The sequence below is a fragment of the Pseudophryne corroboree genome, chromosome 4 (genome assembly GCF_028390025.1).
Source record: "Pseudophryne corroboree isolate aPseCor3 chromosome 4, aPseCor3.hap2, whole genome shotgun sequence".
Taxonomy (NCBI): Eukaryota; Metazoa; Chordata; class Amphibia; order Anura; family Myobatrachidae; genus Pseudophryne; species Pseudophryne corroboree.
Window position 1 is genome coordinate 515133891 of NC_086447.1, and position 288358 is coordinate 515422248.

A 288358-nucleotide genomic window follows, 5' to 3' on the forward strand; every position below is an offset into this window, starting at 1 on the left:
ATGGGCCCGGTGTTTGTGTCGGCCACTAGGGTTGCTTAGCTTACTCACACAGCTACCTCATTGCGCCTCTTTTTTTCTTCTTTGCGTCATGTGCTGTTTGGGGAGTGTTTTTTGGAAGGGCCATCCTGCGTGACACTGCAGTGCCACTCCTAGATGGGCCAGGTGTTTGTGTCGGCCACTAGGGTAGCTAAGCTTACTCACACAGCTACCTCGGTGCACATTTTAGGACTAAAAATAATATTGTGAGGTGTGAGGTATTCAGAATAGACTGAAAATGAGTGGAAATTATGGTTTTTGAGGTTAATAATACTTTGGGATCAAAATGACCCCCAAATTCTATGATTTAAGCTGTTTTTTAGTGTTTTTTGAAAAAAACACCCGAATCCAAAACACACCCGAATCCGACAAAAAAAATTCGGTGAGGTTTTGCCAAAACGCGGTCGAACCCAAAACACGGCCGCGGAACCGAACCCAAAACCAAAACACAAAACCCGAAAAATTTCAAGTGCACATCTCTAATTATTGGTCCAAATCACTGGAAGAAAATGACAAAATCACTGGAATTATTTGTTCTAATCAATGGTATTATTGGTCCAAATCACTGGAAGAAAATGACAAAATCACTGAAATTATTCGTTCTAATCAATGGTATTATTGGTCCAAATCACTGGAAGAAAATGACAAAATCACTGGAAATATTTGGCAAGATCACTGTAATTAATAATTATAAATCACTGATATTAATTGGTAAAATCTCGCTATCGCCTGCCTAGTGAAGTGGAATCTAGATGGGATTTTGTACCGGGGACACAATAACTTCATCAATTGTCTAAATCCTACTGCACTAATGGCGGAAAACGGGCACATGTCTAACAGCGCACTGATTATACAGAGAACTGATTATACTGATCACTGATGATACTACAGAGAACTGACACTGAGCAGCGAGAACAGCACTGGACTATTGTTACGTAGTATACTTGTCACCACAATGCAGCACTGACACTGAGCACAGATATTAAGCACTGATCAGGATACTAGAAGTGACACAGAGCTGCAAGATACAGCAATGGCCTACTGTACTGTACTACTATATACTGGTGGTCACCACAATGCTGCACACTGAGCACAGATATTACCAGGTGTATCTCACACATTGCTCAGTACAGATTACAAGATGTATAATCAGATGTATCATATTCCACACAGAACAGTATACAGGGTGTATAATCTCCAGGTGTATCTCATACATCGCTCAGTACAGTATATAGGGTGTATAATCATCACCAGGTGTATCACACGCCGCACAGTACAGTATACAGGGTGTATAATTCCCAGGTGTATCTCACACATCGCTCAGTACAGTATATAGGGTGTATAATCATCACCAGGTGTATCACACGCTGCACAGTACAGTATACAGGGTGTATAATCCCCAGGTGTATCTCACACATCGCTCAGTACAGTATATAGGGTGTATAATCATCACCAGGTGTATCACACGCCGCACAGTACAGTATACAGGGTGTATAATCCTCAGGTGTATCTCACACATCGCTCAGTACAGTATATAGGGTGTATAATCATCACCAGGTGTATCACATGCCGCACAGTACAGTATACAGGGTGTATAATCCCCAGGTGTATCTCACACATCGCTCAGTACAGTATATAGGTTGTATAATCATCACCAGGTGTATCACACGCCGCACAGTACAGTATACAGGGTGTATAATCCCCAGGTGTATCTCACACATCGCTCAATACAGTATATAGGGTGTATAATCATCACCAGGTGTATCACACGCTGCACAGTACCGTATACAGTAGGGGTGGGCAAAATACGGCCCGCGGGCCGGATGCGGCCCGCAAACCGATCCTGCCCGGCCCTCTGCCTCCCACCAGCGAACAATGACAAGCGGCCCGACCGGCTGAGCTACTTGTCATTGCTCTGCACTGCAGTACCTCCAAGCTGCCAGCGGCGCCTTTCTCCCCTGCTGCTGCTGCTGCTGCTGCTGCGTTGTAGCAGCCTCCTCCAGAGTCCCTAGTGACAACGGCTATGTTCAGCCGAGAAGGGGCGGGGCTACGTGCCCTCAGGGGGCGGAGCTACACGGGACAAGAGCCAGACTGCTACAGATCCATCCTTCCTGCCACTGCCAGGCAGATCAGTAAGTTAATGGGAAAAGTGAAAGAAAGTGTGTGTGTGTGTGTGTGTGTGTGTGTGTGTGTGTGTGTGTGTGTGTATATTTGTGTGTGCGGGCAGTGGCGTCAGACTGTTTTTAGGTTTGGGGGAGAGATCTTTAGCTCTCGCTGTACCAACCCCTCCCGTGTTCCGTCACCATGTCACCCCCATGTTCTGTCACTATGTCACCCCCCCGTGTTCTGTCACTGTGTCACCCCCCCCGTGTTCCGTCACCATGTCACCCCCATGTTATGTCACTATGTCGCCCCCCCGTGTTCTGTCACTGTGTCACCCCCCCGTGTTCTGTCACTGTCACCCCCACCGTGTTCTGTCAATGTCACCCCCACCATGTTCTGTCACTGTGTCACCTCCCCGTGTCCTGTCACTGTGTCACCTCCCCGTGTTCTGTCACTGTGTCACCTCCCTGTGTTCTGTCACTGTGTCACACCCCCGTGTTCTGTCACTGTGTCACCTCACCGTGTTCTGTCACTGTGTCACACCCCCATGTACTGTCACTATGTCACCCCCCCGTGTTCTGTCACTGTGTCACCCCTCCGTGTTCCGTCACCATGTCACCCCCATGTTCTGTCACTATGTCACCCCCCCGTGTTCTGTCACTGTGTCACCCCCCCGTGTTCTGTCACTGTCACCCCCCCGTATTCTGTCACTGTCACCCCCACCGTGTTCTGTCAATGTCACCCCCACCATGTTCTGTCACTGTGTCACCTCCCCGTGTTCTGTCACTGTGTCACCCCCCCGTGTTCTGTCACTGTGTCACCCCCCGTGTTCCGTCACCATGTCACCCCCATGTTCTGTCACTGTCACCCCCCCGTGTTCTGTCACTGTCACCCCCACCGTGTTCTATCAATGTCACCCCCACCGTGTTCTGTCACTGTGTCACCTCCCCGTGTTCTGTCACTATGTCACCCCCCCGTGTTCTGTCACTGTGTCACCACCCCCCGTGTTCTGTCACTGTCACCCCCCGTGTTCTGTCACTGTCACCCCCCGTGTTCTGTCACTGTCACCCCCACCGTGTTCTGTCAATGTCACCCCCACCATGTTCTGTCACTGTGTCACCTCCCCGTGTTCTGTCACTGTGTCACCTCCCCGTGTTCTGTCACTGTGTCACCTCCCCGTGTTCTGTCACTGTGTCACACCCCCGTGTTCTGTCACTGTGTCACCTCCCCGTGTTCTGTCACTGTGTCACACCCCAATGTTCTGTCACTATGTCACCCCCCCCTGTGTTCTGTCACTGTGTCACCCCCCCGTGTTCCGTCACCATGTCACCCCCATGTTCTGTCACTATGTCACCCCCCGTGTTCTGTCACTGTGTCACCCCCCCGTGTTCTGTCACTGTCACCCCCCCGTGTTCTGTCACTGTCACCCCCCCGTGTTCTGTCACTGTGTCACCCCCACCGTGTTCTGTCAATGTCACCCCCACCATGTTCTGTCACTGTGTCACCTCCCCGTGTTCTGTCACTGTGTCACCTCCCCGTGTTCTGTCACTGTGTCACCTGTGTCACCTCCCCGTGTTCTGTCACTGTGTCACCTCCCCATGTTCTGTCACTGTGTCACACCCCCGTGTTCTGTCACTGTGTCACCTCCCCATGTTCTGTCACTGTGTCACTGTTCTGTCGCTGTCAACCCCACCATGTTCTGTCACCATGTCACCCCCCCATGTTCTGTCAGTGTGTCACACCCCCGTGTTCTGTCACTGTGTCACCTCACCGTGTTCCGTCACCATGTCACCCCCATGTTCTGTCACTATGTCACCCCCCCGTGTTCTGTCACTGTGTCACCCCCCCGTGTTCTGTCACTGTCACCCCCCCGTATTCTGTCACTGTCACCCCCCCGTATTCTGTCACTGTCACCCCCACCGTGTTCTGTCAATGTCACCCCCACCATGTTCTGTCACTGTGTCACCTCCCCGTGTTCTGTCACTGTGTCACCCCCCCGTGTTCTGTCACTGTGTCACCCCCCGTGTTCCGTCACCATGTCACCCCCATGTTCTGTCACTGTCACCCCCCCGTGTTCTGTCACTGTCACCCCCACCGTGTTCTATCAATGTCACCCCCACCGTGTTCTGTCACTGTGTCACCTCCCAGTGTTCTGTCACTATGTCACCCCCCCCGTGTTCTGTCACTGTGTCACCACCCCCCGTGTTCTGTCACTGTCACCCCCCGTGTTCTGTCACTGTCACCCCCCGTGTTCTGTCACTGTCACCCCCACCGTGTTCTGTCAATGTCACCCCCACCATGTTCTGTCACTGTGTCACCTCCCCGTGTTCTGTCACTGTGTCACCTCCCCGTGTTCTGTCACTGTGTCACCTCCCCGTGTTCTGTCACTGTGTCACCTCCCCGTGTTCTGTCACTGTGTCACACCCCAATGTTCTGTCACTATGTCACCCCCCCTGTGTTCTGTCACTGTGTCACCCCCCCGTGTTCCGTCACCATGTCACCCCCATGTTCTGTCACTATGTCACCCCCCGTGTTCTGTCACTGTGTCACCCCCCCGTGTTCTGTCACTGTCACCCCCCCGTGTTCTGTCACTGTCACCCCCCCGTGTTCTGTCACTGTGTCACCCCCACCGTGTTCTGTCAATGTCACCCCCACCATGTTCTGTCACTGTGTCACCTCCCCGTGTTCTGTCACTGTGTCACCTCCCCGTGTTCTGTCACTGTGTCACCTGTGTCACCTCCCCGTGTTCTGTCACTGTGTCACCTCCCCGTGTTCTGTCACTGTGTCACACCCCCGTGTTCTGTCACTGTGTCACCTCCCCATGTTCTGTCACTGTGTCACACCCCCGTGTTCTGTCACTGTGTCACCTCCCCGTGTTCTGTCGCTGTCAACCCCACCATGTTCTGTCACCATGTCACCCCCCCATGTTCTGTCAGTGTCACCCCCACCGTGTTCTGTCACACCCCCCCCCCCGTGTTCTTTCACTGTGTCACACCCCCGTGTTCTGTCACCGTGTCACACATCAGTGTTCTGTCACTGTCACCCCCACCGTGTTCTGTCACTGTGTCACCCCCCCCGTGTTCTGTCACTGTCACCCCCCTCCCCTTGTTCTGTCACCGTGTCACCCCCACCATGTTCTGTCACTGTCACCCCCCCTCCCCGTGTTCTTTCACTGTGTCACCCCCCCGTGTTCTGTCACCGTGTCACACATCCGTGTTCTGTCACTGTCACCCCCCCTCCCCGTGTTCTGTCACTGTGTCACCCCCACCGTTTTCTGTCACTGTGTCACACACCCGTGTTCTGTCACTGTCACCCCCCCCTCCCCATGTTCTGTCACCGTGTCACCCCCACCGTGTTCTGTCACCGTGTCACACACCTGTGTTCTGTCACTGTCACCCCCCCTCCCCGTGTTCTGTCACTGTGTCACCCCCCCGTGTTCTGTCACCGTGTCACACATCCGTGTTCTGTCACTGTCACCCCCCCTCCCAGTGTTCTGTCACTGTGTCACCCCCACCGTTTTCAGTCACTGTGTCACACACCCGTGTTCTGTCACTGTCACCCCCCCCTCCCCATGTTCTGTCACCGTGTCACCCCCACCGTGTTCTGTCACTGTCACCCCCCTCCCCGTGTTCTGTCACCGTGTCACCCCCCCATGTTCTGTCACCGTGTCACCCCCACCGTGTTCTGTCACTGTGTCACACCCCCCGTGTTCTGTCACCCCCACCGTGTTCTGTCACCGTGTCACCCCCACCGTGTTCTGTCACTGTGTCACCCCCACCGTGTTCTATCACCGTGTCACACCTTTCCCCAGGGGCCATAAGACACTGGATAATTTGCTTGCTGCACAATAATTATCCTAAATAAAATGTTAATGTGTAAAAAGGCTCTCTACCTGCCGTAATGTGTGTAAAAGGGGCTGTACCTGGTGTTATGTGTGTAAGTGGCGCTGTGTGGCGCAATTTGAATAATGGAGACTATTGTGCAGCCTAATATGAATCTGTATTATTTTTTGCCCACACCCCTTCCACATGAAGCCACGTCCCTATATTTTTGGCAAGTGGGGCGAGCTGCTATTTTGTATGTTGCCCTCGGATACTGACAGGAAATGTCAAGTGGCCCCTCAGCTGAAATAATGGCCCACCCCTGGTATACAGGGTGTATAATCCCCAGGTGTATCTCACACATCGCTCAGTACAGTATATAGGGTGTATAATCATCACCAGGTGTATCACACGCTGCACAGTACAATGGAGGTCATTCCGAGTCGTTCGCTCGAAAAATTTCTTCGCATCACAGCGTTTTTCCGCTTAGTGCGCATGCGCAATGTCCGCACTGCGACTGCGCCAAGTAAATTTGCTATGAAGTTTGGATTTTTACTCATGGCTTTTTCTTCGCTCAGGCGATCGTAGTGTGATTGACAGGAAATGGGTGTTACTGGGCGGAAACAGGCCGTTTTATGGGCGTGTGGGAAAAACGCTACCGTTTCTGGAAAAACGCGGGAGTGGCTGGAGAAACGGAGGAGTGTCTGGGCGAACGCTGGGTGTGTTTGTGACGTCAAACCAGGAACGATAAGCACTGAACTGATCGCAGATGCCGAGTAAGTCTGAAGCTACTCTGAAACTGCTACGAGATGTGTAATCGCAATATTGCGAATCTTTTGTTCGCAATTTTAAGAAGCTAAGATTCACTCCCAGTAGGCGGCGGCTTAGCGTGTGCAATACTGCTAAAATCGCCTTGCGAGCGAATAACTCGGAATGAGGGCCAATATACAGGGTGTATAATCCCCAGGTGTGTCTCACACATCGCTCAGTACAGTATATAGGGTGTATAATCATCACCAGGTGTATCACATGCTGCTCAGTACAGTATACAGGGTGTTCAATCCCCAGGAGTATCTCACACATCACTCAGTACAGTATATAGGATGTATAATCATCACCAGGTGTATCACACGCTGCACAGTACAGTATATAGGGTGTATAATCCCCAGGTGTATCTCACACATCGCTAAGTACAGTATATATGGTGTATAATCATCACCAGGTGTATCACATGCCACACAGTACAGTATACAGGGTGTATAATCCCCAGATGTATTTCACACGTTGCTCAGTACAGTTTATAGGGTGTATAATCATCACCAGGTGTATCACACGCCGCACAGTACAGTATATAGGGTGTATAATTCCCAGGTGTATCTCACACATCGCTCAGTACAGTATATAGGGTGTATAATCATCACCAGGTGTATCACACGCCGCACAGTACAGTATACAGGGTGTGTAATCCCCAGGTGTATCTCACACATCGCTCAGTACAGTATATAGGGTGTATAATCATCACCAGGTGTATCACACACTGCACAGTACAGTATACAGGGTGTATAATCTAGAGATGAGCGGGTTCGGTTCCTCGGAATCCGAACCCGCCCGAACTTCATGTTTTTTTTCACGGGTCCGAGCGACTCGGATCTTCCCGCCTTGCTCGGTTAACCCGAGCGCGCCCGAACGTCATCATGACGCTGTCGGATTCTCGCGAGACTCGGATTCTATATAAGGAGCCGCGCGTCGCCGCCATTTTCACTCGTGCATTGAGATTGATAGGGAGAGGACGTGTCTGGCGTCCTCTCCATTAGAATAGAGATAGATAGATTAGATAGAGAGAGATTGTGCAGAGTCGCAGACAGAGTTAGTTCACCACAGTCAGTGACCAGTGCAGTTGCTAGTTAACTTTTATTTAATATAATATATCCGTTCACTTCTCTCTGCTATATCCGTTCTCTGCCTGAAAAAAAAAACGATACACAGCACAGTCAGTCACACAGTGTGACTCAGTCTGTGTGCACTCAGCTCAGCCCAGTGTGCTGCACAGTCATCAATGTATAAATTAAAAGCTTATAATTAATTGTGGGGGAGACTGGGGAGCACTGCAGGTTGTTAGCAGGAGCCAGGAGTACAATTATATTTATTAACAGTGCACACTTTTGCTGCAGGAGTGGTGACCAGTGCCTGACCACCAGTATAGTATTGTTGTATACTACTAATATCTCTTTAAATATCAACCAGTCTATATTAGCAGCAGACACAGTACAGTGCGGTAGTTCACGGCTGTGGCTACCTCTGTGTCGGCACACGGCAGGCAGTCCGTCCGACCAGAATTGTATTATTTATTATTATATACCTACCACCTAACCGTGGTTTTTTTTTCATTCTTTATACCATCATAGTGTCATCCTAATTGTTACGAGTATACTACTATCTCTTTATCAACCAGTGTACAGTGCGGTAGTTCACGGCTGTGGCTACCTCTGTGTCGGCACACGGCAGGCAGTCCGTCCGACCAGAATTGTATTATTTATTATTATATACCTACCACCTAACCGTGGTTTTTTTTTCATTCTTTATACCGTCATAGTGTCATCCTAATTGTTACGAGTATACTACTATCTCTTTATCAACCAGTGTACAGTGCGGTAGTTCACGGCTGTGGCTACCTCTGTGTCGGCACACGGCAGGCAGTCCGTCCGACCAGAATTGTATTATTTATTATTATATACCTACCACCTAACCGTGGTTTTTTTTTCATTCTTTATACCGTCATAGTGTCATCCTAATTGTTACGAGTATACTACTATCTCTTTATCAACCAGTGTACAGTGCGGTAGTTCACGGCTGTGGCTACCTCTGTGTCGGCACACGGCAGGCAGTCCGTCCGACCAGAATTGTATTATTTATTATTATATACCTACCACCTAACCGTGGTTTTTTTTTCATTCTTTATACCGTCATAGTGTCATCCTAATTGTTACGAGTATACTACTATCTCTTTATCAACCAGTGTACAGTGCGGTAGTTCACGGCTGTGGCTACCTCTGTGTCGGCACACGGCAGGCAGTCCGTCCGACCAGAATTGTATTATTTATTATTATATACCTACCACCTAACCGTGGTTTTTTTTTCATTCTTTATACCGTCATAGTGTCATCCTAATTGTTACGAGTATACTACTATCTCTTTATCAACCAGTGTACAGTGCGGTAGTTCACGGCTGTGGCTACCTCTGTGTCGGCACACGGCAGGCAGTCCGTCCGACCAGAATTGTATTATTTATTATTATATACCTACCACCTAACCGTGGTTTTTTTTTCATTCTTTATACCGTCATAGTGTCATCCTAATTGTTACGAGTATACTACTATCTCTTTATCAACCAGTGTACAGTGCGGTAGTTCACGGCTGTGGCTACCTCTGTGTCGGCACACGGCAGGCAGTCCGTCCGACCAGAATTGTATTATTTATTATTATATACCTACCACCTAACCGTGGTTTTTTTTTCATTCTTTATACCGTCATAGTGTCATCCTAATTGTTACGAGTATACTACTATCTCTTTATCAACCAGTGTACAGTGCGGTAGTTCACGGCTGTGGCTACCTCTGTGTCGGCACACGGCAGGCAGTCCGTCCGACCAGAATTGTATTATTTATTATTATATACCTACCACCTAACCGTGGTTTTTTTTTCATTCTTTATACCGTCATAGTGTCATCCTAATTGTTACGAGTATACTACTATCTCTTTATCAACCAGTGTACAGTGCGGTAGTTCACGGCTGTGGCTACCTCTGTGTCGGCAGTCGGCAGGCAGTCCGTCCATCCATAATTGTATTATTATTATAATATATACCACCTAACCGTGGTTTTTTTTTCATTCTTTATACCGTCGTCATAGTGTCATACTAGTTGTTACGAGTATACTACTATCTCTTTATCAACCAGTGTACAGTGCGGTAGTTCACGGCTGTGGCTACCTCTGTGTCGGCAGTCGGCAGGCAGTCCGTCCATCCACAATTGTATTATTATTATAATATATACCACCTAACCGTGGTTTTTTTATACCACCTAACCGTGGCAGTCCGTCCATAATTTTATACTAGTATCCAATCCATCCATCTCCATTGTTTACCTGAGGTGCCTTTTAGTTCTGCCTATAAAATATGGAGAACAAAAAAGTTGAGGTTCCAAAATTAGGGAAAGATCAAGATCCACTTCCACCTCGTGCTGAAGCTGCTGCCACTAGTCATGGCCGAGACTATGAAATGCCAGCAACGTCGTCTGCCAAGGCCGATGCCCAATGTCATAGTACAGAGCATGTCAAATCCAAAACACCAAATATCAGAAAAAAAAGGACTCCAAAACCTAAAATAAAATTGTCGGAGGAGAAGCGTAAACTTGCCAATATGCCATTTACCACACGGAGTGGCAAGGAACGGCTGAGGCCCTGGCCTATGTTCATGGCTAGTGGTTCAGCTTCACATGAGGATGGAAGCACTCAGCCTCTCGCTAGAAAACTGAAAAGACTCAAGCTGGCAAAAGCACCGCAAAGAACTGTGCGTTCTTTGAAATCCCAAATCCACAAGGAGAGTCCAATTGTGTCGTTTGCGATGCCTGACCTTCCCAACACTGGACGTGAAGAGCATGCGCCTTCCACTATTTGCATGCCCCCTGCAAGTGCTGGAAGGAGCACCCGCAGTCCAGTTCCTGATAGTCAGATTGAAGATGTCAGTGTTGAAGTACACCAGGATGAGGAGGATATGGGTGTTGCTGGCGCTGGGGAGGAAATTGACCAGGAGGATTCTGATGGTGAGGTGGTTTGTTTAAGTCAGGCACCCGGGGAGACACCTGTTGTCCGTGGGAGGAATATGGCCGTTGACATGCCAGGTGAAAATACCAAAAAAATCAGCTCTTCGGTGTGGAGGTATTTCACCAGAAATGCGGACAACAGGTGTCAAGCCGTGTGTTCCCTTTGTCAAGCTGTAATAAGTAGGGGTAAGGACGTTAACCACCTCGGAACATCCTCCCTTATACGTCACCTGCAGCGCATTCATAATAAGTCAGTGACAAGTTCAAAAACTTTGGGTGACAGCGGAAGCAGTCCACTGACCAGTAAATCCCTTCCTCTTGTAACCAAGCTCACGCAAACCACCCCACCAACTCCCTCAGTGTCAATTTCCTCCTTCCCCAGGAATGCCAATAGTCCTGCAGGCCATGTCACTGGCAAGTCTGACGAGTCCTTTCCTGCCTGGGATTCCTCCGATGCATCCTTGCGTGTAACGCCTACTGCTGCTGGCGCTGCTGTTGTTGCCGCTGGGAGTCGATGGTCATCCCAGAGGGGAAGTCGTAAGCCCACTTGTACTACTTCCAGTAAGCAATTGACTGTTCAACAGTCCTTTGCGAGGAAGATGAAATATCACAGCAGTCATCCTACTGCAAAGCGGATAACTGAGTCCTTGACAACTATGTTGGTGTTAGACGTGCGTCCGGTATCCGCCGTTAGTTCACAGGGAACTAGACAATTTATTGAGGCAGTGTGCCCCCGTTACCAAATACCATCTAGGTTCCACTTCTCTAGGCAGGCGATACCGAGAATGTACACGGACGTCAGAAAAAGACTCACCAGTGTCCTAAAAAATGCAGTTGTACCCAATGTCCACTTAACCACGGACATGTGGACAAGTGGAGCAGGGCAGGGTCAGGACTATATGACTGTGACAGCCCACTGGGTAGATGTATGGACTCCCGCCGCAAGAACAGCAGCGGCGGCACCAGTAGCAGCATCTCGCAAACGCCAACTCTTTCCTAGGCAGGCTACGCTTTGTATCACCGCTTTCCAGAATACGCACACAGCTGAAAACCTCTTACGGCAACTGAGATAGATCATCGCGGAATGGCTTACCCCAATTGGACTCTCCTGTGGATTTGTGGCATCGGACAACGCCAGCAATATTGTGTGTGCATTAAATATGGGCAAATTCCAGCACGTCCCATGTTTTGCACATACCTTGAATTTGGTGGTGCAGAATTTTTTAAAAAACGACAGGGGCGTGCAAGAGATGCTGTCGGTGGCCAGAAAAATTGCGGGACACTTTCGGCGTACAGGCACCACGTACAGAAGACTGGAGCACCACCAAAAACTACTGAACCTGCCCTGCCATCATCTGAAGCAAGAAGTGGTAACGAGGTGGAATTCAACCCTCTATATGCTTCAGAGGTTGGAGGAGCAGCAAAAGGCCATTCAAGCCTATACAATTGAGCACGATATAGGAGATGGAATGCACCTGTCTCAAGTGCAGTGGAGAATGATTTCAACGTTGTGCAAGGTTCTGATGCCCTTTGAACTTGCCACACGTGAAGTCAGTTCAGACACTGCCAGCCTGAGTCAGGTCATTCCCCTCATCAGGCTTTTGCAGAAGAAGCTGGAGGCATTGAAGAAGGAGCTAACACGGAGCGATTCCGCTAGGCATGTGGGACTTGTGGATGCAGCCCTTAATTCGCTTAACAAGGATTCACGGGTGGTCAATCTGTTGAAATCAGAGCACTACATTTTGGCCACCGTGCTCGATCCTAGATTTAAAGCCTACCTTGGATCTCTCTTTCCGGCAGACACAGGTCTGCTGGGGTTGAAAGACCTGCTGGTGACAAAATTGTCAAGTCAAGCGGAACGCGACCTGTCAACATCTCCTCCTTCACATTCTCCCGCAACTGGGGGTGCGAGGAAAAGGCTCAGAATTCCGAGCCCACCCGCTGGCGGTGATGCAGGGCAGTCTGGAGCGACTGCTGATGCTGACATCTGGTCCGGACTGAAGGACCTGACAACGATTACGGACATGTCGTCTACTGTCACTGCATATGATTCTCTCAACATTGATAGAATGGTGGAGGATTATATGAGTGACCGCATCCAAGTAGGCACGTCACACAGTCCGTACTTATACTGGCAGGAAAAAGAGGCAATTTGGAGGCCCTTGCACAAACTGGCTTTATTCTACCTAAGTTGCCCTCCCACAAGTGTGTACTCCGAAAGAGTGTTTAGTGCCGCCGCTCACCTTGTCAGCAATCGGCGTACGAGGTTACATCCAGAAAATGTGGAGAAGATGATGTTCATTAAAATGAATTATAATCAATTCCTCCGCGGAGACATTGACCAGCAGCAATTGCCTCCACAAAGTACACAGGGAGCTGAGATGGTGGATTCCAGTGGGGACGAATTGATAATCTGTGAGGAGGGGGATGTACACGGTGATATATCGGAGGGTGAAGATGAGGTGGACATCTTGCCTCTGTAGAGCCAGTTTGTGCAAGGAGAGATTAATTGCTTCTTTTTTGGGGGGGGTCCAAACCAACCCGTCATATCAGTCACAGTCGTGTGGCAGACCCTGTCACTGAAATGATGGGTTGGTTAAAGTGTGCATGTCCTGTTTTGTTTATACAACATAAGGGTGGGTGGGAGGGCCCAAGGATAATTCCATCTTGCACCTCTTTTTTCTTTTCTTTTTCTTTGCATCATGTGCTGATTGGGGAGGGTTTTTTGGAAGGGACATCCTGCGTGACACTGCAGTGCCACTCCTAGATGGGCCCGGTGTTTGTGTCGGCCACTAGGGTCGCTAATCTTACTCACACAGTCAGCTACCTCATTGCGCCTCTTTTTTTCTTTGCGTCATGTGCTGTTTGGGGAGGGTTTTTTGGAAGGGACATCCTGCGTGACACTGCAGTGCCACTCCTAGATGTACCCGGTGTTTGTGTCGGCCACTAGGGTCGCTAATCTTACTCACACAGTCAGCTACCTCATTGCGCCTCTTTTTTTCTTTGCGTCATGTGCTGTTTGGGGAGGGTTTTTTGGAAGGGCCATCCTGCGTGACACTGCAGTGCCACTCCTAGATGGGCCCGGTGTTTGTGTCGGCCACTAGGGTCGCTTATCTTACTCACACAGCGACCTCGGTGCAAATTTTAGGACTAAAAATAATATTGTGAGGTGTGATGTGTTCAGAATAGGCTGAAAATGAGTGTAAATTATGTTTTTTGAGGTTAATAATACTTTGGGATCAAAATTACCCCCAAATTCTATGATTTAAGCTGTTTTTTAGGGTTTTTTGAAAAAAACACCCGAATCCAAAACACACCCGAATCCGACAAAAAAAATTCGGTGAGGTTTTGCCAAAACGCGGTCAAACCCAAAACACGGCCGCGGAACCGAACCCAAAACCAAAACACAACACCCGAAAAATTTCCGGCGCTCATCTCTAGTATAATCCCCAGGTGTATCTCACACATTGCTCAGTACAGTATATATGGTGTATAATCATCTCCAGGTGTATCACATGCCGCACAGTACAGTATGCAGGGTGTATAATCCCCAGGTGTATTTCACACATCGCTCAGTACAGTATATAGGGTGAATAATCATCACCAGGTGTATCACACGCTGCACAGTACAGTATACAGGGTTTATAATCCCCAGGTGTATCTCACACATCGCTCAGTACAGATTACAGGATATATAAAATCACCAGGTGTATAACACAAGTCGCACATTACAGTATACATACTGGTCACTACAATACAGCAGATATTGAGCACTGGTCAGGATACTAGAAGTGACACAGAGCTGCAAGATACAGCAATGGCCTACTGTACTGTACTATATGTATACTGCTGGTCACCAAAATGCTGCACCGTCCTACTTTATACTGCTCACAATAATGCAGCACAGATATGGATAGTATACTTGACACAGAGCTGCAAGATATAGCAATGGCCTACTGTACTGTACTACTATAATTATATACTGGTGGTCCCCACAATGCAGCACACTGAGCACAGATATTTGCAGCACACTGAGCACAGATATGGAGCGTTTTCAGGCAGAGAACGTATATATTTGCAGCACACTGAGCACAGATATTTGCAGCACACTGAGCACAGATATTTACAGCACACTGAGCACAGATTACGGAGCTTTTCAGGGAGAGAACACAGCCACCTCCTCTCCGTTCAATCTCCAATGCATCAGTGAAAATGGCGGTGACGCATGGCTCTTTATATAGAATACGAATCTCGCGAGAATCCTACAGCGGGATGATGACGTTCGGGCGCGTTCGGGTTAACCGAGCAAGCGGGAAGATCCGAGGCTGCCTCGGAACCGTGTAATATAGGTGAAGTTCGGGGGGGTTTGGATCTCGGAGAACCAAACCCGCTCATCTCTAGAAATAATACTTTGCAAGAGGAAGCAAATAGAACATTTATCATCCAGTTGCACAACAGATCACTGATGCCATGATGGCTATGCTAGTATTAGATCTGCATCCAATATTGACCATTAGTGCAGTGATTTTAGCCAGTTATTTGAGGTCCTGTGTCCCCACTACCAAATTCCACTCTAGTTCAATTTTACCTGAGATACAATTCCTTTCCTGTACCAGGATATTAATAAAAACTAATTATTGGCTGACAAATTGCCATTGTACTCACTCTGCACTTAACCACAGATATGTGGACAATCAGAACTGGGCAAACTAAAGATTACATGGTTGTGATAGCACATTGGGTGGGTGAAAAGCCTTCAGCAGCAGAAACAGCTGCAGCAGCATCTAACAAACAATGGTGTTAATTCCAAGTTGATCGCAGCAGGATTTTTTTTAGCAGTTGGGCAAAACCATGTGCACTGAAGGGGAGGCAGATATAACATGTGCAGAGAGAGTTAGATATGGGTTAATCTGCAATCTAATTTGCAGTGTAAAAATAAAGCAGCCAGTATTTACCCTGCACAGAAATAAAATAACCCACCCAAATCTAACTCTATCTGCACATGTTATATCTGCCTCCCCTGCAGTGCACATGGTTTTGCCCAACTGCAAAAAAAAAATCCTGCTGCGATCAACTTGGAATTACCCCCAATGTCAGCTAATTTAGAGACAGGCTTCTCTTTGTTTCACCAGCTTCACTAAGATGTATACCACGGACAACCTTTTAGAAAAACTAAGGGATGTTATAGAAAAATGGTTAACCCCGCTTGGACTTTCCTCAGAAGTTTTGATTTCTGATAATGTTACAATTATTGTGAGAGCATAACAGCTGGTTAATTTGCAACATGCCCCAATAAACTTTGTGGTACAGAGTTTTTTATTAAATGATAGGGGTGTGCGGGAGATGCTATCAGTGGCCTTAAAAATTTGGGGACATTTTCAGCATTCAGCAGCTTCACGCAGAAGATTGCACCTGCAAAAACAGTTCAATTTGCCCTGCCACCAACTGAAGCAAGAAGGAGTAACAATGTGGAATTCCATCCATTATACTGTATGCCTTAACGAATGGAGGAACAGCAAAAAGACATCCAATTACTTACACAAAAAGCCATGGCATTGGGAGAGTATGAGGAATATACCTTAGTCCAGCATAGTGGAGATTATTTTCCATATTGTGCAAGGTGCTGAAATCATTTTGAAGTAGTCACCTGTGAAGTGAGTTTAGACAATGCCAGCTTGAGTCAGGTGATTCCCCTAAATCAGCAGTAACCATCCATTCCTCAAGAGCTACTGACTTTTTACTTTTTCCAGACCACCTAGCTGGTACACGGGGGTGTACTACGAGTGACCGGCTGTCTGGATCCTGGCACGCCAACATACCGGCACCAGGATCCCGACAGCCGGCCAATGCCGGCAGTGGGACAACTGCAGAAGAGCCCCTTGCGGGCTCATTGCGCTCACCACGCTGTGGGCACGGTGGTGCGCATATTTATTCTCCCTCCAGGGATGTCATGGACACTCCAAGAGGGAGAATAGTTGTCGGTATACCGGCACTGGTTTGCTGAGCGCCGGGATGCTGACAGCTGGTATATTGAGTGCCATCTGGTGCACAGTTGTAGTCATTACTAACAGTCACATTTTCAAACATGTGATGCCTTCATTCCTAACCGAGATTCACAGGTGCCCTGTAAAACTGTTGGTAGCTCACGACGACCAGGGTTGGCTACCCCTGCCCTAAATAGACTTTTGGAAAAGCAGCTTGAGAAATTGACGTAGATGATACAAAGTGATTTTGCTCAGTATGTTGGAGTTGAAGATCAACTCCTTATTTCACTTTGCCAAGTATCCAGGGGTTGTCAATATCTTGAAATTGGATCATCACATTTTGGCAACTGTGCTTGATCCTAGGTTTAGTTTGTACATTGCGTCTTTCTTTCCAACTGACTCAGATATTAAGAGATGCAAAGAGCTTCTGCTGAGCAAGCTGTCAGCTCAAGTGGCTCATGACACAACTTCTCCTTTTTTAGTTTTTCTAGCAACTGATGTCTCCTGGAAAAAATTGAGCTTTCCCAAAATAACCACCTCTCAGGTCTAAAAGAATTGTCGAAAATTAGTAACACCTCTACTGTAACTCCACCTGGTACAGTTACCATCCATAGAATGGTGATGGATTATTTTAATGACAGTATACAAATAGGCATGACAGACAGTCCTTTTGACTACTGGAAGAAAAGTAAGGCAATTTGATGGCCCTTCTACAAATCCGATTTGCATTACTTAAGCTGCCACCCTTCAGTGTGTAGTCAAAATGAGTTATCAGCACAGCAGGGAACCAGGTCAGTGATCGGCATAGCAGGCTTCTTCCTCAAAATATGGAAAAGATGATAGTAAAAAGAAAGAAATCTCTCCTAAGGCACTGCAAAAATAAGAGCAGCAAATAGACAGTACCCAATAGGTCACCAACCTATAAAGACAATGCGTAACAAAAAAAGGTACAATCTCACTTTTTGCACTCCAAATGTCCCTTCACACCGATGATATTGTTACATGAAACAAAATTAAACACAACATATTATAATACTGTATATGAGATGAAAGTTCTTTCCACTGTGTGGAGAAGTTAGGTGATGGAAAACAGTCCCAAAAGAGATCAGACGTCCACCTTCTTATGGGGTCACCCAAAGTGATATGGCGAGGACTTGACAATTAATTATTTATTCTCCTTAGATCATATGGTCTAAGGAGAATAAACAGCATCTCCAGTAAAGAAACCTTTATGGGTGTTCTACTACATTTATACAAGTAAGCATACATTTAAGAATTCGTTGTCAAGTCCTCGCCATATCACTTTGGGTGACTAATTTGCTATAGTCAACTCAACAAATGTCTGGGTTTTTGACTATTTTAAAACCGTCATACATCATCCACTTGATGCACAAAACCAAACATCTGCATACTGGACTTGCAAATTGATTCATGTTGCTTTGAGGGGCTGCGTTGTCTGATTTTGTAATAATTTTTTTTTTTTGGGGGGGGGGGGGGGCACAGTCCACAATCTGTCGATTTACATATGGAAGAAAGAAAAGATGATCGGGCGCAATTATAATTAGGGTAGGTTTCAAGATTTCATGTGACAATATAAGTTCATCAAAATTTTCTGGTAAAATTAGATTTACCACTCCATGTAGAAATACATAAGCAAGTTATCTTATCTTTGACCCCAATTAACTTTGCGGTTTACCGCAGACTGCAAAGTTTCCATTATTGGGTAGAATGGAGCTGTGCAAAGCTCCATTCTAGCCAGTGCGCTCCTCCTGATTGACAGGCCAGGAGCGCACGGCCAATCATGAGCGCGCCATAACATGGCACTCCCTGATTGGCTGGCAGGACCTTCAGTGACAGAAGTCACGGGGGGAGGGAGGGTCCCGGCAATTGGGGAAAGGGGTTCCATGTGTAAACATGGAACCCCTTTAAGTGATTGGATCGGGTTTTCATTTTTTTATTTTATTCAAGTCCCTGGATTACTTCGTGAAAGAAGAGGACAGATCTTCACTGGACTGGTTGTAAGTATAATTTCTTTTTTACAGGTCCCCTGTGGATTCTACATGGACAAGTGGACGTGAATCTCAGCATTGGAGGTAAGTATGTATGTGAGTGTGTAAGTGTGTCTGAATAAAATTTTACTTTCACGGTGTGTGTCTTGATTTTTTAGGTAATTTTTCTGTTGTAGAACTACAGGTACCAGCGGGCCCGTTATTTCCCCACATGCTGGTATTTGGGGTTCTCCAAGTACCAGCTTGCGGGGGAGGCTTGCTGGGACTTGTAGTTCTACCACAAAAACAATATTCTTTTTTTTTACACAAAGGCTATCAGCCCCCCATCCACCGCCCAGGGATGGGGGGGACAGCCTTGGGCTTCACCCCTGGTCCTTGCGTGTCTGGAGGGGGGACCCCTTGATTTAAGGGGTCCCCACTCCTTCAGGAAACCTCGGCCAGAGGTGACTAGTTGGGGGGGTATTGCCATGTCCACAGGGAACTATATAAATGTGCCCCCCAGCTGTGGCATTATCTCTCTGGCTAGTGGAACCCGGTGCTGGTTTTAAAAATACAGGGGACCCCTACATCTTTGTCCCCCATATTTTTTGAACCAGGACTGGATGCAGAGCCCGGTGCTGGTTGTATAAATATGAGGGGACTCTATGCATTTTCCACCCTGTATTTTTACAACCAGGGCTGGCTCAAAGAGCCCGAGGCTGGTCATGCTTAGGAGGGGGGACCAAACGCAATTTTTTTTCTTAGAATTTTAACACTTTCACACCCCTTTCCACAGATAAGCATGCACAGATCTCACTGATCCGTGCATGCCTCTCTGAACACGCCACCAAAAAGCAGTTCTATTTTAAAACTGCTTTTTTTTTTACGAATTCTATGCTTTCCCGGCAGTGTTTGGCTATTGTCGGCAGTTAGTGTGAATACAAATTCTTAGAAAATTACCGAGTTGTATCAAATAAAAGGCATGTTTGACCAATGGTCTATTCATTTGTATTTGTGAACTTAGCCGGGGAAAACAATATGAATGGACCCAACACTGTCAAGATTTGTGTTAAGTAAATTCCCGAGATGACACTTAGAAAAAAAAAAACTTGGTTTAATATCGGAACCTTAGTAAATATACCCTCTAAGTGTAGCAGCAACTTTGTTAGCAGATGGGAAAACCATGGACGTCATTCCGACCTAGTTATTTTTTGCAGCACTGCGATCAGATCAAAACTTAGCAAAACTGCACATGTGTATGCACCGCAATGCGCAGGTGCGATGTATGGGTACAAAGCAGATCGGTACTGGGAGATGGGTTTTACGAAGAATCCATTTGCAGAGCCAATCGCAAAAAGATTAACAGGAAGAAGGCATTTATGGGTGTCAACTGACCGTTTTCAGGGAGTGGTTGGAAAAATGCAGGCGTGTCCAAGTGTTTGCAGGGCGGGTGTCTGACGTCAATTCCGGGACCGGACAGGCTGAAGTGATCCCAGCGGCTGAGTAAGTTCAGACCTACTCAGAAACTGCACAAACTGTTTTTGTACCGCACGGCTGCACAAGCGTTCGCACACTTGCAAAGCGAAAATACACCCCCCACAGGCAGCGACTATCTGATCGCAGCACTGCAAAAAATAGCTAGTGAGAGATCAACTCGGAATGAACTTTCATGTGCATTTCAGGGGGTGGGCAGATATAACATGTGCAGACAGTGTTAGATTTGGGTGGGGTGTATCTAACTCTCTCTGCACATGTTATATCTGCCTCCCCTGCAGTGCACATGGTTTTGCCCAACTGCAAAAAAATTTCCTGCTGCGATCAACTTGGAATTACCCCCATGGTTTTTCCCATCTGCTAGCAAAGTTGCTGCTATGATCAGGTCTGAATTAGGCCCATGGTTTTGCCCATCTGCTAACAAATTTGCTGCTGCGATCAACTCTGAATTACCCCCCTTGTCTGCACATATTTTCTATATGCATATTATATACATGTCTAGTATACATTGATTTATAAATATTACATTTGTATTGACTGATCCAGGCAGTAAGTCAGACACAGCCAGGTGATGATAAACAGCTGTGTTACATTTTTTAAATAAATTATATAGTATAGGGGATTCGGCCAAACTAATGTTATGTTTATAAAATTTTGAAATTATAATGCAGAAGTAATCTATGGTTCTATAAGTGAGAAAAAAAGCAAAAAACTTTATTTTCACAGTGTCTTTCTGGTTCATTAGTTTTGATGGGACTACACTTTTAAGAAATACTCCACAGCTGCATACTGCATGATGAGTTTTGACAGAAAACTATTTAAATTCAAATTCACAGTGTCAGGGCATGTTTATTATGTAACATAATCTTTGTTAAGTCTACCTTTTTACATTTGTTTTGCAGGTACAGTAGTATTTTACCATTCTTGTTTTGTCAGCATTAAAAAAAACTTTTATTGTCTATTATTTAATGACAACATTTTTGTTCATACATAATAACTAACGCATTTATTAACATACTGTATGTTCAGCTTGTAAGGCTCAAACCATATTTGTTGTTAAAATACATTTATTGAACCAGGGCTATATATTTTATAAATGCTAAAGAATACACTACTGTGTGTGCAGCTTTATCCTGAGAACCGAACCACCCTGAACTTCACTACCCGAGCCCGGATCCAAGTCCAGCTTGGCTTTTCCCGTCTGACTCAGAAACCAGAACGAGGCAAAACGTCATCATCCTGCTGTCGGATTATCGCAGAGTTTGGATTCCATATAAGGAGCCGTGCGTCACCGCCATTTTCACTCCAGCATTGGAGAGTGTAGCAAGAGGACGTGTCTCCGTCCTTAGTGTTTATACGGGAGGGAAAGTGGAGTGGTGATTCCAGTGTGGTCTTGTGCTACATCAGTCCAGTCACAGTGGTGGTGTCCTCTGCTGCCATATGTCCAGTGTAGCTGTGTAAGTCCAGTGCAGTGGTGCTGTGTTGTCCTGCATCAGTAAAGTGGTAGCGTCTTGTGCTGCATCAGTCCAGTCACAGTGGTGGTGTCCTCTGCTGCCATATGTCCAGTGCTGCTGTATAAGTCCAGTCCATTGCAGTGCTACTGAGTTGTCCTGCATCAGTCCAGTGGTGGTGTCCCTGTGCTGCTGTATAAGTCCAGTGGTACTGTTGTATATGTCCAGTGATACTACCGTATAAATCCAGTCCAGTGATACTGCCATATACTGTAAGTTCAGTGATACTGCCGTATATGTCCAGTGGTACTGCCGTATAAAACCAGTGGTACTGCCATATAATTCCAGTGATACTGCCGTATATGCCCAGTGATACTGCCATATAAATCCAGTGGTACTGGCGTATAAATCCAGACCATTTATACTGCCGTATATGTCCAGTAATACTGCCGTATATGTCCAGTGGTACTGCCATTTAAATCTAGTCCAGTGATACTGCCATTTAAATCCAGTCCAGTGATACTGCCATATAAGTCCAGTGATACTGCCGTATATGTCCAGTGGTACGGAGGTATAAATCAGTCGGTACTGGCATATAAATCCAGTCCAGTGATACTGCCGTATAAGTCCAGTGTTACTTCCATATATATCCAGTGGTACCACCGTATAAATCCAGTGGTACTGCCGTATAAATCCAGTGGTACTGCCATATAAATCCAGTCCAGTGGTACTTCCGTATATGTCCAGTGATACTGCCATATATGTCCAGTGGTACTACCATATAAATCCAGTGGTACTGGTATATAAATCCAGTCCAGTGATACTGCTGTATAAGTCCAGTGATACTGCCATATAAATCCAGTGAAACTGCCGTATATGTCCAGTGGTATTGCCATATAAGTCCAGTCCAGTGATACTGCCGTATAAGTCCAGTGATACTGCCATATAAGTCCAGTGGTACTGCCATATAAATCCAGTAGTACTGATGTATAAATGTAGTCCAGTGATACTGCCATATAAGTCCAGTGATACTGCCGTATAAGTCCAGTGGTACTGCTGTATAAATCCAGTGGTACTGGCATATAAATACACTCCAGTGATACTGCCATATAAGTCCAGTGATATTGCCATATAAATCCAGTGGTACTGCCGTATATGTCCAGTGGTACTGCTGTATAAATCCAGTGGTACTGCCGTATAAATCCAGTGGTACTGCCGTATAAATCCAGTCCAGTGGTACTGCCGTATAAGTCCAATGATACTGCCATATATGTCGAGTGGTACTGCCATATAAGTCCAGTCCAGTGGTGCTGCCATATAAGTTCAGTGGTGCTGTCCTGTGCTTTATATTATTTACTCCAAATAAAGGGGTTATTAATATTTAATCCAAATAATTTTTACTTGGTTTTCCCTGTGTGGTGTAGAGGTCCGCTCACCTTTGCTGCATGTTGTAATCGAACTCCAGAAAAATAATGGAGAACAAAAATTTGGAGGATACAATAGGGAAATATCAAGAACCACTTTCTCCTAGTGCTGCTGCTTCCACTGCTGTTGTTACTGCTGGGAGTCGATTATCATCCTAGAGGGGAAGTTGGAAGACCATTTGTACTACTTCAGCTAAGAAAATGAGTGTCCAACAGTCCATTGAGAGGAAGATGAAATACGACAGCAGTCATCCTGTTGCAAAGCGGATAACTGAGGCCTTGACAGCTATGTTGGTGGTCCTGTATTCACCATTAGTGCAGTGGGACTGCAGTACCACTCCTAGATGAGCCAGGTGTTTGTGCTGCACACTTGTGTTGCTCAGCTTAGTCATACAGCTACTTTATTGCACCTCTTTTACTTCTTTGCATGATGTGCTATTTGTGGACTATTTTTTTTAAGTGCCATCCTGTCTGCCACTGCAGTGCCATTCCTAGATGGGCCAGGTGTTTGTGCCACACACTTGTGTCGCTTAGCTTAGTCATACAGCTACCTCATTGCACCTCTCTTACGTCTTTGCATGATGTGCTGTTTGGGGACTATTTTTTTGTAAGTGCCATCCTGTCTGCCACTGCAGTGCCACTCCTAGATGGGCCAGGTGTTTGTGCCGCACACGTGTGTCGCTTAGCTTAGTCATAAAGCTACCTTATTGCACCTCTTTTACGTCTTTGCATGATGTGCTGTTTGGGGACTATTTTTTTTGAAGTGCCATCCTGTCTGCCACTGCCGTGACACTCCTAGATGGGCCAGGTGTTTGTGCCGCACACTTGTGTCACTTAGCTTAGTCTTACAGCCACCTTGGTGCAACCTTTTGCCCGAAAAACAATATTGTGAGGTGTGAGGTGTTCAGAATAGACTGGAAATGAGTGGAAATAATGTTATTGAGGTTAATAATACCGTAGGATCAAAATTACCCCCAATTTCTGTGATTTTAGCTGTTTTTATGTTTGTTTGTTTTTAATCATCCAGATCCAAAACCAAAACACGAAAGGGTGGTTTTGGCAAAACCAATCCAGATCCAAAACACGAGCATGGAACCAGAACCAAAACCAAAACACGAAAAGTGCCCGCAGAACATCTCTAGTTATTATAAAATATATCAATATTCTGCAGGCAAAATGCTTATATGGGCATTTAATAATTTTTGTGTATCTCACATAAAAGCCCAGATTTATCAAGCCTTGGAGAGTCATAAATGGCTCGGTGATAAAGTACCAGTCAACCAGCTCCTAACTGTCATTTTTCAAACACAGCCGGTGACGTGGAAGTTAGGAGCTGATTAGTTGGTACTTTATCACTGTGCTATTTATGACTCTCCAAGGCTTGTTAATTGGGGGCCTTAGTGTCTATAATTCGGTAGAGTGTGTGTTCTAAAAAAAGTACTTGAATAAGCCAAGGTGAAAATATTATAAATTATCATCTGTGGTATAACCAGTCTTAATCTAATATATCATATATTTTTAATTCACAGACTGTTTCACAACCTGGGGTGGCTTAAAGGATAGGCTGACAGGGCCAATACCCAGTGCTGTAGCCTGGAAGTGAGCAGCCGCAGTCAGCCCAACTCCTCAGTCTCCATATCTCTCCTTCTCCTCTCTTGATCTGTACACCTATTCAACTGTTGCCTCTATGTCCTCTGCTCCATCTCACCTCATTGTCCATCCCATGGCTCCACGTCCCATCCTGGACTGGTCTATGCAGCATTTGTTGCTTCCAGGTGAGCCCCACTGCCTTAGGGCTGAGTGTGGAGATATGGAGAGGGAAGGCAGGGGTGGAGTGGAGAGAGCTAGAGAGGAGGTAGGCAAAGGGCCATCAGCATCTACAGAAATCAGATGTAGCTACCACTGTGTCAGGGCCAGGGACATCAGTACTTCTACAAGTCACAATGGTACATGCCAAGACACATGGTTCTTGAGGAAGCTGGAAGAAATCATGAACTGCAGTGTGGGGGACTGTAATGGAAGATGGAAATGAGCAGGCAGTGGCAGCAGTGTTAGGGTCTCCTGCCCTGTGCTGCCACGTCGTCATGGCAACCGGGAGACAAGTGCTAGCGGAGTAACCTGAGCGCAGCTGATACTCCGGTTCGGGTCTTTTGCTGTGCAGTGGTTACAGGCTCTGTGCACGGCAGGGGATCCGGTGCTGGTTTTTGTGCTCACAGTCTGTGAGGTCTGAGTGGGGCGTGGACAGCACCTGCTTTATAAGGCCTCTTCTCAGGTTAAGCAGATGCTGCTGAATCTTTGTTGGTTAGTCAGTTCCTGAAAGTTAGCCAGTACTGTGTAGCTTTGTATTTGTTGTTGCTTACTGCAAATAGGCCTGGGGATTTGGTACTACACTCTGCCAATCCAGACCTAGCAGTAAGACTGGAGTCAGTCGTTTAGCTTGCTGGGGTTCTTTTACTACTCTGTGAACTTAGCAAGTTTGCGGCTGTATTCTAAGACTTGCCTGCCTAAATCCTGTCTCACTGTGCAAGGTGTCAGGTGTCAGTTTAGTGGCAGTAAGCTGAACCTGTGCACTGCAAGTGAGAATTAGGATTGTGGAGACTCTCCTTGTGTCTATCATTCCATCTCTGACCAAGGAGTTTACTGCCACACCCGTTGGTAACCCTTTAGGGTTTTGCTGTTGCCCTTAGCAACAGCATTTCGGGTTCTCTACGTATTAAAACACAACATCTTGCTTTTCCCATCTGAGCATTACTAATACTAGGGAGACACCCAGTTCCTTAGCCTCTGGGCTTCTCTGTTCACTTTGTGTGTATTTTGTTACCCTATCACCTTCTGTGTACGTAATGTCATATTCCCCAGTCTGTCTGTGAGTTCATTTGTTTTACATACCTATCCGTTCAGACACCAGTACATTCCTGCAGGCACTGGTGTGCATAACAGTTCAAACACCAGTACATTCCTGCAGGCACTGGAGTGCATAACAGTTCTGACACCAGTACATTCCTGCAGGCACTGGTGTGCATAACATATTCAGCAGCCTAATACTCCTGTTGAAATTTTGTGGGAATATGGAGCATACCCCTCAAAATAAGTTGCAACAGGTGGTCGATCAGGTGCAGGTCCTGACTCGACAATTTAATGATTTGTCCATTAAAATGCACACCTCCCAGGCCGCTGGCGGAGCTACCGCAGCAGCAGCACCTTCAGGGGTTAAGGAGCCGAAAGTAAATCTCCCGGATCGTTTTTCTGGAGATCGCTCGCAGTTCTTTTGTTTCAAGGAGAGCTGCAAGCTATACTTCCGGCTTAGGCCTCAGTCTTCTGGGTCGGAGATTCAGCGGGTGGGCATAGTGATTTCCTTGCTACAAGGAGACCCACAGGTCTGGGCATATGGGTTGCAGCCTGACTGTCCGTCGCTTAAAAGTGTTGATGCTTTTTTTACGGCACTGGGCATGTTGTATGATGACCCTGACAAGACGGCCTCAGCCGAGGCTCAGATTTCGATCCTTAAGCAAGGGCGAAGGCCAGTTGAGGTTTACTGTACGGAGTTTCGGAGGTTGGCCCATGATACCCAGTGGAATGACCCAGCCCTGAGACACCAGTACCGAAGAGGTCTTTCTAACCAGATAAAGGATCAACTGGTACAATATCCCTTGCCTGATAGCTTGGATCAGCTCATGCAGTTATCCATCTGGGTGGATAGACGGCTGAGAGAGCGTAGGCTTGAAAGGGAGACTGAGGTTTCCTTCTTTCCCTCAGACTCTGAGGAATTTTCCGAGGAGCCTATGCAGATTGGGGCTACCCGCCTCTCCTCGCGTGAGAAGACGCGGAGGAGACAGCAGGGGTTGTGTTTGTACTGTGGGAATAAAGGTCATGTGGTAGTATCATGCCCAGAAAAGCCGGAAAACTTCAGGGCCTGAGGGTGATGGGAAATATCCTGTCAGGCCAGAAGTCAGAATTTCCCAAGAAGACTTTTATCATTCCGGTGACCTTGAAGATCCTCGGTCAAACTGTCAAGACTGAGGCCTTTTTGGACAGTGGGGCCGACGGGGTTTTTATGGACCGCCAATTCGCCCTGAAACACTCTGTTCCCTTAGTACCCTTGGCATCGGAAATTGAGATTTGTGGGTTAAACGGGGAACCATTATCCCAAGGTAAAATTACCTCTTGCACTAGCCAGATTTCTTTGTTTATTGGAGCCACACACTCTGAAAAATTGTCCTTTTATGTGACTGTCTGTACTTTTGCCCCATTGGTGTTGGGGTTACCCTGGTTAAGGGCCCACAATCCTCAATTTGACTGGGTCTCTGGGGAGATTCTTAGTTGGGGTACTGATTGTTTCAGGAGTTGCTTGAGCCTTCCAGTCAGGCTCTCGCAGCTAAGTTTGCCAGGATTGCCAGGGTGTTATGCAGATTTTGCGGACGTGTTCTCCAAAAAAGTTGCAGAGGTACTACCTCCCCATCGCCCCTATGACTGTGCCATTGATTTGTTGCCAAATGCTAAGCTTCCCAAGAGCAGGTTGTACTCCCTGTCATGTCCTGAGACTCAGGCTATGGCAGAGTACATTCAGGAGAACTTGGCTAAGGGATTTATCAGACCTTCACAGTCTCCAGTTGGGTCGGGGTTCTTCTTCGTGGGTAAAAAGGACGGTTCGTTGCGACCCTGCATCGACTTCAGGGAATTGAACCGTATCACGATTAAAAACTCATACCCACTGCCTCTCATTTCGGTCTTGTTTGACCAGCTTCGTACTGCCACCATTTTTTCTAAGTTTGACCTACGCGGTGCGTACATTCTAATCCGAATAAGAGAGGGGGATGAATGGAAGACTGCCTTTAATACCCACTCAGGGCATTATGAATATTTGGTGATGCCTTTTGGGCTCTGTAATGCCCCGGCAGTCTTCCAGGATTTCATGAATGATGTGCTCAGGGAATATTTGGATAGATTCTTAGTTGTATACTTAGATGACATCCTAATCTTCTCCCATTCCCTGGAGGAACATCGGAAGCATGTACGCTTAGTCCTCCAGAAACTCAGAGACCACCGGCTTGGGGCGAAGCTGGAGAAGTGCGAATTTGAAGTTCAGCAAATCGCATTTCTAGGATATATTATCTCCCCAGAAGGTTTCCAAATGGAGGGTTCCAAGGTACAGGCAGTCCTGGATTGGGTGCAGCCCACTAGTTTGAAGGCGCTTCAGCGTTTCCTGGGCTTTGCGAATTTTTATAGACGATTTATCGCTGGATTTTCGTCTATAGTGGCGCCCTTGGTGGCACTCACTAAGAAAGGGGCGGATGTTGCTCACTGGTCTTGTGAGGCTAAAGCGGCTTTTGCCCGTCTCAAAAGGGCATTTGTATCGGCCAAGGTGCTGCGACACCCAGATCCAGAGCGTCCTTTTGTGGTGGAGGTGGATGCCTCTGAGATGGGTATTGGGGCAGTGCTTTCTCAGATGGGAGTGTCTGATAATCGCCTTCATCCCTGTGCTTACTTTTCCCGTAAATTTTCGCCTGCCGAGATGAATTATGACGTGGGTAACCGGGAATTGTTGGCTATTAAGGATGCACTCGAGGAGTGGAGACACTGGCTTGAGGGGGCTAAGTTTGTGGTCTCAATTCTCACCGACCATAAGAATCTGGCATATTTAGAGTTAGCGAAGCGTCTCAATGCCAGGCAGGCACGATGGGCTTTGTTTTTTGCTCGCTTTAATTTTTTGATAACATATCGCCCTGGGTCAAAAAACATCAAGGCTGATGCGCTCTCGCTGAGCTTTGCTCCAATCCAGGAGACCACCGAGGAGCCGTTGCCCATTGTGTCCCCATCATGTATTAAAGTGGGCATTACCCAGGACCTCTTATCATTAGTCCTTAGAGCACAGGAGCAGGCTCCTCCAGACCTTCCGGTAGGTCTTTTGTTTGTGCCTCCTAGGTTAAGACAGCGAGTGTTCCTGGAATTCCATGCCAAGAAGTCGGCAGGTCACCCGGGTATTGCCAGAACTCGGGAGTTGCTATCTAGGGCGGTGTGGTGGCCCTCGGTGGCTAAGGATGTGGATCAGTGGGTTCGGGCATGTGACATCTGTGCCCGAAATAAGACTCCTAGAGGGGTTCCTGTTGGCCCATTACATCCACTCTCTATCCCATCTAAGCCATGGACCCACATTTCAATGGATTTTGTGGTGGACTTGCCCAAATCCTCGGGGATGACAGCCATCTGGGTTGTCGTTGACAGGTTTTCGAAGATGGCGCACTTCGTTCCACTGGTTGGGCTGCCATCGGCCAGACGCCTGTCTGAATTATTTATGCTGCATGTTGTGCGTCTCCACGGGTTGCCACTTGATGTGGTCTCTGACCGCGGATCCCAGTTTGTGGCCAAATTCTGGAGGGCATTTTGTTCCGATCTCCAGATTTCTGTCAGCTTGTCGTCAGGCTACCATCCGCAGTCTAATGGGCAGACTGAAAGGGTGAACCAGTCCTTGGAGCAGTTCCTCAGGTGTTATGTCTCCAAGTGTCAGACTGACTGGGTTGCTCATCTGTCCAATGCGGAGTTTGCCTATAACAACGCGGCTCACTCTGCTACAGGGATCTCTCCCTTCCTTTGTGTGTATGGGCATCATCCTAAGGCCAATTCTTTTGACCCCCTGGACTCCACGCCTGGTGGTTCCTCTGTGGTTTCGGTCCTTAGAGGTATTTGGCGGAAAGTGAAGAAAGCCCTTGTGTCTGTGTCATTAGTGACCAAAAGGGTTTTTGATAAGCGGAAAAGACCCTGCAGCTTCAAATTAGGAGACTTCGTCTGGTTGTCTACCAAGAATTTGAAGTTGAGACAGCCATCTCATAAGTTAGGCCCCCGGTTCATCGGCCCTTATAAGATCACCAGGGTTATCAATCCGGTGGCATTTCAGTTAGATCTGCCCCGTTCTTTGGGTATCAATAAAACATTTCATTGTTCCCTTTTAAAACGGGCGATTAGTAATCCTTCTTCCAGTGGAAGACCTTCCCCTCTTCTGATACGTGGCCAGAGGGAGTTTGTTGTTGAAAGGATTCTTGACTCCAAGATGGTTTGGGGTCGGCTGTCATTTTTGGTGCACTGGAAGGGGTATGGCCCGGAGGAGCAGTCGTGGGTGCGCAGTTGTGATCTTCATGCCCCCAGACTGATACGCTCTTTCTTCTCGCAGTTCCCCGATAAACCCGGTGGTAGGGGTTCTTTGACCCCTCGTCAGAGGGGGGGTACTGTTAGGGTCTCCTGCCCTGTGCTGCCACGTCGTCATGGCAACCGGGAGACAAGTGCTAGCGGAGTAACCTGAGCGCAGCTGATACTCCGGTTCGGGTCTTTTGCTGTGCAGTGGTTACAGGCTCTGTGCACGGCAGGGGATCCGGTGCTGGTTTTTGTGCTTACAGTCTGTGAGGTCTGAGTGGGGCGTGGACAGCACTTGCTTTATAAGGCCTCTTCTCAGGTTAAGCAGATGCTGCTGAATCTTTGTTGGTTAGTCAGTTCCTGAAAGTTAGCCAGTACTGTGTAGCTTTGTATTTGTTGTTGCTTACTGCAAATAGGCCTGGGGATTTGGTACTACACTCTGCCAATCCAGACCTAGCAGTAAGACTGGAGTCAGTCGTTTAGCTTGCTGGGGTTCTTTTACTACTCTGTGAACTTAGCAAGTTTGCGGCTGTATTCTAAGACTTGCCTGCCTAAATCCTGTCTCACTGTGCAAGGTGTCAGGTGTCAGTTTAGTGGCAGTAAGCTGAACCTGTGCACTGCAAGTGAGAATTAGGATTGTGGAGACTCTCCTTGTGTCTATCATTCCATCTCTGACCAAGGAGTTTACTGCCACACCCATTGGTAACCCTTTAGGGTTTTGCTGTTGCCCTTAGCAACAGCATTTCGGGTTCTCTACGTATTAAAACACAACATCTTGCTTTTCCCATCTGAGCATTACTAATACTAGGGAGACACCCAGTTCCTTAGCCTCTGGGCTTCTCTGTTCACTTTGTGTGTTTTTTGTTACCCTATCACCTTCTGTGTACGTAATGTCATATTCCCCAGTCTGTCTGTGAGTTCATTTGTTTTACATAACTATCCATTCAGACACCAGTACATTCCTGCAGGCACTGGTGTGCATAACAGTTCAAACACCAGTACATTCCTGCAGGCACTGGAGTGCATAACAGTTCTGACACCAGTACATTCCTGCAAGCACTGGTGTGCATAACAAGCAGCCAGTGAGTAATGGGGTGAGATGGGAGATTTGAGGAGGAGGGAAAGAAGTGGCTTGTGGGAGTAGCTGTGTCTGGTGTCCACACTGTGTACAAACAAATGTTCCATTTGAGGCTGCAGTCATGGAGGTATTAATTCTGGGTAGCTTTATTCTTACACTGCTATTTAGATTTGTGCTAGGACACACCTATATATGTAGGTATAGTCAGTGCTATTTTTCTGGAAAAATATGATCAGGCACCACAGGTCTGGGGGTGGAGATATTAAAAAAAGTTTCTGAGTTCCTGCTGGAAAAAAGGACTGGTATAGCAGGTGTAGGGGGTTTGCTGTTATGAGGCACATTCGAATCCTGAGATTGCTGAGTCCTGTTGCTTCTCTTTTTTGAGAAGTGTGCTAAAAGTCACTGATGGCTCTGCCTCTTCTTCCTCAGTGATGCTGGGAGGAGACATTATTATTATTATTATTATTATTATTATTATTATTACACTTTATTTATAGGGCACCACAAGTATTTCACAGCACCGTACATACAGTACGGCAGACATTAGAACAATACAAAGTACACAAAACTTAACATTATAGTAACAGAAAAACTAAAACAGAGTACAGGTAACAATTAGCAACACAGTTCTCAGTACACATTACAGCCGAGATGAAAGGAAGCAAAGGAGTAGTCATCATTCATAGGTGTGCGCAGAACATTTTATTAGGGTGTGCACTGCCTATTGGGCATGTTGATAACTATTATACATTATTTAACGCTGTCCTCAGATGGCATTAAGTGCTTTATTGCATATGGAGACACTCTCACAGAAGAGGGATCCTATGATTTTGTGTCTGCCACCCAATATACAGTATATGAAATGTATATGACCATCACACAGTGCAAAGAGAATATACTAATTGACACAGAGCATTTTTTGTGACCGTTACACAATATGAAGAGCATTTTGTGCATCACCATATAATTCAGAAATCATTTTTGAGATTGCCATACAATTAAAATGCTATTTTTAAGATTGTCAAACAACAGAGAGTATACTAATTGCCACCAAGCAATGCAGACATCATTTTTGTGACAATATGAAGAGCATTTTAGTGACTACCAGACAATACTGAGACCATTTTAATCACCACCAGACAATATGGAGAGCATTTTAGTCAATAACAGACAATACAGAGAGCATTTTAGTCACCACCAGAGAATACAGAGAGCATTTTAGTCTCTACCAGACAATACAGAGAACATTTTAGTCACCACCCGAGAATACAGAGAGCATTTTAGTCAATACCAGACACTGTGGAGAGCATTTTTATGACTGTCAGACAATACCTAGAGTATTTTAGTGACTATCAGACAATACAGAGAGCATTTTAGTCACAACCAGACAATACAGAGAGCCTTTTAGTCACCACCAAACAATACGGAGAGCATTTCAGTCACCACCAGACAGTATGGAGAGCATTTAAGTGACCACCAGACAATACCTAGAGTATTTTAGTGACTACCATAAAATACTGAGAGCATTTTTGTGAATAAAAATAAATATACAATGTGGCACCTCACTTCTACAACTGAGCCCCTTAATACTCCTCCCCCCCAATATAGACCCCATGCTAGATGTAGTTGATATGAGTGAGGGAGCAATTGCTAGTCTATATAAATATATGCTGAACTGTATGCTGCCAGAGACTCAATGGTGGCAGTGGACACTGAGAGCAGCTCCAGGAGCCAATGAGTGGGTAATGGAACTGTACCCTGCATGACAGCTATACAAAGTCTAGTGGAGAGAGCGGGGAAACATTCGGGACCCTGGAGGAGAGGAGATTAAAGAACAGGGGACCCGCGGACCGTTAGTGCTGAGGCAGCTTTCTGAAGGAACAGAGCTGCGCTGTGTGTACCTGTGACACAGCGGCTCCTGAATCTTGTGAGGCAGCTCAGCGGTGGCTGTGTGGGCTGGGTGCCACAGTGCGGAGGAATGCAGCAGCAGTAAATAGCAGGGAGCCCCTGTCTGACGGACGGAGGAGTCTGGTTTTGCCGCTGAGGAGGCTGCCACGGTGAGCGGAACTGTTTTCCGGCCCTGTAAGTAAAGCTGCTGCCTGCATCTAACAGCAGACAGGAGTGGAGGAATTGAAGGTGGACATAAGTGGGACTGGAGGTGCAGCATTTAAAGTAGGGAGGAGCCGGAGGCCACCCCGGGTATAGCAGCTTAGGGACCAGTCGGAGGCAGACCTTGACAGGAGACTTAACTAACAATTAACAACCACAGCAGTAGTAAAGGAGATTCAACTGCTGGTCTTGCGTGTTGGGGGTGCCCGACATTAGAGGGTGCCTGTGCGCACAAGGCGCCCCCTGTGTGCACGCCTATGGTCATCATACTACTGGGGGCAGGCAGTCATTAGAAGAGATAAACAGTAATGAGTGAGAGGAGATGCGGGTATAGACATTCGCTACGTAGGCTGTAATTGACGTGCGAGAGAAGAGAGTTATGAGAACAGGAGGGAAGAGGGCCCTGCTCCAAGAAGCACACAATCTAGGGGCATGGCATTGTAGCACACTACTAAAAAAGCCCATGGCCCAGGAAGTGAGTGTCTGCCCTGCACTGCAGTTCAGGGGAAGAGGGAGTTGGGTGTGGTGTGGTGCAGTGCGGTGCAGTGTGGGTTGGTAGTTGGCAGTGTGTCCAGTTCCCTGTGATCCATGCACTAAAGTGAAAGGAATTTTAAAAAATAGCCAATGAATGCCATAACTGCAGAAAAATATCGTTGGGCCCCTTTAGGCATTTTGAGTAAATTCACCTACTCCTTTGGCACACATACTGTACAGTATGTTATAGTGCAGTGTGCATGGGATTTAAAATGCACAGGTAGATTTAGAGGTTGGACCCATGTCATGGCTAATCTCTTAATTGAGTATATCTGAAGTTCACTGGTATTTGGGTGTCACATACAAACATCAAGCAGATTTTTTCCTGCATGAGACAAAACTTTGCATTTACACCCCTTGCAGCAAGGTGTGACCAGGTATAAGTTTGATTCCCTTAGCTGGATTTGTTTCTAACTTTAATTGAGGTTTGCCTAAAACATTCAATGAGTGACATAATGTTTCTGATTAAGAGTTTTTTAATGTCCACACAGCACTTCTACATTAGCACTAACAATTGATAAAAAAGCTGCTCCACCATGTTCACCAGAGTAGAGCACATATAAATCTGCCAATGTCAACTGCTTGGCTGTTGGGCATCCTAGTACTTGGGGTGCACTTAGGACAGTGCTCTGACTATGGGCCTAATTCAGATCTGATTGCTCCCCTGCGTTTTTGCAGATGTCTGCAATCATATAGTTGCTTCCCATATAGAGTGAAAACCCGTCCCATGCAAGTGTGCATATGCATGTGTACGCTGTGCAAAAAAATTGCCAGACAGCAGACATCTGCAAATCACAGTGATGTTGATCGCATATGTACTAACATATGCGGTTAATATCGCAATGCGGTGACGGAGGCCCCCTGCGATACCTGTGAGGTGGTCTGCGGGAGGTCTCCGTCATCTCCCTCAGCTCTCCAGACTCCTCCAACACTGGGAAGCAGCAGCAGGCTGCCCCCGGCGCCTCCTCCTCCCCCTGCAGCCGGAAGGACCTCCGGGTCCAGGGCTACCTGGAGGGAGCTATGCCGGGGGGAGGGGGGTCGCCGTCTGCGGTGGGGGGCAGCGGAGGTGGTGGGTTGCGGTGGTCAGTGATAAGAAGCCCATAGGCTTCTATAGGGTATCACCATCCAGAGATAGCGATACCCTGGATGGCGAAAACCCGGCGGTAGGGTCTTAGTACAATTAAAAATGCTGTAAAACCCCCGTTTTTGGGGGTTACACAGCATTTTTCCTTTAGTACATCCCACCCACAGTGTGATGCAGGCTGATTGAGCCGGAGCTGACGTTACACACCCTCCTGGAAAATGCTTGGGCACGCCTGTGCTTTTCCTGACACTTCCAGAAAACGTCCACTTACCACCCCCAAATGCCCGCTTCCTGTCAATCAGCCTGCATTCGCCTAGTGATAAAAAAAAAATGCAGGATTTTTTGCCAGTTTGGCCTCGCGCCTGAGCGTTACGATCTGTACACATGCGCAGTCGATCTATAATCGGCTCCTGTGCAATTTTTCACAACAGCGATCAGGTCTGAATTAGACCCTATATTTTAAGTGAGTAGACACAAAACTGACAAATGAGCGAGGAAGATGTGCCTGCGCTATTCTTTCTCTACACATGGTATTTATATATTATTAATCTATTCAGTATTAGGATTTGATTTATGAGTATGCGTAATAACAAGTTTGTTTCATCCATTGATAAATATGGGCATTTATCTCTGAAGTGTATCATATGACAATTGAAACACAGGCAATTAACTTATTTACTGATATCACAAATTGCTTATGATATCTAATGATTATAAACCAGAGGGTTCAGTAAACACTGTTTGTTATTTTTGACATGCACTTGAAAGTCATCTGTAAAGAAATTCAATTATATAATAATCTTACCATTATAAATAAAAATTGTTGAAACATGTGTGTGTCTTCTTTTATTTGTGTTTTACTTTGCCAAAGTTTTGATAGATTATAGCATTCGATTTTTGAAAAGGGTAAATCCTTAATGCCAAGCCATCTATTCTCATTCATAGCTGTTATTAATGTGGTTATGGGTACATCAATCTTGCTACATTTGAAGTTAAACCTGTTACATATTTTGCAGCATCACAGCAGAGTGAGTCATTTATTATGTTGTATTGGACTAATGTTTCTATTTATGTGGGTAAATATCTCTGTATTTTGCCTTCCTTATATGCTCATTGAGAAAATACCCTTTGACCAGGCTAGGCATGTACTGTATTGCCTTTACAAATGAAGTTTCAATAGTTAATATTTGTTTAATTGATTAATTAGAGTGTAATAGGCCTAAAAGTATCAATTGTACCTTTGGTATGTTTTAAGCTCTTTTCGTGTTTAAAGGAACATTTTAATGCTATCCATTGGTGCAGACTACAAGCAAATTTAGAAATGTGATTGCCAACTTTTGAAAGGGCATTTAAGGGAGCAATACCTACAAGCGAGGAATTAAAATGGACGTGTACTACTACGTCTAAGAGGGGTGTCATAAAAGGGATTTGCATACAAATGAGCCTCAAAGCTGTTACATAATTTGGCACATACTGTATACTGGTAATGACCAACCTTATTTGAAAATGCGTGTAGCCATAGAGATCATTGTGCCTACTAATCAGTGCAGAGAAGTGGCACTGATGGTCCTATCTGGATGTATGTATCGCTGATTTCTTTATTCCCAAGTTTGTAACATCTATATAATGGGGGTAAAGTGCAACTGGGGAAATCTAGACTTCGAGGAGTCTCCCTGACATTCAGGAACAGTTGAAAATGTATTCCCTACAGTATTTCTTAAATGTAACAGTTGATATTAATGCAGCTATATCCCTTAAAGATATAAAACATAATTAGCTACTGAAATAATAACATGACAATATGAGCTGGCTTTAAATTTAGCCAAATTTTATTTGACAATTATTCAAGTTTCTTTCAAATGATTAACGTTAGCATAGCGGTGACAACAGGAATGGACAACATAAAACAAGACAGTTATGCATTCCAAAGCTCAGTCATTGGTGTACAGCTCTTCAAGATTAGACACAACCAGATGTGTGATGTCATATGCTCTGATGGGAGAATTGTCATATATAATTGGCTGAGGAGAGTGCACCCAACTAACAAATAGTAAACAACTCATGTAACAAGAAATAACATTCAAAAAAGAGGAGGACTGGACTGATTCCATCAGGCAATAGAAGGAATGATTGACAGGGGTCACTGATGTGACCCTATAAATCCCCATCCTAACCTGTGATAGATTGCCAGTCTACAACCTCATCACCAAATTAATACAGATGTAGCCAAGCTCCTAGCTGTGCTGAGCTGCGTCTTTTGCAGCCCCATTAAAAGTGAGTGGGGGCGCATGCTCGTTTTAGACATGGACATGGTCGTGGCAAGCAAGGCACATTTGCGACTAGCTATAGCCATGATAGATGAAGCTACATCTGTATATAAATGGGAAATCACTGATATCTTAATGGGGCACTAGATAGCATTATGGCCACAGTGTCACATGCACTCTAATATGCCTATACAGACACTTCTTTTGCGCTGTTTTTTATATTATTAAACATAGACATGTAGCCCATCTTGAGTAATGACAATAACATCAACTGATGTGTTGTTGCAGTCATTAAATATGACCAATATGGTGAATCTGCCCATTTCATAGTTAACTCCATTACTGGCTACATTTTTTACAAAAAAAATGTCCCCACAATTTTAATTTTTTTATTACCAAATTATATAAATATATAAATATTAGCTAATTAAACCTATATATTTGTTACTAAAATGATACTGAGTTAAGTTTTAATAGTAGTTTTTGTTTATACAATGTTACAGAAATTGACTATTATGAGGGCATTTTTGGTAAAAAAGGATTTTATAAAGCTTTTTAAAAAAAAACAAAAAACCTTTACTGTGTGTGTGTGTGTGTGTGTGTGTGTGTGTGTGTGTGTGTGTGTGTGTGTGTGTGTGTGTGTGTGTAATTATCTGATCACCATACAATAACTAATATGTAGCACGTGTTTTGAAAGACAGCATGCCCCCATGTGTGTGTAGGACCGTATGGGGAGATAAGGCACAATTATTGGGGTCCATGTATTAAGACATGGAGAGAGATAAAGTAGATGGAGATAAAGGGGGATATGTATTATACCCGCACAGATCGTATGGCCATATTACTTCCTGCTTCTAATCTTAACCGAAGCAAAGCAGGAAGCACTAGCAATGAAATGTATAAACATCTCATTTGCCGAAGTGGGGGAGTGATCCCTGTTAGACCCCCCACAGTGCATGAGCTTAGTGCTGATGCAGGAATAGTGCTGTCCCTGCTCGGGGGAATGGTCAATGACACCTGCAGTTGTTAAAATCGATAACTGCAGGTGTTAGTATGGTCAGTGCCACTGACAAGTTATACATTGCCCAGCATATTAGTGTGCTTATTTGTAGATAGCACTACAGATAATGACAGGGGCACATAGCGTCCCTGCCATTTGCAAGTAATTACTGCTGTCTTACTGTTTCTCCCCAATTTCGCCTGGTCTTACATTTACCCCAAAGTACCAAACATCCAGCTTCTGTCATTTTCTAAACACAGTCTGTGTCATGGCAGTTAGGAGTTGATTAGCTGGTACTTTATCTCTGTCCACTTTATCTCTCTCCCAGGCTTAATACATAGACCCCAATGTGTTCTTCATCCATCTTTGGTAAACTATTTTTTTTCCCGTAGTGCTGGGTGATATTATCCAGGTGATAATCAGACAGTAGCTGTTAAGGAGGCCACATATTTTGAAAGAGGGAACACCCCTATTACACATGTGAACGCCCCCACATATCCAGGTGTAATTATGGGCGTGACAGTGCATACAGTAGCCTCTGACCCTCCGATCTGGTATTCACCAGATATTGTAATAGCTACAAGCGGACAACATAATTTGAAATTGTGGACTCCCCTCCTTCTAAAATGGATGCCCATACAGCTGCCAGTATTGTTGCCAACTCCCCATATATGGAAAACATAAAAATCTCATACTGCAGTGAAGAGTAACATTGTCCAGTGATCTCCAGACAATAACTAGTAGTGGGCAACATCATTCGAAAGAGGAGACTCCCGGTTTCAAATGTGGGTGCCCCTAAATTTATGTATGCCAAGTGAGGGGGTGTGGGGGGGTGTAATTTCCCCATCCCTTCACTCCATCATTTTACGGTAGTGCAGTGGTTAATGACTGGTGATCACACTGATCACCAAGCACACATTTCCATGGGGGTCACCCCTCTTTCAAACAATGGTGCCCCCATCTTTCTAACTTATACTGTGAGGGTGATAAAGGAACTTTAAAATCCCTGCCCCAATTTTTCCAGTAATGTTATTTTCTATTTATTTTTTTACCAATCAAAGCCATTGGCACACATGTACCTAAATGCATTAAGGAAGTTGGTAAGAAATGAATAACCAATAAAAGGATTACATATTTGTTATTTAACATATAATCATTATTAGTATATAGGAATAAACAGTGTTCTATAATTAAATATGGATAAAGTCACAAACCAGCTTTTACATGTAAATGATGGCTGGAATAAATACAAAGCCAAATGAATGACACAAATCACTGGACAGTAGAGGAAACAGACAGGAAAGCACATTATCTTTATCAGCAAAATATAGTCAAATAATTAACGCTTGTTAGGAGCATGTTCTAGCTGACTCAAGTTGCTTGTAATGGTAGCTCCCATCCATCATCTCTCTGCAGCGAAGTCAAAGGCTCTTGTAGTTTGACAGAGAAATTAAAAGAATGTCCCACACTGTGGATAAAGGGCAGATCCAATAGGAACAATTGTACTAGTTTAGGCATGAGGACTTGGAGAACTTGAATCTGCAAGTTACATGTTTTTTTTTTTTTTAAATTCAATACTTTTTTATTGATTTTCAGTTTTTCCTTTAAACAAAAACACACACAAAAAAAGGAACAACACAACACACATCAGATCCCCACCCAGGGAATACGCAGATTCCCGTGTCCAGTAGGGACCAATTATCACAATTAACATAGTGAAATGGTGCAGGCCCAAATTCCGGAACATAACTTATAAGTTAAAATCAATATCACATGGTAACATGGAACTTATAGAACAATGTATGCTGTACATAGTCATCTATGGCAACGCGTCATAAATATTGAGCTGAACGCAGAGCTAGAACACTGGCACATGAACAGGAGTGGCTGACCGCGGGCGCCAGGGGACAACACAAACAAAAATAGGCAGTTCACCCAAAGCAGATCTAGAGTACACACCCACCCTAACCCCCCGTTGCATGTCTAGACGTTCCAGGTCCTAGAGAGCGGGGACTCAAGCCATCGACCCCACAGGTCCTGATATTTTTTCTCCGCTTTTCTAGCTAAATATACATATTTCTCATGAGAGACCGTATCATTTACGAGTGAGACCCAGGACTGTAGTGTGGGCGCATCCCTGGCTAGCCAAAGCCTAGCGATACACACCTTGGCCAGGCCACATAGATTAATTACATAACGTCTGGCAGGGGGGTCCAGGGCATCCTCCTCCACAGCAGATAACACACATGTCGTCGGGGAGCATATAGACGAGGGAATACCTGTTGACACCAGGGCGTCGGTAACACCCGACCAGAATACGACTACCTTGGGACATAGCCAGATAATGTGCCAAAAGTCCGCATCCAGATTATCACATTTAGGACAGAGTGGGTACCTCCTATATGTCGCAACCGCACTGGTGTCATATATACTCTGTGTATTATAAACAGTTGGATTTGTTGATATCTAGTGGTGGTAGTGGACAATCGTGGAGAACATAAAGCACCCTCCCAGATCGCTTCAGAGATGGCGCCCAAGTCGGATTCCCACCTGCTCCTGAGAAGGGACAACGGGTCAGAATAGTGAGATCGAAGCATGCTTGCGTAAATGTTGGACACCAGATGTCCGCTTCCCAGGGACTGCAGGAGAGACTTGACCGGGGAATCGGCAATCGTTGGAGGAGTTCCAGGAAATTGTGCGTTAAGCGCATGTCTCAACTGCAGGTATCGATAGAAATGTGAAGAGGGTATATTGTAATCCCGCTGAAGCTGCATGAAGGACCTCAGTATACCGTCGCTATATAAGTGTCCCAGGGACGTCACTCCCCACCTCCCCCACACCGCCCCAGCCCGCAGCGAAGCCAATTCTGGGAAGCCGAGGGCACCATCCAGAGGAGTGTCCGGGTCAATACCCCGGCCCAATAGGATTACATGTACCTGTTTCCATATGAGGACGGCCTGTCTTATTATAGGGATCTTGGACAAGTTAGGATTCCCACAAAGAAGCATCTGTAATGGAGAGCCAGCAGGGTAGACCCGGAAAAGCATCTGGGAGTATAGTGAGAGCATCCGAGGCATTCACCCACTCCCATATATGTGCCAACTGCGCGGCATAGTAGTAAAATCGAAAGATAGGGAGAGCTAAGCCTCCCAGCACTTTCGGCCTGGACAGAACATCAAGTCTCAACCGCGCTCTCCTGCTGGCCCATATTAGAGAAGAGAGCAAACTGTCAATCTGTCGAAACGTCTTCAAGTTAATATATATAGGGGACTGCTGGAGAACATAAAGGAGTTTAGGCAAGTATACCATTTTTACCAAATTGACCCTGCCGGTAACAGTCAGGGGCAAAGACCCCCAAACCCTGACCTTCGAGCGTAGATAACCCATCAGCGGCATGATATTAAGGGAAACATAGGTACAAGGGTCATTCGATACCCATATACCCAGGTATTTGAAAGAATCTACCCATTTAAGGGGGGTTTGAATCACTGGGGCTTCCGAGACCGGGCCGCTAAGTGGAGTAATGGTGGATTTATCCCAGTTAATTTTGAGCCCGGAGAAGCGTCCATAGTCAGTTATTAAGTCAAGGAGTTTAGGCAAGGAGGAAACGGAATCGTCCACAAAGAGCAACAGGTCATCAGCGTATAACGCTATCCTGTCCTCTCTTGCACCGACCCTAATGCCCACAATATCCTGAGATGCCCTAATCAAACATGCCAGTGGCTCAATAGCAATGGCAAACAGAGTCGGAGACAGAGGGCAGCCCTGTCTCGTTCCCCTGGATAGGGGGAAGGAGTCCGAAACAAACCCATTCACCGAGACTCTGGCCATGGGCTGAAAGTATAACAATTTAACATATTTGATAAAGTTGGGGCCCACACCAAACCTATTCATAGCCTCCCAGAGGAAGGTCCACTCCACCGAATCAAAGGCCTTTGCGGCATCCAAGGAGGCTATAACGGCAGAGCAGTCCTCCTCCCGAGGAACCTGAAAATGAGTAAACAGGCGCCTCAAATTGACAGCAGTGGACTTGCCAGGCATGAAGCCCGTTTGGTCAGGGTGTATAATTTGGGAGATAACCCGGCCAAGTCTGGAAGCTAAAATCTTGGCCAGGATTTTAATATCCGTGGGCAACAGGGAAATAGGACGGTAGGATTCAACCTTCCTGGGGTCCTTATCTGGCTTGGGAATGACTATAATCAAAGCCTCCAGCATAGACGGGGGAAGTGCATTTTGGGCAAAAATTTCACTGAACAAATCAAGCAACTGAGGGGCAAAGAATTTTGTAAATTTCTTATACAGTTCTGATGGGATGCCATCAAGGCCAGGGGCCTTACCATCGGGGGAGGCAGAGATCGCAGTCTCAATTTCCTCCACCGACAAAGGAGCGTCCAGAAGTGCCCTGGCCTCACTGGAGATGCGGGGCAAGCGGACTCCGTCCAAGTATTCACACAGCTCCAGCGGGGAACAGGTCAACCCAGAACTATATAGTGCCTGATAGTATGAGACAAATTCCGCCACGATCTGGGGGGTGCGGTCCAACACAGATCCAGCTGAATCCAAGATCTCCACCACAGTATGAGAGGAACGATCACCCCTTGCAAGACTGGCTAAATAAGAACCTGGTCTATCCCCAGTAGCATACTGGACATGCGAGGAGAAGAGAAGTCTGTGCTGGGCTTTCCCCCACAGATACTCCTTCCATTCACCCTGCGCATGAAGCCACACCAACCTAGAGGCATCCAAGCCATCCCGCACATACGTCAGCTCTGAAGCAACCACCCGGGCCTCCAATTCAGACTCACGTTTTCTGAAGGAGGATTTAAGACTCCCTACCCGCTTAATCAATGTTCCTCTCAAGAAAGCCTTGAAAGTGTCCCATAGCAGAGACACATCCGAGGTGTCATCATGCATAACAAAAAATTCTAACCAGCTAGCCTCCAAATCGGATCCCTCACCCATATGCGTCAGCCAAAAGGGATTCAATTTCCACACTGCTTGGCCTCGCTGACAGTTTAAGTCAATTTGTAATGATACAGGTGAGTGATCCGAGATACCCCTAGTCTCATATTTAACATTTTGAACTTTGGGCAAAAGCTCCCGGGACAGAAGAGCCAAATCTATCCTAGAGAAAGAAGAGTGAGAGCGTGAAAAACATGAGTATTGCCTCAAATCAGGATTCTTCAATCTCCAGGGGTCGATCAGACCCAGCTCCGACACAGTGTCTGCAAATGGGGAATGCCTGGGCTGTGGGTTGTAGGACGCCCCGGACAACCTATCCAACTTGTGTCACGATCCGGGTATCTGGACGCCATTTCTTACCCATCAGATGCCTCCTAAGGCTGGCTCAGCGCTCCAGGACCGGATCCCATCTGTTATCCTGATGTGTACATTCCTGTATCCTCTCCTGTCACTCTGGGACGCTGTCACAGTAAACGCCATATTACACCTGGCATGGCGTCTCCCGCGGCCTCCGCCGCCGTCCCTGAACTTCTGCATGCAGAGTGTCTGAGTGGCGATTACGTCAGCCGCGGCCTCCGCTGTGTCCGCGTGGTTGGATGTGCATCTGTCAGCCTGGCGCCTCCTGTCTCCGGTGGCCGGCGCCGCCATTACTGTTTTCATTACCACATGGATTACAAACCAAACTTCCCTCCAAGTGTCTGCATGGGCGCAGCCATCTTGGATTCTGTCAGCTGATCATTTCCACCAATCTGTTCTCAGTATTGATAATCTGCATAATTGCCTAGCCAATCCCTTCCTTGCTGCAGGTATAAATACACTGTGCCTGAGCAAGGAAGGCGTCAGTGCTTTGGTTGTCAAACCTAGTTCCTGTTTGTCTCTCTCCTGTGATTGTCTTCCAGGTTCCAGCTCCTGTCTCAAGACTTCCACCATAGAGACCCGCACCAGCATTCCACCTGCGGTGTAGCCTGACTCTCCAATCCATTGTGGATTCATCTGTTTCCAGCTACAACATTACCTGCTTCCAGCTCAGCTTCCAGCAGAGTACAGCTTCCCTTAAAGGGCCGGTGTCCTTTCTACACTTTACCACTCTCCACCGGTATTATTATTTCTCCGCTCTCAAGTTCTACATTTCAGTTCATATTTCATCGCTCCCAAGTTCATTTATTATTTAACTGGTTCCAGCCAGTATCCACTCCGTGCTTACAACAGTCTGGTTCCAGCCAGTATCCACAGCAGCTGTTTTATCTTCAGCAACCCAGCTTTTCCTGGAACACCAGCTGGCACAATCCTGGGTTATCTCCATTGCTACAGTCGGGCCTGGTAAGGACTTTCCATCTAGAAGATCATAAGAACTATCTCACACTACCAGTGCCCTGTGGCTCCTGCCATCCTGTAGTACCCAGGAACTGTATTTATTCTTTGCTGACTTTTACGTTTTCTTTTACTGCTGCTGTGTTGCGGAGTTGTCATAATAAACATCATTGACTTTTATCCAAGTTGTCGTGGTCACGCCTTCGGGCAGTTATTATTCATGTTACTTACATGTCCAGGGGTCTGATACAACCTCCCAGGTTCCGGTACATCTCAGCCCCTACAACTGAGGCTGCCCCCCGTCAGCTCAGGCCCTCAGTTGTGACAGTAAGCACTGACCTAATGAATCCAGCCGGAGACCAGGATCAAGCGGCCAGGCCGATGCAAGAACTGGCAGCCCGACTAGAACATCAGGAGGCTGCACAGGGCCACATCATCCGCTGTCTCCAGGATCTCTCTACTCGGCTGGATGGGATTCAGACAACTCTCCGTGGATCAGGCGCGTCTGGTGCGTCAACCACAGTGACTCCAGCTATAACCCCACCCACCTTACCCATTTCTGCTCCACGTCTTCATCTTCCAACGCCAGCAAAATTTGACGGATCTCCAAGATTCTGCAGGGGATTTCTCAACCAGTGTGAGATTCAGTTTGAGCTTCAACCTGGCAATTTTCCCAGTGACCGTACAAAAATTGCCTACATTATTTCTCTTCTCAGTGGCTCAGCCCTTGATTGGGCATCACCGTTATGGGAGAGGTACGACACCCTGCTATCTTCCTACACTGCCTTCGTGTCAACATTCAGGCGCATCTTCGACGAGCCAGGCCGGGTAACCTCAGCTTCATCCGAGATTCTCCGTTTACGCCAGGGGTCACGTACTGTAGGACAATATCTGATACAGTTCCAGATCCTGGCATCCGAACTGGCATGGAACGACGAGGCCCTGTATGCTGCATTCTGGCATGGCTTATCTGAGCGTATTAAAGATGAGTTAGCTACCAGAGACTTACCTTCTAAGTTAGATGAGCTAATCTCACTCTGCACGAAAGTTGATTTACGTTTCAGAGAGAGAGCAACTGAGCGTGGAAGATCATCTGCTCCAAAATCTTCTGCTCCTCCTCCTCGTCAACTGTCACCATATAAAGATGAGCCCATGCAACTTGGCCGTTCCCGTTTAACTCCTGCTGAGCGCCGAAGACGTCTCTCCGAGTTTCTCTGTCTCTATTGTGCAGCTCCGTCTCACACCATTAATGCCTGTCCCAAACGTCCGGGAAACTCCAAATCCTAGCCCGCCAAGGAGATGGCCGGCTAGGAGTAATGATCTCCTCTCCATCTCCTCAAGATTGTAATCTCCCAGTCTCGCTTCAAGTTGCTCAACGTTATCGGAACGTCATTGCCCTCCTTGATTCCGGAGCAGCTGGGAACTTTATTACCGAAGCCTATGTTAAACGGTGGTCCCTACCCACCGAGAGACTTCCTTCGTCCATTTCTTTAACTGCCGTGGATGGCAGCAAAATTTTTGATGCAGTTATTTCTTTAAGGACTCTACCAGTTCGTCTGAGAGTGGGAGTTCTTCATTCCGAACTTATTTCTTTTTTAGTGATTCCAAGAGCCACACATCCTGTGGTCCTGGGCCTTCCATGGCTCCGTCTTCACAATCCTTCAATTGATTGGACGACTACGCAAATCCTGGCATGGGGTTCCTCCTGTGCTGAGACATGTTTGTTTAAAGTATTGCCTGTCTGTTCTTCCTCCCCCAGGTCGTCTGATGTTCCACCTCCTCCATATCAAGATTTCACGGATGTGTTCAGTAAAGCTTCTGCTGATATCCTTCCTCCTCATAGAGAATGGGACTGTCCGATTGATCTCGTTCCAGGGAAGGTTCCACCTCGAGGCCGAACTTATCCGTTGTCTCTGCCTGAGACGCATTCTATGGAGGAATATATTAAAGAGAACCTAGCAAAGGGGTTCATTCGACCTTCTTCTTCTCCAGCCGGCGCAGGCTTCTTTTTTGTAAAAAAGAAAGATGGTGGTCTGCGGCCGTGCATCGACTACAGAGGTTTGAACGACATTACCATCAAGAACCGTTATCCTTTACCCCTGATTACTGAGCTCTTTGACAGAGTTAGCGGAGCTACCATCTTTACAAAGCTGGACTTGCGAGGTGCATACAATCTCATCCGGATCCGTGAGGGTGACGAGTGGAAGACCGCCTTTAACACCCGTGACGGACATTATGAGTACCTCGTCATGCCCTTCGGATTGAGCAATGCTCCAGCTGTCTTCCAGCATTTTGTCAATGAGATCTTCAGAGACATTCTATACCATCATGTCGTGGTCTATCTAGACGATATCCTCATTTTTGCCAACGATTTAGAGGAACATCGTTTTTGGGTTAAAGAGGTTCTGTCCCGTCTCCGTGTCAATCATCTCTATTGCAAATTAGAAAAATGCGTCTTTGAAGTCAAGTCCATTCCGTTTCTAGGGTACATTGTGTCCGGTTCCGGACTAGAGATGGATCCTGAGAAACTACAAGCAATCCAAAATTGGCCGGTACCCTTAACCCTCAAAGGGGTCCAGAGGTTCTTAGGGTTCGCCAACTATTACCGAAAGTTTATACGAGACTTTTCCACCATTGTGGCGCCTATTATTGCTTTCACTAAGAAGGGCACTAACCCGTCCAAGTGGTCTGAAGAAGCCATACAAGCATTTCATCTTTTAAAACAAAGGTTCATCTCTGCGCCTGTTCTGAAACAGCCTGACATCGACTCTCCTTTCATCTTACAGGTGGATGCCTCCTCCGTTGGAGTAGGAGCGGTGTTATCTCAGAGGGCTAAAGATGGCCATTTACACCCTTGCAGTTTCTTCTCCCGGAAGTTCTCCCCAGCTGAGCGCAACTATGCCATTGGCGACCAGGAGTTGCTAGCCATCAAGCTCGCTCTAGAAGAGTGGAGGTATCTGTTGGAGGGAGCTTCTCATTCAATCACCATACTTACAGACCACAAGAACCTTTTATACCTGAAGGGCGCACAATGTCTCAACCCTCGTCAGGCCAGATGGGCACTTTTCTTTTCCAGGTTCGACTTTAAACTCCAGTTCTGTCCGGGCTCTCAGAATCGCAAGGCCGATGCCCTTTCCCGCTCATGGGATCAAGAAAATGAGTCAGAGTCTTCAGACAAGCATCCTATTATAAATCCGTTGGCATTCTCCACGGTAGGGATGGACTCTACGCCCCCATCAGGGAAAAGTTTTGTGAAGCCGATGCTAAGGAAGAAGCTCATGCATTGGGCCCATGCTTCCCGTTTTGCCGGACATACAGGTATCCAAAAAACCCTGGAGTTTATCTCTAGGTCCTATTGGTGGCCAACTCTGAAAAAGGACGTCTTGGAGTTTATTGCATCTTGCCCAAAGTGTGCCCAACATAAAGTATCCCGCCAGTCGTCTGTGGGGCAACTGGTTCCACTATCCGTTCCCCGTCGACCATGGACCCACTTGTCGATGGATTTCATTACAGACTTACCCATGTGCAACAAGTTCAATACCATCTGGGTGGTAGTTGACCGGTTCACCAAGATGGCACACTTCATTCCTCTCACCGGTCTTCCGTCAGCTTCCAAGTTGGCTCAAGTATTCATACAAGAGATCTTTCGACTCCACGGTCTTCCTGAAGAAATTATCTCAGATCGAGGAGTTCAATTCACAGCCAAATTCTGGCGAAGTTTATGTCAAGTCCTCCAAGTCAAGCTAAAGTTTTCCACGGCTTACCATCCTCAGACCAATGGTCAAACCGAGAGGGTGAATCAGGACTTGGGGGCCTTCCTCCGCATCTATGTGTCCTCCTCTCGAGATGACTGGGTTCAATTACTTCCCTGGGCCGAGTTCTGTCATAACAACCAGTATCATTCTTCATCTGCTTCAACACCATTCTTCACTAACTTTGGATTTCACCCTAAAGTCCCTGAGTTCCAACCGCTTCCAGCAACTTCTGTCCCCGCAGTGGATATCACCTTGCATCAGTTTGCCAATATCTGGAAGAGCGTACGATCAGCTCTGCTCAAGGCATCGTTCAGGTACAAGAAGTTTGCGGATAAGAAGCGTCGAGCAGTTCCTGCTCTCAAGGTGGGTGATCGGGTATGGTTATCCACGAAGAATTTGAGGTTAAGAGTTCCCAGTATGAAGTTTGCACCTCGCTATATCGGTCCTTTCAAGATTGAACAAGTCATCAATCCTGTTGCTTACAGACTTCAGTTGCCTCCCTTCTTAAAAATACCCAGGACATTCCATGTTTCCCTGTTGAAACCGCTGATCTTGAATCGGTTTCATTCCTCACTTCCTCCAACTCCGAAAGTCCAAACTCAACGAGGCGTTGAGTATGAAGTGGCCAAGATCCTGGACTCACGTCACCGTTACGGTCAACTACAATATCTTATTGACTGGAAGGGTTATGGTCCTGAGGAACGTTCATGGACCAATGCTTCTGATGTCCATGCTCCTGCCTTGGTCCGGAGATTCCATTCCAAGTTTCCTCAAAAGCCAAAGAAGTGTCCTGGGGCCACTCCTAAAGGGGGGGGTGCTGTCACGATCCGGGTATCTGGACGCCATTTCTTACCCATCAGATGCCTCCTAAGGCTGGCTCAGCGCTCCAGGACCGGATCCCATCTGTTATCCTGATTAGAGATGAGCGCCTGAAATTTTTCGGGTTTTGTGTTTTGGTTTTGGGTTCGGTTCCGCGGCCGTGTTTTGGGTTCGAACGCGTTTTGGCAAAACCTCACCGAATTATTTTTGTCGGATTCGGGTGTGTTTTGGATTCGGGTGTTTTTTTCCAAAAACACTAAAAATCAGCTTAAATCATAGAATTTGGGGGTCATTTTGATCCCAAAGTATTATTAACCTCAAAAACCATAATTTACACTCATTTTCAGTCTATTCTGAATACCTCACACCTCACAATATTATTTTTAGTCCTAAAATTTGCACCGAGGTCGCTGTGTGAGTAAGATAAGCGACCCTAGTGGCCGACACAAACACCGGGCCCATCTAGGAGTGTCACTGCAGTGTCACGCAGGATGTCCCTTCCAAAAAACCCTCCCCAAACAGCACATGACGCAAAGAAAAAAAGAGGCGCAATGAGGTAGCTGTGTGAGTAAGATTAGCGACCCTAGTGGCCGACACAAACACCGGGCCCATCTAGGAGTGGCACTGCAGTGTCACGCAGGATGGCCCTTCCAAAAAACCCTCCCCAAACAGCACATGACGCAAAGAAAAAAAGAGGCGCAATGAGGTAGCTGTGTGAGTAAGATTAGCGACCCTAGTGGCCGACACAAACACCGGGCCCATCTAGGAGTGGCACTGCAGTGTCACGCAGGATGGCCCTTCCAAAAAACCCTCCCCAAACAGCACATGACGCAAAGAAAAAAGAGGCGCAATGAGGTAGCTGACTGTGTGAGTAAGATTAGCGACCCTAGTGGCCGACACAAACACCGGGCCCATCTAGGAGTGGCACTGCAGTGTCACGCAGGATGTCCCTTCCAAAAAACCCTCCCCAAACAGCACATGACGCAAAGAAAAAAAGAGGCGCAATGAGGTAGCTGTGTGAGTAAGATTAGCGACCCTAGTGGCCGACACAAACACCGGGCCCATCTAGGAGTGGCACTGCAGTGTCCCGCAGGATGGCCCTTCCAAAAAACCCTCCCCAAACAGCACATGACGCAAAGAAAAAAAGAGGCGCAATGAGGTAGCTGTGTGAGTAAGATTAGCGACCCTAGTGGCCGACACAAACACCGGGCCCATCTAGGAGTGGCACTGCAGTGTCACGCAGGATGGCCCTTCCAAAAAACCCTCCCCAAACAGCACATGACGCAAAGAAAAAAAGAGGCGCAATGAGGTAGCTGACTGTGTGAGTAAGATTAGCGACCCTAGTGGCCGACACAAACACCGGGCCCATCTAGGAGTGGCACTGCAGTGTCACGCAGGATGTCCCTTCCAAAAAACCCTCCCCAAACAGCACATGACGCAAAGAAAAAAAGAGGCGCAATGAGGTAGCTGTGTGAGTAAGATTAGCGACCCTAGTGGCCGACACAAACACCGGGCCCATCTAGGAGTGGCACTGCAGTGTCCCGCAGGATGGCCCTTCCAAAAAACCCTCCCCAAACAGCACATGACGCAAAGAAAAAAAGAGGCGCAATGAGGTAGCTGTGTGAGTAAGATTAGCGACCCTAGTGGCCGACACAAACACCGGGCCCATCTAGGAGTGGCACTGCAGTGTCACGCAGGATGGCCCTTCCAAAAAACCCTCCCCAAACAGCACATGACGCAAAGAAAAAAAGAGGCGCAATGAGGTAGCTGACTGTGTGAGTAAGATTAGCGACCCTAGTGGCCGACACAAACACCGGGCCCATCTAGGAGTGGCACTGCAGTGTCACGCAGGATGTCCCTTCCAAAAAACCCTCCCCAAACAGCACATGACGCAAAGAAAAAAAGAGGTGCAATGAGGTAGCTGTGTGAGTAAGATTAGCGACCCTAGTGGCCGACACAAACACCGGGCACATCTAGGAGTGGCACTGCAGTGTCACGCAGGATGTCCCTTCCAAAAAACCCTCCCCAAACAGCACATGACGCAAAGAAAAAAAGAGGCGCAATGAGGTAGCTGTGTGAGTAAGATTAGCGACCCTAGTGGCCGACACAAACACCGGGCCCATCTAGGAGTGGCACTGCAGTGTCACGCAGGATGTCCCTTCCAAAAAACCCTCCCCAATCAGCACATGATGCAAAGAAAAAGAAAAGAAAAAAGAGGTGCAAGATGGAATTATCCTTGGGCCCTCCCACCCACCCTTATGTTGTATAAACAAAACAGGACATGCACACTTTAACCAACCCATCATTTCAGTGACAGGGTCTGCCACACGACTGTGACTGATATGACGGGTTGGTTTGGACCCCCCCCAAAAAAGAAGCAATTAATCTCTCCTTGCACAAACTGGCTCTACAGAGGCAAGATGTCCACCTCATCTTCACCCTCCGATATATCACCGTGTACATCCCCCTCCTCACAGATTATCAATTCGTCCCCACTGGAATCCACCATCTCAGCTCCCTGTGTACTTTGTGGAGGCAATTGCTGCTGGTCAATGTCTCCGCGGAGGAATTGATTATAATTCATTTTAATGAACATCATCTTCTCCACATTTTCAGGATGTAACCTCGTACGCCGATTGCTGACAAGGTGAGCGGCGGCACTAAACACTCTTTCGGAGTACACACTTGTGGGAGGGCAACTTAGGTAGAATAAAGCCAGTTTGTGCAAGGGCCTCCAAATTGCCTCTTTTTCCTGCCAGTATAAGTACGGACTGTGTGACGTGCCTACTTGGATGCGGTCACTCATATAATCCTCCACCATTCTATCAATGTTGAGAGAATCATATGCAGTGACAGTAGACGACATGTCCGTAATCGTTGTCAGGTCCTTCAGTCCGGACCAGATGTCAGCATCAGCAGTCGCTCCAGACTGCCCTGCATCACCGCCAGCGGGTGGGCTCGGAATTCTGAGCCTTTTCCTCGCACCCCCAGTTGCGGGAGAATGTGAAGGAGGAGATGTTGACAGGTCGCGTTCCGCTTGACTTGACAATTTTGTCACCAGCAGGTCTTTCAACCCCAGCAGACCTGTGTCTGCCGGAAAGAGAGATCCAAGGTAGGCTTTAAATCTAGGATCGAGCACGGTGGCCAAAATGTAGTGCTCTGATTTCAACAGATTGACCACCCGTGAATCCTTGTTAAGCGAATTAAGGGCTGCATCCACAAGTCCCACATGCCTAGCGGAATCGCTCCGTGTTAGCTCCTCCTTCAATGCCTCCAGCTTCTTCTGCAAAAGCCTGATGAGGGGAATGACCTGACTCAGGCTGGCAGTGTCTGAACTGACTTCACGTGTGGCAAGTTCAAAGGGCATCAGAACCTTGCACAACGTTGAAATCATTCTCCACTGCACTTGAGACAGGTGCATTCCACCTACTATATCGTGCTCAATTGTATAGGCTTGAATGGCCTTTTGCTGCTCCTCCAACCTCTGAAGCATATAGAGGGTTGAATTCCACCTCGTTACCACTTCTTGCTTCAGATGATGGCAGGGCAGGTTCAGTAGTTTTTGGTGGTGCTCCAGTCTTCTGTACGTGGTGCCTGTACGCCGAAAGTGTCCCGCAATTTTTCTGGCCACCGACAGCATCTCTTGCACGCCCCTGTCGTTTTTTAAAAAATTCTGCACCACCAAATTCAAGGTATGTGCAAAACATGGGACGTGCTGGAATTTGCCCATATTTAATGCACACACAATATTGCTGGCGTTGTCCGATGCCACAAATCCACAGGAGAGTCCAATTGGGGTAAGCCATTCCGCGATGATCTTCCTCAGTTGCCGTAAGAGGTTTTCAGCTGTGTGCGTATTCTGGAAAGCGGTGATACAAAGCGTAGCCTGCCTAGGAAAGAGTTGGCGTTTGCGAGATGCTGCTACTGGTGCCGCCACTGCTGTTCTTGCGGCGGGAGTCCATACATCTACCCAGTGGGCTGTCACAGTCATATAGTCCTGACCCTGCCCTGCTCCACTTGTCCACATGTCCGTGGTTAAGTGGACATTGGGTACAACTGCATTTTTTAGGACACTGGTGAGTCTTTTTCTGACGTCCGTGTACATTCTCGGTATCGCCTGCCTAGAGAAGTGGAACCTAGATGGTATTTGGTAACGGGGGCACACTGCCTCAATAAATTGTCTAGTTCCCTGTGAACTAACGGCGGATACCGGACGCACGTCTAACACCAACATAGTTGTCAAGGACTCAGTTATCCGCTTTGCAGTAGGATGACTGCTGTGATATTTCATCTTCCTCGCAAAGGACTGTTGAACAGTCAATTGCTTCCTGGAAGTAGTACAAGTGGGCTTACGACTTCCCCTCTGGGATGACCATCGACTCCCAGCGGCAACAACAGCAGCGCCAGCAGCAGTAGGCGTTACACGCAAGGATGCATCGGAGGAATCCCAGGCAGGAGAGGACTCGTCAGAATTGCCAGTGACATGGCCTGCAGGACTATTGGCATTCCTGGGGAAGGAGGAAATTGACACTGAGGGAGTTGGTGGGGTGATTTGCGTGAGCTTGGTTACAAGAGGAAGGGATTTACTGGTCAGTGGACTGCTTCCGCTGTCACCCAAAGTTTTTGAACTTGTCACTGACTTATTATGAATGCGCTGCAGGTGACGTATAAGGGAGGATGTTCCGAGGTGGTTAACGTCCTTACCCCTACTTATTACAGCTTGACAAAGGGAACACACGGCTTGACACCTGTTGTCCGCATTTCTGGTGAAATACCTCCACACCGAAGAGCTGATTTTTTTGGTATTTTCACCTGGCATGTCAACGGCCATATTCCTCCCACGGACAACAGGTGTCTTCCCGGGTGCCTGACTTAAACAAACCACCTCACCATCAGAATCCTCCTGGTCAATTTCCTCCCCAGCGCCAGCAACACCCATATCCTCCTCATCCTGGTGTACTTCAACACTGACATCTTCAATCTGACTATCAGGAACTGGACTGCGGGTGCTCCTTCCAGCACTTGCAGGGGGCTTGCAAATGGTGGAAGGCGCATGCTCTTCACGTCCAGTGTTGTGAAGGTCAGGCATCGCAACCGACACAATTGGACTCTCCTTGTGGATTTGGGATTTCAAAGAACGCACAGTTCTTTGCGGTGCTTTTGCCAGCTTGAGTCTTTTCAGTTTTCTAGCGAGAGGCTGAGTGCTTCCATCCTCATGTGAAGCTGAACCACTAGCCATGAACATAGGCCAGGGCCTCAGCCGTTCCTTGCCACTCCGTGTGGTTAATGGCATATTGGCAAGTTTACGCTTCTCCTCCGACAATTTTATTTTAGGTTTTGGAGTCCTTTTTTTACTGATATTTGGTGTTTTGGTTTTGACATGCTCTGTACTATGCCATTGGGCATCGGCCTTGGCAGACGACGTTGCTGGCATTTCATCGTCTCGGCCATGACTAGTGGCAGCAGCTTCAGCACGAGGTGGAAGTGGATCTTGATCTTTCCCTAATTTTGGAACCTCAACATTTTTGTTCTCCATATTTTAATAGGCACAACTAAAAGGCACCTCAGGTAAACAATGGAGATGGATGGATTGGATACTAGTATACAATTATGGACGGGCTGCCGAGTGCCGACACAGAGGTAGCCACAGCCGTGAACTACCGCACTGTACTGTGTCTGCTGCTAATATATAGACTGGTTGATAAAGAGATAGTATACTCGTAACTAGTATGTATGTATAAAGAAAGAAAAAAAAACCACGGTTAGGTCACTGGTATATACAATTATGGACGGGCTGCGGAGTGCCGACACAGAGGTAGCCACAGCCGTGAACTACCGCACTGTACTGTGTCTGCTGCTAATATATAGACTGGTTGATAAAGAGATAGTATACCCGTAACTAGTATGTATGTATAAAGAAAGAAAAAAAAACCACGGTTAGGTGGTATATACAATTATGGACGGGCTGCCGAGTGCCGACACAGAGGTAGCCACAGCCGTGAACTACCGCACTGTACTGTGTCTGCTGCTAATATATAGACTGGTTGATAAAGAGATAGTATACTCGTAACTAGTATGTATGTATAAAGAAAGAAAAAAAAACCACGGTTAGGTGGTATATACAATTATGGACGGGCTGCCGAGTGCCGACACAGAGGTAGCCACAGCCGTGAACTACCGCACTGTACTGTGTCTGCTGCTAATATATAGACTGGTTGATAAAGAGATAGTATACTCGTAACTAGTATGTATGTATAAAGAAAGAAAAAAAAACCACGGTTAGGTGGTATATACAATTATGGACGGGCTGCCGAGTGCCGAAACAGAGGTAGCCACAGCCGTGAACTACCGCACTGTACTGTGTCTGCTGCTAATATATAGACTGGTTGATAAAGAGATAGTATACTCGTAACTAGTATGTATGTATAAAGAAAGAAAAAAAAACCACGGTTAGGTCACTGGTATATACAATTATGGACGGGCTGCGGAGTGCCGACACAGAGGTAGCCACAGCCGTGAACTACCGCACTGTACTGTGTCTGCTGCTAATATATAGACTGGTTGATAAAGAGATAGTATACTACTAATATTATATACTGGTGGTCAGGTCACTGGTCACTAGTCACACTGGCAGTGGCACTCCTGCAGCAAAAGTGTGCACTGTTTAATTTTAATATAATATTATGTACTCCTGGCTCCTGCTATAACCTATAACTGGCACTGCAGTTGTGCTCCCCAGTCTCCCCCACAATTATAAGCTGTGTGAGCTGAGCAGTCAGACAGATATATAATATATACTATATAGATGATGCAGCACACTGGCCTGAGCCTGAGCAGTGCACACAGATATGGTATGTATGTGACTGAGTCACTGTGTGCTGTGTATCGCTTTTTTCAGGCAGAGAACGGATTATAAATAAAAGTGGTGGTCACTGGTCACTATCAGCAAAACTCTGCACTGTACACTACTGAGTACTCCTAATGCTCCCCAAAATTAGTAAATCAAGTGTCTAAACGGAGAGGACGCCAGCCACGTCCTCTCCCTATCAATCTCAATGCACGTGTGAAAATGGCGGCGACGCGCGGCTCCTTATATAGAATCCGAGTCTCGCGATAGAATCCGAGCCTCGCGAGAATCCGACAGCGTCATGATGACGTTCGGGCGCGCTCGGGTTAACCGAGCAAGGCGGGAAGATCCGAGTCGCTCGGACCCGTGAAAAAAAACATGAAGTTCTGGCGGGTTCGGATTCAGAGAAACCGAACCCGCTCATCTCTAATCCTGATGTGTACATTCCTGTATCCTCTCCTGTCACTCTGGGACGCTGTCACAGTAAACGCCATATTACACCTGGCATGGCGTCTCCCGCGGCCTCCGCCGCCGTCCCTGAACTTCTGCATGCAGAGTGTCTGAGTGGCGATTACGTCAGCCGCGGCCTCCGCTGTGTCCGCGTGGTTGGATGTGCATCTGTCAGCCTGGCGCCTCCTGTCTCCGGTGGCCGGCGCCGCCATTACTGTTTTCATTACCACATGGATTACAAACCAAACTTCCCTCCAAGTGTCTGCATGGGCGCAGCCATCTTGGATTCTGTCAGCTGATCATTTCCACCAATCTGTTCTCAGTATTGATAATCTGCATAATTGCCTAGCCAATCCCTTCCTTGCTGCAGGTATAAATACACTGTGCCTGAGCAAGGAAGGCGTCAGTGCTTTGGTTGTCAAACCTAGTTCCTGTTTGTCTCTCTCCTGTGATTGTCTTCCAGGTTCCAGCTCCTGTCTCAAGACTTCCACCATAGAGACCCGCACCAGCATTCCACCTGCGGTGTAGCCTGACTCTCCAATCCATTGTGGATTCATCTGTTTCCAGCTACAACATTACCTGCTTCCAGCTCAGCTTCCAGCAGAGTACAGCTTCCCTTAAAGGGCCGGTGTCCTTTCTACACTTTACCACTCTCCACCGGTATTATTATTTCTCCGCTCTCAAGTTCTACATTTCAGTTCATATTTCATCGCTCCCAAGTTCATTTATTATTTAACTGGTTCCAGCCAGTATCCACTCCGTGCTTACAACAGTCTGGTTCCAGCCAGTATCCACAGCAGCTGTTTTATCTTCAGCAACCCAGCTTTTCCTGGAACACCAGCTGGCACAATCCTGGGTTATCTCCATTGCTACAGTCGGGCCTGGTAAGGACTTTCCATCTAGAAGATCATAAGAACTATCTCACACTACCAGTGCCCTGTGGCTCCTGCCATCCTGTAGTACCCAGGAACTGTATTTATTCTTTGCTGACTTTTACGTTTTCTTTTACTGCTGCTGTGTTGCGGAGTTGTCATAATAAACATCATTGACTTTTATCCAAGTTGTCGTGGTCACGCCTTCGGGCAGTTATTATTCATGTTACTTACATGTCCAGGGGTCTGATACAACCTCCCAGGTTCCGGTACATCTCAGCCCCTACAACTGAGGCTGCCTCCCGTCAGCTCAGGCCCTCAGTTGTGACAGTAAACACTGACCTAATGAATCCAGCCGGAGACCAGGATCAAGCGGCCAGGCCGATGCAAGAACTGGCAGCCCGACTAGAACATCAGGAGGCTGCACAGGGCCACATCATCCGCTGTCTCCAGGATCTCTCTACTCGGCTGGATGGGATTCAGACAACTCTCCGTGGATCAGGCGCGTCTGGTGCGTCAACCACAGTGACTCCAGCTATAACCCCACCCACCTTACCCATTTCTGCTCCACGTCTTCATCTTCCAACGCCAGCAAAATTTGACGGATCTCCAAGATTCTGCAGGGGATTTCTCAACCAGTGTGAGATTCAGTTTGAGCTACAACCTGGCAATTTTCCCAGTGACCGTACAAAAATTGCCTACATTATTTCTCTTCTCAGTGGCTCAGCCCTTGATTGGGCATCACCGTTATGGGAGAGGTCCGACACCCTGCTATCTTCCTACACTGCCTTCGTGTCAACATTCAGGCGCATCTTCGACGAGCCAGGCCGGGTAACCTCAGCTTCATCCGAGATTCTCCGTTTACGCCAGGGGTCACGTACTGTAGGACAATATCTGATACAGTTCCAGATCCTGGCATCCGAACTGGCATGGAACGACGAGGCCCTGTATGCTGCATTCTGGCATGGCTTATCTGAGCGTATTAAAGATGAGTTAGCTACCAGAGACTTACCTTCTAAGTTAGATGAGCTAATCTCACTCTGCACGAAAGTTGATTTACGTTTCAGAGAGAGAGCAACTGAGCGTGGAAGATCATCTGCTCCAAAATCTTCTGCTCCTCCTCCTCCTCGTCAACTGTCACCATATAAAGATGAGCCCATGCAACTTGGCCGTTCCCGTTTAACTCCTGCTGAGCGCCGAAGACGTCTCTCCGAGTTTCTCTGTCTCTATTGTGCAGCTCCGTCTCACACCATTAATGCCTGTCCCAAACGTCCGGGAAACTCCAAATCCTAGCCCGCCAAGGAGAGGGCCGGCTAGGAGTAATGATCTCCTCTCCATCTCCTCAAGATTGTAATCTCCCAGTCTCGCTTCAAGTTGCTCAACGTTATCGGAACGTCATTGCCCTCCTTGATTCCGGAGCAGCTGGGAACTTTATTACCGAAGCCTATGTTAAACGGTGGTCCCTACCCACCGAGAGACTTCCTTCGTCCATTTCTTTAACTGCCGTGGATGGCAGCAAAATTTTTGATGCAGTTATTTCTTTAAGGACTCTACCAGTTCGTCTGAGAGTGGGAGTTCTTCATTCCGAACTTATTTCTTTTTTAGTGATTCCAAGAGCCACACATCCTGTGGTCCTGGGCCTTCCATGGCTCCGTCTTCACAATCCTTCAATTGATTGGACGACTACGCAAATCCTGGCATGGGGTTCCTCCTGTGCTGAGACATGTTTGTTTAAAGTATTGCCTGTCTGTTCTTCCTCCCCCAGGTCGTCTGATGTTCCACCTCCTCCATATCAAGATTTCACGGATGTGTTCAGTAAAGCTTCTGCTGATATCCTTCCTCCTCATAGAGAATGGGACTGTCCGATTGATCTCGTTCCAGGGAAGGTTCCACCTCGAGGCCGAACTTATCCGTTGTCTCTGCCTGAGACGCATTCTATGGAGGAATATATTAAAGAGAACCTAGCAAAGGGGTTCATTCGACCTTCTTCTTCTCCAGCCGGCGCAGGCTTCTTTTTTGTAAAAAAGAAAGATGGTGGTCTGCGGCCGTGCATCGACTACAGAGGTTTGAACGACATTACCATCAAGAACCGTTATCCTTTACCCCTGATTACTGAGCTCTTTGACAGAGTTAGCGGAGCTACCATCTTTACAAAGCTGGACTTGCGAGGTGCATACAATCTCATCCGGATCCGTGAGGGTGACGAGTGGAAGACCGCCTTTAACACCCGTGACGGAAATTATGAGTACCTCGTCATGCCCTTCGGATTGAGCAATGCTCCAGCTGTCTTCCAGCATTTTGTCAATGAGATCTTCAGAGACATTCTATACCGTCATGTCGTGGTCTATCTAGACGATATCCTCATTTTTGCCAACGATTTAGAGGAACATCGTTTTTGGGTTAAAGAGGTTCTGTCCCGTCTCTGTGTCAATCATATCTATTGCAAATTAGAAAAATGCGTCTTTGAAGTCAAGTCCATTCCGTTTCTAGGGTACATTGTGTCCGGTTCCGGACTAGAGATGGATCCTGAGAAACTACAAGCAATCCAAAATTGGCCGGTACCCTTAACCCTCAAAGGGGTCCAGAGGTTCTTAGGGTTCGCCAACTATTACCGAAAGTTTATACGAGACTTTTCCACCATTGTGGCGCCTATTACTGCTTTCACTAAGAAGGGTGCTAACCCGTCCAAGTGGTCTGAAGAAGCCATGCAAGCATTTCATCTTTTAAAACAAAGGTTCATCTCTGCGCCTGTTCTGAAACAGCCTGACATCGACTCTCCTTTCATCTTAGAGGTGGATGCCTCCTCCGTTGGAGTAGGAGCGGTGTTATCTCAGAGGGCTAAAGATGGCCATTTACACCCTTGCAGTTTCTTCTCCCGGAAGTTCTCCCCAGCTGAGCGCAACTATGCCATTGGCGACCAGGAGTTGCTAGCCATCAAGCTCGCTCTAGAAGAGTGGAGGTATCTGTTGGAGGGAGCTTCTCATTCAATCACCATACTTACAGACCACAAGAACCTTTTATACCTGAAGGGCGCACAATGTCTCAACCCTCGTCAGGCCAGATGGGCACTTTTCTTTTCCAGGTTCGACTTTAAACTCCAGTTCTGTCCGGGCTCTCAGAATCGCAAGGCCGATGCCCTTTCCCGCTCATGGGAGCAAGAAAATGAGTCAGAGTCTTCAGACAAGCATCCTATTATAAATCCGTTGGCATTCTCCACGGTAGGGATGGACTCTACGCCCCCATCAGGGAAAAGTTTTGTGAAGCCGATGCTAAGGAAGAAGCTCATGCATTGGGCCCATGCTTCCCGTTTTGCCGGACATACAGGTATCCAAAAAACCCTGGAGTTTATCTCTAGGTCCTATTGGTGGCCAACTCTGAAAAAGGACGTCTTGGAGTTTATTGCATCTTGCCCAAAGTGTGCCCAACATAAAGTATCCCGCCAGTCGCCTGCGGGGCAACTGGTTCCACTATCCGTTCCCCGTCGACCATGGACCCACTTGTCGATGGATTTCATTACAGACTTACCCATGTGCAACAAGTTCAATACCATCTGGGTGGTAGTTGACCGGTTCACCAAGATGGCACACTTCATTCCTCTCACCGGTCTTCCGTCAGCTTCCAAGTTGGCTCAAGTATTCATACAAGAGATCTTTCGACTCCACGGTCTTCCTGAAGAAATTATCTCAGATCGAAAAGTTCAATTCACAGCCAAATTCTGGCAAAGTTTATGTCAAGTCCTCCAAGTCAAGCTAAAGTTTTCCACGGCTTACCATCCTCAGACCAATGGTCAAACCGAGAGGGTGAATCAGGACTTGGAGGCCTTCCTCCGCATCTATGTGTCCTCCTCTCAAGATGACTGGGTTCAATTACTTCCCTGGGCCGAGTTCTGTCATAACAACCAGTATCATTCTTCATCTGCTTCAACACCATTCTTCACTAACTTTGGATTCCACCCTAAAGTCCCTGAGTTCCAACCGCTTCCAGCAACTTCTGTCCCCGCAGTGGATATCACCTTGCATCAGTTTGCCAATATCTGGAAGAGCGTACGATCAGCTCTGCTCAAGGCATCGTTCAGGTACAAGAAGTTTGCGGATAAGAAGCGTCGAGCAGTTCCTGCTCTCAAGGTGGGTGATCGGGTATGGTTATCCACGAAGAATTTGAGGTTAAGAGTTCCCAGTATGAAGTTTGCACCTCGCTATATCGGTCCTTTCAAGATTGAACAAGTCATCAATCCTGTTGCTTACAGACTTCAGTTGCCTCCCTTCTTAAAAATACCCAGGACATTCCATGTTTCCCTGTTGAAACCGCTGATCTTGAATCGGTTTCATTCCTCACTTCCTCCAACTCCGAAAGTCCAAACTCAACGAGGCGTTGAGTATGAAGTGGCCAAGATCCTGGACTCACGTCACCGTTACGGTCAACTACAATATCTTATTGACTGGAAGGGTTATGGTCCTGAGGAACGTTCATGGACCAATGCTTCTGATGTCCATGCTCCTGCCTTGGTCCGGAGATTCCATTCCAAGTTTCCTCAAAAGCCAAAGAAGTGTCCTGGGGCCACTCCTAAAGGGGGGGGTGCTGTCACGATCCGGGTATCTGGACGCCATTTCTTACCCATCAGATGCCTCCTAAGGCTGGCTCAGCGCTCCAGGACCGGATCCCATCTGTTATCCTGATGTGTACATTCCTGTATCCTCTCCTGTCACTCTGGGACGCTGTCACAGTAAACGCCATATTACACCTGGCATGGCGTCTCCCGCGGCCTCCGCCGCCGTCCCTGAACTTCTGCATGCAGAGTGTCTGAGTGGCGATTACGTCAGCCGCGGCCTCCGCTGTGTCCGCGTGGTTGGATGTGCATCTGTCAGCCTGGCGCCTCCTGTCTCCGGTGGCCGGCGCCGCCATTACTGTTTTCATTACCACATGGATTACAAACCAAACTTCCCTCCAAGTGTCTGCATGGGCGCAGCCATCTTGGATTCTGTCAGCTGATCATTTCCACCAATCTGTTCTCAGTATTGATAATCTGCATAATTGCCTAGCCAATCCCTTCCTTGCTGCAGGTATAAATACACTGTGCCTGAGCAAGGAAGGCGTCAGTGCTTTGGTTGTCAAACCTAGTTCCTGTTTGTCTCTCTCCTGTGATTGTCTTCCAGGTTCCAGCTCCTGTCTCAAGACTTCCACCATAGAGACCCGCACCAGCATTCCACCTGCGGTGTAGCCTGACTCTCCAATCCATTGTGGATTCATCTGTTTCCAGCTACAACATTACCTGCTTCCAGCTCAGCTTCCAGCAGAGTACAGCTTCCCTTAAAGGGCCGGTGTCCTTTCTACACTTTACCACTCTCCACCGGTATTATTATTTCTCCGCTCTCAAGTTCTACATTTCAGTTCATATTTCATCGCTCCCAAGTTCATTTATTATTTAACTGGTTCCAGCCAGTATCCACTCCGTGCTTACAACAGTCTGGTTCCAGCCAGTATCCACAGCAGCTGTTTTATCTTCAGCAACCCAGCTTTTCCTGGAACACCAGCTGGCACAATCCTGGGTTATCTCCATTGCTACAGTCGGGCCTGGTAAGGACTTTCCATCTAGAAGATCATAAGAACTATCTCACACTACCAGTGCCCTGTGGCTCCTGCCATCCTGTAGTACCCAGGAACTGTATTTATTCTTTGCTGACTTTTACGTTTTCTTTTACTGCTGCTGTGTTGCGGAGTTGTCATAATAAACATCATTGACTTTTATCCAAGTTGTCGTGGTCACGCCTTCGGGCAGTTATTATTCATGTTACTTACATGTCCAGGGGTCTGATACAACCTCCCAGGTTCCGGTACATCTCAGCCCCTACAACTGAGGCTGCCTCCCGTCAGCTCAGGCCCTCAGTTGTGACAACTTGTGATTTAAAACGTTATTGAAGTCCCCCATACAGATAACAGCTATGTCAGGGGAGGCAGCCATAAAGGCAGAAGCCTTTTTAAAGACGTCATGCGAGTATGGAGGGGGTACATACACAGCCAGCAATAACAGGGGGATGGAGTTAATTCTGCACCTGAGAAATACATATCTACCCCATTGATCCGTTTGCACGGAATCAAGTGCAAAGGGAACAGACTTCTTAATTAGGATTGACACTCCCCGGGACGCTGCAGTATGCATGGAATGGAAAGCCCAGCCCACCCATGGTTTTTTAAGGGACATAATCTTAGTACCCAGTAAATGGGTTTCCATCAGGCAAATTATATCCGAAGCGTATAGCTTAATCTGTCGAAGGATCAAGGAGCGTTTAATCTTGTCATTGATGCCCCGCACGTTCCAAGACAGAAACTTAACCAACGCCATAGCAGGGCATCATTGTAATAGTGCAGAGTGCCCGCGGCCAGCCACCGTCAGTGAACATCATAGAAAATAAGCCTGCAGTTAGTTGCAACATAGACATAGCGGAAATGAGCACATTACACAGCAAAAAATGAAAACTTATCAATACTAACAGTCTAAAGTAACCCCCACCCCGTATACCACCTAAAACTAGCAGCATACCTGGTTCCCTAACGACAAAACTCCCTAACAACTAACAATCCCAACTAAGGCAGAGAGCACTGTAGCATACTCCACCAATACCAACTGGGGTTAAATTCCTATATCCACTAAGGGGGCCAAGAATATAATGACCTTGAGACAGGAGAATCCCCCAGCTAAACTTAAAACAAAACCGGTCCCCCCCCAGACCAGCACCCCCACCCCAACAAACTAACCGCTTACCCCTTAAACTGTATAGCAGAGAGAACACCGAGAGCATAAGGCCCAAGAGCAACATAGAGGCAACATCTAACAACGCCCATCTCCACAGAGCCACCCATTCCCAGTGAAGGCCCACCATGGCCCCAGAAGGCCCCCACGTGAACAACATAGCAGCACATCACAAACAGTAGTACATTGACTAGTTGAGAAATCACTTATATAAGTGCAATCAGCGGCTACCGCTCCCCAAGTCGGAAAACGTCTATCCAGCCAAAATAACAACTCGCAGGGAGTCGTAAAGAAAAAAAAAAAAAAACATAACCACTAACAATTATACATCTCTCCCATGACAATATAACAATAACATAGCAGGCATAAAAGAAGCAGTATACTTGCAAGTAGAGAAATCAAATGTATAAGTTCAATCAGCGGCTAACGCCCGCCGTGCAGGAAAGCGTCCGTCCAGCCACACTGATGCTTCACGAGGGGTCATGAAGAATTTTGTTTCTCCATCCGAGACCACCCGGAGTTTAGACGGAAAGAGCATGGCATAGGGGATATTCAGTGCCCGCAGCCTGCGTTTCACAGTGACAAACTGAGCTCTGTCCTTCTGGACGTCGACTGCAAAATCCGGAAAAACTGAAACTGGGGAACCGTTCCACTTAAGGGGACCCTTGGTGCGGGCCAGTCTCAGAATCACATCTCTATCCCGATAATGGAGGATTTTGGCGATAAATGTACGGGGAGGTGCCCCTGGAGGTAATGGGCGCATCGGGACCCTATGGGCGCGTTCCACCGCGAAGTGTGAGGTGAACTCCTCCGCTCCAAACGTATCCAACAGCCAACGTTCAAGAAATTTTTCAGGGGAGGCACCTTCCTCCTTCTCTGGGAGTCCGACGAAACGGACATTATTTCGCCGCAGTCTCCCCTCCATATCCGTCATCTTTTTATGTACCTCCGTCATCTGAGACTCCAATGCAGAAGTGCGTCTACCGAGGGGCGTAACAGTGTCTTCCAGCGTGGAGGTGCGCGTCTCAACTTCACCGACCCTCTCTTGCACCCGCTGAAGGTCTTGGTGTATAATGGATAAGTCCGCCTGGACCTGACCGATCCTGTCGGCCAAGCGGGCTTCACTGGCCGTGACTGCGTCCAGCACCTTTTGCAAAGCAGCATCGGTGGCCTCCACAGATGAGGAGCTAGCCGACGGAGAAGGTGGTTCCGAGGTCGACCGCACCTCCCCCCCCGGTTGGGACCGTGTCGGCGGATTTCTGGCAAACTTCTCTAGCTTCGCCACAGCGGCGGCAGACTGATGCGGTTTCACCATTATAGCCGAGCGGACGGCAGGGAGCAGGAAGTATATTAAATAGTATATCACGAACTGTCCAGGGACGGCCAATGAGTAACTCGATGTAGTATATCAGAATTGTCTAGTCGCTGCCTGCGGGTAAGTATAGTATATCAAAACTGTCCAGTGATCGTGTATGATATTGAAAGAATCAGCCTGTTAGCACAAAATGAATGAATGCAACAGGATGTAGACGTATTTCCCCCCCCCTCCCTCAGTATATGGGGCACATGCAGCATAGAGCTGGATTCAATCAGATGAATTAAGTGTGTGCCATCATCATCAAAGCCCTCCAAGGGTTAACAGCACACTGCTCCCTGTCCCAGTGTGGAGCAGAGCTCAGCAGGGCAGCAGCAGTATGGGGAGAGCACATGCACACATAAACCCAACCTTGCCAGACACTACCTCCTCAGCAGCAGGACACAGGGCGATCGTGCAGGAGCTGGGGCCGCCGGAGCGAGCAAGGAGAGCGGTAGCGGGTCACGTGACGGAGCCGCGGCCGGAGATCCCCCGCAGGCGCTTCTGAACAGAGACGGGAGCGAGGCAGGAGAGGCGCCCGCCACAGCGTCCTCAGCGACAGCAGAGGGGGGAGCCGCGGACTTGACATGAGCAGCGCTCAAGACGGGAGTCGGGTGGAGGTCCCAGCGCAGGCAGCAGGATGGCGGCGTCCCACGTGGTCCAGCAGGCCCGGGGGCCCCGCTCACCAGAAGCGTTGTGTTGCTGCTGATATCACTGCTGACGGGTCCGAGAACAGCACAGGGGCACCCCCACACAGTACTACAGGTATAGGGGCGGATTGCAGGCCCAGGGGGGGACACAGGATGGTATAACAGGATAATATAGCTGGAGAGACACACAGCCTGTGTGCTACTCCATGTCCGCCGAAGCCACGCCCCCTGCAAGTTACATGTTTGCTTCTAAAGCAGGGTCTCTAATACAAAAATGTTCATTATATTTACAATAACTGTCTGCTACAGTTATTCTTATTTAAACTAAAATACTTCCCTCTCCTTTTAGTATTTTCTACAGGTGTAAAACATGCAGTAGCTAAATTGAAGAAATGAACATGCTTGAAATTATGTACACCTTTTATCAGAATGCACTGAACCAATTATAGGCTAAAACTCAGAGGGTTATAGAAAAACATAATTGACCTGTTGAGTTTAATCTCTCAGCAAAGTTCTAAGAACTTCTTTTATCCTGGGGGCACTTCCATACCAGCAGAAATACCTTGCAGTGTTTTTTTCCAAGCTAAAAAAATAAGGTTAACTAGAACACGCAAAAATAAAAGGCAAAAGTTCATGTTTTCTGCAGATACTGGTCTAAAAATAAATCCATAGAATGTCTGCAAATATTCTTTGAGCTTCTCACAATGCTGAATAATAATCTAAGAATACAGCAGCAAACGTCTAACAGCTTTGCGCCCTAGCTATGCCTTTGGATATTCATTTAATTGCCTCAATGTTAGCTACTCCGGCTATAAATCTGTCTTTAAGTACTTGGAAATACATGGACTATTAAGCAAATCCCAATAAATGCATTTTGTTCTTGGCTGGCAGTATTAAATTCAACCATGCAGATTGAATGTTTGACAACTTGCTACATGTTGTAGACGCTGTTTTGTTTTATTTTTTGCTTTTTTTTGGAAAAAAGCAATTAGTTCCGTATTAGTAACTTGGATGTCCTCCAGGGACCGCTCCCTAATCAGCTTTGTCACTGCTAAGTTATCGCTTAGAGCTACTACATCACTTTGCTCTTGATGCTGCTCTACACACTCACAAGTATGGTAATTTTCAATTAGTTGATGAATATGTGAGGAGGATAGCACTTAAGTGTTTTCATTATGAGAGAGAAAGAAAAAAATCCTTAACCCTGTAAATAGTTATTTTGCTCTTGATAGTTTTGTGTACAGTATGTGGACAATTTACTGGTTTAAAATAAAATCAGTGAATTCTGTGACATTATAAAATGGGTAGTTTACAAACTAATCTAGGGCATCATTTTAAACTCAGGAAACTTTTGTTTAAATAAGGGATGCTATACAACAGACCTGTAATATAATTCAAATAGAGAAGCATTAAAGCGATTAAATGCAGTTTAATTATTTTTTTATGCAAATTTCATAGAGAATCCTGGGAACTATCTTATCCATGCTGGAATCTACTATGCAAAGTGTCTTACAAAACTATTTAGATGGTATCATACTGTGTGTGGTAAATTTACTAAGATGGGAGTTCTATTTAAGATGTGATGTTGCCCATATCAACCAATCAGATTACAGGTATTATCTTCTAGAAGGTGCTAGATAAATGAGAAGTAGAATCTGATTGGTTGCTATGGGCAACATCCCATCTTAAATAGATCATGTTAGTAAATTTACCCCTAGGTTTCTGGATTACAAATTATACTTATTTTTTTTTCCAAATCCTTAGTTTCTTATTACAAACTCAGTGAGAAAATGGCAAAAACAAATGAATTCCTGTATTCTCTAGTTATTGCAAAGAAAGCCACAAATGTAATTATGATACTTGCATAAGTAGTTGACCATGCTCAAAGCATAAGGTCAAGTGGTCTTTTCCATACACTAATTTTCTGACAAGGTACAGTAGCAACACTTTAAAGAAATGCTCTGTCAATACAACATTAGAGGGAATGGGGTAACACATTCCCTCTAATGTTGTATTCTGCCACACTACAGCAATTCAGCCTTCAAAGCATCACATATAGCATTTTGACAATGTAATTAATTCAGCATGAGAGGTGAACAGCTTTTCCATGTATTTTAATAGTATGCTTCTTTCTTTACAATCTCCTGGTTAGAAAATAGTTGAATTGTGATATATCCATATTATCTTGCCATTAGTTTACACATATGGAACATTTGCTGTAACAAGATGACAATTTCCTTAAGTCAGACTCTGTCTGAAGTCACTAGCAAATTTGCTAGACAGAACACCATTTTTTAGGGATTGTTGTTTAGGCAATGTACACTAGTTGAATTAATTCTGGACACTTTCAATAAAAAAATGTTTAATTTGATATTTATGCAGAAAATTCATATTCTGCTATACCAAATCAATACTTTAATGCTTTTATTTTAATCTATGATGTTTCTACTTAATACTTTAACATAATTTGTCATGTTAATGCTTTTAATTTTTTTATAAAAAAATATATAAACTGTTATTAGTTACACCATGCAATTTTTGTGTTGAAATTTTCGTATACTAGCAACACATAGCGTCGCATGATTTAAATCAACCAATTATGGGGTGCATGGGGAGCGATCGTTACGTTACAGTTTGACTGATTTTTATGATTTTAACTACTGTCAATGTGTGAATAACGACTAAAATGGCTCCGAATACATCAAAACTTGTTGATTGGTCACCTGGGAAAAGATGCAAAGCCATGTTGCTTCATGAGGAAGGGTATACCTATGAAGAAATTGCGAAGATGTTGGGCGGTGTGGCAACGAAGTAAGGTGCAAGGAAACTGTGCATAAAGGTTGCGAGCAGTGGATTGACGAAATCAGCTGCAAGAACTGGGAGAAAGCGCACACTTACAATACAAGATGAGTGCAGAATCTGTTGTCTGGCCCTGCAGGCCCATCGAAGGTCTGCAAAAAACATCAACAACATAATGAAAACATCTGGTGTCCAAGTTTCTGACCGAACCATATGAAAAAAACATTGTGACAATTGTTTGCGAGCTAGGACACCAAGAAAGAAGCCGTATTTAAACCAGAAACAGAGACAGAAACATATAGATTGGGCTCTGGCACACAAGGAGTGGAAAGAAGAAGACTGGGACTAGATTATTTGGAGCGATGAAACCAAAATAATTATTTTCGGGAGTGATGGATTGAAATTTGTTCAGCGTCAGCCTAGGGAAGATCTTTAGCCCGAGTGCACCACGGCAACTATGAAGCACCCAGTGAGTGTGATGGTGTGGGGCAGCATGGCCAGCCATAATGTGGTACATTTGGCTGTCGTTGATGGTGATATCAATGCCAAAAAGTATAAAGAAGCAATGCTGTAGGTGAAACTGTTGCTCACAATTGAGGATTTGTTCGAAGGTGACCCACGGAAGTATATTTTTCAGCAGGATGGAGCACCATACCACACCGCCAAGAGTTCCATGAAGTGGTTCGGTGATCACCAAATCACTGTACTGCCTTGGCCAGGAAATAGTCTTGATTTTAATCTGATAGAAAATCTTTGGTCAAGGTTTAAAGTGATGGTATCACAAAAAATCCAAATAACAAGAGAGAGCTGATCAAAGCCATAATCCAGGCCTGGTACCATGTGTTTTCACCTGAAGATCTGGGACATCTGGTTCACTCGATTTCTCAATGAATCGAGCTGTTCTTAAAATCAAAGGATATCTAACGAAATACTAATTTTGTGTATTGCTGAGATTGCATTTTTTTTCCATAATAAAAGCATAGCTGTAAAACTGAGGTTTTACTGAATTTTTTACTGGAAATTTGACAAATGACAACTTGAAAATAAATAGTAATGATTATACTCACATATACTTCGATTGGAGTATAAATTATAAGTGATTATAATGTAAAAATAATGAATAAATGCAACATTTTCAAAATTTCCTTAATTAATTCCACTAGATAAAAACTATGAAAGAAAGTTTAAAGGTAAATGCTCATTCTTAAAGGTGTTTCCCATGCCATGTTACAGACTGTTGGGAAGACTGTGTAGGCCCCAAGATTCTTGGACCTGCATGTCTTCCTACTCAATATACAAAATACAGCAGTGTATATATTTGGTCATAAAACTATATAAAACATTTGCACAGTCAGTATTACCAATTAGTTGTTTCTTCACATTGCAAATACACTTCTCACATTCCCACTTTGGTGGCTCAAAATTCCTAATGACCCCCTTCTCTGTTTTTAAATTACTCTCTGTAACCACCTCATGTGGATTATCACAAATCACTGCCACCTGTATACACCACACTTGATTTACCCTCAATGTAATTTTTTTTTAATACTTAGGAGCATAATTGACCTCTCTTACTTACCTCACTCTGCAGCTATAGCTTACATACCTATGTACATTAGCTGCTTTCTCACCACCTTCTACTAAACACCTGCATAGAAATTCTCTCTGTCTCTTTTGACTCCTATCTTAATCTGTAGCCACTTTTTCCATGTCCAAATGGTGTCTTTGGGATGGGATTTTGGAAAGGATTCCTAGAAAATGATTACTGATGATTTCTTTTACATATGTTCTTGATGTTATCAACTATCCTTGTTTTGAGATTTCTTACTGTGTCACCTTTATTGGAGCTTGCACGGGCATTGGAGAAAATAGATGACTCCTTTCTCATATATGATTCTGTATTTTCTGATCTTAGTGTTTAAGGTGAATTCTGGGACTGGATTTTTGCATCTAAGTTTGTAGGTCCTACATTCTATATACCTTTTATAATAAGTTAAGGGCCTTTTTTTGTTGTAGAGGAGTGTGCTCCTGTGCGGTCTTCTTTCTCCTGATAGTGACCCGGCTGGAAACCTTTACAAAGATGTACTAGTGTGCATGTGTCAGCCTGTGCAACCCACAGGGGGTGATGTACTAAGCCTTGAAAAGTGATAAATTTAACAGTGATAAAGTACTAGCAAATCAATTCCTAACTGGCATGTTACAGGCTGGGTTTGAAAATGACAGTTAGGTGCTGATTGGCTTCTACTTTATCACTGTGCAATTTATACTTTTCAAGTCTTAGTACATAGTGTTGCTTACCTCCTCAGAGGTAAGATTACCTAGTGATGATGTACCACTAAATATACCACTACTATCACCACTGTTGTATTCTTCTTCTTCTTCTTCTTCTTCTTCTTCTTATTATTATTATTATTATTATTACCAGTTATCTATATAGCGCACATATGTACCGTAGCACTTATCAGAGAATATTTTACCATTCACACCAGTCCCTTCCTCAGTGGAGCTTACAATCTACAGTATGTAGCAGGCCTAATTTTTTGTTAGGAGCCAATTAACCTATCAGTATATTTTTAGAGTGTGGGAGGAAACCAGAGTACCCGCAGGAAAACCACACAAGCATGGGTAAAGTGTACAAACTCCAAACAGTTAGGGATATGGTGCAAATCAAACCCAAGACCTCAGTGCTGTGAGACAGTAATGCTAACCATTACACCATCCATCCATGCTGCTTGCCTATTTACTACTTTTACCACTGTTCAATAATAAACCTGGAAGCCTATTTAAGGATCACTGAGTGGCCTAAACTCCATTTCACTTTCTCCATGTACTATTGCAAACCACCAGGTTCTACACCAACAGGACATATAAACAGTTTTCTTTTCACCCTTCCATGTACCTTAAGGGGTCTGATCTTTTTGGGTCTTTTTAATGTTTTTCATAGGATGGTTCGTAAGTTTTGTATTTTTATATACTATATGTCACTTTAGGTCTCCCTTATAGAGATTTCCTCAGTATTCATCAGGGTGTAAGAGTGCTTTTTCATGACTCTAACGGGTTTATTTACAAAGCATCAGGTTGTAAAACCCAGCGCTTCGGATCATGTTTATACACAATATTTAAAAGGGCAATGATTTTGCAAGCTGTGTTTGTTAGTAAAGCATTTCCTTTTTAAATATCTGACCTAAAAACAATCAGAAGTGCTGGGTTTTAGAACTCACATTTCATAAATAAACTCTTAATTGTGTACATTTGTTGCTGCATTATGTATAATGAGAGAAAACATTGGTGCCCACATCCACATCTCCTGGCCTGACACCAAAAAATCTTTCAATCTGATGTGATGCATCACAAAAGCTCAGATCCTACTTGCAGGCTCGCAGAGGTAACGTTATTTAGATGCAGTTTTTCACATTTGGGCCATTCTCCAAACTTTGCCCTTTAATTCAAGCAATATAAAGGGCAAAGGTAGCCCAACAAAGTACTAACTCGGTGGCCACTTGATAGACAGAGATAGATAGAGAATAGATAGATAGATGGATAAAGATAGATAGACAGACAGACAGACAGACAGACAGACAGACAGACAGACAGACAGATAGATAGATAGATAGATAGATAGATAGATAGATAGATAGATAGATAGATAGATAGATAGATAGAATTGCTTTCTTTAGAAGAAACTTTTGAGAAAGATTGTTCTGGCAGCTATCTGAATTTTATAAGTGATGTAACTGATTATATATTACACCTTTGACAATTTCAAATATACTAATATACTATATACTTCTAATATAACATGATTAACTAGTTACATATAGTAGTTAGTGCGGTTGAGAAAAGCCTACACAATTAATTCTGAATTAAATTCCAGGGAAGGCAAAACAAACCTTTCATTGAGACAGCTGCCAATTCAATGAGTTAAAAGGAGTCATTTCTGATTATGTAAATGGTATGTGATTAATTCTCTGGATCAATCATCCCATTTAAGTAAATTACCAGTACTAACGACAAATAAAATTTCTTAAAATAAACGCATTCTATCCATTCTCAAACATTTGATGAGTCTGCCATTATGAGATTCCACATGATGGTGTCCACTTTACTAAATTACTTACATTAAATAACAAACTCTTCAACTACTGTAAATTGCCAAATTCTGAATTGTGAGTTCTAATATTTGCGATTCTTCATGCTTTAATTATGTCTTTCAAAAACGCTTTACTAAAGTGATTACAGTATACTGTTTTGTTGTCTTGTAAAATATATCTGCATAAGCATTTCAAGAAATACAAAATGTCCTATGGTGGTTTCCAATGGATCCATCTGTTCTGTGCTGTGTTCTTACAGCAAGAGCCTTGCAGATGATTTGTGAAATACACACTCTGTAGTGATGGGTTATAAATTACACCCTGCTAGAGCAAGTTATTGTATTAAATCACTTCCAACTGCAATAAAACACAATAGTATACATATTAATTCTTACTGCAAATTATGTTTGTATGACTAATAAAAATGAAATATAACACAATATAACATTGAGCACTAAATAAAATTAGTTTTTAACTGACAATCAATTACTATAATGCACATTTTTAACTCTGACCTGGCTTTGCACAAGATAATGCAGCCATAGCAATAATATGTCACTGTTTAAGTGTAAATAATATCTATGCTAATACAGTGTTTCATAGAAGTCATATTTTTTTTCATAATCACTGATTTGTTTATCTGATACTAATGGTCCCATTTGGCAAGACGTAACTCCGCTAGCATTCACTAAAGGGTTTATTTCTTCCTTTTAGTATTTAACAAGCAGCAGTAAGCCTAGCTTGCCGCAATTTGTCACTGTACCTCTACCCCACAGGTTCTCAAACTCGGTCCTCAGGACCCCACACAGTGCATGTTTTGCAGGTCACCCAGCAGGTGCACAGGTGTATTAATTACTCACTGACACATTGTAAAAGGTCCACAGGTGGAGCTAATTATTTCACTTGTGATCCTGAGAGGAGACCTACAAAACATGCACTGTGTGGGGTCTTGAGGACCGAGTTTGAGAACCTATGCTCTACCCCATCTATAGATATGGAGATATAAACTTAGCTTGCCTCTGTTTGTCACGGAAGGCATTCGATATTCCGGCTCTTGGGATCCCAGTGTCAGCGTCCGGGGTCTTACCGGAACGCTGGGGCCGCGGGGCGGGCTTCACGGGCGGCCGGGCAGCGGCGGTGGAGGGCTATGGCACTGGGTTCAAGGGTACAGGCAGCGGTAATGGCGTTGATGGGGTCAGCTCGTGGCGGCGGGATGCCGCTGCAGCAGCTCGCTCTCGCTAAACCGTTGCCTAGGAGACCTGGGGCAGTGAGCAGCATGTTGTCAGAAAAGGTCTGCATTACTGGGCGCCGCCATGTTGGAGACCAAGTTTCTGACATAATTCCTGTTCCTAGTTTTCCAGCCAATCCAGGGAGACTTCTTCCTATAAAAGGGGGCTGGTTTAGGACAGGGATGCCAGTGCTTCAAGTTACAACCCTGTTATAGGTGCTTTAGCCTGTGCTCCCAGGATTCCTACTGTATTCTGGTACTTCTAACCCTGCTTTGCCAGTTCTCAGTTGCTGCTGCAGTTTTCCCGTTCCTAGCCTGCTGCTGCCCGTGGAGACGCTCTTGGAAAACTCGGTTCAGTAAGACCCTTTGGGCACGGACGACCCCGGGTCTCTTGCCTCGTCCTCCAAGCCACAGTCCGCAGATTCTTGCTTCCAGCCAAGTCCTCGAATCACCATTCACAGTCCTCAGCTCGTTATCTCCAGCTTCATCTTTCAAGCCACAGTCTACAGTTCTCAGTCTCCAGTCAAACTACCGTCCACAGTTCTCAGCTCCTCTACCGCAGTTTCATCTCATAAGTCGCAGTCCACGGTTCTTGTCTTCAGCCTCGTTTTACTCTCACCCACAGTTCCACAGTTCTTTGTCTACAACCACGTTCTCAAGTCACCGTTCATCAACCTCAGTTTTCTACCTCTGCTCTGTACATAATAGATACTTTCCATTGACTCTCAAACTCCACCTACATCCTTCATTGCTCCGTATCCCATGCAAAGGAACTATATCCAACCCCCTCATTTTGTTCTTCCCCAGCCTGCTACCTCCTTGGGCAAGTCTCAACTGCCGGATCCCCAAACTTTGCTAGACGTGACAGTAAGCACTGGCCCAATGGATTCGACGGGTGATCAGGCCTCAGGAGGAGATTCAACCGCAGATATCTGGTCTCGCTTAAGTAAGCAGGAGGCCACACAATCTCAAATTGTGCAGTTCATGCAGAGTATGTCCGAACGTCTCGATTCTCTCTGTGTTGCCATGACGGCTCCTCAAGTTCCTACAGCTGCTCCCACATTAGCATCTCCGGTTCCGCTTCCTCCTGTGCCAGGCCCACTTCCACGGTTGCATTTGCCATCTCCCAGTAAATTCGATGGGAATCCAAAGCAATGCCATGGGTTTCTTAACCAGTGTGAAATCCAGTTCGAACTACAGTCGGCCAGTTTCCCATCAGCACGAACCAAGGTAGCCTATATCATTTCTTTACTTACTGGGCAAGCGTTGGAATGGGCATCACCATTGTGGGAGAGGTCGGATCCAATCCTGTCTAACTACTCGGAGTTTGTAGCTGCCTTTCGAAGAATCTTCGACGAACCGGGCAGGACTTCTGCTGCCTCATTGGAGATCCTGCGCCTGCGTCAGGGCACGCGTACGGTCAGTCAGTACGTGATCCAGTTTCGTACTCTCTCCTCTGAACTGAACTGGAATGAGGAGGCTCTCATCGCAGCTTTCTGGAGCGGTCTCTCTGAGAAGATCAAACATGACCTCGCGACTCAGGACGTACCTGATAAGTTGGATAAGTTAATTTCCATATGCAATAAATTAGACTTAAGATACAGAGAACGCTGTATGGAGAAATCACGGTCAGATCATCCCAGGCCTCGAGTCGTTCCTCCACCAACACCATCAACTCCAACTACTGAGGAACCCATGCAGATCAATCATTCCCGTCCTTCCAACGAGGAACGCCAGAGATGGCGACAAGGGAACTTATGCCTGTACTGTGGTGCATCTGATCATTTTGTTAAATCTTGTAGCCAACGTCCGGGAAACGCCCGCTCCTAGCTTGTGCCGGAGAGGTCAAGCTAGGAGAATTCTCAGAATTACTTGCCAAGAAAGAGTCAGTCTTGTTAACCCACCTGGAGCTTCCTTCTTCCTCTCTTCTCATCCCTGCACTACCCGACTCCGGAGCCGCTGAAAGTTTTATTACATCAGCTCTGGTCAAACGATCTGGGATACAAACGGTCCGTTTGGATCGTACCATCTCAATTACTGCTGTGGATGGAAGTAATATTCCTTAGGGAATTATCACTCTTCGTACAATTCCTCTTAAGATGAAGGTTGGAGCGCTTCATTCGGAAAACATCTCTTTCCTAGTAATTCCTAAAGCCTTTCACGCACTGATCCTAGGATTTCCATGGTTAATTAGACACAATCCCCACATAGATTGGCAAACCATGGATGTTCTTTCCTGTGGACGAAACTGCTTCCAGAACTGTTTGCCCTTGTAAGACCTCTCTGCTCTTCTAGTCCTTCCAGCCTCTCTGCAGAATACCAGGCCTTCCAAGATGTTTTTAGTAAGCATGGGGCGGACACCTTGCCTCCGCATCGCACTTGGGATTGTCCCATTGATCTGGTACCCGGCAAGACTCCTCCCCGAGGTCGAATCTACCCGCTCTCACTCCCTGAGACTCAGGCCATGTCGGAGTATATCCGGGAGAACTTGGAAAAAAGGTTCATTAGGTCATCCACCTCTCCGGCTGGGGCGGGGTTTTTCTTTGTCAAAAAGAAGGATGGGGGTCTGCAGCCCTGTATTGACTATAGAGGTCTCAATGACATTACAATTAACAACAGCTATCCATTACCTCTAATTCCAGAACTGTTCGACCGTGTTAGAGGAGCTACTGTATTCACTAAGCTGGACTTACGGGGAGCCTACAACCTTATACGTATTCGCCCAGGTGACGAATGGAAGACGGCTTTTAATACCCGCGACGGCCACTACGAATATCTGGTAATGCCTTTCGGCCTATGTAACGCCCCAGCCGTCTTTCAAGAATTCGTTAATGAAATCTTCAGAGATCTCCTCTATGACTGCTTGGTGGTTTACTTGGATGACATCCATATTTTTCTAGGGATCTGAAGACCCATCGAGAACAAGTCAAAGAAGTTCTAACTCGTTTACCAGGAATCAACTATTTTGTAAGCTCGAGAAGTGCACCTTCGAAGTACCCACGATTCCATTCCTCGGTTACATCCTTTCAGGGCAGAAATTGCAGATGGATCCCGCTAAAATCCAAGCGATTCAGGATTGGTCGCTTCCAGCTTCCCTTAAGGGAGTTCAACGTTTCCTGGGGTTCGCTAACTTCTACCGAAGTTTCATTCAGAATTATTCCTCTGTCATAGCCCCCATAACAGCATTTACCAGGAAAGGAGCCGATCCAGCCAAATGGTCTCCAGAGGCTTTAGAAGCCTTTTCATCGTGAAAGAAGGCCTTCATGACCGCTCATGTTCTTCAACAACCTGATCTCAGTCGTCCGTTCCTGGTGGAAGTCGATGCCTCCACGGTAGGAGTGGGAGCAGTTTTATCTCAGCTCTTCGAGGACAAGAAAGTCCATCCTTGTGCGTTCTTCTCACGAAGATTCTCCCCCGCTGAGCAGAATTATGCTATTGGGGAACAAGAATTACTAGCAATTAAGTTAGCCTTTGAGGAGTGGAGGTATTTGTTGGAGGGAGCTCAGCATCCAATCTCGGTAACCACGGATCATAAGAACCTCCTGTATCTACAGTCAGCCCGATGTCTGAATCCACGTCAAGCAAGATGGGCACTCTTCTTTACCCGTTTCAACTTTAAACTTAGTTACCGCACAGGGTCCCTCAACAAAAAGGCAGATGCATTATCTCGTTCCTTGAGTTCTGAAGAACCCTCTGACCGTTCAAAAGAACAATACATCTTAGACTCCACCTCTTTTTCAGCAACCAATACCTCTCCACTTCCTCCTCCAGGAAAGATCTTCGTTGCTCCAAATCTTCGCAAGAGACTCCTTACATGGGCTCACTCCTCCTCCTTCTTGGGCCATGCAGGTGGTCATAAAATGCTCAAATTCATTCAGCGCTCCTACTGGTGGCCTCATCTCAGGACTGATGTACAGGAATTCGTGGCTGCCTGTCCAAAGTGTGCTCAGCATAAAAGTCCTAAAGGTCCTCCAGCCAAGTTACTTCATCCGCTACCTGTGCCGCAAAGACCATGGACACATTTTTCTATGGACTTTACTACTGATTTGCCTGTGTCTGGCGGACGGAACACCGTATGGGTCATAGTTGATCGATTTTCTAAAATGGCACACTTTGTTCCCCTGGCCAGTCTTCCATCAGCATCCCAGCTGGCAAAATTATTCATAGCAGATATTTTTCGTCTCCATGGATTACCGCAGGAAATCGTATCTGATAGAGGTCCCCAGTTTGTGGCCAAGTTTTGGAGATCCCTATGCTCTGCTCTTGGCGTGACATTGAATTTCTCCTCAGGATATCATCCTCAAACGGATGGTCAAACAGAAAGAGTGAACCAGGACCTGGAGACATTTCTGCGTTTATTCATGTCCTCCTCTCAGGACGACTGGCTGGACTTCCTCCCATTTGCAGAATTTGCCCATAACAATCTTTATCACTCTGCCACAAAATCTTCTCCATTTTTCATTAATTATGGTTATCATCCGAAAGTTCCTGACTTCCAACTTCTGCCTACACTCGAGGTTCCTGCTGCAGAGTCAACACTTAGACAATTTACTGAAACCTGGAAACAAATTCACAAGGCCTTGCTCAAGACATCCAAGAAGTATAAGACCTACGCAGATCTAAAGCGAAAAGCGGTACCAAGTCTTAAAGTGGGAGATCGGGTTTGGGTTTCCACACGTAACCTAAGATTGAAGGTTCCTATTAAGAAGTTTGCTCCCAGGTTTATTGGGCCCTACCCAATCGAAAGAGTTTTGAATCCTGTGGCTTACAAGGTGAAGTTACCTCCACATTTAGGAATCCCTAACGCTTTTCATATTTCTCTCTTAAAACCGTTGGTACTCAATCGATTCAGAGCTGCTCTACCTAAAATACCCAAGATCCAGTCAACACAAGGAGACGAATTTGAGATTCATAAGATCCTCGACTCCCGCAAACGATATGGTCGCCTCCAGTACCTAGTTGATTGGAAGGGATATGGACCTGAGGAAAGGTCCTGGGTAGAGGCAGAGGACGTCCATGCCCCAAGACTTCTTTGGACATTTCATGCCAAATTTCCAGCTAAACCTTATAGGTGTCCGGAGTCCATATGCAAAGGGGGGGTACTGTCAGCGTCCGGGGTCTTACCGGAATGCTGGGGCTGCGGGGCGGGCTTCACGGGCGGCTGGGCAGCGGCGGTGGAGGACTGCGGCGCTGGGTTCAAGGGTACAGGCAGCGGTAATGGCATTGAGGGGGTCCACTCGTAGCGGCGGGACGCCGCTGCAGCAGCTCGCTCTCACTAAACCGTTGCCTAGGAGACCAGAGGCAGTGAGCAGCATGTTGTCAGAAAAGGTCTGCATTACTGGGCGCCGCCATGTTGGAGACCAAGTTTCTGACATAATTCCTGTTCCTAGTTTTCCAGCCAATCCAGGGAGACTTCTTCCTATAAAAGGGGGCTGGTTTAGGACAGGGATGCCAGTGCTTCAAGATACAACCCTGTTGTAGGTGCTTTAACCTGTGCTCCCAGGATTCCTGCTGTATTCTGGTACTTCTAACCCTGCTTTGCCAGTTTTCAGTTGCTGCTGCAGTTTTCCCATTCCTAGCCTGCTGCTGCCCATGGAGACGCTCTTGGAAAACCCGGTTCAGTAAGACCCTTTCGGCACGGACGACCCCGGGTCTCTTGCCTCGTCCTCCAAGCCACAGTCCGCAGATTCTTGCTTCCAGCCAAGTCCTCGAACCACCATTCACAGTCCTCAGCTCGTTATCTCCAGCTTCATCTTTCAAGCCACAGTCTACAGTTCTCAGTCTCAAGTCATGACCCAAACTACCGTCCACAGTTCTCAGCTCCTCTATTACAGTTTCATCTCATAAGTCGCAGTCCACGGTTCTTGTCTTCAGCCTCGTTTTACTCTCACCCACAGTTCCACAGTTCTTTGTCTACGACCACGTTCTCAAGTCACCGTTCATCAACCTCAATTTTCTACCTCTGCTCTGTACATAATAAATACTTTCCATTGACTCTCAAACTCCGCCTACATCCTTCATTGCTCCGTATCCCATGCAAAGGAACTATATCCAACCCCCTCATTTTGTTCTTCCCCAGCCTGCTACCTCCTTGGGCAAGTCTCAACTGCCGGATCCCCAAACTTTGCTAGACGTGACACCCAGCGCTCAGCATACCAATGCCAGGATCCCGAGAGCCGGCATACCGACAGCTACTCTCCCTCTTGGGGTGTCTATGACTCCCCTGGAAGGAGAAAAAATAGCAAGGCATGCATAGCGCACCACCGTGCCCACAGCGCGGCGAGCACAGCGAGCCTGCAATGGGCTTTTTTGCGCTCACCCCACTGAAGGTATGCTGGCGGTCAGGATCCCAGCGCCGGTATGCTTGGCGCCGGGATCCCAAGTATTGGTAGAACGTAGTAGACCCATTTGTCACTGCACCACTTACGCCTTCTATAAATATGGATATACCATCCCCATTGACAGCATTGGGGCACAGCAACAGCCTTTCCAGCTTCAGCTAAACATTCCAGAAATTGCAGACTGGTAGTCACGCATGTACGTGATACAATATCCCACCACTACCAGCTATAGGCTGCCAGAAACAGGCTGCCATGAACAGTGGGAAGGATACCGCCAAGCACAGGCTCACAATGTCAGCATAATCTATCCCAACCTTGATATTTAACCTCACCAATAATGTCTGCAATATATATCATACCATGCCGTCCATGCTCTGCCTTTCTATCTTTCCATGCTCCACCTGTATTTCCATTTTCTTTTGCTCTCTGTTTTACCCTCTACTACATGTAACCCATTATTAGTCACTGGGGTAATTGGCATACCAACTAACAAAGGTGCCTTCACCAAAGTTTCTATGTGTATCATCACACAATCAACTTACTTGGGAAACAGTAAACCAGACTATAAGTTTGCTTTACCTTTAGGTATCAGGATCTGGTCAGTTGAAATACCTTCACTGGAATAGGCTGCAGGAAGGGAGGGTTAGGGGGGGCACTGGGGAAAGTTAAATCTACTCACCTAGCCCCTTTTGGGCTTCTCATTATTGGGATGCCACGGTTTGTCTTTATAGAGGTGGCATCCTGAATGCCAGCATATCATACCGAGCCCTATGTACCATGTAGTGTGGTTGACAGGCTTCTGCAGTCCACACAATCACTCCAATCCTGGATATCATTCGTCAAAGGGTTTTACTGTTTTCACATAAGTATCGTCACCACAGTGCAATTTATTGTCCTATATGAATTAATTCCCCACATTTTAGGCAAAATCTCAGTGTGTAACAATAACAAACATTCAAATACAGTAGTTGTAGTCTGGGAATGCTGAGGCTGCGGAATGCAGTAAAACAACTGAACACTAAATAGAAAAATTCCCTTATTTGCTTTTTAAGCCAGCACACTGGAATCACACACATCCAACTCAGGATAAATCTTGTCCTTCAGTATCACCACTGGAAGGCTGATGTACAGTTAAATTGTTATTCAACAATATTATCCAAATAATAATGTAACCCCCTAGTGACCACCCCAGGTAGTTAGTATTAGTATAAAGTATTAGCATTAGTATAAAGTTAGTATTAATATAAAGGCTCACTTGGGTAATCCCTTATAGGTTGCTATCTTCAGTCAATCAATGTGTCGTTATATATTTTGGTAGTATAGGATTAGGATGACCTCAATCTTTTACACTAGTTACTTAGGCCTACCTGTTGTTTGTTTCCCTTCAGGGTCCAGACAGATCACTACAGTTGGACCAGGATCAGCAGGTAAGTATATAGGTTTAATGGTTTCAAAACACATGGATTGATTCCACACTTGTATTCTAAAATTTTTATGTATACATTAAATACCGCAATGACAAAGTATACCCTGAATGTTTATGTATTACCTAAACATTTAACTGTATGCATTACAAAAAAAGAACTGGTTGAATAAGAAACATAGCAATCACTGGTGTTCTTTGTATTACCCCATGTAATATATGTCAAAAATATAATTAGTTAGCTCAATATATTAACCTCTGTTGGTGCACAGTTGGGGCTCTTGAAGTGATTCAGCCAAGTAGATTGGTCTTGTTGACTTGAATAAAGTTAAATACCTTAAAGCTGCTTAAAGGGAGTGAATCCAATGATGTCCATAGTCATATCCTTTACTCCTAGTTACAGTTCAGGCATAACTGGTGCCGCAATCCGGGTTGTGGGTGTCCTCTTTTTGGTCACTGCAGTTTATGAACAATGGGACACTAGGACACTAGGACTTGGGAGGAACCCTATTTTCCACCTGACTGGAGCAGCAGTGAGGGACAGGCCCACTGTTCGTGGTGGAAGAATACCTCTGTATCAATGAACTCAGATGTTTGATATATCCAGTTTCTGCCAATATAGACTAACAGTATTCTGGTCACTTCGGGCTAATCATCTACTAATGGCTACCTTTATTACACCTCACTATGATGAGTATGTTAACTCACATCCCTGAAGTTTAGGGAAATGATTTCTCAAGCTTATAGCTGTAATCTCTCTCTGATACAAAGAATGGGTTAATATCTCTGCACTCAGACATCTGTGCTAACCCGTATATCCAGTGCTGCTATGAAGACTGAGCTATACGCCAAAAATACCTCTTGTCATTTTTCTGCAAGAAAACGGTATATAGTAATGGAGGGGTTGTTTTCTCTACTGGCGCACACCGGGGATAAACAATTTGTCTTACAAGTTCTTATTATATTCTAATAATGTATTTATGTTCTCAATAAAAAGCAATTCATAGAATCATAATAGAAGGGGTGTTTTTTCTTCTGTCGCAAACTGGTGATATACAAATTATCTTACACATTTTTTATTATATTCTAATAATGTATTTATTTTCTCAATAAAATGCAATTCATAAAATCATAAACAACTCTTATTTAAAATATACAATATTTGTTTTATATGATGGTATTAATATATTCCAATTCTCGTAATACCGGTATACAAACAATTGCACAACACAAACACAAATAGAATTGAAAGAAATTGAAATAGAATGTAAAATATAACTAATAAAAGGTTTTTAGATGTCCGTGATTGCAGTGTAAGTTACCATATGGGTCCAAATATGCTCAAGTAGTGTTTTACTCGTTTCCCCTTCCTTTGATATAGGTGCTTAGTTTATTTTTGGTTAGTTGGTCTGTACTCAACCTTTATGTGTGTGTGGGGGGGGGGGGGGGGGGAGAGCAGATGTGTCTTACCTACTCTTGAAGCAAAAGTCTTAAATCTCCTGTAGTCATTTTTATGGGTATTAGTCACAATCAGAAAATCCACCAGGAAGACCAATAGTGGCTGGAATTGGATCTATTACAGCTAAACTATTGGGATATGTGGACACTTTCCTTCAGCCACAGGTGATAAAACAAAAAGGACATCTAAAAGGACACAACGCAAGTTTTTAACATCCTAGAAGAAATTAAATGGCAAGAAACCTATTAGCCACGTGTGATATTAAATCATTCTACACGTGTACTGACCACGAAATAGGATATAGAAATGTGAAAAAGATCCTGGAAGACGATTCCGAACTTAATACAATACAAGTGGATTTTATTGTAGAAAGCATGATGTTCATTTTAGGACATAATTACTTTTGGTAAGGGGACAGCTTTTATTTACAAATGAAAGGCACAGCAATGGGAACAAAATTTGCGCAGTCTTACACAAATGTATTCCTGTCACAATGGGAGAAATAAAATATATGGACCAATAACCCATGTGTGGGGTTTCTAGAAGCTCCCAATATGTTCCTTATCTCCTTTCCTGCACCTGTACATAAACACCCCTTACTAACATCACAAAAGTGGCACCTTATACATTGTTTAACTTTATAAATTTCAATATTCATACATATTATGCAGTACGGATGGTGTAATGGTTAGCATTACTGCCTTAAAGCACTAAGGTCATGGGTTCGATTCCCACCATGGCAGAGTGTGGAGTTTGTATATTCTCCCTGTACTTGTGTGGGTATCCTCTAGGTACTCCTATTTCCTCCCACAATCCAAAATATACTGGTAGGTTAATTGGCTTCTGACAAAATTAACCCTAGTATAAATGTGTGTGCATATAAATCTGTTAGAGAACATAGATTGTAAGCTCCACTGGGGCAGGGACTGATGTGAATGGCCAAATATTCTCTGTGAATGGTCACAATCCAAAAATATACTGGTAGGTTAATTGGCTTCTGACAAAATTAACCCTAGTATGAATGTGTATGCATATAAAGTGTTAGGGAATATAGATTGTAAGCTCCACTGGGGCAGGTACTGATGTGAATGGCCAAATATTCTCTGTAAAGCGCTGCAGAATATGTGTGTGCTATATAAATAACTGGTAATAAATAATAATAAATATTTCAGGAACATTGTGTTGGTTATAATGCTTGACAAAGGCTATTAAAGCCGAAACGTCACTGATGCAAGCTTTGTTGTGAGCTGTATTTATTTCCTGAAAGAGACCACAGAGTGCCATATCTGGAATGGACTATTTGTATGCGTAATGGGCACAGCGGCAGCTGATTGAGGAAGTGAGAGTGCCGGTTAACAGTTCGTATATATATATATATATATCTCCTGATGAAGTCATGGGACACAACATGTCAGGTGCAACATACTGATTTGGATAAAATAATGTCATCCGCTTTTGAGCTGGTGCAAGTCTCATGGGCAATCAAAGACGGAGCTGAGAGGCCGGTCTGTTCATGTATTGAATCAATCCTTTGTAACACACTTGCTGTTTTAAACTGAGATGTATGTGAGCTTATATTTTTAGTAAAGGTTGTTTTATACTATACTCAAGTGTGCATTCTCCATTACTATCACAATCTCTTAGAAATTGACACCATGGCCTGGAGTATGGAAATGCAGACCTGATCTCATTTGGGAAAGAGCTCAAGCAAATAGAGTTCTAAAGTGCAGGACTGATATCATGGACTTATATATATATATATATATATATATATATAAAAAAACATTTGTGTACATATACCTTATATCGTGCAATTCACATGCGTATATATATTCCACTGGGCTTTTAACCATGTGGATATCTCTGGTGTTACACTCTCCCCCTGGTGATTCCAAGTTACAGAAATATTGGGATCACTATGCAACCAATTACATTAACAGAGGTATGTGTCTATGTCCTGACCTGATCTTTCAACACTTTTTGGTAAGGCTAAGACATCAGCACACTGGGGTGTACTGCCAGTGGGATTTCAGCAGGAGTGCCCAACTGATCAAAAGTAATCATTTTAGGGGGTTTCTGTGCTCTTTATGGCCTAGGTTATGGAGATATTTCCATTGGTTTTATACTTGACTCTTTTAATACACCCATTCTCTGGATCGGGATAATTATCTCTTTTCCAACCTCCTCCTGCAACTCTATTAAGACTTTCCATCCCCCAATAGTTAGGGCTTGTAGGTATTTCAGCATTTATGGGGTTTACATTTTTTGCACCCATGTATCACGAATAATCATTATCGCTATAGTAGCACGCATGGCCGTAATTTCATCTACTTCTTCCTTATGATTGGTGCTTATAGTCGCTATTGTTTTTGAATTTGAATTACAACTATTTCTAGTGGTTTTAGTGTCCTGTTCTTCCCACTGTATTTTCTAGGCTATAGGTAAAAGGTGTTGTCTATGACACATAAACACTGGTCCCTGCTCATCCTCAGCAATGAGTTAATAGACATGAATGTTTGAGAGCTGTTTTAATATAATATAGGGTTTGGATCTCCATTGATTTATTAAGCATTTGCTTCTTGGGCAATCCTGAAAGTATGATCAATACTTGGTCTCCATGAAGTAAACAATGTTCTTTCACATGATGATCATATTGCAATTTATTCCTTTCTTCTATCTTTCTTGCAGCAGTTTGAGCAAGTTGGTACACCTCCTTTAATCGCTGTCTAAGTTGTTTTACATACTGAGTTTGAGATGATGCAGCTGGTGTACTGAGCTGTGTCCCTAGACACACATCAATAGGCCTCATGGCCAAACATAAGCAAATAAGGTGTATATCCAGTGGCTTTATTTCTAGTACAATTATTTACATGTACTAATGGCGATATATGTTGTCTCCATTGATGTTTTCGTTTGGCGCTCAATGTCCCCAACATATTTAATAGGGTCCTATTAAAACATTCCAGTTGGGGGTCTCCTTGAGTGTGGTAAGGCGTTGTCCAAAAAATTCTTAGAGCTTCTAGGGACCCTTATATCACAGTGCATATAATCATTACCAACTACAATGATGCCTAGAACGTATGGAATTTATGTGTGTGTGTGTATATATATATATATATATATATATATATATATAGTCAAAGTTGAAAAATATTGCAGTACACACATCACGTACAAACTACACACAGATGGCCTCCGTGCGCGTACTTGTTCTACCGTGCGTGCACATATTTGCAATTTGCGTATGGTCGCTCCCGCGGTCCTGCGCATTAGCGCGTGGTATGAGTATTTACGGTAGAGTTTGTGAACGCATGGAAAAGCCATCAAAACACATTACATATTTAATCCAAGTAGTGCACATTTTACACAGTCTCCCTGCACCACACCAGCAAGTTACAACAGTTTAAGAACAAAGTATCAGAACAAAGGGATTCACTTTCACAGGTTAGGATGGGACAGAACAAGGTTATAAGGTGGTATTTGGTGTCCAGCTGTAGGGTATTTTAAGGGCAATATTCCGGTGTTGGTTTGCAGAAGATCGCACGTTCCAGCGAATAGTTATGCGCAGGAGCAGAATATAGATATAAACTGTATTTACTGTACATTTGGTATGCGGCGGGAATCCAGAGGAGACCACCCACGAGTGCATCTGGAACAGACATCGCCCACCTATTCAAACCAACCTATGACCTCTCCTGTACTGTAAATGACCATCCCTGTGTCCAATGGACAAAGAGATTACAGTATCCATTGTGTTAAGTTTTGGAAGATTGTATAAATGAGCCAGCTGCATGCCTGGTCACACACAGACTCAAAAGGTCATCTATCCAGATGACTGAGGACCAGACTGGGAAGCGCGGCGAAAACCAAACACGTATGTACCATTGACTGTAGCCATTATTCTATTGTATTGCTTTGTTATTGTAACCCCCTTTCAGTAATAATATGTTGTGGTGTCGGAACCTGGCATTTAAATACAAACTGGTGTTGTGTTTTCCTTTCCCTGCTAAGGTTATAAGTGTATTACTATCACATGTATAGCTGTTAAGGGTTCACGGTGTATCTTTAGGTGTGTACGCACTGAGTGTACTTTGTACAGCCAGCGTGGCATTTGTACGCAAAGTACGTACACGGTACGGGGCTCTGTACACTAATGGTGTAATAAGTACGTAGGTTGAGGATTAAGTATAGTGGCTTCAGCAGCTCCATTTAAAGTGTATGAAATGTCTTTTTAAAGTGTTGCTTTTAGTCCTGTATGTAAATCAGCATTTACAATATATACACATATATATATAAAAATATATATAAATAATCTGATTTATCTTAAATTGCATGGCAGCTAACAGTAGATAAAAGATCAGCACATCCACTTAGTAGAAGAGATGAGATATTTAGTCCATAACGTGCATTATAGGAGAATGTTACAGCATAGCAGTATACATTATATACAACTGGTTAACACACGACAAAGAATGGGAAAAATTCCTCCATCACAGCCCTTATATATACAGTATATATTATTCTCTATATCACTGAAACACTACATTCTCACCCAAAAGGTTGCTTGCGAAATAGAATACCCTAATGTTCTTACAAGGTGTGTGATGACCCCCATGTTTACTTTTGTCTTTACCTAAACCGCCCTGACGTGTGTTTGCTTTGGATCTGTATTTTGTTAAAAAAATTTGATCAAATGTAGCTAAAAATTACATAATTTGGGCCTTTTTGCTACTACAGTATTATAACATTAATGTCCAGTCATTTCCACTCAAATGTAACACCTCACAGCTCATAACATTGTTTTTACCAATATTGGCCTACAGCAAGCTGGCTGATAATTAAGCAATAGAGCCGCAGCACAAACACACAGCAGTTTATAGCACATCTATGAAACATTGACTCACAGCAATGGCAGAAAAGACAAGTGGTGCAAGATGGACTTTTACTTGATCCACCTCACCCACTCTTATGTTGGATATTAAAAAGGACATGCTTACCAAACCAAGCACTTCAGTGACAGGAACCACCACTTTTGTGGCTAAAGTGCTTGGTTTGTTTGGGCCCTCACAAAACAAGCTACCAATAGGCTTAAAGTAGCTAAGCTAACAGTGTTGTCAATGATCTCTACAGTGGCAAAGATGTCATTGTCATTATCATCCATATCCTCACCCTCATCAGTGTGTACATCATCCTCACACAACATTAATTCATCCACGCTGTAATCCACCATTACAGAAGTACCTGTACTTTGATGTAATTTCCAGTAAAGGTCTTCCTTTTGGAATTTCCAGTTCTTTTTGATGAACATCATCTTTCCACGTTTTGAGGAAGTAGCCTCCTATGCCAATCACTGGTGAGGGTTCCCGGCTGTGCTGAAAACTCTTCTGCATACACACTGGAGGGTGGTCAGCTCAAGTTATGCGGAGCCATTTTGTACAAGGGCCACAAAATTGGCTTTTTTCCCTTCCAGTAGTCAAAGAGACTCTGTGGCATGCCTATTTGAACAATGCAATTTAAATAATCCTCCATCATTCTTTGGATCTTGATCAGATCAGATGGAGTTATGGTAGAGGTGTCAATAGTTTTGGCCAATTCTTTTAGACCTGACCAAATGTCAAAATATTGTGCTGACTCCTCTACATCCCCACCGGGTCTCTTGGGAATGCTCAGTTGTTTTTTTTAGCAGCAGTTGGCAAAGAAAATGGAGGAGAATTTGTCATGTCATGTACCACTTGAGCTGCCAACTTGCTCACCAGGACCTCTTTGCATCTCTTAAGATCTGGGTAAATTGGAAACAAAGACACAAAGTATGACTTAAACCCCAGATTAAGCACAGTTGCCAAAATATACAGTAGTTATCCAATTTCAAGATATTGACAACTTTTGGATCCCGGCAAAGTGAATAAAGGACTTGACTCAAACTGGCAGTGTCTTGACTCACTGCACATGTACAAACAATAGAACTATATATATATATATATATGTATATATATATATATATATATGGGTGGTCTTCAGTTTACCTGTCGGGATCCCGGCACACAGAATACCAGCACCGGAATCCCGACACCCAGCAGCATACCAACACGTTTTCTCCCTCCAGGGGGATCGTGGTCCCCCCTGGAGGGAGAATAGATAGTGTGGCGTGCATAGCGCGCTACAGTGCCCGCAGCACGGCGAGCACAGTGAGCCCACAAGGGGCTCATTTGCACTCGCCTTGCTGTCGGTATGCTGGAAGTTGGGATCCCTGCGCCGGTATGCTGGGTGCCGGGAGCCTGGCCGCCGGCATACCCTACTACACCCATATATATATATATATATATATATTTCCTCTTTTTTTATTCATAGCTCAGCTCAAACTATGCTCACTGAGGAGTCAGCACTTTTATATGTATGTGAACAAACACACTGGGGTACAGCACACAGACATAGGGCCTGATTAAGCATGGATTGCAAAAGCAAAATCATTCTCTAATAGGCAAAACCATGTGCACTGCAGGGGGGGGGGCACTATAACATGTGCAGAAAGAGTTAGATTTGGGTGGGTTATTTTGTTTCTGTGCAGGTTAAATACTGGCTGCTTTATTTTTACACTGCAATTTAGATGTTAGTTTGAACACAGCCCACCCAAATCTAACTCTCTCTGCACATGTTATATCTCTCCCCCCTGCAGTGCACATGGTTTTGCCCATTAGAGAAAGATTTTGCTTTTGAGATCCATACTGAATCAGGCCCATAGTACAAACACTAAAAACAATATATATATATATATATATATATTACTTTTTCTAAATCACAGCTCAGCTCACACTGCATGGATTGACAGCACATTTAAATGTACATGAACAAATGCACGGGGGGACAGCACACACAGGTTGTACAAAAAAACAAAAAACAAATGATTAACTTTATTTTTTAACTTTTATTTTTAGGTTTTTTTAACAAATGACAACTAACATTGCGAGTCACACTGCTTATAGCTATGTGAACGCAGTAGGGTATGGCCTACAGAGTCACATAGCAGCACTACAGTGTGACAGACTAATTAGACTAGTAATAATTCCTGTACTAGTAAAAAATAATAAACAATGATTTATTAACTACCACATGTTCCTTAAATCTATCTTGGCCAATATTTACACTATGGGGACTGTAGTGAACAGATAGTCAGGTCAGCTCAGCTCAGCCACCTGGACTAGATGGACACAGCTGAGAAAGACAGCATTATGCTAGAATAGTTTTCAGCCATTTTGTATAACAGTGGCCATATGTTTGAATATAAAGAAATGCTTTTGCTTTAAGGTTATAAGTAATGCTGACATTTTATTAGTTATAAAGAAGTTCTTCTGAGAACCAAGGTTAAGCTAATTGCTTATCTCCTGGTACATGTTTTTGAGAACTGTGATGTTTTGGGAACAGTGTCTACAGAATGACTTTCAAGGATTGTAATGTCTCATAATTTCTATGTGTGAGAAATGACACTTATGCTTATGTTTTGTGACGTGTAACAAATTCCTGTATATGACTATAAGAACCCCTAGACAATAAACCAAAGTGGGCTCATTCTTATCAACATAACCAAGCGTGATGTCATCTGATTGAGTCTCCCAGTCGATTGGTTAGAGGTATTTAAACAGACAACCAAAGGAACTTGATATGGGAGAAGGTTTTTATCTTTACCAGTACTTGGGGGCTATTGTCCGCGATCACTGACAGCTGCCGCTGGTGGATGACAACGCGACTGATGGCCGTATGCAGACACTGACAAAATCCCTGGGGTGAGTAATCTAAAAGCTTGATCTTCATCTTGATTACTCTATCAGTCTGTGTATACTGCCCGTCAGCCTGTTCATCCATAGGCAGGTAAGCTATACGTGATGATTTTTTGAACCTGTTTTGTCTGTTTAAAAGTTGCTAATTTTTTGTTATGTTTCTGTTCTGTGATTTCTCTGATAACGTACGTGCATAAGTTTCAGTTTCACTTTTGCAAGGAAAAATTTGGTTTTATTTTTAAATGACATGTCAGAATTGCAAATGCTCAATATTGTTGTGGTATAATCCTGCTATTGAGTCTGAATATTGTGAATTTTAAAGGTCTATTGCAGAAAAGTGATTTCAGGTTTGTAGGGAACCTTAATACCCCTTTCACATCGCACAAATAACCCGGTACCGACACGGCATATTGCCGTGTCGAACCGGGTCAGTGTGCGATGTGAAAGCACACTGGCCGATTTAGCGGGTCGCCTGACCCGGTAAATCAACCCGGTAAAAAAGAAGGGTTTTACCCGGGTTGATTACCGGGTCAGGTGCGGTGTGAATGGGAGCCGTGTCGATGCGACACGGTTCCCATTCACAAGATAGGGAGAGGCGGCGCTGGAGATGAGCTCATCTCCCGACGCCGCCTCCACCCCCGCCCCTGCTGCTGCTGCGCGCTCCGTTGTTATGGCAACCGACCCGGTATATTGCCGGGTCGGAAAGCCAGCAGCGGAGTGCAAATGCCGGATCCCACCCGGTAAGTACACGTTTGTCTTACCGGGTAGGATCCGGCATTTGCAGTCTGAATGCAGCATAAGACAGGTTTTGCAACAGTTGTGGGGTGTCATGTTGATCTTGATAAATTACCTGTTAATTATATAACAGGATCCTATCAAGTGGTTTGTATTAAGTCTTTGTCATCCTTACCCCTTGGGCCCAGAGTTATAGTTAGTGAAGGAAATTCTACTGATTATAAACAACGTTTAACCAGATGGCATAGAATTAGGTTAAGACATTGAACACTCACATACTCAGCTTTTTTTAATCCAGTATATTTTGTAGACAAATAAGGTAACCTTCTGAGGTCAAATTAAGAGTTTCAGGATATAAAGGTAATATGGACTCAATGGAAAGGGAGTTTGGGTATCTTTGCCTTAAGTGCAAGTCAGAGTTAATAGAAAGAAGGCTCAGATATGACTGTCCAGGGTGTACAGGACACATACAGCCAGGGACTGTGTGTCTCTTTTAATATAAGGAAACTGCAGTTGAGATTTAACATACAAGGTTTGGTAATAGCGGTATCAGTTTTTCATTGAAAAGTATACTACATCTTTTTGTAACTTAAAATTTATTCCTGGCTGATTCAAAGAAATTAACATTGTTAGAAGACATTAAAGCTATTATTGACAAAGGTAATATGATTCATATATGATAAATGTATGACTCAGTGGTTAAAGAGGTCTTTGTGGACTAGGTAGAGTCAAGTCAGTAATAACAAAGTTTTGATTTGTTGTGTCAGAGATTAAGATCCAGAGTGTTTGCTTAATTTGACCCTTTGATTGTTGGTATAGGATATCCCTATAAATAAACACTTAAGAGTAATGTTTTAAAGAGCAGGTCTTTTAAACTGAGAACTGAGACTTTTGGTTTTCGATACTGCACAGTACAAGTAAAGGTGCAGCCCAGAAGGATTTCTAAAAGAGGAACTGATCAATCACGTGAAGGGACCACATAACAGTGATCCCCTAAATATCAGTGCTAGGGAGAAACAGGCACCTCATGGTATTGGTGCATTTTTTTTAAGGGGCAAACTTCCCATAGGAAGGGAAGTGCTGACCAATGAAGGAAATTTGAAGCAAACAACAAACACTGGATTAATAAAGCAAGGTGTTTTTTTTTACACTGTAAACATTTGGCCAAAGAACAATATTTAATCCTTTGTTATAATTTTTATATAACATGCACATCACTGTATATGTACAGGGAAGCAGCAATATGTACATGTAATGAGAACTGCAGTTTCACAACTATAAGCTAAAAAATTAATTTAGTGTGGCTCAGAAAGGATAAAAGGAACAGTATGTATAGATAAAGCTTCTACGTGGAAGAGCATACTGTAATAGGTACATACATACGGATGTAAAATGTTTTTGACTGCAAAATATGGATAATATGATAGTAAGTAAAAGTTGCATTAGGAAAATAACTCACTTTATTCCTGAGTACCTTATAAGGTTTTAAAGATAATTAAAAAGCAGTAAGTTTAGCTGCATAGAACATGCTACTGCAAATTATATTAATGGGTGATCATGCATACTTATGTAAATTTATATATTTCCATAAAGTCATTTTACATATATGCAATGTGTATTTTAGTTTTGGTTTAGAAAATAATTATCAGCTGTTAGGTAGCTGGAGACAGCATAGTACTCATTTCCTTTGCTATTATTTGAAATACTAAAAGTTATGTAATGCAGTTTTGATGCAGGGGAAAATGAATCAGACATTTCAACCCCAGACATTGGTTTTAAACTTTTATGGCCTTTATTTTATGATCCTGTAGTTACCCAAGGGTTATTTGCCCATATAACAAACAATTTTTGTTTTGTGACAAGGTTATCACAAAGGGAAAAGAGTAGAATATATTTGTTATAGGCAAAGATATCGTTACTATCAATAGCTGCATAGCGCATATTCCAGTGCATTTTGTTTTATTTATTTATTTTTAAAAGATATGCAAGTGAAGAAAGGAAAAGTATGTAGGGCAAGTGAAGAAAGGAAAAAGTATGTAGGATAATAGATGGATTATAAAGAGAGGTGATTGGAAAAAGAAAAGTTGAGAAGCAATATGAAGGTCGCATGAAAGGTTGAAGACTAAAAGAAAGTCTGTTTTAAGAAAGTCAAAGAAAGACATCTGACAGTGGTCAGTATTACATGGCAAGATTACAGAGATGATGCCATGATCGAAAGATTTGGAGCACCAGCAGCTCCAAAATGAACGCAAGAAACTAAGGAAAAAGACAGAAGAAGTACCAGAAGGCAAATTAATGATGCTTCTTCTGCCAACATGAAGTACAGGCTTCTTCAGGTACCTCCCAGTGAACTTAATGTCTCCAGAAAAAACAACAGAAGGTATGGTCCAGTCACCTTGCCCACTAGAGAAGAATGTTTGTGTCTAATAAATATTGGAGCCAGCAGAAACAGAAGACAGCACAGGGAGGTAACATAGTAACATAGTATCTGAGATTGAAAAAAGACAATTGTCCATCAAGTTCAACCTATTTGTGGTCTCCTATGCATGATGATTTAACTAAAATTTCTGACTGATGCTGCTGTCAGCCGTTGCATTTTATCCCTATTTATAGTAACTATAATGCATGACTATGCACCATACCCCTGGATATCCTTATCCATTAGGAATTTATCTAACCCATTCTTAAAGGTGTTGACAGATTCCGCCATTACAACTCCCTCGGGCAGGGAATTCCAAACACGTATTGTCCTTACCGTGAAAAAGCCTTTACGACGTATTGTGCGGAATCTCCTCTCCTCTAACCTGAGCGAGTGTCCACGAGTCCTCTGTGTTGATCTAACCAAAAACAGGTCCCGCGCAAGCTCTGTGTATTGTCCCCTTATATATTTGTAGATGTTGATCATATCCCCTCTTAGTCTCCGCTTTTCCAATGTAAACATGCCTAGTCTTTCAAGCCTTTCCTTGTATTCCATCGTCTCCATGCCCTTAATTAGTTTGGTCGCCCTCCTCTGTACCTTTTCTAGCTCCAGGATATCCTTTTTGTAGTACGGTGCCCAGAATTGTACACAGTATTCAAGGTGTGGCCTCACTAGTGATTTATATAACTGGAGTATAATACTCTCGTCCCTAGCATCAATACCCCATTTTATGCATGCTAATATCTTATTAGCCTTCTTTGCTGCAGTCCTACTTTGGGTACTACTGCTTAGCTTGCTATCTATGAGGACACCTAAGTCCTTTTCCAGTACAGAATCCCCTTATTTTACCCCATTTAGTAGGTAGGTGTAATTTTTGTTCTTGTTACCACAGTGCATTACCTTACACTTGTCTGTGTTGAAGCGCATTCTCCATTTGGCTGCCCATGCTTCTAATTTAACTAAGTCGTTCTGAAGAAACTCGGCATCCTCCTCTGTATTTATAGCCTTACACAATTTGGTATCATCTGCAAAAATTGACACCATGCTCTCTAGACCTTCTGTTAGGTCATTAATGAAAATATTGAACAATAGCGGTCCTAATACTGAGCCTTGCGGCACACCACTTAGCACTTCAGTCCAAGTTGAAAAAGAGCCATTAACCACAACGCGCTGCTCCCTATTATCTAACCAGTTTTTGACCCAAGTGCATATTGTGCTTCCTAGCCCTGATTCTTCTAGCTTGTAGATAAGTCTCATGTGTGGTACAGTATCGAACGCTTTGGCAAAGTCTAAAAATATTACATCCACGTCTTTACCCTGATCTAGGTTTGCGCTTACTGTTTCATAAAAGCCAAGTAAGTTGGTTTGACAGGATCTGTCCTTCATAAACCCATGTTGATTCCTTTTAATGACCTTATTGACTTCAAGGAACTTCTGAATACTATCTCTTAGAATACCTTCCAATACTTTCCCCACTATAGATGTAAGACTAACTGGTCTATAATTACCTGGTTCAGCTTTACTTCCCTTTTTGAATATAGGCACTACTTCCGCTATACGCCAGTCTTTGGGAACCATACCTGATATAACTGAATCCTTAAAGATCAAAGATAGCCGTTTTGCCAGTTCAGAGTGAAGCTCCATTAGAACCCTTGGGTGAATACCATCAGGCCCTGGTGATTTATTAATCTTTAAATGTTTTAATCGGTCACAGACTACTTCCTCGCTTAAATAAGTACCTATCAGTGGGATATTCTCATTATTGAGATTGTGTGTCAGTCCCTGAATTGGGTCCTCTCTAGTGAATACTGTTGAAAAAAACTCATTTAGTGTGTCCGCTATGTCATTATCATTTTTGCTTAAGACTCCCAACTTGTCTTTTAAAGGGCCTATACTCTCCTTCTTTAATCTCTTGCTATTAATGTATTTAAAGAATTTTTGGGGATTCGCTTTGCTTTCCTCTGCTACTAGTTTTTCAGTTTCTACTTTAGCCACTCTTATTTCCTTTTTGCAAATTTTGTTACATTCCTTATAGTGCTGAAATGACTCTGCTTCCCCGTCAGATTTGTATTTTTTAAATGCTCGCCTTTTCTTGCCCATAAGTTCCTTAATCTTTTTGTTAAGCCACATTGGTTTATGATTTTTATTCCTTTTTTTGCTGCTCATAGGAATACATTTGAGTGTATTTTTAGCTAGCAGGAATTTTAGTACCTCCCATTTCTCCGTAGTATTTTTTCCTAAAAACAAACCTTCCCATTCAATATCCCTGAAAAATACCCTCATCTTTTCAAAATTTGCTTTGCTAAAGTTTAGAGTCCTAGTTGAGCCAGTATAGGGCTGTTTATGGAAACTGATATTGAATGTGACCATATTGTGGTCGCTGTTTCCTATGGGTTCCCCTACTATAATACCTGATACCAAATCCCCATTGTTTGTTAATACCAGGTCTAAGATTGCATTGTACCTAGTTGGTTCCTTAATTAGTTGGACTAAGTAGTTATCATTAAGTGTGTTTAAAAACATATTGCCCATAGCAGTATCACATGAATCGTTTTTCCAGTTTATCTCTGGATAGTTAAAATCTCCCATCACTACTATGCCTCCTACTCCTGCTGCTCTTTCAATTTGCTTTAGTACCACAGGAACTGATGATATCAGAAACACTTGAAGGGACAGGACATGCAAGAACTACAGTCACCAATACCAGTCCAGTTCTTGACCTCAAGTACATGTCCAGTGACTTTGCTGGGACACAATGTACTGAAGCTTATCCAAGCGAGAATACAGTACACCCCAGCAGAAGTTGAGTTTTCCAGCAACTTATCAAAGGAGGTACAGAGCAATTTAGAAGCAAGTTGGAACAGAATTTCAGTATTGTCTCATTCCCGCAGTACCAGTTGTAGAAGAAAGTAAGCAATACTGCTAGGCCAGATTACCCAAGGGAGGGGCTACATCACCAAGTGATTAACCAGAAGACACACAGCTAATACAATTCAGTAGGTTTTAAGGATAGATCTTAGTGCGCATGTGGTGAGCTGCTGGACACACCCCCTTCAAAGAAGGTTCCCAATCCCTTCACCAAAAGTGCAAAAGAAATAGTAAACAAAGGGGACTTATCCTGCGCTCCACAGTAAAATTGCAGTTCAATCGATTCTGGAGTTATATGCAAACTCGCATGGATGCCATAAAAGAAGAAGATAGTGTATATAGTGAAATACAGTTTTAATAGGCATAAAGAATAACGATTCTGTTTAAAATACTACTGATCACATGGGTAGCAGCATGCAAATTAGCCACATGAATGAAGCAGCATATTAAAGACAATGAATCCCGTTGTTCACATAGGAGACAATGAGCACATGAGCAGCATAAATTTGAGCAGCACAATTTGTGGACTGAAAAAATAGAGGAGCAATGGGGAATTACCAGAAATTTGGAACTGTTGTTACAGTTCAAAGCCAGCTTGCGGGTTTTTTTGGTACAGGGAAACCCGGGAATCCCCTGTGCCATGCTGTACTGGAGTGGTCAGTCCGCCGTTGCTCCTCTGCTCTCAGCCCCTACATCCACCAACGCGTTTCTACCTCCTGCCGAGGTCTTTGTCAAGGTGCAAAGTGATAGTGTGTGCTGTTGGTGTTGTTCCATTTAAACCAGTTACAGCCAATTCATGAGCAGTGGCAAAGCTGGACCCTATACAATTAATTCCTAACAAAGTCCCATGGTCCTTTGCCAGCCACTGCTCTTTCCTGTTACTTTGTGTCGTCATGGCAACCGACATATACTTCCGCTTACGTGTAAGTCTGATGTTCCAAAATAAAGTTGGTATTCCTTACATTACCATGTCCTTGCTGTGTAAACCGAAGGTGCAGGTCTGCCCAGTGTTTGGGATAGTATCCCTGAGTCCCACTTGTTTACATACACTGGATCACTGTTCTCGCCGCCAGACGCCATTATGTCACTTCCGGTCAGCGGTTGTTGTGTGGAACCAGTTCTCGTCCTCTGGATGGCCTAACGTCACTTCCGTTGATGATAACAGATAGCAACAGCATATTCTGCACATAGCATGTCATATAAAATCGAAATAAGATAGAAAGAGACAATAAATAAAATGTGGATAAGTTTCAACCAATTATTTAGTCAATAAAGTGAAATTAAAAATAATAAGAAGCGATCTCAGAAATATGTGGTGCCGACACATAATGGCACAATAAAAACAATCGCATTTTTTTTAATAAAAAACACTCTGAAATGTATAGTGATGAGAGATGGATAATATTAAGGCAGAAAAGAGGGGAATCAGGAACAAATTTACTAAAAGATGTCTATAAGAACCACTTGATTTCAAAATCGCTGTTCAAACCTTCTGGTTTCAGCGTCCCTAACTCATAGATCATCTTCATTTCTGCTTTAGCCAACTGGGTTGCCACATCTTTACGCCTCCAATCCCCTTTGATGTGTCTTAGCCCACAAAACTGTTTAATGGAGCTACACTTACTTTGATGTAACACGCGAAAGTGTTCAGATAGGGCGTGTGTGGTGAGGGAATTCCTAATATTTCTAAGGTGTTCCCCCAGTCTTGTTTTCAGGGGTCGGGAGGTTCTCCCTATATACCAAAAACCACAATCGCATTCGATTGCATAGACCACGTTACTGGTATTACAGGTGATGAAGTCTGGTATCTTGAGTTTAATTTTGTTGATGGTCACCTCTGTGACCTTACTGCCAGACCCTTTAATACCTCTGCATCTCAGACAGCTACCACATCGGAAAAAACCTTTGGACTTGATGGTATTCATCCTTTTGGCACCTGGCTGTGTACTTTTTACCAAACTCGTCTTGATGTCCGGCGCCCTTTTAAAGATGCATTTGGGCCTTGCTGGTAGGAGACTACCTATTATCGGGTCTTTTTTTTTAGGATTTTCCAATGTCTATGAAGAGAACTCTCCAGAGTCTTATACTGACTACTGAATGAAGTTATGAAAGACCAATCATAATTTTTGGAGTCGGTCTTTCTCTCCTTGATGGCTAGTAGATCTTTTCTGTCTGTATCTGATGCCCTTGTCAGTGAGCTGTTAACCTTTTCAATGTTGTACTCCGATATTCTGAATTTATTCTGTAGCTCCTTTGCTTGTTCTACAAATACTTCATGTTTATTGCAATTGCGTCTTAAGCGCTTAAATTGGCCTCCTGGAATCGAGTTCAGCCAATCCGGATGGTGACAGCTTGTCGCATTTATGTACATTCCCGAGTCCGTCGGTTTAGTAAAATTCAGAGTGTTCAAGCCACTCTCATCCACTAACATTGTGATGTCAAGAAAGTTTATGGATTGGCTGCTACTCTCAAAAGAAAATTGGATGTTTTTAGTATTCGTGTTCAGGTATCTGAAGAAGTCGTTTAGGTCTTCCTCACCTCCCTTCCAAATAAAGAAAACATCGTCGATGTACCTCTTCCAGGTCACCAGGTTCGCCCCAAAGGGACAGTGGTTCCATATTGTTTCCTCCTCCCACTGTCCCATGAAGATATTAGCATAACTTGGGGCGAACCTGGTGCCCATTGCTGTTCCGACATTTTGCAAGTAAAATGTGTTATTAAAAGAAAAATAATTATTTTCTAAAATGAATCTGACCCCATCTTCTATGAGATTTTTAAGGTCTGTCGTCATGGTACTCTTCTCCAGCGCTTGATTCAAAGCAACTAGGCTGTCTTCATGATTAATGATGGTGTACAGCGATCTTACATCTGCTGCCACCATTACATAGCCCTCTTTCCATTCCAAACTCTCTATTATTCGTAAAAAGTCGGTGGTGTCTTTCATGTGGGATGGATATTTTGATACAAGCGGTTGGAGATGGAAATCTAGATACTCCGACAGGTTTGATGTAACCGAATCAATGCCGGATACGATTGGTCGACCGGGTGGCTTGACCGGATCTTTGTGTATCTTTGGCAACACATAAAGTACCGGGATGACCGGATCTTTATTATATATAAATTGGATCTCCTTCTCTGTCAGAGTGCCCAGATCCCCATATTTGGTCAGGAGGGTGTCTAATTTGGAAAGTATATCCATCGTGGGGTCTACACTTAACTTCCCATATGTTTGTCCGTCTCCCAGTTGTCTCAGTACTTCTTGATTGTAGTCCTCCTTTGACATGATTACTACCCCTCCCCCTTTGTCCATCGGTTTTATTACTAGCTCTTCATTTTCTCTCAATCTTATAAGAGCTTGACGCTCTTTCACTGTTAGATTATGTCTATGCAATTTGGGCTTCATTCCTTTTATGTCGTCAGATACTAACTTCAGGAATGTTTCAATAAAATTACCCCTCATATGGGAGGGATTGAAGATCGATTTAGGTTTAAAGGGGTGGTTGAAGTGTTGATTGGTTCCATGACAGGATTACTAATGAAATTTTTTTTTAAACTTAACTTACGGACAAACTTGTTGAGGTCCACGTAAGTGTTGAATTTGTTGAGGGGTAGTGAAGGCGCAGACTTCAGACCTTTTTCAAGGACAGAAATCTCCTCCTTCGCCAAAATTTGGCGAAGGAGGAGATTTTTGTCCTTGAAAAAGGTCTGAAGTTTGCGCCTTCACTACCCCTCAACAAATTCAACACTTACGTGGACCTCAACAAGTTTGTCCGTAAGTTAAGTTTAAATTTTTTTTTCATTAGTAATCCTGTCACGGAACCAATCAACACTTCAACCACCCCCTTTAAACCTAAATCGATCTTCAATCCCTCCCATATGAGGGGTAATTTTATTGAAACATTCCTGAAGTTAGTATCTGACGACATAAAAGCAATGAAGCCCAAATTGCATTGACATAATCTAACAGTGAAAGAGCGTCAAGCTCTTATAAGATTGAAAGAAAATGAAGAGCCAGTAATAAAACCGACGGACAAAGGGGGAGGGGTAGTCATCATGTCAAAGGAGGACTACAATCAAGAAGTACTGAGACAACTGGGAGACAGACAAACATATGGGAAGTTAAGAGTAGACCCCACGATGAATATACTTTCCAAATTAGACACCCTTCTGACCAAATATGGGGATCTGGGCACTCTGACAGAGAAGGAGATCCAATTTATATATAATAAAGATCCGGTCATCCCGGTACTTTATGTGTTGCCAAAGATACACAAAGATCCGGTCAAGCCACCCGGTCGACCAATCGTATCCGGCATTGATTCGGTTACATCAAACCTGTCGGAGTATCTAGATTTCCATCTCCAACCGCTTGTATCAAAATATTCATCCCACTTGAAAGACACCACCGACTTTTTACGAATAATAAAGAGTTTGGAATGGAAAGAGGGCTATGTAATGGTGGCAGCGGATGTAAGATCGCTGTACACCATCATTAATCATGAAGACGGCCTAGTTGCTTTGAATCAAGCGCTGGAGAAGAGTACCATGACGACAGACCTTAAAAATCTCATAGAAGATGGGGTCAGATTCATTTTAGAAAATAATTATTTTTCTTTTAATAACACATTTTACTTGCAAAAAGTCGGAACAGCAATGGGCACCAGGTTCGCCCCAAGTTATGCTAATATCTTCATGGGACAGTGGGAGGAGGAAACAATATGGAACCACTGTCCCTTTGGGGCGAACCTGGTGACCTGGAAGAGGTACATCGACAATGTTTTCTTTATTTGGAAGGGAGGTGAGGAAGACCTAAACGACTTCTTCAGATACCTGAACATGAATACTAAAAACATCCAATTTTCTTTTGAGAGTAGCAGCCAATCCATAAACTTTCTCGACATCACAATGTTAGTGGATGAGAGTGGCTTGAACACTCTGAATTTTACTAAACCGACGGACTCGGGAATGTACATAAATGCGACAAGCTGTCACCATCCGGATTGGCTGAACTCGATTCCAGGAGGCCAATTTAAGCGCTTAAGACGCAATTGCAATAAACATGAAGTATTTGTAGAACAAGCAAAGGAGCTACAGAATAAATTCAGAATATCGGGGTACAACATTGAAAAGGTTAACAGCTCACTGACAAGGGCATCAGATACAGACAGAAAAGATCTACTAGCCATCAAGGAGAGAAAGACCGACACCAGAAATTATGATTGGTCTTTCATAACTTCATTCAGTAGTCAGTATAAGACTCTGGAGAGTTCTCTTCATAGACATTGGAAAATCCTAAAAAAAGACCCGATAATAGGTAGTCTCCTACCAGCAAGGCCCAAATGCATCTTTAAAAGGGCGCCGGACATCAAGACGAGTTTGGTAAAAAGTACACAGCCAGGTGCCAAAAGGATGAATACCATCAAGTCCAAAGGTTTTTTCCGATGTGGTAGCTGTCTGGGATGCAGAGGTATTAAAGGGTCTGGCAGTAAGGTCACAGAGGTGACCATCAACAAAATTAAACTCAAGATACCAGACTTCATCACCTGCAATACCAGTAACGTGGTCTATGCAATCGAATGCGATTGTGGTTTTTGGTATATAGGGAGAACCTCCCGACCACTGAAAACAAGACTGGGGGAACACCTTAGAAATATTAGGAATTCCCTCACTACACACGCCCTATCTGAACACTTTCGCGTGTTACATCAAAGTAAGTGTAGCTCAATTAAACAGTTTTGTGGGCTAAGACACATCAAAGGGGATTGGATGCGTAAAGATGTGGCAACCCAGTTGGCTAAAGCAGAAATGAAGATGATCTATGAGTTAGGGACGCTGAAACCAGAAGGTTTGAACAGCGATTTTGAAATCAAGTGGTTCTTATAGACATCTTTTTAGTAAATTTGTTCCTGATTCCCCTCTTTTCTGCCTTAATATTATCCATCTCTCATCACTATACATTTCAGAGTGTTTTTTATTAAAAAAATGCGATTGTTTTTATTGTACCATTTTGTGTAGGCACCACATATTTCTGAGATCGCTTCTTATTATTTTTAATTTCACTTTATTGACTAAATAATTGGTTGAAACTTATCCACATTTTATTTATTGTCTCTTTCTATCTTATTTCGATTTTATATGACATGCTATGTGCAGAATATGCTGTTGCTATCTGTTATCATCACCGGAAGTGACGTTACGCCATCCAGAGGACGAGAACTGGTTCCACACAACAACCGCTGACCGGAAGTGATGTAACGGCGTCTGGCGGCGAGAACAGTGATCCAGTGTATGTATACAAGTGGGACTCAGGGATACTATCCCAAACACTGGGCGGACCTGCACCTTCGGTTTACACAGCAAGGACATGGTAATGTAAGGAATACCAACTTTATTTTGGAACATCAGACTTACACGTAAGCGGAAGTATATGTCGGTTGCCATGACGACACAAAGTAACAGGAAAGAGCAGTGGCTGGCAAAGGACCATGGGACTTTGTTAGGAATTAATTGTATAGGGTCCAGCTGTGGCCACTGCTCATGGATTGGCTGTAACTGGTTTAAATGGAACAACACCAACAGCACACACTATCACTTTGCACCTTGACAAAGACCTCGGCAGGAGGTAGAAATGCGTTGGTGGACGTAGGGGCTGAGAGCAGTGGAGCAACGGCGGACTGACCACTCCGGTACAGCGTGGCACAGGGGATTCCCGGGTTTCCCTGTACCAAAAAAACCCACAAGCTGGCTTTGAACTGTAACAACAGTTCCAAATTTCTGGTAATTCCCCATTGCTCCTCTATTTTTTCAGTCCACAAATTGTGCTGCTCAAATTTATGCTGCTCATGTGTTCATTGTCTCCTATGTGAACAACGGGATTCATTGTCTTTAATATGCTGCTTCATTCATGTGGCTAATTTGCATGCTGCTACCCATGTGATCAGTAGTATTTTAAACAGAATCGTTATTCTTTATGCCTATTAAAACTGTATTTCACTATATACACTATCTTCTTCTTTTATGGCATCCATGCGAGTTTGCATATAACTCCAGAATCGATTGAACTGCAATTTTACTGTGGAGCGCAGGATAAGTCCCCTTTGTTTACTATTTCTTTTACACAGCTAATACAGTATGTGAATGACCTGCTGATTGCCACCACCAATGAAAAAAGATGCCAGGAAGAGACAGTGTCCTTATTGAAGTTTCTGGAAGAACAAGACTGCAGAGCCTCGAAAGGAGAAATTGCAGCCTGCAAAGCAAAAGGTAATCTTCCTAGGACACTCAAGGTATCGACATCTAATGGGAGAGAGAACAAAATTCGTAATGCAAGCCAAGATGACAACTAGTGTCAAGCAAGTCAGATGATCATTTCTGGGCCTAGTAGGATACTGCAAAGAATGGATACCTCTAGCATCAGTCTAAGAAGGAGGAGGCCATGCATGGGAGACCTCATGCAAAAATATGGACTAAGGCAAAGACCAGTGGCCTACCACTCAAGCAAGCTTGGCAACATTGCTCAAGGAGCACCTACCGGCATCAGAGAAGTGGCAGCAGCAACAGTCCTAGAAGAGGACAAGAGCACAGGCATAGTGCTGAATCATGAGCTTATCATCCAGGTGGGGGGCCACATGCAGGTACAGAGAAGCCTTCAACAAGCAAGAACCAAATACCTGTCAGCAGCACAGCTTACCAAGTATAAAGTAGCACTGCTCAGTGCAACAACATAACCATCAGAAGATGTACTACCCTCAACCCAGCAACCCATTTTCCAGCATTCATAAATAAATATTCAAATATTCAAAAGGAGGGAGAAAGCAAGAAGATGATGATGATGAGGAGGACCAGGAAGGTGGTCCCGAAGAGGAGGATACAGACAGATCTTCATGGACACAGGACCAGAGGGATGGTCCAGAGCAAGATGATAGTTCTAATCAAAATTTTTCTCTTTCCCATGTTGTGTGGCTTTACTGGAACAAGAACTACCTTATGCTCAGCATGAGCTATATGTGGATGGATCAAGGTACTATGAGGATGGCATTCCTTATAGAGGATATGCAGTGACCACTGAAAAGGAAGTTGTGGATTCAGGAACCTTACCATCTTAGTACAGGATTGTGGGGCAGATATGGAAAAGCAGAGGCTTCAAGACAGCAAGTGGCAAAGACGTACAACATGCTTCACTGATCAAACACCAGTTCAGAGCTCTGCAAGGGCCACAAAAAAAGTTGCAGCGATAAAGATCCAGGCACACGCAAGAAACGACACTCCTGAAACAAGAGGCAACAATCTGGCAGATGCTGAAGCCAAGAGGGCAGCAAAATGCCCCCAGCAGAAAAGGCAAGCCTATACAGTAACCATTCCAGTGCCAGACAAAATGCATGATTATGTTACACTGATTGAACTTCAGAACCAGGCAGGAGAGAATGAGAAAGTAGCCTGTGAAAAAAATAAAGCAACCAAACAACCAGGGAAGGTAGCAATCTACACTACACAGACAGAAGAAACAGAAGAAGTAAAGCCTCAAATCCCTGATCTACAGGATTTGAAGAAATTTCAGGAACAAGCAGGTCCTGAAGAAAAAGCAGCATGGCAGAGAAGAAGAGCCAAACAAGAAGAAGAAACTGGCTTATGGAAATCAGAAGAGAAGTTATGCTTACCCAGAAGCTTATATCCACTTATGTGTTAAGTCAGCCATAGACTCACACACCTGGGAAAGGATCAAATGGGAAATTCAGTTAATGAAAGAAGGATAGCTCCAGAATTTTATCCAGATGCAATCAAGTTTGTACAATCCTACTGGATATGTGGAAATGTCCAATCCAGGATAGAAGGTCAAGACAACCCTTGGAGCAATCCCCAAAAGTTATTTTTCATTTCAAAGACTGCAAATTGACTATAGTTAGCTGCCAAAGATGTATTGGTAGTCACAGACATTTTCAGTTATTGACCAATGGCAAAAGCCACAGCAAAATCAATAGCTAGAAAATTAGTTTCAGAAGTTATTTGCAGATATGGAGTGCCAGAAGTTATAGTAGCAGATAGCGGTAATTATTTCATTGAAGAAACAATGTAGTACAGAATGTATGTTTTGGGAATACAACAGGCATTCCATGTGTTCTATTACCCACAGGTTAGTGGGTGTGTCACAGAAACCAGAAAGGGATGCTAAAATGTTTATTTTTAGTACTGTTAAATAGTAGAACCATATTCAGTAAAACCACAGGTTATTCACTTTATGAATTATTGTTTGACAGCATACCTAAAATAGGATGTTATTATCGACTAGAGTTACAGCATAAATATGGTCATTTGACTGCATATGTTGAAAAAGTCTTACTGAAGAAACTGACACCTCTGTATTCTCTAGTTTTTCCCTCTCTCCCAGATTCAGGAGCAGATCTGAATCCCTGCAAGCTTTAACAAGGAGATAGGGTGTATCTGGAAAGAGACGTGAAACAGTCACTTGAGCCGAGATTTGTGAGCACATATCAAGTGTTGCTGACCACACCGACTTCTGTGAAAATGAAATGAGAGAGACTTGGGTCCCACTGCAAACTTGCCCAAGTTAAGTTTGAACAATGAAATACACAAACATGCAGAGGCTAATTGGGTCTAAACTAGACAGGCCACAATGGGTCATTAAATTCGGAACTTCAATATTCATTATAGTCATAATATACTCTATATCCCTCATAGGAGAGGGCAGGGACTGGCATGTCCGCCAATACAAAGTTACATACCAGTGTTTAGTATATAAGAAGTGTGGTATCAAAGCCACTGGATATTGTGTTAAGCAAATTAAAGTAAATATCATGAAATCTCCAGGATTTTAAAGATACCAGTTAGTTAAGAGATGCTGGGCTCACATGGGCCCACATCTGGAAAAGGAGGAAATTGGACATTTGTCCCCATTAGATATGGGCATATGGGTTTCATAGATTTCATTGGAGCAAATACATACTACTGAGTAGAGTATGATACTTTTAAATATTTATGAAAATAACTTCAAGAATGTGTTGTACATTTATCACTAATGAAACAGATAATGCGCAAGAAGTGGTTCAGAGATATGTCCAAGAAATAGAAAATGAAAAACAAGCATATGCCAACAATCCTAATACCCATGACACTCTAGAGGGTGACTGGGGATGGTTATCATAGCTAAATCCTACTAACTGGTTTAGTGAAATCAAATTATGGATTGTTGGAAATGTTGATGTTTTTATTAAAAATTGTTGGTCTAGCAATATGAATATATCTGTGTTTTAAGACCATATTTTGTTTCCTTTCAGCTTAAAAAGTTTATAAACTCAAGATTTGTAACCTCCAAGTTTAAGAAGTTACAGAAGAGCTTGGCAAGAAAGAGCCATGAGCAGTCTACCTTGAAGGATATGAGTGAATGGCCATCAACCTGTTGGATAAAGTGAAAAGTACCATCTCTCGGGGATATAGCCATTAACACCATCATAACTAGACTGTTTGCCTAGACTCGTTAGGTAGAGATTTTGTGATGCCTTGTAGCTCAACTGTAATGTCAGATTATTATAAATAGGAGGGACTGAGAAAGACAGCATTATGCTAGAATAGTTTTCAGCCATTTTGTATAACAGTGGCCATATGTTTGAATATAAAGAAATGCTTTTGCTTTAAGGTTATAAGTAATGCTGACATTTTATTAGTTAGAAAGAAGTTCCTCTGAGAACCAAGGTTAAGCTAATCGCTTATCTCCTGGTACATGTTTTTGAGAACTGTGATGTTTTGGGAACAGTGTCTACAGAATGACTCTCAAGGATTGTAATGTCTCATAATTTCTATGTGTGAGAAATGATGCTTATGTTTTGTGACGTGTAACAAATTCCTGTTTATGCCTATAAGAACCCCTAGACAAAAAAACAAAGTGGGCTCATTGTTATCAACATAACCAAGTGTGATGTCATCTGATTGAGTCTCCAAATCGATTGGTTACAGGTATTTAAACAGACAACCGAAGGAACTTGATATGGGAGAAGGTTTTTATCTCCAACACATCATAGCAGCAGCCACTGGAGAGGATGGACACAACAGCCCATTGAATGGATGGACACAACACAGCAGCAAATGGAAACAGCACAGCCACTTGAGTGGACGGATAAAGCATAGTAGCCATTGGACACAGCCCAGCCACTGGAGTGGATGAACAGCTGAATCTAAAACATGCTCTAGTGTATGTAGAAGGGAATAAACAAAATATTTACTGGAGCTTACTGCTTGGCCTGCAAATCAGATAGGCCCAAGTCACAGCAGTCATTGCCGGCAATTCAGAAGCTGAGAAATGAAGCTGCTTGTGAAGTGCTTCATGTTTAAAACACGTTGCCTGTGGTTTAACTTTGGCCCATTACAGCATGTTTGCAGCATGTTAATACAAAATAATAATACAAATAAAAATGTTTCTCCCACAAGAATATAATCCTTTTACAGTAAAAAGTATTAAAAAGTCCAGGGATAGATGATAATCTCTCCCATGCTGGCATTAATAAACTCATGGATGCATCAATTAAAAGAAGGAAGTCCAAACTTTAAAATGCTGTGGCCCCTCACAAGTGATCACCAGAAAATGTTTTCTACACTAAGGAATCCTAGTATATAATACTGTATTTTGTTTTGTTTCACCCACCCTGGCTCTAAATACCCTCTTTCACGCAATGTGCCCCTTTAGCAGATATTTTCTGGTGTCACTAAGCAGTAGCCTCCTATTCTACAAAACACTAAGAAGTCCAGAGATGGAGGGGTTCTATTGCTAAAATCCCCCACATCCTGGTAATGATGATAATAATAATAATGTTATTTATATAGCCAATTCTTCCAATGGGACTCACAGTGCATTACATTTTCCTTTACAACACAAAATACAAAATAAGCTTAACAAGGGACATTAGTGAAATGCTGAAGTTAATAGGTAAGTCTAGAATGTTTTTGAAGAATTCTAGAGCGATGACCTCTCAAACCGTGCTGGGAATTCAGTTCCATAGAGTAGTAGCTGCAAAACTTAAAGCTTGACACCCAGATGAACTCAGGGAGATTCTAGGTACTGCTAATAGCTCTTCATGTACAGATCGCAGTAATCAAGCAGTGTGGTATGGAATCAGAAGCTGCTTCAAGTACCTAGAGCTACTATGTAGGGTGAGATTTTTCTAGTTTTCAAAATGGTATACCTTAATGTGGCTATATTATCATTCCAATTATTTTAATAAAAAATAAAGTTTTCAAGTGCAGATTTTATTATGGAAACATGAGTGTAAAATCTTGTTTTGAAAAAGTGTGTTAATATCTGATCATTAACCACATAATACGTCTTGTTGTTTGATAGACTTTAGACTAGGAATGTCAAATAATTATTTTTTCACTTTCTTAATATTTTAATAAAAATATCTATTTACTTTCCCTTTAAAAAATCATTTATGATTTTTTTTTCTACTGTAGACTGAATGTAAATAGATCATACCATCCACACTAATAATATACATGGTATCAATAAGAGGAATAAAGATGCACTCATCCAATCAGAAGTGTTGGCTGATTGTGATAATTAACAGTGCATATTTTCAACCAGGGCTCAAGCTCCTGCATATACAGTATGTCTCCTGACAGGTGCATTAGCATAAACATGCCCTTACTGTACTCAAACTACGCTTACAAGCAGTGACGCCGAGGAGAGGGTACAAATTACCTGGGTCTTATAGAGGGGCCCAGGGGGGGCCCAGGTCCATGCCTCCATTGATTAGGCCATGCCCCCTGAAAAGTACCTGGGCAAGCAGCCCTCCCTTTCTTGTTACACCAGCAAGTGTAAGGAGTCATAAGCACAAGATGCAACAGCATCTGCATAAAATTGGAAGTGAAAGATTTTTTTTGTGTGTGTTCATGTGTAGTGCTTGGAAAAAAGATTCTTACATCCAACTCTTTATCATCCCGGCAATATTGAGGTTTGACATGCTGTACTTAGAAAAAAGCATCTATAGTACAAATTGCTGCTTAACAGCAATGACTATGTTCTGTGTGGCAGGTATTTGTCAGATACTATTGATTTCAACAGAGTTATATTTTCTGGGAGTATTTTAACTATTGGGCTAAATCACTGTCAGCAGCAATAGGTAGTGAATCATTAAATGAAAATCGCTGAGAGTAACATTAAAGGACTGTTTCTAAGAACATGTAAGCAGTGATTTTCAACTGTTATTTTTTATGGCATGGTTATTGTGGAAAAATCACCAGTGTGACATTACCCTATTAAAGCTCACAGTGAAAATTAGTTATTGATCCAAGTCCCTGAAATAGATTCAGCATTGACATTAAAAGAAGTATAACAGCATTCATTGAGCATCTTCTTGATTTTCACGATACAGTAGTAGGTATTTGGTAAGAAAAAAAGGACATATTTTTTGAAAACTTAAGGCAGCTGCCCAGGGAGCTGGGATCTAGGTGGCGCCACTTAGTTACAGTTCTACATGATGCAGGTGGCGACTGTGGATCTTATAAGACTCTGACTACCTGAGTAGTTGGGATGTGGGTATTGGTGGTGGAGAGCAGTAGGCTGGCATTTTAACTATGGTGCTAAGAAACCTGGCACTAGCCTTGTCTGTCTGTCTGTCTGTCTGTCTGTCTATCTATCTTTATATATCATCTATCCATATGCACTATATATGAATATGAAACAACATTACCTTCGCATTGAACAGCATATAATAAAGTCCAGTGAACCCTAATATATAATACTGCAGACAAGCAACTATGGAAAAGGGGTCCTTCCCGGGTGGGACCCAGCATTGGATCCTACACACCGCCATCCCAACCCAGCAATATGCTGGGTCGGGTTACCATCTGGGGGCACAGATGGAGCCAGCATCGGGGCGGGGGCATCTCCTATCCCTATGCAGTGAATAGGTTCCAGGTCACATCGACCTGGCAACCCATTCACACTGCACCTGACCCGGGATTTAACCCGGGAATAACCCTTCTTTATTCCTGGGTTAGAGTGTTTGAAGAAAAGAGAGAAGGAATTCTGTATTGTCGACGCACTGGAAGAAACTAATTCTAAAATATAACCTTTATTAGATATGTGTTAAAATATGATTATAATTGAATCATTTTCCCAAACTACAGTGAAACATAGAATTAAAATCACAGACAAACAGGTAAGTGAATCTAAACAAAAAATTGGAAATTTGTGAATAAAGATTTAAAAAGCGTGTCCACGTGTATTTATAAGTGTATCCTTATACTCGGGGTTACTATATTGGTATAAATACCATCAGCATTCCTACATCCATCCAATATTATACGACTACTATCAGTATCTATAGTGTCGATACATACATATAATGTCGACCACTATCAGTATCTATAGTGTCGGTATCCACTACTTTGAGTTCAGGGACTTGGGGATCATATATAATATATGAAATTTTCAAATAAAGGTTACTCTGTTTAATTAACAGTTGGGATGACTATGGGTCATCTATAAATACATTCCCAGGTCTAATTCCCCCTGAAGTTAAATCTCCATGTATTAAGAGCCTCTCACACCGGCTATCAATATTATTAGAGTATCTATTTATGCATGGGGACACGTTGCTTTAAGGGGTATAGCAATCCCTCCTTGCATCGAAAGCAACTGCCATATACAGTAATGTTATTCAATTATGTGATATCCAACTCTGTTGCACAAATTTCGGAGATACTGCTTATGTTAGGGGTGTAGCAACCCCAGTTATATTCCAAAGCAGGCGGTTTATAATACGGTTTATTTCTTATGCATCAATTGTTATGCATACCCTCAATTGCCATAGTTTGTCTCCTGTCTATAGTGCCAGAGTGAGTTCGCCTAATCACTGTTATGCCTGTTAAAGGAAAATTCCTAATTTAATTGGCCAACAGTGCAAGTCTAATACTGTTGATACTGTATAGCGGTCTCAATTTTTAAATAAAAATGATCCGCATGCATAATTCTGTCGAGTAACAATAAGGAATGATTCCTATTTACCAGTGTGAATCAAATAAAAAGTTGCAGAGTAACCCATATACATAGTTAATGGACCCCAATTTTATTGGACTCAGAATAATATTATATTATATATTATTCTGAGTAAAATATATATTATTCTGAGTCCAATAAAATTGGGGTCCATTAAATATGTATATGGGTTACTCTGCAACTTTTTATTTGATTCACACTGGTAAATAGGAATCATTCCTTATTGTTACTCGAGAGTATTATGCATGCGGATCACTTTTATTTAAAAATTGAGACCGCTATACAGTATCAACAGTATTAGACTTTCACTGTTGGCCAATTAAATTAGGAATTTTCCTTTAACAGGCATAACAGTGATTAGGCAAACTCACTCTGGCACTATAGACAGGAGACAAACTATGGCAATTGAGGGTATGCATAACAATTGATGCATAAGAAATAAACCGTATTATAAACCGCCTGCTTTGGAATATAACTGGGGTTGCTACACCCCTAACATAAGCAGTATCTCCGAAATTTGTGCAACAGAGTTGGATATCACATAATTGAATAACATTACTGTATATGGCAGTTGCTTTCGATGCAAGGAGGGATTGCTATACCCCTTAAAGCAACGTGTCCCCATGCATAAATAGATACTCTAATAATATTGATAGCCGGTGTGAGAGGCTCTTAATACATGGAGATTTAACTTCAGGGGGAATTAGACCTGGGAATGTATTTATAGATGACCCATGGTCACCCCAACTGTTAATTAAACAGAGTAACCTTTATTTGAAAATTTCATATATTATATATGATCCCCAAGTCCCTGAACTCAAAGTAGTGGATACCGACACTATAGATACTGATAGTGGTCGACATTATATGTATGTATCGACACTATAGATACTGATAGTAGTCGTATAATATTGGATGGATGTAGGAATGCTGATGGTATTTATACCAATATAGTAACCCCGAGTATAAGGATACACTTATAAATACACGTGGACACGCTTTTTAAATCTTTATTCACAAATTTCCAATTTTTTGTTTAGATTCACTTACCTGTTTGTAAGTGATTTTAATTCTATGTTTCACTGTAGTTTGGGAAAATGATTCAATCATAATCATATTTTAACATATATCTAATAAAGGTTATATTTTAGAATTAGTTTCTTCCAGTGCGTCAACAATACAGAATTCCTTCTCTCTTTTCTTCAAACACTCTAGTTCTGACATACTGTAGTTGACTGCACCCCCTAATTAAATCAACATGTGTTTAATACTAAATAGGGGTTTCTTATGAGTGAATGTATGGTGATGAATCACATACATTCACCCAGATTATTATAATATTGATTTCTGAGTGTGTAGATATCCAGCTTTTTGTGTTTATTCCTGGGTTGAATTACCGAGTCAGGTGTACCGGGAATTCATCCATGGCCCCTTTCACACTGCACAGTGACCTGTGTCAACCCGGCAATATACCGGGTCGATACCGGCTTATTTTTGTGGTGTGAAAGAGGTATAAATGTTGCGTACTGCGCTACTATACTGCACTACCAATGGTCAATAAACATTTTGCAACACTGCCTAAATACAGGAACTGAACTGCCGGAGACAATGGAGACTTTTGCCGCCGGGCTCCAGCCCTGAAGGGAGCACTTTCGACATTGTCCCCCAGCTGTTCCGTGACCTTCCCACTATAATATACAGAGGAGCCCAGTGTATACAACCCAGGGCCCTACTTATGGCAGCGCGGCCCACGCCGCACTATTACCCAACCCTTAAGTGACCCAGCCTGACAGCCCCGGCCCGCTGCCACCACCACTAACTGCAACACTACCAGCGGTGGGGTTCATCGGGCATCTCGCTCCACCACAGACAGCCGAGAAGCACTGCAGATGCCGGCCTGCATGCTCCGCCCCCTCCTGACTCCTGGCTTCCGCTGCTGCTGCCTCCCAGTCCACAAGTGAAGTGATCTAGGAGCCAGCTGCTGGAAGTGCCTTGTGGGAAACAAGGAGTATGTGGCGGAGGAAAGCGATTATGACTGTGACAGGAAAGTAGAGAGGCAGAGGTATGGGACGGGAGAACGATGCGGGTACAGGGCTGGGAAGTGGCTGAGCATTTGGCCTGTTGTTAGTTACTGTACCTGAGTGTCAGGTAACTGCCCACAATGCCCGCTGCTGTCATGGCTCACAGGGTCCATTTACCAAGCATGGCCCTGTCTTTCATCTCTCCTGTCCCTGTCACCTCTGTGCTGGCCCTGTCATCTCTCTCTACTGACCCTTATGTTCTGTCCCTGTCACCTCTGTCCAGTCCCTTTCATCTCAGTACTGGCCCTGTCACCTTTGTCCTGGCACTGTCCCTCTTAGTCCTGTCAACTTTGTCCTATTCACAAATTATATATCATTTTCCCTTTTTTTCGAGGGGTGGGGGCACCAAACTCTAACTTGCCTCCGGGCGTTGGGGATGAACTTACTGCCTAACTAAGTACTTCACAGTGTGAATATTTTGTGTGTCCCAGTACAGAAAACAGTGTCCAAAACCAGTAGACAGTATGCATAAGTACCTGTAGACAGTAAGCACAAGCACCAGTAGATAGTATGCATAAGTACCTGTAGACAGTAAACACAAGTACCAGTAGACAGTATGCACAAGTACCAGGAGATAGTATGCACAAATATACCTGAGTGCCAGTACATAATGTAGCCCAGGCACCCACTCTCTAGCTACTCAAAACAATTAGCTGCCTCAAACTTATAATTGAACATTATTTTTGCTAAACAAGAGCAGCTTCTGTTCTGTTTTTGTTTTAGGTATATATTTCAATAAGTGCCAAAATTTTAAGCAGAGTTATGAAGGTCAAGTAATACATATAGTCCCAAAATGAGAGCCCTTCTCTGAAAAAATTACTACGTAATCAAAATGTATGTCCTACGGCAGGTATTTTTCATCTGCAGAGGAGTTAGAATAATACCAGCCTGCTGAAGCACTGCCCAATGTGCATCCCCACACTTTGGAACAGCTACCCAGTTTGGATAACCAAAAAAGTGCCAGACATATCCACTATTACCATAAGAGCCAAAAGTGGTTTCAGTATGCAACAGAAACAGTAACACACTGTATTCTGCAGAGTACAATCTTTTTTCTCAGAGCCTGAGACCAAAAAAGTCTACAGATAGCAGGAGAAGCATGTATTGCAGAATCTAGTGACTCTATGAGAAGAGAAAAAAGCATAGGGACAAAGGACTACCCTGGCGAGTACCACATGCCAAGACAGAAGTATATGTATCAAACCCATTGATATGAGCTCTAGCACAGGACAGGAATATAAAAATTGTAGCCACCCGAGAAATTCAGTGCCCACCACAAATTTAGAAAGCACATACCAAATAAATGACCACTAACAAATTAAATGCCTTGGCAGCATATAAGGACACTACCAAAGTATCCTCATTGTTCAAATGACATAACTGATGATGTCAATAAAGATGTCTAATATTCATCACAGCTAATTTCTCAGTCATAAAGCCAGTTTGATCAAGATGAACAATCTCGACAAGACCATCTTATTCATCCATATGGCCAATATCTTGGCAATTATTTTGACATCTGTAGGCTGATATGAAAAAGCCAGATCCTTACCAGCTTTGGGGAGGATGACTGTCAATGCTTATGACTTAGAGGAAGGAAAGGAGCCAAACTCAAAAACTGCATTTAGCATCTCCAAGAGTTTGGGTAAAAGTAGCTCAAATGTGTTTTGAATTTTGGAGTCATTCCAGTTAGTCCAACCTCCACCTATTCCTCTGGAGGTAGTTGTTCCTAACGTCAGGGGTAAGGCTGTACTACAACCTGTAGCGTAAGAGCTGAGCGCATCCAAGTACCGGTAAGCTTGTCTAGCTTTATTGGAAAGGCAGCTGTCATAGTGCAAGAAGACCTACTTGTCAGTTCTACAGTTTTTATCCTTAGGTGTTTAGGGGCAACTCCAAGAAGATCTTCAAGCAGACATCAAAAAGGCAAACAATGGTAAGACAAAGAAAACTGTCTTTGTTTGGGCACTCTTTATTATATTAAATAAACTTAACCTTTAATTCAAATAGAGACTCACAGGACAAACAAAAAGTAATTGGTCCTGTTTGTTGCAGACTCTATAACAAACAGCATAACATTGGATCTATCTATGCACAATCAAATAGGTGCTTATCGTTATTTAACAACATTTTATTTGAAAAGGTTAGTAAAAACATTTTAAACCAGAATGACCTAGGTACCTTTCAATATTTCCTTTGTAACAGATTCCAACCTGCTAGTAACTATCAGTGCCTATTCCCATGACAGAAAAAAAACATGTGTTTATGGATTACTGATTGATTGATTGATTGATTGATTGATTGATTGTTCAAAAGGTGTGTGTAGTAATTCACAATTGGAGAAATAAAATAACAGAGAAGAAGGAAATGATACATACAGTATGCTGAGTATAAGGCTTCTACTATTAGCTGAGGTGGGTTAAAGAGGAAGTCGTAGACAAACCAGGAAAGCAAGAGTAGCCTGCCCACACTTCACCACTATAAGCAGAATGGAGGCTTCATAGTCCAATGCACAGTAGAGCTAATACTCCAGAGGAAGCAGATCCACACTGGAGTCAGGAGGTTGCTGGACCCACCTCTCAAGATACACTGCAGTGGTGGGCATGGTGAGGACAGTGCAGACTTCAGCAGACCGGGTAAAATTTCAACAGGCAGGGACCTGTATGACTAGAGACTGAAGGTGGCCATAAGATATCATTCAGGATATAGAGGCTGGAGAGTGCAATAACATGAATACTACTCCAATGACATTAAATGAAACAATTTCGATCTGTCCATAATAAAAAGTACGACTAGCATATGTAAAATTCAAATTAAAAGTAAATATAATACAAAGTCACCATACAATAACAGAATCAGAACAGTCTTAAGGCAGCAGCCATACACTGCCCTGTAAGCAACAAATCTACTTATCTAAAGCAGATTAGATCATACACTTATGTGCGAGATGGGTGTGGTATATGATGTAAATATATATATACAATGTAAATGTGAATATTCAGAATGTCAAGAACATCATTTTGACATGATTTGAATGTCAACATTCTGAATTTTGTTATGTTCAGAATGTCAATATTTAACATATCAGCATTAACAATGTTGACACTGATATACTGTAATGTCAACACTTACAGAATTTTGACATTTAGGGGTGGGATGTACTAAGAGGAATATGGTAAAAACCCTGTTTTCATATGTATAAAGCCTGCTTACCAATACAGAGGATATCGCCTGCTTTTTCTGGTGTTACCCTTTATAAGCCTATTTTTTCCGCATCCTGCCACCAAGCCACCCAACACCACTCAATCCGTGCCCCCTCACCTGTGTGGTGCCAGCATCACGACGTGCTCCTGGATTCTCAAACTCCCCCCCACCCCAAACAGTTGTCCTTCCGACAGCAGGGAGGAGGAGAAAAAGACCAGAACTTCCTGCAGACATCAGCTCCTGGGGCTAGGGGGTGGAGGAGACCTGCACATACCCTCTCACCCGTCATCACAAGCTTTGCAGCTCTTATCGCTTTGTGATACTAATAGCATATGTTAGTACATATGCAATTAGTATCAAAGCAAATTGTAGTGAAATGTATTCACCTTCTTTGTTTCATCCTGCCCTTAAAATGTTGACAATGGGATTTTAAGTGTAGATCTAATCCTAAACCTAAATTCATGTTTTGGCATTATGGCTGTGGACATTCACAATGTCAAAATTATGATCAGTTTAACATTATTTGTTAATGTTGACACATTGACTGTTACCATTCTAACCATGTCAACATTAAGGTGTTGATATTCTGAATGTTGGCATAGAGTCTCCCTTGTAAATTTTATTAAGATACTGTATGGCCACTGTGGCTGCAGTGCTGTGAAATAAATGCCCATGACAGTTCAATAACTAGAGATGAGTGATCACTGTTCTCAGAGAATTGAGCCCAGCTGAACTTCCAGAATCTAAGGGGATCTCAGGCAAAATTTGGATCACCTGACCAGCCATGGATCCCAAAATTAGACAAAAACATCATCTTCCCTCTGTCGAATCTTATGGGTTTTAGATTCACATGCCAAATTTCAAAGTCTCATTGCTGACTGGCTGTTATGATTCTGTTGGTGCATGTATTCCCTCTGTTCTGAATGCACCTGGGCCAGTATTTACTAAAAATCCGAGTTTGGCCGATTTGTGTTTTTTTTTCTAAGTCCCAAACCGGGAATTCACTAAGCACCAATCTCGGCAGTGTCTGGTCTATTCGTAATGGTTTGAATGACAATGTTCCGAAATACGAATGAATAGACCATCGGTCAAACGCGGCTGTTATTTCATAGAATACGGGAATTCACTATTCATTCGTATTTGGGTGTTAGTCTCTGAGTGCTCAAATGCGGTCATATTTTTTTGCGATTCGTTAAAAAAAGGGGCAAAAAAATAGACCTGCTTTTTTCAGTCGTGTTTACATGTGTTGCAAATAAAAAATCACTCACACCTGAATTAGGATGCCTATAAAAGGATGTTAGGCCCATTTCAATACACCTACACTCAGAAATGGCAGCAGGACTGTGGGCCAGGGATCTTTTGTGTGCTGTGGGATTCCTCAGACTCAAACATCAGCCTGTAAGTACCAAGGGCCAAGAAACTGAACATGGTCAGCAGGTTGTACGGGTTCCGCGGAGGCTGCGCAGGCCTCGTTTTTTTATGGGGCATTTAAACTTGAACACATTGTCCGATGATAAGGTCATACAGATGTTCCGTCTAAATCATAACAACATTTTCCGTCTGTATGACCTTGTCAAACTGGGCCTAGACCCTGAGACAGCACGCTCGCGCCCTGTCTCAGGCCTGCACAAACTCCAGGCTGTGTTGCACTTTGTGGCTACTGGCAGCTTTCAGGCTGTGTCTGGGGATGTCATAGGAATCTCACAGCCCTCATTTTCCAGAATCTTAACACAGGTGATGTATACCTAACGACCTTTTCTGTTTTGTGTTTGTTTTAATTTCTCGGTGGCCAGTTCTGTCCTAAAATCTCATGTTTATTGTTCTTTAAAATGTACACACAGGTGTTGGCTGTTTTGCAGCCCCACATCGAGGCCTCAATCTGCTTCCCTACCCAGGAGTCTCAGTGGCATGCCATCAGGGTAGATTTCTATGAGCTGGCTGGCATGCCCAATGTGCTTGGAGCCATAGATTGCACACACATTCAGCTGAGACCACCTAGGGGCAGGCAGCACATATATACAAACTGCCATTTTGAACACTCCACAAATGTGCAGGTGGTTTGTGATGCAAATCTCAAAATAATGAGTGTTGTTGCTGGTTACCCTGGGGTCTGCCATGACTCCTTCATCCTCAGTCAGTCATCCCTCTTTGATAAGTTTGAGGATGGACAAATGCCAGATGGAGACCTGCTGGGTATGTAATTTGATATGTGTAGGCCTGCATATACTTTGTCCAAATACAGGTGCAGATGTATTAACCTGTAGAAGGCATAAGGAAGTGTGAAACCAGTGATCTGTGCAAGGAGATAAAGGCACCAGCCAATCAGCTCTAATATGTAAATTAACATTTAGGAACAGATTGTCTGCTGCCTTTATTACCTTGCACATATCACTGGTTTTTCACTTCCTTATGCCTTCTACAGGTTAATACATCTGCCCCACAGTGTGTTACTTATGTGTTGCTGTATCTTAACATGAATCACGTTACTATATCTGTCTTTTAGGTGATGGAGGATATGGCTGTTTCTCTCGGCTTCTAACTCCATTGTCCCGACCTGATACCACTGCTGAACACAATTACAATCATACACATAAATCCATGCGGAATGTGATAGAAAGATGTTCTGATGTGCTGAAATCTAGGTTTCGGTGTCTGGATAAGTCTGGTGGCCTTTTGTTGTATAGTCCCTCCAAGGTGACTCAAATTGTGTTCTGCTGCTGCTTTCTTCATAATATGTGTTTGCAACAACATCTGCCACATGTTGAGGAGGAGGAGGAGGAGGAGGAAGAAAGCAGCCAGCAAGCAGAGGAATTAGAGACATCTGGTGATACTTGGAGTACTGATGTAGTGAGGCAGGTTAGGCAACAGATCATCAATCGCTATTTCTAAGGTAAGCTTGGTTTGCTTATTTCATTTGTTGTGTAATCATAAATAGATGTTTTGCCTTTTTAACAAAAACCATTACTCAGAATGTGTCTGTCTCCTTGACACATACAAACATACCCTCGCTATATGAAAAACAAATGTCGCATGTGTATTGTGTGTATTTTTAATCTCAAAATAACAGATTATGAGTGGCATGCATTAAGTCTGGATAAGTGATCGTAAACTTGCAGTGCTAATTTATTACAAGCCCACATCATCCATTTAGTATTTCACTTTATCATTGTGTGTAACGTCCTAATGCACAGGTTTACAAACTCGGCCCTCAGGACCACACACAATGCATGTTTTTCACGTAACCCAGTAGAAGCACAGGTGTAGGAATTACTCGCAGACATATGTTAAAAGGTTCACAGGTGGAGCTAATTATGTCACTTGTGATTCTGTGAGGAGACCTGCAAAACATGCACTGTGTGGGTTCCTGAGGGCCGAGTTTGAGAACCTGTGTTCCCAAAAAACACTCCTCAATATATAATATGTTAGCCTTGAGGAATACATGTGTCCCTATGTGTGATGCACCATCATATTTAAGACTCACAAACTTACTGTAATCAGGAATAATTTATTTCCTAATGTTTGATGCTGTAAACTTGATGATGTGTAAGTAAATACACAGTTTGCCACACATATACATTATTATACACAGTTTGTGTTTTTTGTTGTAAAATTACATATTTGTTTGTTTTAGCATCACGTGTAAAAACATTCTTAATAATTTTTAACGGACACAAACATGTCCCAACAATACGGACATTCATTTGGACAATGTTTTTCAAACAAAACAAAGGCAACATATTACAAGCTTTTTACGCAACTCAATTGTGTTCTTCTTGTAATGTTGTATAGATAAGATAGCTAAGATATATATCACTAACATTGTCATTTGGATTGTCTGCAGGCAAAGAGAATGATTGGAATCTAGAAAGAGTAATGATTAGAAAAAAATCAAGTGGTCAGTTTACTTCCTGCTAACATGTATGTGTGGCTCCATCAACATTTCCCTCCTCCAATACCAAAAAAAATGGTAATGAATAAATGTGCGTACTAAATTTATGGGTTTTTTTGCCCACTTATAATTAATGATGTTGAAAAAAGGGTCAAGGAGCTAAGCTTTATATTATTTTAGCAACAAAAACACTTGCTAACTATTTTGAGTTACTTATCACAAATGTCTAACTTGTTTTTTTTCACGTTTTTTTTGGGTGGCTGCTTGTCCTGCCCTTTGCCTTTAGCACTGTCATGTTGTCGTGCTCTGGTGGACCGTCTTGGTGGTGATGAGACTGGCGTGATATTTGGAGTAGTCGTACCAGAACTGCTGCTTGTTTTCTGTTGGTGCATGCATCTGAGTGTTTCATTCAGGTTAGTGAGGGTGGCATTGAGTTCACGTGTAGCAGCATTTTGATTGTCTACTATTTGGAATAAACTTTCATTAATCTTTTTATTGTTTTGAAAAATGCTCATATAACTTTGCTGTTGTCTGTGCTATTCTTCCATTATGCGCTGTAAGTTGCCCATAACCTGTGTAATGTCTGTACGCATGAGTTCCATGGTATTGACTATTCTGGTTGTTTGTTCATTTTGTCTACTCAGATTTCTTGATATTCTTCTGAGGTGAGATGGTAGGCTTGCAAACATTTGTGTCTGCTTACGCAGGCAATCTTCATTAGTGGCCTGCTGTCTAGCCCAAATAGTCCAAAACACCTGATCAGGGCCTTGTGTTCCTGGTGTTGTTGGGCTGTGTTGTGGTGGTGGTGGTGTCCTTTGCTGTGGTGGTGTACTCACAGGTGCTGGGGGACTCATTCCTTGCATTAATGGCTGCATTTCTAAGATGTTTGTCTCCTCCATGTCACTGTGTTGGTGTTGTTGCGGAGGGATGCTGTTCCCAGGACTCGAAGCTGAAATGTTAAACAAATCTCCATTAGCTATCCATATGTTTGTGAAATGTTTAAAAAACACTACACATGGAACACATGTCATTCACTGTTGCTTTCAACTATTCTGGCTAGCAACATCATCACTCATAGCTTAAATACATACATATGCCTGTTTGAGGCAAATGTGTCTGGTTACTTAATTGGGAAAGCAAACACTTTATTTTTATTGTAGCTCACACATACTCCACCATAAAAACACATTGGCATACATAATGTGTTACCTTATAGCTTTGTACAAACAAACATAGTAATGTTTTTATATGTATTTTGCAATGTTACCTCAAGCACACATGTGAAATATGGAAAAACAACCTTACTTTTTGCAAACAAACCAACATGCTTTTTTGTTGCAGCATTTTACACCCAATGTCATACTGTATGGCTCAAGTGGACATACATATCTTTACTGGATGTGGACAAGGCCATTTAGCTTGGATTCCATTTCAGCTTTTACTTACTGCGGTAAGTATTTTAGTTTTTGATGTGTTTTGACTTAATGCGGTTATGACTGATTTTGATTATGTTCTGACATTTAACACATTTTTTTCAGTTTGATACTCACAATCAAGATGAGGGGAGTGTGGATGACGTCTTTGAGGTGTGTCCAAAATTTGGAGTGGGGGTACAGAACATACGGACGATAATCTTCGTGGCGGGGTAGCCTGCTGTGTTTGTGCCGGGACATACGACCTTGCTTTCTTTTCGGCCACAGGTTTTTTGTGGTGATGTCTTACAGAAGTGCCACTTCTGCTGCTCCATACTTCTTTTGATGGACCTTTTAATGAAAGTGCAATTTTGTTATGCCCATTCCTTTACAAGCATACCCTATACTACAATGGACACTTTACCTGCTTCCGCAGCGTCATCATCATCAGATGTGATAGGAGTTATTGGCCGACGAGTAGTACTGCTTTTTTCAGACACTGTGTAAAAAATAAAAAATAAATCATGCTATTGTGTATACATCCACCCATTATGCTTATAAACATTTATTCTTTTAGAAATGCTTGGTTTTTATTTAAAACAAACATAAGGACCAGAAATTTAAAAAAAAATGACCAAAACACATATGCACTATGGCAACATCAACACAGGAAAACATGTACAGGACACTGACATAGGCCAGAAGTTCAAGAAAAGATTAAAAAAAAAACACACACAACTTCATTTTGTATTGGTTTGAAAAATATTACAGATGCAATATATAATTTGCTCTGTGATGTGGCACTCCAAAGACACATTACCACTATATGAGCAAAAACAAAATGCAGCAATTTATATAAAAATTACACTGCAGTGTGGTGTCATGGTACAAATACAAGCAAAAAATAAATAAAAAATAAATTGTTTTTAACATTAAATAATTAACATTATCTAAAGATGACATTACACATGTAAGTGGTTTCCAAACCACTTTCCAGTACTCCAGCCTCTAACATGACAACCACTGTTTTTAAAAAATTGCACATGGATCACTTAAATATAAAACAAAGTCACAATTTTTAAAAATAAAACGCCCAAAAGGAAAACATTATTGCAGGACAATTCAGAGACACACCAAGTCTAAACTACACATGCAAAATATCTGTCTGAAAAACACATGACATACAATAAAGTAAGATGTTACATTGGCTTTTGTATAAAACATTAACCAAAACAATGTATTGGCTGACACACACTTGAAGATGGGAGTAATATGCAACGTCACATGACACACATTTTAAAAAATAAATTAAAAAAAGCATAGACTGTAAATGCAAATACACATGCTCACCATTCTTCCTGGGCCTATCTGAATCCCGGACATAAGTTGCAGAGACAACTTCTGGAGGGATTACACTCCGCATGGGCTCCTCATACTCCAGATAACTTGCAATATAGGGCTGCCCACCACCGGTTTTCCGAGCCGACTTGGCCACCTTGGCCATTTTGGACTTGACACGTCGCTTTATGTCATAGTACCGTTTGCGGCACGTGTCCTCCGTCCGCTTGACCACCCCCTCACTATTGACAGCAGCAACAACTTTCGCCCACAACACCGTCTTCCTCTGTGTTGGCACCTTGGCGGACTCAGGGCCAAATAGCTGCCTCTGATACTTCATCAGCTCACGCACCAATGCCACATTTTCAGCAAAACTAAACTTTACATTCCGCCCAGTCTTAGTAGTGGTGCGTGGCTGTGGAGCACTCTGACTGTCACTATCACTTGAGGCTGCTGCAGCAACCTCACCCACCTCCTCCACCTCACTAACCTCACTAACACTCACCTCCTCCACCTGACCAACCTCCTCCCCCTCACTCACACCCTCCACCTCTGAGTCACACATAATTGTGTGTCTAAACAGTTAACACAGAAAAAAAAAGACAAACAACACACTCCTCCACTACCACTACACAACTCACACACACACACACACACACACACACACACACACACACACACACACTGACAAGGGACTATAAAGAAAAATAACTTGGACTAAAAATTAGACAAAACCACAAAATACAAGACAACAAGAATGACAAGACGACTTTCAAACACAATACCACACTCAGAAATCGCTACAAACACTCCTCACCAAACCACAAATTCACCTACCTCCACAGCACAACCTTCCTCCTCCTCACCACTAACTAAACCCACGAGGTGCAGACGGCTTGGGGCGTATTTATATGGTTGCGCACAGACACTCCTACCATCTGAAACATCACGAACGGGGATGAAAATCGAAACTGAAAGTGAAAATGCGGCCGTGGGGAAAAAAAACCCGGGCGCGTTTAACTTAGGAAAAAAAACAGCAAATACAACAAAAACACGTAAGCAAACGACAATGACGGCCGTAAATGTGCCAAAAAAAAATGACTGGCATCAACTTCGGAAAACACGAAAACCATAAAATCGACTGCTTCGTAACTTTGCGTATATGGGCCCTCATTCCGAGTTGATCGGTCGCAAGGCGAATTTAGCAGAGTTACACACGCTAAGCCGCCGCCTACTGGGAGTGAATCTTAGCTTCTTAAAATTGCGACCGATGTATTCGCAATATTGCGATTACTAACTACTTAGCAGTTTCTGAGTAGCTCCAGACTTACTCTGCCTGTGCGATCAGTTCAGTGCTTGTCGTTCCTGGTTGACGTCACAAACACACCCAGCGTTCGCCCAGGCACTCCCACCGTTTCCCCGGCCACTCCTGCGTTTTTTCCGGAAACGGTAGCGTTTTCAGCCACACGCCCCTGAAACGCCGTGTTTCCGCCCAGTAACACCCATTTCCTGTCAATCACATTACGATCGCCGGAGCGAAGAAAAAGCCGTGAGTAAAAATACTTTCTTCATAGTAAAGTTACTTGGCGCAGTCGCAGTGCGAACTTTGCGCATGCGTACTAAGCGGATTTTCACTGCGATGCGATGAAAAAGAACGAGCGAACAACTCGGAATGAGGGCCATGGATTCAAAAAGTTGCATGAAAATGCACCCGATACAAAACGAGTTTAAACACTACACAAACTGACTCAAACACGAATATTAGTAAATATTGGCCCTGGTGTCAGCTGACATTAACAATCCATCAGTGTATTTTCTGTTCCTTAGGCTCTGTGTACATGCAGCTCTGCAGGTGCACAGAGTTTGTAATTAGAGTTATCACCCCCAGCCTGGCCTTGTTCATTGGTTAGTGTGGCTGTTATAAACTAGCTAGCTGAGTTCTCCGACGCTGGTGATATTATACTATTTTCCTGCCTGAACTATCTGCATTGTCTGATGTCTTATTCGTAGCTCCTGTTCATGCCGAGAAACCTGGTCTGCCAGTTCATGTTATCCAGCAACTTCTTTTCTTGCCAGTTTGTGTTCCAGGACTACCTTAGCTAAGTATTATGGACTTTCACTGTGCCTTGTGGATTCTCTAAGCATTCATTACTTGTGTTTACTTATTACTGTGGACTTCCTCTATGCTGCATGCATTTTTTGATTTATTGTGCAAATCCTCCAATCTGAGTTCTGTGGATTATATTACTCTGGATTCTTTTTCAACTATTTCATTACTCTGCTGCAAGTCTCATTCTGGATAACCATTTACTCTCTGCTCATATTGTACCTTGGATTGTTACTGTGATTCCTTTGCCATACATTATTATATCACTGCTACAATAAAGTACCTAGTATTTTCCTCACATCTGTGGACATTCATTACATGCAACAGTGATTGTGATACATTCTGGTCCTGTATTCAAGCCCTGGCTCATAGCTGTGTAACTACTGCATCTGCCTGCATCTCCAGTGGTTAACCTCTTCTTGTTCCCAGCTCACTAACCCCATTCCAAAGCCCTGTGTCCCCTCACTAATCCACTCTTACCCCAGGGAGACACTCACCTGCACTGCAATCCCCAGTATCCAGACCCTCAAACTGCACAGCAGGTACCATAAGGCACCCCATCAGAAGAGGCCGATGCAGGGCACAGGAATCCTGGCCAGCAGAGCTGCTACCATGTCCTGCAACTGCCTGCAACAGAGCTGGACCCGGAAGAGTGGGCGCATACTCAGCACAGTCATTTACTAAGGTCCTGATTTAATTTGAGATTGTATTTTTCTTCTAAGTGTGATCACGGGAATTTACTAAACACAAATCTCGGCAGCAATAAGGGCATTCGTATTGTTTTTCCCGATGGAGGTCACAAATACTAATGCATAGACCATCGGTCAAACACGGCTGTTATTTGATACAACTCTGTAATTTACTAAGAATTCGTATTCTCGATCACTGCCGACAATAGCCAAACATGGCCGGGAAAGCGTAGAATTTGTAAAAAAAAAAGGTCCCCCCTCCTAAGCATAACCAGCCTCGGGCTCTTTGAGCCGGCCCTATATCTTTAAATACCGGGGGGAAATTGACTGGAGTCCCCCATACGTATTGTTTTTATTTGGGTATTTCTTTAGTTGTAGAACTACAGGTACCAGTGGGACTGTTATTTCCCCACATGCTGGTACTTGTGGTTCTCCAAGTACCAGCAAGTAGGGGAGGCTTGCTGGGACTTGTAGTTCTACAACAAAAGACAATATCCTTTTTTTACACACAAAAAGCCTATCAGCCCCCCATCCACCGCCCAGGGATGGGGGGACAGCCTCGGGCTTCAACCCTGGCCCTTTGGTGTCTGGAGGGGGGAGACCCCTTGATTTAAGGGGTCCCCACTGCCCCAGGGTACCCCGGCCAGGGATGACTAATTGGGTGGGTAATGCCATGGCTACAGGGACCAGTATAAAAGTGTCCCCCGGCTGTGGCATTATCTTCTCGGCTAGTGGAGCCCGGTGCTGGTTTTAAAAATACGGGGGACCCCTACGTCTTTTGTCTCCCAATTTTTTTGGTACCAGCGCTGGCCCAAGAACCCGGTGCAGGTTGACTAGATACGGGGGACCCCAGTCAATTTTTTCCTGGTATTTAAACAACCAGGACCAGCTCAAAGAGCCCGAGGCTGGTTAAGATTAGGAGGGGACCCCACGCAATCTCACTAATCCTGCCGGGCTTCATTGTGTTATGTCCGGCAGTGTTTTACTCATCACTCCTGTAAAACACTGCCCGACAATACAAATAACATTGACATCGGAAAATATGAAAAAGCAAAACTCGGCAGCTTAGTTAATTCCCGAAAATTATTTCAAAAAGTTGCAGAAAAGTACGAACGATAAAATTTGAGTTCAAACTCCCACCAATTCGGCAGAAACACGAATCTTAGTACAGTATATATACCCAAATGAGTGTGAGTATTGTATTTAACCTGCACTGCATCTGTATTCAACCCACACTGTATCCAACCTGCACTTTATCTGATTTGTACTTTATCCAACCTGCACTCTAACCCACACTGTATATGACCCACTCTCTATCCGACTCACACTGTATCCAACCTAAACTGTATCTGTATCCAACCCTCACTGTATCTGACTCACACTGTATTCAACCTGCTCTGTATCCAACCCACACTGTATCCAATTGGCAATGTAAACAGCACTGTGCTCCCTGAACTGGTGGGGCTGGGCTGTTTTGGGGTAGCACTATGAAATATTTAATTTGTTTGTAACACCTTCAATTAGTTTTCTACTAATACTGCTCTTTTAAGATTTTTAATTACACTTTTCAGTTGTTTATCACCTTTTGTATATAGCTTTAGTATCTTTCTTTTAACATTCACTGACACTTTAGCTTCTCACTGGTGTGCTGCCCTGGGCTGGCTGAGCCTCTCTGGTTTGTAGGGTACCGCAACCCAGACTTAGTATTAGGGACCCCCAGTACTGAGAGAAGCCTTGAAGTTGCCCTGGGGGCTTAACAATTGGGATCTCTGAAATATCTATCACCATGTAGGTTTCAAATCGTATTGTTGATGTCATCCCTGGTGCTGGGGGGATACTTTTTTTTTGTTCCTTTATCCAACCCACACTGTAATCCATACTGTATCTGACTTGTACTGTATCCATCCCGCATTGTGTGCCCTGCACTGTATCCCACTCAAAATTTAACTGTGTGTCCCAAAGTATTCCGCACTGTACCCTGCACTGTATCTCACAGGTGTGGAATGCTGTTTTTATGATTGTGGAAATTTTGTGGAGCTGCTAAACAAAAAGGCTGATAGTTCAGGGCTTGACGTGGGCACAGAATGACAGTCATCTATTGCCCAGGAGGGATTGGGCACTGGGAATAGGCATGTGCTTGGGGCATGTACACTTGTGTAGGGGGCATGCATGTCTGTTGTTGCTGATATACATTGGGGGATATAATAGGGTGTGAGAATCAGGAAGTAAGATTTTGTGAGAGTTCTCCTATTTTTTTAAAAGTGGCAATCCTTTGCATTGCAAAATCAACCTGGTATTGCCATGCATCTCTTAAAAAAAATCTCTTACTTTCCAATTCTCACACCCTATTACATACCCACAGGGTTTAGTTTAGTTTTTTTCTTTGCTGTTTGTTAACTACTAGTACTTTTGAGCAATGATATTCTATATATGATTTTTAGTACATTTCTGTGTTGGATTGTTTTCTTTTGAAATTACATGTGAGTTTGTTCGATGATTGCTAATACAGTACTTTGCAAAACATTTTTAAACAAAAATAACTACAGTGCTTCCAGTGGGCAGACCTAGCTGCTGGACACTCTTTTAATGAGCTCACCGCTCCCACCTATTATAGGCACTGTAAACTCATGATCAGTGCCAGGAGCTGTGCCCTATATACACCTGAGCATTTGTAGGCGATAGTGGTGGGCAAGGGGACACTGGTCCCAGCTCCCCACCACATTTTTAAACCCTGCAATTGAGGCATTTGTAAAACGCTGCCATCTTGGACCTTCCCAGCCCCAGTGAGAACACACGCCGTACAGGCTCAACAGTCCCCATGCACTTCTTTCAACATGGTGGGTGGCGTTCACATCATCGGCAGGGCTCCCTGTCCATGGACTCGGCATCCTGCACCAGTGGCCCCCGGCCTCCTGCTTCCACCTGCACCCAGCCGGGGAGTAGTGGTAACGTAGCTGGCGGAGCGCCCGGCTCTCCTGCACTGACGTCACGACATGGCTCCTGAAAGAATTAGATTGCTTACTGCTGTCGGGTTCAATGTTGGTGGAACGTGCTCATCGTATAGGTCCAGATCATCAGTCAGACCACTGCAGGTCTCACCTGGTTATCTTTAAATTACTCAACTACACTGACAAAGTGCGCATACTGGATGCCTATAGGAAGTCACAAGGTCTACACTATCTGGGGGAAACACTACTCTTCCAAGATTTTTCCTATCAAGTGGTGAGGAGACGAAGAGAGTTCTCTCCTGTATGTAAATCACTATTTGAGGCTGGAATATGTTTTGCACTTTTTTACCCCGCTAAATTGACAGTACAACACAATGGCAAGCAGTATTTCTTCAGTTCAGTTTCACCTGCAAGTCATTTGTTACCTCTCTTTTGGATATGCCCTCCACCTCACCTGATGATGCTGACTGACTTTGAAGTTACTTTGCAAGTATTATGCTCATATTGTGTTGTGATGTTTCTGTTACTAATAATATTGCAGATTCCTTTTTTAGGGTCGGATATGCACACTCTCACTACTGTTTGTTGTTCCCTGGGCCTAATACTGCTTGCTTGTTATCACTTGTTTTCATTTCTCCCATTTCTACTCTCTGCTGACCGAGTTTTGCTACTTTGTTTGTTTCCCTCCTCCCCTATCTAATTAATAAAGGTTTCTACTGTTCATGTTTGGCCAATCTGGCCTTTTGTTTGGGTTCACAAAAATAGAAACCAGGTAGAAATGCCTTCTGTAACTATTAGTCCAAAAATGTTGTTAATGTTTCAAATACTGTTCAGAGAATACTTCCCAGTATTTCCCAATGGTACCCCAGCTGGCTGGGACAAGGAGGCCCATTATTTATGTGTCTCACTCGATTTGTGTGTTTCTGAGGCTCAGTGTTGGTTGACATGGCCCACTTTCAAACCTCATCCTCCTCATCCTCCTCATCACGGGAACACGTCAAATTCTTAACTTGGAATGTCGAGGAGCTTAATACCGCACTGAAATGTAGGAAAGTGCTACAGCATTTAAAGAGATTTAAACCTGGCATACTGTAGCTGTTTTGCAGGAAACACATTGGAGGAAGGGGGATCCTAACACCTTGAGAGATAACTGGTTCACTGATTATGTTCCCACATCATATCATGCTAAACAAAGGGGTGTGCTTTTGCTCATTTACAAATCTCTCCACTACTCGGTTATTGATATGTTACGTGACCCTAAAGGTAGATTTTTGTTTATAAAGCTGCACTTGGAAGGGGAAACGTACACGATTGCCACTATATATGCCTCCACGGGCCCTAACAATGAATTCTTTACTGATCTCTATGTTAACTTGCAGGATTGGGCTGTTGGGCACATTATTCTGGGAGGAGATGTCAATACTACCCTCAACCCATTATTAGATACATCAGGACCGACCACTCGCACCACCCCACTACTTGCTCTGTCCCTATTATTATTGTCATTGGGTCTATCTGACCTGGAAGTTTCAACATTCAGTGGATAGGTATTACACTTTCTATTCCCACCCCCATAACACATCCACTAGGATTGACTATTGGCTCATCCCTACCCATCTTCTTTCTAGAGTGCACAGGTCTAAGATTGAAAATATTGCTATATCGGACAACACTCCAACTTGGTTCATGCTGTCACTTTCCTCCCCTAGATCATTCTCCTTTAATTGGAGTTTCCCGTCTTACCTCATGGATTCTTCACCTGATTTTAAATTATTCTCAGAAAAAATTTTTTTGAACTATGTAGACGATAACTTACAACATATCGACAATATAAATTTATTCTGGTCATTTTCGAAGCCTGTGCTTCGAGGTTATGTTATTGCATATGTCACTGCCAAATGCAAACAGCTGAATGATTATATGATCTTAGTCTAGCGGTTGCCGATTCTTACTCTATTATGCTTAACAACTCCACCCCAGACACCTGTAAAACTTAAAATGACACTAAAGCCATGTACGACACGGTCTGCACCGAAGAAGCTCAACACTCACTATATTACCAAAAGAATATGTATTTTAGGTGGGTCAATAGAGCTGGTAAATTATTAGCCTCTGTGGTTCATAGTCACTGTCCCCCGGTGACTATTAGCAAGTTCATCTCTGATACTGGCCAACTGACAACTGCCCCTGACATTGCTGTGTCCTTTCTAGAATAGTATATGAGTTTATACACTGTCTCTCATGATGACCTGTTATTAGGTATGAATTTCATTAGACAGGCAGATGCAGCCCCGGTTGACTGATGATGAAAAGGAGACCCTGGTAGACCCTGTCACTGAACGAGAATTGCGCTCTGTCATAGAATGACTTGCTAGAGGCAATGCCCCAGGTCCTGATGGACTGGGAACAGAATACTGTAAAATATAATCCCCACATTTGATGCCACACCTTTTGTCCTTGTTTAACTCAATACTATCCGACGATAACCCTCCACCAGACTTTAACCAGGCCAGGATCATTACACTGCCAAAACCAGGCAAGGATCCTACTTTGGTCCAATCATATAGACCAATATCCCTATTGAATCAGGATCTTAAAATACTGACAACTATTATTAACTAACATTTACAAGTTCTCTTACCGAAGTTATTACACCCATCCCAAACTGGCTTTGTGAAAGGTAAATTGTCTGTGCACAATATTCGACAGATTGTGGCTGCTCTGACCCCAGTCCTTGTCTAACCCATTGGGCAAATCTGTTTTAGTTAGCTGTGACGCCGACAAGGCATTTGATAGGGTGTCTTGGGCACACTTGCTTCAGGTATTTCACATGCACAATTTTGGTATGGGATTCATTACCCTGTTTCGTAGATTATACAACTTCCCCAAGGCGTTCCTTACTGTCAATGGATTAAACATGGCTAATTTCACTCTATATCGTGGGACTAGGCAAGGTTGCCCTTTATCTCCTTTACTTTTTAAGTTAGCCCTGAACCCTGTGATCAGAAATTTCTATTTGAACACCCTGTGGTAGGGCAAAATTGTGGGCAATATTTCCTTAATGGTCTCCGCATATGCAGATGACTTAATACTATATTTTACCAAACCCCAAGAGACATCTCCAGGCTACCTACACCTACTGCATGATTTTGAGATGGTTTCGGGGTTCCTAATAAATAAAACAAAGACTAAAGCAATGGCTTTACATGCGGGTGCTACACTGAACTGGTCTGACAGTTTCCCTTTTGTTTTGGTGGACTCCTCATTTCAATATCTAGGCCTGAATATTCCATCAAACCCTAATGATTTATATAGAGTTAATTTTCCTGGGGTAATATAACTCGTACTTTTTCAGACTTACTATCTTGGCATCATTTGCCACTGTCTTACATTGGTAGGTGCCACCTCATTAAGATGATTTAATTCCTGCGTTTGTTATATGTCATTCAAATGTTCCCATTATTATTGAGAGAATCAGACTTGAAGGTGCTAAAGCCTTGGTTATCTATGTTTAAATTGTGTCAACCCCCTGCCTCTTGTGGTATTAATCTACCCTGTATCAGGAGTTACTCTTTGGCAGCAAACTACAGATATGCGGTGGACTGGATCAATGCCACAAACAATTATGCACTCACTGAGTTTAAACAGGCCTTTTGTCCTGATGTGGCCTTGACTAGTTTAATACATATGAAACCCTTTGACTTCCCCCCAATTACTTCCGATAATTTATTAATAACTACTACCTGCACAGCCTGGTGGCTCTCTCGCTCACAATTAGGTATCTCCACACATAAATCAGTGTTTCTCCCACTTCATCACCTTGCTCGCACTCATATTTATGTCTCAGAGCTTCTCCAACCATGCCGCGTGATATACAGGTGGTCCTAGGTTGCTCTCTCATACTCTTACTGAGGATTGTTTGAAATGTTGTCTTTTACCCAGTTGCAAGAAAGATACCCTGAACTACCCATCCTGTTATTTGCATATTTCCAATTATGGAATTATGTTTCCAGGGTACTCTCTCATTTATATAATGCCAATGTTCCCAAAGAACTTGACCCCTTTATAAGAACTTTGGGTAATAGGATATGCTCTACTTCTTTGTTGTATTACCAAATTAGGAAACAAATTAATTTCCAAACGGGACTGGCGAAGTGGACCATAGATTTGCCTACCATTCCACTCATTTTGCTCCTAACTGCATTTACCCATCTCAACAAGGCACTTGTGTCTGCCTCCTATGTAGAGATGAAATATAAACAGCTGCATTGAGCATATTACACCCCAAAATTATGGATGTTGATGTGCACATCATCAGATTCACAGTGCTTCAAGTGTACATCCCTGCACGCAAATTTATACCACTGTATGTGGATCTGCCCTGAGGTCCATAGGTTTTAGATAACTTTATATCTGTACTTAAAAGACACTTATCATATCACTGTTACTTCTACTCCGGAGTGGGCCCTTTGGGAGTTGGGACATATATCTGACCCCAGTACAGGCAGGGCTGGTGCTAAAGTGTTTGGCGCCCCCCTGCAAATAATGAATTTGTGCCCTCCCATCCATAAAAAAGGGACAGCGCTCACAGCAAAGAGGGGTTTGGTCACACAAGGAAGGGGCGTGACCACAATGGTACCCACAATTCAAATGACACCACACAGTATTACAATCTTATGCATATTAACCAAAATGTAGTGCCCCTGATTCATATTACGCCACATAATAGTGCCCCTTATTCACATTTAAAATCAATGACAGGGCCAGTTCTAGATCTTTAAGAGCTCATGGCAACAGTTTCCTTTGGTGCCTGCCATGCTCCAATGAGGGACAGTGCTCACCGAAGGTGCGCACCAAAAATATAGGGCTACAGAATAGTACCAATTAACATTACCGCACACAATAGTGTACATTAGTCACATTACACAGTACAGCAGTTTCCGTCAATCACATTACACTGCACAGCAGTGTCCGTTAGTCACATAACACTGCACAGGAGTGTCCGTTAGTCAAATTACACAGCACAGCAGTGTCCGCTAGTCACATTATACCACACAGCAGTGTCCGTTAGTCACATTACACCACACAGCAGTGTCCACTAGTCACATTACACTGCACAGCAGTGTCCATTAGTCACCTTACACCACACAGTAGTACCCATTATACACACTAGGCCACACAGGAGAGCCGCTTGTACACGTTTCACCATAGTAGAGCACTTTATACAGGTAGATCCCATTATACACATTATGCCAGGTACAGCCTATAATACACATTATGAAGGTCATTGGGACCCTGCCGCAATAGCGGCCCTCAGCGTAGTTTGCTGGTGGCAGCAAACTGAGCATGTGCAGTGGGCATGAGGCCACACACATTGCGGTTGCTTCCCTGATGGATGCAACCACAATTTGATTGACAGGCGATGGCATACCAGGGTTAAGTCATTGCGGGGGTGGTGCCGGAAAAACGGGGGCGGGCAGAGACTTCACACACAGCCACCCTGAAAAAAAATGGCTGCTGACCAGGCTGCACTGCCAGGGGTCAACTTTAGATCAGATGCATCCTCAATAAATTGTGGATGCATCAGGAGGCGGTGCTACACATGCTGGGCGGCCTTGCCTTGTACTGGGCAGCCCTCAGCATGTGCAGAGATGAACGCAGATCTGACTACATATGTGTTTTTGTACGCAGTAGATCTAAGAAGATATGCAAATGTCACAACCACTGGTATTTCTTTGAGACACCCACCCTGGCGTCTCAGATCCAGCACTTGCATACAAAGACTCCCCCTATGGTTACTCAGATTGTCCATCGCAATTAAGATGTCGTAGCCAAAACTGCTACCCCCAAAATGGTTACAATACACCTTCATTTTAGTAGCCTGCCCCTGTTACCTCCTACAAATTGTTACTGCCTGTCAATCACTCTGGGGTCTATTCATGAAGCACTGAAAAGAGTGGAGAAATGAGCCTGTGGAGAAGTTGCCCATGGCAACCAATCAGTTGCTCCATACAATTGTATAGTATGTGAATTATAAATGTTACTTCAATGCTGTTTGGTTACCATGGGCAACTTCTCCACTGGCTTACTTCTCCACACTTTTTACTGCTTCATAAATAGACCCCTCTGTGCCCTAATCCAAACGACAATCATCTTCACAAGACCATCATGGCACATACGCAGTACAGTAGAAAAGTATCAGCCATCAACATCAGCTACTAATCACCACTTACCCAGCTATCAATCAGTCCTCCACCAATTACCAATTAGTGTAGCTCCGGATACTAATCACCCATTTTCGAGGCTAGCACTCACCGTTCCCCCTGTTACAAATCAGCACTTTAGACACAATAATGCCATCCCTGGTTGGGGTTAGGTATCTTTTTTGGGATGCTGAAACAAAGAAAAACTGGGAAGAGGCATTTTCTCCCTAATTTCTCACACATTCCAGCACTCTAACAGCTACCAATCCTAAATTACCCGGCTACCAATCAGCACTCCACAAGTTACCAAGCAGCACACTCCCCGGCACTTTAATCACCAAACATCTGCTTTAAAGCACCAATTCCCCAGCTACCAATCACCACTTCCCTGGTTAATAATCAACCCTCCCCTAGTTACCAATCAGCTCTTCCCGGGTCTCTCCAATGACCACTCCCTTGGTTACACATCAGCACTCCCCTGTCTCATGGATCACCGCTTCCTCAGCTCTTCAATAACCACTCCCCTGGTTATCAATTGACAGTCACCTGGTTACTAATCAGTGCACCCTGGGCTGCCCAATTAGATCTCCCCTGGTTCTCCAAGCAGAGCTCCCACAGCTTCCCAGGTAGTACTCACCGACTCTCCAAACAGTGATCCCTGGCTTTCTAAACTGCATATCAGTCCCTAAACTGATGCATGTGCATTAAGATGTCTTTTGTGTTTGCTGGAAACTGTAAGTAAACAAAATTATCATTGGGAGCTTGCTTTTATATAAATAAGAGAAAGAGTAGTTATTCACCTCCTTACAGATTCCTTTATCATTCTTACCAAGATTACAATAATGTAAGGATATTAGACCGCAACAGGAAAGCAAATAAAATAGTGAGATTGCTAACCTAGAGCAAAGAATCAATCATCAATGGTGCCAATTCTCATCAAGGATTTCCCACATCAAGCTGACAGTCTCTTAAACTCTTGACACTACCATTGCAGTTCATAATAAATTTACATTGTACGCTACAGTATGAAGTTCATATTATACAGTAAACTCAAACTATTAGAACAGACATAAATACAACTAGACAACAAACAATAGGCATACTAAAACCAGATACCCCTATATCACACAAATAAAAATAGACAATCTAACAAAATATTTGATTATTTAACATGAACTACTGTAAACATTCTTTGAAAGATGGACTATTTACTGTACTAAAACTAGACATCTGAAATACAAAAGAACATTAGGCAAACAATGAACACATAACATTAGATATATGATAATATATACAACAACTTCTTGTAGAATTCACAAACAAGAATACTGTATATACATACTGCAAGGTTACAAGTTGTTTAACCTAACCTGCATGTATGCTGAATTATAATATGTTTACTTAATTAGTAGTGCATAGTATTACCAAGGAGCTTGGGTTTCAACTCAATGGATATAACTGTAAAAAACATAAAGAATCCCCCAAACATTCCCTAATTTACAACTGAGTCCGGTGTAGCTCCACCCCCTGCTGAGTCCCCTGTAAACCCTGCTGCCTGCCAGAGCAAGGCTGTGCCATTGCTGCTCACAGCCAGCAGCTCCTGAAAGCATAGCTGCCGGCCAGCTGGAAGTGTAAGTCATTCCCCTCAACGGGACCCAGTGACTTCCTTTCCCACTGTCCTGGTGTGCAAATTCGCCTCTAATCACATCCCGGTTGTGTGCTTAGTCTGTTTCTAACCTCTACATGTTGATTCTGACTACACTTTGGATTGGTGATTACTGGGGGAGTGGTACCTGAGCTCATCTCCTACTGTTAGTAAGGAAATATGTGAAAGATAAGTGTTGTGTATGTCTATGCCTTTTATTGAGACACAATTAGTGATCTATGTGCTAACAATCACTGTTATTGTGTCATTTGCTATTTGAATGCATTATACCCTTTATGCCTGAGCACTGTGTCTCAATAAAAGGAATAGATATACACAACGCCTATCTATCACATATTTCCTTACTAACACTAGTAGGTGAGTGCAGGCACCACTTCCCCAGTAATCACCACTTACCAGACGAGTTTGGACAACTCATTAGTACCAGCTTCCCCGAAACAGGAGACAGGACATGTTGTGTGCTGATAATCCTACTCCCCAACATATTACACTCTGGATTGCTTCCTGCCCTAACCACTGCATTAGACTGTGCTATTCTCTGAACCAGCTGCCTACTGTGATGACTGATTTGTACTGTAACTTTTCTCTTAACTGCTACCTGTCTGCATACACAAGTGACTACTCCATCTTTTCTGTACGATGTAAGTACCTTTGTTTCTTCTTCTCTTTCCAATATCTCCATTGTTGTTTCCAGTATTTTGTGTCTCTGATTTTAAAAGTAGCATCTTATATAGCATGCTTAAGACTTTGTTCAACCACTTACAGGTGAGTGCCTTTATCTCCAAGGGAAAAGGGGCAGCTATAGGTAAAGACCATAGCTAACGTGGTTGAACCAGTTCATTCTAGGAACCGTATCTGGTGTAATAATAAGATAATAAAATTATCATTCATTTATTAACAAATTGAATTTTGCTCTTCACTTTATTGTAATTTTAAGACTTTGAAAATTTATTTTACTGATTAAGGTTCATTTTGCAAGACTAATTAATACAAATGTAATATTAAATTACAGTACTTGATATTCAAATTTTATTGTAAAGGTTGTTAGTGACTGTGACTTTGGAGTCTTCATGATAACCACTTGTAATTTTTAGTGTAGCTAATTAACAATGATTTTCAGCATCCTCCAGATGTAAGGTCAACACCCATAAACTCTCAAGTGCCTAAGACTTTATTTAACCACACTGTATTATTTAAACAAATGGAAAGAAAATAAAGCCTGTCTTTAATGCTCTAGTTTTTCATACAATACAATGCATGTAATGGAATGCCTAGAGTAGTGTTTCTCAAACTGTCTCCTCTTGGAGCCCCAGTGGGTGTTTTCAAGATATCCTCAGGCATAATTACTACCACCTGTAGATCTATTGTGCTTATCAATTATAACACCTAGATCCAGCTAGATGAACTAGAGAACATGCACTGCCATGCTGGGCACAAACCATCCAATTATTGGGCCGATCATCCAATATATTTTGTCTGCTCTGCCTGATAAATGGATAGTGTGTATGTTGGAGCACTTGAGTGTTTAAAGTTGATAAATACTCAAAATGCTCATTCCCTATCCCATTCAAGATTTAAAAGGATAGTACACACTTAGCAAGAAATTGATCAGTGTGCATGGGTGCGCACCAATCCGATAATTGCTCCGTCTGATGAGAACATTTATTGGATCAGTAGCATCCATCATGTAGTGTGTACCTGTCTTTAGGATTTCATGAGAACTGTGTATGAGAAACACTGGTCTAGAGTTTACCTTGAGTTCTTTTTAAAGGTTGGTAAAATGGCTAGATTGGGCAAAATTTACGAAACAGCTGGCAATAAATTCCAGTGATTTTATGGTGGTTTAGATATCTGCAGATTTACTATGGACAAATCTGCCACAAAACTGCTGGAGAAAGCACACTTAGAGTATAAAATCAAAGCACCATACTTGTTTTAGACCATAGAAACAAAATACTAGAAACCCTACATTTATCAAGTAGGGATTTTGGAAACTGCCTCAAAACCGCCATCAAACAATAAACCTGCCTATAATCTGTGCAGGCTTCATTCTATTTAATACTGTAGAAAATGTTAAAAACTAAGAAAAAAAGGGAGAATAAAGCTATAGCAGGGAGGCACACAGCGTGGGGTCCCCTTGTCATAACCAGCCCAAACTGGTCAGCCCAGGGCTGGAATCCCTCATAGAGAATTAGGTCCGTCAAAAAATGAAACTATGTAGCACTATCAATATAATCAGTACTTGTCTGTTGTTCATCTTCTATTTACAGTGGTGTCAATAGAATCTGCTCTGGAACAGAACACCCCATAGTAAGCTGTTATTGAAAAACCATGGGAGTTAACAGGGGGTTCAACTTAGACATTAAAAACATCCTTTAGTACTGTATGTATTGTAAATTTCACATTGAAACAGCCATCAATTGCCTAGGGTTTTCATCAGTTTCTAAATTACACCAAAGCCAGCACTTTCACACTACAACTGGTTTAAGAACAATTATATACAATAAAAAATACATGCCAATGTACATTTTTATGAAAAAAGAAATCAATCAATGTGAACTAAACAGCTGAATACAATTTGCTTGTTTTGGTTCTCACAGTGAAAGTAAACTTTTTACTAAGAGGCAAAGACCATTTGAAAACCTAGAAATAGTTGGGTGGAGGTTAATTATAAAGTGTACCAGCCCTGGAAAAGAAAGCCAAAAAATTTCTTCCAAGCAAATCTTATAAAACTTTTGAAGGATAGAAACCCCAGACCCTCTAGTAAACCAAGTTTCTTTGGTTCCCAAAGTAACAATAGCTAAAACCCTCTCAACTGTTTAACAGCAGGAGGCTAAGGGCCTAATTCAGACCTGATCGCTAGCAAGTGATTTTTGCACTGCTGCGATCAGACAGTAGCTGCCTACAGGGGCAGGGTATTTAGCTGTGCAAGTGTGCGAACGCATGTGTAGTAGAGCTGTACAAACAGATTTTGTGCAGTCTCTGCGCAGCCCAGGACTTACTCAGCCACTGCGATCACATCAACATTATTGAGAACATTCCATATATTTCTTTTTATGTGTATATACGTATATATATCTATATTTAGCGAGGGGGGGCACCAATATTTATCTTGCCTCCGAGCATCTGGGATGAACTTACGCCACTGGCCTGATCGCCACAAAATTATTTCTTGTAAAAAACAGAATTTTGTTTTCAGAAATACCAGGTAAAACAGCAGTCATTAAACATGACATAATAACTGACCATGGGGTTAAGGTTAACCTAAAGCCCTATAGAATACCAGAAGTTCAACAGGAATCAGTGTCTAAAGAAATGTAAAAAATGTTGGTGTTGGATGTCATTGAAGAGTTACATAGCGAGTGATTGCGTCCTATTGTGCTAATTCTAAAACCGAATGGGAGTTGTGCTTCTGCAATGATTTCCCCAAGTTAAATGCAGTGTCAAAGTTCGATGTCTTCTCAATGCCTACGGTGGATGAAAGTCTAGAAAGATTAGGAACAGCAAGTTACTGTACTTAACCACTCTAGACTTATCCAAAGGGTATTAGCAAATGCCATTAACCGAGAATGCTAAAGAAACAACAGATTATTCTGTTCTGGAAGGGTTGTTCCAATACAAGATGTTGCCATTTGGGTTATATAAGGGACTTACCACCTTTCAAAGGATGATGGATAGAATTCTAAGGCCCCATAGACAGTATGGTGCTGCTTATTTAGATTACATATTCAGCTATAGTCCTGATCAGTAGTCTCAATTGCACAGAAAGCATGTGACCATCTACAATACAGGATTGACAGCTAACCCCCAAAAAATTGTTTAGTGATTTAAGTAGTAAAGTATCTTTGAGGTTTTATAAAGTCCCAACTTAATAAAATTGAGGCAATACTAAATTTTCCATGACCCCTTAATAAGAAGAAGACGAACGCTTTCCTAGAAATCACAGGATATTGTAAATGGCTTATACCCAATTTTGCCACTATTACTGTCCAACTGACTTGTATGTTTTCAGGAGAATTTTTTTTTGGGGGGGCAACCAAATTGGATAGCCCCCCTCCACAATAAAAATCAGAGAAACATCAGGAAAAATTGCAAAACATCCATATTTTGCTCCTGATGTTTTTCCACACCTAATTGAATATTTCCCCCTTTGCCTTCTGTGGATGTAGGTTTGCTCAGATGCTTCTGTCTCTTTATGTAATCCCACAAAGATTTGTTGAGGTTAGGCAATATGGATGGTGTAATGGTTAGCATTACTGCCTTACAGCACTGAGGTCATGGGTTCGATTCCCACCATGGCCCTAACTGTGTGGTGTTTGTATATTCTTCTATATTTTCTGGTTTCTTCCAGGTGCTCCAGTTTTCTCCCACAATCCAAAAATTATACTGGTAGGTTAATTAGCTCCCAGCAAAAAATAAACCCTAGTGTTTAAGTGTGTGCACAGACATGTGATAGGGAATAGAGATTGTAAACTCCACAGGGCATGGACTGATGTGAATGGCCAAACATTCTCTGTAAAGCACTTCAGAATATATGTGCGCTGTATAAATAACCATTAATAAATAAAATAAATAATGGTGTTGAGATCAGGACTCTGTGGGGCCATATCATCACTTCTAGGGATCCTTGTTCTTCTTTACACTGCAGATAGTTCTTTATGACATTGGCTGTATGTTTGGGGTCATTGTCCTGCTGCAAAATAAATTTAGAGCTAATCAGATGCCTTCCTGATGGTATTACATGATGGATAAGTACCTGCCTGAATTTCTCAGCAACGAAGCACAAATAAACCGGCAACACAGTGGTCAGACAAGCTTAGAAAATCACGCCATTGGTGTCTCTATCATGGGTGCAATGTGTGCGGTGCCCCTTGGCAATACTTACATTTACAGAGTTCCGTGATTGGCACTGCAGCCATGCGAGTGCCATGTTTCTGGAGACCTGTGCATGTGCAGTAGACTCCTGCCAGAGCCTACTGTACTGTGGAGAGGAGGAGATCCACCCGGAGTCAGGACATGGGTCTCCTGCTCTCTTAAAACACCACTGAATCATGCTTACTTCCATTCAAAATCGTAAGATGTCCAGCAGTGCCATCAGCTTAGAAATGGCAAAAACCAGTGGAACCCAGGTACACCCATCTACTGTTTAGAGAAATCTGGCCAAAAGCGGTCTTCATGGGAGAATTGTGGATATTTGGCTGCAACAGATGGCAGTTTGTTTGCTGAAGGGCTGGAGAGTTGTACAATAATGAGTGTCCGCAGGCAACAGTGAAGCATGGTGGAGGTTCTTTGCAAGTTTGGGGCTGCATTTCAGCAAGTTAATTTGGGGATTTGGTCAGTATTAATGGTGTTCTCAATGCTGAGAAATACAGGCAGGTACTTATCTATCAATAATAACAATAACATCAGAGAAGTGTGTGATGGCTCCAAATTTATTCTGCAGAAGGACAACGACCCAAAACATACAAACAATGTCTTAAGAACAATCTTCAGCATAAAGAGTAACAAGGAGTCTTGGAATTAATGATATAGCCCCCAGAGAGCTCTGATCTGACTTATCATCATCAAGTCTGTCTGGGATTACATGAATAGACAGAAGGAAATACAGAAGATCTATGGTTAGTTCTCCAAGATGTTTGGAACAACCCTCCTGCCTGATTTCCTTCAAAGACTGTGTGCAAGTGAACTAGAAAAACTGATGCTGCTTTGAAGGCAATGGGCCTAATTCAGACCTGATCGCATCAGCAAATTTTCTCTCTAATGGGCAAAACCATGTGCAGCGCAGGTGGGACAGATATAACGTGCAGAGAGACAAATAACAAATTCAGAGGGTGCTAAATATGATTAGATGTTCATGTAATGAATCCAATACATTGATACAGTCCAATGTCATTTGCTATATATAAGACTCATGTTTCCTCCTGGATTCCCACGATAATTGAATGAGTATGAGAATGAGATACACTACCTTAAAATTTATCATTGTTTTTAGCAGGTTTTCCAGATGACATAAAAATGAATTAATTTATTTTTTGTCTAGGACTGAGTATATTTGTTTTCAGTTAAATTTGTCCGTCATTTCAAAATAATCTTGTGTTTGGATCTTTTCAAGTTTGTAATATCCATCTCTAATGTGAATATACATTTGTCTATTGCTAAAATATTTAACCCCTTAAGAAATTCTTTGGACAAAATGCGTAAGACATTTGGTACAGTGCCCACACAGCCAGTGGGAGGATATCTGCTTACTGAGCTCATATCCATGAGGGTATGGGCAGGATTTCCCACCTTCTTCTCTGTCAGCTGTGGAATATCATGTTACCTATTCATATTGTAAGAATTTTTTTTTAGTAGTATGTATTGGTTTTTTATGGAGAATTAAAACATTGGTTTTTTTGTAACAACATTCCTCAAGTGCTGCCAAAATGGTATCACTGGACCACAGTACTTTACCCCATGATGGATGGGTGAATATGCTCTAGCTTAGATTGCTGATTGAACTGTATTAATTACATGCCATTGTGTTTGTGATTTCTCCACTAATTTTGATGATGCCTGAATGGATAAAAATTAACCTCTTTGACTTTCTGGAGTACTGGTTATCCATGCATGCTGAGCCCCTGGTGGACTTTCTATCTATATTTCATGAATCGGCACTCTGCTATTGTTAAGTGAATGTGTGCGGATCCTACAAGTTTATGTGTATACACCTGCCTGCATATAGATACTCCCTACCACTGATACCGAGGGGGGGAAGTGGGTACTAATTACCCAGGCCCAGGCTTGCTGAGGGGACCAGCAGGCAGGGACCTAGTTCAACTGCCTCCCCAGAGATTACTTACCTTCATCTTGGAAGTGGATCTCTCCACCATGGCTTACACCAGTGACTCTGGAGAGTTTTTGCTCTCTAGTGTACATGTGCAATCTTCCCAAATATCACTGGGAAGATGGTGCTGTCCAAGGAGGGGGGACCTGCTTCATGGAGCAAGCAAAGTATGAAGCAGTTGCCCTCCCCTGTGCTCCCCGGACTTGAATGGCACCCCTGTTTAGCATGTGTGGCTGTGAAGGAAGTTTGGATATGCCCCCTTTCTACAGCTCTGGGGCTGCTTTGATGAGCTTTCAGCAGACAGCAAAAGGGAGCTTAGGGCAATTTCCTCTCCAGCAGCCACGACCTCTGGCCTGCCTCCAGCTATACCCTGTTTGAGTAAGCCACACCTCTCAGACCTGCCTCCACTGTCAGCAGATCCTTGTCAAATGGGTGCTTGCCTTTGTTACCAGCTACACCACCAGTTCCACCTCCAGCTCTGCCTCACTGCAGTGACTCAGAAAGCTCTGCCACTGTCAGTCCTGGACTCCAGACATGTTGTCTGCAGCTCTATCTCAGCGCAGTGCCTGCCATCTCACAGATCACCTCACTCCCCCCCCCCCCCGATGGTCAGTGGCCCAAATGTATTAAGCCTTACCAAGAAATAAAGTGGAGACCGATAAAGAGAAATAGATGACTAGCCAATCAGCTTCCTAACTGCCATGCCACAGGCTGTGTTTGAAAAATGACAGTTAGGAACTGGTTGGCTGGTCATTTATCACTCCTTATGCGTCTGAACTTTATCTCTTGTTAAGGCTTAATAAATTTTTCCCAAAGTCCACTGCTTTTTAAAACCTTGGTCTGAGGTCCCAGATTCCTCCGGCTCTTAACATGCAGGGACCAAAGCTGTTCTCCACTGGGTCTTAACAACTCCTTCAACTGTGCTACACATAGAGAAAGATACCCCCATAAAGCTGGGTACACACTGGAGAAATGTGTACCAGAATGATATGGTGGCCGACGGGTACGATGTAATGATAGATGGAATGATTCCACATTCCAACCTTCATTACACTGCACAACACCACATGCAATATTGGGGGTCATTCCGAGTTGATCGCTAGCAGCATTCATTCGCTGTGCAGCGATGAGGCAAAAAAACTGCACTTCTGCACATGCATATGCGGCGCAATGTGCACGTGCGACGTACTATTACGAACGATGTAGTTACATACAAGAAAGAAAAATTGTATAGTTTGCTGCGCTGTGGAAGCTGCTCAGGTTATTATAGGGTACAATATTGAAAATGATCTTGGACCGAGCGCTATGCGTACTAGTGAGTAGTGTTCTGTACAGAAAATGTAAGAAAAAAATTATAAAAAATAAATAGTAAAAAAAAATATATATTAAAAATATAAAAATAAGTAATAATAATGAGGAGAGTGGGGAAAGAAAAAAAAAGGGGGGGGGTGGGGGAATAAATGCAATGTTTACAGCTCCTCTGTTGATATTTTGTTGGAGCTTTAAGACACTTGTTCAGCAGGGAAGAAAGTGCAGTCTCTTAAAGTGAAACTATCCCTATCTTACCCTGTTTCTTCTTTGCTGATGCGGCCGTGACCAGGAGTGACTTCTGGTGATTCCGATATTGTTGGTGGTGGTGGTGGTAGTGGTGTTGATGGGTGAGCTAGCCTCTCCTATGTGCTAGGCTGTGGCTGCTCCCCGGGTCTTTTACCCACTTGCCGTACTGTGGCCGCTGTTCAGCCCGATCCGCCGTGACCGGAAGTTCGGATCTTCACTTCCGGTTGTTCGAGTGCTGGCGGCGGCTGTTCTAGCGTCCTTTGTGTCTGCTCCTTCTTGTTCAAACGCGTTTCGAATCCAATTCAGATTCTTTCTCAAGGAAGTATTAAAGTTTTTGTAATTGTGTTTCTTTTTTTATATGATAACTTTATTAAAAAACAGGAAGTGACCGGAACCGGAAGTACGGTTACCGGTGGCATCCTCGTGGTAAAAAAGAAGGGAATATATATTTATTTTTATATTTATTTTAATTTTAATTTTATTTTTATTATTTTTTTCTCTATTTTTATTTTACTCTTTTTTTCATCCCCTTTTCCTTTTTCATAAATGCAATTGTTCGACATTTTAAACCTTGGGAATACCTTGGTATATATTCCCTTCTTTTTTACCACGAGGATGTACTTCCTCCGTACTTCCGGTCCCGTTCACTTCCTGTTTTTTAATAAAGTTATCATATAAAAAAAGAAACACAATTACAAAAACTTTAACACTTCCTTGAGAAAGAATCCGAATTGGATTCGAAACGCGTTGGGACAAGAAGGAGCAGACACAGAGGACGCTAGAACCGCCGCCTCCAGCACTCGAACAACCGGAAGTGAAGATCCGAACTTCCGGTCACGGCGGATCGGGCAGAACAGCGGCCACAGTACGGCAAGTGGGGAAAAGACCCGGGGAGCAGCCACAGCCTAGCACATAGGAGAGGCTAGCTCACCTGTCAACACCACCACCACCACCAACAATATCGGAATCACCGGAAGTCACTCCTGGTCACGGCCGCATCAGAGAAGAAGAAACAGGGTAAGATAGGGATAGTTTCACTTTAAGAGACTGCACTTTCTTCCCTGCTGAACAAGTGTCTTAAAGCTCCAACAAAATATCAACAGAGGAGCTGTAAACATTGCATTTATTCCCCCCCTTTTTTTCCTTTCCCCACTCTCCTCATTATTATTACTTATTTTTATATTTTTAATATATATATTTTTGAATTTTTTCTTTTTTTACTATTTATTTTTTATAATTTTTTTCTTACATTTTCTGTACAGAACACTATTCACTAGCTCGCATAGCGCTCGGTCCAAGATAATTTTCAATAGTTTCATACAAGGTCTAGCGATGCTTTTCAGTCGCACTGCTGACCACAGAGTGATTGACAGGAAGTGGGAGTTTTTGGGTGTCAACTGACCGTTTTCAGGGAGTGTTCAGAAAAACGCAGGCGTGCCAAGAAAAACGCAGGCGTGGCTGGGCGAATGCAGGGTGTGTTTGTGATGTCAAAACAGGAACTGAACAATCTGAAGTGATCGCAAGCGCTGAGTAGGTTTAGAGCTACTCAGAAACTGCACAAAAAAAATTGTAGCCACTCTGCGATCCTTCGTTCGCACTTCTGCTAAGCTAAAATATACTACCAGTGGGAGGCGGCATAGTGTTTGCACGGCTGCTAAAAACTGCTAGCGAGCGATCAACTCGGAATGACCACCATTGTCCAGTTGGCAGTGCAGCAAGGTCATCAGGAAAATATCACTAATGACTGCATGCTAGAATCGTGTGGTGCATTAAGAGGGGCTGTTGGTGCAATTGCAGCAATGATTAGTGAGGACACATCTGTATATTGGCCCTCATTCCGAGTTGTTCGCTCGGTATTTTTCATCGCATCGCAGTGAAAATCCGCTTAGTGCGCATGCGCAATGTTCGCACTGCGACTGCGCCAAGTAACTTTACTATGAAGAAAGTATTTTTACTCACGGCTTTTTCTTCGCTCCGGCGATCGTAATGTGATTGACAGGAAATGGGTGTTACTGGGCGGAAACACGGCGTTTCAGGGGCGTGTGGCTGAAAACGCTACCGTTTCCGGAAAAAACGCAGGAGTGGCCGGAGAAACGGTGGGAGTGCCTGGGCGAACGCTGGGTGTGTTTGTGACGTCAACCAGGAACGACAAGCACTGAACTGATCGCACAGGCAGAGTAAGTCTGGAGCTACTCTGAAACTGCTAAGTAGTTAGTAATCGCAATATTGCGAATACATCGGTCGCAATTTTAAGAAGCTAAGATTCACTCCCAGTAGGCGGCGGCTTAGCGTGTGTAACTCTGCTAAATTCGCCTTGCGACCGATCAACTCGGAATGAGGGCCATTGTCACATGTTTACATTACATTGGTCTTATGTGGTCTTAAAATGTTCTACTAACATCTCATTTAAATGCAATTATACAATTTTTTTTACCATGGTTATTAAATTATACAGGGCAGCTGAAAAAGAAAAAACACTTATAACTGAGAGTGCTGCTCATTATCTTTGTTAATTATGTTTTAATTACCTTGCTGTCCCAGGGCCCTGTGACTTTGCCATCATTTCTCTGTGAATAGTCACAGATTGGATGTTTTTTTTTTCACTGATATGTTAGTTTGGCTGCTAAGGCTGAAGAGAATGACAGAGTCTATGACAGTCACTCTCTAGAGTCCTAACGGTGCATGATTCCCTTAATTTGTTTGGTTAATTATCCTTTACTAGCAAAAAAACTAATTAGTATAGATTTTATATTGCTTAGTTAATACAGTTGTGGAATGCATGATATGCCTCTTAGCATGTTAATTTGTAGGTAAACTTTTTATGCAGTTAATTTTAATAGGTCATTTTCAGCATACAGTAATAATTAGGTATTTTAAAAGTACATTTTATGAATTTTATAATTATGTATTTTTCTAGTGATTAACAAACACATTTATTGTAGGAATTGACATATAATATTTGAAATTCAAAACTAATTCTAAATAAAATGTTAATATTGTCATTTGAATGTAATTGTACTTGACGTTTTATAATAATAATTAATACATGACTTTTGATTACATGAGTCGTTATGCCCTGATGTCTTTCAGAAGTGTGCACATTTTAAGAAATTAGCAGGTACATTGCTATTCATTTTTAACATTTCTTTTTTAATGCATATTATAAAAGAGCACCTGAAAAAAATCAAACACCTTAATGGATATTCACTCATTGTGAAACATTTCTTCAAACCTTTACTGTACTTTTAAGAGTTTCTAACATTATAACAACATTAACAACAGCAGACACTAAGGGTTGGCATGATTTTTTTTATTTTTATTGACAGAAACAAATTACTGTATTATGGCAAGTCAAAGGACGGCTCTGTAAAACATTAAACATACATTTCATGAGCAAACAGTTTACAACTGTCCTTCAATTATTTAAAAGGTTGACACATCCAGTTGGGGGTACCACCAATCCCTAGGGTGGTTTCAGACCAAAATTAACTACCACATCCAATCTGCATATAAACCAAACAGACAATCCACAAATAAACTTAGTGATCAGGAACAAAAAGGATTAAATTAAGGTAAGACTGCCTTACATCAACTTCTAAAACTCATCACTAAACATACCTCACCCCAGCAACCATTGGAGCCATTATGAATGCCAACACCAAGGCCTTAACTAAATACTATTCCTGCAAAAACACCAACACGTAATGGCCACAAACTCATGATTTAACCACCATCAGGCTTAAATTCAGCTTTCTGTTATCCTTCATGTCAAAAATGTCTTCTATTTAGATTTGAAAAAAAAAACATTCAGTATTGCTAACTACTACAATTTTGTGAGGGGACGCAGTTAATTTCCCGGATGGCGCAATCCCGGCGGTCAAAATATTGACACCAGAATCCCAACAGCAGAGAAAATGCTGGCAGTCGAAATCTCAACCGCCGCCTTGTATTCCCACTCGGGTGGTGGTAAACGCCACCAACCGAGGTGGAATATAATAGAGTGGCAAGCTAAGCTTGCCACCGAGCCCAAAGTATGGCGAGTACAGTGAGCCTGTGAGGGGACACACTGCGCTCAAGGTCGAGATCCCGGCATCTGTACTTCGACTGCCAGGATCCCGACAGTTGGGATTTCATACTGAATCTATGAGGCCCTATGGCTGCAAACTAGTTAATTTTGCAGAAAATGATTGCAAAAATTTTGCAATTTTCTTCCTTCGCCTATTGTCCACCATTCCATGTCCCTTATGTGTTTCAGTTGAGATAGTTAAAAGTTCAAAAACAGATTTCAGAGTTATTGCATTATTTCGCAAATAAAACAATCACATAAAATGTGAATTTTAACAACAGTGGAATTTTAGCACCGTATATGCCCTAGCAATAGTTGCTGCAGTCAGGTAACTCATCAGTATGGAAAGATTAATTGAAATAAAGTGTTTGTGTAATGAATCTGGATATGGGAGAGATTTCCCCTAAAGCTTTGAGCATGGTCACTCACGCAGGACTATCTGGCCAAATATATTGGTGAACTCACACAGCAATTATTTGGATGTAATATTAATTCTCCATTTCAGCACTGGTTTCTGCCTCCGGTGAAATATGACTGCTTACATTAAATGTAATAGTCTTCTAATTAATCCGTTCAATTGAGCATATATTTATCAGTATTCCAGATGGTAGATCTTCTTTGACACTTTATAGCATGCTTCATATGATCTCTTTCATCATTCAGCTGTTGTATTTTAACTGTGTATTTTTAGCTAACACAATATTTTTTTAATAATTCTGTCATTAATAATAAGATCACAGGGTCACTTTCAGTGTTGTGTTGTTTTCTTTTCCTTTTACTGTGCTTACTTTGTTTATCCAAAGGTCATACTGATACTTTGAAAACAGCATCTCTATATAATAAAATATATATTTATTTTTGGTCTAAGACAACCATAAGGAGCCTATTGTAGACCAACGCTCTACAAATAAACTTAAACTCCATTCTTTGTAGAATAATGTAAAAATGAACATACAAGTAGACCTGTATAGTGCAAACTGTAGATTTTCTTAAGATGTGAAATAAATATCAAACTCCTATTGGTACCAACGATAAAAGCACCTTGTGCTGTATTAGATTCTGGTAGACATTTATGGTGAAATTTACTAATTTACAGTTTTTGGAAACTGCTGGCATGCCGGTGAATTTATTCTAAAACCTTTATATTTATTTAAACCAAAACACTAAAATACCGATGTTTTTCAAATCTCCACATTAAACACAAATTTCCTCGAGCATGCTGTAAATGCAGGCCCATCTAGGAAAAAATATCCTGATGCAGAAATTACTAAAATAAATGTTGTAAACCTTCTAGATGGCATATACAGATATAGCCATGCTCATCTTTGCTGCCATGCTTTCTGCATGGCATGCCAGCCCGCGACTATTTGCAGGGAGCGTTTGCTAGATTAATTCCTAAAAGAATTAAGGAAGCAATCACCACTGCGAATAGTCGCAGCCTGGCATGCCATACAGTATGCCGTGATGAAATATGCGGCATCCCAGTAAGATGAACATGGCTTTATTCTGATGCACAATACTTACTTTTACTTACTTTTTTTGCCTCTGACCAAGCTAAATAGCGAAATGCCGCATTAGGTTGTTTTTGCATATGTGAAAATGATGTACTCCATGCTATGATAATGTCCGATATTCTATTATGGATCGTGTATAAATACGTCTATACCCACAGTTGTTGATCTATTAGGTGCTTGTCAGCCTTGCAGTGGCAGAAATAGAGAGTATTGGTGACACAGGAATTATATATGCATTTCCCATAATCCCTAGCATTAATTCAATTTGGGTATAAGGGAATCGTAAATGCAATTACAATCTCTGGCTTTTTAATTTAGCCCGAAGACAGAGGAGATGCACTATACATTTCTTTGAAAAAATCATTAGTTAGTGATTTAAAAGAAGTATATTCATACTCATATCTATCCCAGCACTACTCTCCCTCAGTGTAATGATACAACTTGAGCTTTGGGTGTCATTCATGATCCCTTATCTCAATTGTATAAAAATAGATATAATACCTATAGGGGAGTATCTGCTGTCTATGCCATGCAACTCACAAAAGAGGAGGGAATTTAAGCCCTTAATGTGGAGCAGATCATAACTATGTTCAAGTAATTATTTGAATGTATACACAGATATATCCACATGTAATTATTTGAATGTATACACAGATATATCCACATGTGGTTGAGCAATGGACTTTAACACCTTTTAATGTATTATACATAGGAATTGGCACTCTTGGCTGATTTTTTGCAACTGTGTGGTTAGAGACTATGGTGTATGACACTTTTATCGGGACATTATGAATTCTTCCCACTAGGGCATATTATAAAGTATATACTTACATGTAAAAGATGAGCCCATAAAGTCACCTGGATCCAACAGCTATTTATTTTTTTTGGGAGAGGATATTGTGTTTGAAATTAAATATCATATTACAATACATAAATATATCAAATATAGATCCCTCTCCACTTATTGAATTAATTATAGAAGAATTCCATGGAGCCTTTTCACATACAGATATGTCCTGATATATCGTTGCTGCGTACCGCATAGTGGGCGCCATGCAACTCGCGCCAGCTCCTTGCGCTATAACTCCCGTTATAAGTTGCGTTGTAAATGTGACGTCACGTTATAATTGTAACATGCATTCTACTTTGTCCACCAGATGTCGTTTTTCTTAAACTCTATGGCGAATGCCTCAAATAGCCAACGGACTCTTCGTAGCGCTACCTGCTGATTGGCTGACGGGTTTGAATCCTAGCGGGACCAGAATTATTTTTTTGTGGATTCTTAATGTCATTTTTAATGGAATGGGAAAAGTCAGAAAAAAAAATGCGTGGGGTCCCCCCTCCTAAGCATAACCAGCCTCGGGCTCTTCGAGCCGGTCCTGGTTCTAAAAATCCAGGGGAAAAACGGACAGGGGATCCCCCGTATTTTTAAAACCAGCACCGGGCTCTGCGCCTGGTGCTGGTGCAAAAAATACGAGGGACAAAAAGAGTAGGGGTCCCCCATATTTTTTACACCAGCATCGGGCTCCACTAGCTGGACAGATAATGCCACAGCCGGGGGTCACTTTTATACAGTGCCCTGCGGCCGTGGCATTAAATATCCAACTAGTCACCCCTGGCCGGGGAGGCCCCCCCCCCAGCCACCCAAGGGCCAGGGGTGAAGCCCGAGGCTGTCCCCCCTATCCAAGGGCTGCGGATGGGGGGCTGATAGCCTTTGGAAAAATGAAAGAATATTGTTTTTTCCAGTAGTACTACAAGTCCCAGCAAGCCTCCCCCTAATGCTGGTACTTGGAGAACCACAAGTACCAGCATGCGGGAGAAAAACGGGCCCGCTGGTACCTGTAGTTCTACTGGAAAAAAATACCCAAATAAAAACGGGAGACACACACCGTGATAGTAAAAGTTTATTTCACACATGTCGACACACACATACTTACCTATGTTGACACGCATTATATTCAATGGTGGGAACTTTGCGTCAGCTACCCGCAAAGTTCCCACCATTGAAACTAATGGAGGGAGCTGTGCGATGCGCTGTCTGACAGCAGACTCGCATACAGCCAATCAGGTGAGTGCCATGAAGTAGCGCTACCTGATTGGCTGAAGGGACCTTCTGTGACAGCAGTCACGTGGGGTCCCGGCATTCGGGGAAAGGGGTCCCATGTGTAAACATGGGACCCCTTTCAGTCCGCTGGTTCGGGTGTTCGTTTTATTTTTTTGCCAAGTACGTGGATTATAACCTGGACACTGGATTGAGGTGAGTATAATTTTATTCACAGGTACCCCGGATTCTACTTGGACAAGTGGACCGAATGTCGTGTCAACATAGGTAAGTATGTGTGTGTTGACATGTGTGTAATAAAGTTTTACTATCACGGTGTGTGTGTCCTGTTTTTATTTGGGTATTTTTTTTTCAGTAGAACTACAGGTACCAGCGGGCCCATTTTTCTCCCGCATGCTGGTACTTGTGGTGAGGCTTGCTGGGACTTGTAGTACTACTGGAAAAAACAATATTCTTTCATTTTTCCAAAGGCTATCAGCCCCCCATCCGCAGCCCTTGGATGGGGGGGACAGCCTCGGGCTTCACCCCTGGCCCTTGGGTGGCTGGGGGGGGACCCCTTGATTGAAGGGGTCCCCACTCCTCCAGGGTACCCCCGCCAGGGGTGACTAGTTGGATATTTAATGCCATGGCCGCAGGGCACTGTATAAAAGTGACCCCCGGCTGTGGCATTATCTGTCCAGCTAGTGGAGCCCGATGCTGGTGTAAAAAATACGGGGGACCCCTACTCTTTTTGTCCCCCGTATTTTTTGCACCAGCACCAGGCGCAGAGCCCGGTGCTGGTTTTAAAAATACGGGGGATCCCCTGTCCATTTCCCCCCCCCCCCCCCCGATTTTTAGAACCAGGACCGGCTCGAAGAGCCCGAGGCTGGTTATGCTTAGGAGGGGGGACCCCACGCATTTTTTTTTCTGACTTTTCCCATTCCATTAAAAAAAAAAAAATAATAAAAAAAATAATACTTTTAAAAATATATAAATAATACTTGTGCCTCCTAAATAGGCAAACCAAGTACCTAATGCCTTCTAATATAAATACAGTAGATATGCTATTACCAAATAAAAAAAACACACAAAAAAAACATGTTTTAAAATTATTTTATTAGATTCCGCCAGCAAAGTGTGGCGGATTGAAAATGACAAATTTACTGTCTAAAAGCACTGTTGTCGAATTTACAAACTTCAATTGAATATACTTTTGTCGAATTGCCGCATTTGTACCATTGCAGAAATGTCGAATTTAACAAAAGAATTTGGAAAGTCCGTTTTTTTTTGGCAAAAAGTACTGAATTGCATTGACTAATTTTTTTTTGGGGGCGAAAAAGTACAGTTTTTCGACTTTTTCGCCAATTCGACCGCAATTGCATATGGCCCTATGTCATTAATGTGACATCTTGGAAGGCTCCATTATGGTTTGTACACAGACACCGGACAAAATCCGTTAATAGTACAACACATCAAAACACATCATATATTTACCTGGAGTATCAACTCATAATATGGTCAGCACTGGCATAATGGTTATAGTGTCCGCTTGCAATGCGTGCATCCCGTGTTCGAATCCTGTTGAAACAAGAATTATTATTTTTTCTGGTGAATTTATTTTTATATATTTTTTTTTAAAGAAATACACTTGTTTGGTCTGTTTTTTCTTTCCCGCTGGGCTCCATTATGTTTTGTACACAGACACCGGATAAAATCCTTTATGGGTATACCACATTGCAGGCGGTGGGGAAGCAAATTCAGTTTGCACGCATTGTGGGCTACAGATTCAATCCACGGTTTGTGGACTGCATCCAGCGTCTTACTGTACATCAGGCAAAAATGGCAGGGAGACGCTACGTTAGAGGGGAGCTTCTGATCCTGCTTAGGTGGCGGGACCGGCCATTTACTACGAACTCGGAGAAGCGGCGGGCTTACAATAAAGCCCGCCTTGAGAGCCGAGCAAAATATGGCTAGTCCTGCAGCCCCAGGTCCCTCCAGAGGAAGTGGAGTGATCTGGTCACCAGGGAGCCCAGGAAACTGGAATTATTGCGGCTGTCCCTGAGGAGTAAGTACGGTCCAGTACTGCACATTATTACTACTGTATTTAAGTAATGTACATTTCTCTAATGTCCTAGAGGATGCTGGGGTCCATTTAGTACCATGGGGTATAGACAGGTCTGTAGGAGCCATCGGCACCAAATGACTTTAAATGAGTGGGCTGGCCTCTCCCTCTATGCCCCTCCTCCAGACGTCAGTTTAGAAATTGTGCCCGGAGGAATCCGTTTGGATGGGCGACCATGTTAAGGTCGACAGTCAATAGGTCATTAGGTCGACCACTATTGGTCGACAGTGACATGGTCGACATGGACTCATGGTTGACACATGAAAATGGTCTACATGACAGGTCAGCATATGAAAGGTCTCCAGTGATAATTACTCACCACTCTTCTGACTTCTGGCTCTGTTAGGGGGTGGCGGCAGTGCTGCGGGAGTGAGCACTGGCCAGGCTTGGGCTATGTTCAGTACCCTCAGGAGCTAATGGTGTCCTGTCAGCGGAAGCAGAGCCATGGAACTTAATGAGAAGTTGGTTCCTACTTCATACCTCCCAACTTTCTTATGTTCTAAGGAGGGACACATGTGTGGCGAAGCCGCGTGCTCCCGAAAAGGGGATAGGGCCTATGAAAAGGGGCGTGGCTTCGCGGATGCCCCGCAATTGCTAGCCACGCTAAGCAGGGCAGCGAGATCTAGCATGCAGGCCAATCTAGCACCAGCGATAGCGATGCGCAGAGCTGCGTATCGCTATCGCAGTGGGAGGTGCACACGGAGTGATCATGCGTAAAATCTAAGCAATCTAGTCAAATCTAAGTGATCGCTCCGTGAGTACCCCCCTTAAGTCCCAAAAAGCAGGGAGACTTGCCAGCAGCATCCTCTAGGATGTTAGAGAAATACAGGCATTCCGAAACATACAGTATCTGAGTGAGCCTAATAATGAGTATACTGTGAGATACTGTATGACATACTGTACAGTATGCTGTATCCGAAGTGGTGCATTCATGAACAAACTCCATATGCAGTAACCTTTTTGGTTACTTTAAGAAATTTCCTTTACAATATGGCTATCCCTGCCCCCCAGTCAAAACCTGTTTCTGCAGACACTACTGTTCAATTAGCAGCAGTTGAATGTGTATTCAGAGTAAAGTGGATTAACTCTTCGCTATTGTTTAGAAATGTAGTGTCTGCAGAAATGGTGTTTGACTGGGGGGAGGGACAGCCATACAATACTGTATGTTATAAATTACATGCCATTTTTGCCTCGCCGGGAGGGTGGGGGGCAAGCAACGCGGGACCCCGTTGAATACGGGAAAGCAACTTCTCCTATAAAACGTGTGAAAAGTCCCATTTTCAGAACCTTCTGGCCCCCTTGTCCGGCATTGAATACCCCCCTTAGTGTACTAAGGTGGAAACTAACACAAATTATAATAACACAAAATAACTGTAAATTATATAAAAACTTTAATAAAAAAACTGGAAGGAAAAAAACAAAAAATATTATTTTTTTATAAGCAACGTAAATTATAAACAAACATTTGTTGGACTACCGCCCTCAGTATAAGGACCAATCGCCGGAGTTGGTCTGTGAAAATAAAAAACAATGTACAGTATTAGAACAGTAAGACAGGTTGAGTACTGTACAGTATACTGTACAGCACTTTATCAAAGTTTATGAACAGTATGCATGTAAAATAACATTATTATGACTGTACCCCTAGTCAGGTTGTCCGGGCCATAGCGCCCTGGTCATAAATCAAGGTGCATGGCCCAATATATATAGTATACCCAATTAAAATTATGATGCACAGTAGCACAATCTTATTCACATTCCACCACATACTGTACTGTAGGGGTGTCCCTTATTCATGTTATGACACACATTAGTGCCCCTCATACACAAAGCCCACAGCAGTAGCACCCCTAATACATATAATGCCCACAGCAGTACCGCCCCTAATACAATGCCCATAGTAGTATTGCCCCTTATGCTATGGCCACTGTACTGTTAGTGCCCCTTATGTACAGTAGAGCCCATAAAAGAAATGCCCCCAGTAGTAGTGCCCTTTATGTCCCGCTTATAAAGTGACTCCTATGCAATGCCCGTAAATCTCAAAAATAAAAATAGACGCTTGCAGGGGTGATCAAGACTCCTATGCAATGCCCGTAAATCTCAAAAATAAAAATAGACGCTTGCAGGGGTGATCAAATATTTATTGTCACTGTAATAGGCACTGGAACTTGGCCGGTACCTGTTTTATGGGAAAAAATATAAATGACTGTAAATACTGTACTGTACCAGGCCCCCAAGGAACCCTATAAAGCACAGTTTACGTGACATCATGATGTTCCACAGCAGAGACATGGGGAGGCTCAGCCACAGGAGCAGGGAAAGGCTAAAAGACAAGGGGAAGCTGAGGCACAGTGGGAGGTGTAGGATAAGAGGCACAGGGTGGGGAATAAGGTTTAGAAACAGTGGTGAAATGAGCCTTAACTTAACAAAAATGTCTTACCAGGACGAGGCGGATCCGCAAATGCCGGCGGCGGAGGAATTGGTCCAGGGGTGCCTGTATTAAACAGCCACAGCATTACCAGGGTCCAGGGGTGCCTGTATTAAACAGCCACAGCATTACCATTGTCCCCAGCAGTAATCAAACAAAAGCATTCATACCCTCATGGTTTACTGTACATTTCACAAGGTGCAAATCGCACCTGGGGCCTAATTCAGATCAGATCGTAGATGTGCTAAATTTAGCACATCTATGATCAGTTTCACAGACACTGGTAAATCTCAAAAATAAAAATAGACGCTTGCAGGGGTGATCAAGAACCAATTCAAATATTTATTGTCACTGTAATAGGCAAAATCAGTGCAGGGGTCTTCCAATCATAAATTACAGTACAGTATTTGGGCAATCAGAAGTGAATCCTGTCCCTCACCACATACAGTAATTGAACCTAAGGATGACATACAGTACTGTACAAGCACATTTTACTTTTGTTTATTTATTTGTTTCTAAATTTCTCAATAAGAAACTTTTGGCCTAGGGGTGCCGTGACTCAAAAACGTTTGGGAACCACTGGTATAAAGAGTACCCAATAAAGAGAGTACAAGACTTACTGCTTGTGGCGCTGGTCCCCGGTATGGCAGTGAAAGAGTGGTGCCGGGCCCTTCGCCACCTTATCTGCTGCTGGGCCCTTCGCCATCTTATCCGCTGCTGACGCCCTGGGCACAAAAAGGAATGTACAGTGCCCTTAGATACAGTACATTACTGCACATACTGAATGCTGTAACAGTAAATAATGGCTGAGGAGGTGCTTAGGTACACGGGGTAACGGTCATTGGGTGCACCACACTAAGGTTGACAGTCATTATGTCGACCACTATTGGTCGACAGTGTTGATAGGTGGGCATGGTCTATAAGTGGACATGTGCTAGGTCGTCATGAAAATAGGTCGACATGGTACTATTGATCGTTTTTTTCACAGAGTGACCGGGAACCCCAATTAGTGGTCAACCTAATGAATGTTGACCTAATGATGGTTGACCATATAATCGGATACCGGTCACTATTCCCATTTGTAACCCATGTGGATCGTAAAATATGAAAAAGTTCAAAAAATTAAAACATTTTAGAAAAATGCATGTCAACCTTTTGTCATGTCGATATAGTACATGTCTACCAAGAGGCCCTGATGACCTAGACACCCTGTTGACCTACTTACTATCGACCAATTGTGGTCAACCTAGACACTGTCGACCTAAGTATTGTCGACCCCAAGACCGGATCCCCTGTACAAGTAAACCCCTGGCAACGAGCAGGTACAGTAATGTAAAAGTAATTAGAAGCCTTACTGTAGGACTTAATGTGTAATGGGCATTGTGGTGTGTGGCATAATGTATCACGGACATTGCGGTGTGTCATAATGTGTCACAGGCACTGGTGTTTCTATAATGGGTGCAATGTGTCCAGAGGGGGCCCCCACCACACACAGTGCACCCATTTGGGTAATACTCACCTCTCCGGAGTCCCGCGCCGACGTCACAGGTGCTGTTAAAACTCATTTTAACAGAGTTCTGCGCATGCGCAGTAGAGAAATCTCTGGGAAAATGGCCGCCGCGCCATTTTCCCGGAGATCTGTGCATGCGCAGTAGAGTCTGAGCACTCTACTGCGAGGGGACACGGTGCACTAATTGTGGTTCCCCATCACTTTACGAACAAAACAACACCAAAAACAAAAAACAAAACTCATGTCGACCTTCCAACCCTGTCGACCTAGGTACTGTCGACCAATAGTGGTTGACCTGAACATTGTTGACCTAGTTACTGTCGATTCTATGATCCACACCTAAATCATGGGCATTGTGGTATGTGGTATAATGTTTCAGGAGATTGCAGTGTGTGGCATAATGTATAAGGGGCATTGCGGTGTGTGGCATAGGGTATAACGAGCATTGCGGTATGGTGTGTGGCGTCCGGTCTGAGCTACGATCTGATCTAAATTAGGCCCCAGGTGCGATTTGCACCTTGTGAAATGTACAGTAAACCATGAGGGTATGAATGCTTTTGTTTGATTACTGCTGGGGACAATGGTAATGCTGTGGCCAATGTGTTTAATACAGGCACCCCTGGACCAATTCCTCCGCCGCCGGCATTTGCGGATCCGCCTCGTCCTGGTAAGACATTTTTGTTAAGTTAAGGCTCATTTCACCACTGTTTCTAAACCTTATTCCCCGCCATGTGCCTCTTATCCTACACCTCCCACTGTGCCTCAGCTTCCCCTTGTCTTTTAGCCTTTCCCTGCTCCTGTGGCTGAGCCTCCCCATGTCTCTGCTGTGGAACATCATGATGTCACGTAAACTGTGCTTTATAGGGTTCCTTGGGGGCCTGGTACAGTACAGTATTTACAGTCATTTATATTTTTTCCCATAAAACAGGTACCGGCCAAGTTCCAGTGCCTATTACAGTGACAATAAATATTTGATCACCCCTGCAAGCGTCTATTTTTATTTTTGAGATTTACGGGCATTGCATAGGAGTCTTGATCACACCTGCAAGCGTCTATTTTTATTTTTGAGATTTACGGGCATTGCATAGGAGTCACTTTATAAGCGGGACATAAAGGGCACTACTACTGGGGGCATTTCTTTTATGGGCTCTACTGTACATAAGGGGCACTAACAGTACAGTGGCCATAGCATAAGGGGCAATACTACTATGGGCATTGTATTAGGGGCGGTACTGCTGTGGGCATTATATGTATTAGGGGTGCTACTGCTGTGGGCTTTGTGTATGAGGGGCACTAATGTGTGTCATAACATGAATAAGGGACACCCCTACAGTACAGTATGTGGTGGAATGTGAATAAGATTGTGCTACTGTGCATCATAATTTTAATTGGGTATACTATATATATTGGGCCATGCACCTTGATTTTTGACCAGGGCGCTATGGCCCGGACAACCTGACTAGGGGTACAGTCATAATAATGTTATTTTACATGCATACTGTTCATAAACTTTGATAAAGTGCTGTACAGTATACTGTACAGTACTCAACCTGTCTTACTGTTCTAATACTGTACATTGTTTTTTATTTTCACAGACCAATTCCGGCGATTGGTCCTTATACTGAGGGCGGTAGTCCAACAAATGTTTGTTTATATTTTACGTTGCTTATAAAAAAATAATATTTTTGTTTTTTTCCTTCCAGTTTTTTTATTAAAGTTTTTATATAATTTACAGTTATTTTGTGTTATTATAATTTGTGTTAGTTTCCACCTTAGTACACTAAGGGGGGTATTCAATGCCGGACAAGGGGGCCAGAAGGTTCTGAAAATGGGACTTTTCACACGTTTTATTGGAGAAGTTGCTTTCTCGTATTCAACGGGGTCCCGCGTTGCTTGCCCCCCACCCTCCCGGCGAGGCAAAAATGGCATGTCATTTATAACATACAGTATTGTATGGCTGTCCCTCCCCCCAGTCAAACACCATTTCTGCAGACACTACATTTCTAAACAATATCGAAGAGTTAATCCACTTTACTCTGAATACACATTCAACTGCTGCTAATTGAACAGTAGTGTCTGCAGAAACAGGTTTTGACTGGGGGGCAGGGATAGCCATATTGTAAAGGAAATTTCTTAAAGTAACCAAAAAGGTTACTGCATATGGAGTTTGTTCATGAATGCACCACTTCGGATACAGCATACTGTACAGTATGTCATACAGTATCTCACAGTATACTCATTATTAGGCTCACTCAGATACTGTATGTTTCGGAATGCCTGTATTTCTCTAACATCCTAGAGGATGCTGCTGGCAAGTCTCCCTGCTTTTTGGGACTTAAGGGGGGTACTCACGGAGCGATCACTTAGATTTGACTAGATTGCTTAGATTTTATGCATGATCACTCCGTGTGCACCTCCCACTGCGATAGCGATACGCAGCTCTGCGCATCGCTATCGCTGGTGCTAGATTGGCCTGCATGCTAGATCTCGCTGCCCTGCTTAGCGTGGCTAGCAATTGCGGGGCATCCGCGAAGCCACGCCCCTTTTCATAGGCCCTATCCCCTTTTCAGGAGCACGCGGCTTCGCCACACATGTGTCCCTCCTTAGAACATAAGAAAGTTGGGAGGTATGAAGTAGGAACCAACTTCTCATTAAGTTCCATGGCTCTGCTTCCGCTGACAGGACACCATTAGCTCCTGAGGGTACTGAACATAGCCCAAGCCTGGCCAGTGCTCACTCCCGCAGCACTGCCGCCACCCCCTAACAGAGCCAGAAGTCAGAAGAGTGGTGAGTATTCATCACTGGAGACCTTTCATATGCTGACCTGTCATGTAGACCATTTTCATGTGTCAACCATGAGTCCATGTCGACCATGTCACTGTCGACCAATAGTGGTCGACCTAATGACCTATTGACTGTCGACCATAACATGGTCGCCCATCCAAACGGATTCCTCCGGGCACAATTTCTAAACTGACGTCTGGAGGAGGGGCATAGAGGGAGGGGCCAGCCCACTCGTTTAAAGTCATTTGGTGCCGATGGCTCCTACAGACCTGTCTATACCCCATGGTACTAAATGGACCCCAGCATCCTCTAGGACATTAGAGAAATGTACATTACTTAAATACAGTAGTAATAATGTGCAGTACTGGACCGTACTTACTCCTCAGGGACAGCCGCAATAATTCCAGTTTCCTGGGCTCCCTGGTGACCAGATCACTCCACTTCCTCTGGAGGGACCTGGGGCTGCAGGACTAGCCATATTTTGCTCGGCTCTCAAGGCGGGCTTTATTGTAAGCCCGCCGCTTCTCCGAGTTCGTAGTAAATGGCCGGTCCCGCCACCTAAGCAGGATCAGAAGCTCCCCTCTAACGTAGCGTCTCCCTGCCATTTTTGCCTGATGTACAGTAAGACGCTGGATGCAGTCCACAAACCGTGGATTGAATCTGTAGCCCACAATGCGTGCAAACTGAATTTGCTTCCCCACCGCCTGCAATGTGGTATACCCATAAAGGATTTTATGCGGTGTCTGTGTACAAAACATAATGCAGCCCAGCGGGAGAGAAAAAACAGACCAAACAAGTGTATTTCTTTAAAAAAAAAATATATAAAAATAAATTCACCAGAAAAAAAAAAAAAATCTGGTCTCAACAGGATTCGAACACGGGATGCACGCATTGCAAGCGGACACTGTAACCATTATGAAAGTGCTGACCATGTTATGAGTTGGTACTCCAGGTAAATATATGATGTGTTTTGATGTGTTGTACTATTAACGGATTTTGTACGGTGTCTGTGTACAAACCATAATGGAGCCTTCCAAGATGTCACATTAATGACATAGGGTCATATGCAATTGCGGTCGAATTGGCGAAAAAGTCGAAAAACGGTACTTTTTTGCCCAAAAAAAAAATTTGTCAATGCAATTCAGTACTTTTCGCCAAAAAAATGGACTTTCCAAATTCGACTTCTTCAAATTCGACTTTTGTCAAATTTGACATTTCTGCAATGGTACAAATGCGGCAATTCGACAAAAGTATATTCAATTGAAGTTTGTAAATTCGACAACAGTGCTTTTAGACAGTAAGTTCGTCATTTTCAATCCGCCACACTTTGCTGGCGGAATCTAATAAAATAATTTTAAAACATGTTTTTTTGTGTGTTTTTTTTATTTGGTAATAGCATATCTACTGTATTTATATTAGAAGGCATAAGGTACTTGGTTTGCCTATTTAGGAGGCACAAGTATTATTTATATATTTTTAAAAGTATTATGTTTCCTTTTTTTTTTTTTTTTTTAATGGAATGGGAAAAGTCAGAAAAAAAATGCGTGGGGTCCCCTGTCCTAAGCATAACCAGCCTCGGGCTCTTTGAGCCGGTCCTGGTTCTAAAAATCGGGGGGGGGGGGGGGGAGAAACGGACAGGGGATCCAGGGCCGGCGCCACCATTAGGCAGCTTTAGGCAGCTGCCTATGGGCGGCATCACTTGAAAGGCGGCGCTGGGTGCAGCAAAAAAACAAAAACAAATTGGGATGTCAGGCAACCGCTACCCACTGACTCAGTGTCAGGTAAGCTATCCCTCTCCCTCTTGCGCCGGATACAACAAAGCTGCTCGAGCGGAGCGGAGCGGGGCAGGGGGGGGGGGGTTTCGGCGGTACCTTCACCCGACGTGGAGCGGGCTTCGGCCTTCCCCACCTCCGCCTGTCCTCACCTCGAGTCGCAACTCATCCTCAATCATGCTGCCGAGAAGTGAGTAGCAGTGCAGGGCGGGGCGGCCAATCGCTTCCTGGCAGCGTCCAGTGTCTGCTCTCCCTGGCCTGCACCTGTGTCCTCCGTGCAGCCGGGATTGAGCCATACCCTATTAAACCGTGACCGCCGTGTGGGACGTATAGTTTAGGTTAGGTGTAGGCTGTGGGGGGAGGGTTAGGCACACCTGGGGAGGTTTAGGCTGCAGGAAGGGGGTGGTTAGGGTTAGGAGTAAGCTGGGGGGGGGGAGGGGGGACAATTAGGGTCAGGCTGCTGGAAAGGTGTATTAGGGTTTGGGGGTGGGGGGGGGGTAGGTAAGGGATCAGGGTTAGTTTACTTAATTAGTAAGTGTCAGGATTTTAATCTCTGGGATGCCGCTGACGGTATTTTGGCATCCTAAGTGCCAATATATATGTATTCCATATTTTTTATATATATATATATATATATATATATATATATATATATATTATATATTTTACAATCAGCCCAGCACTCCGTTTTAGATGTTGATTGGCCCCGGTGCCCTCAGTGAGGAAGATAGTATATTGAATTGATACTGCGGCACTCGGAGTCGTTTAAAACGAGCAAAGTGTAGTCAAAAAAATGTACATAACATAGTCCAACATTTCGGGGTGCCTAACCCCTTTGTCAAGGTGTGAAAAAGGGGTTAGACACCCCAAAACGTTGGACTATGTGATGTACATTTTTTTTTACTACACTTTGCTCTTTTTAAACGACTCCGACTGCCGCAGTATCAATTCTGTTCTATCTATCTATCTATCTATCTATCTATCTATCTATCTATCTATCTATCTATCTATCTATCTATATTACAGTGCCTGAAGTGGGCCGGTATACTATGGTTTGGTATACCGGTACTTCTTCGAACACTGTCCCCCGCCGCAGCAAGCTGACCGCGGCGCTACTATTTCAAATCTGCCGCAGACCGGCAGCCAATCAGTAGCATCAGCTCCTGATTGGCTGCCGGTCCGCGGCAGATTTGAAATAGTACAGTGCCCGGCACCCGTCCCTGAGCCCTGACAAGTGCGGCTGCAAGGTTCGGCTGCCGCATGCAGCAGGATTACGCCAAGGCTCCGGCTCCTGCCCCCCTGACAGCTCCGCTGCCCGGCTTTCTCTTTCTTTGACAACAACTCCGGTGGCCGGCTCCCGCTCCACAGCACAGCTGCCTGGCTTCCGTATGCTGAATGCTGATACCCCCGGCTACCCGGCAACTGGTGAGCAGAGGGTAACTGATGGAGGAGAGTGTCAGGGTAGGGACAGTGTATGTGTGTAAATGTGGCTGTGTGTGTAAATATATTATATATGCGTGTGTGTATACTGTATGTGGCTGTGAGTATGTAGATATGTGTGTGGCATAATGTGAATTTCGTCTCATTCCATGTGGCATAATGTGAATTTCGGCTCATACTGTGTGTTCTAATGTGAATTTCGGCTCATACCGTGTGCTCTAATGTGATTTTCGGCTCATACCGTGTGCTCTAATGTGAATTTTGGCTCATACCGTGTGTTCTAATGTGAATTTCGGCTCATACCATGTGCTATAATGTGATTTTCAGCTCATGCTGTGTGTTATAATGTGAATTTTGGCTCATACTATGCGCTATAGTGTGAATATCGGCTCATTCTATGTGCTATAATGTGAATTTCGCCTCATACCGTGTGCTATAATGTGATTTTCGGCTCATACCGTGTGCTATAATGTGATTTTTGGCTCATACCGTGTGCTATAATGTGATTTTCGGCTCATACCGTGTGCTATAATGTGATTTTCGGCTCATACCGTGTGCTATAATGTGATTTTCAGCTCATACCGTGTGCTATAATGTGATTTTCGACTCATACCCTGTGCTATATTGTGATTTTCGACTCATACCGTGTGCTATAATGTGATTTTCGGCTCATACCGTGTGCTATAATGTGATTTTCGGCTCATACCGTGTGCTACAATGTGATTTTCGGCTCATACCGTGTGCTATAATGTGATTTTCGGCTCATACCGTCTGCTATAATGTGATTTTCGGTTCATACCGTGTGCTATAATGTGATTTTCGGCTCATACCATGTGCTATAATGTGATTTTCGGCTCATGCCGTGTGGTATAATGTGATTTTCGGCTCATGCCGTGTGGTATAATGTGATTTTCGGCTCATACTGTGTGGTATAATGTGATTTTTGGCTCAAAGTGTGTGGTATAATGTGAAAGGGGCACCAGTACTAGACAGTATAAGGGGTCCCACTATTGTGGTGCAAAATGTGTATTAGGGGTAGTAAACTACACTGAAGGCCTGCACACACACACACACACACACACACACACACACACACACACACACACGTTTTAAATGTATCCATGCTTGGCCACAGGTGACTTGATTAGCACCTTAGTCAATTTGATTTAACCATCTGTGCTGTGCCATGGATATACCTAAAACCTGGACTGTTGGGGTGCCTTGAGTACCACGTTTGGGATCCTCTGCCTTAACACAAACTGCTAAAACAACCCTAGTATCCTATCCCTAAATTTTACCTGAGGGCTCTGTATTTTGGCAGGGGGTGTGTGTGGGGGGGGGGGGGGTGCTGACTATTTGCCTAGGGTGCTTAGAAACCTTGCACCGGCCCTGAGGGGATCCCCCGCATTTTTAAAACCAGCACCGGGCTCTGCGCCTGGTGCTGGTGCAAAAAATACGGGGGACAAAAAGAGTAGGGGTCCCCCGTATTTTTTACACCAGCATCGGGCTCCACTAGCTGGACAGATAATGCCATAGCCGGGGGTCACTTTTATACAGTGCCCTGCGGCTGTGGCATTAAAAATCCAACTAGTCACCCCTGGCCGGGGTACCCTGGAGGAGTAGGGACCCCTTCAATCAAGGGGTCCCCCCCCAGCCACCCAAGGGCCAGGGGTGAAGCCCGAGGCTGTCCCCCCCATCCAAGGGCTGCGGATGGGGGGCTGATAGCCTTTGGAAAAATGAAAGAATATTGTTTTTTCCAGTAGTACTACAAGTCCCAGCAAGCCTCCCCCGCAAGCTGGAACTTGGAGAACCAGAAGTACCAGCATGCGGGAGAAAAACGGGCCCGCTGGTACCTGTAGTTCTACTGGAAAAAAAATACCCAAATAAAAACAGGACACGCACACCGTGATAGTAAAACTTTATTACACACATGTCAACACACACATACTTACCTATGTTGACACGACGTTCGGTCCACTTGTCCAAGTAGAATCCGGGGTACCTGTGAATAAAATTATACTCACCTCAATCCAGTGTCCAGGTTATAATCCACGTACTTGGCAAAAAAATAAAACGAACACCCGAACCAGCGGACTGAAAGGGGTCCCATGTTTACACATGGGACCCCTTTCCCCGAATGCCGGGACCCCACGTGACTGCTGTCACAGAAGGTCCCTTCAGCCAATCATGTAGCGCTACTTCGTGGCACTCACCTGATTGGCTGTATGCGAGTCTGCTGTCAGACAGCGCATCGCACAGCTCCCTCCATTAGTTTCAATGGTGGGAACTTTGCGGGTAGCGGTGGGGTTACCCGCGGTCAGCCGCTTACCGCGGGTGACCTCACCGCTGACGCAAAGTTCCCACCATTGAATATAATGGAGAGGCTTTGCGATGCGCTGTCTGACAGCAGACTCGCATACAGCCAATCAGGTGAGTGCCACGAAGTAGCGCTACCTGATTGGCTGAAGGGACCTTCTGTGACAGCAGTCACGTGGGGTCCCGGCATTCGGGGAAAGGGGTCCCATGTGTAAACATGGGACCCCTTTCAGTCCGCTGGTCCGGGTGTTCGTTTTATTTTTTTGCCAAGTACGTGGATTATCTCCCGGACACTGGATTGAGGTGAGTATAATTTTTTTCACAGGTACCCCGGATCATCGAAGACGAGACGTGCCAGTCGGCGTGTCAACATAGGTAAGTATGTGTGTGTCGACATGTGTGAAATAAACTTTTACTGTCACGGTGTGTGTCTCCTGTTTTTATTTGGGTATTTTTTTCCAGTAGAACTACAGGTACCAGCGGGCCCATTTTTCTCACGCATGCTGGTACTTGTGGTTCTCCAAGTACAGGCTTGCGGGGACTTGTGGTACTACTGGAAAAAACAATATTCTTTCATTTTTCCAAAGGCTATCAGCCCCCCATCCACAGCCCTTGGATGGGGGGGACAGCCTCGGGCTTCACCCCTGGCCCTTTGGTGGCTGGGGGGGGACCCCTTGATTGAAGGGGTCCCCACTCCCTCAGGGTACCCCGGCCAGGGGTGACTAGTTGGATATTTAATGCCACGGCCGCAGGGCACTGTATAAAAGTGACCCCCGGCTGTGGCATTATCTGTCCAGCTTGTGGAGCCCGATGCTGGTGTAAAAAATTTGGGGGACCCCCTACTCTTTTTGTCCCCCGTATTTTTTGCACCAGCACCAGGAGCAGAGCCCGGTGCTGGTTTTAAAAATACGGGGGATCCCCTGTCCGTTTTCCCCCCGGATTTTTAGAACCAGGACCGGCTCGAATTGCCCGAGGCTGGTTATGCTTAGGAGGGGGGACCCCACGCATTTTTTTTTCTGACTTTTCCCATTCCATTAAAAGACCAAACAAGTGTATTTCTTTAAAAAAAAAATATAAAAATAAATTCACCAAAAAAAAAAAAATTCTTGTGTCGACAGGATTCGAACACGGGATGCACACATTGCAGGCGGACACTGTAACCATTATACCACTGCTGACCACAATATGAGTAGGCACTCCAGGTAAATATATGATGTGTTATGATGTGTTCTACTCTTAGTGAATGCGCGGCACCGTGCTTAACATGGAGCATTCACCACCTAGCGGTAAAAATGTGTATTACATGGCGTGGGACACTACGCACGCCATAACGTTATTACAACTAGCGATTCAGGACCCTAAATAGCGCGCTATGAGCAACGGTGTATGAGGATACATCTGTATAGCATATTTTGAACACACTTTTTTTCATTTCTTTTGACACTCTCTTACTTTTTAAACCAATAGATTTTTTGCTTTTTATGAATACCCTTTTTTATTCAGAATACTAATAAAGGTTATATTTTAGCTATTGTGTGACTTTTTGTGCACCACAGATTGGACATTTTCTCTCTTCCTTTGAATCATGTGATTGCACAATACTTATCCACAGTAAGAAAAAAAAGCAAGGAGATGTACAGTAGATGTGGTGAATTAAAACATGTTTATTAAACTATTTTATTGTAGCTAAATTTGACACATCAACTTGTACATTAAAACTAAATAACTGGTGGCAGGCTAAAGAATGACCAAATAGGTGAAGGCCCACAGTGTAATTCAGATAAGTAACATCAGCAAATAAGGGGGTTATACCACTCACCTCCCACTTAGTATTAACTTTATCAAAATAGGATTTCCAAGAGAACCATGATCTCCATGTGAGTGAGATCGCCAAAATGTTTTCCCACTGCACTCAAACAAATATGCTCCTCATAGGTTATGGTTTTATGTGTTTTACTGCCACTGCTAGGTTCTCTCCCAGAACCACAGACACCCATCAGAAAAACCAAAGACCAACTCAACCTTAAACAGAAAAGCTACAGTACCTCTAAAATACCTCTTAATGACTGTTACATATAAAGAAAAGGGGGAGTGGTCCTGCACAAATCTATCAGGGTGATTGGCTCTGAATAAATCGAATACACACAAAATATTCAGTATTTTGCCTCTCCGCTAGGACACTTTGATAAAGGACCTCCTGGAGCTGAAATGCATTGGTAGTGAGGACGCAGATCAGTCTACAAGAATCAGGACTCTGTTGGTGGATTTCTATTTCCCGGATGTACCTACATAAAGTTCCTTGAATATGCTTGACTTGGTCTGCATTATACATATGCATTCATGGTACGCTGCTATAAACTGTGTCTGTTTTTTAATTCCATTTAAATAAATTGTTAATACACTATTACCCTTTTCCTGTCTTCATATATACAACCATTTGATTGGTCGAGGCATGGTGGAGTCCATGATTTCTGGGACTGAAATAAGAATGTGACAACTGTTATTAATAATGGAGTGAAGAATAATGGGCTGACCTGAAGGCTCTGCAGAGGACATTTGTTTATTCCTTGAACATTTGGATATAGTCTTTGTCAAAGTCGAAAATATTATAGGCACACTCATCACGTACAAACACCACACAGATGGCCTCCGTGTGGGTGCTTGTTCTGCCGTGCATACACATACTCACAAGCTATGTATAATCGCTCACGCGGTCTTGCGTATTAGCACAGAAAATCCACAAAAGCCATATTTAATATTTGACCCATATAGTGCATAACTCACACACTGTCTGTACATCCTTCAAATAGCAAGTTACTGTTCACACATAAATTAATCAAACCTCTCATACACATAGAAAGGCGATTCTCCTAGAAACTCAAGCACAAATAGTGCCTTGAATGTTTCAGACTGACTTGTTTATGCAAAGCTTTGTAATCCTATGAAGAAGGCAAACACCTTTGGTTACCCCCATTGTTCTAGAGTTGTCCAGTATCTGTCGAAGACAGCAGTTACTGGACTGTCATTGTTTTACTAGAAGCCAGGACAAACAAGAAGACAATAAGATATACAAAACACAAACCTTGCTTGTACAAATCACTATCGGCTGACAAACTACATACCAGACATTTAGATATCTGAGGTATAACATTTATAGTCTAAACTCTTGAATATATATATATATATATATATATATATATATTTATATTTCCTAACAAATTGTAATAGCAGGAATGTATGTATGTATGTATGTATGTATGTATGTATGTGTGTATATATATGTATATCTTGAGGATGGAAATGGATAATCATAACATGTGTGGGATCATATTGTTTAGGGTCAAATAAGCAGTAATCCAGTGGGTATGAGAATATTGTCACATTTTGCAACAATAAGTTATTAGTAATACCAGATTTATGTATGATTAATGTGGTGGGTTTAACTGGTCTTGGGGCGGGAACTCAGATGCAAACAACAGAAATCACATCTCAAGACTTAGCCATCGCCCATCACTTGTGCTGACCAATGATCCTCAGTGCACAGGATATGTCCCATCCCCAAACCAATGGATGAAGAGCATACAGTGTCTATTGTATCATGAATTGGACAAATGTATAAAAAGCCAAGCTGCCTGGCCGGTCATACATTCTCTGAAAGTCATCAATCTTGATTGACAGAGGACCGGGACTGGGTGGTGCTGGCGAAACAAACGTATGTGTCATTGATTGTAGCCTCTTTCTCTTATTGTATTTGTATTATTGTTGTAACCCCTTTTAGTAAATAACTGTTGGTGGGTCAGATCCCAACATTTTTAAATACAATTGGTGTCATGTTCCTTTCCTGCTAGGGGTTATAAAGTGTATTGCACCTCACATGTAGCTACTCCGTGCTTACAGCATGACAGCATGACGGCATGCTTATGCAACGTGTACGCATCTGTTAGGGATTACACACACACGCTTAGCGGTCGCAGCGGCCTGCACAAATATAAATTAAAGGTATTGCTTTTTCTGTTCTATAAGTTTATCAGCTTTATCAATTGGGGTCTCAGTCCAGTTTTTCACACACTAATAGATTTGCAGACCATAGCAGACTTTGATCTATCAACAAAGGGTGGAGACGCATCTTTAAGTAAAACTTTTTCATGGTTGCTTGAGTGTTTTAAAACCCTCTTTTGTGCTGTTAGATCATGTCCGCTCTGTCTAGTCTACAGAGGTGCTGATGGAACCCAGAGGAAACAGGAAAAAAGCTATTTAAAATCTGTGTGTAAAATTTTTGACGCAAAAAGCATACACAAAGCGTACCGATACTTTGCATACTCTCTCACATACTGCTGCTATAGGTCCATAGGTTATTACAGTCATTATAGATCTGTGTGAAATCGGATACATTTGTTTGCTATATAAATATTTGAAATAGTGTATTAAGGGTGTAATCGTAAAAACACAAAATTCAGTTCCCGCCTGGTCACTTAGGTTTATATGGAAAAAATTGTGTGTTGTGTTTGTGAGCAATAGTAGCTTTTATTGCTCACATTTATAGAGACTGTGTGGTTTGATGAGTTTCGGACGCATGTTTGTACACGTGGTGCAAAGTACAAATCACACGATAGTTGTTCAAGTAAAGGCGGTGTAGTAGACATTTAATACAAATAGCACATAACTGTCCGATTTCAAAAGCAGATTACAGCGATATTTTGTTTAAACTGTATTACCTCTGGGGTAAAGTAGCCGGTCAAAGGGAAGTGATATTTTCTGTACAGAAAAGAAAAAAACTGTATTTGAGTGAGTGAAAGCAGGAGTGGATGTATTGAACATCGAGCAGAAATCGGGATCCTGTGGAAACACTGGGTTAGTAGAGGCTTAGTGGCGTAGGGTTCGGATCCCTACGTATTGTCTAGGTGGTCTAGGTGAACTAGGTGGTCTAGGTGGTCTAGGTGAACTAGGTGGTCTAGGTGTTTCAGGTGACAGCGATCGTAGGGCGGATAGATAACAAGTATCTATATGCTGTGTGATGAACCGCACGTCCGTGTGTTCTACACAGCACAACGTGATATTATTGTGTCTTATGCGCTGTGGGGAGCACACATAAATGTGATTGTGTAAACAAGGGTTTTTTCGCTTTACGGGAAATATCCCTGGTGGGCTTCCACTGTAAAGGGTGAGCAATAGTTATTGAAGTTTTCTATTTTTCACCCTACAAAAAGTCCAGTGGAAAGATACCGAAAAGGAATTTTTCGCTGTCTTTCTCATGAAAATATTCAAACAGAGCCTCCACCGAAAAGAAATTGCAGTGCTGTAAGGTCTTATAGGAGCCCTAGGTTGGGTACATTGCATTCCACTATCAACAGTGTATTGTAGTACTGGCCAACGTTGGCGAGAGCGGGTGAAGAGCGCTCGGAGAACTTTCACCGTCTGCTTGCATTGGGTATTTTGGCTATGGGAGCCAGTTGCTCAAGTGAGAGACGTTCAGTAGCCAGGGTTCAGGCAGAAAAGGTGCGGCCCAGGGGGTCAGCAAGGTTTATAATGTGTGGGAAATATGGTCCACACACGGAGGCTTATTGCAATGAATGGGTACATATACTGCTGATGATAGGGCTTCATTCCCTGGGATGGGTAGCTTTGAACCAGAGGTATTGCAGAACATAAGGATTAGAATATGTCTGATCAAATCTAGAAAACAAAGAATCCAACATACAGACTGTTTAAACCTGTGGCAGCAAGAGGGGGAGGTGCAAAGGGAACTGGCTGGCACAGCAGGTTACAAACCTAGCGGGAAAGCGATTGTGAGCGCACCACCACCACCATATGTCGATGGGGAGAAATTGGCTACAAACAATGGTGCATTGGTAAAGGGTAAGAAAGTGATTAATCAACGTGTTAACCCTAACCCTTGCCAGTTGTATCCCATTCTAAATTTTCTCCAGGATTGTGAGGAGGAAGATGAGCCCAGCACGATATCGGCACTCTCTCTAGCAGCCACCATACAGAATACCCAGGTGGGCACGGCCCAACCACCAAGAGTAGTAGCGATACCCCCCAGTGGAGGGGAGAGTGAGGTTGTGTCCACCGGTAAGTACGGTACCATACATTATGCAGAGACAATAGCTCCCCGTATTATAGAATCAAACCAAACTTATATAGTTGAATTAAATCCTGTCAGGGTGATTGCATTTCCCAATGGGAGTTCCTGATGGGAGTAACTCCCATCAGGAACATTGCCATGAACTGTCCTTGGTCCCGAGCAGAGTTAAGGTCAATTATGTCAGAATTCCCCGATCCCAGGAAAGATCTAGTCGGATGCCAGAAATTCATTATAGAATTAGGTAACGCCCATGAGCCCACAAACAAGGATTGGCGGACATTGCTCAGAGCGAGTCTACCCTCAAATATTGACATCCCAAAATTCATTACGGATTATAAATTAAATGTAGAAGTGCATCTCACTGATGTGTACAACCAGGAGAATGTAAGGCAAATCAACATACAATTAGGATTGTATTTCCCTACTGTTGTTAGATGGAATAAAATTTTCTCCATAAGACAAAAGGAAGGTGAAATGGCATCCAAGTATTTCCATAGAACACTTCAGGAAATAGCTAGATACACTAGGATCGAGGATATTAAGGAGCATGCCAACCACAGGGAGGTAGCTGTCTCTGTGTTAATGGACAGATTAAAGGAGAAACTGAGGACAAGAGTGCAAACCTCTCTACCTAACTGGAGAGGTATCTCGTGGCTGCATTGAGAGAGTCCGCTATTGAGCATGATCGTAACATCAGTAAACACAGGGAGTCGCAAGGGGATAAGCTGATGACGGTAAGTATACAGGCTCTTACAAGAAAGCCCCATCAGTCTAAACCCCAGACCCTTGGTGGTACATTACGACAAAGACTATGTTACATTTGTAGAAAGGAAGGACAGTTTGCTCAGGATTGTAGGAGTAGTAGGACACATAGTAAATATAGACCCCCTAGACAAAGAACACAAGCCACAGGGTTAAACACATAGATGGGACCAAGGGACATATAGTAAGGTTCCAAAATCCATATAGAAAACACAGATTCGGCTAATGGGAAGAACAAAATAAATGCAACATTACCCTTTGACAAAACTTGCTGAGGTTAAGATGGGGCCTCTATGATTCTAAACTTTTCCCTATCAGAAATGGCCCCTGACTAACGTAACAGAAACTTTGTTAAATATGATATACATATAATGTGCTCCTGCTCAGGAAGTACAAAGTATGTTAGACACCCACGAAGACTAATGCTGCATTTCACTGTTCTAGATTCATGTCCATCACAGGTAGATGAAATTGTCTCGCAAAAATACCGGGTTCCCTATGAATTTAGGATGGACAAGACACTGGATTGATGGCTGGGATAGTCCCAAGAGCAATACAACAAACACAGATTTTTTTTTAAAGGGAGTAAACCAAGTAGAGAGTCATTCCCCGTAGTGCCCAATCCAGTTGTCAAATTTTATCAAATCTTCTTTACCTCTACAAACTTATCTGTTACCAACCTCTATGTCATTGTTCTTCACAGTTTCCTCCCCATCTTCTACATTCACCTACAGGAGGGTGCAATACATGGACCTGATTACAGTTCAAACACCACATGCCTAATTGGTCCTTCAGAGTTCGGCCCAAACCCAGTATATCTCACCAGCACAATGACACCAGTATTACTGCAGTGTGCCTGGTCATGCACAAAGGGTGGAGAATGAGAATACTGGTGAATGGAAACTGTGTACAGACACTGATATGCATGATGGTGTGACAGCCTGATGGTGAACGCAAACCTGATACAAACCTGCCATTTTCTTTTTTATTCCCCTCTTTTCTCTTTTCTACAGATGGTTTTACTCCACACAACAAATACACAACATTCCAAAAATTCTAAATTTGTGTTCCCTACAGGAAAAGGCAGTCTGGAAGGTGAAGGGATATGGTCAGTAGAGATGAGCGCCGGAAATTTTTCGGGTTTTGTGTTTTGGTTTTGGGTTCGGTTCCGCGGCCGTGTTTTGGGTTCGACCGCGTTTTGGCAAAACCTCACCGAATTTTTTTTGTCGGATTCGGGTGTGTTTTGGATTCGGGTGTTTTTTTCAAAAAACCCTAAAAAACAGCTTAAATCATAGAATTTGGGGGTAATTTTGATCCCAAAGTATTATTAACCTCAAAAAACATAATTTACACTCATTTTCAGCCTATTCTGAACACATCACACCTCACAATATTATTTTTAGTCCTAAAATTTGCACCGAGGTCGCTGTGTGAGTAAGATAAGCGACCCTAGTGGCCGACACAAACACCAGGCCCATCTAGGAGTGGCACTGCAGTGTCACGCAGGATGGCCCTTCCAAAAAACCCTCCCCAAACAGCACATGACGCAAAGAAAAAAAGAGGCGCAATGAGGTAGCTGACTGTGTGAGTAAGATTAGCGACCCTAGTGGCCGACACAAACACCGGGCACATCTAGGAGTGGCACTGCAGTGTCACGCAGGATGTCCCTTCCAAAAAACCCTCCCCAAACAGCACATGACGCAAAGAAAAAAAGAGGCGCAATGAGGTAGCTGACTGTGTGAGTAAGATTAGCGACCCTAGTGGCCGACACAAACACCGGGCCCATCTAGGAGTGGCACTGCAGTGTCACGCAGGATGTCCCTTCCAAAAAACCCTCCCCAATCAGCACATGATGCAAAGAAAAAGAAAAGAAAAAAGAGGTGCAAGATGGAATTATCCTTGGGCCCTCCCACCCACCCTTATGTTGTATAAACAAAACAGGACATGCACACTTTAACCAACCCATCATTTCAGTGACAGGGTCTGCCACACGACTGTGACTGATATGACGGGTTGGTTTGGACCCCCCCCAAAAAAGAAGCAATTAATCTCTCCTTGCACAAACTGGCTCTACAGAGGCAAGATGTCCACCTCATCTTCACCCTCCGATATATCACCGTGTACATCCCCCTCCTCACAGATTATCAATTCGTCCCCACTGGAATCCACCATCTCAGCTCCCTGTGTACTTTGTGGAGGCAATTGCTGCTGGTCAATGTCTCCGCGGAGGAATTGATTATAATTCATTTTAATGAACATCATCTTCTCCACATTTTCTGGATGTAACCTCGTACGCCGATTGCTGACAAGGTGAGCGGCGGCACTAAACACTCTTTCGGAGTACACACTTGTGGGAGGGCAACTTAGGTAGAATAAAGCCAGTTTGTGCAATGGCCTCCAAATTGCCTCTTTTTCCTGCCAGTATAAGTACGGACTGTGTGACGTGCCTACTTGGATGCGGTCACTCATATAATCCTCCACCATTCTATCAATGTTGAGAGAATCATATGCAGTGACAGTAGACGACATGTCCGTAATCGTTGTCAGGTCCTTCAGTCCGGACCAGATGTCAGCATCAGCAGTCGCTCCAGACTGCCCTGCATCACCGCCAGCGGGTGGGCTCGGAATTCTGAGCCTTTTCCTCGCACCCCCAGTTGCGGGAGAATGTGAAGGAGGAGATGTTGACAGGTCGCGTTCCGCTTGACTTGACAATTTTGTCACCAGCAGGTCTTTCAACCCCAGCAGACCTGTGTATGCCGGAAAGAGAGATCCAAGGTAGGCTTTAAATCTAGGATCGAGCACGGTGGCCAAAATGTAGTGCTCTGATTTCAACAGATTGACCACCCGTGAATCCTTGTTAAGCGAATTAAGGGCTGCATCCACAAGTCCCACATGCCTAGCGGAATCGCTCCGTGTTAGCTCCTTCTTCAATGCCTCCAGCTTCTTCTGCAAAAGCCTGATGAGGGGAATGACCTGACTCAGGCTGGCAGTGTCTGAACTGACTTCACGTGTGGCAAGTTCAAAGGGCATCAGAACCTTGCACAACGTTGAAATCATTCTCCACTGCACTTGAGACAGGTGCATTCCATCTCCTATATCGTGCTCAATTGTATAGGCTTGAATGGCCTTTTGCTGCTCCTCCAACCTCTGAAGCATATAGAGGGTTGAATTCCACCTCGTTACCACTTCTTGCTTCAGATGATGGCAGGGCAGGTTCAGTAGTTTTTGGTGGTGCTCCAGTCTTCTGTACGTGGTGCCTGTACGCCGAAAGTGTCCCGCAATTTTTCTGGCCACCGACAGCATCTCTTGCACGCCCCTGTCGTTTTTTAAAAAATTCTGCACCACCAAATTCAAGGTATGTGCAAAACATGGGACGTGCTGGAATTTGCCCATATTTAATGCACACACAATATTGCTGGCGTTGTCCGATGCCACAAATCCACAGGAGAGTCCAATTGGGGTAAGCCATTCCGCGATGATCTTCCTCAGTTGCCGTAAGAGGTTTTCAGCTGTGTGCGTATTCTGGAAAGCGGTGATACAAAGCGTAGCCTGCCTAGGAAAGAGTTGGCGTTTGCGAGATGCTGCTACTGGTGCCGCCGCTGCTGTTCTTGCGGCGGGAGTCCATACATCTACCCAGTGGGCTGTCACAGTCATATAGTCCTGACCCTGCCCTGCTCCACTTGTCCACATGTCCGTGGTTAAGTGGACATTGGGTACAACTGCATTTTTTAGGACACTGGTGAGTCTTTTTCTGACGTCCGTGTACATTCTCGGTATCGCCTGCCTAGAGAAGTGGAACCTAGATGGTATTTGGTAACGGGGGCACACTGCCTCAATAAATTGTCTAGTTCCCTGTGAACTAACGGCGGATACCGGACGCACGTCTAACACCAACATAGTTGTCAAGGACTCAGTTATCCGCTTTGCAGTAGGATGACTGCTGTGATATTTCATCTTCCTCGCAAAGGACTGTTGAACAGTCAATTGCTTACTGGAAGTAGTACAAGTGGGCTTACGACTTCCCCTCTGGGATGACCATCGACTCCCAGCGGCAACAACAGCAGCGCCAGCAGCAGTAGGCGTTACACGCAAGGATGCATCGGAGGAATCCCAGGCAGGAAAGGACTCGTCAGACTTGCCAGTGACATGGCCTGCAGGACTATTGGCATTCCTGGGGAAGGAGGAAATTGACACTGAGGGAGTTGGTGGGGTGGTTTGCGTGAGCTTGGTTACAAGAGGAAGGGATTTACTGGTCAGTGGACTGCTTCCGCTGTCACCCAAAGTTTTTGAACTTGTCACTGACTTATTATGAATGCGCTGCAGGTGACGTATAAGGGAGGATGTTCCGAGGTGGTTAACGTCCTTACCCCTACTTATTACAGCTTGACAAAGGGAACACACGGCTTGACACCTGTTGTCCGCATTTCTGGTGAAATACCTCCACACCGAAGAGCTGATTTTTTTGGTATTTTCACCTGGCATGTCAACGGCCATATTCCTCCCACGGACAACAGGTGTCTCCCCGGGTGCCTGACTTAAACAAACCACCTCACCATCAGAATCCTCCTGGTCAATTTCCTCCCCAGCGCCAGCAACACCCATATCCTCCTCATCCTGGTGTACTTCAACACTGACATCTTCAATCTGACTATCAGGAACTGGACTGCGGGTGCTCCTTCCAGCACTTGCAGGGGGCATGCAAATAGTGGAAGGCGCATGCTCTTCACGTCCAGTGTTGGGAAGGTCAGGCATCGCAAACGACACAATTGGACTCTCCTTGTGGATTTGGGATTTCAAAGAACGCACAGTTCTTTGCGGTGCTTTTGCCAGCTTGAGTCTTTTCAGTTTTCTAGCGAGAGGCTGAGTGCTTCCATCCTCATGTGAAGCTGAACCACTAGCCATGAACATAGGCCAGGGCCTCAGCCGTTCCTTGCCACTCCGTGTGGTAAATGGCATATTGGCAAGTTTACGCTTCTCCTCCGACAATTTTATTTTAGGTTTTGGAGTCCTTTTTTTTCTGATATTTGGTGTTTTGGATTTGACATGCTCTGTACTATGACATTGGGCATCGGCCTTGGCAGACGACATTGCTGGCATTTCATCGTCTCGGCCATGACTAGTGGCAGCAGCTTCAGCACGAGGTGGAAGTGGATCTTGATCTTTCCCTAATTTTGGAACCTCAACTTTTTTGTTCTCCATATTTTATAGGCAGAACTAAAAGGCACCTCAGGTAAACAATGGAGATGGATGGATTGGATACTAGTATACAATTATGGACGGACTGCCACGGTTAGGTGGTATAAAAAAACCACGGTTAGGTGGTATATATTATAATAATAATACAATTATGGATGGATGGACTGCCTGCCGACTGCCGACACAGAGGTAGCCACAGCCGTGAACTACCGCACTGTACACTGGTTGATAAAGAGATAGTAGTATACTCGTAACAACTAGTATGACACTATGACGACGGTATAAAGAATGAAAAAAAAACCACGGTTAGGTGGTATATATTATAATAATAATACAATTATGGATGGACGGACTGCCTGCCGACTGCCGACACAGAGGTAGCCACAGCCGTGAACTACCGCACTGTACACTGGTTGATAAAGAGATAGTAGTATACTCGTAACAATTAGGATGACACTATGACGGTATAAAGAATGAAAAAAAAACCACGGTTAGGTGGTAGGTATATAATAATAAATAATACAATTCTGGTCGGACGGACTGCCTGCCGTGTGCCGACACAGAGGTAGCCACAGCCGTGAACTACCGCACTGTACACTGGTTGATAAAGAGATAGTAGTATACTCGTAACAATTAGGATGACACTATGACGGTATAAAGAATGAAAAAAAAACCACGGTTAGGTGGTAGGTATATAATAATAAATAATACAATTCTGGTCGGACGGACTGCCTGCCGTGTGCCGACACAGAGGTAGCCACAGCCGTGAACTACCGCACTGTACACTGGTTGATAAAGAGATAGTAGTATACTCGTAACAATTAGGATGACACTATGACGGTATAAAGAATGAAAAAAAAACCACGGTTAGGTGGTAGGTATATAATAATAAATAATACAATTCTGGTCGGACGGACTGCCTGCCGTGTGCCGACACAGAGGTAGCCACAGCCGTGAACTACCGCACTGTACACTGGTTGATAAAGAGATAGTAGTATACTCGTAACAATTAGGATGACACTATGACGGTATAAAGAATGAAAAAAAAAACACGGTTAGGTGGTAGGTATATAATAATAAATAATACAATTCTGGTCGGACGGACTGCCTGCCGTGTGCCGACACAGAGGTAGCCACAGCCGTGAACTACCGCACTGTACACTGGTTGATAAAGAGATAGTAGTATACTCGTAACAATTAGGATGACACTATGACGGTATAAAGAATGAAAAAAAAACCACGGTTAGGTGGTAGGTATATAATAATAAATAATACAATTCTGGTCGGACGGACTGCCTGCCGTGTGCCGACACAGAGGTAGCCACAGCCGTGAACTACCGCACTGTACACTGGTTGATAAAGAGATAGTAGTATACTCGTAACAATTAGGATGACACTATGACGGTATAAAGAATGAAAAAAAAACCACGGTTAGGTGGTAGGTATATAATAATAAATAATACAATTCTGGTCGGACGGACTGCCTGCCGTGTGCCGACACAGAGGTAGCCACAGCCGTGAACTACCGCACTGTACACTGGTTGATAAAGAGATAGTAGTATACTCGTAACAATTAGGATGACACTATGACGGTATAAAGAATGAAAAAAAAACCACGGTTAGGTGGTAGGTATATAATAATAAATAATACAATTCTGGTCGGACGGACTGCCTGCCGTGTGCCGACACAGAGGTAGCCACAGCCGTGAACTACCGCACTGTACTGTGTCTGCTGCTAATATAGACTGGTTGATATTTAAAGAGATATTAGTAGTATACAACAATACTATACTGGTGGTCAGGCACTGGTCACCACTCCTGCAGCAAAAGTGTGCACTGTTAATTAATATAATTGTACTCCTGGCTCCTGCTAACAACCTGCAGTGCTCCCCAGTCTCCCCCACAATTAATTATAAGCTTTTAATTTATACATTGATGACTGTGCAGCACACTGGGCTGAGCTGAGTGCACACAGACTGAGTCACACTGTGTGACTGACTGTGCTGTGTATCGTTTTTTTTTTCAGGCAGAGAACGGATATAGCAGAGAGAAGTGAACGGATATATTATATTAAATAAAAGTTAACTAGCAACTGCACTGGTCACTGACTGTGGTAAACTAACTCTGTCTGCGACTCTGCACAATCTCTCTCTATCTAATCTATCTATCTCTATTCTAATGGAAAGGACGCCAGACACGTCCTCTCCCTATCAATCTCAATGCACGAGTGAAAATGGCGGCGACGCGCGGCTCCTTATATAGAATCCGAGTCTCGCGAGAATCCGACAGCGTCATGATGACGTTCGGGCGCGCTCGGGTTAACCGAGCAAGGCGGGAAGATCCGAGTCGCTCGGACCCGTGAAAAAAAACATGAAGTTCGGGCGGGTTCGGATTCCGAGGAACCGAACCCGCTCATCTCTAATGGTCAGGAGTCCACAGGACTTTGGACTCCACAGGACTTTGGACAGATGGACACGGTAAGCCAGTGGTTCCCAGAGCATATCTCCCAAGCCTAGCTGAGGCGGCACATGGTCTGACTCATCTGGGCAAGGAAGGTATGTGCAAGCTGGTAAGAGCCTACTGGAGTACACCAGGGTTCTCTTCTCATGCAGGTAAGAAAGCAATGACATGTCTTACTTGCTTGAGGAAGAATATTGGTAAGGCAATACCAACAGAGCCATCCCATATCCCTCCTACAGACGGACCTTTTCAGATAATACAAATCGAGTTCATACAGTTACCACCCTGTAGGAATTTAAATAATGTATTAGAATGTACTTATGTGTTTTCAAACTGGGAAGAAGCATTCCCCGCTGCCACAAATACTGCTGTGTTCACTGCAAAGAAAATCGTGCAGGAATTTGTGTGCAGATATGGTATCCGTAGAATGATTGAAAGTGATTGGGGTACCCATTTTACAGGTGAAGTCTTTCAGGTCATGTGCAAACTGATGGGTATTAATAGCAAGCTGCATACTCCGTACCGGCCACAGGCGAGTGCTAAGGTGGAGAGAATGAACAGCACTATTAAGAATAAAATGAGCAAAGTGATGGCTGAACTGGATTGTTGTGGCCAGAAGCCTTACCATTATGTTGTACAGCATCAGAATCACTCCCAGGTCACTGCTTAACTTATCACCCTTCGAAGTTCTTTTTGGTCGACAACCCCATGTAATGATAGACCCCCAGGATGATTTGAAGTGCAATAACGAAATAACTGTGCAATACTTGGTTAGGATGAGCCAGCAGCTGAGAAGTCTACAAAGGAATCTAAAGCTGGTGATTCCAGACCTACCGAACAGTAATTGTCATGACATTGAGCCTGGAGATTATGTGATGATTTGAAATTTTTTACGCTCAGGTTGCCTCATAGACAGTCCACTCGTCCCACTGCAAGAAGGTCGCTGACCCGGAGAAGACTCGTGACAAAGAGCAAGGTGAAGAGAACCTCGTATCACTAGAGAATTTGTTAGTTGAAAGCTGAGAGGCAGGACTGTTGAGATGGCACCTGAGCACAGAGAACAACAAAATCAAAGACGGTTGTCATACCATTTTTCTTTTTTCACCTCACCCCCACTGCATTTTTTCTTTTATTTTGTTCCCTTCTTATTTTTCTTTTTGCTCCTCAACTAAATGGATCTACCTCAAGAGACTGCGTTTCAGGTTTTTCTGGTAACTCTGTTTTTGATCAGGACAATATGTTTTTGTTTGTGAGGGTCCCAGAGACGTCGAGCAAGGATCTGGAATGGGTTCTGATGGCGAGTACGGATTTGTAGGATCTCAGGAGCAGCACATCGCTCTAGTAAAGGCTGGTATCAGTAAGCGATCTGGTAGTCACGGGGCTCTGAGGCAATGTGAAGGGTTATTGTCTGATGAATATTGTATATATAAGCATTGCGAGAACATACTGTAGTCGAAGATGGGTGTATCCAGAGATGTCAGCAAACAGTAATATCGATATTGACCGACATCCGTTGAGTGATTACCACTCATTAGTGGGTAAGGTCTTAAACCAAACAGAATGTTGGGTGTGCTGACAGGTACCTCAAGGACAGAGTAAGTCGGGATTAGTGCCATACCCTTTAATGATAGATGAGGTACTCAAATTACAGGGTGGGAGACCGGTGGACAAGAAATTCAATATATCTAGGCCCCCTAGCTTGAAGCTCCACCAGTACCACGTAGATAGATCACTATTATGTTTTAATGTTTCCAATTTCCGAAAACCAGGAAATTGGGAAGTGACTTGGAATAACCAGACAATGACCTTATCACACAGAGCTGATAGGATACCTATTGACTCTGAACTTGTATGCAAGATAGCCACTAATGGGAAGTATTTTCGGTATAGGTATACACGTGGGATCAAAACCATGTGGGTTGGATAAGTGTCGCAGGGGTATGTTGCCCACATCATCCAGCCCGATACTTGTACTGAACAAATGAGAGAACTAGGGATTGGTTTCTTTATCAGGAAGATTTGTGATATGGTGTTGTTACATTTTGTTGCTTATGATTTCCCAGATGATGCATATTTCATATATGGGAGGAAAGCGTACAAGTGGCTTACTCCGAGCTCTGAGGGGTTGTGTTATATTGGGAGAGTACTACCAGAGGTCATGACCATAGCACACGACAAAATGAAAGACATTCACCGCAACGCTCAGACTCCTTATACTCATACCCATTATGAACACAGCATCAAGAGATACCTCATAGATAGGGCAGAGCACGCAGCCTCTGATTTGATCCATGAATCCACCGGGATTCAGTTCCTTCTCGCATTAGATATCACCCGTACTGCCAGAGGAACTATAAATTATAGGTACATCCATGCGCTAGTGAACTTGATAGATAACACCAAGATGTATGATGACAGCTTCAGGTATATGGGAAGGGAGTTACAAGCCTACAAGAAGGAGCTGATCCAGCAGAGGATGGTCCTTAATATCTTTACGGCTGTGACAGGTGGGTACTGTGTTACTCTGGCAACTCAATATGGTGTGAAGTGCTGTACGTATATTACGAATAGCACTGACGACCCCATGGAGATCATCGATCAAAAGATGGACGAGATCTTGCAGTTGAAGTGGGAGTTCAGGAGGAAACACAACCTTACCTTGACGGCTGTGGGTAATGAACTGACCGGCTGGGTCTCATGGTTGAACCCACTCAAATGGCTCTCAGGGTTAGGAGAGTGGGCACAGAATGTTTTTGTGAATGTGGGAAAGTTTCTCCTTTGTATCTTGGGTGTCATCATAATTATTGGCCTGATATTCAGGTGTGTTCAAATTTTGATGCGGCGCAAGCACAACACAAATTTAATGAGTCTAAGTAGTGAGGGCATTGTTACAGCAGCAGACTTGATTTATGACCCATCTGTTGAAACAGTGTTATGATAAGGATTGCAAATGAATTTCATGGCCTGTTTCTTTCACCATTTCTCTCTGTTTCCCCCTTTACCCAGAAATATCCACCCAGAAAAAAATGTCAACCATACCCAATTTATGTGAATGTAATTTTTTTTATGTGTGACTTACCCTCATCTCTGCAACCCTCAGTTAATGGGATAAGAAGTATTTAATGTATACTTCGCAATACCTCAAAGCTTACTTAGAACATATACGGCATGATGATACATGCCCCTCAGACATTGATTCATACAAACATGCTTTTTCCTATCCCACTAGGTTACACGTTTCCTACCTACAACTCTCTCCCGGTCATCCAAACTTTGTATATAATGTATAGATAATATTTTCAGTTTATTAGTTATGTGTGGCAGTTATTATTGACTGCCAAAGGGTGGACTGTCAAAGTTGAAAATATTATAGGCACACTTATCACGTACAGACACCACACAGATGGCCTCAGTGCGGGTGCTTGTTCTGCCGTGCGTACACATACTCGCAAGCTATGTATAATCACTCATGTGAGTAGATAAAGACAACCTTTCTGTCAAACTTGACAGGTGGTAACACCCCTTTCTCCTAGGCTCCACTCCCTTTAATATTAAATGATAGTGTTTTATATCGCTTTAATATAAAATTTTATATTAAATTTTATATAAATTTATAGTGTTCGATATTAAACCGTATTAAAAATTGTCGCGTTACACCAGTCACAGAGTGTCACGCAACACCAGTCGCAGAATGTCACGCAACGCAGCGCGTCAAATCAGGCGGATGAAAGATGCATATTACACAGTGTTAAAACCAGGTAGTTTTAGCGGCATTGATAAATATTATGGGTCGGTTAAAAATAAATTTAAAAGATCCGACATAAGAAAGTGGTTACAAGAACAAAACGCATACACGCTGCACAAGCCAGCAAGAAAAAACTATAAAAGGAACATGATTTGTGTATCGGGTATAAACCAACAGTGGCAATGCGATTTGGTCTCGCTGACAGATTTGTCAAAATACAACGATGGCGTTAAATACATATTAACAATCATCGATATATTCAGTAAGAGGGTGTGGGGTGAAAGTCTGACCGCTAAGAATGCAGCAACGGTCGCTAATGCTTTTGAAAAAATATTCCAGCGCGGTGATGTGCCGATGAAGCTACAAACCGATAATGGTAAAGAGTTTCTAAACAGAAACCTAAAAAAGGTGTTAGAAAAATACGGTATAAATCATTTCACGACCAATAACGATGTGAAAGCGGCTGTTATAGAGCGCTTCAATAGGACTTTAAAAACACACATGTGGCGCTATTTCACGGCAAAGAATACCTACAGATATATAGACGTTTTACAAGACTTCATACGCAGCTATAATAACACATACCATAGAACGATTAAGTGCGCTCCAAACGATGTGAATGACTCTAATGCATTGAGTGTCTTCAAAACGACCTACGGTGATTACTTTAGAAGTAAGAAAGCCCCAGTTTGTTTAGGAATCGGTGACCACGTCCGTATTCTAAATATAAGGACATATTTCAGAAAGGTTACAAACAGAGCTTTTCTGAGGAGATTTTTGTTGTACATAGTGTGAACACTAAAGGGATTAAACCGCTTTATAAGTTGGCAGATCTGTATGGTGAAGTTATAACAGGTAGTTTTTACCCCGAAGAGCTTCAAAGCATACCAAAAAACTATAACAGAGTTTACAAAGTGGAAAAGATTTTAAAAAATAAGACGGTCAGAGGCCGTAAATACGCGTTAGTCAAGTGGCGCGGGTACCCCGCAAAATTTAACAGTTGGGTCGCAGCATCGGTGATAAAAGACATATAAAGATCATCAGTATCTAAACAAGACGTGCGATGGATGACAAGTCGTTCTACATAACCTTACCCAGCAACGCATCGGCTGTTACCTTCCTGCAAAATAAGATTTCTAACTATACGACAAAGTTGGCTAAACCGATAGACTTAAATGGCAAATGGGAAGTGGCGCTTACTGAGATACAATACCCGCATACGTGGAATACATTGGATTTACAAGATTGTAGACTGCAATTATCATGGGATGGAACGGTGTACCAGCCGGTGGCGAGAGTCGCGAGTTTGTGCATTAAACCCGGTTTTTATGAAACAATCGAGGCGTTACTGAACGTAATCAACGCTGAAATTGTACAACTGAAACTGGACGTTGGATTAAGTCTAACGTATGATCCATTTGCACGCGTTGTAACATGTGACAGTAAACTGTTGTATCAAATCCACGCCGGTTCTAAGCTGACATGGATACTGGGTTTACAGCCTAAAACTAATATTTCTAAACCATGCGCCGACATCAAAGGTGGCCAATATACGATGTACGTGTACACAGACATTATCGAACACCAACGGGTCGGGGATAGTTATGTACCGCTACTTCGCACTGTTGAAATGAAGGGTTATAACAATGAGGTTGTCACAATATGATACGAGAAACCCGATTACGTACCATTGTGCAAAATACATTTTGACACGATAGCCATAGAGATAAAGAACGACCAAAACGAGAACATGGCATTTAAGTTTGGGAAAGAGATCGTGAAGCTACACTTCAGACGCCGCAAAACTGAATTTTATTAACTAAGCAGAATGGTCGCTGTTAAAAATTATGGCGATCCGGGCCTCTATGCGCAATATTATAAATCTCAAGCCGGTAATGGATTACCAGGTTTTCACGGCAGCGCATACATGTACGGCTGCGGTTTAGGCGGTATTTTTCGAAGTCTTTTCAGAAAAGCTGTTCCTCTTTTCCGGAGAGGTTTAGAGTTGGCTAAACCGCATATGAAGACAGCGGTTCGTAATATAGCGAAAGATGTTATCGGGCAAGCCACAACTGCCGTTGTGAATAAGATACACGAGGCGAACCAAGCAAAGCAAGACGGTTCAGGACTAATATATACAAGAAAAGGCGTGTCTAAAAGAAAACGATAGCGTATGATAACGCTTCCGCCTTGGGACATACCCTTTTTAAATAAAAAACAGAGACGACGCAACTCAAAGAAGAAGAGAAAGCCGAAGAGTGCCGTTGGTCATATTTTTTAAACATGTCTTTCATACACCACGAATCCGTTGAATGTGCAAAAACAGAGCTGGATCTTTTTGACGTGCCCCCGACACAAACTAGCATAGAGAAAAGTCTATACGTCGAAGTTCAACCTTTAGCGGCGTTATCCGACACAGCTCCGCTTGAATTTTATATAGCAGCCAGCGGTGAACACTACTACGATCTGAACAACACGCTGTTGTACGTGACATGCAAGATCGTACGAACCGATAACACGCCGATACCGCAAGGTGCGCGGGTCGCACTTATTAATTACCCAATAGCGACTTTATTCAACCAAGTGGATGTAACTTTGGGCGACAGGCTCATATCACAATCCAACAATCTTTACGCATACCGCGCGTACATTGAGACTATATTGAATTACAGCTCGGATGCATTGTCAACAAAACACACAACAGGATTATTTTACAAAGATGCGGATGGTGAATTTAACAACACGGCGCTGGACGGGCTGAATACGGGTTTCAAAAAACGAGCAGGCGCAACAGCGCAGAGTCGCACTGTTGAACTGCTAGGCCCGCTTCACTGCGACCTTTTCCATCAACATAAACTAATTTTAAACGCCGTTGATCTGAAGATTAAACTAACCAGAAACAAAGACGCATTCTGCTTAATGTCGTCTGAGGCGGATGCCTTTAAAATACAGATCACAGCTGCATCCCTGTTCGTGAAAAGAGTTCAGGTCTCACCGGCCATGCGGATTGGGCACGCGCAGGCTCTGTTAAACGGTAACGCGAAATACGCGATTGACCGCGTTGGGATGAAAATCTACAGCGTACCAACAGGCAGTAGAGTATTTAATCTAGAAATTTATTTTTAGGACAAGTGCAAAAAACAGTTATAGCCGGTTTCGTGGATAACGAATCATTTTCAGGAATCCATAACCGGAACCCCCTGTGCTTTGAACATAAAAATGTAAGTTTTGCGTCCCTTTATCTGGATGGAACGCCGCACCCCGCCAAGCCATTTCAACCCGACTTTGAAAGCGGTAATGCTGTAAGAGAGTATATGTCACTCATACAGATCACAAATAAGCAGAAATCTGACAATGGTATACTGATTGACCGCGAAGAGTACCTCAGGGGCTACACGCTATTTGCTTTTGACCTTTCACCAGAACAGGAGTGTGGAGAACACCTTTCCCTGATAAGAACAGGCAATCTACGTGCCGAATTCCGCTTTGCAGAAGCGTTGGACCGGACAGTCAATGTGATAATATACGCTCTATTTGATAACATCATCAAGATTAATCAAAGGCGCGATGTGCTGTACGATTATCTATAAATGAAATAAACTAACACTACGCTGCTGAAAAAATGAACACATTACAGATAAACTGTATTCTGTACGCCGTGCAAAGCACAAGGCATATTTTTAAAGGAACGTATCCGTGCGATATGTTACCGGTCAGTAAACTGTCGCAATATCCCTGCGCGTTTGTAATCAATACGCATAGCAGCGGGCAGCCGGGTGAGCACTGGTTGGCCGCTTATTTTAACGAACAGCGTGAATGTTACTTTTTTGATTCTTACGGGAAAGCCCCTGACAGCCCCCTATTCCCAAAAGCAATAATACATTTTTTAAACTTGAATTCAAAAAGTGTTTATCACCAAAATAAGCAGTTGCAAAATTTTAACAGTACCGTTTGCGGTCAATATTGCATATACTTTATATTTTACATGTGTAAAAAATACAAATATGTGGATGTACTGGCCCGTTTTAGTGATGACACAAAACGTAATGATTGTTTTGTTTCAAATTTTGTAAGACGACTCCCAAGAAGCCATTGTCTGAGTCATTATGCATATAGATATATACAGAATTGTGTAACTTGTAACCAACGCTGTGCGTGAAGCGTTTTATGTACAACGTGTCATAACTATGGCACGTTGTACATAAAACGTTTCACGCACAACGCTGTGTGTGAAGCGTGTTACGCACAACGTTGTATTGTTTGTGTAACTTGTAATCAACATTCTGTTTGATACGTTTTATGTACAACGCATCATATCTATGATGTTTTTCTAATAAACAACGTTGTTTATTAAACTTTATATCGCGTGCTTGAAATTTCTTCCGTTTACAGCAATAGAAACAAAGAACAAAACGTTGTTTTATAAAGCATAAGCATATTTCATTGATATATGTATATATATATATATATATATATATATAACACGGTAAAGAAGCATTTAAAACATTACATAAAATATTATTGACATAAGTTAAACATTGTGGCGCAAAATACCAAAACAAAATACAGTGTATAAAAATATTATAAATTAGTTATATGTTATAGTTTCAGCCACTGTGAATCCTGAAATAGATTTACGGATCTTTTCCTAGGCAGTAAGTAACCGTGCGGTGTTGTTAAGCCTGGGGGACTTAAAACATTTATTCGACCTTTGTTAAGGGTTTGTAACGACATGGGCGATGTCACAGCGCCATCAGAGTCATCCTGCTTCTCAGCTTTTAATCGTTCTAAACACATTCTATTTGCCGCATTGGCTATGACGGTTGAGGGAATATTCAATTCAGACATTGCCCGCATAAATTCAGGCCACCCATTCGATATATTACGGATCGACACACCGTTACTTTGCGTGATGCTTCTTATTAAATCTAACATGTTGGAACCAGGCACAGTGACGCCTTTGTACAGAAACTCCCCTTTACTGTTCCAGTCTGTGATGTGTTTAGAGCGTGTCATTTTACTCAATAGTATTTCACAGTTTTTCTTATACCGGTCATTAACACCGCTCAAAATCTCATGATAAACAGCATCGGGTGCAATAGGCTGTGTCGTATTATTTGATTCATCGACAGATTTTGCAACGGGTGATAAAAGAGCTAAAGTTGACATTTCACTATCAGCCTGTTTACTCAACACCAGGTATCTCTGCAACAACATTGTATATCGCTTTGCTTTTTCATATTCTGATAAATCATTATTCTGTAGTATTTTCACGATCTCTACATCTAGACCATGCGTTGCTGTTTTACGTATGTCGTCGCTGTTCGGTTTATTATGTAAACGGTCTATCTGATTCTGAGGTACCAGATACATTTTCTCAGCGTACTCCATCAGCGATTAGACAATAGTAATGTAATTAGTGGTATAGCAAAACCAAGCAGCGAACCGATAAAACCACCCGACTGTTTAACCAACCTCTTCTTTTTTCCAATGGCACATTTCTTATTACAAAGTGATTTTATAAGCGCTCGCTTCTTTTTAAGGTAGTTCAACTGTCGTTGAGACAGCGGTATTTTACCTATAAGCGTGTTGAGCGCTATCTCACAAATAGCCGTGACTAAATCGTTTGAAGCGTTGGATAAAATAGCATTTCTTTGGAATGGTGTTGCTTTAATTAACGTTTTTAAAAGCACCCAATTACGTCTTATCCGCCCCGACATGTTCACCGTTGTTAGAATGACAACATATGACTAAAGGTTGTACGGTTATAGCTTTATAGAACCACGCTTCTTAATGACAAAAGCAACAGGCGTGTCTGGTGGGAATAAGCCGCTTCGTAAACGATAATCGTCAAGAGCGTTGTTTCTTAAATCAACCAGTAAATAACCATAAGGGGCAGCCGTCGCGGATTCATAGGCTTCGAGAAAAAAACTATGTTTCGATGGGTTCATTTGTCTAGCCAGAATGCCCACCTGCATTTTATCCCTGGGGTTTTTGAACAGGACCATATATTTTGTGTTTAAATGTATAGTTCTGCTCTTTTTACCTTGACAAAATATGTTTTGGACAAGGTACAGGATACTGAGATTACGATGGTGTACATACTTTGTGAAAGCTTTCTCAACCTCAGAATTATTACTTGCCGCGTCCATCAAATCATCAATCACTGTTAAATTAATCTTATCAGGGGGAAAAAGTTGATCATCGCTAAAAGACTCTAGTAAGCCCTCTATAAAATGCGTACCGGGGTAATCACACAGAAGTTGGTCGTATATAGGCTGCCAACAGGTGTAAAACCAAACAACATTATCAGGTACATGAGTCATATGTGTTGCAGTGTGTTGCAACAGCGTTTTCACAAAATAACTTTTACCCGAATTGGACGGACCCGCTAAAATACATGAGAAAGGGTGCTGAAATCTGGTGTCCATCTTAATAGCCGAACGGCAGTGTTGTGAAGTTGTCCGCAAGAGACCGTTTAGTATAAACACACCTTTGCGTCTTCTGCAAAGTACGCGTCTCTATCTGCCAGCACTTTTTCACACGTACTATACCGGGTTGACGGATCACAACCTTTTTCTGGTCATCGCCTTCGGGGTTTAAAGGATAATCTAAGACCAGTTCTTTCAGGCTGTCAAAGTTAACGTGCTGCGCATTATCAACATTGAGCGTTACACCATTAACTTTTAAACAGGTCTTTCCGTTGTTTAGTCAATAGCCGTATGACTTGGGACCGGCTGAGACAAATTCTGTTATATGGGTGCCTGTGGGTAGTTCGCTGGTCAACTCGCCTAAATAATCACCCAATGGCGGACACCAGTCACCGGGTCTACTGACAAAAATTACAGAATCTGTGTCGTGATAAAGACATCTATCTTGTAATCTATACAGTAGTTTGTACAGTTCAACACGTGCATAAGCCGTTGTAAAGATGGCTATAGTTACATTTGAAATTGCGCCCCTGGTGTAATGATCTTTGGCATACTTCCAATTTACCATAACTGTATCATCGTCAACAAAGTCCAAAGCGGACACGTCATAGTACGGTAAGAACGCGTATTCAAAAAGTTTGTCGGGATCGGTCACTAGACACGTATTGGACATGTTGCTACGTTGACCAAATTTACCCCATAAGGAATTTAAAAACAATTTTGAAATTTGTCTTTTAGCGGGATTGATTTCTATGTGATCGGGTCGTAAAGACACGCCTTCATTTTTTTGATAGGCGTCTATATACTCTTGGCGTTTCTCGGCGTCTGTACACCATTCGGGATAACCAGAGGCCTCTTGTTTATCCCTGAGGTGCATTTTAATGTAACCTGAAAACAATTTGTCAGAGCTCTCATCAAAATGCCACACCTCATTGATTTTATACAGCATTTACCCCATTTCTACAGCCAAGTTTAGTTCCACGGTACACCATGTACCGATGAGTGCACGTTTTTCTGAATCATGAACGCACGGCTCAGTCTGTCCAGACTCAGCGCATGTGCGACATAATGGAAATATTAACTTGCCACCCATTTTAACCGGCAGAACCGGAAAAAATAGGCCACGAGGCGGGTAAAATTTAACCCTGGCAAAACCAAAATATTTTGTGACATCACCAAAGTCCTTATAAATAATGCGTGGGTGCTGTATAGGATACGTTTTGGTTTTGTTAACATATGGGTACAAACTGGTGAAATCAAAATAGTGAATTTTTTCATCACAGCCTGTTTTGTGATACAGCTTTATGGCGTTTGTGCACCCGCCATAAAGAGCATCACGCGGCTCCAAGGGTTCGGGTAATTCTTTGCCCTTCAGAAAAGCCTGTAGATCCGCATCAGAATCTAGCATAGACTTCCATTCACAACCCCAGATTTCACGTATCTGAAATCCACAACGTTTAAGGTAGTGCAACTTTACCTGCGTCTTGTGGTGTAATTGACCGTAGGTCGTTTTAGTCAGTTTGTTTTTATCATCGGCGTTGTAACAAGCACCACAGCCGTGATAAAAACAACCTTGGAATTCAAATGCAGTGGGTGTTCCGTTAATCACGGCGTAACCATCCAGGCTGTATTTACCAACTTTCTTCTCGCCCCCTTGTAAAGCGTGTCTTATACTCACACCTTCTTTGTGTTCTATGTACATTAACCACTGTATGGCTGGCGTTGAGTAACGCTTCTGAGTCTTGTGATAGTTATCACCCGGTACAAGGGCCAGTGTCTTTTCCTGTAAAAATTTACAACGGTACATGGCCATGCATACGGAAGCCAACGTGACTAATTAAAAAGCTTCGATGTGACGTTTAACCACAACCTTTTTTTTTTTCTTTGTTATTAGAAATTCCTGTTCTGTCATGGCTATAACAGCCGATCTGAAAGCATCACAAGCTTTTTGTAATATTTTCACATCTTCTTTACAATATCGTACAAGCTCTTTTTGAAAGTTAAACGGTTTGTGTACATGCTGTTTATACCAGGCTGTAAACTCAGATAATTCATCAGGCATCATGTATTGTGGACCAAAATACTCTATTGATGGCATAGCGCCTATGTAATTTTGGTTATCAGCTGTGTTAAAAAAATGTGGGAAATAACCTTTGGTACCGTCAAACCCCATCGCCTTTGGTAACTTGCTAAGCCGCATGGGTAAAAAATTTAAAGAGTCGATAAATCTTATCTTCAAATCTTTTACCGTGATGCACATTATGTTGCCGCCTCTAGATAATAATTCCATCTTTAATTTCTCCTTAATCAGCTGGCGCAGCACAAAATACGCATCATAGCCACCTGCATTATGGGCTATGAATGTGTAATGCTCAAATTTTGGTTTCATGAACGTCTTTACAAAGTCTTCGATACACGCAACACCCTTAAACTCCCAGTCTTTCTCCCCCGTTAATGTTAAAGCGTAACAGTAGTTTGGTATGTGCACACCTGTCTCCTGCATACACTCAAAATCATAAAAGATGTATTTCTTTGTGGGCTCTTCCGGCTTGATGGTTTGTATATAGCACAAATGGTTCGAAAACCCATCAACGAACACCTTACAAATGGGGCACTTTAGGCCTCGGCAGTTATGATCTGTTCGCCTGTAGAGACAACACTTGTCACAATATACATGTTCAAGACAGGATATTTTGTGATCAAGAGCTAAAGCTTTGTGTAGCTCTAAACACTCGTTTGATCCACAAAATACCCTACACACCGAACACCTTAAAGCCGTCACACCATCGTCAATACAATCCGGCCTGTGACAAGCCTTACAAAAGAAAAGACAATCGTGATTATTTCTATGATGGTAAGCGCTATGACAACGGATGCAATAATATCGGGCTCCAAGAAACGCTTTGATATCGAGTATCCCATAAAAGTGACAATCGTGATATAGCACAAACAGCGTGTCTTTGTAACGACTGTCCGTACTGTAGTATTTCCAATCCCCTTGACTGTAATAGAGGAGGTTGATCGAAACATTTAAATAATTTTCAAAAATTGCAACGTCGCTAAAGCTGACCGCTTTATCAAGCGGCAGATTCAAAGCTTTATGTAGTTGGATCGCTCTCTCCTGTATTACATGATCATTGGCATTGTTACCTTTATCCAGAAGTTTACAGACGCTAGCGGCCAAACACAGGTTATTACCTATGCGTCTGAAGTCATAGAGATATCTCTTTCTTTTATTTATTATTAAACTTTGGGGCAGGCGTTGTAAACTCCTACCAGTCAAACCAGATTCTGCCTGTTTCTAAAAATACTGATCACAAATCTTAAGCCTGTGGATAATAAGAATTCAGCGTTACTTTGAAGCGTGTTTGTAATCTGATTCAAAAAACTGGCAGCGACTAATGTTTCTTGCGGCTTACGATGCGAATAGATGGCGTTGTGTAACCCACCCCCCTCCAATCTAAGCTGAACGCGGTCGGCAGGATCCACGCCCGCAAGTACACCATCGAGCATGGCCTGTATAGCCGTATGAATGGCTCGAACCCCCTCTACAAATGATGTAACCCTGTCCAAATTAACAAACCGATAGTGATTGTGGTACTCAACGGCTCTGAAATACGGTCGTTGTCGTTCATAACAGTTAATCGCCTCCAAGTATACATGTTGCCGACCTTCGTCATTACCGGGTGACTCAACACTGCCTGCATCATCATATATGGGGCTTGCAATGCGCTCAATATTGTCAGTCTGTGATTCATCATTCGGTAATGCTTGGGGTGGCGATTGATCTAAATCTACATACATCGCACTCTGCTTCCCGCCTACCACATGTTCCCTGTGCCGCTTGCGCTTTCTCAATCTGGTTAATGTTGTTACAGCCTGTTTCACCTTTGCACGTCGGAATAACTGTGAGATCTTGTATGTTAAACAAGGTTTAATTCGTGTTTTTTTTTTACAGGCATTTAAATTTAAAACACGTTTCAAACCATTGCCTAGCATGCCTAGTCACGGCTCAGTTTCATTTATTTCTGCAAAATTATGTATGTTGGCTTTAATAAATTCAGTTGTCTTAACCGACCGATCTATGTATTTTGACATGACATTCATATACGTCTCAACAACTTCTTTAACAATGTCTTGTTTACATTTACAACCGTGGCTCACACCTTTAATGTGTTTTAACAAATATCCGGCTTTTACACCCATGTTCTTAACATCTTCCCGTATCTTACCCAACAACGCGTAAAATTGTATTTCAGCGTCTTGGCCTAATTGTTCTGAATTTTGACATTCATCAACTATGTCGGGCTCTATCCCTCGCGCCGGTGCACAAGCATCAGCCGATGCGTGTACCATGGCTGTCGTTGTAAAAATATTGGGCATTGATGTTACACAATCAACCGTTGTAGTATTACCAGGTATTCCTGCAACGGCTGATAATACTTCATCAGAACTATTCTGCGGTTCTTGTGTCGTTGACTCTACACAGTTTGTAATAAGCTCTTGCCCATTTATGTCATCAATATCTGATATCACAGGATTACCAGCTACGTGTCTTGTTTCAGAGCAATCTTGTGTATCGGGAATAGTGATGACATCGGATTGTGACAACTGCTTAACATTACTTCTTGAGTTAATATTTGATAACAAACCAATGCCTGCTATGTGCCTTGTTTCTGTTTCAGAACAAACCTGTGTATCTGGAATTGTGATTACCGCTGATTGCTGCAATTGCTTAACATTACTTCTTGAGAGACGCGATGCCCTCTTAACCTTTACAGTCTTTGTATTACCAGCGACATCCCGGTCTGCAGTGTTAAACGCTGTGTGTTTTGATGTTACAGCAACATCATTACTTACGCATGATACAGTTTGTAACGCGATCTTTCTCCGTTGCGGCTTATCATTTTCGGAATATGACAATTTTCTTTTCAGATCTGTAAATGCTGAATTATGACTTCTCTCATTCGTTCTTGGTCGAGCCGGCCTTCGTTTGTTCGGGTTGATACAACCGTTATGCTCCACCATAACCGATGACCTGGCAACGTCCTTTAGGCTGTTATGTACAATTGACGGCGTTACGAATTGATGGTTCTCCGTTTCAGCGGCTGCTGTGCGTTTTGATGTTTTCCCGCTTGTACTAGGCCTGTGTATTTGCGCGCCGGTATCACGGCCTGTTGGTATCGTAGGATCATATCGCCTTGCTACAGCATCATCTGTAATACATATATTATAAAATAAATATAAACGCCGATGCACGTAAATCAGCATTTAAATCACAGCATAACAATATACCATATAACTGTGTTTGATTACACACCTGCTGTTGCGAAATGATGGTTCTCCGTTTCAGCTGCGGCTGTGCGTTTTGATGTTTTCCCGCTTGTACTGGGCCTGTGTATTTGCGCGCCGGTATCACGGCCTGTTGGTATCGTAGGATCATATCGCCTTGCTACAGCATCATCTGTAATACATATATTATAAACTAAATATAAACGCCGATGCACGTAAATCAGCATTTAAATCACAGCATAACAATATACCATATAACAGTGTTTGATTACACACCTGCTTTATATTCAAATGTTTTAGCCCGACCCCCTGTCGCGTGGGGGGAAAACGGTCGCTCATCAACAACATTGCTGGTCTGTATAGCGGCGTTGTGACAATATTCAGGTTTGTTCAATATGTCCCGTAGAATACCGTCAGCCGTCGCATCATCCATTTTTGTGGAATCTTTAGCCGGTGAAAAATGAAAAAATAAATATTACATACGGTATAAAATTAGAATAACATGAAAAAGAGATGCATTATTGAGAATATAAAGTGTGTACAGTTGACAACAAATCAGCACAACTGTACAAGGTTTATTTTTAATTCTTTAGCCTTGGAAAAATAAATAAATAAATAAATAAAACTAATAATAAAAAATAAATAAATAAAAAATAAATAAAAATATCATGTTACTCACAGGCTGGAGCCAATTCCAAAATATTAGTAAAATCGGGTATAATGCTGAAATCTAAACCAAATGGGCTATCTTCAACCGAATCGAAATTCTCTGTATTTGTGATTACTGTCAAATCGGGGGAAATAAAAATGAGAAAATAATAATTATTTAATAATTACTATTTAATAATTACTTATCAATGTATCCAGACTGTTGTACGTTCATACTATTTAAACTTTTAAAAATAAGTAAAAATGAACAAATTGTAGCCCTTGACTATAATTTCATACTATTTAAACTTTAAATATAAATAAAAACGTGTCAATGGCATTTATAGGCATAGCTTACCATGGGTCGTTTGATAACTTGGCAAATCATCATCATCATCATCATCATCAGAACCGGATCTACACATGAAAGCATCTTTGCTGTTGATGTTCTGCATTGTCTGTCTCTGAACAAATAATGAAAATGAGATACGATTAATATCTGTCAAACGATTTAGATGAAATACTGTGTCGGTGCATTCCCAAAATTAACCACTAGATGGCGCTATTACCACATATTTAAATAACCTTCAGGCAGTCACATTAATTAAAAGCCAAAAGAAATGCCTGGTGCTCGACACATATTTAAACAACATTCAGGCAATCATATTAATTAAAAACCAAAATAAATGACTGTTGTTCGTGTGATCAACTAGCCTGCGCGTTTTATCATACACAATATTCATTAATTTAATCAATACTAAACGGCTCCCAATGGTACTTACTAACAATACTAAGCGGCTCCCAATGGTACTTACTAAATACCAATTGTAGATTAAAGTGCAGAAATGATATATGAAATGTTAGGAAGCGCTTCCTAACATTTCATATATCATTTCTGCACTTTACACACATTGATTCACAGCTATATTTGTAAAATAAAAAGTAAAAAATGTCGGTGCATTCCTAAAATGAACCACTAGATGTCGCTATTACCACATATTTAAACAACCTTCAGTGGGTGACAATTATACTTATTTCACAGCCATATTTGTAAAATAAAAAAAAATAAAAAAAATATAACATGCTAGATCCATAATGATAATAATAATAATAATAAATAATAATAATAATAATAATAATAATAATAACACTTACCATAATGTCTTCACGTGTGTATAGCGATGCAAGTTCGTTTGAAATTTCTTCTCAGTGCTCTGTCCCAATTCAGTGCTGTATCCTATTCTTATAGCCATGGCTGTGAGCCATATGGCCCCCACCAACCTGTGGTATGCCGTCCCACATTTCCAAGATGCTGGGGCGGGGTTTTTAAACATATAATCTTTGGTTTATACATTAGTAAATTTAATCATGCTTTTCAGTTACAATAAAGATATAATCTGTTAGCGGTACCTTACATGCCATACTCAGCACTTCAAGCACATACCAAATACTTATATATGCATATATATAAGTATTTGGTATGTGTTTGAAGTGCTTGTATAGATTGAATGGCTGTCCTCCCAATTTAGAATAAAATTATTTAATAACAAAAATAATTCATAAAAAGCATTATACAGAAGTACTTATGAACTAATGTACATGAATACAAATTATTTTATGATTCCATAAATATCCATGTGTGTATAATGTGTACATGTAACATAAATGCATTCTGTGCTTAGATTTAGGACTCATCACCATGATATCTCATTATGATATCTAATTAATCCAAAATACGGATAATGGGTTTTTAAACATATAATCTTTGGTTTATGCATTAGTAAATGTAATCATGCTTTTCAGTTACAATAAAGATATAATCTGTTAGCGGTACCGTACATGCCATACTCAGCTCTTCAAGCACATACCAAATACTTATATATGCATATATATAAATATTTGGTATGTGTTTGAAGTGCTTGTATAGATTGAATGGCTGTCCTTCCAAATTTAGAATAAAATTATTTAATAACAAAAATAATTCATAAAAAGCATTATACAGAAGTACTTATGAACTAATGTACATGAATACAAATTATTTTATGATTCCATAAATATCCATGTGTGTATAATGTGTACATGTGACATAAATGCATTCTGTGCTTAGATTTAGGACTCATTACCATGATATCTCATTATGATATCTAATTAATCCAAAATACGGAAAAATCCGATTTGAGTCAACACATAAACCTGTAGGTGGCGCTAATGTTCTTCTACAGAGATAACAAACTGCTTTTTTTTTTTTTTTAATGTGCTGTCATCATTTATCACTCATGGCCATTAAAAGCAATATGTTTTTAAATTAGTGCCATGTGTGATGCTTCCGTACATCTAAGAAAATGGACATGGTCAGATCATCATTCATCACTCATGGCCATTAAAAGATGTCAGATCATCATTCATCACTCATGGCCATTAAAAGCAATATGTTTTTAAATTAGTGCCATGTGTGATGCTTCCGTACATCTAAGAAAATGGACATGGTCATTAGTCATTATGACTTTTAAAACTGCGCCATGTGTACCAAGCGTGATGTTTAAATTGTTGGAATGTGTGAACTATAACAAAGTGTACAGACTAGTCAAAATAGTGAATTTTTTCATCACAAACTGGCTTGTGATCTTTATTGCGCATTCTGCGCCTGGTGTTGCGTGACACTCTGCGACTGGTGTTGCGTGACACTCTGTGACTGGTGTTACGTGACAATTTTTAATACGGTTTAATATCGAACACTATAAATTTATATAAAATTTTATATAAAATTTTATATTAAAGCGATATAAAACACTATAATTTAATATTAAAGGGGGTGGAGCCTAGGAGAAAGGGGTGTTACCACCTGTCAAGTTTGACAGAAAGGTTGTCTTTATCTACTCATGTGGTCTTGCATGTTAGCACGTGGTATGAGTAAATACGGTAACATACGCATTCACACAGAAATGCCACAAAAGCCATATTCAATATTTTACCCATATAGTGCATAACTCACACACTGTCTGTACATTCTTCAAATAGCAAGTTACTGTTCACACATAAATTAATCAAACCTCTCATACGCATAGAAAGGTGATTCTCCTAGAAACTCAAGCACAAATAGTGCTTTGAATGTTTCAGACTGACTTGTTTATGCAAAGCTTTGTAATCCTATGAAGAAGGCAAATACCTTTGGTTACCCCCATTGTTCTAGAGTTGTACAGTATCTATCGAAGACATTAGATACTGGACTGTCATTGTTTTACTAGAAGCCAGAACAATCTAGAAGACAATAAGATATACAAAACACAAGCCTTGCTTGTACAAATCACTAACAGCTAACAAACTACATACCAGACATTTAGATATCTGAGGTATAACATTTATAGTCTAAACTCTTGGAAATAATAGGATTTTAATACCTACCTGTAATTCCTTTTCTCCTAGTCCATAGAGGATGCTGGGGACTCCAAAAGGACCATGGGGTATAGACGGGATCCGCAGGAGACATGGGCACACTAAAAAGACTTTGAGTGTGAACTGGCTCCTGCCTCTATGCCCCTCCTCCAAACCTCATTTATAGGAACTGTGCCAAGGGGAGATGGACATTTCGAGGAAAAAGGATTTTTGTTAAACTAAGGACGAGAGACATACCAGCTCACACCACAAACATACCGTACAACTGGATCAGCAGGAAACCAGATAACAGTATGTACTAACAACAGCAACAAGCTGAATATAACTGATACACAAACCTTGTGTAACCGAAAATAACCAGTATCAATACAACTGCAAGTAACAGTCCGCACTGGGATGGGCGCCCAGCATCCTCTACGGACTAGGAGAAAAGGATTTACCGGTAGGTATTAAAATCCTATTTTCTCTTATGTCCTAGAGGATGCTGGGGACTCCAAAAGGACCATGGGTTCTATATAAAAGCTCCAGACTGGGCGGGAGAGTGCGGACGGCTCTGCAGCACCGATTGAGCATACATGAGGTCCTCCTCAGCCAGGGTATCAAACTTATAGAACCTAGCAAAAGTGTTTGACCCCAACCACGTAGCTGCTCTGCAAAGTTGAAGTGCCGAGACCCCTCGGGCAGCCGCCCAAGAAGAGCCCACCTTCCTGGTAGAATGGGCCTTTACTGACTTCGGCCACGGCAGCCCAGCCGAAGAATAAGCGTGCTGAATCGTATTACAAATCCAGCGTGCAACAGTCTGCTTGGAAGCAGGATTTCCAATCTTTTTGGAAGCATACAGGACAAACAGAGCCTCTGTTTTCCTAATAAGGCCATTCTGGCGACATAAATTTTCAAAGCTCTTACGACATCAAGAGATTTTGGTACTGCCACAGCATCCGTAGCCACAGGTACCACAATAGGTTGATTTATGTGAAACGAAGAGACCACCTTCGGCAGAAATAGTTGACGAGTCCTCAATTCCGCTCTATCCACATGAAAAATCAAATATGGGCTCTTGTGAGACAAAGCCGCCAATTCGGACACTCGTCTGGCAGACGCCAAAGCCAAAAGCATGACCACTTTTTAAGTGAGAAACTTTAACTCAACCTTATACAAAGGTTCAAACCAGTGAGACATAAGAAACTGCAACACCACTTCAAGATCCCACGGTGCCACGGGCGGCACAAATGGAGGATGGATATGCAGCACTCCCTTCACGAAAGTCTGAACCTCAGGAAGGACGGCCAATTCTTTTTGAAAGAAAATAGATAAAGCCAAAATCTGCACTTTGATGGAACCCACTTCCAGGCCTGCATCCACGCCTGCCTGCAAAAAGTGGAGGAAACGACCCAAGTGAAACTCCTCCGCAGGAACTGCTTTGGTTTCACACCACGACACATACCTTCTACAAATACGGTGATAATGTTTTGCTGTGACCTCCTTCCTAGCCTTAAGGAGAGTGGGGATGACCTCCCCGGGAATACCTTTCTTAGCTAGGATTTGGTGTTCAACTTCCAAGCCATCAAATGCAGCCGCGGCAAGTCCAGAAACATGCAGGGCCCCTGCAGTAACAGGTCCTCTCTTAGAGGAAGCGGACAAGGATCTTCTACTAGTAATTCCTGAAGATCCGGACACCAGGCCCTCCGTGGCCAATCTGGAACAACGAGTATTGCCTGAACCCTTGTTCGTCTTATGATCCTCAACACCTTTGGATTGAGAGGAAGCGGAGGGAACACATACACCGACTGAAACACCCACGGAGTTACCAGGGTGTCCACTGCACAGGCTTGGGGGTCCCTCGATTTGGAACAATACATCGGAAGCTTCTTGTTGAGGCGAGACGCCATCATGTCTATCTGAGGAATTCCCCAATGACTTGTCACTTCTGCAAATACCTCTTGATGAAGAGCCCACTCTCTTGGATGGAGATCGTGTCTGCTGAGGAAATCTGCTTCCCAGTTGTCCACGCCCTGGAGGAAGACTGCTGACAGAGCGCTCACGTGCTGTTCCGCCCAGCGGAGAATTCTTGTGGCCTCCACCATTGCCGCCCTGCTCCTTGTTTCGCCTTGGCGGTTTACATTCACCACTGCTGTTATGTTGTCTGACTGGATCAGGACAGGGCGACCCTGAAGAAGGTTCTTCGCTTGCAGGAGTCCGTTGTAAATGGCTCTTAACTCGAGAACATTTATGTGGAGACAAGATTCCTGGCTTGACCATTTTCCCTGGAAACTTCTTCCTTGCGTGACTGCGCCCCAGCCTCGGAGACTTGCATCTATGGTCAGCAGGACCCAGTCCTGGATTCCAAATCGGCGTCCCTCTAGAAGGTGAGAACCTTGCAGCCACCACAGGAGAGAAATCCTGGCCCCGGAAGATAGACTTATTTTCAAGTGCATGTGCAGGTGAGACCCGGGCCATTTGTTCAGCAGATCCCACTTTAACACCCGGGCATGAAACCTGCCAAACGGAATGGCTTCGAAAGCCGCAACCATCTTCCCTAGCACTCGAATGCATTGATGAATCGACACTCTTGTCGGCCCCAGAAGCTCCTTGACCATGGTTTGTATTTACAGAGCTTTGTCCGCCGGAAGAAACACTCTCTGAAGCTCCATGTCTAGGGTCATGCCCAGGAAGGGCAGCCGAGTTGTCGGGATCAACTGAGACTTTGGCAAATTTAGAATCCAACCGTGATGTCGCAGAACCGACAGGGAGAGTTCCACATTTCTTAACAACTGTTCCTTTGATCTCGCCTTTATCAGGAGATCGTCCAAGTACGGAATAATTGTGACCCCTCACTTGCGAAGGAGTACCATCATTTCCGCCATTACCTTGGTGAATACCCTCAGGGCCGTGGAAAGCCCAAACGGCAACGTCTGAAATCGGTAATGACAATCCTGCACCGCAAATATCAGGAAGGCCTGATGAGGAGGATATATCGGGACGTGTAAGTAGGCATCCTTTATGTCGACTGATGCCATAAAATCCCCCCCTTCTAGGCTGGAGATCACAGCTCGAAGAGATTCCATCTTGAACTTGAAAGTTTTCAAGTATGGATTGAGGGATTTCAGGTTCAGAATCGGTCTGACCGAGCCGGCCGGCTTCGACAAGACAAAGAGTCTCAAATAGAACCCTTCCCCCCGTTGGAACGGGGGAACCAGCACAATGACCCTCTGTTGACACAGCTTTTATATCGCAGCATTTACTGCTACTCTTTCTGGAAGAGAAACTGGTAGGGCCAACTTTAAAAAGCGGCAGGGGGGGTGACTCCTGAAACTCCAGTTTGTACCCTTGGGACACTATGTCTAAGACCCAAAAATCCAGGGCCAATTGATCCCAGACCTGACTGAAGAATCGGAGACGGACCCCCACTGGCACGGACTCCCGCAGGGTAGCCCCAGCATCATGCGGTGGACTTGGTAGAGGTGGGGTAGGACTTTTGGTCCTGGGTGCCTGACACGGCAGGCGACCTCTTTTCCCTTCCTCTACCCTTTGAAGCGAGGAAGGACGAGCCCTTTCCTTTTTTGTATCTATTAGGCCGAAAGGACTGCATCTGATGATGGGGCACCTTTTTCTGTTGTGTAGGAACATAAAGAAGAAAAGATGACTTACCCGCTGTAGCGGTAGACACCAGGTCAGCAAGGCCGTCACCAAACAAGACACTACCTTTAAAAGGGAGAGCTTCCATATTTTTCTTGGAGTCGGCATCAGCATTCCATTGATGAATCCACAGCGCCCTCCTGGCCGAGACTGCCATGGCATTGGCTCTCGATCCCAAGAGGCCAACATCCCTCGCCGCATCCTTTAGGTAATCTGCAGCGTCCTTGATATAACGAAGAGTCAAAAGAATGTAATCCTTATCAAGGGTATCCATATCAAAAGCCAAATTATCAGCCCACTTAGCAATAGCACTACTCACCCATACCGACGCCACAGCAGGTCTGAGCAATGCACCAGTGTTAACGAAAATGGCATTCAATGTCATCTCCAGCTTGCGATCTGCCGGATCCTTGAGAGCAGCCGTGTCAGGAGACGGAAGCGCCACCTTCTTGGACAATCGGGATAGAGCCTTGTCCACATTGGGAGACGACTCCCATCAGAGGGAAAAGGATATGCCATAAAAATTCTCTTGGGAATCTGCCACCTTTTTTATCAGGTGACTCCCAAGCCTTTTCACAAAGAGCATTCAGTTCATGAGAGGGGGGAAACTTCACCTCAGGCTTTTTCCCTTTAAATAAGCAAACCCTTGTGTCTGGAACAGCAGGTTCGTCAGAGATATGTAAAACATCTTTAATAGCCACAATCATGTACTGAATACTCCTAACTACCCTTGGATGTAAAGTAGCCTCATTGAATCGACATCGGAATCAGAGTCTGTGTCAGTATCTGTATCTGTATCTGCCATCTGGGTAAATGAACGTTTTTGCAAACCTGAGGGGGTCTGTACCTGAGACAAAGCGTCCTCCATGGATTTCCTCCATGTTTGTGTCTGAGAATCAGATTTATCCAGCCTCTTAGACAATAAAGTCACATTTGCATTCAGTGTACTCAACATATTCACCCAATCAGCAGTCGGCTGTGCCGACAGAGTCATTCCCAAATCCTTTTCTGCACCCCCAGTAACTTCCTCCGGGGAGGAACACTCAGCCTCAGACATGTCGACAAGTAGTACCGACACACCCCCACTCACACCAGCCAAATCAAGTGGACAGACCCCACAGGGAAGCCTGTAGAGAGAAACACAGAGGGAGTATGCCAGCTCACACCCCAGCGCCCATATACTACAAACAATATATGTGGTTTGTGTTGTTACATAGATATAAAAAGCACCAAATTGCATGTGCCCCCACCCCGTTTTGCTCCCTTGTTACTTGTAAGGAGCTTGGAGGTCCGGGCCCGCATCTCTGCAGTGGCTGTGGAGAGAGAAAATGGCGCTGGTGAGCTGTGCGGCTAAGCCCCGCCACTTTCAGGCACACTGTAGTCCCGCGGAGGTAATGTATACGGTGCCCGGGCACTGAATCTGCCTTTGCCAGTGCACACAAAGCCTACAGTAACTGCTGCCCAGGGTGCTCCCCCCAGCGCCCTGCACCCTGTATCATTGGTATGTGTGTGGGAGCATGGAGTGCAGTGCTACCGCTGCGCTGTACCTCCATCACTGAAGTCTTCTGCCGTCTGAAGCCTTCTGTTCTTCTAATACTCACCCGGCTTCTTTCTTCTGGCTTCTGTGAGGGGGGGTGACGGTGCGGCTCCGGGAACAAGCAGCTAGGCATACCAAGTGATCAAACCCTCTGGAGCTAATGGTGTCCAGTAGCCTAAGAAGCAGAGCCTTTGAACTAAGAAGAAGTAGGTCTGACTTCTCTCCCCTCAGTCCCATGATGCAGGGAGCCTGTAGCCAGCAGGTCTCCCTGAAAATAAAAAACCTAACAAAAGTCTTTCCAGAGAAACTCTGTAGAGCTACCCTAGTGTGTGTCCAGTCACTCCTGGGCACAGAATCTAACTGAGGTCTGGAGGAGGGGCATAGAGGGAGGAACCAGTTCACACCCAGTCAAAGTCTTTTTAGTGTGCCCATGTCTCCTGCGGATCCCGTCTATACCCCATGGTCCTTTAGGAAACCCCAGCATCCTCTAGGACGTAAGAGAAATATATATATATATATATATATATATACACAGCATATATATATATATATATATATATATATATATATAATTTTATTTATATAGCGCTCTTTCTCCAATAGGACTTAAGGCGTTTAACAGATACATAGCATAAGATAGTACAGAAAATAATGAAGTACATTTTCATAAAATACAGAAGCCTGAAGATACTAAAAGGGACATTATGGAAATGCTTGAGTAAACAGAAAAGTCTTGAGTCTACTTTTGAAGCATTCTATAGTTGGGGCCTCTCGCACTGTGCGGGGAAGTGAGTTCCATAGAGTCGGAGCCGTATGACTAAAAGCTCGACCCCCAGATGAATTACGGTAGATTCTAGGTACTGCTAAAAGTCCTTCATCTACAGATTGCAGTAATCGAGTGGGGCAGTATGGGGTCAGAAGCTGTTTCAGGTACCTTGGGCCTTGGTCATGTAATGCTTTGAAACTCAGTAAGCCAATCTTGAATATGATTCGCCATCATACAGGCAGCCAGTGAAGGGAGTAGAGGATGGGTGTTATGTGGCTAGAACGGGGCTGGTTGGTTAATAGCCTGGCAGCTGTGTTTTGCACCAGCTGTAAGCGCTGCAATTCTTTTGCTGGTAGACCAAGGTAGAGGGCATTACAATAGTCTAAACGAGATGATACAAATGCATGTATGACTTTTGGCATATCATCTGAGGGAATTAAGTGTTTGATTCTGGCTATGTTCCTCAGGTGAAAGAATGAGGATTTGATTGTGGCTGATATCTGATGTTTAAGTGTCAAGCCACCATCCAGGACAATGCCAAGATTCCGCTCACGATCACTGGTCTGTAATTCTGAATCCCCGAGTGTAAGTCCAGTTGGTTGGCTATGCTGCAGTCTTGTCCTTTGATGTTGCGGTCGTATCATAAGGACCTCTGTTTTATCCGGGTTCAGTCACAGCCAACTGGCGCTCATCCACTCCTGTAGTTCAGCTAGACAGCCATTTAGTGTTGCTATTGGGTTATCAGTGCCCGGAGCAAAGGACAAGTACAGTTGTGTATCATCTGCATAGCAGTGGTAGACCAGGCCATGGTGCCTGATTATTTCGCCCAATGGGAGCATGTATATTGCAAAAAGCATGGGGGATAGTATAGACCCTTGTGGGACACCACATGGCAATGGCACTGGTGGTGATGAGTATAATCCAGATGATACTCTCTGTGACCTGCCTGTGAGAAATTATTTGAACCAGCTTAGGACTGTGCCATCTAGACCACAGAAATGTATCAGTCGCTCAATCAGAAGCCCATATATATATATATATATATATATATAAATATATTTCCTAACAAATTGTAATAGCAGGAATGTATGTGTGTACTGTATGTGTATGTATGTATGTATGTATGTATATATATGTACGTATATATATCTTGAGGATGGAAATGGATAATCATAACATGTGTGGGATCATATTGTTCAGGGTCACATATGCAGTAATCCAGTGGGTATGAGAATATTGTCACATATTGCAACAATAAGTTATTAGTAATGCCAGATTTATGTATGATTAATGTGGTGGGTTTAACTGGTCTTGGGGCGGGAACTCAGATGCAAACAACAGAAATCACATCTCAAGACTTAGCCATCGCCCACCGCTTGAGCTGACCAATGATCGCCAGTGCACAGGATATGTCCCACCCCTGAACCAATGGAAGTAGAGCATACAGTGTCTTTTGTATCATAAACTGGACAAATGTATAAAAAGTCAAGCTGCCTGGCCAGTCACACATTCTCTGAAAGTCATCTATCTTGATTGACCGATGACCAGGACTGGGTGTCACTGGCGAAACAAACGTATGTATCATTGATTGTAGCCTCTTTCTCTTATTGTATTTGTATTATTGTTGTAACCCACTTTTAGTAAATAACTGTTGGTGGGTCGGATCCCAACATTTTTAAATACAATTGGTGTCGTGTTCCTTTCCTGCTAGGGGTTATAAAGTGTATTCTGCCTCACATGTAGCTACTCCGTGCTTACAGTGTGACGGCGTGCTTACGCAACGTGTACGCATCTGTTATGGGTTACAAAATCACGCTTAGCGGTCGCAGCGGCCTGCACAAATATAAATTAAAGGTATTGCTTTTTCTGTCCTGTAAGTTAATCTGCTTATCACCTTCCTAGTGGATAGGCAAAAGACTGAGTATTTTGTGTCTGTTTTATTTATTCAGAGCCAATCACCCTGATAGATTTGTGTGGGTCAACTCCCCTTTATTTTTAATTCCTTGTAGAAGTGCATATCAGTTTGGCACTCTGTCCCAGCTGCATATCATTTGGAGCGCAAAATGTACAGATGGGTCCTCCGTTATCTTGACTGTATCTGCACCTAGATGGAGGTTTAGTCATGCTTAGGCGATAGCTTAGGTTGCTGAGTTTAATCACGGACAGGCGTGTTGAGGCATGAGCATGCAACACACATCTCCACCACTGGGTGGCTAATGCTCCACTTTTCCAGTACTTTAGTTTGAAAAGCGGTGGATTGATCTACAGTACAAGCTCTGGCAAATGGTCAGTGATGACTGTAATGTTAATATACAGTCCTGTACTGCATAGTGTACACACAGATGGTAACATAGTAACATAGTATTTGAGGTTGAATAGAGGCAAATTGCCCATCGTGTTCAACCTGTTTTAAGTTGTGATGATTCTACATACTTGCTAAATAATGTTTTATGACTAGTTAGCTACTATAACTCATGTTACCCCTGGATTAACCACATTGATATTTTAAGTATTATAACCTTGGATAGCTTTTTCATTCAGAAATGTATCCATTCCTTTTTTAAATCCAATTACAGAGTCCGCCATTACCACCTTCCCTGGCAGGGAATTCCACATCCTGATTGCCCTAACAGTGAAGAACCCTTTCCTCCGTTGAGTTCCGAACTTTCTCTTCTCCAGTCACAGCGAGTGCCCACGTGTCCTAAACTGTGTTCTTTTAATAAATAATTCCTCTGATAACTCTCTGTGATGTCCCTTTACATATTTGAAGATATTAATAATATCTCCTCTTAGGCGCCTCTTTTCTAGTGTATACATATTCAGCCTAGTAAGTCTTTCCTTATAGTCCAGTCCTTCTAGGCCTTTAATCAATTTATTAGCTCGCCTTTGAACACTTTCAAGTTCACTGATGTCTTTTGTATACAATGGTGCCCAAAAATGAACACAATATTCCAGGTGCAGATGTACCAATGCCTTATACAACGCCATGATTACATCCGAGTCCCTTGTCTCAATTCCCCTTTTTATGCACGCTAGCACCTTACTTTCCTTCTTTACTGCGTTTTGACATTGTGTACGGTTATTAAGCCTATTATCAATGAATACCCCCAAATCTTTTGTCAACTCTGTTTCCCCTAGGCATTCCCCATTTAATATGTAGGATGCAAGTTTGTTTTTAGTCCCAAGATGCATAACCTTGAATTTGTCTGTATTGAACCTCACTTTCCATTTAGATGCCCAGAGTTCAAGTTTAGATAGATCATTCTGCAAGGACTCCACATCCAATTCTGAATTAATTACCTTACACAGTTTAGTATCATCTGCAAAGATTGACACTGTGCTTTCCAGGCCTATTTCTAGGTCATTGATAAATATGTTGAAAAGTAGTGGTCCGAGTACGGACCCTTGTGGTATTCCGCTGACTACTTGGGACCAGGTTGAGGACTTCCCGTTGACCACTACTCGCTGTACCCTGCTATCCAACTATCTGCTTATCCATGTGCAAATAGTTTTTCCTAGGCCAATCTCCTTTAATTTGATCATCAGTCTACTGTGAGGAACTGTATCGAAGGCTTTTTCAAAATCTAGGAAGACCACATTCACTGCTTTTCCTTTATCAAGATTATTGCTCACTTTCTCGTAGAAGCTAATTAAGTTAGTCTGACATGACCTGTCCCTCACAAACCCATGCTGGTTCTTGCTAATAATCCTAGCGGACTTTAGATACTCCTGTATGATGTCCCTTAGAATTCCTTCCAATATTTTCCCCACTATAGATGTTAAACTAACTGGTCTGTAGTTTCCCGGAAGATTTTTGGATCCCTTTTTAAATAATGGCACTACCTCAGCTATACGCCAATCCTTCGGTACCATGCCTGATCTAATTGAACTATTGAAAATCAAGTATAGGGTTCGTGCTAGTTGTGAACTAAGCTCCATAAGAACCCTTAGGTGAAGTCCATCAGGACCAGGTGATTTAATCATCTTAATTTTGCTTAGTTTCTCCCGGACTACTTCTTTGCTTAAACAAGTATCTAACCATAAATCATTACTGTCACAATTGTTATGCTCCACTCCCACCATCAGTTTTTCACTGGTGAATACTGATGAAAAGAATTTGTTCAGTATTTCCGCTTTTATTTCGTCATCATTTATCAATTCTCCTAATTCATCTTTTAAGGGACCTATATTCTCCTTTTTTAACCTTTTACCATTTATGTATTTAAAAAACCTTTTAGGATTGGTTTTACTCTCTATAGCGATTTGCTTTTCATTTTCCATTTTAGCTGCTCTTATTGCTTTTTTGCAATTCTTATTACACTCCTTGTAAAACTTGAAAGACTCCTCCTTTCCATTAGATTTAAATGCTTTGAAAGCACGATTTTTTTATCCATTTCTGCCTTAACCTTCTTGTTAAGCCACATCGGTTTGAGTTTAATACTCCTGCGTTTACTGCCCATGGGAATAAAGTTATGAATATTGCTATCCAGCAACCCTTTTAAAACATCCCACATTTCCGAAGTGTTCTTGTTATTAAACAGAACCTCCCACTCTGTCGTTAAGTGCACATCTAAGCATATTGAAATTAGCCTTCCTAAAGTTAAAAGTCTTGGTGGAACCCCTGTAGCTAAGTTTTCTGAAACTGATGTCGAATGTGATCATATAGTGATCACTGTTACCCAAAGTCTCCCCAACTTTAGTGTTTGATATAATGTCCACATTATTAGTAATTACTAGATCCAGGGTTATTTTACCCCTAGTTGGGTCCTCGACTAATTGAGACAAGTAGTGATCCCTAAACATATTTAAGAACCTGCAGCCCTTCGCTTTAGCACATATATGGTTACTCCAGTTTATATCCGGGTAATTAAAATCCCCAATGACAAGGATGTCCCCCAAACCCGCAGCCATTTTGATTTTCTGCAAAAGATGTTCTTCCTCATGTATGCTAATATCCGGCTGTTTGTAGCACGTGCCTATGACTCGTTTTTTTGTATCAATTCCCCCAATTGAGATTTCTACCCATAGTGACTCCACATTATTGCCAGTCTCCTCATAGATAACCTCCTTTAGGTATGGTTTAAGTGATGGTTTAACATAAAGACATGGTGACCAATGGTCAGACAAAGAGTAAAAAAAATAAAAATAAAAATAGATTATTCAGTTGAAAACAAGTGTGTTAAAACACTTGTGTATACAGACGCAAATTAAAGTGTTAAAATACTTGTGTATGCAGACGCAACTAATGTGTGAAAGGAATAATGTAGCTCATTGACTTTAGAGAATGTACAGTGCACTAAATGAGCGTCCGAGTCCCCTCATGGCATAAACGAACACCAATGTGAAGGAATTGCTGTTTGCATTACTTTTACACATGAACTTGTGTATCTTCCATGCAGCGAGGTGGACTAGCGGTGAAGGCTTCCGCCTCCCATGCTGAGGGTCCTGGGTTCGATTCCCAAAGTGCCAATCTATATTTTTTTCCCCTGACATTCACTTTATTTAATTTTTAAAAGCTTCTCCATAAGTTCCTGGATGCCAAATCCCCGTCCTTAGTATCTCTGTACACTATGTTCTATTAGGGTACTAATTAGCATGAACAGCATGTAACATACAAGTGCAATCTTTCTATGTAAAATGGAGAGAGATAAAAGCTCCTCCCTAAGTTCCTGGATGCCAAATCACCGTCCTTAGTATCTCTGTACAGTATGTTCTATTAGGGTACTAATTAGCACAAACAGCATTCCTGGATGCCAAATCACTGTCCTTAGTATCTCTGTACAGTATGTTCTATTATGGTACTAATTAGCATGAACAGCTTGTAACGTACAGTGGCAAGTGTAATATTTCTATGTATAATGGAGAGAGAACCCTAATTAACCCTAACCCTTTGCAAGCTACCGGCATGAAAACTGTGTCTGGTGCGGACATTGGTACTTTGTCGCCTGCGGGCAATTTCAGGGAAGGATCCATTTGGCCTGCACCTGCATCCCTGTGTGAATGTTCCTCCACATTCACTTTTACACCTCATGTTTGCTGCCTGTGGGCAAATCAGGGAAGCATCCATTGTGCCTGAACAGGCATCCCTGTGTGAATGTTTCTCCACATTCACTATAGCACCTCATGTTTTTCCACCTGCGGGCAACTTCAGGGACAAATAACCGTGTAAATGATAAATAATCACATTATTGCAAGACAACAGAGGACAGCTGTAGGAATTCTGTCAGAGAGACAGACCTAGCTTCATCCCATGGGGTAATGTTACACAGATGGGAGTTCTATTTAAGATGGGATGTTGCCCATAGCAACCAATTAGATTCTACTTCTCATTTATCTAGCACCTTCTAGAAGATAATACCTGAAATCTGATTGGTTGCTATGGGAAACATCCCATCTTAAATAGAACTCCCAATTTAGTAAATTTACACCCATGTTTGCGCTGTAGAATAATCTACCTGAGAGTCGGTCCAAGCGGTCACATGACCTTTTGCTCAGAGAGTAGATGCTTGGCCACGCCCTACTCTGTAGAATTAAGCTAAGTAATTTTTTAGTTTTAACTTTATCTTGTTCCAGCGATATTCGGGAGGCTTGCTCACCTACCCACCAGCTGTTGCTAGGTGGCAAGCCTCCCGACGAACAAAGCAGCATGCAGCACAGGAAAAATATAAATGCATTTCCTTTCCTTGCATTGCAAAATGGTTTGTTCCAAACACAAATTTACGTGCTTTTTCTGCCTTGCAATCTGAATCAGGCACCATATGCCTCTCTCTGTTGATCCCTCTCCTGCAGCCTCCATCTTCCCCCTGAAACTGACACTATGCACATGTACAGCATCAGATTACCAGGAGGAGTCTTTTGCAAATCGTATATCGCTACCGTTGTCCCTGCAAGTTAACTTTAGTACATAGGGAGTAACATACCTCCCAACATTACCCTTTCCAGGAGGGACAGAATGCTCTGCTTCTGGACTTTTTTCATAATTTATGATTGTCTGCACCTGTCTTGAACAGGTTAATGGATAAGATAGGTGTTTCAGCACCGGTGATGACAATCATAAATTAAGAGGGAAGTCCAGGAGCAGAGCAGTCTGTCCCTCCTGGAGAGGGTCATTTTGGGAGGTATGGAGTTATTCAGGTTTGTTAGCAAACCCAAAAAAAAGTACACTAATGGGCAAAACCATGTTGCACAGTAGGTAGAGCAGATACAACATGTGCAGAAAGATTTAAGAGCCCTACACATTTAAAGATCCGCCGCTGAGCTGCCCGATGGCGGATACGGCCGATGGGCGACCTGGCGGCAGTGACGGGAAGAGTGAAGTTACTTCACTCCCCCCATCACACAGCTCTATAGAACTATAGGCAAATATGGACGAGATCATCAATATTGGCATGCATGCACAGCCGACCGGGCACCAGCGATAAACGAGCGCAGGGCCACGCTGTTACGTTCTTGGTGCTCAGAACGAAAGAGGTGTTGAGTAGTAAGGCCAGAGTACAAGAACGTGACGCTGAAATAATGGCAAGGTGTAATAATAACCCCGATCAACCTACCTCCGTTGTTTCACCCGCGTGGTCAGTCTACGCCTGTGAGACTATGTGTTCTTGGGCCTACGGCAGCCACGTCTGAAGGGCGGATTAGGTCTGCCCAACTCCGATGCCCCCAGGTCTTGATATGAGACAAGGCATAAACCGAGACGGGATGATAACAAGGGGACCTCTAACTAAACCAAACTCAGAGCTAGGGGCTACTAAAAAACCTAAAACTAAACGTAAGTGCAGCACGCCGCCAAAGGAAAATGACAACAAAGGTACTACTGTCCACACCCTACACGGCACCATCATGTACCGGGGAGAACAGTTAGGGCGGAAACCTCTGCAAAAACACCTGTAACTAGTTTTACCAAAGAATACAGCGGCCTCACAACACCGGGAGAACCCAATGAACGAGAACCCCGAGATGACAGGCACTGGTAACAATGGACTGGAGGACTGGAAAAGACTCCCACGACTGGCTTCCGAATACCAGGACTCAGGACCACAGGGAACAGAATCGACCAGATAACAGTACGCTTGACAAGGAATACTGCAGGGCAGAAACAGCATACAGGAAGCTATCACCGGCATCTGTGTAATGCACTGAGACAGCATATAAAAGGGAGCCCTCCAATGACTACGGAGAACCTAACTAGCAATGTTGTGCAGCTGCCCTGCTGCACGACCAGAGTAAGGCAGGTGTAATTAATCCTAACATGGCAACGGGAAATGCGGTTCGCCTGTGGCGTCCCTGTTGCCATGGACCCGGCGGCTCTGAGCGCACGGCGTCCTAGCGTTGCCAGGGTCCCGGCGGCTACAGTGCGCACGGTGTCCTGTGGTTCGAAGGCGCCGTGCGGGGGAATAGGGAGGCGCGGCGGCCGTGATTGTTGCTCAGCAATGGTCGGGGCGACGGCAAGAGCCGCTGCACCTAACAGTACCCCCCCTTGAGGAGGGGTTGAATAACCCCTAGATCCAGGTTTCTGAGGATATTCCTGAAAGAATAATTTCTTAAGTTTAGGGGCATGTAAATCCTTGTCCAGGACCCAAGACCGTTCCTCTGGGCCATACCCTTTCCAATGAACCAAAAAATAGAGCCGACCACGGGAAAACTTAGAATCTAAAACCTTCTACACCAGGAACTCTTGTTGACCCTGAACATCCACCGGAGGTCTGCCCTGGGAAGTCTTCCGAGGGAATCTCCTGGAAAAAATATATTGCTTCAAAAGAGAACAGTGGAAAGTGTTGCCAATTTTAAGTGATTTAGCAACCGTAGCCGAAAAGCCACTGGATTGACTTTCTTGACAATAAGAAATGGTCCAATAAATCTGGGTCCTAATCTAGCCGAGGGTTGTCGGAGCTTAATGTTGCGTGTTGTCAACCACACCTTATCCCCCACCTTAAATGTGCATGGGCGTCGGAACCTATCAGAAATTTTTTTATCTCGGAAAGCAGCCTTCTTAAGGGCAAGGTGTACTTTTCTCCAAATAACTCTGAGACAGGAAGTTAAGGTCAACGAAGAGGCTGGACAATGAGGATAAAAGGAATTGGCTCTAGGTTGAAAGCCCAGGACCTAAAGAACGGAGACTCCTTGGTGGAAGAATGGCAAGAGTTATTATGGGCAAACTCGGCCAGAGGAAGAAAATCTGACCAATCATTCTGAAGTTTGGCAGAATAAAGCCATAAATATTGTTTTAGTGACTGATTAACACGTTCAGTCTGTCTGTTAGACTGTGGATGGTATCCAGATGTTAAAGAGAGTTTCATGTTTAATGAGGCACAAAAACGTTTCCAGAAACGGGCAATGAATTGTGGTCCCCGGTCAGAGACAATATCCATGGGTAAACCATGAAGTCTGAAGACATGGTGGAGAAACAGAACTGCCAAAACTTGAGCGGAGGGTAATTGGGGAAGAGCAATGAAGTGGGCCATTTTACTAAAACGGTCTTCCACCACCCAAATGACCCGGAATCCGGATGAAAGAGGAAGATCCACCACGAAATCCATGGAAATGTGTGACCACGGCCTGAGAGGAATAGCAAGAGGCATGAGTTGCCCGACCGGCAACGATCGGGATATCTTGTGCTGAGCACAAACCTGACAGGAAAGGACAAATTCCCTTACGTCCTTGGAAAGATTAGGCCACCACACTGAGCGAGAGATTAACTCCAAGGTTTTAGCAATACCCGTATGACCAGAAACCTTACTATCATGAAACTCAGCAAGGACAGAGCCTCTCAAGAACTCAGGGACGAAGAGACGATCTGCAGGAGTAACATTGAGAGACTGCTGCTGAAGCTGGACTAGCTGCTTGAATAAATCCTGCGTGAGGCCAGCCCGGATAACGGACGATGAGACAATGGGGGTTGTGGCTGGGTGGTTATTGTGGGCAGGAAGAAAACAACGTGACAGGGCATCGGCCTTGGTATTCTTAGAACCAGGCCTGAAGGTGATGATGAAAAGGGCCGGCTCTACCATTAGGCAGCTTTAGGCGGCTGCCTAGGGGCGCCAGCCACTGGAGGGCACTACTGAATTAATCTAGCAAAGAACTGAAGGATGCGGGCTAGTAATGAACTTACAGATGGGTGGATGGAACACAATAAGGAGCATACAAATATGTCTGTGCATATATATGTATGTATACACATGCAATTAAAGGGATGTAGTTGGCATCCCGGTGGATGGGATGTTGGCATTCAGAATACCAGTGCCGGAATCCCGACACCTGTCAGAATGCCCACACCTGAATCCTGAATGTTAGTATGCCGTGTAGGGTTAGGGGTAGGCTGGGGGAGGGAAGGTAAGGAGTAAGGTTAATTAATTTCATTCAAAATGCCGGTATTATGGTGGTTGGGACGCCGCTGTTGGTATTCTGACCGGCAGCATCCCATACCCAACCCCAATAAAATATCCCCACCAGACCATATACAGTATATAAAGAATAGATGGCACTCAAGGACTTTTAAAGTGAAAGTATATTGGGGGTAATTCCAAGTTGATCGCAGCAGGAAATTTTTTAGCAGTTGGGCAAAACCATGTGCACTGCAGGGGGGACAGATATAACATTTGCAGAGAGAGTTAGATTGGGTGTGGTGAGTTCAATCTGCAATCTAAATTGCAGTGTAAAAATAAAGCAGCCAGTATTTACCCTGCACAGAAACAAAATAACCCACCCAAATCTAACTCTCTCTGCAAATGTTATATCTGCCCCCCCTGCAGTGCACATGGTTTTGCCCAACTGCTAAAAAATTTCCTGCTGCGATCAACTTGGAATTACCCCCATTGTGAACAAACTTGTTAAAGTTTTGTACTTGTTTACCATATACTTTTTCACTTAAAAATTCCTTGTGTTGTCCCTTTTCTCTGTATATGTACAATGAAACAATTCACCCCAGCTCACCTAGTGGCCACCTGCCTCTCCCCTCCGGGAGGTGGTGGTGGTGGTGGTGGGGGGGGAGGGGGGTTTGAAGCTTAGGGGGTGCCATGCTGAAGCTTTGCCTAGGGTGCAGGGAGACCTTGCACCGGCCCTGATGATGAACTTGAATCGAGTAAAAAACAGTGCCCAACGTGCCTGCCGAGCATTTAGCCGCTTTGCTGATTCAATATACTGCAGATTCTTGTGGTCAGTGAACACAGTAATGGTATGCCTCGCTCCTTCAAGCCAGTGCCTCCACTCCTCAAAAGCCCATTTAACTGCCAGCAACTCTCGATTTACCAACATCATAGTTGGATTCTGCGGAGGAGAATTTCCTGGACATGAAGGCACACGGGTGTAATTCCAGAGACTCCGGGTCTTCCTGAGAAAGGATGGCTCCCACTCCAACCTCTGAGGCATCCACCTCGACAATAAAGGGAAGATCTGGGTTAGGGTGTCTGAGTACTGGAGCTGAGACAAAGGCCTGTTTTAGGGCCAGAAAAGCAGACTTGGCTTGAGACGACCAATTGGAAGGATCCACTCCTTTCTTAGTCAATGCCACAATAGGAGCAACTAAATCTGAAAAGGCATGAATGAAACACCTATACTAATTAGCAAACCCTAAGAATTGCTGGATTGCCTTTAAGTTAATGGGTTGTGTCCAATTTAGGATTGCCTGGAGTTTCTTTGGTTCCATGTAAAACCCCTTTGGAGAAATAATATACCCCAAAAAGGACACCTCCATGATGTGGAAATCACATTTCTCCAATTTGGCGTACAAATGATTCTCCCGTAATCTCTGAAGTACTAGTCGCACATGGACCACATGTTGTTCTGAGGATTCAGAATAAATCAAAATGTCATCTAAATAAACAACTACAAACTTTCCTAGAAAGTCGCAGAGGACATCGTTAATAAGAGCCTGAAACACAGGAGGAGCATTAGACAGACCAAATGGCATTACAAGATATTCGTAATGTCCTGACTGTGTACTGAAAGCCGTCTTCCACTCATCCCCAGATATTATTCGGATGAGGTTGTAAGCCCCTCTGAGATCGATTTTGGAGAAAATAACGGCAGTACGGAGCTGATCAAACGTCACCGAAATCAGTGGCAAGGGGTAGGTGTTTTTAACAGAAATCTTATTCAAAGCCAGATAATCAATACACGGTCTAAGTGATCCGTCTTTTTTTCTCAACAAAAAAGAACCCTGCACTCAATGGATATTTCGAGGGCCTAATAAACCCCTTCTTCAGGCTCTCCTGTACATAATCATTCATAGCCTTAGTTTCTGGGCCAGATAATGCATATAGTCTCCCTTTAGGCAGAGTGGCACCAGGGACTAAGTCAATGGCGCAGTCATATGACCGATGAGGAGGAAGAATATCCGCATTACCTTTGGAGAAAACGTCAGCAAAATCCTGATATTCCGAAGGTATAAGTTCCGGAGTGACAGCCGCGACCCAGACTGGACGGGAAATACATTCTCTAACACAAAAGGAACCCCACTGGGAAATTTCCCCAGACCGCCAATCTATGGTGGGATTATGAAAGGCGAGCCAGGGGTGACCTAAAACAACAGGCACAGCCGGACAATGGGTAAGATAAAACTCAATTTTCTCAGAATGTAAGGCCCCCACTGTCAGTTGTACTGGAGGGGTGCGATGAGTAATTACCCCATTAGAGAGTGGACCACTGTCCAACCCGTGCATGGTGATAAGTCTATCTAAAGGTAACTGCGGAATTCCCAAAGCCTGAGCCCAGGCAAGATCCATAAAATTTCCAGCAGCTCCGCTGTCAATGAAGGCTGACACAAATGAACTGAGACTTCCAGAGGAAATTTTTACAGGAATCATTTGAGGAGATTAACTGCAGACCCAAGTGAACCCCCTCACAATTCACTTGGTCAGAGCGTTTCCCTGCTTATTTGGGCAGTTACGCGCAATATGTCCCTTGCCACTACAATATAAGCAGAGCCCCGAATTTAGCCTTCTGGCTCTTTCTTCTGGAGACAGCCGGGAGAGACCCACTTGCATGGGCTCCTTGACGTCCTCAGGGAAAGCATACACACATGGACTAAACCTGAAATTAGCCCCTCTTTCGGCCCTCCGTTCTCGGAGACGATGATCAATTTTAATAGCAAGCTCCATGAGTTTATCTAAAGTCTCCGGAGCTGGGTACTGAAGGAGACTATCTTTGATTACTTCAGATAGACCGAGGCCAAACTGACTGCGCAGGGCAGGATCATTCCAGCCACAGTTGTTTGACCAACGGTGAAATTCAGTACAGTATGCCTCAGCTGGATTTTTACCCTGTTTATGTGCACGCAGGTGGCTCTCAGCCGACGCTTCCCTATCTGGGTCATCATACAAAAGGCCTAAAGGCTTAAAGAAGGCATCTACAGTAAGCAAGGCTGCATTGTCGGATTTTAACCCAAAAGCCCAGGTTTGTGGATCGCCTTGAAGCAAAGACATCACAATGCCCACCCGCTGAGAATCAGTACCTGAGGACCAGGGCCTTACATGAAAATAAAGTTTACAAGCTTCCTTGAAATTAAAGAAATCCTTTCGGTTACCTGAAAAGCGGTCAGGAAGATGCATCTTTGGTTCAGGAATCATACCCAGGGAGGCTCGTAAAAGATCTTCCTGCGATCTCACCCAAAGGGTAAGATCCTGAACCATCTGAGTGAGTTCCTGAATCTGATTGGCCAAAAGCTGACTGGGATTCGGTCCTAGTACTGCCGGATTCATGAGGACCGAATTTCAAGGCCACCCAGGTTTTAAATAAACTCTTTATTTCTGGCCGGTGATAATGTTACGTTCTTGGTGCTCAGAACGAAAGAGGTATTGAGTAGTAAGGCCAGAGCACAAGAACGTGATGCTGGAATAATGGCAAGGTGTAATAATAACCCCTAGCAACCTACCTCCGTAGTTTCACCCACGTGGTCAGTCTACGCCTGCAAGACTATGTGTTCTTGGGCCTACGGCAGCCGCGTTTGAAGGGCGGATTAGGTCTGCCCAACTCCGATGCCCCAAGGTCTTGATATGAGACAAGGCGTAAACCGAGATGGGATGATAACAAGGGGACCTCTAACTAAACCAAACTCAGAGCTCGGGGCTACTAAAAAACCTAAAACTAAACGTAAGTGCGGCACGCCGCCAAAGGAAAAGGACAACAAAGGTACTACTGTCCACACCCTACACGGCACCATCGTGTACCGGGGAGGACAGTTAGGGCGGAAACCTCCGCAAAAACACCTGTAACTAGTTTTACCAAAGAATACATCAGCCTAGGCCGCAAAACGCTGCAAAAGCCGCTACTCACAATACCGGGAGAGTAACCCAATGAACGAGAACCCCGAGATGACAGGCACTGGTAACAATGGACTGGAGGACTGGAAAAGACTCCCACGACCGGCTTCCGAATACCAGGACTCAGGACCACAGGGAACAGAATCGACCAGATAATAGCATGCTTGACAAGGAATACTGCAGGGCAGGAACAGCATACAGGAAGCTATAACCGGCGTCTGTGTAATGCACTGAGAGAGCATATAAAAGGGAGCCCTCCAATTACTATGGAGAACCTACCGTAATTAGCAATGTCGTGCAGCTGCCCTGCTGCACAACCAGAGTAAGGCAGGTGTAATTAATCCTAACATGGCAACGGGGAACGCGGTCCGCCTGTGGCGTCCCCGTTGCCATGACCCAGCGGCTACAGTGCGCACGGTGTCCTGGCGTTGCTAGGCGCCGTGCAGGGGAACAGGGAGGCGCGGTGGCCGTGATCATTGCTTGGCAACGGTCGGGGCGCCGGCAAGAGCCACCGCGCCTAACACACGCATCATTCATCGCTGGTGACTCCACACTGCATGATATGAACGTTCTCTCCTTCATTAATGAACGAGATCGTTCATATCTTGCAGTCAAATCGCCTAGTGTGTAGGGCCTATTAGATTTGGGTGGGTTATATTGTTCTGTGCAGGGTAAATACTGGCTGCTTTATTTTTACACTGCAAGTTATATTTCAGTTTGAACACACCCCACCCAAATCTAACTCTCTCTGCACGTGTTACATCTGCCCCACCTGCACTGCAGCATGGTTTTGCCCATTAGTGTGCTTTTTTCGTTTGTTAAGAAACCTGAATAAGGCCCATAGTGGCACTCTCCAGGAGGGACAGAATGCTCTGTTTCTTGATTTTTTCTCAATATATGATTATCTGCACCTGTGTTGAACAGGTCAATGGTAGTGATGTGCAACAGACATTTTTCGGGTTTTGTGTGTTGGTTTTGGATTCGGACGCGTTTTGGCAAAACCTCCCTGAAAATTTTTGTCGGATTCGGGTGTGTTTTGGATTCGGGTGTTTTTTTTACAAAAAACCCTCAAAAACAGCTTAAATCATAGAATTTGGAGGTCATTTTGATCCCATAGTATTATTATCCTCAATAACCATAATTTCCACTCATTTCCAGTCTATTCTGAACACCTCACAATATTATTTTTAGTCCTAAAATTTGCACTGAGGTCGCTGGATGACTAAGCTAAGCGACCCAAGTGGCCGGCACAAACACCTGGCCCATCTAGGAGTGGCACTGCAGTGTCAGACAGGAAGGCACTTAAAAAAATAGTCCCCAAACAGCACATGATGCAAAGAAAAAAAGAGGTGCACCAAGGTCGCTGTGTGACTAAGCTAAGCGACCCAAGTGGCCGACACAAACACCTGGCTCATATAGGAGTGGCACTGCAGTGTCAGACAGGATGGCAGATTTAAAAAATAGTCCCCAAACAGCACATGATGCAAAGAATAAAAGAGGTGCACCAAGGTCGCTGGATGGCTAAGCTAAGCGACCCAAGTGGCCGACACAAACACCTGGCCCATCTAGGAGTGGCACTGTAGTGTCAGACAGGATGGCACTTCAAAAAATAGTCCCCAAACAGCACACAATGCAAAGAAAAAAAGAGGTGCAATGAGGTAGCTGTGTGACTAAGCTAAGCGACCCAAGTGACCGACACAAACACCTGGCCCATCTAGGAGTGGCACTGCAGTGTCAAACAGGATGGCAGATTTAAAAAATAGTCCCCAAACAGCACATGATGCAAAGAAAAAAAAGAGGCGCACCAAGGTCGCTGGATGGCTAAGCTAAGTGACTCAAGTGGCCGAGACAAACACCTGGCCCATCTAGGAGTGGCAATGCAGTGTCAGACAGGATCTCAGATTTATAAAATAGTCCCCAAACAGCACATGATGCAAAGAAAAAAAGAGGTGCAATGAGGTAGCTGTGTGACTAAGCTAAGCGACCCAAGTGGCCGACACAGACACCTGGCCCATCTAGGAGTGGCACTGCAGTTTTCTAGCGAGAGGATGAGTGCTTCTATCCTCATGTGAATCTGAACCACTAGCCATGAACATAGGCCAGGGCCTCAGCCGTTCCTTGCCACTCCGTGTCGTAAATGGCATATTGGCAAGTTTACGTTTCTCCTCAGACGCTTCTAATTTTGATTTTTGGGTCATTTTACTGAACTTTTGTAGTATACTTGACGATACAGAGGTAGAGCAGTGGACTACTGTACCGTACTGCTATATATTATATACTGGTGGTCAGCAAAATTATGCGCTATCCTCCTACTACTGCGCACAGCAACTAAAATGCACCACAGGTTTGGATGGATAGTATACTTGACGACACAGAGGTAGGTAGAGCAGTGGCCTACTGTACCATACTGCTATATATTATATACTGGTGGTCAGCAAAATTATGCACTGTCCTCCTACTACTTCGCACAATAACTAAAATGCACCACAGGTATGGATGGATAGTATACTTGATGACACAGGGGTAGGTAGAGCAGTGGCCTACTGTACCGTACTGCTATATATTATATACTGGTGGTCAGCAAAATTATGCACTGTCCTCCTACTATATATATTGCGCAAAACTTAAATGCACCACAGGTATGGATGGATAGTATACTTGACGACACAGAGGTAGGTATAGCAGTGGACTACTGTACCGTACTGATATAATACTGGTGGTCACTGGTCAGCAAAATTCTGCACTGTCCTCCTACTATATACTACAATGCAGCACAGATATGGAGCATTTTTCAGGCAGAGAACGTATAATACTGGTGGTCACTGGTCAGCAAAACTCTGCACTGTCCTCCTACTATATACTACTGGTGGTCCCCAGTCCCCACAATAAAGCACATTGAGCACAGATATTTGCAGCACACTGAGCACAGATATGGAGCGTTTTTCAGGCAGAGAACATAGATATTTTCAGCACACTGAGCACAGATATTTGCAAGCACACTGAGTACAGATATTTGCAGCTCACTGAGCACAGATATTTGCAGCACACTGAACACAACTGAGAGAACACTACACACGTCCTCTCCCTATCATCTCCAATGCACGAGGGAAAATGGCGGCGACGCACCGCTCCTTATATAGAATACGAATCTCGCGAGAATCCGACAGCGGGATGATGACGTTCGGGCGCGATCGGGTTAACCGAGCAAGGCGGGAAGATTCGAGTCCGCCTCGGAACCGTGTAAAATGGGTGAAGTTTGGGGGTGTTCGGATTTCGAGGAACCGAACCTGCTCATCACTAGTTAATGGATAAGAAAGGTGTTTCAGCACAGGTGACGGCAATCATAAATTAAGAGAAAAGTCCAGGAGCAGTTTATTCTGTCCCTTCTGGAAAGGGTCATGTTGGGAGGTACAGTATGTAGTGGGGATATTTTCATTTAAAATTAAGATATCTGCTGTGATACTATAAATAATTGCGGCAGCACAGTGATTATTAATAACTGTCCCACACTGTAAGTGTCCATTAGGCTGCTTCATACTACATTGACCTTGGTTTAGTTCAATATGTACAGGTAGAACACAAGCAATTTGATCCTAATTAACATCATATTCATCTTCACCTTCATTGTATTTTACAGCTTAATTGTATTTGTTAGTGAACATACTATTTTCTTTTACTTTCTGAGGAAAATTGTAAGAAGACAGTGAACTACTATGAAGAAAACTTACAGGTAAATGAGTTCATTTGAACAGCAACATATTAGAATGGATTCACTGAGTTGGAACAAAGAACAGGTGCACACAAATTGAGCACCTGTGAATCCTTTGCCATCAGGTCTTAAAACTGTTAATATATAATTGTAACCACTAATGATCCTTTGTGTGTCTGCTGAAAAGCTTGCTGTCATAGAAGAGTTATTGTCATGAGGTATAATTAGTAGGCAAAGAGTTAATGAAAATATTCTACAGCAGGAAAGTCACTGATGGAAATCTAAATGCACCAGTGAAGTCTGAGGAAAATAAAACAAATGGAAATGATTATCTGTGTGCCTGTGGGATTAAGAACATTAGGAGCAGAACACTGAATGCATGAGTGGAGAATGTAAATTAAAGTGACATGTCAGGTACATACACAAAGCTAATGTATCACAAAACATAATGAAGGCAACATACTGAAGTAATGATAAATATGGGGACTTTAGAGTTAGGGAGAATAAATCATCATGAAGAAATATTGTGAAATATTGTATATAACAAACAGGTAGACAGTCTTAAAAATAATATTTGATATGCATAATCTAGACCTCCCGGACAGAGAGAGACAAATGAGTGAAATACATGATGAGATAAGAAAGACGTGAATGAATAACAAGATTATGGTTCCAGGCAATTTCAGCATCCTTTCAATAATTATTATTATTCCCTGTGACCTTCAAGGCTGGAAGGTCACAGGAGAGGGAAATGATAGATTTCTGAAGTGACAGTTTCTTGAATCATTATATTGCAGGAGTTTGCCAGATTGGGTTCATGACCAGATCTTTCCTCAGCTAACTACCAGAATGTTTTCACCTAATGAAAAAATAAGTGATTTGATGGAATATCATCTGGAACATATAATCGTGCATCAGGCCAAAATGTGCTTCAAATGAAATTTCAAAATTGGATAACAATGTAAAATATTTTTTGTCCTGAAACTGTGTTTTATTACCATTTAGCTCTCAATCCAAAGGAAAGTGAAATTAGCCATTATATTTTAATTGTACGGAATTTGTACAGATATAGCGTTTTTTATTTTTATTATGCTCTAAGAGTTGTCAGAGTGCCAGTATTACAGATATCATTTACATAACTTTAGATACATAAAATGGGAAATTACAGTATTATTGAGAAACACAATATAATTCCCAGTTCATGACTTAGTGGGAACTACATGAAACTGTATTAACTTAGAAATAAAAATTGGAGATGAGCCGTTGTGACATTTTCTGAAAATAGAACTTTGCTTCATAACAGTCCAGCACAAAGTTCCGGTGACAAAATGTTTGGCTCCCGTTGTGATTCTCCTTTCCACAGAATGACCATTATATTATATTTATAACTGTGCATAACTGAAGGCCTGATTCTGATTTGTAAGTAAAGCAAAGTAATTGTGCACCTGGGAAAAACTGTGTTTTACTGTAGGTGGTGCAGATGTAACATGTGCAGAGTGATTTAGATTTGGGTGGGGTGTGTCCAAACTGAAATTGCAGTGTAAAAGTAAAGCCAGGTACACACTAGTTGATGTGTGTACCCAGCGATATTGGCTTTGGCAGGGCCCGGCGGGGTGCTGGCACCGGCAAGTGCATACACTTGCAACAGCATGGGGGGTGATGTGGGGGAGCGGGGGCCATGCTGCAGCTGCAGCATGGCCCTTGGTAACGAGGTACTACCTTGGCTGGACTGTTCAAATGAGGGTGGGGGTTGTTAACGGGAGCACGCATCATTAACGATGTTGAGTGTACACACTAGACGAGATAGTAAAAGATATCACTGAGAATGGCCCTTCTGAGGGAAATCTTTTACTTTCTTTTTTTACTGTCTAGTGTGTATGGGGATTAAAGCTAACATGTGTGGACTACATGCAGAAACAGCTAACACAAAAAAAACAATCTAAATGTAATTGCTCTTCTTGCACTGCAACGTGTTTTATTCCAAATTAGGAATGAGTGGGTTCCGATCTCATAAATTTCAAAAAAAACCCGGACTTCAGGATCCAAGTCCAGATCCGAGTCTGACTCGGGACTTCCCGCCAGACTCGGATACCAGATCGAGGAAAAATGTCATTATCCCACTGTCGGATCTCGCGGGTTTTGGATTCTACATAAGAGCCACGTGTCACCACCATTTTCATTCCGGACTTGGAGAGTGAGGGAGACAGACCTCTGTCTGACTGTGGGTGGTGGTGTACAGTGGTGCTGCTGTCCTGTGCTCTTCTGGGGTGGTGTCCTGTGCTGGTGTACTGTGCTGATAGGAGTGCTGCTGTCCTGTGCTGTTCTAGGGTGGTGTACTGTGCTGGTGAACTGTGCAGTTAGGGGTGCTGCTGTCCTGTGCTGTTCTGGGGTGGTGTCCTGTGCTGTTAGGGTTGCTGCTCTCCTGTGCTGTTCTGGGGTGGTGTCCTGTGCTGGTGTACTCTGCTGTTAGGGGTGCTGCTGTCCTGTGCTGTACAGGGTTGGTGTTCTGGTGTGTCCTGTGATGTTTGTGGTGCTGTACAGGGGTGCTGCAGTCCTGTGATGTACAGGGGCACTGTTCTGTGTGCTGTAAAAATATAGAAGCAATGTGGCCCTGTCGGGTGCTGTAAAAATACAGGGGTATTGTGGCCCTGTCCTGTATTCTGTAAAAATGCAGGGATGCTGTAAAAATACAGGGGTGCTGTAGCCCTGTCCTGTATGCTGTAAAAATACAGGGGTGCTGTAAAAATACAGTGGTGTTACGGGCCTTTCCTGTATGCTGTAAAAATACAGGGGTGTTGTAAAAATACAAAGATGCTGTAAAAATAAAGGAACACTTTGACCATGTCCTGTGTGCTGTAAAAATGCAGGGTTGCTGTAAAAATAAAGGAATGCTGTGGTACTGTCCTGTATGCTGTAAAAATACAGGGGTGCTGTAAAAATAATGGAACACTGTGGCCTTGTCCTCTATGCTGTAAAAATACAGGAGTGCTGTAAAAATAAAGGAATGCTGTGGCCCTGTTGGGTGCTTTAAAAATACAGTGGTGCTGTGGCCCTGTCCTGTTTGCTATAAAAATACAGGGGTGCTGTAAAAATAAAGGAATGCTGTCATGCTGTCGGGTGCTTTAAAAATAAAGGAGTGGTGCAGCCCTGTCCTGTATGCTGTAAAATTACAGGGGTGCTGTAAATATAAAGGGGCACTGTTCTGTTTGCTGTAAAAATAAAGGGTCACTGTTCTGTAAGCTGTAATAATAAAGGGGCACTGTCCTGTTAACTAAAGAACAAAAATTTGAAGGAATAAATTGTGAAAGATTAGGAACCACTTCCAGCTCCTAGTACTAGTGCTGAAGTTACTGCTGACACCAGTCATGACATGGACGATGCAATTCCATCAACATCATCAGCTAAGGCCAATGACCAATGTCATAGAGGGCATGTAAAATCCAAGAAGCAAAATTGAAGAACAAAAAAAAAGAAATTATCTGATGAGAAATGTAAAATTGGCAATATGCCATTCACGACGCAAAGCGGCAAGGATAGGCTAAGGCCTTGGATTATGTTCATGACTGGTGGTTCACCTTCTCATGAAGATGGAAGTTCTCCTCCATCTAGAAAAATTTGTAAAAAAAAGTTTGTTAAAGCACAGAAAAAAACCCTGTGCATTCAGAGATACTGTATCACAAATCCCCAAGGAGAATCCTAGTGTGACTGCAGTTGCAATGTCTAGGCTTAACCTTCACAACACTGTATGGGAAGAGAAGGATCTTACCACCATTTGTATGCCCCATGAAAGTGCTGGGAGGAGCACCACCAGTTGATGATGAGGATTCTGATGGTGATGTGGTTTGTTTGAATAAGGTACCAGTGGAGACAATTGTTGGCCATGGGATGAATAAGCCCATTGTCATGCCTGGGCAAAATACAAAAAAATCAACCTCTTCGGTGTGGAATTATTTCTCTGAGAGGGTATGGATGTAAACACTGAAGGGGTGAGGAATCTGAGGATGAGGATGAAATCTTGCCTCTGTGGAGCCAGTTTGTGCAAGGAGAGATTAATTGCTTCTTTTTTTGTGAGGGACCAAAAAAAACCAAAAATTTCAGCCACAGTCATGTGGCAGTTCCTATCACTGAAATGATTGGTTTGTTAAAGTGTGCATATAACATTAGGGTGGGTGGGAAGGCCCAAGGACAATTCCATCTTGCATGTCTTTTCTTTGTCTGCCACATCATTCCAGAGGTGCTGTCAGAGGCAGAACTCTGGGAGGCAACAGAGTCAGCTGCCGCGGGGCTCCTGCTTTGAAGGGGGCACCTCTCCTCCTGTTCCATGTGTTCAGCGACATTAATCAATTAAGTTAATTGACAGCAGCCGGTATCTCTTCCGTAGCCGACTTCCCCACTAGTCACTACAATTTTCAAATCACACCCTCTTTATTATAGATACACTGGAAGCAGACAACTTACTGATGAAGCTATTTGCTCCTATAAAGGAAGCATGAGAATTCTAACTATATGACTTATTTCTCTGACAATTACAAGTAACTTCATATAGTTAGAATTCTCATACTTCCTATGCAAGAGCAGATATCTCCATCAGTAAGGTGCATGCTTCCAGTGTAATAGGTTGTGGGTTCTAATCCTGGATATGACACTTGCAAAGTAATTGTCAGAGAAATAATCAGCATTGTGAGTGACTGAGCAGATCTATGTAGTGTGTGGCTGCGCACTACATAGATCTTACCTAGTTGCAATGGTTTTGTAGTAGCTTCATATACTTAGAACCTGCGGTCTTGCTATGCAGGAGCAAATGTATGTGTGTATATATATATATATATATATATATATATATATATAGATAGATAGAAGCAAAAGAATCAGCGGCACTCAGCAGACTTGATATAAAGTAAAAAAGTCTTTAATCCGGTCCTACGCCGTTTCGGGGACTGCGCCCCGTCTTCAGGGACAAATCATACACAAATAGGCTAAGGCCTTGGCTTATGTTCATGATTAGCTTACTGAGTTTCAAAGCATTACATGACCAAGGCCCAAGGTACCTGAAACAGCTTCTGACCCCATACTGCCCCACTCGATTACTGCGATCTGTAGATGAAGGACTTTTAGCAGTACCTAGAATCTACCGTAATTCATCTGGGGGTCGAGCTTTTAGTCATGCAGCTCCGACTCTATGGAACTCACTTCCCCGCACAGTGCGAGAGGCCACAACTATAGAATCCTTCAAAAGTAGACTCAAGACTTTTCTGTTTACTCAAGCATTTCCATAATGTCCCTTTTAGTATCTTCATGCTTCTGTATTTTATAAAAATGTACTTCATTATTTTCTGTACTATATTACGCTATGTATCTGTTAAGCGCCTTGGGTCCTATTAGAGAAAAAGCGCTATATAAATAAAATTATTATTATTATTATTATTATTATTAAATACAAAGCACAATGTATACACTTATATACCCTCCCAAACAGGTTCTCAGTGCCAGGATTAGAGTCACCTGTCCAGTGCCGCCGCCAACGTCCCATCCGTCAGTGCAGCTGCACGAGTCCCGGAGCAATGACGTCAGGGAACAGCGCCGGGTAGGGAGCCAATCCAAAAGCATGAGGTCTGCGTTGCTAGGTAACTTCTGTAACCAAACCAACCCGGAAGTTGGTCTTGCGTGCTGTCAAAATAAAACATAACAAGACAAAACATTTAACACAGACATCACATAACTAAACAATAAACAAATCGATCAATTAAAAACACGGGAGACCAGCGAATCAAAAGCAACACCCGCCAACACTACAACTACCTCGGTCTGAGCATAAATAACATAATAAACAGTAATTATTTTATAACTCAATGCATATCACTAACCTCTTATATTTTTTAAGTAATCTAAGGTTATGCTTAACGCTAAGTGTATAAACCAATCGGATAAAGCACTGTGCTGTACTTGCTGCTTATAAAAAACATTGTAGACCTAGTGTCTCATTCAGTCCCCTCGGTGACAGGGTATCAAGAACATAAATCCACCTACTTTCCCGTTGCATAAGGACCTTGTTCCGATCCCCGCCCGATGGGAAAGGGGAACGTGATCAATAATGATAGCTCGCATGCTGTCTACCGTGTGCCTCGCCTGCATGCTATGTCAGGCTATCGGCTGTTCACTCGCACCCTTTTCTATCGCTTGCTTGATGGAACTGCGATGCAGTGCCATCCTCTCTCGAAATTGCCTCTGTGTCTTGCCGACATAGGCAAGCCCACAGGGACATTTTAACATATAAATTACATGTGTAGTGGTACAAGTGACACGGTAACGGATCTTAAATTGTTTCCCCGTTATGGGGTGACTGAAAGAGGAACCTGTCATGAGTGTATTACACGTAGAGCAACCAAGGCAGCGGAAACAACCTACTTTAGGGCGCAAAAAGTGAGATTGTATTTGTTTGGTCAATGGAAAGGGATGCTGACAAAGGTGGAGCTGTCGTCATTCAGGACTTGACTGACTATTTGACAGAGAGCAATCGACAACTTACTGATGTAGCTACTTATAAATGATTGACCTTTGACCCTACATCACAATACAAGAGGGAACTAGATGCATTTCTGACGCAGGCAGTGCTTACTGGTTCATTGAGCACAGAGCAAGTACAAGCTATGAAAGTTGATTACCCGACAGTGCCTTTATTTTACACTGTGCCTAAAGTGCACAAGTCTTTGACCAATCCCCCTGGCCGACCTATTGTGTCGGCCAGAAATTCTTTGTATTACCCAGTGGCGATCTTTTTAGATGCATATTTAATCCCTTGTATTGAAGCGGTACCTTCGTATTTGAAAGATACGACTACCCTGTTGATACATCTACAACATATGGCGTTACCTACTGACCAATTGACGTTATGTAGTGCGGATGTCACCAGCCTCTACACCTGCATCCACCATGATGCGGGTGTGGAGGCTGTACGGGATCTCATTACTGACAATCCGCTATATTCGGGTCCAGCAATAGAAGTTTTTTTACAACTGCTAACATTAGTGTTGACCCGTAATTATTTTACATTCAATGGGCGCATATACTTACAACTTGCAGGTTGTGCGATGGGGTCCCCAGTGGCCCCATCGTACGCTAATGCTTATATGTATTCAATAGAAACCACTCTGTTTGGCTCCCTCGATCAGTCGTCTCTGTACTTCTATAAGAGGTACATAGACGACTTATTGATTTTTTGGAGGGGTAGTGCAGAGTCTTTATCGGCATTACTAGATGAGCATAATTCATTAGATGGGACAGTCAAATTTACTTACAAGATGTCTGAGCATGAGATTCACTTTTTAGACATAGCCATTACGGTAACATTGGGAGAGATACATACCAATTTATATGTTAAATCAACTGACAGGAATTCGGTATTACATCATGCCAGCTTTCATCCGCACTCCACACGTAAGGGTTTACCATATTCCCAAATGCTGAGGGCTAGGCGAATAATCTCTGACCCACAGCAATCAATTGAGACACTCGACCAGATGGTGGATAAATTTCAGGCAAGAGGATACCCACGAGAGGAATTGTTAGCCAGTAAGACCAAAGTTATGAGACATACTAGGGAGTCCTTACTGAATTCCGCAGTAACCCCACCGACAGTTTTGACACGAGGCCCCTAGGATCCCGTGGGTTAATAGGTATACTACAGCAACCACCTCTATAGTCAGTCAGGCTAGGAAATGGAGGCCATTGGTCAATTCAGACCACATATTACCAACCCTACAAGGCACTAGGCTACTTCCTAGTTACACCAAAGGGCAAAGTATCACCGATAAAGTGGTTAAATTGGATGTCTTTCCATTGACCAAACAAATACAATATCACTTTTTGCGCCCTAAAGTAGGTTATTTTCGCTGCCTTGGTTGCTCTACGTGTAATACACTCATGACAGGTTCCTCTTTCAGTCACCCCATAACGGGGAAACAATTTAAGATCCGTTACCGTGTCACTTGTACCACTACACATGTAATTTATATGTTAAAATGTCCCTGTGGGCTTGCCTATGTCGGCAAGACACAGAGGCAATTTCGAGAGAGGATGGCACTGCATCGCAGTGCCATCAAGCGAGTGAACAGCCGATAGCCCGACATTGCATGCAGGCGAGGCACATGGTAGCCAGCATGCAAGCTATCATTATTGATCACGTTCCCCTTTCCCATCGGGTGGGGATCGGAACAAGGTCCTTATGCAACGGGAAAGCAGGTAGATTTATGTTCTTGATACCCTGTCACCGAGGGTACTGAATGAGACACTAGGTCTACAATGTTTTTTATAAGCAGCAAGTACAGCACAGTGCTTTATCCGATTGGTTTATACACTTAGCGTTAAGCATAACCTTAGATTACTTAAAAAATGTAAGAGGTTAGTGATATGCATTGAGTTATAAAATAATTACTGTTTATTATGTTATTTATGCTCAGACCGAGGTAGTTGTAGTGTTGGCGGGTGTTGCTTTTGATTCGCTGGTCTCCCGTGTTTTTAATTGATCGATTTGTTTATTGTTTAATTATGTGATGTCTGTGTTAAATGTTTTGTCTTGTTATGTTTTATTTTGACAGCACGCAAGACCAACTTCCGGGTTGGTTTGGTTACAGAAGTTACCTAGCAACGCAGACCTCATGCTTTTGGATTGGCTCCCTGCCCGGCGCTGATCCCTGACGTCATTGCTCCGGGACTCGTGCAGCTGCACTGACGGATGGGACGTTGGCGGCGGCGCTGGACAGGTGAGTCTAATCCTGGCACTGAGAACCTGTTTGGGAGGGTATATAAGTGTATACATTGTGCTTTGTATTTGTGTATGATTTGTCCCTGAAGACGGAGCGCAGTCCCCGAAATGGCGTAGGACTGGATTAAAGACTTTTTTACTTTATATCAAGTCTGCTGAGTGCCGCTGATTCTTTTGCTTCTATATTGGATCTTGCCTTGGATCCTTGGAGGGCACCGCAGCAAGTAAACTGGTATCCCTATTTCTGAGTGCCGAACCGCAGCCGCTACCTACATATATAGATAGATAGCTAGATAGATAGATAGATAGATATAGGGGGCACCAATATTTTCCTTGCCTCCGGGCAACTGGGACAAACTTACGCCACTGGGTGCTGTTCCACCACCGTTTAAGTCCAGTGGTGCTGCTGCCTGTCTGCTGTGCTGTGTAATTCTCCAGGGGTGCTGCCTATATGCTGTATAAGTCCAGAGATGCTGCAGTATAATTCCAGGGGTGCTGCTGTACTTGAGCCTAGGTTTAAAGTTTAAACTAAAGCCTGGAGCAGAATATGAAACAAGTTTCAACGTCACAAGCAGATTTGTGAAAACATATAGCCGCAAAGGTCGAAATGGAAATTCCAAGTTTGACAAAGTATTTTCCAATAAAGTAGGGAGAGATACATTTGTGGCCAAAGACAGTCAGACTCAGAAGAGACAGAATCATAATCCAGCAGAACGTGACATGGCAGCATCTCCTAATTCATTTCCTCTGGCAACTGCCGGAGTAAATCACATTTTCCAAACACATATGTCTATATGTGTGCCATATGATTTCAGGGGTGCCTTGTCTGAACCCGCTCATTTCTAGTAGATATATCTTCTTAGTCTGCACTGTGTACCCAGCAATAAAGAGAGGTTCTTCTCAATTATTTCATGTTAGGGACTCATATGAATGGCTCCAATTAGTCAATATTAATTTTGATTTATTAATGTACCAGATTTTAGGATTATTTGCAAGATGCACATTTGTTGAGCAGGGTTCTTTTTCCTTTATTTTGTAAATGGTTTCGCCTTAATAATTGTGCAATGTAAGGGCTGTGTAGGGTTATCGCAAGACCTTGCGGTGTTAGAAGAACATAGTTTCAGTGATCTTGCATTGCATCAGCTTTCCATTGTACTGTAGCACTAGATGGGCCATAAGCTCCTGTAAGGCACAAACAGTTACTGAATAAGGGCCCAGTATGGAGTGTCATGGTGGCTTACAGACAGGAAGATGTCTGGCTTGCCAGGCTGAGGCATGCTATTGCACAGAGGTTAGCAATGCTTCCTCCAACAGTCCTACTTGTAATATGAAATGAGTTTGGACTAGAGTGGTAAACTCCACTAGGGCAGGGACTCAATAACAAAAACTTCACTGCACAGTCCTGCTTAGGACTGTACCGAACCCACCCAAACTCAATTTATCAAATCCAGGGCTGCTGTGGGGGCTCAGAAAGGCTTCTAAAACATCTAAGGGTCTGCTTTATTTAAAAATAAAATATGAGTAAAATAAACAAGACACACAGGTATGCTAACATGCGTGTAACTGGGACACACAAGTATGCTCACATGTGTGTAACTGGGAGCTGTGAAATACTAAAATAAGGCATCTGCCACAAAATATGTAAATAAAAATGCAATTAAAAATTGCTAAAAAAGAAACCCATGAGGTTTTTACAAAATAAGTCTCCAGACTCAGTGGAGTGGAAAATATCCAATTTTGATCCTGTGGTATATACAAGTTTATTTGCATCCCAGCATTAAATCCGAGATTATCTTAATCCCTGAAAATGGAGAAGAGGGTACAAATTCCGAGGCCTTGGTACCTAGCTTTTCAGTTTGTCCAGTAATGTGGTAATTATATATTTGATTGCTTAAAGTCCTTTCTGTTCCACACCAAGATAGGAGTGGAGGTGAAAGCCTGTGTGTTGTTCTTGAATGCGTGTGCCTCTCTTAATTTTAATCACCTTATTGACACTGTCCTCTTCCTCTTGCCTCTTCTCATAATGTGAAAAGTCATCAAATATGGAGGTAGCTATGATTCGGAGAACTTGTCAAGCTTTTTCCAGGGGGACAACCTGTCGCTGAAATGATGGGTTTATTAAACTGTGCATGTCCTGTTTAAACAACATAAGGGTTGGTGTGAGGGCTCAAGGACAATTCCCTCTTGCGCCTCTTTTTTTTCTTTGCATTATGTTGTCTTTGGGGCATAGTTTTTAAAACTGCCATCCTGTCTACCACTGCAGTGCCACTCCTAGATGGGCTAGGTGTTTGTGCCGCACACTTGTGTCACTTAGTTTAGTCATACAGCTACCTCGGTGCAACCTTTTGGCCTAAAAACAATATTGTGAGGTGATCGGTGTTCAGATTAGACTGGAAATTAGTGGAAATGAATGTTAATGAGGTTAATAGTAGTGTAGGAACAAAATAAAAACACATTCTGTGATTTTAGCTGTTTTTATGTTGTTTTTTCCCAAAAAAATCCAGAACCAAAACCCAAAATGGTGTTTTTGGTAAAACCAATCCAGATCAAAAACACGAATGGAGATCCAGATCCAAAACCAAAGCACAAAACCCGAAAAGTGTCCGGTGTACATATCTATTCCAAATACAAACTGTAGTTATAGTATGGGCTTCTTTGTTGCTTTACTTACAATACAATTCAGATTCAGGCCCCCGAGTCTACAATTCATTGTACTCTAGCGCACAGAATTTACTGCTGCCTATTATGACAGCATCGGTACAGTATCAGCACATCTGCACATTAATTTTAAAGTAGAAATATTTTGGTTGGCTTTGCCTTTTTAAATTACTACTGCTTTAAAAAAAATGTACAGACTACAAAATTACAACAATGCCTTCATCTTGCAGGCTATTGCTTTCCCCTATGTGCACACTGCACAGCATGCTACTATTTAGTACTGTCCGTTCAGGATATGTTCCAGAAATGTATTTTTACTAAAATGATGTATTTATTTATTTATGTTTACCCACTGACTAATGGCCATCACACACTTGGGGTGCAATTTAATAGCCTGCGAGTTGCTGGCTGTGTGGGACTTTGTGGGAGTCTGCTCGTATTTTTAAAGTGGCCATCATTTACACAGCAAAACCAGGTTGGTATTGTTGTATAAATGATTGCTTCTTTAACTGCATGAATTACTGTATGAATTGCTCTGTCCTGTTGCCTATCCTCAACCCATATAAGCCAGTTTCATTGCTTTTACCCAAGTTAGCTTGAAGGTTAGCTCTCATCTTGTAAATGTGTGGAAGCAGAATCTTTATTTGGAGAATAGGACAAAATAATCCACATACTATACCTGATTCACCCTGTGCCTATGCCACATTCTTATTTACCATGATGTCTCATCCATTTCCTGACTGGTTGCACATACCCCTTGTGATGAATAAAGCTCTAGGGCCTAATTCAGATCTGATTGCGGCAGCAAATTTGTTAGCTAATGGGCAAAACCATGTGCACTGTAGGGGGGGGGGCAGATATATCATTAGAGAGAGTTAGATTTGGGTGGGGGGGTGTTAAGACCAAAACCCAATTTGCAGTGTAAAAATGAAAGCAGCCAGTATTTATCCTGCACAGAAACAATATAACCTACCCAAATCTAACTCTCTCTGCAAATGTTATATCTGCCCCACCTGCAGTGCACATGGTTTTGCCCATTAGCTAACAAATTTGCTGCTGCAAACAGGTCTGAATTACCCCCCTAGACTGTCCCTGAAACCTTTGGCAGGTATGATACAGAATTCAACTTTGTGATTTGTAACAGAAAAAGTAGGAATCAATTCAACTCTTTATAAATTTGCCCAAATTAATTTGTGAATTGGTCCGTATCTATCAAAAAATCACCACTGGAGAATCAGGCCAATCATATGTCTCTAGGCTATTAAAAACTAACTTACAGCCTTTTTGGCAATCAGTTTTTTTGTAATGTTCTAAGCTAGCATTTGTCAAATCCAGTTCTCAGGGAATCCTGACAATAGTGTCATTACTAGGGCGATGTGACTAGTGCAGCTATTCAGAGCGCTGGATGCCCTGGGAATAAAACTGTCAGCCTCCACATTCTTTAATTGCGATGGTGTTATTATTGTTGCACCCGGCTCCTTCTCTGTCACTCTGGAGCTCATTCTGAAGCTCCAACTCCCGCACTGTCTGTAGGTAGAGATGTTATGATATCTCTCCCACAGTGCCGAACAAGGAACAATTAGGTGGGCGGCACAGCAGGGCAGCTTCATACTGTCAGTGAGCTCTTAGATTGGAGGCTGGGTGAGTGCTGTGAGAGTCATTCAGACGCGCCAACTGTGCATTGCACCTGTATGAAACTATGAAGGATGTGTTGTTTCATGTCCTGGATGTCTATCAGATCTCAAATTATCCTCCAAATATATCCTCAAAACAGGGGAAGGAATAGAAGTCCCAGCATGTTCTAAGTGTCTGGCATGGGACCTTCAGACAGTCAGGGCATGCTGGGACTTCTTATACTAACCCCTATTTGGAGCATAACTTGAGATCTTATCCTGGACATGGATGGGCAGTACTTAGATGGAACATCAGGTCCCGGCACTGGGGCTTCCGGATTTCCTGGGAGGTGGAATCCAATAAAAAAAGCTTAAACAGGCTGCTATCTCCCCCAGTTAAAGATTCTCAAGGAAGCCACAGGAAGCCCTGAGGTCAAAGAGGTTACCACCCAGGTGAAGAGTCACAGAAGCTCTGAGGTTCATAACCCTCAGCTAAAGCATGTGGAGTCCCAGAGGCAGGATGGTCCACAGGCTGAAATAGGCTTGATTCAAATGAAGAATCAGGATCAGGTATGACCCCAGTGGGGCTCTGTTATTTGGTTGCATTGTATTTCTATTGACAGGCAGTAGGCCCACTTAGTAAGTGGGTACCAGGCGCTGCCACTGTAGGGTTGGGGGCAACAGTAGGTTGGCAATAGGATTGAGAAGCAGCGGACATTAGACACTACATAGTCCCACCTTGTTAGGCAGGCAATAAGCCCAAGATGCTAAGGGAATTATTCCCTAATTAGTTTTAGTGCATTAAGATGTAGGGCTGAGGATCCATTACTAAGCACAAAAAGGATATGCAGACTCATGGGTTTGCATAAGGGGTTGGGGTCATTAGATTATAGTCTGCATTAGGGGAAGGGGGTCATTAGACAAAGGTCAACATAAAAAGAGGGGGCGGGTCATTAGGCAATGGTCTGCCTCAGGGGTTGAGGGTTATTAGACAAGTAGGGTGGAGTCCTTAAACATACAACAGACTCTCAAAATTTACTATTTTGGCCAGTACAGTATCATTTGTTAATGGTCTGTACCACCGGTGCAAGCAATGCTAGGCTGCACCCAGGTTCTCCTGAGCATCTACACAGTGCCGGGGAAAGCCTGGGGGTTGTCCATTATTTCCAGGAGTGCTGGGAAAATCCCCAGAGTGTGGCACATCCACTGAAGATTACAGGACATGCCTTCATATATAATGTACATGGCTGAGCTAGACTGTGAGGGGTTAACTTCCCTTCTCACTCCCCGCATGTATTGCAGCTCTAGGACTATGGGATCCAAGAGACCTGACAGTGTATGTTTCATGAGGCTGAAAGTGAAACTAAGAGGGGCTTGGAGGAAGCAGGAGTCTAGAAGGTGTCAGGAGGAGTTACAGTTAAAATGCTGGCTGTTGGGATCCTTGCAATCAGGTTACCGGCGCCAAAATCCTGAAAGCCACAATACCGACAGCCGGAATCCTGGTGCACCAGGGCTATTCCCACTAGTGGGTGTCCACGACACCCATAGCGTAGGAATAGATCCACCGAGCACTCACCATGGGGAGCGCAGCAAGCGCACAAGGGGACTATTAGCGCTTGCTCCACTGCCAGCATTCTGGCGGATGAGATGATATTCACAACTAACTAGCTTATTCTAAAGAGTGACTGTAACTTGTTTGTCTCTTAAGCAGATATTGTGCTTGTGAGTCTGGATCATCATTCATTTACTTGTACACATTGGTAATACACAAACTACCTACTAGAACTTAGAAGCAGACATATCTACAATACGCTCATGTCTTCAGGGGGATTGCCCACTCAAGCAGTGCTAGGAAAAGTTGTTAAGTCTAATACTGAAAGTCCTATCACAGTGACAAACCATACTCAGGACAGGCTAATTACAGACTGAGACAGACAATAAACCTTGGCAAACTTGCAGAGAATAGTACTTACCTGCACTGTAATACCGCAGGGGTGGTGGTATTGGAATCCCTGCGCTTTGGATGCCAGAGGTCAGAAGACCCGACATCAGCATCTTGATAGTCAGGATTCCAACACGTTTTAGGTATGTTAACCCTCCCCCCTGCAACCCTAACCCTCTCCCTTCAGCCTAACCCTCCCTCATACAGCTTAACCTTCCCACCTTGCAGCCTAACCCTAAATGTACCCCCTTAGTGCCTAAGCCTAACCCTAACCTTTCCTCCCCCCAGCCACTGGTGTGCTAACTGGATCCCCCACAGGGAGACAGCATCTAACTACTGTTGAAGCACATCCGGGAGCTACTGTATACACGTTTCAGAGAACAAGAACATTGCTTACCTAGCTTTGCTGGAAAGTGAACTCTGTAAGAGACTTAAGATCTTAAGAGATCAGCTACAGTGCACTGTTATCCAATTAATACCAAACAAACACATGGAGTGCTCAATAACTGAATCTACCATATGGCAAACTGCAGCTATACTATTATATACTCATGTTTGCTTAATAAGAGGGGTGAGAATTGTGACTGGCATAAAGTTGTTGTATCACTGTGTCTCTGTTTTGTTGGTATCCAAATGCTATATTGTCAAGTTGTATAATTTACTAAGAGTACTCAGTACTATGAAGAGACGAGATATTGGGCCAGATGTAATGACGCCCGAGATCCCTGGAGGTGCAAGATGCCGGCCGATCTCTGACTTTTTTTTAAAGGGGCAATCACTTACAAGACATGGTTTTGACTTGTAAGTGACTGCCCCTTTAAAAAAAATCATCCGAGATCAGCCAGCATCTCGCACCTTCGGCGATCTAAGGCGTCATTACATCTGGCTCATAGAGTTCTTAGTAAAGTAGCACTGTTTATTGTTTGATTGTACCTTGTATTGTAAAGAGCCAGTCATTGCCTGTTCATATCAAGTTGTGAATCTTGCTTTCTCTTTACTGCCTAACATATTGAGTAATTAATAAACACGTTCTCAAGTGAGAAGTTATCAACCAGCCTTCTTGAGTGAACATGTCCGCCTTACTCTCTGAAGAGATCCTGAAGAATCTACACTGTGGGCAGAGACTTCAATCACCAGGTAACAGAACACCATTGCATGAGTTTACCAGGGCATGACAAGAGTGATGAAAATTTGGATAAGATGTGAGGCCACACCCTACCCTATTTCAATGTAGGTAGAGTGGGGGAGACGATTACCTTTTTATCCCAGGCCCCCACATTGTGAACTATTTATTGTGTAATACCTGATGTAAATCCCACTAGCGCCACTTTGGGACCTATTTTATCTTTGATGTTAAATAGTACAATATAAGCACACCCCAGTTAAACAACATTTATGGAGCAATGAGAAAAGATTTATGTTTGCGGAGCAAATTTATTCAGTTTAGAAAAATAGGTGCAAAGGGTACATACATAATGGTGTTTCTGTTAATGTGGAGGACATAAGGCCAATTAATGCAAGAGCACTTAAATTTTGTTCTACGAAATAATGCTAAAAAAAAAAAAAAAACACTCTTTCCAAAACATTTCTAAAGTTCTTTTTCTAGAATGGAGTTTACACCATAAGAAATAAATCTGTTTACAGAAGTCATATTTTTTTTTTTAAACTACAGTAATTACATTTTATTCATTACAACAAGAATCCTGCTGATTGTAACATTTCATATGTACAAATATGCTAACTGGCATCTATTTAAGGGATGATGATACCTCTGAAATAATTGATTTATGATATGATTATCTCAAACATCACACTTACACAGTGACTGATGCTTCTGAATATGTGCAATTTAGTTATTAGCAAAAAGCCACAACAAAAATGAATACCTCTGGAAAAAAGTCACTAGCTAATGATCACAACTGTACTACTCTATGCTGTATTTTAAAAAAGTGTTAATGCAGAATTGTACAGTATACAACATATTGCAGGTAGTTTATGCTGATGTATATTGTTGCGTTTTTTTGACCTTCTATCTTTACTCACATTAACTGATGTGTTATTGAAACAATTTGAAGTGTTGCTTATTCATGAGGTTTTCATGGACTTAATCAGGTGTCTTTATTAGCATATAGTATGCCAATCTTTAAATAGAAACTACAACCGTAAATACTGTATGTCTTATCAGAACACTTTTTCTTTTACTCCCTGTTTAAATGTCTAAATACAATACTAGAGAGGTCCGCTGACCCCATGTTTTGGTTTGTGATCTGGATTCAACTTCATGTTTTGCTTTTTGGTTTTGCAACCCTAGCCTCACATGTTTTAATTTTGGATGTCTTTTGTTTTATTTTTTAGAATTACTAAAAACTGCTAAAAACATTTATTTTGGTCCTGATTTTGTTCCTACCATATTATCAACCTACATACAATTCATTTTGAGTCAATTTTAGAACAAGCAATGCACTCCACTAGCAAGGGGGTAATGCCATAGCCAGGGGACACATTTGATGGGGCTCCACGGCCAAAGCATTAAGCCCCCAACTAGTAGCCTAGGCCAGAGATTCCAATAAATGGGACCGCTCTCCAGAGTACCATAGGCCTGTGCTGAAGCCTGGGGCTATCCCCCACACCCTGGTGAGTGTGGGGTTGACAGCTTTCAGTGACAGATAGAAATATAATATTGTATTTTAAAGTGGGACTACAGGTCTCAACAAGCCTCCCCTGTATGCCGGTACTTGGTGAAGCACAAGTACCAGCTGCAGGGTATTAAGGGCCCACTGGTAGCCATAGTCCACCTATGAAAGAAATATTAAAATAAAGACAGTACACACTCACACACCAAATTAAGAAGTCCTTTAATACACACTCACTCTTCATACTCGTCCCCACCGATGGTTGGTTCTCTTGTCCAGTTAAATCCAAGATGAATATCTGTCCTCTGTTTAGTAGAATCCAAGGTAAGTAAAATAGAAAAATGCCAGCCAAACCATATGGACGTAGCAGGGCTATAATTACATGCTGTAAATATAGCACTGCTCCCAAAAATAACCGGATACATGTGTTTCTGCCTCACCAACCAATCAGCTCCCATTACCATGGTAATAGGCTGTTAGTTGGCTGAGTACAGCTGTTTCTCAGCCAATCAGCGCTTTCCCATAAACTTCATCGGGCCCATTGAAGTCTAAGGGGAAGTGCTGATTGACTGAGAATGGCTGTCTTTCAGCCAATCAGCAGCCTTTTGCCATGGTAGTGGCCACTGCATCCAAGAGACAGCAATCCGGACCATGAAACACAAGATCTGATGCTGCGAAGATTACTTTTTATCTCGTTTTTGGGTCTGGATCTGGCAAGGAGAACCGAGCAGTGACTCAGAATTGGTTAGTGTGTTTGGTTTAAGTGTGTTTGGGTTCCAGGAAACCCACACATCTCTAGTAAATAGTTGTCATTTTCTTTCTGGTGCTAACACTTTTTAAAACTTAAGAATAATGTCACTTTTAGGAAGGTAAATCTTAAACTAACTCAGCCTAAAACATTACAAAACTATTTGTCAAGGACTATGGAATTGAATGTATACTGAAGATAAGTATTTGCAATATTAATAACATTTGCAGCCATATTGACATAATGACACACATGGATGGCACACATTTAGCAAGCATTTAAGGGACACCAGGCATATTACTTTTTTCTCGCATTGCAGTTACAATAGCATTTTGCCGCAAGTTACAATAATTTAACTCCTAAAACCATTAAAACCTTGCTTAAAGAACTAGTACTTGGGGGGAATCTCAGGTTATTGTGAAAGTGATTAATTCCTAAGACTCAATGATCTGTTATGCTGAAAACTATATTAACAAATAAATTATTTAAAATGGGAGGTATAGCATGCCATAAAGAAAAACAAATTGAATAATAACGCATGTCTGATATACACAAGGTAAGACATGGCAGGATAAGGGAGTAATGAATTACAGTAAGTGGGTAAATCAATCACATGGGGGTTTAAGGAGGAGAAAATCAACTACCCTGCACATCTTCCATGTCATGACTTAACAGATGGCTGGTCTGTGCCGATAATATGCTTACATATAGGTGGCCATTCCGACCCGATTGCATGCTGCGCTTCGTCTATCGGCTCAGAACTGCGCATTCGCTGCGGCAGCATTGCACAGGTGCGTCATTGCTCGGCGATGGCCGTCACCAACCAGCGATGCCGCTAGCAAAGAAAGCGGTTGCAGTGGCGACCACAAGAAGATTGACAGGAGGAAGGCATTCTGGGGTGTCAATAAGACAGCTTTCAGTGACAGATAGAAATATAATATTGTATTTTAAAGTGGGACTACAGGTCTCAACAAGCCTCCCCTGTATGCCGGTACTTGGTGAAGCACAAACACCAGCTGCAGGGTATTAAGGGCCCACTGGTAGCCATAGTCCACCTATGAAAGAAATATTAAAATAAAGACAGTACACACTCACACACCAAATTAAGAAGTCCTTTAATACACACTCACTCTTCATACTCGCCTTGTCCCCACCGATGGTTGGTTCTCTTTTCCAGTCGAATACAAGATGAATATCTGTTCTCTGTTCAGTAGAATCCAAGGTAAGTAAAATAGAAAAATGCCAGCCAAACCATATGGACATAGCAGGGCTATAATTACATGCTGTAAATAGAGCACTGCTCCGAAAAATAACAGGATACACGTGTTCCTGCCTCACCAGCCAATCAGCTCCCATTACCATGGTAATAGGCTGTTAGTTGGCTGAGAACAGCTGTTTCTCAGCCAATCAGCGCTTTCCCATAGACTTCATTGGGCCCATTGAAGTCTATGGGGAAGTGCTGATTGCTTGAAAGACAGGCATTCTCAGTCAATCAGCAGCATTTTGCCATGGTAGTGGCTACTGCATCCGATAGTCAGCAATCCGGACCATAAAACACAAGAGCCGATGCTGGGAAGATTACTTTTTACCTCGTTTTTGGATATGGATCTGGCAAGGAGAACCGAGAAGTGACTCAGAACTGGTTAGTGTGTTTGGTTTAAGTGTGTTTGGGTTCCAGGAAACCCACACATCTCTAGTAAATAGTTGTCATTTTCTTTCTGGTGCTTACACTTTTTAAAACTTAAGGATAATGTCACTTTTAGGAAGGTAAATCTTAAACTAACTCAGCCTAAAACCTTGCAAAACTCTTTGTCAAGGACTATGGAATTGAATGTATACTGAAGATAAGTAGTGCTGTGCACCGGAAATTTTTCGGGTTTTGTGTTTTGGTTTTGGATTCGGTTCCGCGGCCGTGTTTTGGATTCGGACGCGTTTTGGCAAAACCTCCCTGAAAATTTTTTGTCGGATTCGGGTGTGTTTTGGATTAGGGTGTTTTTTTACAAAAAACCCTCAAAAACAGCTTAAATCATAGAATTTGGGGGTCATTTTGATCCCATAGTATTATGAACCTCAATAACCATAATTTCCACTCATTTCCAGTCTATTCTGAACACCTCACACCTCACAATATTATTTTTTGTCCTAAAATTTGCTCCGGGGTCGCTGGATGACTAAGCTAAGCGACCCAAGTGGCCGACACAAACACCAGGCCCATCTAGGAGTGGCACTGCAGTGTCAGACAGGATGGCAGATTTAAAAAATAGTCCCAAACAGCACATGATGCAAAGAAAAGAAGAGGTGCAATGAGGTAGCTGTGTGACTAAGCTAAGCGACCCAAGTGGCCGACACAAAGACCTGGCCCATCTAGGAGTGGCACTGCAGTGTCAGACAGGATGGCACTACAAAAAATAGTCCCCAAACAGCACATGATGCAAAGATAAATGAAAGAAAAAAGAGGTTCAAGATGGAATTGTCCTTGGTCCCTCCCACCCACCCTTATATTGTATAAACAGGACATGCACACTTTAACAAACCCATCATTTCAGCGACAGGGTCTGCCACATGACTGTGACTGAAATGACTGGTTGGTTTGGGCCCCCACCAAAAAAGAAGCAATCAATCTCTCCTTGCACAAACTGGCTCTACAGAGGCAAGATGTCCACCTCCTCCTCATCCTCCGATTTCTCACCCCTTTCACTGTGTACATCCCCCTCCTCACAGATTATTAATTCGTCCCCACTGGAATCCACCATCTCAGGTCCCTGTGTACTTTCTGGAGGCAATTGCTGGTGAATGTCTCCACGGAGGAATTGATTATAATTCATTTTGATGAACATCATCTTCTCCACATTTTCTGAAAGTAACCTCGTACGCCGATTGCTGACAAGGTGATTGGCTGCACTAAACACTCTTTCGGAGTACACACTGGAGGGGGGGCAACTTAGGTAAAATAAAGCCAGTTTGTGCAAGGGCCTCCAAATTGCCTCTTTTTCCTGCCAGTATACGTATGGACTGTCTGGCGTGCCTACTTGGATGCGGTCACTCATATAATCCTCCACCATTCTTTCAATGGTGACAGAATCATATGCAGTGACAGTAGACGACATGTCAGTAATCGTTGGCAGGTCCTTCAGTCCGGACCAGATGTCAGCACTCGCTCCAGACTACCCTGCATCACCGCCAGCGGGTGGGCTCGGAATTCTTAGACTTTTCCTCGCAGCCCCAGTTGCGGGAGAATGTGAAAGAGGAGCTGTTGATGGGTCACGTTCCGCTGGACTTGACAATTTTCTCACCAGCAGGTCTTTGAACCTCTGCAGACTTGTGTCTGCTGGAAAGAGAGATGCAATGTAGGTTTTAAATCTAGGATCGAGCACGGTGGCCAAAATGTAATGCTCTGATTTCAACAGATTGACCACCTGTGAATCCTGGTTAAGCGAATTAAGGGCTACAGCCACAAGTCCCACATGCCTAGCGGAATCGTTACATTTTAGCTACTCCTTCAATCTCTCCAGCTTTTTCTGCAAAAGCCTGATAAGGGGAATGACCTGACTCAGGCTGGCAGTGTCTGAACTGACTTCACGTGTGGCAAGTTCAAAGGGTTGCAGAACCTTGCACAACGTTGAAATCATTCTCCACTGCGCTTGAGTCAGGTGCATTCCCCCTCCTTTGCCTATATCGTAGGTAGCTGTATAGGCTTGAATGGCCTTTTGCTGCTCCTCCATCCTCTGAAGCATATAGAGGGTTGAATTCCACCTCGTTACCACCTCTTGCTTCAGATGATGGTGGGGCAGGTTCAGGAGTGTTTGCTGGTTCTCCAGTCTTTGGCACGCGGTGGCTGAATGCCGAAAGTGGCCCGCAATTCTTCGGGCCACCTACAGCATATCTTGCACGCCCCTGTCGTTTTTAAAAAAATTCTGCACCACCAAATTCAATGTATGTGCAAAACATGGGACGTGCTGGAATTTGCCCACATGTAATGCACGCACAATATTGGTGGCGTTGTCCGATGTCACAAATCCCCAGGAGAGACCATTTGGGGTAAGCCATTCTGCGATGATGGTCCTCAGTTTCCGTAAGAGGTTGTCAGCTGTGTGCCTCTTATGGAAAGCGGTGATACAAAGCGTAGCCTGCCTAGGAACAAGTTGGTGTTTGCGAGATGCTGCTACTGGTGCCGCCGCTGCTGTTCTTGCTGCGGGAGGCAATACATCTACCAAGTGGGCTGTCACAGTCATATAGTCCTGAGTCTGCCCTGCTCCACTTGTCTACATGTCTGTGGTTAAGTGGACATTGGGTACAACTGCATTTTTTAGGACACTGGTGACTCTTTTTCTGACGTCTGTGTACATTCTCAGTATCGCCTGCCTAGAGAAATGGAACCTAGATGGTATTTGGTACCGGGGACACAGTACAAGCAATTCTCTAGTTCTCTGTGAATTAACGGTGGATACCGGACACACGTTTAACACCACCAAAGCTGCCAAGACCGGAGTTATCCGCTTTGCAGCAGGATGACTGCTGTGATATTTCATCTTCCTCGCAAAGGACTGTTGGACAGTCAATTGCTTACTAGAAGTAGTACAAGTGGTCTTCCGACTTCCCCTCTAGGATGACGATCGACTCCCAGCAGCAACAACAGCAGGGCCAGCAGCAGTAGGCGTTATACTCAAGGATGCATCGGAGGAATCCCAGGCAGGAGAGGACTCATCAGACTTGCCAGTGACATGGCCTGCAGGACTATTGGCTTTCCTGTCTAAGGAGGAAATTGACACTGATGGAGTTGGTGGTGTGGTTTGCAGGAGCTTGGTTACACGAGGAAGGGATTTAGTTGTCAGTGGACTGCTTCCGCTGTCACCCAAAGTTTTTGAACTTGTCAATGACTTCTGATGAATGCTCTCCATGTGACGTAAAAGGGTGGATGTTCCTAGGTGGTTAATGTCCTTACCCCTACTTATTACAGCTTGACAAAGGCAACACCTGTTGTCCGCATTTGTGTTGAAATAATTCCACACCGAAGAGGTGATTTTTTTTGTAATTTGACCAGGCATGTCAATGGCCATATTCGTCCCACGGACAACAGGTGTCTCCCCGGGTGCCTGACTTAAACAAACCACCTCACCATCAGAATCCTCCTTGTCAATTTCCTCCTCAGCGCTAGCAACACCCATATCCTCATCCTGGTGTACTTCAACAGTGACATCTTCAATTTGACTATCAGGAACTGGACTGCGGGTGCTCCTTCCAGCACTTGCAGGGAGCGTGCAAATGGTGGAAGGCGCCACCTCTTCCCGTCCGGTGTTGGGAAGGTCAGGCATCGCAACCGACACAATTGGACTCTCCTTGGGGATTTGTGATTTAGAAGAACGCACAGTTCTTTGCTGTGCTTTTGCCAGCTTAAGTCTTTTCATTTTTCTAGCGAGAGGATGAGTGCTTCCATCCTCATGTGAATCTGAACCACTAGCCATGAACATAGGCCAGGGCCTCAGCCGTTCCTTGCCACTCCGTGTCGTAAATGGCATATTGTCAAGTTTACGCTTCTTCTCAGATGCTTTTAATTTTGATTTTTGGGTCATTTTACTGAACTTTTGTTTTTTGGATTTTACATGCTCTCTACTATGACATTGGGCATCGACCTTGGCAGACGACGTTGATGGCATTTCATTGTCTTGGCCATGACTAGTGGCAGCAGCTTCAGCATGAGGTGGAAGTGGATCTTGATCTTTCCCTATTTTACCCTCCACATTTTTGTTCTCCATTTTTTAATGTGTGGAATTATATGGCAGTAATATATCAATAGCAATGGCCTACTGTACCGTACTGCTATATATAATATACTGGTGGTCAGCAAAATTCTGCACTGTCCTCCTACTATATATACTGCGCACAACTAAAATGCACCACAGGTATGGATGGATAGTATACTTGATGACACAGAGGTAGGTAGAGCAGTGGCCTACTGTACCGTACTGCTATATATTATGTACTGGTGGTCAGCAAAATTCTGCACTGTCCTCCTACTATATATACTGCGCACAACTAAAATGCACCACAGGTATGGATAGATAGTATATTTGATGACACAGAGGTAGGTAGAGCAGTGGCCTACTGTACCGTACTGCTATATATTATATACTGGTGGTCAGCAAAATTCTGCACTGTCCTCCTACTATATATACTGCGCACAACTAAAATGCACCACAGGTATGGATGGATAGTATACTTGACGACACAGAGGTAGGTAGAGCAGTGGCCTACTGTCCCGTACTGCTATATATTATATACTGGTGGTCAGCAAAATTCTGCACTGTCCTCCTACTATATATACTGCGCACAACTAAAATGCACCACAGGTATGGATGGATAGTATACTTGACGACACAGAGGTAGGTAGAGCAGTGGCCTACTGTGCCGTACCGCTATATATTATATACTGGTGGTCAGAAAAATTCTGCACTGTCCTCCTACTATATATACTGCGCACAACTAAAATGCACCACAGGTATGGATAGATAGTATACTTGACAACACAGAGGTAGGTAGAGCAGTGGCCTACTGTACCGTACTGCTATATATTATATACTGGTGGTCAGCAAAATTCTGCACTGTCCTCCTACTATATATACTGCGCACAACTAAAATGCACTACAGGTATGGATGGATAGTATACTTGATGACACAGAGGTAGGTAGAGCAGTGGCCTACTGTATCGTACTGCTATATATTATATACTGGTGGTCAGCAAAATTCTACACTGTCCTCCTACTATATATACTACGCACAACTAAAATGCACCACAGGTATGGATGGATAGTATACTTGATGACACAGAGGTAGGTAGAGCAGTGGCCTACTGTGCCGTACCGCTATATATCATATACTGGTGGTCAGAAAAATTCTGCACTGTCCTCCTACTATATATACTGCGCACAACTAAAATGCACCACAGGTATGGATGGATAGTATACTTGACAACACAGAGGTAGGTAGAGCAGTGGACTACTGTACCGTACTGCTATATAATACTGGTGGTCACTGGTCAGCAAAATTCTGCACTGTCCTCCTACTATATACTACAGTGCAGCACAGATATGGAGCGTTTTTCAGGCAGAGAACATAGATATTTTCAGCACACTGAGCACAGATATTTGCAAGCACACTGAGCACAGATATTTGCAGCACACTGAGCACAGATATTTGCAGCACACTGAACACAGAAACTGAGAGAACGTTGCACGTCCTCTCCCTATCATCTCCAATGCACAAGTGAAAATGGCGGCGACGCGCGGCTCCTTATATAGAATACGAATCTGGCGAGAATCCGACAGCGGGATGATGACGTTCGTGCGCGCTCGGGTTAACCGAGCAAGGCGGGAGGATCGAGTCTGCCTCGGAACCGTGTAAAATGGGTGAAGTTCGGGGTGTTTCGGATTCCGAGCATCCGAACCCGCTCATCACTAAAGATAAGTATTTGCAATATTAATAACATTTGCAGCCATATTGAAATAATGACAAACATGGATGACACACATTTAGCAAGCATTTAAGGGACACCAGGCATATTACTATTTTCTCGCATTGCAGTTACAATAGCATTTTGCCGCAAGTTACAATAATTTAACTCCTAAAACCATTAAAACCTTGCTGAAATAACTAGTACTTGGGGGGAATCTCAGGTTATTCTGAAAGTGAATAATTCCTAAGACTCAATGATCTGTTATGCTGAAAACTATATTAACAAATAAATTATTTAAAATGGGAGGCATAGCATGCCATAAAGAAAAACAAATTGAATAATAACGCATGTCTGATATACACAAGGTAAGACATGGCAGGATAAGGGAGTAATGAATTACAGTGAGTGGGTAAATCAATCACATGGGGGTTTAAGGAGGAGAAAATCAACTGCCCTGCACATCTTCCATGTCATGACTTAACAGATGGCTGGTCTGTGCCGATAATATGCTTACATATAGGTGGCCATTCCGACCCGATTGCATGCTGCACTTCGTCGCAGCCGTGCGATCGGGTAGGAACTGTGCATGCACTGCGGCAGCATTGCACAGGTGCGTCATTGCCCGGTGATGGCCGTCGCCGGCCAGCGATGCCACTAGCAAAGAAAGTGGTTGCAGTGGCGACTGCAAGAAGATTGACAGGGGTAAGGCGTTCCCGGGCGTCAACTGACCATTTTCTGGGAGTGATGCGGTGAACGCAGGCATGTCCAGGCGTTTGGAGGGTGAATGTCTGAATTCAATTTTCTGGACCATCAATGCTGGATTCATCGCACAGGGTAAGTAACTCATACCCTGATCTTGTTCTGCACAAAACTTTTTTTGCATAGCAGGGCTGCACAAGCGATCACAGCCTTGCTATGCAAAAAGACCACTCTCCCAGAGGCGGCATCTAGTTGATCGCACGGGCTGCGAAAAGTTGCAGCGTGCGATCAACTCAGAATGACCCCCCATAGTGCAACCTGCAAAGACTACAGTTCTGTATCTGCTACAGGGAAAATACAATTCGATATATCTCAAAGATGCAGCAAATATGAAAACCAATGGGGGTTGTAGGTGCATGCAGTGATGCTATGTTTAGTATAATATGCATAAAGTGTATGTCTAATGAAATAAAATTGATAAAAATGATTGTGGTCCACTATAATTACAAATTTATGTTATATCCTGAGGATCTTAAATTCTGCTAAGACAAGCTAAAATTGCTCATCAATAGTATAAATAATAAATTCAAACATTTATAAAATATAAAAATATTGCATAGTAGAATAGTATTATGTTCTATTTAAAAACATGAATTTACAGTGGAATTCTACTCTGTCATTCATAATTAATTTGAATAATGAAATATGTGGATGATTCAATTACAAAGAGGTCAAAAGTATAAGGCATGATACTGCAAAAGGTTCATTATAAATTGTGCTTATTTACAGCACAGGATGATCCAAATATGCAAATGTTATATAGAATATAAAGCATGATTCTGCAAAAGAAAAGCTTTGTAGCATCATCCTATATAATAAAAGACAAACACTGCTCCTCACCTCTATGGGGGAATTTGAGATGGCGCGTACAGAAAAATTCAAGTGATGCTCCATTCTGGTGCGCACAGCTGCCAGCGTTGACATTACTGTTATGTTCCATTATTCTGACAGGCTGGTAACTAGTTCAAATATAATCTTACAGTACATACCCTTTAGTTTTTATTTACAGCACATATAGTAATCATAAACTGCTTAATGCAATGTATCCTATTTCAGTGCTTTCTGTTCTTAAGCAGGCTTAGTTGCACTGCATCATACTGCTTATTTTTTACTATTGGTATAAAGTACGACTTGGGTTATTGTGCATTATAAATCAACTTGGGAATGTTTGTAAGGAAATACAGCTTCATGTAACTTCAGTATGTTAAAAAGAGGGAGCAAGGCTGCCTCTGGGATTAGGAAGCTGAGCTACAGGCATATCCTAAGGACATGTAGAGTGGCACTCCGGTAGATCTGCTGGCATGAGGTGCTTAATATGCACCCTGCTAGCCAAATAAAGGTGTCACAAGGCAGTGATAGTGCCGTCCCCACTATCCTTTCATATACCTCTAGTTAGGGTGCTGACTGCTTTTACAATGTAATTCAACTAATCACCAATGAATGAGAAGGTTTCCATTGTAAAATAGTGAAAGTTAAAACATTTATCACCCATAGAGACAAGAAGCACCATTATACTGTTTGTAAAATCAGTTTGGTCTACCTATGAGTATATTGCATTGCCATAATGTTATCCTAAAATAAAATAAAAATATTTAAAAGTCTTGAATTCACTTTTTTAATATTATTATTTATGTCACATATCCTTAGTAATTGTGGTTATTCAAATGAGGGCAGATTAATTAAAACTCTCAAACTTTCTTTGTAATTGTTTCTTTTTTTTTTTTTTTTGCATATGCTGAATATTATTTTAAGTATTTTATTTTTTGTAGTCCTCCAGTCTAGAAAGCAGCCAGACTAAGTATTGGAGCTGTGTTTTGCTAATAAAATCATTCGCTTTTCTTAATTAGTTCCTAAGATATTTTAGCATAACTAATGCCTGGCTGGACTTTTATTGAAATTGATTTGATATTGTTTCTCCTGGCTGCCAAAAAAAAGCAATCATGTCTTAATCAGTTAAGAAGGAAAGTAAATGCAGATGCCATACTTACATTCCCAGCATTTTACAAACAAACTTCAGACCAGGCAGCAGCTGGACTAGAATACATTTGATAGAAAGTTGTCTACTATTATTTTACAAATATTTGACTTATCTTAATGTATTTACATAATATTCTTTTAATACAGTATACATATTAAAAAAATCTTCCCCAATTACTATACACCCAATTACTCAACAATCTTCATCCTCACTTTTTTTTTACACCTTATTCACTGACCTATAAAAGCAGATACTGTAAAAACTCTTTGTGCTCTTTTTAGCCTTATTCCTTCTCACGGCTGATAGCGATACTGAAACTCACACAATCCCCTCTACAGTATCTGCTCATGCTCCTCTTTCCATCCCAAAACTTCTCATCGATTTCATGTATCCAATCTCTCCAAAGAGAGAGTTCTGTTGATTACAATCTTTCATCCATTAATCCAAATTTAATTTTCAGAGGTAACAAATCATGGTCAAATGCCTAAAAATTTAAATTAAGAAAACTTATTCACAACTGTACCAAGCAGTGAATTCTCTTTAATGACTTAAATAAGACCTAATAAAAAAAACTCTCTCCCTTAAGTTATATCCTTATATCATGTATGATTTATGGCTTTGAATGAGTATGTTCCTAACCTCCTGATCCACTATAGAACCTGGAACCCATGCACACTCTAATACACACAAACTTCAAACCTCACAAAGACCAATGACAAGTAATTTGCATACCCACCAACCCCCCCCCCCCCCCCACACACACACATCGCCATATCATTTTCTGTTATTTCCTTTCAAGTCTTACAAAATATTTTTACAATTTTAGAAGACAAACCTTATTATCTAACTTTTTATCTAATACACAGTATTACTTAAAAATACCATCTCTTTTCTAGATTATCACTAGCACATTTTCTCTGTCTTCCCTGTCACACCCAAACCATTTGAGTTACTTGTGTACATCCATCTATCTTGCTTTTCTACTCTTATTCTCTTCTCACTTCTGCAATTGTTCTTCTACCCCAGCATTCTATTGAGACAGTCCTGAAATACCTGCTCACAGAATAATCTATTGGTCACTTACTCATACTCCTGGACTCATCTTCTTCTGAAATATGGGGTTGATGTATCAAGTATTGACAAAAAAGAGGGACAAATGGACCATTGGGGAAGTTGACAACCAATCAGCTTTAAGGTAGCACTGATCAAGTACTTATAAAATGATAGGTGGAAGCTGATTGGTTTCTATATGCAACTTCTCCACTGGTCTACGTCTCTACCCTATTTAGTGCTTGATACATCAACCCCATAGTTCTTTGATGGCTCACTTATAGCCTCTTCTTTAGAGTCTCTACTCCTTGAGTTTGTTTGCATCTACACATGGATGTTGTATCTCTACCTAAAGAACAACTTTTTCAAAACAGAGCTTCTAATAATCCCTACAACCAGAGTGACCAGTTGCACACAAATGGCTCCAGTGTTGGACTGGAACATGGAGGACCCAATGGGTGTGTGTGTTGCTGAAGTGGCTTTGCCATGGCCAGAGGCGGTTAGCCAACCACCGGAGAGACATTCAAAGTCACTTGAGAGGGTGTTGCCAGTCCATGGAGAACATGCTAGCCATATTTTGTAACACAAGGGATACTATGCAGTAGGGTCATTGGTAACATAAACAATCCATCCTACATAACTTGTGGGCAATAATAATGCATTTCATACTTTGATAAAAATGCATCTTAGTGCATGCAAAATTTTCAATGAGGAATCTCTTTACAGCAATGTATCTCAACCATGTTTATGTACAGTATGTGCTAAGAAGGTTCTCAGTTTAATTAAAAAGATCCATCATATTAAAAAAATATATAATTAGTTTCTAGACAAAAAAAATAGAAGCTTACTGTACCTGTCATATGCAAATTCAGTTATGTGGCACTGGACACATTAGTACGGATGTAGCCATGTTCATCTGCTGTAACATGGCTTGCTGCTGCAAATAGTTGCCATGACGCAACATGCCGCATCTTTGTAAAATAAGCATGGCTGAAACTGTACCTCTGCTAGTCCTTTCCACTTCTGATTTGCAGCCACCAGAACTCCATCCTCCCCTACAGTAGAAGAGAAGTTGGAAGGTAATGGATTAAGAGGGAAGAAGTGGAAAAAAGGGGGTGGCAGGAGAAGGTGCAATACAAAAACCAAAGTAATTTATGAGATATGCAGGGGAAAATAATAGAAGATGGAGAGGGGACATATATAATAAAAGGGGTATAGGGAGACAGACATGCAAAGTAGGAGAAAGAAAGGACACTTACAGTTCAGAGATACACAAACACAAATTGGGTTGAGGCAATGAAAGACCGATGGGGTGACAGATGAGCAGATGCAAAACTAGAAACGATACACAGAGGGTGGAAAGGAAAAGAGACACAGGAGGATACTGAGATGCACTTACTCAAAAATGGCTGAAACAGAGGCACACATTGGAGACAAATGTACGGTATAGAGACTTGCTCACGCAGAGGAATAGGGCATGACACTGACACACTGTAGAAAAGAAAAAGGCAAAGAGGCTGTAAAACAAAAGAAGGATAAAGAAAGCCATGCAGACATGCCTAAAGATATGACTGTTTAAAAATATTTACTCTATTCAATTCCTCCTTCAGGGGGAAGAGTCAGAGTTCTCAGGTGTCACTGCCCTATGGAGGAGCAGTAGATGGAGTAGTTGTGGGATTAGGACTGCCAGCAAATACTGTGGTGCTGGCTGTCCCCTAAAACCCTGAGCTTTGAGTGTCTGAGCGGAATTTAACAAAAGCTACGACATCACCTACAGTAGGTTACTTAATGTATTTCTACTTTATTTTGCATTTTTCAACAAAAAAGGTATGATGATTATGGCGGTGCCTAGTTAGATGTCGACTCTTTTCTAGAGTATACATATTCAACCTAGTAAGTCTTTCTTCATAATGCAGTGCTTCTAGCCCTTTAATCAATTTAGTAGCTCGCCTTTGAACTCTTTCGATTTCCCTGAAAAAAAATGTATAATGCGGTGCCCAAAATTGAACACAATATTCCAGGTGCGGACGTACCAATGATTTGTACAGTGGCAGGATTACACTCTCGTCCCTTGCCAAAATGCCCCATTTTATGCACGCTAGCACCTTACTTGCCTTCTTTGTTGCACATTGACATTGTGTACTGTTATTAAGCTTATTATCTATGAGTACCCCAAGACTTTTTCCACTAATGTTACCCCTAGATGTTCTCCATTTAATGTGTAGGATGCTAGTTTATTCTTTGTCCCAAAATGCATAACTTTCATTTTTCTATATTAAACCTCATTCTCCATTTGGTTGCCCAAATTTCAAGTTTAAATAAGTCATTCTGTAGAGACTCCAAATTGATTTCCAAATTAATTACTCTACACAGTTTAGTATCATCAGCAAATATTGACACTGTGCTTCCCAGGCCTATTCCTAGGTCATTACTAAATGTATTGAACAATATTGGCCCTAGTATGGACCCTTGTGTTATCCCGCTGACTACTGTTGCCCAGCTGAAGAACATCCTATTGACCACTACTCGCTGTTCCCTGTTATCAAGCCAATTACTTATCCATGTACAAATAGTTTATCCTAGGCCAAGCTACCTTAATTTGACAATCAGTCTCCTGTGCAACACTGTATTGAAGGCTTTTGCAAAATCTAAATAGACCACATCCACAGATTTCCCTGGTCAAGGTTGTCGCTCACTTCCTCATAGAATCTAATTAAGTTAGTTTGGCATGATTTGTCCCTCACAAACCCATGCTGGTTTATGCTAATAATCTTCCAGTCTACAGATAATCCTCTGTGCTATCTCTTAAAATTCCTTCCAATATTTTCCCAACTATAGATGTCAAACTAACTGATGCCTGATCGAAATGAACTATAGAAGATCAAGTATAGGAGTCTTGCTAGTTGGGACTTAAGCTCAATATGAACCCTCGGATGAAGTACATCTGGGCCCGGTGATTTTTTAATCTTAGTTTTGCTTAGTATTTCCTTTTTTAACCTTTTACTTTTTATGTATTTAAAAAACTTTTTTAGGATTGGTTTTACTCTCCATAGCGATTTTCTTTCGTTATCTATTTTAGCTGCTCGTATTACTTGTTTGCATCTTTTATTGCATTCCTTGTAGTACTGGAATGACAATATGACAATTTTTTTTAGCATCAGTACCCCCACTTGAGATTTCAACCCATAGAGACTCCACGTTAACTCCTGTCCCTTCATAAATAACCTCTCTTAAGTACGGTTTTAGAGATGGTTTAACATAAAGACATACACCTCCTCCCCTTTTGTTAGCTCTGTCCCTCCTGAAAAGAGTATATCCCTCCAAGTTTGCAACCAAGTCATGAGAGTTGCCCAACCACGTTTCCATTATACCTATAATATCATACTGATCCTTTAATGCAAGTAATTACAATTTCCCCATTTTACCTGATAGGCTTCTTGCATTCGCAAGCATATATTTTAGTGTACTATTTCCCTTGTCCATTTGTTTTTTTAATGGTACTGTATCCTATCGTTATTTATTAATGCCATCCCATACTTACTCTTACTGACAGTTATTCTCCTCCCTCCCTCTCCACCCCATCATACTTAATACAGCCCTCCTTACTAACTTTTCTGATCAATTCATCATGACTTATGAAACCCTCCCCCTGACATAAGTGTTTTCCCTTGTGATAAGGACATCATTTTCTTTATGCCGTAGTGCTTACCCATAGTCATTGTTAGTTAACAACCTGGCTATACCTTTGGTATTACCCTTGTTAGAACCCATGGTAATAGCATTACCGACTGCTCTTTACCTCCCCCCTTCTCCACCCCCATTTAGTTCGCTACCTACATCCTTACTATTCTCACTGCATGTACCATAGATGCTAGCTAAGCCCTCCCCTCAGGCTCCTAGTTTAAAAACTCCCCCAACCTTGTGACCATCCTTCCCCCCATCACCGCAGCCCCCTCCTCATTCAGGTGCAATCCATCATAACAAAATAGATGGCACCTGACTGAAAAGTCCACTCAATGTTCCAGGAACACAAACCCCTCTTTCCTACACCAGTCTCTAAGCCACACATTTACCTCCATAATCTCCCTCTGCCTCCCTGGGATAGCATGTGGCACAGGTAATATGTCAGAGAATGTTACCTTAGATGTCCTAGCCTTTAGTTTCTGGCCTAAGTCCCTATAATCTTTCTTAAGGACATCCCACCTTCCACTAACTTTGTTGTTGGTGCCGATGTGCACCAAGACTGCCAGGTCTTTCCCAGCCCCTCCCAACAATCTATCTACCTGGTCTGCGATGTGCTATACCCGAGCACCCGGGAGACAACAGACTGTAAGGCGATAACGGTCCTTGTAGCAGATTGACCTGTCTCTCTTCCTGATAATTGAATCCCCTACCACCACGATCTGACTAGGTATCTTGCTTTCTATTTTCCCATCTGTGCCGGAGGGACCACTCCTCTCATTGCTAGAGGGAACAGTTTCATCCAGCCCCGTCATTTCCTCACTATCATCCACCAAATCTTTGTCCAATCGGGCAAACTTGCTTGGGTTTGATAGTTCAGAGATGTCGTGCCTACCCCTCTTTTTCCTTTTTCTTTCCATGACCCAGCTGGCTACATGGTTGTCCTCATTTACCAGTGTGACCCCCTGCAACTCCTCCACCGTTCTATCTAAGCTTTGCTCTAGATTGTGAATATCTCTCAGTCTTGCAGTGGTCTGCTTTAGGTCAGTTACCTGGGCTTCTAGGGCAGCCATTTGCACACATCCCACGCAGATGTATTCATACGCATACATCTTGCATGACATACACTGAGTGAAATTCTCAATCACTACCCCACCCATTGTGTTACAACTCTAACTCCCTGTTACATAGTGAAACAGTAAAAAATCCAAACTATGCAATACTGTAATATAGCCTAGCCGTGAAGAGAAACAATAAACAGCAAAACAGTCAGTATAGTAACGTTAATGATACTTGCGTATCCGGTGGTATCTGGTGGGAATCTGGACCTTTCTGGAACTTCTAAAACACAACCACCCAGCAGACTCCATACACACGGAGTGGCAGCCGCTCTCCGCTGCCCTCTCTGATCAGTCAGCTCCCTTTCAGTGTCACCCACATACTCTCTCCACTGAGCAGACTCCTTACACACAGAACGGAGTGGTTCTCCGCTGTTCGCTCTGATCACTCAGCTCTCTTCCACACACTTTCTGCACAGAGCGGCAGCTCAGTCACCACTGCTGCTTCATTCTGTACCTGCACCTGCTCTAGCTCCAGCGCCCGCACCTCCCACTTCCTGTGAAGCTGCTTCTGGTTCCAGTTCATGTACAGCGCTGCAGCTCCTCCTCGTATAGATAGATAGATCACAGTTAAATTTACACCTCCTCCCTAATGACTAAAAAGGCATTTGGAAGTTTTCAATTAGCTTAATAATTACATGTCATTATTAGGGTTTAAAAGAAAAATGGCCCCAAATTACCCTAAAGTCAACTTTTTCACTTATTCATGCACTGCAAGCTTAATAAAAGTATTTTTTCAACTTACAGTAAAAATAATTTATTTTAATTAGTTTTTTAAATTCTTTTGAAAAAATTAAAGTGGCCTCAAGTTACCCCAAATCACTTGTTTCAATTTTTCATTTAGATAATTTGTAATTAAATGAAATGAATTAGCTCTTTATTTTTATTTAAAAAAAATGCACAAATCATCGATTTGACACCTTTTAAGAACCTCTAGCACCTTCCCTATGCCAACTAACATCATACTATATGTTTCTGCTACAGTACCTCACTTGTCACTTTTTTGGGGGTCAAGAATGGTTTCCAAACTTTTTCTCCCAAGTCACATTTAGTAAAAATATTGCACACCCTTGCCGCGAGTCCACGTTGCATTCTAATTTAGTTTAATGATGCAAGTTTGATAGATACATCAACATTTGATAGATTATAATGCCTCATATATACATTGTATCAGGGCAGTGGTGTGCTACATTAATTTAAGACTATCTGAAATATCTTCCTCATTAACCTGGTTATGAATAGCTACAATAGTAACATCATGTTGAAACTTGTTTTCTTACAATTATCTGGACTGTAGAAGTTGATGGGCCCATAATACAAATATTGCTACTCTTGTCTCAGCTGTATCCTTTCCCCACTTGATTACAAGCTCTATCATGAGTAGGGCTTTACTGTCCTCTGTTTTTACAGTAGCATTTTACAAATCACTTTCCTTCACACTGAAACATTACTAAAATGCACATAAAATTTGAATTTTTTTTAAAGTTTACCTTATGAAGCCTTTAAGAAACTGTAATCATTCAATGCAAACATGAAGTTAAGCTCAAAGGCAGGAAAATAATGTTCCACCTTTCTACTTTAATTAATTCTGCATTTAAAATGATTACAGGCAACAATGTTACCTAATTCTATATGACATTTCATGCGCACACAGTAACAAGTTTCTGTCTCAGTGGTTAACTATGGGGGTCATTCCGAGTTGTTCGCTCGCAAGTGAATTTTAGCAGATTTGCTCATGCTAAGCCGCCGCCTACTGGGAGTGAATCTTAGCATCTTAAAATTGTGAACGATGTATTCGCAATATTGCGATTACACACCTCGTAGCAGTTTCTGAGTAGCTTCAGACTTACTCGGCATCTGCAATCATTTCACTGCTTGTCGTTCCTGGTTTGACGTCACAAACACACCCAGCGTTCGCCCAGACACTCCCCCGTTTCTCCAGCCACTCCTGCGTTTTTTCCGGAAACGGTAGCGTTTTTTCCCCCATGCCCATAAAACGGCCTGTTTCCGCCCAGTAACACCCATTTCCTGTCAATCACATTACGATCGCCAGAACGATGAAAATGCCGTGAGTAAAATTCCTAAGTGCATAGCAAATTTACTTGGCGCAGTCGCAGTGCGGACATTGCGCATGCGCATTAAGTGGAAAATCGATGCGATGCGAAGATTTTTACCGAGCGAACAACTCGGAATGAGCCCCTATATTAACCAGAGATTACACTGACAAAAAGTCTTCTTTCTTACTTCTTTGGTTTATACATGATATCCCTGACTCTAGGGAGCACCACCAACCTTGTGACTTAGTAATTTTGCCATACTACCGTATATGATGCCCTTATGTTGGTACTTTAATACTATACACATGTCTATTTGATCCTAATTGGATCAGATCGGTGTGGATTCACACCTATCCTTTGGTCAGCGGTAAACTATATCAGATGTGGTAACCTTCCAAGGCCAAGAGCAAAAGTGGGGCACATGGAATTGCCCCACTTGCCATCAACAAAACCAAAGAGCGAAAAAACTAGAGGGTACTAGAGTGGGAAGTTAGGTGGAAATTAAGAACTGCAATTATAAGAAAGTGCCCATAAGCAGTGGTTTATATTAAAGCACTGTAAGTTTAAACAAATAACTAAAACAAAATGTGAGTTTACACAGATGTAGCCACGCTCATCTAGCATTGCTACATCGCAGGAGGACACTCTTGGCGTGGCTAGGCGATCCGGTGCTTAGTCACGCCAAGGCAGCATACGAAGTCACGCTACAACTGCATGTAGTATAGTCTGCACACAGCAATGTGAATTTGAAGACCTTTTAGTAGGAACACCCCTCGTAACTATCTGCCCCAGCATGCGGAATGGTGAAAGATGTAAACAATCTGTATGATGTAACTCTGACATGTAGTGAAGTCGCAGATTTACAGAGGAAACTCATTGTGAAAGTATGACCCTACTGTAGGGTGGTCTTCAGTTTGCTGGCTGTTGGGATACCGGCGCACAGTATACCAGCGTCGGAATCCCGACAGCTGGCATACCAACACTTTTCTCCCTCTTGGGGTTTCACGACACCCCTGGAGGGTGAATAAATAGCGTGGTGAGCACAGCGTGGCGAGCGCAGCGTGGCGAGTGCAGCAAGTCCGCAAGGGGCTCATTTGCGCTCACCACGCTGTCGGTATGCCAATGGTCAGGATCCCGGCGCCGGTATGCTGGTCGCTGGGAGCCCGGCCGCCGGCATACCATACTACACCCCTACTGTAGGCCTGAGGTCATCTTAATACACCACTGACATGTCTGAATTTACTATGTATTAAACATAGTATTCCTTTAGCATTATATTAATAAGAATAAATGAATGTATGCAGTAACCTTTGACCATGGTCAGTCTATTGCCCACAGACAATTATCCATGTTCCATTATTCACAATAAGTAAGAAGCAAACTGTCAATATATTTTACAGATCAAAGTGAAGTTTTTCTTTCTCTTTTTCAAGGTAAAAACATTCTAAAACATTGTTAAAAACCTTTGATCAAAGCTGTTGTAAAGACAGGTTCAAATAAGGCTGAAAAAAAATTACAAAGACTTGTATTTAAATCATTTTCTGATTCTAATTTGTTTTCAAATTGGATATGGATACTGTTGTAAAGGTGTTCAATTAACCAGGGACTTGTGCGCTAGGAGATGCATTAGTTTATATAAAAGGAATCTTCAAAGATAGTAATGAACATCACTAACATAGCTAAATTTAATTTGTGCCTGTAGACTTTGCAGCGGAACAGCAGAGCATCTGCTGTGGCTCAAGGTTTGCAGCTTACCAAGTTTTATAAAATCAGAGAGCATTATACAAGGAACACAGAATGAGTATTCAATTCATGAGAACAGTTAGCTGGATGTTTAGTGTAGGTGTTTTTCTCATACGTCCTAGAGGATGCTGGGGACGACATCAAGACCATGGGGTATAGACGGGATCTGCAGGAGACATGGGCACTCTAAAGACTTTTCATTAGGTGTGAACTGGCTCCTCCCTCTATGCTCCTCCTCCAGACCTCAGTTTTAGAAATTTGCCCAGGTCGACTGGATGCAATCTGAGGAGCTCTACTGAGTTTCTCTGAAAAGACTTATGTTAGGTTTTTTATTTTCAGGGAGATCTGCTGGCATCAGACTCCCTGCTTCATGGGACTGAGGGGGCAGAAACAGAACCAACTTCCTCAGAGTTTCATGGCTCTGCTTCTGGTTGACAGGACACCATTAGCTCCTGAAGGGAACTGAACGCTAGCCGTGTCTAGATGCTCACTCCCACAGCACGCCGTCACCCCACTCACAGAGCCAGCAGTCAGAAAACAGGTGAGTATAAGAAGAATGATCTTCTATCAAGTAAGTGATGGCTGAGGTCCGGCGCAACTGGCGGGAGCACAGCACTCCATTGCTGCCCACACACATAGGCACTACAGGGTGCAGGGCATGGGGGGGGGGCGCCCTGTGCAGCAAGAAAAATACCTCAAACTGGCTAAAAGGGGGCATAAGTTGCCGCTGGCACAGCCCTACCCCTGCCAGTATAAATATTACAGTGTTTGTATGAGTGTAAGGATGCACCATTGCGGGGGTGGAGCTTCTTCCTCAGGCAGCCAGTACACTACTCAGCGCCATTTTACTCAGGCTGCAGAGAACACGCTGGTCCTCTCCTCCACTTCTGACAAGTACATGGTGCTATTAAGGGGAGGCACAAAGCGATTGTGGTGCATTTGATAGTGTATATTACTATTTAAAAAGCGCTATTAGGCTGTGGACATACTGTGTTCACAGGAAATACTGGCGCTGGGATTGTGAACTGGCTGCTCCTATCCTGTGTCCCTCTGACAGATTTTACTGTGGGTCTGTCCCCAAAATAAGTCCCAGTGTGTCTGTTGGTGTGCTGTACACGTGTGAGGCATGTCTGAGGCAGGGAGTTCCTCCCCGGAGTAAGCCATTTTAGGGACACAGAGTTGTAATGTGGTGGTGCTACCGGCACATCAAGAGCCTGCATGGGTGAAAAAGATACGTGACAGTATGCATCTGATTAACCGTAGATTAGATAAGTCTGAATCGAAGGCTGCATGCTGGAGAAAATCTGTGGAAGATGTGATTTTTCAGGATGCTGTTATTCCTTATGCGGGCGGCCCCTCTGGGTCACATAAGAGACCATTTGCAAATGTTGTAAACACTGATACCGACACGGATTCTGACTCGACGATAGTGAAGCCAGAGAGATAGATCATAAATTGGCAAAAAATATGCAATATATGATTGTGGCTATAAGGGACGTGTTAGAGGTTACAGAAACCACTCCTGTACCTCAGGAGAAGGCATATTTATTTAAGAAAAGAAGTCCAAAGTCACATTCCCCCCTTCACACGAACTAAATGCTCTGTTTGAAGGGATGTGGGTGAATCCTGATAAAAGATTTCGTATTCCCAAAAGGATTCACATAGCTTACCCTTTCCCGGATGAGGACAGGAAAAAGTGGGAGTCACCCCCTGTGTTAGACAGTGCACTTTCCAGGTTGACAAAGAAGGTAATTCTCCCTGCTCCTGACACGGCTTCTCTTAAAGAGCCGGCAGACCAAAAATGGAAACGACATTGAAATCCATTTATGTTATCAATGGTACACTGATTAGGCCCCACTATTGCCTGTGCATGGGTGAGTTGCGCTACTGAAAAATGGTCAGAAAGCGTGTCATCAGAAATTGACATGATTGATAAAGATGAGATTCTCCTTAAGTTAGGGAATATCAAAGACGCTGTCGCCTACATGCTGGAAGCAATGAAGGTAATTGGACTCTTGAGTTCACAGGCGCTAGCTACCATGGCAGTATCGGCTAGGCGGGCGTTGTGGATTCGCCAGTGGAACGCGGATGCCGATTCCAAAAGAAACATGGAGGCTCTCCCATATAAAGGTGAGGCCTTAGTTGGCGATGGCCTGGATGCGTTAGTCTCAGCGGCTACCGCAGGTAAGTCGACATTTTTGCCCTCTGCGCCTGCACCGGCAAAAAAGACCTATCACCCGCAAATGCAGTCCTTTCGGCCCAATAAATACAAAAAGACGAGAGGTTCCCCCTTCTATGCAGGAAGGGGAAGGGGAAAGAAGCCCACAGCGGCTCCAGGTTCCCAAGAGCAGAAGTTTACCCCTACTTCTGCCAAATCCCCAGCATGACGCTGGAGCTCCCTTGCGAAAAGGCCGCTCGGGTGGGGACACATCTCAGACTCTTCAGCCAGGATTGGATTCTGTCTGGCCTGGATCCCTGGGTATTGAAAATAGTATCTAAAGGGTACAAGCAGGAGTTTCAAGACGTTCCCCCATACCGATTTTTCAAATAGACCTTGCCAGTTTTTCCGTCAAAAAGAGAAGCAGTAACAGCGGCAATCCAAAAATTATGTCAAGACCAGGTCATAGTCCTGGTACCGTTGTCACAACAAGGGAGGGGTTTTTATTCAAGCCTCTTTGTGGTTCCAAAGCCGGATGGCTCGGTCAGAGCAATCCTAAATCTAAAGGATCTGAATGGTTACCTAAAAAGGTTCAAGTTCAAGATGGAATCACTTTGGGCAGTGATTGCGTCTGGAGGAGGGGGACTACTTGGTGTCGGTGGACATAAAGGATGCTTACCTGCATGTTCCCATTTATCCTCCTCACCAGGCTTATCTGAGATTCGAGGTTCAGGATTGCCATTACCAATTCCAGACGTTACCTTTCAGTCTCTCCACGGCACCGAGGGTATTCACCAAGGTGATGGTGGAGATGATTGTTCTCCTTCGTCAGAAAGGAGTCAATCTAATTCCTTATCTGGACGACCTCCTGATAAAGGTGAGATCCAGGGAGCAGTTGTTACAAAACATATCACTCTCTCTGTCAATACCTCAACAACACGGGTGGATCATAAATTACCCAAAGTCACAGTTGGAACCGACGACAAGGTTGTCTTTCCTCGGGATGATTCTGGACACAGAAGTTCAGAGAGTATTTCTTTCGCTGGAAAAGGCTCTGGAAATCCAGAAAATGGTAAAACAGATATTGAAACCATCAAGTGTGTCGATCCATCAGTGCATTCGGTTGTTGGGGAAGATGGTGGCGGCCTATGAGGCCATACAGTTTGGCAGGTTCCATGCCAGAGTATTCCAGTGGGACCTGTTGGACAAGTGGTCGGGGTCACACCTACACATGCACAGAAAGATAATCCTGTCATCAAAAAACAGGATTTCACTCCTGTGGTGGTTACATAGCTCTCACCTACTAGAGGGATGCAAGTTTGGGATTCAGGACTGGGTCCTGGTAACCACGGATGCAAGTCTCCGAGGCTGGGGAGCAGTCTCTCAGGGAGAAAACTTCCAGGGACGTTGGTCACAACAGGAAGCCTGCCTTCACATAAACGTTCTGGAGCTAAGAGCCATTTACAATGGCCTTCAACAAGCGGTACATCTTCTTCAAGACCGTCCCGTGCAGATCCAAGCGGACAATGTAACAGCAGTCACATACATAAACACGCAGGGCGGAATAAAAAGCAGAGCGGCAATGGCGGAGGCGACAAAAATCCTCCGCTGGGCAGAAAAACATCTACAAGCTCTGTCGGCAATATTCATTCTGGGAGTAGACAACTGGGAAGCAGACTTCCTCAGCAGACACGATCTCCATCCAGGAGAGTGGGGCCTCCACCAAGAAGTCTTCGCAGAGGTGACAAGTCTTTGGGGATTTCCTCAAATAGACATGATGGCGTCTCGTCTCAACAAGAAGCTTCAGAGATACTGTTCCAGGTCGAGAGACCCTCAAGCAGTATCAGTGGATGCACTGGTGACCCAGTGGGCGTTTCCGTCAGTGTATGTCTTCCCTCCACTTCCGCTGATCCCAAAAGTACTTAGGATCATAAGAAAAACAGGGGTTTGAGCAATCTTCATTGCCCCAGACTGGCCAAGAAGGGCTTGGTACCCAGATCTTAAACAGTTACTCATAGGAGATCCTCAGCCTCTTCCTCCTCGAGAGGATCTGCTGCAGCAAGGGCCGTGTGTGTACCAAGACTTACCGCGGCTACAGACCTTTGTGAAAGGGGTTCTGCACATCCAGCCTCCATTCGTGCCTAAAGTGGCACCATGGGACCTTAACGTGGTATTGCAGTTTCTCACTTGGAAAGTTATGATGCTTTTGGCTTTGGCATCCGCAAGGCGGGTGTCTGAATTGGGGGCCTTGTCTCACAAGAGCCCTTACCTGATCTTCCATGAAGATAGGGCAGAGTTGAGGACTCGTCAACATTTTCTTCCGAAGTTGGTTTCATCTTTCCACATAAACCAACCTATTGTTGTGCCAGTAATTACTGACACATTCACTGAGTCAAAATCTCTAGATGTGGTTAGAGCTTTGAAAATCTATGTTGCTAGTATGGTTCGTATACAGAAAACAGAGACTCTTTGTCCTGTATGATCACAACAAGATTGGCTGTCCTGCTTCCAGCAGACTATTGCACGTTGGATTAGAAATACGATTCAGCAAGCTCATACTACGGCTGGATTGCCGTTACCAATGTCGGTAAAGGCCCACTCCCCTAGGAAGGTGGGCATCGGCATTACAACATTGCCGAGCAGCTACTTGGTCAGGGTCAAACACATTTGCTAAGTTCTACAAGTTTGACACCTTGGCTGATGAGGACCTAAAGTTTGGTCAATCGGTGCTGCAGGGTCATCCGCACTCTCCCGCCCGTACTGGAGCTTTGGTATAGACCCCATGGTCTTGATGTCATCCCCAGCATCCTCTAGGACGTATGAGAAAATAGGATTTTGATAATCTACCGGTAAATCCTTTTCTCCTAGTCCGTAGAGGATGCTGGGCGCGCGTCCCAGTGCGTACTTTACCTGCAGTTTAGTTATTAGAGTTACACAAGTTGTGTTATCTTAGTTTCAGCATGTTGCTGCAATTAGTTCATGCCTGTTGGCATGTGTTATGTTGAATGCCATGTGTGCAGCATGGTTGAGGGTGTGAGTTGGTAGATATCTCACCTCTAGTTAAGTAATTCCTTTCCTCGAAATGTCAGTCTCCCTGGGCACAGTAACTACAACTGAGGTCTGGAGGAGGGGCATAGGGGGAGGAGCCAGTTCACACCCAATGAAAAGTCTTCAGAGTGCCCATGTCTCCTGCGGATCCCGTCTATACCCCATGGTCTTGATGTCATCCCCAGCATCCTCTACGGACTAGGAGAAAAGAATTTATCGGTAGGTTATCAAAATCCTATTATATCTCTTGTGTGTGTCTTGTGTGGGCAAACCTTGTGAGAATTGTCTACTTTCCGAAGTTGTTGTATCCGCTCAAGGTGCTACCTATCCTTTTGTCACATGAGGATTTTATCTCTATTGCTCGTGTGTTTCGTATTTATATCTGGAACAATAAATGGGTCCATATAGGTTTGGTACCATATAGGTTTGCTATATCAGCCTAAAACTAATTTCCTGCATGTGGTAAACTATAATTATGCTGTGTTTCTTCAATATTTGTGGGATTGGTTGCTCAATCAACAATACATGCAAATACCTCCCTGGAACAAATTTTTCACCAAACTTATTTTTAGTGGCCTCTTTACATATGGCTGATACTGATATCCCATCCCATTTGTGTGACAATCCCCTCCTTATGACTACACAAAACATTTGGCTTATTTTACACATAGATTCAAATTCAAATTAATCTCTCTTCACACTATCCATTTACAGTACCACTTTTGCAGAATACAGATTTTCAGAGAGGGGAGGCTTTTCACTATATCCACGTTTGGAATAGGGAGGGTTTCCGCAATGTTGGACAACGCATTGTTCTTTGCTCTAAAAAACTCTTAGTTACTCTGAGGCAGTCGCTAACTACCCTTTTATTGAAACATTTGTCCTTTCCTTTCTTCAAGCCCAATATTATGTTAGCAAAGTTTTTAAATCAATACCGGCTGGTGATTAGGTCAACTCTTATATTGTATACCCAAATATACTGAAATGCTTCTTAACATTTTTCACTGTTCTTATATCTCCCCTCATAGGGGATTCATGTTGGGTATTTTGGATAGCTCTATTTGGCCCAAATGTCACAAACATTCTGCTGACTTACACCATTGTTTATGGGTTTGTCCATTAATTAGGCATTTGTGGTTATTCATCTGGAGCTTTGCCTCTACCCATTTATTTAATGCCCCTAACTCCTGAATGGGTGCTTTTTGGTATCCTAATGTCTGGTGTCAAAGGATGCCAAAAAATTATTGTTGGCTGCAGCCGGTGTACAGGGTGCGGGAAGGCAGCGGGCACCTGTGGGGTGGCTACAGCCACACCCTCAGGCCACAGCGCCCCGGACACCCACCCTGCTTGCCCACACATTAAACCGCTCCTGGGCATGGCTATATTCAGTGTGCCATTGTGACTGTACCTAATTTGCTGGAATACACTGCAGCAAAACATTTTGCAAGCATCGGACATTTTGCCATTATTGGCTCCCATTACATCCCAGTCAAAGAGTGGTAAAGTCTAGAGAGAAATTACCAACCAATCAGCTCCTGTCATTTTTCAAACACGATTTGTAGATTAGGAGCAGATTTGCTGTTTATCTCTCTCCACTTTATCACTCTCCAAAGTTTAGCACATCTCCCCCTTAGTGTGTTCTAGATTACTGGTAGAAAAGCCATTTGCTTGTATTTGCCACCAAGGCTGAAAGTTGCCAACAAAGTCCCTGCTGGCAACAAAGATTGGAAAGGCCAGACTCCCTTTTAATAGGAATACTGTATCTTTGTAACATCTGACATGAAATGTATATATTCACACAAGGAGTGTCTAAATTTGAGCTGTAGTACCCCTATTCCCAAACAACAATGAACATGATGTAATAAATCTTAAATTGAATTAGAAGGATATAGACCAGTGGTTCCCAAACTGTGTGCCTAGGCACCCTGGGGCGCTGCGAGGCTCTTGCAGGGGTGCCTTGGGTTGGTGGTTCAGGACTCTACACCTCTGCTCCCCATGTTCTATATCTCAGATAACATGACCCATTTTCAGCTTACTGATTTGGTTCTTTGGTTCTCTTGGCTACCAGCTTGTCAGCCTAAAGGAAAAATCAGGGGACTTAACATAATAATCTCCCGGCAGCAATGCCCAAACCAAGTGTCCCTGGGGAATAATGGTTGTTCATTAGACCCTGGACTTCTACTCTGCAGTGCTAACCTTGATTGACCCCCTCCCAATTCAACTCTTTGACACACGAGCAGTGTCTACTGTACAAAGCAGATGAGGAATGTTAGTATCCAGAATTAACACACTGAGATTTTTTATACAGTATAAATAAGTATAAGCAATATCTCCTGTCACACTGATGCAGAATGATTTAATTGCTACACAACTCAGAATGAAAGTGAAACAATTGTCCTTGCACACAACATGGTATGCACTTAATACTCCTTTTAGCATATCTTTATTTTAGTTTGTGGACAGTCTAATCTTGAAACATTTTAAGTTTCTTAAATTAGTATTTACTGCCTTTTCTGTTCCATACATTCTAGAGTTGTGATAAAATTAACCCATAATCTTACAAATTTATGACTTACTTACTGTAAATACATAATTATTGATTCATAATATTTTTGAACCTAGACATTTATTTTACAGTATTACCAAAAGATAATACACCTATGAGTAAAACAATTTAAAATACAGTAACATGTATAGAAATAACAAAAGGAAACACCTATTGGCGCTTAGTATGAAAGGTTAAATTAATTTTAATTAACATCTAGTTTGAAGCTGTCATTGGCAGTATAGGCACCTACTGTATATACAGTAGGAGTACCTGTATAGGAACAACACATATATTTTTTCAAATGACAGCATGTAGGAAGAAAGTATGCAAAATAGTGCATTCAAAATTGCTAGAACTGCTATGTGTAAATTAATAGCATCTTTTTATTTACTGATAAAAAGGAATTACTGTATCACATATTAAACTGCAGTACAGTGCTGACTTTTTAGTCAAGAATTCAATTGTGAAGGAAGTTCATTGGTTGATTAGGTATTGCCAATGGGGTGTTAGCAATTAGCAATACAGGATACAAACAGGTCCACGTGAGTATGGGTATTCAAGGCCTTATGCATTGCGTTGTACTTCCAACTTAGGGGGTTATTCAGAGTTGTTAGCAAACCAAAAAAGTCAGCAATTGGGCAAAACCATGTAGCACTGCAGGTGGGGCAGATGTAACATGTGCAGAGAGTTAGATATGGGTGGAGTGAGTTCAAACTGAAATCTAAATTGCGGTGTAAAAATAAAGCAGACAGTATTTACTTTGCACAGAAACAATATAACCCACCCAAATATAAATCTCTCTGCACATGTTACATCTGCACTACCTGCAGTGAAACATGGTTTTGCCCAATGGCTAACTTTTTTGGTTTGCTAACAACTCTGAATAACCCCCTTAATCAGATTCACTTGCACAATGCAGATGGACTCCACATTTGAGAAGCCAGTAATAACTTTTGTTTAGTATTAAATGGAGTAGGTTCTGTATATATGTACTCTGTTGAACATTTGCAGTAGAGGAAGTCTCCAGGTCAATATATTTTGTATCTATTTTTAGGAGAACACATCAGAATTTTGAAGTAGATTGTCGGTTGAGTACAGTATGTGCGGTATTCAAATGATATATCACGCCCAATCTCCTTTCTAAAGTAATTTTCATTATCACGCATATTGCACCCATGGTGATCAGGTTTTGCTGTGTAAAGGGTTAAGGCGGCCCGCTACCCCGGGGGTAGCAAGTTGAAATGATAATACCACGCACATCCGCAGAAACATAATGGGTGTGGAAGAAGGTGAAAAAAATTGAATACCGCCCTATGTGTCATTTTTAACTCTTATAGGGGAAGAAGTACAGTACAGGTTGAGTATCCCTTATCCAAAATGCTTGGGACCGGAAGAATTTTGGATATCGTATTTTTCCGTATTTTGGAATAATTGCATACCATAATGAGATATCATGGTGATGGGACCTAAGTCTAAGCACAGAATGCATTTATGTTACATATACACCTTATACACACAGCCTGAAGGTCATTTTAGCCAATATTTTTAATAACTTTGTGCATTAAACAAAGTGTGTGTACATTCACACAATTCATTTATGTTTCATATACCCCTTGTACACACAGCCTGAAGGTCATTTAATACAATATTTTTAATAACTTTGTGTATTAAACAAAGTTTGTGGACATTGAGCTTTAGAAAACAAAGGTTGCACTATCTCACTCTCACGAAAAAAATTCCGTAATTCGGAATATTCCGTATTTCGGAATATTTGGATATGGGATACTCAATCTGTACTACATATTGGAAATTGATACAGTAGAGAGAGATAAACTACCTACCAATCATCTACTATCATTTTTCAAACACATGCTGTAACATGGCAGTTAGGAGCTGATTGGATAGTCCTTTAACTCTCCCAACTTTATCACTCTCCAAGGCTTAGTACATCTCCGCCATATTCTCTTGACATGTGATATGTGATAATTCTCTTTTATCAGTAAACATTTTATTCATTTACACATGGTAGTTATATCAATTTTGTATCTGCACTATTTCCTTTGCCCTGTCAATTTTTTTTAGATTCATTTATAGAAAAAATACTTTTTTTAATTAAGGAAATATCAATATTAATACAGAAATAAATGCATCAGTGGATATTCTAGGTATTTCTGAGTGAACATTCTATTTCTATTTGTTTTTATGTATATTTGATAACAGTTGCCTACAGTATTAATAATTTAAATCCAAATGATTCATCTTCTACCAGGTTTATCAGGGTGTAGAATGTTTTTCACATTTTGAATTTTGAAGGACTAAAACTTCTGCACATATTTTTGTCCTCTTTCTCAAGCTGCAAGGACAGTACAGTACATGCATATTTTGCTAATTATCCACTTCATTGCCAGAGCAGCTCAGCTCCCTCTGGCAATGAATGACTTAAATTTGTTATAGTTTTTAGAGGAATTTTGCTTCTAGTGTTGAGACTTTTCATTGTGATGTCTTTTTATTGGAATTGACCTTATGTCAAACATTGCAATAGCCTTGTCAACTATCTAAATATGGTAATGACTTATAATGGGATGTAATTGAACTAAGTTAACCACCCGAAGCAGAACATTAAAATGTCTTATCACTCTTTTGAATCTAGGTTACGATATTAACCAAAGTAATATTACACTTAACCCATGTAACAGTCCAAAATGCATCTCTCTATTGGGTTGTGCAATATTGCGCTATGTTACCCCAATCATAGAAAACACCAGAGATGCCATCTCCAGACTTACCAGGCAGGAGGAATAATCAGAAATACCTAAATAAACCATGTTAAAATGATCCATGTTTTTTATTCATGGACATATTCTTAGATGTCACAAAAAAAGTAAAATCAGTACTTCCAGTACTTACTAAGAGTGCCCCTGTAATTCACTACCTGTAGTATTGACCCTAGAAAGTACATTGGAAGATCAATAACAGGACTGAAAAATCACCTGTATTGTAACTTACAGTACCAGGGATAGTGGCAAGCACATAGCAAAACAAGTGGATGGTGACAGAGTCAGATTTAGACTTCATGGGTGCCTAAGCAAGGCACTGATTTGGGGCCCCCTTCCTCAAACAATCCCCCCGCCCCTTCAGTTAGTGTATGCCAAGTCCCTTACTCATATTACAGCACTCAGTAGTGCACCTTATTCAGGTTACTGTACGGGTGTAGTATGGCTGACCGGCGGTCTCCTGACCGCCGGTCAGCTTACCGACTCCAGGATCACGGCAGCATACCGACGCCGGGATCCCGGCGGGGAGGGGCGAGTGCAGCAAGCCCCTTGCGGGCTCGGTGGCGACCTGCGGTCGCCACGGGTTCTATTCCCACTCTATGGGTGTCGTGGACACCCACGAGTGGAAATAGTCCCTGTTGGTCGGCATGCCGACCATCGGGAAAGTGAGCCGTCGGGCTCGTGGAGGAGGTCATGTGACTGTCGGTCAGCTGACCGGCGGTCACATGAATACCACCCTACTGTACACAGTAGGAGTGCCCAGTAGGAGTGCCCCTTACACACATAATGCCTGTGGTAGTTGTGCACCTTACACACATAGTGCCCACAGTAGTTGTTTTGCTTACAGACAAAATGCCCCCAGTAGTAGTGCAGCATATGCAGCTAATGCCCCCCCCCCAGTAGTGCCGTTTATACACATAATGCCCTAAGTAGTAGTGCTGCTTATACACTTAATGTGCCCAGTAGTAGTATTACTTATACACATAATGCCCGTGGTAGTTGTGCTGCTCACATACATAATGCCCCCAGTAGTAGTGCCACTTATACACATAATGCCCATAGTAGTATTGCTGTTTACATGCATAATGTCCCCAGTAGTAGTGTTGCTTATACACATAATGCCCCAGCAATGTCACGAACACACATAATGCCCTCAGTAGTAGTGCTGTTTACACACATAATGCCCCCAGTAATAGTGACAATTATACAAATAATGCCCACAAAAGTACCATTAATACATATAATGCTCACGGTAGCAGTGCTGCTTACACACATAATGCCCTTAGTAGTAGTGCCGCTTTCACACATAATGCCCATGGTACTTGTGTCACTTACACACATAATTCCCATAGAAGTACTGCTTGTACACATAATACCCATGGTACTTTTGCCGCTTACACAAATAATGCCCACAGAAGTGCAACTAACACAAATGATGCCCCGGTAGTAGTGCAGCTTACAAACATAATGCCCATGGTAGTTACGCCACTTACACACATTTTGCTCACAGTAGTTGTGCCACTTACACACATAATACCCACAGGAGTAGTGCTGCTTACACACATAATGCCCACAGTAATTTGCCCCTCACCAGGTACATATACCAGGCTTTCAACCACTGCTGTGGCACTCTGGAGCTTGGAGACAGCAGTGGAAGCTGGAAGCAAAGGAATCGACCCAGGATGAGAGAAAGACTGCTGCTGCAGTCTGTTTCAGAGCACAGTGCCACTGCCCACCATTGGGCAGGTGGCACTGGGAGGTGGGAAGGAGCCTGACATAGCCAGACATTCCGGCAATGCACCACACTACACAAACTTAAAATAAACTTCATCTCCCAACAGTCCTTGCTGCCTGAAACTCTTGGCTTCAAGGGCTGCTAGGAGCTGTAGTTTATTTAGAGTTTGTGTAGTGCACTGCTGGACACCAGTGTACCTTCACTGATTCAGCCCTGTTGGCATGTCCCTGGGCAATTGCTTTGGTCGCATAGCGGTAAATCCACTTCTTGGTGATATGACTCTAAAGCTGGCTGTAGACAACATGGTAGTTTAGCTGTCCATTTGGAGCACCTCTATATACTGCAACATGTACAGAAGCAATCTCCATTCACTGCCTAAAATTGTCTGAATGACAATCAGGAGAATCAAACAGGTTTAATTAACAAACCAAATAATCCAGATCATTTTTAATATGTTTTCTAACTGTGAGCAATTATAATTGAGTTCCATTTATGGAACAGTAATCGTTCAGAACAGTTATTTTATTGGCTGATTGTTTAATGCATGGCCAGCTTAAGGGGTAGATTCAATTACAAACAAGCTGCAACTGACAGATTATGATGTGCTTTATGACATGTACTCATACATTGTTGCTCATGTCAGGCCAAACAGCCCTTCTCAGAGTACCAGGTCCCAGGTAACTACGCCATGCTGAGCGTGTTTCTAACTGAAAATGTGCATCTTATTTGCATAAATAAAATAACTGGAGGAGAAAAAGTACATTGCTAGCTTGTACTAATCAATTTGATGTACATCATTTGTATATCTGTGTGACTGATTCTGTGTAGGAAGTAAGGCTCCAATGTGAGCAGCTTTTTCACAGGCTTAATTCCATTGTACTTCATTTAAAAATAATTTCTGTGAAGTTAAAATCATAGTTCATTTCTACTACACTGTGGGTGGAGATTCACTGTGTCTCCATTGTGACTAAGATGGTATAGAAAAAATATGTTGTGATACACCTCTTAGATCTTCTCATTTGTACCAGGTGTCTTGGCCATATGGCATATGCAGTGCATCCGGAAAGTATTCACAGAGCTTCACTTTTTCCATATTTTGGAATGTTACAGCCTTATTCCAAAATGGAATAAATTATTTTTTCCCCTCTTAATTCTACACACAATACCACATAATGACAGCATAAAAAGTTTTTTTTAATATTTTTGCAAATTTATTACAAATAAAAAACTAAGAAATCACATGTACTAAGCTCAGAATTGAGCTCAGGTGCATCGTGTTTCCACTTATCATCCTTGAGATGTTCCTACAGCTTAATTGGAGTCCACCTGTGGTAAATTCAGTTTATTGGACATTATTTGCAAAGGCACACTCCTGTTTATATAAGGTCCCACACTTGAGAGTGCATGTCTGAGCACAAACCAAGCATGAAATCAAAGGAATTGTCTGTAGACCTCCGAGACAGGATTGTCTCGAGGCACAAATCTCGGGAAGGGTACAGAAAAATATCTGCTGCTTTGATGGTCCCAATGAGCACAGTGGCCTCCATCATCCATAAATGGAGAAGTTCAGAACCACCAGGACTCTTCCCAGAGCTGGCCGGCCGTCGAAACTGAGCCATCAGGGAAGAAGGGCCCTAGTCAGGGAGGTGACCAAGAACCCAATGGTCACTCTGTCAGAGCTACAGCATTCCTCTGTGGAGAGAGGAGAACCTTCCTAAAGGACAACAATCTCTGCGGCAATTCACCAATCAGGCCTGTATAGTAGAGTGGGCAGACGGAAGCCACTCCTTAGTAAACAGCACATAGCAGCCTGCCTGAAGTTTACCAAAATGAACCTGAAGGACTCTCAGACCATGATAAACAAAATTCTCTGGTCTGATGAGACAAAGATTGAACTCTTTGGTGTGAATGCCAGGCATCATGTTTGGAGGAAACCAGGCACTGCTCATCACCAGGCCAATACCATCCCTACAGTAAAGCATGGTGGTGGCAGCATCATGCAGTGAGTATGTTTTTCAGCGGCAGTAACTGGGAGACAGAGACATCCTGGATGAAAACCAGCTCCAGAGTGCTCTTGACCTCAGACTGGGGTGACGGTTCATCTTTCAGCAGGACAAAGACTCCAAGCACAAAGGTGTCACACAAAATATCAAAGGAGTGTCTTCAGGACAACTCTGTGAATTTCCTTGAGTGGCTCAGCCAGAGCCCAACTTGAATCCAATTGAACATCTCTGGAGAGATCTGAAAATCACTGTGCACAGATGCGTGCCATCCAACCTGATGGAGCTTGAGAGGAGCTTCAAAGAGGAATAAGTGAAACTGCCCAAAGATAGGTGTCCAAGCTAGTGGCATCATATTCAAAAAGACTTGAGGCTGTAATTGCTGCCAAAGGTGCAATAACAGAGTATTGAGTAAAAGCTGTTAAGACTTATGTACATGTGATTTCTTAGTTTTTTATATTTAATACATTTGCAAAAATCTCAAAAACACTTTTTTTGACATTTTCATTATGGGGTATTGTGTGTAGAATTTTGAGGGAAAAATGTATTTATTCCAGTTTGGAATAAGGCAGTAACATAACAAAATGTGGAATAGGTGAAGCGCTGTGAATACTTTCCATATGCACTGTAATCAGCCTGTGACATATCCCACAAAGCTACCAGAATGGTTTCTAATGGCACTTGCTTGTAATTGAATCCCCCTACCCCCCAAAAAAAGACATGTGACTGAAAAACAGTAATTAAATTAGTAGGAAACAACAAAACATACTAATGAAGGAGTTCAGTAAGAACAAGGAATCTACAGTAAGACTAAGATCCAAAGTAAGATGTGAAAGGAGAGTAGATAATTGCCCTTTGAAGAGGAAAATAACAAATCACAATAGTAGTGAAATCCCTAAGAGATACTGAGGGAGAAAAATACATCCAGACCGCTATTCCCATCTTGAACAATCAACAGAGAAAGACAACACAAATATATTATACAAACTGAAGGAGAAGTGTTGCTATTACAATCTGACCCAGAGATTTTCATAACTAGAGAGATATTAAGTACATTCCCTCCTTAAAATTGGGGACTACTGTAGGAATGTGTCTCTCAAGGGACACATCCGTTTCTACTACTGGGATCAAGCAACAGATCCCAATGCAGATAGAGGAGCCATTGCGGCATTTCAAATTTCACACCGGCCACAATCCATTCTGGAGCAGCCTGTGTTAACCAATTGCGGTGAGCTGTGTCATCGCTCTGCCTATTCACTCCTGCTTTTATTCATGAATGGTGCCAGATTGGGTAGATGGCAGCAAGAGTAGAAGACAGACCTCCATGGAAGAAGATCTTTGGTAGCCACAGAAAAAGCCACAAGATGCTGTTTTCAAGCAACAAGACTTTCGGATCAACAAAAGTAGATTGTCCACTTATGGCTGAGCCTTGAGGACGGTGGATGCTCCCAAGGAAGAAGGAAGCTGAGGATGAAGCCCCCACCACATTCCTTCTGTCCCTAATTGGTGCCTGTGGGCAATCTCCACCTGCCTTTTATCCCCCTAGACAACTAGGTGATTGGGCACAAGGCATGTGGTTCCCTGTTATATTGGAAACTAGGTATGTGGGCCATGATAGATTGGGCAATAGGCCCATGGGCACTGGCGTATTTATAATGGGTGCAGTGTGTGCAGTGCACACAGTTCCCCAAGGGTCCAGGAGGGCCCACACCACACACCCTGCCCCCATTAAGTGCTGCTAAAATCACTGGGAAAATGGCGCGGTGCCATTTTCCCAGTGATTTGCACATGCACAGTAGAAAAATCACTTGGAAAATGACCACCGTGCCATTTTCCCAGAAATCTATGCATGCACTGTAGACTCTGGGACAGTGCTATGGTCCCCTAGGGACCCTAGTTCCCAGAGTCTATACAACACTGCCAGCTAGAGAGGAGGTGGACTAGCTGGATCCTGCACATGGGCCTCCTCCTCTCTATATACACCCCTTCACATGGGTCTGCAACCTGTGATACGTAGGGCACTAGGCCCATGCCCCCTGAATTAGGTTTTGCATTAGGCCAGGGGCACTGGATTAAATTGAGGAGGTAGGGCAGTGTAGATGCAGTCATATAGTAAGTGTGTGGAGAGTCCTGTGGGCCCTCACACTATTGCAGCCAATTTACTGCCAAAACACACTATTGTTCCTGCAAAAATATATAATTAATTTTTCTAAATCTCACGCAGATAATGGGCAGAAAGCCCTGACAATCCAAAAAGAGCTAGCTAGCTGAGGTCAGGACACTGGCAGCTGCGCTCATTTTACTCACCACTCTGCTCTGTCTTGGTGGTGGTTCCAGGTCCCATGGAAAGCTTCATCCTGACACTACAGGATACTCTGTGTTTCCAGCCACTCTGGAGGTTCAGGGTTCCCACGTTGCCACCATAATGGATCCAGCCAGCTTATCACTGAGCTGACAGTGGGAATTCATCTTTCTCTTTCATCCACTAGGGGACACTGGAGCAGTCTCATACAGTAGGGGTGTGAAGCTTGCAACTGGAGGTGTGACACAATCTAAAAATTAGCATTTTCTGCACAGCCAGCTCCTCCCCCTTCACATCCCTTATCCCCCAGTTTGAAAAATTGTGCTAGAGGTACAGCACGTGGGAGCACTGAGCTCCTGACTAAAAAAATCAGTTGAGGTGCTGCATCAACCTAATGAAAAGGGGGACAAAGCCCACTGATATTTGAGAGACAAAGATCCCTTTTGAAGGGACCTGCATCTCTCGGCAGGAGATCCTCTTCTAGAGCCCGGGAAACAGTGAGTACTGGTCAGATTAAGGGCCCTAGTATGATTATGTAGGGAAACAGGTTATTATTATTATTATTTTTTTTTTAATGTTTGCTACCAATTATACCCTTTAGAAAGAGGTAGCATTTCTAATCTCCACAGCAGCGTGCCAGCCATCGGTGGAGCATGGGGCTGGGCTGTCTCTCCTATCAGCAGCAGAGATTAGTTGAGGCGCCGCTACCCGGAGCACGCATGCTGGTGGGGGGAGACGCCACTGTAACATACCACGCGGCTGAGGAGATCCCTCAGCCGCGTGGGTGAACATAGGAGTGCACAGCAAGCGCTTCTCCGTGTGTGCAGAGATGCCGCTGTAGGACCGGGTGAGAAGGGTCCTGGAGCGAGGAGATCCCTCAGCCGCGGGGGGAGAGGGGGTGGGACATTAGACAGCAGGCGTTCCTCCTTTATGTTTAAAGAGCTCCGGTGCACATATAAATACATAGGACCACTTGGAGCATAATACTTAAACTTTATGAAGTGAACAAAACATTTCAATGGCGGCCATCTTACTTATTACAAACAGGCGCCAATCTGAGGGGCAGGGATCAGCCCTCCCCCTCTTACAGGTTATCAAATAAGATGACAAGATAGACCCACCAGGTTTTTTCTTTATTAGAACAATGGCTCCCTCTGCTGGTTAAAGTTTATATATTTAGTAAAGGAGGATCTCCTGAAAATTAATTCTTTACTATTTATATTTTCAAGAGAATTCTGTGCAAAGATCCTGAAGAAAATACAGGGAAGCAAGTGGACAACCCTACCATCGTAGCTGATTTACAGTTGGGTGTGTGAGGGTTGGAAGTCGGCTGGTGTTTAACATTTTTTTCTTATTTATTTATTTAATTAATTATTTTTGCACTCTTCCTTTTCTATATTGAGAAAGGAAAAGTAATTCCAGCCGGATCAATTACTTTGCTTCTGTCACCTATCACAATCTTTCTCTTCCTAGTTTAAAGGGTGAAAGCGCTGCGTATTAGTCTGGTAGGGGGTTTAAACAACAGGTTTAAAGCACCAACCAAGACATCCAAGACCTATTATGTTTGTACGAAATGTAACAAGAAGAGCACGCGGGTCAGCTCCTGGGTGTGCGATTCCTGCTTAGACAAGGACGCTCCACCTGGGAGCAGTGCTCCGGCTAGGTCATGGGAAGATAACCTTGCAGATAGAATCTCCAAGGAGATGGCGGAATCACACAAGCAACAATCGGAATGGGCTGCGGGATTCCCAAAGACAATGGAAGACTTTCTCATCAAGTTAACACCGCCCGCACAAGCAGAAAAGAAAGTGCACAAGGCAGTTAAAAGACCTCTTCCTATTGTACCAGAATCAGAGGTGGAGGAGGGTCTTATGATTGAGGAAGGTGAGTTGATTGAATCTAACCTAGACACCATTTTTCAGGAAGAGAACACGGCAATCTTGGGTCTTGATTCCTAAACTGACACGGTAAAAGAGATCCTAAACTTTAAGGTAGAAGAAGTTAAGGAGCCTGAGGAATTTTAATTATTCGAATCCCAAAAACTGTGTTCAGCAATTCAAGTGACTTACTCTTTACCTAAAGGTGTAATGGAGAAGTGGGAGACTCCACCAGTAGTGGATGCTTCCTTAGGAAGGTTGTCAAAAAAGACAATCTTACCAATGCCTAATGACTTTAAAGGATGCTTCAGATTAAAATCATTTTTTGTAGCAGCAGGTGCAGCACAGAGGCCTACGATCATCTGTGCTTGGGTTAACAAAGCCATGTGAGCATGGTCTGGCCGTATAGTACAGGCTATTGAGGAGGAAAATAGCTTGGAAGAGATTACACAATGGGTGGAACACATTAGAGAATCAGCTTCATATTTGTGTCAAGCCTCAAAGGATATTAGCAGTATAGCATCGCGCATCTCCGCATTGGCAATATCATTTAGTAGGATTTTATGGCTCAGAGTATGGCAAGGAGACTCTGACACCGAGAAGGCAGTGGAATCCATCCCCTTTGGGGGTAAAAGTCTTTTCGGTCCAGAGTTGGACAAGTGGATTTCACAGGCTACAGCAGGGAAGTCCACCTTCCTACCTACTCCTTATACGAGAACCACTCCACAGGTTAGGAGAGGTTATTTGGGACCAATGTTTAATTCATTTAGATCACAGTCCTTTTGAGCCTGGGGAAGAGGTTTCGGTACGCAAGCACGTGGAGACAGAGGTAGAGGCCGTTCACAGACAACGACCAGAAAGCAGGATAAACCTGCTGACAAGACAGTGGCATAACGGCCGCCCAGCTCACCTGGGGTCCCCCTTGGTGGGCGCACATCTGGAAGGTTTTCGGGATATCTGGGCCAAAACCTCACCAGAACTTTGGATAAACAACATAATCTCCCAGGGGTACAAACTGGATTTTCACCAGAGACCTCATAGTCATGTTTTTTTTTACAACGGGATTGCCTAGGTGCCCTCAGAAAGCAAAGGCACTACTGATAGCGATTCGAAGATTGCTACGGTCAGAAGTCATTATTCCAATTCCCGCCACTCAAAGAGTTACGGGGTTCTATTCCAATCTTTTTGTCATGCAAAAGCCAGCCGGCATGGTAAGACCGATACTCAATTTAAAAGCATTAAAACAGTTTCTATGGGTCTACAAATTCAAGACCAGTCGGTCATTGCAAGTTTGGAACAAGGCGAGTTCATGGTGTCCATGGACATAAAGGATGCAAACCTGCATATCCCAATTTGGACTCCTCACCAAGCTTACTTAAGGTTTGCACTGGTGAAGGATCACTACCAATTCAGAGCTTTACCATTTAGTCTATCATCAGCCCCAAAAATCTTTCCGAAGATCATGGCAATAATGTTTGCAGGATTGAGACTGTCGGGGTCACGATAATACCTTATCTAGACGATCTACTGATCAAGGACTCCTCTCAGGAACAGCTGATAGAGGATGCTCAGACATCTCATCAATTTCTCATTTGACATGGGTGGATTGTGAACTTCCAGAAATCCAACCTCATGCCGACTCAACGGATTCAGTTCCTCAGTCTCATCTTGGACACGGTACAGTTAGGAGTCTACCTACCAGAGAACAAGATCAAGGACCTACAGACGTTAGTGGCTCAGGTACTAAGGACACAGACTGTTTCTCTACACCTCTGTGTGCAACTTCTCGGGAAGATGGTGGCGTCATTCAAAGCTCTCCGGTATGGCAGACTTCATTCCCGACCATTCCAGATGAACCTCATTGCTCAGGGAGCAGGTTCGCACTGGCTTCTACATTGAAGAATCCGACTTCCACCGCGCACACGAACCTCCTTGATTTGGTGGTCGTTGCACAAGAATCTCGCAGCAGGCAAGAGATTCAGCATTTGGGATTGGAGGATCCTAACAACGGACGGCAGTCTCAGTGGTTGGGATGCCGTCCTAGAGGAACGTCAGTTTCAGGGCAGATGGACGTTACAGGAGAGCAGACTACCATAAACATTCTAGAACTGAGAGCTGTTTACAATGCACTTCTCTTAGCAAAGGACCTAGTCATGGGTCAATACTTAAAGATACAGTCGGACAATGTCACGACGGTGGCTTACATAAACTGTCAGGGAGGAACAAAGAAGAGAATGGACTTAAAAGAAGCCACAAAGATCTTGTTGTGGGCAGAAAGGTGAAACTTCCTCTCGGCACTGTTCATTCCAGGTGTGGAGAACTGGGAAGTGAATTATCTCAGTCGCCAGGACATGCGTCCGGGAGATTTTTGACATGGTGGGGAGGAGAGGGGGTCTACCTCAAGTGGACCTAATGGCATCTTGACACAACCATCAGCTGCCAAGATATGTGTCCCGGACAAGAGATCCAGCAGCAGAAGGAGTAGACGCATTGACACTTCCTTTGTGTTACAGATGTACATTTTTCACCTTTTCCACTCATACCCAGGGTTCTGAAAAAGGTGAAACGAGAGTGAGTGTGGGTAATTCTAATAGCATCAGATTGGCCCTGCAGGAGTTGGTACACAGACTTGCAGGGGTTACTAGCGGAAGATCCTCGGCAGTTACCTCAGAGAAGGACCTGCTGTCTCAGGGACCGTTTCTATACCCCAACCTGAACAGGAACAAAAAGAATCCTATGAACGGCTATTCCTCCGATAATTGCGGATAGGAAGCCAGTTACAGCCATGCACTACTACAGAATTTGGAAGAAGTACATGGACTGGTGTCAGGAACATGGTTGGAATTCGACAAACTTCCACTTATCCAGACTTCTACTTTTTCGTCAAGCTGGTTTAGAAGGAGGACTAAAACTAGGTTCCTTGAAGGTTCAAGTTTCGGCTCTCTCAATACTTTTTCAATGGCAGTTAGCATCCTTACAAGAGGTTCAGACCTTTTTACAGGGGGTTCTGAGGATACAGCCTCCTTTCCGTTCTCCCACTGCGCCGTGGGAGTTAAATTTAGGTTGGAATTTTTGAGGTCACCGACTTTTGAGCTGTTGGAAAGAACAGACCTGAAATTTCTCTCTTGGCAAGTCACGTTATTACTTGCCTTGGCTTCGGCCAGAAGGGTTTCTGAGTTAGGAGCCTTATCATGAAAGAGTAATTTTTTAATTTTCCATGAAGATTGGGCAGAACTCCGTACAAGAGCAGAATTCCTTCCTAAGGTCGTTTTGGGGTTTCACGTAAACCAGCCTATTGTAATCCCATCTTTTCAGGGTTTCGCAGATGGGGACGTGTCTTTGGATGTTGTCCGAGCTTTATGACTATACGTGAAAGTTACGTCATCCTTCAGGAAGTCAGACCATTTGTTTGTTCTTTATGATGGGCCAAAGAAGGGTTAGCCAGCATCTAAGCAGTCTTTGTCTAGATGGATAAGACTTGCCATTTGGCAAGCTTATATTTCCTGTGGTAAACAGGTTCTGGTGCAGATGGGTGCTCATACCACCAGGTCAATGGGTGCCTCATGGGCGGCTGCCAGAGGTGTTTCCACTACTCAACTTTGCAGAGTGGTGACAAGGTCCTCAGCCCACACGTTCGTAAATTTTTAAAAGTTTGATACCATTGCGTCCGGAGATTCTAAGTTTGGACGTTTAGATATGCAGGCCACCGACAGCACTCCCTCCCTTGGGGATAACTTTGGGACATTCCCTACTGTATAAGACTGTTCCAGTGTCCCCTAGTGGATGAAAGAGAAAAGAGGATTTTGCCACTTACCGATAAATCCATTTCTCTGAATCCTCTAGGGGGCACTGGATGCCCACCTCGGTGCTTTCAACCTGCGTTTCAAGGTTCTTGTTCAAACAGGTCATGCAAACAGCGTTAGTTTTTCTTTTATCAGAGTCTCTTGGATGCTGTTTGATATGTTGTACGGTTCGGTTCCTCGCCATGTGCTATAGTATAATATCCTGTTCTCTCAGTCAAATTTTCCAAACTGGGGGATAAGGGATGTGAAGGGGGAGGAGCCGGCTGTGCATACAATGCTAATTTTTAGATTGTGCCACACCTCCGGTTGCAAGCTTCACACCCCTACTGTATAATACTGTTCTAGTGTCCCCTAGAGGATTCAGAGAAATGGATTTATCAGTAAGTACTAAAAGCCTCTTTTCAGTCACATGATTCTCCCCACCAATCCCAGTGCAGCTGAAGGGATAAAATAGGCAACAGAGGCACCAGCTGATTGCCTGAACAACATTGCTCTACTTGTCCTGGAGCACAACAAATTTTATCCAGACTGTAAACTACTAGAGGGGTTCAGACAGTTATACCTGGTTATCATTAGCTGGTTCCAGCCCAGCACCTGAATCATTACTGGTACCAGTCCAGTGTCCATACAAATAGCTGATCTTAGCTTAGCACCTTAAGCATTACTGGTCCCAGCCCGGTGTCTAAACCTTTAGCTGGTCCCAGTCTGGAACCAGAAGTACTACTGAATTCAGCCTGGTGTCTACAGTTATAAACAATCCAGCCCAAATTCCTGTGATAATACTTGGTTCAACCCAAAATCTATACCAGCAGCCTATTCCAGTCCACCACCTACTTCTCTTGGTATCTCCTTGATATTCATCTCCCTTTTCAACCACCTATCATGCAACTTATGACTAAGAGCTATATCCGACCACCCAATTTCTTACACCCTAGCTCTACTGTCAAGTATGCACCCAACTCTCCTTTGGGCACTTCCAAATACAGAACCCTGACCATTTGTTCAGGCAATATGAATCTGTAGGAGGATCAAGATGCAGGAGCCAGTGCCCTCAAGAGCTTCAGATCAAGGCTTGAGAAACAGGAGACAGCTCAATGACAAACTATGCAGTTCTTACAGGAATTTTCTAGCATATCAGCCTTAGTCACTGTCATTCCAATTACTTAATGTCATCAGCTTCAGTCTCTGCTCATTTGCCAGTATCTTCCCCAAAATCTTGCATTTAACTTCCGACACTCAACAAATTTGATGGAAATCTGTAGCTCCACTGTGGACTTCTCAACAAATGTATGAATGTAATTCATTTGAATTATTACCACAAAATTTTAGCACACCAAGATCCAGAATTACTTACATTATCTCTCTGCTATCTTGAACTGCCTTAGATTGGGTCTCTCTATTGTGGGAATGAGCGGATCTTTCTGTACAAATTACTGAGTTTGTAACAACATTCCAAGGAATCTTTGATCAACCCGGCAGGTCCACATCCACCTCAGCTAATATACTCTGTGTCAGGGCTGGATTAAAGCTGGTGGGAGCCCAGGGCAATGGAGGTTGGTGGGGGCCCCTACTACTTACATTACTGGCAAAGCCCCAGACCCCACCTGCCCATGGCTGCCTGCAAGAGACACTAACCCCCCCACGCACAGCTGCCCACAAGAGACACCCCTCCTGTAAGACACACATACCCTGCCAGAGAACCCTCCTCATCATAGACACACACAGGGACACATGGGGGTGGCCAGTCAGTGTCACTTTCTGAGCACACATTGGACAGTAAGTGGTGCAGTTCCAGACTACTGCATCTGAGCTGTATTGGAATAACAAGGCCTTGAAGGCCATACTCTGGAATAAAATGTTGTCGGTTGA